This window comes from Panthera leo, chromosome C1 (genome assembly GCF_018350215.1).
Source record: "Panthera leo isolate Ple1 chromosome C1, P.leo_Ple1_pat1.1, whole genome shotgun sequence".
In the NCBI taxonomy this organism is placed as follows: domain Eukaryota; kingdom Metazoa; phylum Chordata; class Mammalia; order Carnivora; family Felidae; genus Panthera; species Panthera leo.
The window spans coordinates 70,335,459-70,623,816 of NC_056686.1; the positions used below are offsets into that span (position 1 = coordinate 70,335,459).

Here is a 288,358-nt window from a genome sequence, read left to right on the forward strand (position 1 = left end):
GCACTCTGTTTTTGTCAGTAATGAAAAATATTTTTTAAAAAAATCTGAAAAATTTCCTTGGCTTACTTTAAAGTCACCTGGTATCCATTAAACCTTACTGTGCCTGGTGCCTTGAGGACACCAAATACGTTTATGTGGTCTCGCCCTCAGGAACTTAAGTCTTTCTGCATTAAGTTTGGCACAAATGCTCGAAAAGTTAAAAGGAACGGTAACAAAAAATATTGCAGTGCCACATACCTGTAAGTAAAGCTATATGAAAAATCAAGTGCTCTATAATGTATATTAATAAAACGCAATTATCAATTGTGAACGCGTTTATTCTGACATCAACACAGAAAGCTGCTCAATCCAATGTCTCGCATCAACACACTGTGCAGAAATGGTATTTTCCTTATCGCCACCTGGGAGACGTCTGATAAAACCTTGAGAGTGACCCCACAAAATCATGGCGAATGAAAACCGCACTGGAAACATCACGGGGCTTGCGACTGATGCCTGACCGGGAGGACAACGTGGTGGGCTCAGCGAATACCTTGAATCTTCGGAGTAAAGGGAGGTTCCGAGCCACGGTCGACATTAGGGACCAAGTTGTTTCCGCGGCTGAGGCTGGCCAGTCCGCACTCGCCAGAGGCAAGAACTAGGGGGTTCCCCTCGCTTGGGATCTCCTACACGCACGTGCGGTTGCCCGGGCCTGCGGGGAGAAGGCGACCTTCGAGCGAGCAGCCGCGGGATTGCGGGGCACAAAGAAAGCAACCCGAGCCCCCTTGCGGCCTCCCGAGGCCCCGCTCCAGGGCTGCGAGACGACGGGTTCCTCGAAGCTAACGGTTCCCACGCCGCCTCCCGTATCTCTGGGATGAGCATCCGACCCAATCCCGGGCCACAACACGCAGTTCAGCGGGCCGCAGAGTCGCCTGTCTGGGTTAGCCTGCACCGCCGCCCCCGAGTCAGGCCCCCTCACCCCACCGCCCTCGTCCAGGGCGACACGTCACTTCCGGCGCGCGCGCCCGCCCGCGGAGAAAGACCGCGGCCGGCGAGGGGGGCGAGCGAGGGGGGCGGGGCGGGGGAAAGGGGAGTGTCCGCCCGCTGCCGCCGCCGCAGCTACAGCTGTAGCCCCTGGGGCTGGGGAGTTCGCTGAAGCCCTGCCCTCCGAACTGGCCCAGGCTGCTCGTCCGGACTCGGGGCGCCAGCGCCAGGAGCACCCACCGCTTTGACCGGTGCAGAAGCGGGACTTGCCTGAGCCTGTGGAGCGGCGGGGACGGCCCCGGCCCCCCTCCCCTCCCTGACCCCTTCTTTCCATCGCCCCAGTCATGGGGAACGCAGCGACCGCCAAGAAAGGCAGCGAGGTGGAGAGCGGTGAGTCAAGGGCCGGGTCTGGGTACCTACCGGGCGGGCCGGCGCGGGGCACCGATCGCCCCTCCGGGTCGGAGCCCCGAGGCCGCGGGCATGGTCCAGGCCTCGCAGCGGCCGCCGGGAGCTGCTCGAGGGGGCCCTGGGGACCAGCTGCCTTCCTCCTCCATCCCCCCCTCCCCCCCGCCCCAGCTCCGGCGTGAGGGCCCAGCACGGAGGGCCGGATGGAGAGATCGAGGGAGAAGAGTGGTCCCCGAAATTCCCTTTCTCTATAGAGCGAGGGGGACGCACTCGCTAGAACAATTCCCCAAATATGGTCCGGATAAGAAGTCCATAGAACCATCCAAGCCCTTGCTTCCCCTACCCACGACCACCTCTTTGGGAGCCACAGGTAGTGCTGTGGGCAGAGTTGGCTCTTTTCCCTCCATCACTTGGGGCCAGCCCAACCTATCACGAGGTAAGGGGCTACTAGTCTGGCTTTCCGCAGGTAAGGTTAATTCTGAGCAAGCGTTTGTGTTTTAGAGACCCTTCCGTCTCTTCAGATTAGGAATGGAAGATATAACAAGACTAAAGTGCAACTTTCTCCTTGAAAAAAGCAAGGCAGGTTTGCCTTTTCTTGAGACATTCAAGACTCTCCTATGGTGTCTGTAAACTTAAAGGTCACTCACTTAAAGTGCTTACAGAATATGGTGAATTTCTTCTGAAAGCTGAAAGTGCAGGCACCCTACATTTTACACCAAATAATAAAAAGTCATGCAAATTGAATTTCTTTATAGTTAAACAAATAAATAAATAAATAAAATCAGGATAGCTGTGAAAGAAAAACTGGTGTGTCTTTGTCCGGTTCCTCTCAGATTTTATAATTCAGAATGATCAGATAACAAATGGTATTTGTTTTATCACAAGGAGTAAATGACATCTCAGCACTTGAGGGAATGCCAGATCATTTATTTCTGTTTGTGTAAATAGTGTCTTTTAATGTTTCTATGTTTGTAACCTGTTTTAGGTTAATTTTGTAATTTGGCATGAAGGAAATAGCTTTTTTTTTTTTTTTTCTATATCAACAAAGCAGAATCAATTTGGAAAGATTTAGTCATTCGTTTTGTTTAATGTGAATAATGAGATCAGATTATATGGTTTATGTTTCACCAGTAAGGTTTTAATTTTCAGGAGCCCCAGAAAAGTTTGAGATACTATCATACAAATTATCAATGACCATACTTTAGTATGTGATAGGGAAATTTTTAAAAGCCAATATAGAGGTAGAACTTTGTTATCTTTTCTTTTTCAACTGCAAAAATGTAGTAACTGTACAGAAAGTATAGGAATGTGAAAAGTGTAAAGAATTTTTTGTGTCTGATGAGTTATCATTTTGCCTTTTAAGGTAAAATGTACTAATTGTGTTACAAAAAAGTATGCTTGATAATTGAATCATATCAGTGATTTTCATTAGCAAATACTGGCCTGTACAATGTTTATGTTTTTACATTGTAAAAAGAATGATAGTAGACTCTTCTCTGATCTGTATATTTCCATTATTAAGTTACCAAACTAATTCTCCCTTAGACAGTACTAATTTGAACCTCATAACTATGGGATAATCTCAGAATATTTACAGAAAACAGAATAAACTTTAAATATGTATTTAAATTATTCCTACGAATAAATTCTTTCCTGAGCTTTAACTATTAGTGACAGTCTATTTAGTAAGTATGTTAGCCAGCTTTTTATGCAAGTTTATTTATGGCAACTGAAGGTCATTATAGTAGTTTGCATAAATGTTGTAAAGTGATAAAAGAAAATAGCAAATGATGTCTCATCGGGACAATTATTGAAATGTCACGTGTTGATCACTTTGTAATTTCATTTGGAGCAATGTTATCAGATGTGTGTTGCTGCTGTTCTATAGTTAATAAAGTTTATTGATATCTCTTAAAACTTAATGAAAGAACAGCTTTTACCATTACAGACCTAACTTCTGTTTACTTTTATTTTTTTAATTTTTTTACGTTTATTTATTTTGAGAGAGAGAGAGAGAGAGAGAGAGAGCGTGCACGTGCAAGTGGGGTAGGGGCAAAGAGCGAGAGTGAGAGAGAGAGAGAGAGAGAGAGAGAATCCTAGGCAGGTTCCACACAACGCAGAGCCTGATGTGGGGCTCTAACTCACTAACCATGAGATCATGACCTTAGTTGAAGTTGGAGGCTTAACCGATTGAGCCACCCAGGTGCCCCTCTTCTGTTTATTTTTTAAAATTATTCTTGACAATATATACCTTTCAAAATTTGAATGTAGTTATTTAAACTTTAGCTGGTAGTAAGAGCATAAACTTTCAGAAATATAAGCGATCTTAGAGATCAGCCTGTATAATCATTCCATTTCAAAGTCAAAGAGCCTGACCTCTGAAGAAGCTGAAGGTGAGATCATATTATTACTGATAGCAGAGTAAGGAATAGAATCTGGTGCTCTGATTCCATTCTGCATCACTAAATAATCAATTAATACATACATTTTGAAAATGCCTATCAAGTATATTAGTTCTGTTTGGAGACTCGGTAGGTAAAACCTCAAGAAATTTACAGTGTAGTGTGAGAAAGAAAATGTACTTACTGAAGTTAACTGAAAAGTAAATTAGGATAACTGCTAACATTATGGGAAGTAAGATTAGAACTCTGAAAATGACCAACAGGAAAATGTTTGATTTGAAATGATGATTAAAATGTATAACGTTGATTATTATTTGGGGTTTGATCAGGACCATGCCTCATAGAGATGATTCTGGAGTTTCATTATAAAAAGATTCCAGAGGAATGAAGCTTTGACCATTTGGTGCTTCTGTTGTATTCTATTGAAATCTCTATTCCAGGAGGGCACCTGGGTGGCTCAGTTGGTTAAGCGTCCGACTTGGGCTCAGGTCTCACAGTTTGTGGGTTCCAGCCCCGCGTCAGGCCCTGTGCTGACAGCTCAGAGCCTGGAGCCTGCTTCAGACTCTGTGTCTCCCTCTCTCTCTGCCCCTCCCCCACTGGCACTCTGTCTCTGTCTCTCAAAAATGAATAAACTTAAAAAAAAAAAAAAAGGAAAGAAATCTCTCTACTCTTGGAATAAAACATTTTCCAGGGTAGGACTTGGAGATGCCATTCTCATTTCCACACTTTCTGGAGATAACATTAAGTTGGGTACCTGTTGTTCTATTGCCATGAACTAAGAAATTGTATTAAGATATCTTGAAAACTTATTGAAAGAACATCTTTTACCATTACATACCTGTGTATTTTAAAAAAAATACTCTCAAAAATATGTGTTTCAGAATTCGAATGTAGTTATTTAAACTTCTGCTAATACACAGAAGCATAAATTTTAGAAACATGAGTATATAATTTTCTGAGAAGCTTTAAACTCTTGTCATTCAAAATGGTTCTACTTATCCAGTCTCCCACTCTTACTTTACCCACAGTTGCCAACATAAAAAGCAGATGCCACTGTTTTATCATGGGAAAGTTCTTTTCGTTTATTTCCTTTTTTAAGACCCATTAGACCCCACAGGTTGCCTGTGGGGCTTTGTATTACACTCTTATGGCAAAGGTGTTGAGACCAATGGGTGAAGTGTTGATAGAGACTTGGAGGCAGATTCTCCTGTGACTGCAAGTGGTAGAGCCACCTTGTAACCTAGTGTTTACATAATGATCTTTGAATGTTTTCCCAAGTATCTGTCTTAGGAACTTTAAGGTGAATAGAAATTAATCAAAGAAAGTCTCCAGTAGACTAGGTTCAACCAAAATGCAAGTTTCATAACAACTAGCATTTTTGGAGGGCTTACTATGAGCTTGGTTCTCTGTGTACTTTGCATGCATAATTTCACTTAATCTTTCCAAGCCTGTGAAGTAGTTTAGTTATTTTTCCATTTTATATATGAGGAAATAGAGGCTCAGAGAGACTAAATGACTTGCCTAAGGTTGTACAGCGAGGAAGCCAAGGAGCAACATTTGAACCTAGGCAGCCTAACCCCAAACCCGAAATCCTAACCACTGTGTGAACAGCCTATGCATATCCAATGGAAAAGCTAATTCTCAAACACACAGAATAGCTCAGACTTTATTTTATTTCAGTTTATTGTCAGTTACAGGAAATTTTGGTTGTTTTCAGTAGTGACTTTATTTGTATACATTTAATTCTTAGAGTTATTGTTTCTGGTACTGTTCTCTAAATTCAGTTTCCTCATCTGTAAAATGAGGACAAAAGATTAAGTTACTTTGAAAATCTTTAGATTTAATATGGTATAATTTCAAATTAAGCCATATAAATTGATTTATATACTTAAACCCTTCATTACTATTACTATTTGTATTTAATTATTTTTTCTCATTTGTGAATATATACTTTCCCTTCCTGACCAAAAGCCAATCAAAAACTTACTATTTGAACTTGTATCGCCATTTTGAAAAGTATTTAGAAATTTGCATTTTACCACTGTTGAGAGGAACACCATCCAATCAGACTTTCTGCTGTGATGGACATGTTTCTGTGTTGTGTAATGTGGTAGCCACTAGCTGTATGTGGCTCTTGAGCACTTGAAATGTGACCAGGGCGACTGAGGAACTGAATTTTTAACTTACATGTGGCTATTAATGTTTGGTGTAGTGGACAGCACAAATTTAAAACATAGCTGTCTTTACATGTAATAAAAACGCTAACCCATCTTTCCATCATCTTGGTAACTGGTAGATACTCAACAAGTGTGTGTTGATAAACAGAATGCTGGACTGATCTTTTCTCATCCTAAGAAGGAACTTATTTCTAAAGCATTTCCCCTGAATAAGCCTTTATAAACTTAGTGAACATTACTGTAGCTTAGTGATTTGTGTGTCATGTATAAAGTTCACTACAAAGTTCATTTCCATATTGGGTTCTACTAGAATTAATTTGTTTTAGTTTTCAATACTGACTCTCAGTGAACATATTTTTATTGTAAGTTTTGTAGATTTAAATGTTGATTAGGAGAAATTTAGTGATCTCATATCATACTCATGTCTTTAAAGTTTTTAGTTATCAGGTATTTTTAAGGGAAAACCAGTAACAGGTATTTGCGCCAATTTACTAGATTGGCAGAAGTATTTGGGAATGGTTTTCTTTGAGTTAAAAATTTTTGAAAAAGAAAACAAAAGGTCCCAACAAACAGCAACACTGTCTAAATAATAAATACATTGTTATCTGATCCAGATACATGATTTTGTGATTCACTTTGTACAGATTATCTAATGTATAAAATTATCTCATGTTTAGAAACCATTTTTCCCATTCTCCTGGTCAGTGACCTCCACTTAGGATCTACACAGAATGTTGCTTTTCATTGCCAGCAACAGGATAATTAAAGACCTGAAAGCCAGCTTAGAAAAGTAAGCCACAGTTGAGTGGCAGAAGCAGTCCATGAAAAGATCCTAGGTAAGCCATGATACTTATTAAAATTCTTCAGAGAGTCAGGAGTTGACCATAAATCATTTTGGTATTCCATTAAATTAATAAAATAAAACAATTAGTATAATTTACAAGATTGTCTGTATACCTAGGTGATAATAATGTTAGTACAGATATATGATCAGATTTTTTTAGGGGAATAAATCTTAAGTTTTGAATAAAGAAAAGTATGTTAAGTAGAAAAATGTGGAATTTATGGAAGTAAATATACCCTGGTCAGTACCACATTATTTTGAGTATTTTAATTTTAAAACTTCCTTCAAGAGTATCCTATATAGTTCTTTTCTTTGTTGGTCCATTCATTCATTCCACATAGTTGAGTTCCTAATATGTGATGGACTCTATGCAAATCTATGGGAGTAAAGATTGAATATGACACTATACCTGCTCCATAGTGCCTACATTCCAGAAATTAGAGACATATTTGTCAACACATTGATGGGGTGAAAGCTGTTATAAGTACTTATGTAAAAACTCAGTGGGGAAACCAGTAGAAAATACGGTCATTTCCACTGGTGTTGGGAGGGTGAGGTTCTAAAGGACTTCAAGGAGGAGGTGAGCTCTGAGTTGAGCATCGAAAATGGTAAGTGTTCAACAGGAGGAAGTGTGCTCTGAGTAGAAGGAACACAGAGTGAACAAAGATGCAGAGGAATGAAACAAAATGGGATATACAGGAAAAGGAAAGTAAGTTGTCCATTGTGACTAACTGAGAGGATAGAATTGGTTGTAGGAAAGAGGGGAAACTATATAATGAAAGATGAGACTGAAGAAATGGACAGAGCCATGTAATGGAAATTCCGATTTTGAATTTTATCCCATAGATATTAGGGAGCTGTGGTGGACTTCAGAATAAGGGAGAGACATGATCAGATTTGGGTTTTACCAAGATTACTTTGGTTGGTAGTGTGAAGATGAGTCACTTTATGGAACAAGTGGAGTAAAGGCAGGAAGATCAATTAGAAGACTCTTGCATGCAAGGGAGGGACTTTGAGGGTCTGAATCAAGGCGGTAGAGGTAGGGATGCAGGAAAAGCTCTGAAATTTGAGAAGTTTGGAAAATGAAAATGAGCAAACTGTACTTGGGGAATGAAGAAGAAGAGGAATTGGAAATAATGCCCAAGTTTTTCGCTTGTTTGGATGGGTTGTGATGCCAGTAATAGAGTCAGGAAGTGAATAAAAGGCCAGGAGCAGATTTGGGGAGTATTGAATTCAGGGGCATATTGAATTCAGGGTGCCTATGGTATTTCTAAGAAAAGTGATACCTGATTGGTTGTTCTATACATGGATTGTCTAATTTAATTCTCCCAGTCATGGTGGGGAAATGACCTTGGATGGTTAGAGGATCTGTTCCACATAACATCCTCATTTTGCTCCCTTAAAAAAGGCCAGCTGTTTAGAAATTATAGAACTAAAACACCTGAGGGATGCCTGGGGTGGCTCAGTTGGTTGGGCATCTGACTCTTGATTTCAGCTCAGGTCATGATCTCAGAGTCATGGGATCAAGCCCCACTTTGCAGGGCTTCATGCTGGGCATAGAGCCTGTTTGAGGTTCTCTCTCTCTCTCTCTCTCTCTCTCTCTCTCTCTCTCTCTCTCTCTCTCTCCCCACCTCCCTCCCTCCCTCCCTCCCTCCCTCCCTCTCTCTCTCTCTCTCTCTCAAAATGAATAAACATTAAAAAAAAAAAAAAGAACTAAAACATCTAACATAATTCCTAGAAATTCAGAACTACAGCTACTAAAAGTGTAGCTTTTTTGTTTTGAAAAGAGTAAAACCTAAAGCACTGATGAAAACAGTGTAACTTTAAAAGAAACAAAATAATTTAAAATCAGATAAAATATTACTTTTACAGTTAAAGTGTACATCCTGTAAGCTATTGAGTTTGGTAGAACCATGTAGAACAGTGGAAAGAACATGTAAAATACAGTAGCAACATATATTTTACTAAGTAAATACCAGTTTTGTTCCCCTGGAGTGCTTTCAAATAAATATTATAACATTGAGATATAACTTAGTGGTAAGGACATGAACTTAGAATAAGAAAAATCTAGATTGTTTTCTAATACTTTCTATTACTTCACTTTGAACAAGTGTTTGTTTTAATGTCTCCAACCTATACTGTAAAGTTGAGAAGAGAGGATTTGATAATGAGGCTGTGGTCTTTTCCAGTTTTATAATCTAATGATTCCAATATATTTATTAAAGAAAGAATGTACATTTAGAAGTACCAACACTTGGGAATAAATTATAGAATGTTCTCAGAAAATTATGTGGAGAAAATTATGTGGGTGGAGAAGTGGTAAATGAGCCTCAATGTGAGCACATATAAGGTACTGTATTTAGGGAAATTTTTTACCTGTACTTTTAAGAATGATAACCTATGAATTTTGACCTAGGAAACATTAATGAATCACTGTATTGATTGTTGAAGATATTCTCATGTTCTACTGCAGGTAAAGGGATCATTTAAATGTTAGTCATCAGAGGAGTGGAAATAAAACACAGAGCATTCTACTATTAATGTAAAACCCTTAGCATACTGTGTGTAGTTATGATGTTTTGTGTGTAGTCGAACCAGGGGAAGTTAAGATCAGAGGCAGCTAATAGGTGTAAGAAAATAGAAGGTTTATTGTATGAGAATAAGCTAAAAAAACACAAAACAAACTCTTCAAACTAAAAAGGTTATGGCTACATGATTAAAATGTATAAATCAGGTAGCATTGACAGAAAAGCTAGGATTTTTCACTTAAATTTGAATTATAAGAACTCATGAGATATTCCTCAAAACTTAAAAAAGCTAGTTGTAGAGCAAATAAAATACAGCAAAACCTTGAGAAACTAGGCTTAGAGAATAAGTCTTTTTAACTCCTTTTTAATCATTTAGGTTTAAAGGTAAAAAAACATTTGTGCTTATAAATTCAGCTAGTATTTTTAGCAACTTAAAAATTGCTAGAAAATTTTAATGCTTTTTTTACTCTTTTTATAGGTCTTATAACCCCTTCTTCTTCTTATAACTTCTAAAAGAGTCATTGATATTAACAGATAAACCTTTTTCTTACTAATACTGAGGTTTATTACTATAATGCAAATAATAAATTGTTTTCCCTGATAAGGAGAGATAGCTTGAATTGCATAAATTGATATGGATGTATAGCTTAAGTTTTTACTTTAGTATTATAATTCATCCATTTATTGGAGCGACTGGGTGGCTCAGTCGGTTAAGAGTCTGACTCTTCATTTCGGCTCAGGTCATGATCTCATACTTCGTGGGTTTGAGCCCCACGTCGGGCTCTGTCTGTGCTGACAGTGCAGAGCCTGCTTGGGATTCTCTCTCCTCTCTCTCTCCCCCTCTGCTACTTACTCTCTCTCTGTCTCAAAATAAATAAATAAACTTAAAAAAATAATAATTCACCCATTTATTTGATTTTTAAAAAAATATCTTGGGGATGGGAGATAAAGAGTTGCCTTTATGTAGCTCGTAGTCTTTTGGCAGATTTAGATAAGTAAAAACATAATTATGAGAATTTTTTAGGACGTATAGTATAGGATGTTTCCTGTGGTGATAATTTTGTTTTTTAACTTTTTGGTTGTAATGTAAATGAGATTCAGTAATGCTCTGTATCTATGCAGATGGTTTTTTTGAATCAAAGTTAGGACTCTTAAAGAGAAATGCACTGATAATTCACAATGATAAATGATGCACCAGCACATGTGACCTTAAAGCTACCTTAGAAAATCCAGTGTAGATGTTGTATCTTATCTGACTTGCTATTACAAGGTGAAAAGTCCCAGGTTTTATGGCCATGATTTAAGGTTATATTCCCTATTGCCCACTATTCATATAAAGTTAACTTTTCAATGACTTCTGAATTTTTTTTCTTGTAAAATAACTGTTGAATCTAAACCTTTAAGTCCTTGGCAAATCTGTATTCTCCGTCTGGACTTTGTCTTCAAAAAATTAAAGATACGCTCTTGAGATCTCACTTTAGAGTCCTACTTAGTAAAAGGGGGTGCCTGGGTGGCTCAGTAGGTTAAGTATCCAACTCGTGGTTTTGGCTCAGGTCATGATCTCTCAGGTTCGTGAGTTCAAGCCCCACATCAGGCTCTGGGCTGACAGTGTGGAGCCTGCTTGAGATTCTCTCTCTCTCTCTCTCTCTCTCTCTCTCTTCTCTCTTTCTCTCTTTCTCTCTCTCCCTCCCCCTCTCCATGCCCCTCCCCCACTTGCTGTCTCTGTCTCTGTCAAAATAAATAAATTAAAAAAAAAGAGTCCTACTTAGTAAAATGAGTATTCAATTTCTATATTACTTACTTATTCTTTAAATATTTCTTTTGTTTAATGTTTATTTATTTTGAGAGAGAGAAAGTCAGAGTGCAAACAGGGGAGGAGCAGAGAGGGAGACACAGGATCTGAAGCAGGCTCCAGGCTCTGAGATGTCAGCACAGAGTCTGACACAGGGCTCGAACCCATGAACCGCGAGATCATGACCTGAGCCAAAAGTCAGAGGCTTAACCAATTGAGTCACCCAGGTGCCCCTCTATATTACTTATTCTTAAGTAGATGACCATACGGCATCATCCAACTATTGTGCGTAAGCCACAAACTTAAGAGAATATGTTTGTACAGGTATAACTTAACTTTTTTTGTAGGTGCTAATTCTGCTGATAATTTAGCCCCTCTAATCCAAGGAGAAGAGCTTCCTGTCTGAGTAGGAGCCATGAAAGATTAAATTGGGGAAGAATATGAATCCCTCTTTAGGCTGTAGTCTTGAAGTTACTAAGTAAGTCATAGTTCATCTGATAGAATGACAGAGACAGAAAGGTCATTTATTTGTCATTCATTCAATCCTTTAGTTATTCTCAATCAGTATTTACTGAGTGCCTACTGTGTATCAGAGTCTGTGCTAGTCCATAAATGCAAATATGTGAGTAAACATAAGACTTGGTTCCTGTTTTAAGCTGGGAGACAGATACATACAGATATTTATGAAAAAATGTAGGATGATACACAGTGCCTAAGATTTGATACTAGGCTGAAAATACAATGTAGGAGTGTATATAGGTTTAAGTGTTGAATTCCTGAGATCATACTATAACCAACGTAAATAGAAACTGGCTTTGAGTCCATTTTTGGGGATGTTTACATCTGTGATTATAGCACTTACAGTAGCATTGATTCTCCATTGTTTCTCCCACTGTAATCTCTAAGGGCAGAGCCGGTATCTGTCTTGTTTAGTGTTTTAATCCCTAAAATTTGGCACAGTTCCTAGCCCATAGTGGAAACTGAAATCATCGACAGTTACAAAATACAAAATTTGAGCTTCTTGTAAAAGTGTTTACTCCCCATCTCTCCCCTTAGTTGACAGGTACTTTCTCTTCAATGTATTGACTATTTGGGCCTGTTAGTTGATTTTCTTGAGAAGAGGGTACCTCTTTCCTTCTTTTCTCAGCATATAGTAGTTTGACATATATCAAAATTATATCACTTTTAACTGGTATGGAGAGATTGGTCTCAGACTTCAGGTAGGAAGACATTGGATTAGGAAAAACTATTATGCTCCCAACTTCTTGAAAATCCCTGCTCATTTGAGGCCTACTATAGTCTGTTTGTGTTTCCTCAGAATTCATATGTTGAAATCCTAACCCCCATGGTGATAATATTAGAAAGTGCGGCCTTTTGGAGAGTGCTCCCTTGCCCCCTCTGCTAAGTGAGGTTGCCATAAGGAGATGGCTGTCATTGAAGAAGTGGGCTCTCACCAGATACTGAATTTGCTGGCACCATAATCTTGAACTTTCAGTCTGTAGAACTGTGAGAAAGATTTCTTTTGCTAATAAGCCACCCAGTCTATGGTATTTTGTTATAGCAGCCCGGACAGGACCAAGACAAGGCCTAAACTAGTCAGCTGTACTATTATGTTCCCATCCTTGTAGCTTTCATTTACCAATCTCTTACTTACTTTTCTTCACTCATCAAAAACTTTGGCACGGGGCTCACAATCTTTCTCTGTACTCTAAGCCCTGCATTTATCCTAGGTGGCTTCAAATTCTATGTGGATGACCCATTCATTACCATTGCATCTCAGTTCCTTGACCACATTATCTTCTATCCCCTTCTGTTCACTTCATTTCAAATAGCCAGTCTCACCAAGAATCTTGTCATATTTATTAATTGCTCAATAATCACCAATGTACACGTGCCATTTTCTGATCACAATGTCCCCTAATTTTCTTTGCTCTTTAAATATTCTCACTATTATTCTTCATCAGAATCTTTCGTCCATTTGTCCATCATGTCTCACTTCATTTTCCTTTTTAACCAGTTTCGATTACATGGTCCCTGAAATCCATTGCACTTTTGTCTTTTTAGCACATCTTTCTGACAAAAATCTAACTGATAAACTCAACTGTCTGTTTTCTTAGTGCTTTCAGCTAAGAGCTAAGCAATACTAGAGAAAGCCACATAGAAGGGCACTATAAATGTAGCCTCAGATAGGCTGTCAACATGATTTGACAATTCTACCATATTTCTCTGATCAACACTGTCTCCCATTCTTTATAATTTTTATTTTATTCACTTCACACTTCTGAAGTCCCCATTATCTCATTTCTAAGAGATGATCTTGCCTCATATCTCACAAAGAAAATGAAATGTATCAAATGAGAGAACCCCTTCAACTTCTTTCTATAAAACATGCACACCTCCTGTATTTTAACTTCATCTATCTTGTTATTCTGTTCTAATAGAAGAATTGCCTGTTCTTTTTATCTATTGTTATATCATACATCCTTCCTTCATTTAGTGGCTTAAAGCAATGGCAGCATTTATTTTGCTTAGGAAAGTACAGTTTGGGCAGAGCTCTACAAGGACACCTCATCTCTGCTCTATTTGACAGCAGCTAGCTCAGCTCAAAGGCCAGGGGCTAGAATCACCAAAAGTCTTGCTCATTCATGTGTTCTTGTTTTGCTGGTTGTAGGTAGTTGGAACATTAGCTTGGATTTTCAGCTGAAACATCACATGGCCTCTACATGTGGTTTGGGCTTTCTTATAACATGGTAGCTAAGTTCTAAGGGAGAGAGAGCGAGCCATGTGGAAGCTCTATCATGTTTTATGAGTTAACCTCTAAAGTAATATCATTTCTGCTGCCTTCTATTTATTAGAAGTCACTTAGATGTGTCTATATTTAAAGGAAGGTGAATTAAATTCCACCCTTTGATGGGAGGAATGTAAATAATTTTTTGACCTGTTTTAAAAGCCACCACATGATACATCTTTACAAGGCCAATCCCTCCACCATTACTTTGGATCTCAACCCTTCTACTTTCCCAGGGACCTATGTATGCTATTGCATATTCTTCTCTTTCATATTCAGCTTGCTGTCTTTTCTTTTTTTTTTTTTATTTTTTTATTTTTAAAAATTTGTTCTTGAGAGAGAGAGAGAGAGAGAGAGCACCTGACGTGGGCCTTGAACCCACCAACCATGAGATCATGACCTGCGCTGAAATCAAGAGTTGGATGCTTAACTGACTGAGCCACCCAGGCACCCCATCTTTTCATTTACTTTTATTTTTTTTTTAATTTTTTTTTTTTAATGTTTATTTATTTTTGAGACCGAGAGAGACAGAGCATGAATGGGGGAGGGTCAGAGAGGAGGGAGACACAGAATCTGAAACAGGCTCCAGGCTCTGAGCCATCAGCCCAGAGCCCGACGCGGGGCTCGAACTCACGGACCATGAGATCATGACCTGAGCCGAAGTCGGACGCTTAACCGACTGAGCCACCCAGGCGCCCCTTCATTTACTTTTAAATGTATACTCTTTTTTCTTTACCTTTCTGTTTTGCCTATTGACTCTGCATTCTCCCCCTTCCCTTTTTCATCTCTTACCTAGTAAAGTGAACTGGCCTAAAGTAATGTGGCCACTTCAAGTTGCCTTTGGTGGCCAGGCAGGTAATGTCAATGTGTATTAGATAAAACCTGAGAACGGGATTTTAAAAAAAAGAGCTTTTTTCTCTTGCTATATTATAGATATTGACAATTATGGTGCACAGAACATAACATGTTTAGGGGCACCCATGTGGCTCAGTCAGTTACGTATCTGACTGCAGCTCAGGTCATGATCTCGTGGTTCATGTGTTCAAGCCCCTCATCGGGCTCTGTGCTGACAGCTCAAGAGCCTGGAGCCTGCTTCAGATTCTCTCTCCCTCTTTCTCTTTTCCTCCCCGACTCACACTGTCTCTCTCTCTCTCTCAAAAAATGAATAAACATTAAAAATTTTTTTGAAAAAAAGAACGTAACATATTTAATGCAGTTCAGCTTTTAGAATACAACTTTTTTGAAAGGTGCAGTTTACCTATAAGTACTTCAGTAACAACATAAAAACATAAAAATGTTAAAATGAGAGAGGGGCAAGTGCCTGGAAGTGTATATATGCAAAGAGATTACTATAATGCTAGGCCTTGGAATGTATGCTTTTTAAGGAGGAAAAAGAGGTTATTTAGGTGTGAAATACAGTGAAAAGGACTGGAGATCTTGTTAAGGTCTGAAGATTGTTGGAGTTTAGATATTGGAGTGAGCTAAAATGATAGATGGTTGTCAGAGAGAGGACAGAATGAAATGAATCTAGGGTATAATCTTTGAAGTAAGTATCTAAGGTAGAGTAGGGTGGGAATGTACATATTGAGTGAATATAGATATTAAATATAAAAGTTTGGAGTATATACATATTCTAAGAGCATATGTATTAAATGAACTACAAGTATGCCAGTTTTATCTGTCGTGTTAAATATAAGAAATATATGGACAATCTGTTTAAAAATTATATTAAAAATTTAGCAAAGTACTTAAAATTTTGATTTTAACAGTGTAATTTTTAGATGAAAAGACAATATATCAAATGGGTTTTCATGGCATGAATTTTCAATTTATGGTGTATAGCCAAGACAAAGTAGTATCATGTTGGTTTATATATTCTGTATACATAAACTTCAGTTTAAATGTTTCTGTTCTTGAATTTAAAAATGTTCATTTTCAACTACTTGCATAGTTAAATAGGAATGTATTTTTATTATCTGTGGAATAAAATATCTGTGTATTTTATTATCTGAGGGATGTATTTTTATTATCTTTATTAACAGCAAATATAAATTTATCTAATTGAGAAAGGAATTGAGTTACATGGTCCCCCCCCCCCTTTTTTTTTTAAATAAATTAACTGAATATCCTATGAGAATTTAGAAGCTAGCTACTTTGGTGATTCAAAGTTACTTAGCTGGACACTTAGTATTATTAACCTGGTGTCTGGATCACACCTGAGATCCAGAAAGTAATAAAAGTGTTCTCAGAGAAGCAATAGCAGATATTACAGCATATTTATATCAGCTCAACAGATATTATAGCATATTTATATCAGCTCACATAGCTAATTTCAAAATCTTTCCTAATTTGCAAAATGAACACAGTACTGAGTTGTGAGATTTAGAAATCACATATGATGTGTTTCTCTTGGCACCTGGAAGATGGTCAGTAAACAGTAGCTATAGTTTTTGGGGAAAATCCTTAACCACTGTCTGTATAGACTGGGCACATTTTTAAGCAAGTTGTCTGAATTACCAGTCAATGAACAATTAGAAACTTCAAATTAATTTAGTAGAGTAATGTTATATTCATTTATAAGTAGCTGATTTATATTCATAATTTCAGGATCGTCAAGAATAAAAAGATAAACATTCAGAGGTAGTTTTCAGAGTTATCTATCAAAACTTTAAAAATTACATGAAGCAGCTTAAATCATTTATTTCTCACAATAACCCTATGTAGTAGATACTATTGTTATCATTTTTTCTAGTAAGAAAACCAATGTTAGAGATGTTAAAGACACAGGTAGCTCAATGGTAGAGCTGAATGTGACACAAACTTAGTTGATCTAATTCAAGGCCTTCATAATCACTGTGTTACACTACTCCCTAACACGATGATGATATTTTCTTTCAAAAATTGGGCATTTGAGACTGTCCTAGAATCTGAAGGGCCCCTAGAAGCTCTACCTATCACCTTTTTAGAATATTACTTAACTTCTCCTATGTGCTAGACACTGTTGTCAGCGCTGCATGTATAATAACTCATTTAATCTTCACAGCCCTTTGAGACAGGAACTATGGTTGCTCTTATTTTATACAAGAGGAAATTTAGGCACAGAAAAGTTAGGTAACTTGTCCAAAGTCATGACTCTAGAGTCTGTTTCTAACCACTGTATCATGTTGGCTACTTTTCTAAAAATTTGTTAATTTTTTTCTGCGTTTACGTATCTATTTCATAATAATCTTTCCAGTGATAGGAAACTCATTACTCTGCAAGGCAATATATCAGTCAGAGCTCTATCAGAGAAACAGAATCAGCAGGATATATATTAAGAGATATATTACAAGCAGTTGACTTACTGATTGTGGGGGCTGGCTAAACAAGTCCAAAGGGCAAGTCTAAAATCCACAGAGCAGGCATTTAGGAAAGACAAGCAGGAACTCTTGGCCAGGCTGAAGCTGCAGTCCAGGGGCTGAATTTCTTCAGGGAAGCTTTAGTTTGGCTATTAAGGCCTTTCAACTGATTGAATCCGACCCACCCAGATTATCTAGGATAATCTCTTTTACTTGAAGTAAACTGATTATAGACTTTAATAACATTTAAAAGATACCTCTACAGCAACACCTAGATTAGTGTTTGAATAATTAATTAAAGACTGTCCTAGCCAAGCTGGCACAAAGTGATAATCACTGGCACCTTTTTTTTTTTTTTTTTTTTTTAACGCTGGAGTGGGTTTGAGGTGGTCAGTGGCTTTCATTTTCCCAAGCTACAAATGGAACTTCTGTTTGCTTTTCAACCTTCGTGTATTTTTTGATCACTCCTGCCACTTCCTCAACTTCACCCCACCCAGTTGCCACACCCAAAAAGATTTTAGGTGTTTTGCAATAGAATACATGTACATAAAGCATATTACCTTTGAAACAAAAATTTAAAAATAAACAAGAGCCTCAAAATAAAAGGTAGAACTATGATTGAACTGGAAAACCTGTGCCGAAGCTAGTTACTGTATTTGAGCATAAAATTAGCACTTTCTACATGGCAGGAGAGGTAGTTATACAGTATAGAACCTCTTTTCCAAATTCACAGTTCTTTTATTTTTTTTTGTTTATTTTGAGAGAGAGAGAGAGAGAGAGAGAGAGCGTGAGCAGGGGAAGGGCAGAGAGAGAGAGAGAGAGAGAGAGAGAATGCCAGTCAGGCTCCATGTTGGCATTGCACAGCTGGATGAGGGGGTCAGTCTCACGAATCAGGAGATCATGACATGAGCAGAAATCAAGAGTCAGAAGCTTAACTGACTGAGCCACCCAGGCACCCCCAAATTCATGAAATTCTAATAGGAATTTAGCATCAAATTCTAACAGGAAATTAATCTTCTAAATACAAGGTGCTTTGGCCTACATAATTAACAAGATAATTATTTAATAAAAAATAATTCTCTAGATTTCTAGATGCAAGGAGGGTTTCAGAGAGATGCTTACAAGTTATTATTATTATTTCTATTATTATGGTAATTCTTTTTTATATCTTGACCATCTTGTCCTCTTTAGATAAATAATATTTAAAATGCTATAAGGTCCTTTACTGAGACATAAAGATTTAAAGTGATGCCTCATAGACCTTTAAGTGGACTTAAAAGGCTTACCTTAAGTGCGTATCTCACAGACCCTCTCACTTAAGAGTCAGGATTTGGAGAAATGAGGACATTGTCCTATAGCAGCCTAACATGAGGCACTAGGTAGAGAATGGCCTCTCAGAAAGAAATGTGAATGCAGCTTTTGTCTATTGAAGTTGATTATAATTTGATAATAAATCCACAGCTTTTATTATTATTCTCAAAATATAATTGACTTATAATGTTCTATTAGTTAGAGGTGTACAAAACAGTGATTCAGTATTTATATGCATTACAGCATATTATAGTGATCACCATGATAAATCTAGCTACCATCTGTCATCATACAAAGTTGTTACCAATTATTACCTATATTCCTGCTGCTGCTGTACATTGTATCTATCCCCTGTCATATTTATTGTAAAGCTAAAAGTTTGTACCTTTTAATCTCCTTCCCCTACTTGCTCATCCCTGCACTCATCTCCCCTCTAGCAACCACAGATTGTCTGTATCTGTGAGTCCATTTCTGATTGGGTTTTTGTTGTTCTTGATTTATTTTATTTTTAGTTTTCACATATAAGTGAAATCATATGGTATTTGTCTTTCTCTCTCTGACTTATTTCACTTAACATAATACCTTCCAGACCCATCCAAGTTGTTACAATGTCAAGATCCATTCTTTTTTATGGCTGAGTTCCATTATATTTACTAATTATGTTGAGATATGTTCCCCTTATACCTACTATATTGAGTTTTTATCATAATGATTATTGGATTTTATCAAATGCTATCTTGCACCTATTCAGATGATCATATGAGCTTTATGTTTAACTTTGTGTGTAGTTTATTGTGTTCATTGATTCGTGGGTATTGAACCATCCTTGCATCCCCGGAATAAATCTCACTTAATTATAGTGATGATACTTTTAATGTATTGTTGAATTTGGTTTGCTAATATTTTGGGATTTTTGCATCAGTGTTCCTCAGGGATATTGGCCTGTAATTTTTTTGTGTGTGTGGTGTGTTTCCTCTTCAGTTTTTTGCAATAGTTTGAGAAGGATAAGTATTAAGTCTTCTTTAGATGTTTGGTAGAATTCACTTTGAAGCCATCTGGTCCTGGACTTTTGTTTACTGGGAATTTTTTGATTACCAGTTCAAATTCATTACTAGTAATCAATCTGTTCAGATTTTCTAATTCTTCGTGATTCAGTTCTAGTTTCTAATTATGGCCTTTTCTTTTTCATTTAATGAAGTCCATTAACATTTCTTGTAAGGCCACTTTGGTGTTGATGAACTCCTTTAGTTTTTGGTTGGGAATCTCCTTATCTCTCCTTCAATTCTGAGTGATAATCTTGCTGGGTAGAGTAATCTTGGTTATAAAGTTTTCCCTTTCAGCACTTTAAATATATCATGCCACTCCCTTCTGGGCTGTAAAGGTGTCTGCTGAAAAATCAACTGATAACCTTATGGAGGTTCCCTTGTATGTAACTATTTCATCTCTTCCAGCTTTTAAGATTCTCTCTTCAACTGTTGACATTTTGATTATAATGTGTCTTGTTGTGGATCTCTTTAGGTTCATCTTATCTGGAGCTCTCTTTGCCTACTGGATTTGGATGTTTGTCTCCTTTGCCAGATTAGGGAAGTTTTCAGCCAATATTCTTTCAAATAGGTTTTTTGTTTTCTTCCTCTCCTCCTGGCACCCCTGTAATGTGAATGTAGTATGCATTATGTTATCTCAGCGTTTCCTTAAACTATTCTCATTTTTCAAATTCTTTTTTCTTATTGTTTGATTGGTTGATTTCCACTGCCCTATCTTCCAGATTGCTGATCCATTCATCTGTATTACCTAATCTGCTCTTGATTCTCTCGACTGTATTGTTCATTTCAATTGTTGTATTCTTCAGCTTTGATTGGTTCTTTTTTAGATTTTCTATCTCTTTATTGAAGTTCTCACTGTGTTCATTCTTTTTCTGAGTTTGGTGAGTATGTTCATGACTATGACTATTCCTTGAACTCTCTAGTATATTAGTTATCTCCATGTCATTTCATTCTGTCTCTAAGGTTTTATTTTGTTCTTTAACTTGGAACATATATCTCTGTCTTCTCATTTTGCCTAACTCTATTAGTTTCTATGTATTAAGTCGATCAGTTATGTCTCCCAATATTGAAGGAGTGGCTTTATGCAGAAGATGTCTTGTGGGGCGCAGTAGTACAGACACTCCTGTTCACCCTAGCCAGGTGCCCCAGAAGTTACCTGTGTGGGCTTTGTGTACCTTCCTGTTGTGGCTGGGTTATGATCCCCCAACACAGCTGTCTGCAAGGTTTAGCCATGACTGCTTCAGGCCGCTAGGGAGCGGGTCTGGCCCCCTGCCCATCTGGCTGAGAGGCCTCGCTGTGACTGTTGCAGGTATACTGGTGTGTGGGGTTGGCTCCTAGTGAGGCTGGCTGCAAGGCCTAGCTGCCATATCTGTAGATGCCCTGGTGGTTGGGGCATTTCTCTGGCATGGTTCACGTTGAGATTGGATTATGACTATCATAGGTGTTCTAGAGTGCTGGACTGGCCCCCTGGGGCAAGGATGCTTAGGAGAAGCTTTGGTGCTGGCCCAGAGCACCCACCAGGAGGGTGATTGAATGGGGTGATTGTGCAGGGGAATGTGGGCATGGGGCAAGCCGTGCTAGTACACTAGATGGAGAGTATCAGAAATGACACCTGCCAGCACTGGCAGGGAAGGGAAGTGCCAAAAGAAAAAAAATCAATGATGCTTCCCTGACACATGCCCTAAAATTAGTCAATAAGTCTCCTTCATGTGTTACCCAGGTGCTTTTTAAACTGCTGCCTCTGCCCTGGGACTGGGAGTGGGTGAGATTGTGCACATGCCCTTTAAGAGCAGAGTCTTGATTTCCTATTATTCGCCAGCTCTCCTGGACATAAGCCTAGTAGATTTTCAAAGCCAGGAGTTATGGGGGCTTGTCTTACTGGTGCAAGTCCCGTAGGCTTTGGAGTCCAGTGAAGGGCTGGTACCCCTCATTCCTCAGGGAGGGCCTCTACAGCTGGGATATCCCTCTTGATTGTAGGTCCTTGTACTGAGGGTATGGGTCCTGACAACCCTTTCTTTCCACCCTTTCTTTCCCTCTCAGTGTGGCTTTTTCTTTATATCCTTAGTTGTGTATGATCAGGTCTGCTAGTCTTCAGTTCATTCTTAGAGATATTTGTTCTATATGTAGTTACAGATTTTGGTGTGTCCATGGGAGGAGGCGAGCTCATCCCACTCTGCCATTGTGATCCCACCCCCTAACCCACAGAGTATTAACAGAAATTGTATCTCATTGATTAAAAGGGGCAGAGAGAGTTCATAATGAAAAGAAGCCTCTGACCTCTCAACCTCCTGTGAAAAGGATGCAGGCTCAGAAGCTGTTCAGCTCTAAACACGCCATTTCTTATGGAAAATGAAGGATGACTCAGAGGATGCAGCCAAGAAGCCAGAGAGTAGAGCTAAGAGACATGGAGAACCACTGCCAGGACTAATTAAAGAACTGGTGACATGTACCCCACTGGATTTCAGAATGGCTATTGCCCAATGACTGTTACGTGCCTCTAGTTTACTCCCTTTTTGAACGGGAGTGTCCATTGCAGTTTTCCTATTCTTTCCTCACCACTGTATATTAGGTGTGTGTTGGACAGTTAACTTGTACCTTTAGTCCACATGTCTTCAGATTAGAAGAAGTGTACCTGAGAAGCTGCAACCAAGAAACTGGATCTGAGGAGCCTCATCTACAGCTGCGCCTGATTTAGATTAGGCCCTGGACTTTGAGCTGACATTGTAATGTAATGAGACTTTTGGGGCCTTGGGAGGGGTTGGATATATTTTGAAAATGAAGGAGTATAAATAATATATGGCCAGAGGGCAGACTGTGACAGTAAAGATGGGTGCAAATTTTTCACCACCCTTCCCATCTGAATCTGGGCTGGGCTGGGCTTGTGTTTGTTTGACCAATAAAATATGGTGGATGTGATACTGGGTCAATTCTAGTCTTAGGCCTTTGAGAGGACTGACAGCCTCTGCTGTCATACAAGCCAGATGCTATGTAACAAGTCTGGCTATTCTGAGACCAGCATGCTGTTAGAAGCCCAACTAGCCACTTGGAGAGAGAAAGAGAGGATAAAAGGTGAGTGAGAGTGTGAAAGATTAGCCATGGGGAGTAGTCCCTAGGCACTAGACAAGTGAATAAAGCTTTCTTTTTTTTTTTTTTTTTTTTTTTTGAATGAAGCTTTCTTAGACCTTTCAGTGAGCCCATCCTTCAACTGAAATCAGATGAGTGACTGACACAACCAACAGTGAGAAGTGAGATGACAGATGTTAGACCTCAGCTGGGCTATTCCAGCCATCCTTAGCTGTTCGAGCCACCAGCTCACACACCAGACCTTGTAGAACAGAGATGAGCATTTCTACTCTACCTTATCCAACTTTTTGAATCACAGAATTGTGAGCAAAATACGGTTATTGTTTTAATACTCAATTTTGGTGTTTGTTACATAGCATTAGACAACTGAAACACAAATGAAGGAACTGAAATACAGAAAAATTCTATCACTTGCCCAGCTTCACAGAGACAGTAATAACCATTGCCTTCAATCACAGTTTAAACTGCCTATGTCCTTCTTTCCAGGGGACACTCTGGGGCACTTTTTTTCTATCATTAGCAAACCTGTGTACACCTAGAGATTTTTTATATAATGCCAGTTCATTCCTAGCACTTTTCATCTAATAGTTGGACAGTTATGGTTAGCATATCTCTTCACTTAATTCTACAATAATGATAGAGTCTGAGGTATGGTTCAGGACTAATCCTTAGTTTAAAAAAAAAATCTCAGGTGGGATCTCCTCTGAGCATTTCATAAAAGAAATCCCTCACACAAAAGCATGTAGTTATTAGCAAAGTGCAACTGACTAAAAATTTCTTAAAGGAAATTCAGGATAGTTGATATAATTTGTCAAAAGGTAAACAACTTAATTCTATTAAAGTTTTTCTCAAATGTCCTTCTGATTGCAGTATTGATTAGAGGTCTTCTCTTTTGACCATTCTCTAGAACAAAATTCCATCCTGGTCACTTTTCTCCCTTCCGGATATTTTCATTTGGAACATCCAATTCCTTCTCACCTCCTTATTTGCAGAGAAACTTGTCTCTTTCACAGAAACCCCAGTCTAACACGTGATTTTTTGTTTGTTTTCTTAGAGTGAACTTATCAAATTATTTTTCTCAACAAAGGAATTTTCATCACTATTAAGATGAAAAGTTCCACTCAGCGTTACTTATATGTAAGAAAAAGAGAAGACATGTCTCAACCAGAATCCCTCTAGTCACAGATGAACACTGTTACTACTTTTTGTCCAATATATTTTTTTGATAAATATATGGATGAAGTTTAAGAAAAAATGAGATAATAATAATAATAATATAGTGCTTATTATGTACCAGGCACTATTATAAATGCCTTAATCTGATTTATTTTATTTAATCCATCTCACAACCCTATGAGGTCTGTAGTTTTATTAACCCCATTTGCAGGTGAAGAAACTGAAGCCGTTAGGTTATTTGCCCAAGATCACATACCTGAGGTACAGGTAGTCTTTACCTTAGAGCCTGCACTTTTAACCAGTATTCTAACCTGCCATCCATATTAAACATACTGACTTACACTTTGTTTTTGTTTTTTATGTCATGAATTTTTCCATGCAGTCAGATATTATTTTGTAGGGAATTGTTTGTTTTTACCTTCACTATGTTATGTTTGTTAAATAATAACACATATAGAACTAATTTTGGGGGGGGGGGGTTATTTTTTTATTTTTGAGAAAGAGAGCACATTGCATGTCAGCAGGTTAAGGGCAGAGGGAGAGAGAATCTTAAGAAGGCACTATGCTCAGAGCAGAGCCCAATACAGGGCTCAATCCCACAACCCTGGGATCATGAGCTGAAATCAAGAGTTGGACACTCAACCAACTAAGCCAGTCAGGTGCTCCAAACTGATTTTTTAACTCTCCACTTCTATAGTAACCATCTTTCTACTTTTAATAGCGTTAATTAGTTTCACCTATTGTAGAAATGTAATCATACATCATGTACTCTTGGAAATTGTCCTTTCTCTTTGCAGTGTAATATTCCTTTTTTTTTTTTTTAATGTTATAGTTTTTCTATTCTGTTGGAATGTGATGTTTCCATTTCAGGACTATTATAAATGGTGCTGCAATAAACATTCCTAGTACATATATATTGGTGAACATATGTATGCATTTCTATAGAGTATATAGCTAGTGTGGACATTTAGCTTTAATAGATATGGTCAAACAGTTTGTTTGTTTGTTTATTTATTTATTTAAATTCAAGTTAGTTAATACATTCAGTGTGGTATTAGTTTCAGGAGTAGAACCCAGTGATTCATCACTTACATATTATACCCAGTGCTCATCCCAACAAATGCCCTCTTTAATACCCATCACCCATTTAGCTCATTCCCCCCCCACCTTCCCTCCAGCAACCCTCAGTTTATTTTCTGTATTTAAGAGTCTGTTATGGTTTGCCTCCCTTTCTGTTTTTATCTTATTTTTCCTTCCCTTCCCCTATGTTTATCTGTTGTGTTTCTTAAATTCCACATATGAGTGAAATCGTATGATATTTGTCTTTCTCTGACTGATTTATTTCGTTTACCATAATACACTCTAATCCCATCCATGTTGTTGCAAATGGCAAGAGTTCATTCTTTTTGATTGGCAAGTAAAATTCCATTGTATACATTTAAGATATGGTCACATAGTTTTCTAAAGTGGTTATACCAACTTGCATTACTACCAGCATTGTATGAGAGTTCTCATTGTTCTACATTCTCACCAACTTTTAGTTGTTTCTTTTTTGTTGCATTCTGGTGGGTGTTACAGTCACATTTGTATGACTATGTAGTGTTCCATTGTATGGATGTGTACTTTTTAAAAACGACAGCTCCTATTGTTGGACATTTAAGTTGTTTCTGTTCCTTTTTTGAAAAAAATATGAAGTATTGACACTAATGTTCTTGTCTGTTTTTTAAGACTTCTAATACATGTTTCCTCTGGACATAATTATACAAATAACCTGAGTGTTTCACTGAAACATTACAAAAATGAGTTATTATAACTTTTACAACTTTACTCAGTAAAAGATAGCATCTCATATTTTTAACTTAAATTAATTTTATTTCCAGCAAAGTTGAACCTGATGTTTGGCAATTTTTATATTTTTAATAAATAATTTGTTCTCATTCTGTGCTAATATTTCTGTTGAAATATTTGTAAATGTCTCTATTGCCATTATCAACCCTTTCTGGCTTTTTATGTTACACACTTTTCCTATTCATCCTTTAACTTTATAAAAACTTCAGGATTTTTGTAAGCAAATTTATATTTTACAGTTTTTATCTTTGGTATGCTTCAAAGGGCCTACTCATATTTTCAGCTCTTACATTCTGCTCTCTTCTTTCCCCTTTGTGTGTGTTTGTGTATGTGTGTGTGTGTATACACATCCATGTCTGGCAAGCATCATCAGTAATCCTACTGTTACTCTATAAGCTTTTTTCTTTCTAGTAGAGTTTCCCTACTCTATACTGTTTCCCCAAGAGAGTTATTTACTCAATTACTCCAAATACCATCACTTCCTATTACTTCTTATCTTTGTGACCAGCACATACCTCTCTTCTATTCTCCAGGCATAGCTAATTTTTACTGGATGTGTTTCCTAGAAAGTCAAATTGAGGAAATTATCTTTTCCCTAAATCTACATCCCCTATTTTGGTGAAGATGGATACCTTCCCTAGTAATGTAAGCCAGAAATCTAGGAGTCATTCTAGATTCTTTCATTTTTCTTATTCGCCTACCTCTCATTGATGACTGGATCTTATCAATGATTTGTCCCCTCATTTCCAATTTTACTGTGCCTAGCTTAGTTCAGATCTTTATCATCCCTTTCCAGGATATATAAAATAGTTGCTTAACTAGTCTCCCTACCTTTATTTTTCTTAGCCATCTCCCAAATCTGATCTGGTTACTCCTGCTTAAAATTATTTTTATTGTGCTTCATTGCATATAGAACAGAATCTATTCCTAGCATGGCATGCAAAGCCTGTCATGATTTGGCATGATTCCTTTTATGTTATTTTTTTTTTTTTCCCTTCCTGTCACACCATATAGTACTTTTAAGACATGAGAAGATACTGTTATTACTGTGATTGCACTGGCATTGTTACTACTTTAACACCCAAAGTTGTAGTATTCAGAAGTATGTCATACACAAAACAATTCTTTTCTGTACTGCTAGCTAATATTAAGATATTACAAGTCAATTTTGTTTTTTTAGCAAAACAAATCAGTCCACTATTGGAAAATGTATCAGGTTAATTCAAAACTAAATCAAAATTATTTTGCCTGCTGTTTCCTGCTTGGAATTATCTATATTAATAGCTTGCATTAGTATGGATTATTGAAGATTTACTGTAACTGAATTTTTCTTTTATTATTTGATCGTATGGAAATATTCCAAAGGAATTAACCAAGGACATAAATAGTATGTTATGGTATTAGAAATACATGATTACTAATTTTTTGATGACACTTTACTTGGCAAGTATGCTTTTTTCAAAGCTATAGTTTCTGAAATTCACCCTGCTTTTTTTTTTTTTTTTTCCTTAAGGCCTTTATCCATACTATCTACTGTCTAGAAGTCTTTTTATCTTATCTCCCTTTTCTGATTAACTTTTTGGCACATCCTTCACATTTCATTTTAATCATTATGCTTTTAGGAAGGTGTTCTCTGACCTTCCCACACTAGATTAAGGTCTCCTGTTATATTTTTGTAGAATCCTGCCACTTTTTTTTCTTTTTATAATATAAACTTTCCCACTGAACTGTAATATTTGTTTCTGCTCAGATTGAAATCTAGCACGTAGTACTAGTAGCATAGTAGGCACTCATGAAATGTTGAATAAACGAATAGTTTCTTGATAGGCAAAAAAGAATAGATCTGAAATATTTTTCAGAGAGGTTCTTGTTTTAAATATAACCATGACAACTTAATTATATCAAAAATTACTGTAAAAAATCTCTACTGACCCTATAGAATGATTTGCTAACAATTTTTATTTTGTATTTCCTGCTTTTTAAAAAACATTTTTTCTCATTTTTATTTATTTTAGAGAGAGAGCATGAGTGGGGGAGTGGGACAGAGGGAGAGACAGAGAGAGAATTTTAAGCAGGCTCCATGCTCAGCGTGGAGCCCGACACAAGGCTTGATCCCAGGACCCTCAGATCATGACCTGAGCCAAAATCAAGAGTTGGACTCTCAACCAACTGAGCCACCCAGGCACCCCTATTTATTTCAAATATAAGATTGGGAAGATAGCTATCAAAATACTTCTGCTTGGTAGTAGAGAAGACTAGTTATGTCCCTGGAGATAATTATAACCATGTATTTCAATTTCAGGCCAGGGTTGACTTGTTTGATTAGAAGCAATGTCTTAATAGGAAACTAATATTGCAAGTGAGTCTTGTGAGCTTGACTCCAAAACGCAATATCAAACAGATTATTCTGTAGAATTGAGAATATAGCAGTATAGCAATGACCATTCATTGGTGGCATTGCCATCCGCATTGGAGAGGAATGTTCAATTCATAATAGACAGCATCCTAAGTAGATTGCTTCTCATTGGTGGTATTGCCATTAGCATTGGAGAGGAATGTTCATTTCACAATAGACAGCATCCTAAGTAGTTTGCTTCTCAACTGTGTCTTGCCTTCTTTGGTTTTCTGCCTCTACCTGGTTTTCCATTCTTCCTAACCATTCTATAATGTGCCCAGTGAATAAATTCCTTTTCTGTTTTTTTGTTTTGTTTTGTTTTGTTTTTCTAGATTTCTTCCACTTAACATAAGTTTTTGGTTGTGTTTTGTTTTTTTACAACTAACAACCTACTACATTTCCTAAAGGGAAACCTAATTAACATTAATGAATTAATTTATGTCCAGCCAGGAAAGGCAACTTGGTCTTTTTTGTATGCATGTTTCCTAGGGCTTCCAGTAAGTCAATGAAAAGTATTCTTAGGATGTATAGTTAAGCTCTTTGGCACAGGAATCAAAGAGCATAAGACTCTAAATGATAGTTCAGAGAAATATTTTTATGTAGAACTCTGAATGATAGTGTTTCATATTCCTTAAGAAAAGAGATTGGCAGGAAATATTTTCAATGCATAAAACAGGACTAATATCCAGAATAAAAACATTTTATAAATCAACAAAAAGATAATAAATGAGAAAGGAAATATGAATAGGTAAGTTACTAAAGATGAAATTCAGATGATCAATCAACATATGAAAAGATATTTTACTTCACTAGTAGTCAGTGAAATGTGATTTAAAATAACCTGTCTTTTTTCATTCTCCAGATGGGCACAGATGAACAAGTCACATGTATAGCAAGCATGTTGAGTATAGATTGGATTGGGCACTCCTGGGATGATTTGGTTGTACTTATTAAAATTAAAAATGGGTATAAACTAGACCCAGGAATTTCCCTTTTAGGTTTCTCCTGAATAGAAACATTTAACACATGTGCAAAAACAATTATGTATTAAAAAAAAAAAAAAGCGACATTTGGCAAGGATGTGGAGAAATTGGAACGCTCATACATTATTGGTGGGAATGTAAAATGGTGCAGCCACTTTGGAAGCAGTTTGTCAGTTTCTCAAAATGTTAAGCACCAAATTACCACATCCAGCAGTTTTACTCCTAGAAATCTATTCAAGAGAAAAACATATGTTCACACAATAACTTATACATGAATGTTCATGGCAACATTATTTATAATAACCATAAAGTTGGGTGCCTGGGTGGCTCAGTCAGTTAAGTGCCTGACCTCGGCTCAGGTCATGATCTCGTGGTTTGTGCGTTCGAGCCATGCATCGGGCTCTGTGCTGATGGCTTGGAGCCTGGGGCCTGCTTCAGATTCTGTGTTTCCCTCTCTCTCTCTACCCCTCCCCTGCTCACGCTCTGTCTCTCTCTGTCTCTCGATAATAAATAAATGTTAAAAAAATGATAATAACCATAAAGTGGAAACAACTAAACCGGTGATAGAGAAGATGGTATATCAGGGGCGCCTGGGTGGCTCAGTTGGTTAAGTGGCCGACTTCGGCTCAGGTCATGATCTCGCAGTCGTGAGTTTGAGCCCCGCGTCGGGCTCTGTGCTGACAGCTCAGAGCCTGGAGCCTGTTTCAGATTCTGTGTCTCCCTCTCTCTGACCCTACCCCATTCATGCTCTGTCTCTCTCTGTCTCAAAAATAAATAAACATTAAAAAAAAAAAAAAAAAGAAGATGGTATATCTATACAATGAAGTACTATTAAGTAAGCAATAAAGAGAAAGTATTGATACGTGTGACAAGATGGGTGAACCTCAGAAACATTACGCTGAGTGAAAGAAATGAGACACAAAAGCCACACACTGTATAATTTCATTTATATGAAAGGGACAGAATCTGCAGAAGGAGAAAGTAGATTAGTGTAAGGCTGGTGGTAGGAATGGAGAATGACTGCAAATGAACATGAGGATTTGGGAGAGGTGAAGAGAAATGTTCTAAGGTGAAAAAGTGACGATGATTGTATAACTATAAATTTACCTTAAAAATCCTACTGAACTGGATTATTCAAATTGGTTAATTTTATGGAATGTAAAATCTATCTCAGTAAAACTAAAATAAAAATGGTTAATAGCTGGGGATTTTATAAAATTATAGCCTGAGATGGTAGGCCAATGCTTGTATAAAGGATAGCTGGAAGAAATTACGACCAGAGGCATATCATGACTTTTAGGAGAAATAAACAAAATGGAAAAACACAGAGATAGAAAGAGAGATGGCGGGGGTGGTGAGGAGATCTACATTCCCTGTAATAATGGAAACAGAAATAACCTAAAGGCCCATCAACAGAGAAACAGCTAAGTAAAATATGGTGCCTTTGAAGAAAGTAACTTGCAAAAAGATGTGTACAACATAACACCATTCAGGTACATTTAAAAAAAAATAGTACTATAAATATTTTCTGTGGAGCTATGTGTATGTAAAAGTATAAAAAAGAGATTTGAAGGCTACACGCAAATTTAGAGCCAAAGCAGAGAAACCAGGATGAGGATAGAAATCAGGAGAGCTTTTAGTATTATATGCAGTGCAAATTTATTCAAAACTCAAAATTATTTAATTTTTTAAAGCATAAACAGAAAAATGGACTTGAAGCAAATATTCCAAAATACCAATAAGTAGTATTTCTGGGTGGTGGGAATAAGGATGAGAAAAGAAACCAAAATTTAAGAAACAAATATAAAAGAGCCATCTTTTTCTTTGGGTTCCTAATGTAAAGCTGTTTTTTAAAAAAATGTAAAAGTGAAAAAAAAGTTTGAAAATGGTAGTGATAAACCTGTGAGCCCAAGGCAGACCCGAGGATAGCAGCAATAGTAAAACAGCAGTTTCACATAATATTATGAGTCAACTTTCCAGATTATAATGTTTTGAACATCTTATAGCCACATGTGACACATTTACCATCCTCTATTTCTTATTCAACAACAATTAATCATGCTTATAAAATCTGATGGTGTTTTTCAAACCACTTACATTATTCATTTCTTCAACTGAGGAAAGTGGGAACTCACTTTCTGTCATTACCTAGCAGCTCTTAAAAGTCATTTACTTACAGAAATAGTTGCTTTCTCTAAAAAGTGGAATAATCCAGGGGCGCCTGGATGGCTCAGTCGGTTAAGCATCCGACTTTGGCTCAGGTTATGATTTCGCAGTCTGTGAGTTTGAGCCCCGTGTTGGGCTCTGTGCTGACAGCTCAGAGCCTGGAGCCTGCTTCGGATTCTGTGTCTCCCTCTCCCTCTGTCCCTCCCCTGCTCATGCTCTGACTCTCTGTCTTTCAATAATAAATAAACGTTAAAAAAAAATTAAAAAAAAAAACAACAAAAAACTAAAAAGTGGAATAATCCAAAAAATTGTACTTGTTTTTGGAATATTATTAAATGAGTTTCTTTCAGTTGCAAGGAGAAACCCAGTTGAAATTGAAACACAGGGTCCCCTGGGTGGCTCAGTCAGTTAAGCATCCGATTTCTGCTCACCTCATGTCACTGTTCTTGCATTCGAGCCCCACGCGGGGCTCTGTGCGACAGCTCAGAGCATGGAGCCTGCTTCAGACATGTGTCTCCCTCTCTCTCTTCCCCTACCCTGTTCATGCTCTGTCTCTCTCTCGGTCAAAAATAAATAAATATTAAAAAAAAAAATTAAAAGGGGCGCCTGGGTGGCTCAGTTGGTTAGCCGTCCGACTTCTGCTCAGGTCATGATCTCGCTCGCAGTTCATGAGTTCCAGCCCCACATCGGGCTCTGTGCTGACAGCTCAAAGCATGGAGCCTGCTTCAGAATCTGTCTCCATCTCTCTCTGCTCCTCCCCTGCTCGTGCTCTGTCTCTCTCTCTATCTCTCTCTCAGATATAAAAAATATTAAAAAAAATTTTTTAATGAAACTAAAATGCAAAGAGAATTTTCTAAAGTAAATTGAAAGTTCTAGGAATGCAAACTGGTGCAGCTGCTCTGGAAAACAGTGTGGATGTTCCTCAAAAAATTAAAAATAGATCTACCCTATGACCCAGCAATAGCACTGCTAGGAATTTACCCAAGGGATACAGGAGTGCTGATGCATAGGGGCACTTGTACCCCAATGTTTATAGCAGCACTTTCAACAATAGCCAAATTATGGAAAGAGCCTAAATGTCCATCAACTGATGAGTGGATAAAAAAATTGTGGTTTATATTTATATACACAATGGAATACTACATGCCAATGAGAAAGAATGAAATATGGCCTTTTGTAGTAACGTGGATGGAACTGGAGAGTGTTATGCTAAGTGAAATAAGTCATACAGGGAAAGACAGATACCATATGTTTTCACGCCTATGTGGATCCTGAGCAACTTAACAGAAGACCATGGGGGAGGGGAAGGTAAAAAAAAAAAAGGTTAGAGAGGGAGGGAGCCAAAACATAAGAGACTCTTAAAAACTGACAACAAACTGAGGGTTGATGGGGGGTGGGAGGGTGGGTGATAGGTATTGAGGAGGGCACCTGTTGGGATGAGCACTGGGTGTTGTATGGAAACCAATTTGACAATTTCGTATTAAAAAAAATAATAAAGTAAATTGAAAGTTCAAGTGATGAAACTGGCTTTAAGAATTGTGGTATCCAGGACCTTAAGTGATGTTATTAGATTTATCTGCCTCTCTTTCTGTATCTTTCTGTTTCTCTGTCCTTTCCTGTCTTACAGTACTGACACAATTTTTTTTTTTTTTTTTTTTTTTTTTTTATGGTCAGAACCTGGAGTTAGAAGTCACTGAAATATTGGCTCTAGGAAACCTTATTTCCATGACCTATGCTTGCCATCAGAAATATACAATAAAGGGCCCATTTCTACTTTTTATATATCATAGAAGTGCAATTAACAGAGAGAAATTTATTTGCATCTAAACTTTAAGAATAGGGAATCCAGGAATTATATTTTATAGCTTTCCAGCCTCTCCTACTGTTATAGAATGGAAAAGATGTTGAATGAGCCAATTTGCAATATCCAATACGGTTCCCTCCTTTGGCTGTTTGTCACTTATATATACCCTTTTACCGATGTTTCCACACAACAATGGCAACTGCAGTATACTGCATCTAATTTAATGCTGCTATCTTTCGTATAACTGAAAACACATTCAAACTTTTACCCAAAGGGAGAGATGTAAAATTCCATCAGCTCCTGAATCAATCTGTGGATGATACTCATCTCAGCTATTAGATCACAGTGGTTTTCTGCTGCCCTGGTGCTAAATTATTAAGTTAACCACCTTATATAAAGTTATTGGGGAAAGGGCAGAAGGAAATTGATGTGTTTATATATACACACACATCCATATGCACACACATAGCAGAGCAAAGTAGTATTTATGGGTAGCTGCTACAATCCTAGTTCTGTCTGGAAGTTGGTATTATATATATAACCTCTCCACTGTTCATTCCATGTTCCGTCTGCCAGCATGTAAGTTCGAAGGGCTTCTATTTAAGGATAGTAGTTTAGATCATCATTCTGGAGTTACTGAGAACTTGGTAGTGTTTCCTATATTGGAATGCTGCGGTAACCTATGTGTTTTTCACAACTCAATATGGAAATTATAAGAAGATACTCCACAAGATCTCCAAGGAGCAGTCGTATTCTTTTCTGCCCACATTTTATAGCAAGAACCTATGTCTCAGTGATAACCAGAACTAATCACCCAAACAGAAACAATAACTCCCTATTTTGCCTGTTATTTTAGTGCAAAGAGGAGACGAGACCAGAATACTCAGGTGACACTCTTAGCTTCTAGTTCAAGGGGTTCATTGTTATGTGTTCTTGGTAGGAGTATCCCTTCCATGGGCACTAAAATTTCTACATCATCCAAAGTCACAGGGACAGGAAGCAAACATTCGTCAAACGGATAATTAAGGATGATACTATTTTCATTAATTCCAGGATACATACTTTTCTTGTATGTTATTGTTTCTGAAATTAGGATGCTTCCTGAACTTGGTGGTATCCTACAGTTACTGTCTGTCAGGCAATACCTGTGACATATTTGTAATTGTCTATGCATGCACAAACATTAGAATAGAAATATTGGAAGAAAATCTAGGAGGTGGTAGTAGACCACTGCAGGAAACATCGCGTGAACAATATTCTTGATGTCGTAAAGGACAATATTCGTCTAAAAACTCACCATAATGACTATGAGTCAAAAAATGATTCCACAGAGTCAGAATCTGAATGTGAAGGAGTTTTAGGAATCCCTTAACCACATAAATGTTTTTTTCATCTTGTGTGTGCACGAGTGATATAAAATAGAAAGTTACGACAAACTAGGTCTAAAGTAGTTCTAAAGAAAAAAACTGTAACTGATAAAGCATTACCTCATAGTGTAATTGCTGCACTTTTTTCCTTTTTTCTTTCTTAGTAGTAAATAAAATAATGATGATTCTTAAACAACTGAATAGTCTTAGATTCAATGAAATAGTGAGGTCTACCACTCCAACCTCTAGCCTCTGGTTCTCACATCTATGTTTTTTATGGTTGAAGAAACACCTATGACAGATTTCTTTCGTATATGACTATCAGATATCAGGACATTTCAGGTTTTCCTGATGATATTTAATCTTAAGTAATTTTTGAATGAATAATATTCATTAATCATTTTGAATTTAAAAATTTTTTCATGTTTTATTTGTTTTTGAGAGAGAAAAACAGACCATGAGCAGGGGAGGGGCAGAGAGAGAGGGAGACACAGAATCCAAAGTGGGCTCCAGGCTCTGAGCTGTCAACACAGAGCCCGATGCAAGACCCAAACTTACAAACCGCGAGATCATGACCCAAGCCGAAGTTGGATGCTTAACCTACTGAGCCACCCAGGTGCACCGTGTGATTCACTTTTCTAAATAAGAATTTTTATTTATTTCATGGCTCTTTTCAATCTGTTTCATATTCCATTATGTTTCCATCTAAATATTGTCTTACTTCTGTAATACATAAATTTATAAAGATGTAAAAGGATGTTCTCCTCATATATGTTCAAGTCAGGAGTTTGTAATTTCTTTTTTATTGAAAAATTCCCAAACCTCTTCCCAGTTGTAGCTAAACTGACATATTCCTATCTCAATTTCCCCTTAGCAAATTCTCTAAAATGCCTGCAGCCACTTCCTTAACACCTGACATAATGGGAGTGTGAAGGAGGAGAAGTTGGAATGTAAGGAGACAGCAGTTTTAATCAATTATAGTTAAAAATATCTCACTTTTGCAAATCTTACAAAAGCATATATTCTTGGGAACACAATGCTGGAGTCTCTCCCAGGGCATTATAATTTTCCCCTGCACCTGAGATTTCCTAAAATTTAAGGTTCTTTAGCTTGGCAGTTAATCTGCTGTGGATCTTGGATTTCAGTTCTCTTTATGAGGGAATGCCTCTCTTCTGGCTGGCCACTTATGACTCCCTTACCCACACACCTTTCTCTGGGGTCCCTAGGACATAAACACATTTTTCCTGCCATTGCAAGGGAAGCTCGCTGTCTGTACTACTGTACTCCACAACCTGGCCTAGGTGGCTTCATCCACCATAGTATCTGCATTTGGTGCATTTGGTAAGTCCACTGAAACAGCTTCTAACTCCTGTGGACTTTAGAGGGTAGCAGATAGGTCAGATCTCTGAGTGTTTCCCCAGAAGCCCCTTACTTGATTTGAGGTAAAGGTGAAACACCACCTCTGCCACATGGTGTTGCCTACCTCATAACTTGCTCCACAATTCTTTCCGGGAATCTCTTCTGCCACTGATGTAAGTTGGCTAATGTTGACAGATCTGGTTTTATGATCTCTTAGTTTGTCTCTGTATAGATGGCTTAGTCTCTGAGAGTAATTAGCACTTCTTCTTTTGTGTTCAGTGTGGAGGGGCTGGTCACCTGATGGAAAACTAAAGAGAATCATTTTAATACCAATTGGTGTCTTAGGTGTCTACTCAATTGCTTTTAGCTCTGTTTTCTCCTGGAAATCCTGTACTGAATTGAGCAAATGTTTTTGAGGGCTTATGTATTCTAGGTTCTTTGATAGGTGCTGGGAATGCAAACATAAACAGATCCACTGTAAATTCAAATGCAATATGAAGAATAATATGGTTAACCTGCCATACTAAGCCATAGTTTCTAAACCCCATTTGAAAAACCCAATATAAAAACAGCTGTTTTCGGGGAGCCTGGGTGGCTGTCAGTTGAGCATCAAACTTCGGCTCAGGTCATGATCTCATGGTTCGTGAGTTCGAACCCTGCGTCCGGCTCTGTGCGGACAGCTCAAAGCCTGGAGCCTGCTTCGGATTCTGTGTCTCCTTCTCTCTCTGCCCCACCCCTGCTTGCGCTTTGTCTTTGTCTCTCAAAAATGAATAAACGTTTAAAAAAATTTTAAGCAGCTGTTTTCTTTAAAGTTATATGATCGCTTACAAAAGATTTGGTTTTGCCATTATGTAGTAATTATGATCAAACTTAAGAAATTAAATATGTTACATAATACATTTACTATTAATTTTTCATTAAATTGTAAGTGAATTCAAATGTGATATTGGAATGTTGTAGGGGACTTTGGAGGACTTCATTTTTTCATTGAGTTGTATGAAAGGGAAGATTTGTCAGGGTAAATGGGGCTTAGTTTCTAATGTAGTGGGTTATGTAGGAATTTTATAGTTTGATTTGTATACATGAAATGATGCTCTTTTGTATCTCTAGTACATAAAATTTTTATGTTAGGGCCTGAAATTGTCTTTGTTTGGTATACTGCTAAAACCTTAGGTAATGACAATAAAAGGTTTTTCTGAATTTGTATGTGAAGCCTACATGGCCCCATTCTGCCACCTTCTGGCTCACTTCATATCTTCTAGTGGTATAAATTAAGAGTCCTCTAACTGTTCCTGCCATGGTTAGTTAGCATCACCATATCATTTATTTTGGGGCCTGGGAGATTTCAGATGGGGTCAGTGTGAGCTGTGACATAGTTCTAATGCCCTAGGCTCACATTTATTTCTTAGTTCTAAAATGTGTCAGAGTTTACTGGAATGTGATACCTACCACATGATGACAATGACGGGTTATTGCCTTTAATAGTATATAGTTATAACTACATTTGCCTCAAAATTAATATATATTACTTGAAATGAAAACATTCCAAGTTTGGTAGATATTTGTCACAGTCACAATAAGAAAACTATTTGGAGAGTGATACAGAAATGAAAGTTACTTAAATCATTGCTAAGTTCTTAAAAACTAATGTTGGGTTCAATAATCACTTATCAGAGCTTGAAATAAAAGGAGAAGCCATGTGCATGGTAATGCAATCTTAGTACTTTATATCCTTGGCTTTGTGACTCTTCAGTATATTTTCATTTATTCAAAAAAGATTTTGGTAAAGGCTTAACACTTCTGAAAATATAATTTATTTGAAATAAATATATACTCCTGGGGAGGTAGGTAGAAAGAATTAAAATAGAATATAGAATATTACAGTTTTTCAACCTTTTACAACTTGCTTTACCTCTCTATTCCTCTGGAAAATGAGATAATTATTCATCTTAAAGGTATGTTGTTGTGAGAAGTAAATGCATTGTTTACTTACTGCAAAAAGCTTACAACAATGTCTGACATGTGCTAAGGATTATCATCAATCTTAAAACATTTAATATCCTAGACAATGTTTATATTTTCTTACAGTTTTATATCCAATGTTAGAATAGAGAAATTGAAGATAGTGGAAATGCATATTCTCCTAACGTAGTGTAGAAATAAATATATGACATATACTGGGGCCTATTAAAGGCTCTCTATTTCTGTGACTCATCTTTGACTTGAGAAACCTAAAATTATATCATAAAAGAACCATGGTATCTCTTAAAAAATGAATCAGTTCAGAAACATTTGTTGAATGCTGACTGTGTGATCACCATTGTGTTAGATTTAGAGATAGAAAATTATGCAAGAAACTTACAAGAAGAGTTAGAAGTATAAGCATGTAATTATTGTATAGTGTGGTTAGTACAATAATAATGTGGGTGTTAATGTATTTTAGGAGTTAGAACTGAGGGAATAACATTGCAATAAACTTTGGGTAATAAGTAGGAATTTGCCAAGAGAAGCTCATCTTACGTAAATGGAACTTTTATGCTTAATTTTCTGACTACTGGTTTAACTGCACATCCCCACATTTCATATTAGTACTACTATACCGTCTTTCATACCCAGAATGCTTTGTCATCACCTGAAGAAGGTGGTTTTCAGGTGTTTATATTTTAGTAGGGAAGATCTGGCTTCCATTGTGGTAATTCTGGGTAAAGGTAAACTAGTTTTCTATTGTTATCTGAGCCTGTAGCCCCCTACATTCACCTCCCCATTCTGTGGAGCCAGAACTATCACACTGGCATTTGGATACCTGAGGCCTGAGCTTGCCCCTATCTAGACTGATGGGGACTCTCATTTGAGTGAAAGGAGGTAGTGGGAGATGAAGGATTAGATTTCATCTTCTTCACTTGTGTATCAAGTATGTATGTATGTATGTTTATTTTTGAGAAAGAGACAGAGACAGAGTGTGAGTGGGGAGGGGCAGAGAGAGAGGGAGACACAGAATCTGAAGCAGGCTCCAGGTTCTGAGCTGTCAGCATACAGCCCGATGCAGAGCTTGAACTCAAGAACTGAGAGATCATAACATGAGCCGAAGTCAGACACTCAACTGACTGAGCCACCCAGGTGTCCCTGTATTAAGTATTTAGAACATCCCTGCATGGAGATCTTGGCTGCCTGGCCATTACCTTGGCTAGTGAATCAGTAGTGAGTCAATGGAAGATTCTCATCAATGTAAAGGACTATAAGTGTTAGAGGGAGAGAGTGGCTGCATCAACCATGATTAGAGGCTTCATATTTTCATATTTCATATATTTAGTATTCTGGCAATAGAATCCCACTTTCCCCACCCCCATCACCTTAATACATATAAGTCTTGTATTAGTTTTCTATTGCTGCCATAACAAATTATCATAAATTTAGTGGTTTAAAAAATACCCATTTATTATCTCACAATTTTTAGGTCAGGGTTCTTTCTGATAGGCCTTTGTTTGGTGTTTCTGGGGAAGAATCTACTTCCAGGCTCATTAATATTTTTGGCAGAATTCACTTCCTTGTGGTTATAAAACTGAGGTCTGTGTTTCCTTGTTGGCTGTGATCTGGGGGCTGCCCATAGCTCCTACAGGCCTTTCTCTGGTCCTTGCACATGGACTCTAATAACCTCAGAGCCAGTAATGATGCGTTGAATCCTTTTCTTGTTTAGAATCTGACAACTTTTTGTCCTGGCTCTCTTCTGCTTCAAGCTGGAGAACGTTCTCTGCTTTTAAGAGCTAATATGATTAGATCAGTCCCACCTAGATAATCCACAAGAATCTGTTTTAAGGTCATTAATTAGTAACCTTAATTACATCTACAAAGTCTCTTTAGCCATGTATTGATTTACAGGATCCATTGCTTCACTTTGGGGTATGGTTTTGCACCACAGTGGAAGGTATGTGCAATGGCAGTAGAGATAAGAAAGGGCATGTTGTACTAAAGAAATGGCAGTTAAGTTAGCATTATTATTGTTTGAGATATAAATTGGTAAAATGGAGCTAAATGGAGGTCTGCTTGAGGTTGGCAGAAGTCCTTGATGACTGGGCTAAGTAAAGGTTTAGATTTTGTAGGCCATGGGAAGTCAGTTGAGTTTGTTTTTCTTTGGAATGACACAGGATTGTGTTTTAGTAATATGACAAATATGATGAGAGTCAGAACTAAGACATTGGAAGTTTAGAGAAGAGAGGACCTTTTCTCTAAACCTGTGGTATGCGTATCACAGTTTCACAGTCACCACTGAGAGGGAGATTTATTTAATATTTTAAGTAAATGCAAGCCATTCTTTCTGTCTCTGGACAACTGGAGATATAAAACACTTGATACATAATTTTAAAAGAAAATTTAGAATGCAGTGATGTGTTCCAGATACCTATCCAACTCTTTTTGAAATTTCCAATTTGATGTCTAATATGTCCAGTAAAACCTTTCTTTATGACAACATGCTTCTAACCTATTCTTCACCTTTCCCCCATCTTAGTAATTGTCATCATTCCTTACCCACATGCTCATTGGTATTATAATACCAAAAACGTTGGTGTTATTTTTGATATCTTCCATTTATTCATTCTCTAGGTTCAGTCTGTCAGCAGATCTCGTTTCTCCAAAATATATAAATGAAATCTGGCCATTTCTCTCCCTTTCTGTCTCTCACCACAATCTCAATGTTAAGTGGCCACCATTTCTTGCCTGGACTTTGCAGTAGTCTCAATTGTTTTCCCTTCTTCCACTCTTGCTCTCAATTTACACAGACCGTTTCCCAATCCATTCTCTGCTCAGTAGTACTATTGTTTCTGCCCATTCTTCTGTCACAGTCTTTCATTCACTGTTTCTTCTTCCTGGTTTACTCTTTTTCCATCAGCCTTTGATATGCTCCTTTTCTTATACTTCAGGTCTTGACAACTCAAATTAAAGTCATGTTCCTCAGACATTTTTGATCACCCTGTATAAAGTAATCCTCTCCCTGCAAGTTACTTTCTATCACATCTTATTTCCTTCTTCACATTTCTTAATCTGAGAAGGAGAGTGAATAGGTAGGATCAAGTACATATTCATTCTTTTTTTTTTTTTTTTTTTTTTTTTAATTTTTTTTCAACGTTTTTTATTTATTTTTGGGACAGAGAGAGACAGAGCATGAACGGGGGAGGGTCAGAGAGAGAGGGAGACACAGAATCGGAAACAGGCTCCAGGCTCCGAGCCATCAGCCCAGAGCCTGACGCGGGGCTCGAACTCACGGACCGCGAGATCGTGACCTGGCTGAAGTCGGACGCTTAACCGACTGCGCCACCCAGGCGCCCCAAGTACATATTCATTCTTACCTATAGCCTTCATTCAGATAGATTTATCTTCTTGAATTGCCCTTGTTCCTTTTTCTGTTCTATTATAAATCCTGCCTTTCCTCCAAGACCCTTCTCAAGTTTTACATATTCTGTTCCATTTTCTTCAATACCTAGTATACACTGAACTCTTTCTTATCTTTAAGGTTTTTTGATGTTTTAAAAAGTCCCTTTAGCCCTTTGAAGTCCCGTAAGCAGAAAATACTAATAGCCTGGGATGTTAGAGTTCTAAAATGGTCAGTCTTTACTTTTATATTTGCTGTGATGTCTTCCATATAGATTAAGTGGCTGGAGTTCCTTAATATGTAAGAAGTATTTCACAAACATGTTTGTTTGGGTTAGTGTATCAGTAAGGTTTCTTTGTTAAAAAATTATTACCTCAAGCCATAGAAGATTAACTATTTAGAAAATTTTGCCTCCATTGTACAGCTGTATATTTAATTATATGTCATATAAATCTTCAGTTATTACCTATAGTAGATATTACTAGCTTTTACTTGACTTTTAAATTTCTTGGGTAGTCACCCTTACATAACTATTTTATATTCTCTATGACTCAATGCTTGGACATTATGGACAGTCAGTACATATTTGTGGATAGTTATATATTCTCTATTTCTTTGTTGATTAGGTAAAAAAAATCAGGTCCATAGGAATATGTTCATAAGTTCTCTGCAATTTAGCTTACTTAAGCTAACTAAATGAGTGCATTACACCAATATTAAAAACAGTTTCTGAAAAGTTAATAAAACTAAGTCATTTTTGGAAATATCTGCCATTCTTCCAAGGAATAAAATATTCACTAGTAGAATTTTACTGATTCAAGACATCAATATATGTCCTAGTTGAGTGAGTGTAGGGAAATGGAAAAATTTCACCATGTGTGTTACCCAAGATACCTTATAAAATGTGTACTTTTACAAAAACCAAAAAGTAGAATAAGCTGCCTAAGTTGAAAAATGAGATAGTAATTGATCCATCAAATAAAATCTGAAAAACAGGTGCAACAGGGGTTTAAATATGTCATTAGTAAGCATGACAATTTCCCTTTAAAAATACCTGTAAGACATTGAGTCAGATATTCTAAAGCCTTTATTTGTTGGAAGAATTAAAACCAAGAACAAAAATGCCATAGTATGAAACTCTGCAGTAGGTATTCTCAACTGTATCAGTATTTAAAAAATCTATCTTTCCAGGGAAGAATGAAGTTATTTTATCTGCTAGTGTTACTAATAGTTGCATTTAATTAGGTAAAGAGCATGAGTTCGGAACAATTAATCATTTGCCATAACTGTTATTCTTAGTACAATACTAAACTGGTTTACTGTGTCTATAATATAAATGAGAAATTTTTTTGCTTTATTTTTCTTATATTTGATAGCTATACACAGCAAATTTAGTTCTTATTCCTAATTGGACTCTGACTTTTGAAAAGTTATTTTAATAATCCATTGAATTATCTATATTAACTATTTTCCTATCTGGAGATTTACAGGTTTGTCTTAATAATACTTCCAGTGAAAAACTTGGGGTGCCTGGGTGGCTGAGTCGGTTAAGTGTCCAACTTCAGCTCAGGTCACAATCTCACAGTCCGTGAATTCAAGCCCCGCGTCAGGCTCTGTGCTGACAGCTCTGAGCCTGGAGCCTGCTTCAGATTCTGTCTCCCTCTCTCTCTCTGGCCCTCTCCTGCTCATGCTCTCTCTCTGTCTCAAAAATAAATAAAAACATTAAAAATAATTTTTTTAAATAAAAAATACTTCCAGTGAATACATTTTATGCTTTGAATAAATTTATTATTTCCTATTCTTATATCATAAAATTATATTAAAGATGAATATATGTTCAATGAGAATTTTTTATTTAAAGAAAACTGATTTGCACAACTTTTTATTATGTGGAAAAAAAAAAGGTTTTTCCTAGGACTCTTTAGAATCTAATCTATTTTTCATTAAAGTTTATTTGCATAATGTAGGTACCCATCTGCTAAAAAACACAATTTTATTTATTTTATTTTATTTTATTTTTATTCTTTTAATGTTTGTTTATTTTTGAGAGAGAGCACTCATGCACCCAGTGGGGGAGGGGCAGAGAGAGAGAGGGAGACCCAGAATCCAAAGCAGGCTCCAGACTCTGAGCTGTCAGCACAGAGTCCAATGCAGGGCTCAAACTCATCAACCGTGAGATCATGACCTGAGCCAAAGTCTGATGCTTAACTGACTGAGCCACTTAGTGCCTCTAAAAAGCACAGTTTTAAACAGGGCGTTACACAGTATAGGACACAGAACTAATGCCTTTCATGTTTTAAGAACAATATTGTCTTGGTGTCACTGGAATTGTCCACTCATATCTATACCATTTTTTCCATATTGCATACATTGACTCTTGCAGTACATGTGCCACTTTCTCAGAAATACTAAATATTAAAATGGAATAGCTGTTTATAATCTTTTTGAACAATTTGGATGCTTCCAGTGCTTAGACTTTAAAAAAGTGATATTGTAGTATACTTTGACTTTCTTTAATATGACTTAAATAAATAATAGTTATATAGTTATTAATCAGATGTGTTAATATAATACCTGTCTACATTTTCATAACATTTGCAATTTACAAAGAGAATTCACTTACATTATCTTGAGTCATACATAAAACCAGTAATAACATTCAGGGAAGGTATTAATGATCTTGTTTTGCAAAAAGAGGAAACCAAGGATTACAGAGATAACTAATTAGTTTCAAAGTGTCATAAACCCATTTATCAGCAAGCATAATAATAAATCCTAGGTTATTTAAAATACTCAATGTGTAAGGAGCCAGTTAAGAAATAACTAGCTTGAATCCCATTCTCCACAGTTCTCCCATCTACAATATTTCCTCCAAATTATCTATTCAGAACTGTTTTAAGAAAAGTAATATCTGTCAGCAGTTTTAATATTATTAATATGCCTATCTTTATTCATTGATTAAACAGATAATCAGCAAAGATGATACAACTTTAAACATTTTTTCTTCTGTCTTTTTTATTTTATTTATTTTTTTCAGGTAGAGAGAGAGAGAGGGATGGGTGGGGCAGAAGGAGAGGGGGAGAGAGAATCTTAAGCAGGCCCCATGCCCAGCACTGAGCTCAACAGGGGGCTCGATCTCACAACCATGAGATCATAACCTGAGCTGAAATTAAGAGTCATATGCTGGGTCGCCTGGGTGGTTCAGTTGGTTAAGCATCCGACTTCAGCTCAGGTCATGATCTCACGGTCCGTGAGTTCGAGCCCCGCATCACACTCTGTGCTGACAGCTCAGAGCCTGGAGCCTGCTTCTGATTCTGTGTTTCCCTCTCTCTCTGCCCCTCCCTTGCTCATGCTCTGTCTCTCTCTGTCTCAAAAATAAATAAAAACATTTAAAAAAATTAAAAAAAAAAAAGAGTCAGATGCTTAACCAACTGAGCCATCCAGGCACCCTTATCCTTATGTTTATTGTCGCACTATTTACAATAGCCAAGATATGGAAGCAACCCAGATGTCCATAGAAGAATGAATAAAGAAGATGTGGCGCATATATATATATATATATATATATATATATATATATATAAAATATTCACTAGTAGAATTTTACTGATTCAAGACATCAGTATATGTCCTAGTTGAGTGAATGTAGGGAAATGGAAAAAATTTCATCATGTGTGTTACCCATACCTTATAAAATGTGTACTTTTACATGTCAGTTGAAGATACATAAGGGAGGAAAACCAAAAAGTAGAACAAGCTGCCTAAGTTGAAAAACTAGAAAGTAATTGATCCATCAAATAAAATCTGAAAAACAGGTGCATTATGTATATAATGGAATATTATTCAGCCATAAAAAGAATGAGATCTTGTCATTTGCAACAACATGGAGTGACCTAGAGGGTATAATGCTTAGTGAAAAAATTCAGAGAAAGCAAATACCATTTGATTTCACTCACATGTGGAATTTAAGAAACTATACAAACAAAAAAGATAATCCCAGTTTGGAGAGGCATCCCTCCTAATCCAGCCCTGTCTAGGCTTTCTTTCTAAAGAGGGGGAGGGAGGAAGCTATATCATGGAGAAACACCTGTGAAGGTCAAAGCCCAGAAAAACAGGCCAAATAAGAAATAAAGATTTAATTCTAATATTACAGAATGCTTTTCCTCCCCCACCCAAACCCTCATACCAAAACCAAAAGAGAAGAAGCCAACTATCCAAATAAGCAGATATATAGCAGGGATCCAGTATAATAATAGAATTACAGCTGAAAAAGCCATGGACTCTCTGAAGAGAAGTATTGAGGGAAGCCCACAGTCAATAAGGGACAAAAAACAAAGATAATGGAGGAACTTGAAGCTTCTGACACTTATTCAACACAGCTCACCTCCTGGCCAGACTAACAGATCCACATAGTAAATGCTTACTTACCTCTTCCTATTTCCCGATACCAAATGGTGAACTTTCAACAAAAAGAAGACATGCCTAAAGACAAGAAAGAACAGTGTGAAAAAACAAAGAAAGCACCAGAACCAAACTCAGATATTACAAATGTTGGAATTATTAGATAGGGAACTTAAAATAACTATGATTAATATGTTAAGAGCTCTAATAGAAACAGTAAACAATATGCAAGAAAACATGAGCAATGTATTCAGAAAGAAACTAAGAAAGTATCAAAAGCAAGTGCTAGAAGTAAAAAAAAAAAAAAAAAAAAAAAATCAAAAAAACCCACTAACAAATAAATGGTTTTGGATGAGCTTATCAGTAGAATAATATAGCTGAGGAAAGAATCAGTGAGGTGGAACCTCACCTTAACATGTTTGAAAAAATAGTACTCATGCAAAGTATATTCTCCGATCACAGCAGAATTAAACCAGAAATTGATAACAGAAATTAAGCTGGAAAATTCCCAAATATAGAAATTAATTAAAGAGCATACTTTTAAATAACACATGAGTCAAAGAAGAAGTCTCAAGAAATTTGAAAATAATTTAAATGATAATGAAAATATAATTTATCACAATTTGGGGAATTCAGCAAAAACAGTGCTTAGAGGGCAGCTTATAACCTTAAGTTTCCACTTTAGGAATGTAGAGAAAGGAAGCAATTTAAGCCCAATGCAAGCTAAAGAAATAATACAGACTAGAAATTGAATACAGGAAACCAGTGAGAACAATTATTTTTAAAAGTTTGTTCTAGGGGCGTGGCTGGGTGACTCAGTGAAGCATCTAACTTTGGCTCATGTCACAATCTCATGGTTCATGAGTTTGGTGGGGCCCCACATCGGGCTCTCTGCTCTCAGCAATAGAGCCCACTTCAGATCCTCTTTCTCCCTCTCTCTGCCCCTCCCCTTTTTGTGTGCACACTGCCCCCCCAAAAAAAATTTAAAAAAATTTAATTCTAAATTTGAAAATCTAGATTTTTTTTTTTTTAATTCTCAAGTTAGTTAACATACAGTGTAGTCTTGGCTTCAGGAGTAGAACCCAGTGATTCATCACTTACATATAACACCCATTGCTCATCCCAACAAGCGCCCTCTCTAATGCCCATCACTCATTTGCCCCACCCTCATCAACTCTCAGTTTGTTCTCTGTATTTAAGAGTCTCTTATGGTTTGCCTCCCTCTATGTTTTTATCTTATTTTTCCTTCTTTTTATCTATGATCATCTGTTAAGTTTCTCAAATTTCACATATGAGTGAAATTATGTGATACTAGTCTTTCTCTGACTATTTCACTTAGTATAATACCCTCCAGTTCCATCCATGTTGTTGCAAATGGCAAGATTTCATTCTTTTTCATCACTTAGTAGTATTCCATTTTATATATACATATGTACACACACACACACACACACACCACATCTTCTTAATCCATTTATCAGTTGTTGGACATTTGGGCTCTTTCTATAATTTGGCTGTTGTTGATAGTGCTGCTATAAACATTGGGGTGCATGTGCCTCTTCGAATCAACATTTCTGTATCATTTGGATGAATTCCTAGTAGTGCAATTGCTAGGTCATAGAATAGTTCTATTTTTAGTTTTTTGAGGAACCTCCACACTGTTTTCCAGAGTGGCTGCTCCAGTTTGCATTCCCACCAACAGTGCAGTAGGGTTCCCCTTTCTCCACATCTTGCCAACATCTGTTATTGCTTGAGTTGTTAATTTTAGCCATTCTGACAGGTGTGAGGTGGTATCTCATTGTGCTTTTGATTTGTTATTTCCCTGATTGAGTATCTTTTCATGTGTCAGTGGGCTATCTGGATAGCTTCTTTGGAAAAGTGTCTATTCATGTCTTTTGCCCATTTCTTCATAGGATTATTTGTTTTTTGGGGTATTGAATTTGCTAAGTTCTTTATAGATTTTGGTTTCTAACCCTTTATCTGATGTCATTTGCAAATATCTTCTATCATTCCGTTGGTTGCCTTTTGGTTTTGTTGATTGTTTCCTTTGCTGTGCAGAAGCTTAAATTTTTTTTTAATGATTTTTTTTTAACGTTTATTTATTTTTGAGACAGAGAGAGACACAGCATGAACGGGGGAGGGTCAGAGAGAGGGAGACACAGAATCCGAAACAGGCTCCAGGCTCTGAGCTGTCAGCACAGACCCCGACGCGGGGCTCGAACTCACGGACCGCAAGATCATGACCTGAGCCGAAGCCGGCCACTTAACTGACTGAGCCACCCAGGCGCCCCTTAAATTTTTTTTTTAATTAAAAAAAATAAAAACTTGATCTAGGGAAAATTCAGTAAAATTGATAAATATCTAGCCAGGCTAATAAAAAAAAAAAAAGATGAAGAACACAAATTACCAATATTAGAAATCAAAGCTTGAAGATCGCCATAACCCCCATGGGCATTAAGAGGTAATAAAAGAATACTGTGAAAAATTTTAGACCCACAAATAACTCAGATGAAATAGACCAATTTTTTGAAGGAGATAGATTATCAAAACTTAAATAGAAATAGATAATCTGAATAGATCTATCAATGTATCTATCTTAATCTATCTATTAAGACCGAATCAATAATTTGAAAATTAATAATTAAGAAATAATTTCTGAAAAAGCATCAGGACTAGATGCATTCACTAGTGAATTCTACCAGATACAACTCATTTACAAGATAAACAATCCATTTAAAAAATGGGCAAAAGATCTGAACAGACATCTCACTAAAGATAATGACAGTAAGTAAATAAGCCTAATGAAAAGATGCTCAACATCATTTGTCCCTGGGGAATTGCAAAATGAAATAATAAGATACTACTATACATCTTTTAAAATGGCTAATGTTAAAACATACACAAAACTGCCGATTTCTAATAAGGACATAGAACAACAGGAACTCTTCATTGGTGGTGGTAAATAAAAATGGTACAGCCACTTTGGAAGACATTTTGGCAATTTCTTGCAGAGCTAAACAGAATCTAAACATACAATCCAACAGTCACATTCCTAGGAATTTAATTTACTATGCTAATTTAAAAACTACATCCACACAGAAACCTGCACATGAAAGTTTATAGCAACTCTAGTCATAATGGCCAAAAACTGGAAGTAACTATGACCCTTCAGTAGGTGAATAAACAAACTCAAGTACATCAATATGATAGGTTATTATTCAGTGATAAAAAGAAATAAGCCATAAAACCACAAAAAGACATGCATGTATTTTAAATGCATATTTCTAGGTGATAGAATAAGATTGAAAAGTCTGCATAGGGTATGACTCCAATTTTGACACTCTGGAAAAGGCAAAACTCTAGCAGTGGTAAAAAGATCAATAGGTGCTAAGAATCAGGGAACCTCAGGATATTTATAAAGGTGCTAAACTATTCTGTTGATAATGTAATTGTGGTTACATGACATTATACATTTGTCCAAACCCGTAGCACCCACAGTACAGAGTAAATCTTAATGTATGTAATTTTTGTCTTATGTTTGTAATTAAAAAAAAACACATCATTTAGAAAGTTGGGGGATCCCAGAATGAAATGCAGACTGTGACAAAACAATCTAACTTTATTACAGACTCATGAAACAGCCTCACTGAAGATGAGGCCAAAGGTGCTGATCTAAGTAAATTTGGAAATAGGTGAAATCTGTAAGGGTAGAGGCCACAGAAACTGCATAGTCGTGTACTTGAGTTAATAAAGTTGTTTCCCATGGGGATAAAGTTGTTAACTGTACCAGCTTAACAATTCTGATATTTCCATATGTGTATACTGAAATTGAACAAGTAAGTAAATGAATAGTGGATGGTTGGAGTGGGAGTTTTCAAGTAAGAAAGAGGAGGAAGTTAAATGAATCATGCAGTAATGAATTAGAGTTGGAGATACTAGAAAGAACTCATCTTTACCTTATTATAGACACAGATGATTATATGTAGAAATACTTATAGATATGGGTATATACACATTTGGTACACACATGTATTTTTCTGCTCTGTCAGCTGAGAAGGCCTAAAGGCAACAACACTCCAGTAGCAACAAGCTCACCTAGTTCCCAGATCTTGGTCTGTAGTACCATTGTCCAGGAAGAGGAACTAGAGCTCCTTGGAGAAATGGCTGATTCTAGGATTGATGCAGGAAGTATACAAAATGAGCATGGGCCATTTTATAGTGCTAGTAAGCAAGTGTTCAAATATACATGCATGTGTGCACGTGCTTATGCACACACACACGATTGTATATCAAAGTGGCATAGGAAGCAATTGAAAGTTTCCAATGGCCAAAACTTGAATGATTTGAGCAATAAAATAAATAATGTAGTATTGGATTATAGCCCAAAATATAAAATAAATATCCATTGAGTCCATATAGAATGTAAATAAATGATTGAATAAATAAATGGGGAAGAAGAGACGCATTGCCCTAGCAGAGGAATTCCACTCTGCCTTGAAGGAAGTAGAGTGTAACTCCCCATTCCTTAAGTGTGCACTGGGCATAGTGACTTAATTCCAACAAGTACGGTATGGAATAGGTGGAGGCACCTGAAAAACACTACCTCAACCAGGTGATCAAGGATAGCATTCACATTGATAAGTCGTGTTGATAGTATATACCCTTGATATGATGTGATATAAATGTTATTTTTACTTCTTTGGTCCTCAGTGCCCATAATCCCAGCCATCATGAAAACAACAACACACAAATAGTAATTGAGGAACACTGTACAACATACCTGACCAATACTCCTCAAAATTGTCAAGGTCATCAAAACAAGGGAAATCTGAGTAAGAGTCTAAGGAAACATGAGTCATCATAGCTAAGAAGAGCCAAAGGAGACAGGAGTACTAAATGTAATGTGGTATCATGGGTGGGATCCTGGAACAGGAAAAGGACATTAGTTAAAACCTAAGGAAATGTGAATAAACTACAGACTTTGGTTAACAAATGTGTATCAACATTGGCTCATTAATTATACAAATTTACCATACTAATGTGAGATGTTAATAATAGTGAAAAACAGGTGTTGGTTATATAGGAACTCTGTACTATCTTTGTAATTTTTCTGTAAATTTAAAGCTGTTATAAAATAAAAAGTTTATTTCAAGAAAAAGTTCCATTTCATATGTCTTAAAAATATAAACTATATTGTCAGAAAGTATCAAGTTGCTGGGATTCAGGATGGAAAGAAGGAAAAATTATGAAGAGGCATGAGAAAAGTTCATTATCTTGCCTTTGGTCCTGGTTTCACAGTTGTATTTATATGTCAACATCAAATTCTACACTTCACATATTTGCAGTTTATTTTATGTCAGTTATATTCATTAAAGCTTTTTTTAACAAATAGGGAACAAACAGAAAAAAACAAAATAATAGACCTAAAGCCAATTATATCAATAATTACAGCAAATGTAAATGATTTAAACAAGACTCAGCTATGTGTTATATACAAGAAATTGACTTTAAATATATTGATACAGTGTTTAAAAGCAAAAGACTGGAGGGAAAGATATGCCATAAAAATACTATTCGGTAAAATTTGTGTTGGCAGTATTAATATCATACAAAGTTGACTTCAAGAAAATTAGCCAGGATTAAGAAGGGATATTTATAATGCCCAAAGTGTCCATTTGGTAAGAAGATAAAACAATCCTAAATATATATGAATCTAATAACAGAGTTTCAAAATACATGAAGCAAAAACTAATATACTGAAAGGAGAGAAATACGAAAATCTACAAAGTTGAAGACTTCTTTAATCTTCTCTCAGTTATCTACAGAACAATTAAACCAAAAATCTGAAAGAATATAGAAGACTTGAAAAACACCATCAATCATATTGACCTAATTGACATTTATAGTGTACTTAACAATTATAAAAGACACTCTTTTCAAATGTTCATGGGACATTCACCATCAAAGACCATATTTTTGGTCATAAGACAACACTTTAAAAATTTAAAAGAATTAAAAATCATGTTCTTACCATAATGGAATTAATTAGAAATCAGTAAGAGAACTAGATACCAGGGAAATTTTTCAGATACTTGGAAATTTAAACAATACACTTCTAAATAATCCTAGGTATTATCCCAAAAAAAGTAGAGGGAAGGAAAAAAGATAAGAGCAAGAATCAATGAAATTAAAAACAGAAAGAATGGTAGAGAAAATCAATGAAAACAAGAGGTGGTTCCTTTAAAAAAATACTTAGAATGTTTTTGCCAGATTTACCAAGGAAAGTAGGCAAATTACCACTATCAAAAATGAAAGAGGGGATATAACTACAGATGCCACAGACATTAAAAGGGTAATAAAGAGATTTGAAACATTGTATTCACATAAATTTGACAACTTAGTTGAAATAGACCAATTGGTGAAAAACAAACTACCAAATTCACCGAAGATGAAGTAGACAACTGAATAGTACCATATCTATTAAAGAAATTGAATTGGTATTTTTAGCCTTTCAAAAAAGAACTCGTGGCCCAGATAGTTTTCCTGACAAATTCTACCAAATATTTAAGGAAAAAAATGATACCACCTTTTTGCAGTCTCTTCCAGAAAATAGAAGACAGAATACCTCTCAACTTGTTTTATGCCCTCATCCTTAACCTGATATCAAAATCATTCAAAAACAGTAATGAAATTAAAATTTGAAAATCTTTCTTATAAATATATACACAGAATTCTCAAGAAGTATTCATAAGTTGAATCCAGCAATATATAAAAAGAATAATACATTAAGACCAAGAGGTATTTATCCTGGGGATTCAAGCCTGGTTCAATATTTGAAAATTAATCAGTAACTGTAATCTATCATATTAATAGACTAAAGAAGTAAAACCATATGATCATTACCAATAGATGCTAAAAAAAGCATTAGATAAAATTAATATCCCTGTAAGATAAAAATACCTAGCTAACTAGGAATACAAAGAAACTCCTTATCTCAATAAGGGGCAATTACAAAAAATGTCAACAGCTGACGTAATAAATGATGAAAAACTAAATGTTTTCTTTCAAAGATTGGGAATAGGGCAACGATGTCCACTCTTGATACTCTTTTGTTCAACATTATTACTAGAAGTCCTAGAAATAAAACAATCTGTTCAAAGATGACATGATTGCCTACATAGAAAATCCTAAGAAATCTACAAAAAGACTCATAAAACTAATAAGTGCACGTAGCAAGATTGCAATATACAAGGTTAAAATATGAAAATAAGACCTATTTCTATACACTAGCAGTGAACAATTGTAAACATTTTTTAAAGTACATTTACAATAGCTCCAATTTAAAAAATGGTATGTAGGTATAACTAACAAAATATGTGCAGGATCTAAATGCTTAAAACTTTAAACACTAATGAAAGAAACCAAAAACCCAAGTATCATTAGGAGATACATTATGACCATGGATTGAAAACTCATTGAGATGGCATTTCTCTCAATAAACACAATCTTTTTTTCTTTATTTTTTTTTAACGTTTATTTATTTTTGAGAAGAGAGACAGAGCATGAATGGGGGAGGGTCAGAGAGAGAGGGAGACACAGAATCTGAAACAGGCTCCAGGCTCTGAGCTGTCAGCACAGAGCCTGACATGGGGCTTGAACTCACGGAGATCATGACCTGAGCCGAAGTTGGGCACTTAACCGACTGAGCCACCCAGGTGCCCCTCAATGAACACAATCTTAATAAAGTCCCAGCAAGATTATTTTTGTAGGCATAGACAAACTTAAAATACATATGAAAGGTTAAGGAAGTCTAACAGTCAAAACAATTAAAAAAAAAAAAAAGTTGGAAGATTTACCCTATCTGGCTTAAGACTTACTCAAAAGCTACAGTAACCAACACAGTAGGGTATTGATGAAAGAATTGACATATCAAATCAGTGGAACAGGACAGAGTCCAGAATAGACCCCGACAAATATATTGTTAATTGATTTTTGACAAAGCTGCAAAGTAATTCAGTTGTGAATGGATATATAAATTGTAAATCCATACACTGGAATACTATTCAGTAATAAAAATGAGTCAACTATTGAAACACAACGTGGATGAATCTTAATTGTTATATTGTGCTAAATGAAAGAAGCCAGTCTTAAAAGGTTGAATACATTTATAAAATACAAGAATCCATTTATTTTTAAAAATTTTTTATAAATATTTTTATTTTTGAGAGAGAGAATGAGTGGGGGAGGAGCAGAGAGGATCCAAGCAGGCTCTGCATTAACAGCAGCAAGCCTGATGCAGGGCTTGAACTCACGAACTGTGAAATCATGATTTGAGCCAAAGTCAGATACTCAACCGGCTGGCTGAGCCACCCAGGTGCCCCATGAATCCATTAAAACATTTTGTGAAAGGCAAAACTGTTACCCTAAAACCTTTATTTGAATAGCAGAGGTCATGGTCATATTATGTGCCCTCTATGTGGAACAAATAACATCATTTATGTATCGAGTATGCTTCCATGTGTTTCTTTTAACCTCAAAACTCGAAACTCTGACGTGTATAGTTATGCTTGGCCTCAGCATGATTGTAAACCTAAAGGTAGACATTGAAATCACATGGCTATAAGGTGACCGACCATCTAAAGGGAAACATTCTAATAGCAGATTTTTAGACTCGAGACAGTATATCCAAGAACTAATTCCACCACCTACTATTCTTTTATTCGCACTTCCTCATCTTTGTTTGAAAAATGCTGCATTTGAAAAAAATCTTTACTTCTTTTGGTAATCACTGTTGTGCAGTACGAAGGAGCTCTGATCTAGAAGCCAGAAGACTTAAGTGACTTTGGGCAAGTGACTTCGTGTTTAGAAGTTTGTTTTCTCATCTTAAAATAAAGTTAATAACACCTGTCCTGCCTACTTAATTTGTAAAGATCTGATAAGCCAGTGGAAACCATTTTATATGTTGTAAAGTAATTGGTAAATGTAAGCTTTCATTAGTATTATTAAATATAAGGAAAAAACCCCCAGGATTTTGTGGTATCTTAAGATAATCAAAGGAGATTCAACTCTGAAAATTGTTATAATCTAAAAAATTAATGCAGAATGAATAATAAGGACTTTGTAACCTCAAAGTTGATTGCTCTGGTTTTATTATCACATGTTATTTAAATTATTACTAGAGTATAAAATATGCTCTTGTATCAAATTTGGAGTACAGCGCTAGACATCTTAGTACAAATTAAAATTCTGAAAATACCGTCAGGATGAAATACGAGCAATATACTTCTTAAGATTAATTTGAATTATGAAGGAATTCCGTTTTATTTAAAGCTGTAGTTGTTTCCTTCTATCAGTAGATGCCAGTAGAGTTCTTCTTTTTAATAAAAGTCAAATTGCCTAAGTACTTCCATAGCAACAACTTCCTGGTCACATTACCATATATAGAAACATGCTCTGCAGACTAAAGGTTCTACTTTCTATAAGGACTTGGTAACAAATGGAAACAGTTTTATTGAAGAAAAAAAAAAAAAAAGCCCAGATTTCATCACTAGATGAACCTTATTTCCCCTTCCTCCTTCTATCCCTCCTCCTCCTTCTCTACTTATTTTGCTGTAAGCATTATGCATTGTTTTAAATAAATTAATCTTAGTGTTCTAGTTAGGAATCTGGATCATCTGTACTAATCTTGAGCAAGGTTGAATATGCCTGGCTAAACATATTAAAAATGAATATGGTGAGACAATTGTTAGGATTAACTTGTGCATTTGGCAAGGGAATACCATGAGTATGATATTTTGGAAGGTTAATGTGTCAGAGATGAGTGATTGAAAGAAATGACTGGAAGTAGAGAAAACAAATTATTTTAGAAATCAACATTTGCACTAATAAAAATGACACCCAAAGAACGAACAGAATTTAGTAACAGACTGAATATACAGAAAAAAGAGTTCAGTGACTTTGCATAAACAAAATTAAAACATTTTCAAGTATTTGATTTCTACGCAGACCTTCAATTTGTTAAGAATGAATGCTTTCCTCAACATATTTATTGAGTCTGCAATATATGTATTACATTTATGAATTCAAGTGACTCACAATTTGAGACATAAATTTACAAACAGCAAGTTTTAACACAAAGATTTAAGATTGGTGGAAACAGGTGAGAGTGATTTATTTTCTAGGAAATATGTGGGAAAACTCAGTGAAGAGGTGACAGTCAGAGTGGTCCTCGAGGGTGAATAGAATTTCTCCTAAGATAGTAAGTCAGAGAATTCAGGAAGTTCATCTACTTCTGCCCCTATAGTCCTTCCATACCCTGAGGTGTTTATTAAAGACTGCAGAACCTTGTTCAGGGTCTGTTTTGTGTAAAGTACTGTCAGCTGTTAATAAGTTATCTATTCTTGTACACACATATTTACACAGAAAGCTGAAAATTTTGGAAGTTTAGTCCTATAGATCCTGTTGGCTGTTTACATCGATACTAATTTTATCACACAAGACAAAGTGTACACAAAGGAGCTGTTACTTGGCAAAATTCATTAGTCAGTTTTTCATGGATATGTGTATGTGTTGTCCTAATTTGATTACATTATTGCTCCTACTTATTCTATTTATTATGATTGTTCCTATCCTATTAAGCAGTTGGCAGGAAATCTGGACTAACATATTTTTTTTTAATTTTTTTTTTAACGTTTATTTATTTTTGAGACAGAGAGAGACAGCATGAACAGGGAAGGGGCAGAGAGAGAGGGAGACACAGAATCTGAAACAGGCTCCAGGCTCTGAGCTGTCAGCACAGAGCCCGACGTGGGGCTCGAACTCACGGACCGTGAGATCATGACCTGAGCCGAAGTCGGATGCCCAACCGACCAAGCCATCCAGGCGCCCCTGGACTAACATATTTTTAGTTAGATTCTTCTCTCTCCCAAGGAGAAAAGCGTATAGATTTCTCATCCTTTAATTAGTGTCAAAAGGCAAGTACTCAAAATCATCATTAAATGCCACAGGTTACTTTGTTTCCTGCAAATAGACAGTTGCAAACTTTATTTACTTTTAATCAAATGAGTTGTTTCTAAGTCAGACCTAAAGTTAGGGATCAGGTAAGCAGTAGTACTCAAAGTGTTTAGTTTTAAAAATTAACATGTTTCCGTAAACTAGAAGGAATTTGTTTTCTCAGTTGAAATGCCTTGTTGTGGCTGATTTTATATCATTGTAAATCTTATATTTTGTTCCTTTTTTTCAAATTTTAGAATGTTTTAAAATGTACTGCTGATAGGGCACTTGTCAGCAGATTGTCACTTTGATAAGCAGTACTCCCATACTCCGTTTTTGTAGCTCCTGTATATATTAGACTTAAGTCATTGAGTTAGCAACATTCAGTTCTTTTTTTTAAATGCTAGTTCAAATTTTTCTTAGTTAAAACACGTCATATAGTTGTTTTGCAGAAGTTTTTAATATTCATTTTATATGAGTTTTTGATGAAAAGTTAGCTGCTTATAAGGATTCGTAAAATCTGTACATTAGCTGATTTCCTGGAAACCACACACAACCTTTTTAACCTATTATATTTGGAAAGTGGTTTGGCCTTGAATTGTTTGCATAGGGTTGTAATACATGTTTAACTAGTTTTCCTTTTTAAAAATTTTTTTCAGTCTGTATATAAAGCCTTAAATTTAATGTTGTCATCAACCTATTTATTAATATTAAACAGTCTTAAGTATAAAATCTTTCGGGCTGATATCACAAGGCTTTAAAATCCCCATCTTTAGTTGAAATGAAGAATTTTGCTAAGAAAGGCTCAGTAATGTACTGTTTTATATTAACAGGAAACAGAACAGCAGTAGTGGTTTGAATACCCTGCAAACAGGAAGTTTGACACTTGCATAGCTCTTAGCTTCTGTGTAAGAAGTTGTTGAGCTCCTTTCGGAAATATTTTCAGTTACTTTAAGTAAAGTGCAAATGCACATGAATGGCAGCTTATAGAGAACTACCCTGTAACCAGTATACAGGTACAACTGCTCTTCAGAAATTGGAAGGTTTTGCTAGCCGATTATTTCATAGACATTCTAAAAGTACTGCACATGATCAGAAAACAACTCTGGAAAATGACAGCCTTCATTTCTCTGAACATACTGCCTTATGGGACAGATCAAGTAAGTTTTTTTTTTTTAATGATACATTTTTAACTAGAAGCTAAAATACTAATTGGAATTTTCGAATCAAACATAAAGAGCAATGTTTTGTTTGTCTTTTTATGATTTGCACAAGGACATTTTGCAGGATGAAGTTGCAAAATGCCACAAAAACTTGATTATAAGTTGAACTGAATTGTGTAGTTCATTGTTTTGTTTTATATCTGACCACTGAGTATCAATAGGAAATCTTTCTACAAAATTCTTATCATCTCTAGTGTATGTTACTGTTTTTTTGTTTTTATTTTTGTTTTTTAAAAGGGAAGAGCCTAAACTTTAGAAATAATAATCAGGTTATTTTTAAAAAATTGTTTGGATTCGTAAGTCCTAAATTTCAAAGGTCAGAAGACTTGAATTTATAATTCAAGTTCTATTATGTTTACTATTTTTTATTTTTAAATGCTCGTGTGAACGTTACTTCAGTTTTACAAGCAGGATTTCTAATACAAAAGCATAGTATAGTTATTCGGTGTGAAATCTTATATTTATAACATTAGAAATATCAAAAGCTTTTATAATTATATTTTATGTTACTTATAATTACAGTTAAAGGAGGAAAAAGTTGTTTATGCATACATCACATTCTTTCCAGGCATGTTAAAATGTTTGGACTTGCTGCTTTGCTAAAATGGTGATATGTAACCATTGTTGGTGGCGTGCACTTTTAAAAGATAAATTTCACGTATAAACAATACCAGTGCCTCCATTCCACTTCTCACCTTGGACCCTCCGCAAGGTATTTTTGTCATTGTGATTAAAGGAACAATAGAATTACCCTTGGTAGCCTTGCCCTTTTTGGTGTGTTTGTTAATCAGATAGCACTAGGTTTTGCCCTTTTCTGTTTGTATATTCCATAGCAGTCTAAAACACAGTTTAAAAAGACAAAACAAACCAAGAATGCTTTACAAAATCTACTCCCTATTTTTTACAGTACCTTCATAGTTCTATAGAAGCTTATTCGAATTATTTATTTACTACAGCAGAATTTTTTACCTTCTTGGAGCTGTTTTGGGGAGAAAGTAAAGAACATATATATGTAAAATTTTTCTTATTCTAAAGGTTTTGTTTATAATTAATCCTTACCATATAGCAGGTTGATAGGTGAGGAATCTCAAATATCTTCAAGTCAATGAGCTGTTAACTATTGAAATAGTACTACATTATTAAAATTTACCATGCAACAGAAGTTTGTTATTCATTCAACTTGCCCTATTCTGTTAAATTGCAATCTCCTAGGTCCTTTTGGAAATCTTGCATTTTAAGGCCTTTTAATTAAATGTTCAATGAAGAATGAGGACAGTACTGAATTAGTTTCTGTTTCACTGATACCTGCTCATCCAAATAGTGGGTGTTTAGTAAATGTATCTCAAATGAATGAATATCACAGGCTTGTAATAATTAAAAGTTATGTTTGAACTGTACTGTCACTATATTTTTTTTAATGTGTGGGGCCTGTGATGTTTTCTGAAACACGTTTTAAAACCTGGCAATTGAAGATAACATCATGAGCCATGATTTCTTTTAGAAAAAGCAGATTGATAAAATGCTGTTAACATTTTTCTTTATTATGATGTCACAAAATAAACTAGTATTCTTGTACACAAGTAAAATTATATGTAGATCTCATAGCCCTGCAAATAATAGGCATAGTTAAAGAGTAACTGTATCCATTAATCAAGTATTCTTCTACTTTTTTCTCTCTTTCATATCCCCAAAATAATCAAAACAGACACAATAATGTTATATGTTTAATGATGAGTGCAGTAAACATGGAGCTCTAGTCTTCTACTATGGAATGTGTTGATACAGAGGAGAAAACACTGATACAACAGAAAAAGAGGAATCCTATCATTTCAAAATTCCAAGGTTTATTTTTGTGCTGAAAACACCAATTATCATTTACAGAGTGAGTTATGGAAGGAATTTTGACTATATGAAGTTTTTATGAAAACCACATTCTTCAAAGCTACCCAAAGCATTCTACTTGTATGACTTGTTTGACAAGGAAAAGGAATGTACTATCTACTGATAACAAACACTCTGAACATGCTTGTTCCAAAAGTGCTATTTTAAGAAATCAACTAAGCACGGAAACTACATGTAATTTTTTAAAAATTAGATGTGTGAACTATTGAGTAAAGGTTAACTACCAGTTTAGGTGTTTATGAAATGTAACAAGTTTTAATGCAAGTTTCTTTCTTCTCTAGTGACACTACGTATAGGAAGAAATACAGAATAAAAGCCAAATTGTAGTTTCCAGGTGGTTTAACTGTGTTTCATCTTTTACTACTAAATTAAGTAACAGGAATTCCTGTTTGATGGCATAAATATTTAACAGCTGATGCCATCCACATATAAGTACGTGTTCAAAAAGAAAAAAAAAAACATGGAGGAATTCTGCTTTTTGTTCTGACTCCGAATGAATGGGAATATTGACATTCATTGAATTCTCTTTGTAGCAAATGTATTATGGTTAGCTTTTAATCTTCCTTTGATCATAAATGGTGTATCGAATTATAGAATGCTGAACTTGATTGAAGTTTTCGCGTTTTAAATCTTAGACTTTATACACTTAATGAATGTCTAATAACATTTAAAGGACTGAATAGGTAAATACCATCAAACACTTTAGTTATTCTCCTTTCCCATTAACTGACAAGCTATTTTTTCTGGTAGATACAAATCCATGAGTGAATCTTAGATTTAAATACCATATTAAACAAATAAGCAATTTTGCATATGGATTTCTTCAGGTAGAGTAAGATAACTAAAGTGGTTTATCAGCCCACCTTATCTAGTCAGTTTTACCTTTCCAGTGCTCATACAATCTTCAAGATGATTCACTTTCATATTTATTTCTTAGGCCACTGAATCTGTGTCATTGTAACTTCTAAGCTAGAGGACCTTCCACATTATCCTTTTATCTACTTTTTCCATCTGTAACTATTCCATAAGCTTCTTGGTAGTAATCCATTTTTATTTATTTGGCAAACTTTTTTAATTTCTTTTTTTTTTCGAAGTTTATTTATTTTTGAGAAAGAGAGAGAGGGAGAGAGAGACCGAGCAGAGATAGGGCAGAGAGAGAGTGAGAAAGAGAGAATCCCAAGCAGGCTCCACACTGTCAGTGCAGAGCCCTGCATGAGAGTCGATCCCACGACACTGAGGTCATGACCTGAGCCAAAATCAAGAGTCAGATGTTTGATCCAGCCACCCAGGCACCCTTTGGCAAATGTTTCTGAGAATTTACTATCTCATAGTCTAAACAGGCTCTAAGAAAAATAAAATCTAGTTCTTACCCTCCAAAACAAGAGTAGGAAGAGCATACATACGAACAATATTTAAGGTATAGTGAAAAGGTCACTTAAAAATGTATAAGTAGCTTAATGTGGAGCTTAGTGTAAGAAGAAATTAACATTAGGGGAGACGGGACCTTCAAGAATATAAAGAATGAATTGAATTTGGAGACTCAAAGAAGGAGGAAAGATTATTTTAAGAAAATAAACAACATACACAAATAAGTGAAAACATGAAAATTTAGGATTTACTTAAAAGACATAGTAAGATATTGTCCGGAAAGGTAGTCTGTAGATCTGATCGTCGAAATCCATTAGATATTCAGAATTTTGGAGTACATTCTAATAGTGAGGAGCTAATACAGTTTTTTTTTTTTTTAAGTGGAAAATAATATGTATGCAATCTTTTGTTAAAAGAGCCTAAAGAATTTGCTTTTTAACTTGCCTGATAAAGGAGAAGTTAACTTGCTAACTCTACTACAAGGAAATGTATTTGGATACTATACATATTCTGTTTGAGCTAGGCAGTTAATTAGAACCAAGACTTTTGGTCACTTCATGAACATGGCAATGAATAGTCAGACAGTGGATTCCCTTTGTAATAACAGTGCTTATTTAAGGTGTTTCTTCTACCTGGAATTCCTTTTCCTTTCTTCTACCAATGGTGGGATCTTCTCGTACTTTTAGACCCTGCTCAAGTACTATCCCTGTAACAAAATCGCAAAGCATTCTATTCCTCTGTTTTTCACTCTATTAGAATTCATAATCTCTTCCTATGTTCTCATATTATCTTATACTCACTTAAAATACGGTTTATTTTATAGATTTAAAATTATATTACCTTAGTCCTTAGGTTACCTGTCTCCCCTATTTGAACTCCTAGAAGGCATGAATTTGTCAATTTATTTTTGGTATCACCAGCATAGTTCTCAATAAACATCGAGTTTTTTGTTAGATTGCCATTAAATATTACCATGGCCTTACACTAACGGGCTTTCTCTAATTTGTTCTATTGTGATCTTTGCAGTTTATCTCAAAGACCTGTGGTCATTAACCAGAAGCAGTAAAATGCTGACCTGAATCTGGAAAATATTACATGCCAGAGGCACTAAACTTTTCACTGTTACCTGTGTATTTTGATCACGATTGTTTATATGAATTTGAGTAATCAGCAGCCCTTATACTAAATTAACCGGGATATTAAGTGATTTAAAATTAGAAAATGTTTCCATGGACTATTTGGCAGTGCCAAATAGTGTAATAACATAAAAAGTAGCTTTTACTTGCTTGTAAGAATATTTGCAAGAATAGCCATTCTACATGGTTAGGGAAAAAGGGAGGTTAAGTATATATTCTAGGTAATGTCTTGCTACTCAGAGTGTATTAGCAATCCAACAGTATCAGCATCACCTGGGAGCCTGTTCAGGCAGACTATCAGGCCTATCAAACCTACTGAGTCAGAATCTGCATTTTAACAAAATTACCCAGCTGATTCATATGCACATTAAAGTTTGAGAGACACTTTTCCCCTAGTAACATTTTAATCTGATTGCCAAATAATATATCTTCACTGGAGAAAATTTGCAAATCTTAGGAAAGAAGAAAGGAAAAAGTAAAAATCACACGATCCCACCAAAAGATAATCACTGCTAACATCTTTTGTGTATATAGTCTTGTGATAGATACACAAGATATATATATATGTATACACACTATATATATCTTGTGTATCTATAGTCTATTTGATGCATAGATAAACAAATTTCTACCAGCCCCTAAATTTGGATCATTTAGCATACAGTGTTTGATAACATCTTTGCTAATCATACAGAGGTGTTCCACAAGGGCGACCAGGTGGCTCAGTTGGTTAATCGTCTTACTCTTGATTTCAGCCCAGGTCATGATCTCACCGAGGTGAGATCCACCCAGTGTGGAGCCTGCTTAAGATGCTAAGGTTCTCTCTCCCTCTCCCTCTACCCCCGACCACCTCAGGAAAAAAAAAAAAAAAAAAAAAAGAGTTGTTCCACAATATCTTTTAAGATGGCTGTTTTGTATTCAGTTGTAAGAATACATCACAATTTATTTAACATATCACTGGTCATCGAGATTGTTTTTAATTTTTTGCTATTATATAAAAAAATGCTGTAAGAAATATCCTTATAGCTAAATCTTTGAATACGTTATTTTTATATTTTATAGGACAAATTTAGAGAAATGTTATGACTATTTTAAGCCTTTTGTATTAAATTAATTGCACCCTAAATGTACACGTAATATATCCTTTTGGAGTTAAATTTGTTTCAATGTTCAGAGAAGACATTTAAAATCCCTAGTATAATTTTCTGGCACGTCAAGCATGCTTTATTTTCTCCTTTATTATTAGTGTTTATCAGATTTTTCCACTTTTCAAAGCTGGTCAGTTATTAGGAGCAAATAGTCTGAGAGACATGTTTTATTTATTTCTTTTAAATGTTTATTTTTGAGGCGTGTCTGGGTAACTCAGTTAAGCATCCGACATCGGCTGAGGTCTAGATCTTGTGGTTGGTGGGTTTGAGCCCCACATCGGGTTCTCTGCTAATAGCTCAGACAGAGCCTGGATCCTGCTTCAGATTCTGCGTCTCACTCTCTCTGCCCCTCCCCCACTTGCGCGCACGCGCGCGCGCTCTCTCTCTCTCTCTCTCTCTCTCAAAAATAAACGTTAAAAAAATGTTTATTTTTGAGAGAGAAAGACAGCATGAGCGGGGGAGGGGCAGAGAGCGAGGAAGACACAGAATTTGAAGTAGGCTCCAGGCTCTGAGCTGTCAGCACAGAGCCAGACACGGGGCTCAAACTGGTGAACCACATGACCTGAGTGGAAGTCAGACACTTAACCCACTGAGCCACCTAGGCTCCCCATGAGAGACATGTTTTAGTTGCCGAATAGAGCATTATCATTACATGTTCCTTGGTAATCAGCAGAGTATAACTTAGTTGGGTTGGAGATTCAGTCATATTATAAAGAACATTGCATAATTCTGATTGTGCAATATAGCAGTGACTCCTGTCCCTTCACTGCCACATTTCCTGGGTGGAATATTTTCATATACATTATCACATGAAACATTTATTTACTCTCTGTCAGGCATTGTTCTAAGGACACTGCATATATTCGTTTATGTAACCCTTTAAAAAAACCAGTAGGGTAAGTATTATTATTATTCATATCTTACAAATGAAGAGACTGAAGCACAATGAGGGAAAGTAATCTCCTCAAGGTAACATATCTAATGGAAGAAATTTGAACCCAGCAGTCTGGCTCCAAAGCCCATGCTTTTAATACCTGTTCTGTGAAACCTTTCTACATGTGTGTAAGAAAAACAGGTCTTTGGCTTCTATAGCGAAGATTTGTGTCTTAAGTTTCCTGTTAGATGCAGAGACAGCGTGCTATTATGAGGACCAAGAAAAGCAACAGGCTAGAAAGAGAACTTTGAAAATAAGATGTTCATGTGAAAAGAGCCAGTAAGTTGGAAGTTGGAGTGATGCATTCTCTGAAGGATTGAATATTACTTGCAAGCCCTAAAGTAATGACTGCTTTTAACTATGCTTTTAACTAGTTATGTAACTAGTATGACCCACTTAGGATACAAATAAGGTTTCATCTTTTAAAAAAATTTTTTTTAATGTTTATTCATTTTTTTGAGAGAGAGCGAGGGAGACACAGAATCTGAAGAGGATCCAGGCTGTCAGTACAGAGCCCAATGCAGGGCTCAAACTCACAAACTGTGAGATCATGATCTAGCCGAAGTCGGACGCTTAACCATCTGAGCCACCCACACGCCCCGGTTTCATCTTTTAAATATTCGAATTAATCATTTGCATTCATCTATTCATACTGGTTAGGGCTGCTAAGTAGCTTTTCTCTTGGGGTCTCCTTCCAGCCCCCTTCACATGTTGCTAAACTTCTGACAGTTTACTCATTACAGAGAGTCTAATCTTTCTAAAGTGTAGATACAGAGAGGAGTATTTTGATTAGTATATAAGCTAGTGGTCTCATTTTTAGCTTCTGTTGATTTTGCCACTGCTACATGGTTTTACGGTTCAAAACTGATCCCAAAGGATTTGATGTATCCTTGCACTTGATGTGATGACACTGACCCTTGTGGAGATCTTAGTGGTTCTTAAATAGGAGGGTGACCACCCTTTCCAGTGTTATGCTCATCCAAGGAATATACCATAGGATTTAGTTTCCTTAATTTATACTTCTGTGCCTTTTGATCCTGACTTCTATGTCAGGTTGAATGTGTGAGAAGGTTATCTTTTAGTTTAGCCCTTCCCCACCCTGTACCAAAATCAGCCTTCCTCTCTTTTTTTTTTTTAATTTTTTAATGTTTATTTATTTTTGAGACAGACAGAGACAGAGCATGAGCAGAGGAGGGGTAGAGAGAGCGGCAGACACAGAATCTGAAGCAGGCTCCAGGCTCTGAGCTGTCAGCGCAGAGCCTGAACGCAGGGCTCGAACTCACGAGCTGTGAGATCATGACCTGAGCTGAAGTCAGACGCTTAACCAACTGAGCCACCCAGGTGCCCCAGCCTTCCTCTCTTAAACATCTTATCCAGGGATAGCAGACTGGTTGTCTGTAACCCAAATGTAGCTCACAGATAATGTCTTGTTTCGTCCTCAAGGTATTTTTTAAAATAATTGAATTTGGTACCATTCTTTCATATAAAAATATAAAATACAATGGTTTTAAAACTAGAGATTTCATATTAATATGTGGACTTCATATTCTTGAAATATTAAAGAAGTTGATTTCAGTGGCCTCTTATTCCCATTAAGAACAAATGGGCAGCACTGAATGAATATCCTCTTTAATCAGGATTAATACTGTCTAATTTATGCTAACCTTTACTTCTATTGTTTTGCCTGTATGGCCTCTGTAGGCACTTAAATTTGGCCTATAGTGCCTCCATTGTTGAGCCTAAATCACCAGCTCACATTCTCTTTTCCTCTTTGATAAAGCTTACTTAGTGTGCCTTCCTACTCATGGGCCACAGATACTATCACTAAAATTCATGAAAGAAATTCTGGTAATTCTGAATCTTAGAAAGAACGGGGTCTAGGTTTTAATCCCTTTCTTTTAGGATCCTTGTTTTATTTTTAATGCGGATCTACTTCCTCCTTCCCTTTAATTAGTTTTGTTTACGATTGGGTATTAGGAAGGAACAGCCTTTATCTCACTCCAAAGGGTTTTTGTTAGATCATTCCCCCAAGCTAATGGATGCCTACCAGCCTTATATTTACATAATTAAGTTGTCCACTAAAGTGATTCTTCCCAGAACATAGAAGACCCGCTTCAAGCCACTGTCTCTACATCCATAGAGAAGCACTTGATAACTTTCTAAAAAACTAAGTATAATTTATATATACCATAAACTCACTTGTTATAAGTACAGTTCAATGTTTATTAATAAATTTATAGAATTTTGTAGCCATCATCACATTTCATTTTTAGAATATTTCCATCCCCTCAAAAAGTTCTTTTGTACCCTTCTGCAGTTAGTCTCCACTTCAACCTCAGACAAATCCTGATCTGTTTTGTATCCCTATAGATTTTTGTCCCTACAGATTTTCCTTTTCTGGACATTTTATATAAATGGAATTATACAATATGTAATGCAATCAATCAATGTTTCTGGCTTCTTGCACTTAGAATAATGTGTTTGAGGTTTATCCATGTTATAGAACATATCAACAATTTTATTGCTGAATTATAGCATGCTTTATGAAAATAACACATTTTCTTTATGCACTCAGGAATGTTTTTGGTTATTTGAATAACGTTTCTATAGACATTTGCATATAAGACTGAGTGGACAAATGCTTTCAGTTCTTTTAAGTAGATATCTAGGAGTAGAATTGCTGGGTCGTATGTTAAGTTTGTGTTTATTCTTTTAAGAAACTTCCAAATTGTTTTCTTAAGTGGTTTTGCCATTTTACATTGCCACCAGCAATGTATGAGGGCCAGATTCTTTACATTCTTGTCAATACTTGATATCATCAGTCTTTTTTATTATAACCATTCTGTTATACGTGAACTATTATTTCAGTGTGGTTTCAGTTTGTATTTCCCTAACGATTGATGATGTTGAGCATAATTTCATATGCTCTTATGAGCTGTTTGGGTATCTACTTTGGAGAAATGTGTTTTCAAATCTTTTGCCCACCTCCAAAATTTAGGATTTTTACCTTCTTACTATCAAGTCTTGAAAGTTCTTTGTATAGGCTGAACACAAGTTGTCAACCAAATAGATAACTTCCAAGTATTTCCTCTCATTCTATGGTTTGTCTTGTTTTCTTAAATGATCTCTTTGAAGAAGAAAAGTTTGCAATTTAATTAAGTCCAATTTATCATTTTTACCTTTATAGATTGTACTTTTGGTGCCAAATCCTAAGAAATCATTGTCTAACCCAAGGCAATGAAGATTCTTATTCTCTGCTCTCATCTAGAAATCCGTTTTTTAAGTTGTTTTGTATATGATGTGAGATACGGAGTGAAGTTCTTTTTTTTTTTTTTTTTTTCCTCTTCATATGGTTATACAATTTTTACTGCACTTTTAATCCAATTTTTAGCATCAGCTATCAGTTTCTTTTAAAAAAAATATGCTGGAATTGAGTATTGTGATCCATGAAGATGAAATATTTCTCCATTTAACAGACAGCCTTTAATTTCTATCCAGTTTTCTACTTGTTAGTGAAGAAGTCTTGTTAAAATTGATTTTTTAAAGTTTATATTTAAATTCCAGTTAGTTAACAGTGTAATATTAGTTTTAGGTGTACAATATAGTGAATCAGTACTTCCATAAAACACTCGATGCTCATCACAGCAAGTGTGCTCTTAATCCCCATCACATTTTTTAGTCATCCTCCCACCCACCTTCCCTCTGGTAACCATCAGTTTGTTCTCTATAAGTTGAGAGTCTATTTCTTAGTTTGCCCTCCTGTCTTTTTTCCTTTTGCTCATTTGTTTTGTTTCTTAAAGTCTATATATGAGTGAAATCATTTGGTATTGTCTTTCTTTGACTGACTTATTTTGCTTAGCATAATACTCTAGCTCCATCCGTATGTTGCAAATAGCAAGATTTCATTCTTTTTTATGGCTGAGTAATATTCCATTGTGTGTGTGTGTGTGTGTGTGTGTGTGTGTGTGTGTGTGTGTGTGATTTTTAAGTATTTTATTTTTGTTAATACTCTTGTGAATGGAGTGATTTCTTTCACATTTGAATTGTTGTTCCTAGTGAATTAAAATCTAACTGATTTTTGTATATTAATCTTACATCCTATGATGTTAATAAACTTATTTATTAATTCTAGTAGTTTCTTTGTAGATTTTTAGAATTTTCTACATATATAATCATGTCATAAAAAAGCAAATAAAGACAGCTTTCTTTCTTATCAATCTGTATACCTTTTTCTTACCTCATTGCACTGGCAAGAATCTCTAACATAAAATGGCATAGAAGTGGTGAGTGTAGACATTCCTGCCTTATTCCCAGTCTTAGGGGGCAAACATTCCGTCTTTCACCATTATATATGATGTAAGCTACGGAGTCCCCTACACACTTGCCCTTTATCAACTGGAGGAAATTCTCTACGAGTCCTAATTTGTTGAAAGCTTTGATCACAGGTGTTGAATTTTTGGAATACTTCTTCCTGTATATTCAGACAATTATGTAGTTTTGTCTTTTATTTTATTAATACAGGGTATTCCATTAATTGATTTTCAATGTTGAACCAACCTTGCATTCCTGGGATAAATCCTACGTGGTCGTGGTATATAATCCTTTTTCTATACTGCTGGGTTAGGTTTGTTAATATTTTGATAAAGATATTTGCATTGTGATGGATATTGGTCTGTAATTTTCTTTTGATCTTTGTCTAGCTTTGGTATCAGACATTATGGAATAAGTTGGGAAGTGTCACATCCTCCTCTTTATTTTGAAAAAGTTTATATGGAATTGATATTATATCTTTGGATGTTTCATAGAATTCCCCAGTGAAGCCATATGGACCTGAGCTTTTCTTTGTGAGAAAAATTTTAATTATTAATTCAACATTTTAATTTGTTCACGGGTATCTTCAGATTTTCTATTTCTTCTTGAGCTAGTTCCAGCACCTGTGTCTTTCTGTGAATTTGTCCATCTCACCTAAGTTATATAATCAAGATAAAGTTGTTTATAGTATTCCTTTATAATTTTTTAAATTCATCTAGTGTCAGGGGTGATGTTGTCTTTTCATTTTTGATTTGGGTAATTAGTATCTTCTCTATTTTGTCTTATTTTGTTTTGTCATGTTTTGTTTTAATTTTTCATCAGTCTAGCTTTATCAGTAAGACTTTTGGACTTACTCATTTTCTCTGTTGTTTTCTATCTTCTATTTCACTGAAGTCTGTTCTGATCTGCTGTTTGGTTTTGGTTTAATTTGATCTTTTCTCTTGAGTTTCTTAAGGTGGAAGCTTAAATTATTGTTTGAGACCTTCCATTTTTTCTAATATAGGTGTTTAAATCTACAAATTTCCTTCTAAGCTCTGCTTTGTCTACATTTCATAAATGTTGATTTTTTGTAGGTTCTTTTACATTCAGTTCAAAATATTTTCTTATTGCCCTTTGGATTTCTTTGTGATTTAAATCCAAATATTTCAGGATTTCCAAATTTTCTGTTACTAATTTCTTTTTTTGTTTGTGTTTTTTTTTTGAGAAAGAGAGACAGAGACAGAGAGAGACAGAGTGTGATGGGGGAGGGGCAGAGAGAGAGGGAGACACAGAATCTGAAGCAGGCTCCAGGCTCTGAGCTGTAAGCACAGAGCCCAACGCCAGCCTTGAACTCACAAACCCCGAGATCATGACCTGAGCTGAAGTCCAACATTCAACCAACAGCCACCCAGGCGCCCTCCATCTGTTGCTGATTCCTAATTTAATTCTGTTGTGATCAAAGAACATATTTTGAATGATTTTTCAGTCCTTTCAAATTTGAAATTTGTTATAGTATTTAGCCTATGCTTAATGTGGAAATTTCCATGTGTGCTTGAAAATACTATGTATTTTGATGATGTTAGGTGCTGTGTTTTATAAATGTCAAAATTTAATGGTATTATTCAAAGTTTTCTCCATCTTTGCTGATTTTCTGTCTAGTTTTCCCATGAATTATTGAGAGGGGAATATTGACATCTTCAAATACAATTGTTGAATAATGACGCCCTCCTTTCGATTCTCTCATTTTTGTTTTAGTATTTGGAGGCTGTTTTTTTTTCAGTGCATATGCATTTCTAATTGTTAACTCTCTCAGATGTATTGGCCTTTTTATCATTATGAAATGTCTTTTTTTGTCTGAAGTACTGTTTTTTTTTCTTTTTTTTCTCTTGAGGTCTATTTTGTCTGATACTGATTTAGGTACTCCAGCTGTCTTGTGGTTACTATTTTCATGGTATATCTTTTTCTTTTCCTTTTCCTTTCAACCTACTTGTATCCTTAAATCTGAAGTGTGGCTCTTGTAGACAGGACATAGTTGGTCCCTGCTTTTTTCTTTTTTTAATCCTGCCTTTTTTTTTTATCCAGTCTGATAATTTCTGCCTTTGATCCATCTTTGTTCCATTCACATTCAGTGTAATTATTGATATGGTTGGATTTACATCTTCTACTGTGCTGTTTGTTTTCAGTATGTCTTACAGTTTTTGTTGTTATTGTTTCCTTTTCATTTCTTTAGTGTTAAACAAATATTTATTAGGTGTCATTTTAATTTTTCTTTGTTTTTTAACTAAATTTTTAAAAGATATTTTCATACTGTTTGATTTAGGGGTTATAATGTACATTTTATCTTATCGCATTCTACTTCAGGATAAATCTAGTAAATCTATTTAAATCTAGTAAATCTATTTTGATCCAAGATAGCTCCATATCTTCTCCAACTCTGTGTTATTATTTTCACACATATTACATGTGTATTTTTGTAAAACTCAGCAATGCAATTTCATACAGCTGAAGTCCTTTAAAGAAATTAAGAGAACAGAAAAGTATGTATTTATAAAATCTTTTACTTCTATTTTTACCATTTCCAGCATTTTTCATTTCTTCCTGTCAATTGAGTATTGCCTAGTGTCATTTCCTTTCATCCTGAATGACATCCTTAAGTATTTCTGCTTGCAACAAACATTCTCAGTTGTTTATTTGGGAATGTCTTTATTTCACCTTTGTTTTTGAGGGATAATATTTTGGATAGAGAATTTTTGTGAACGGGTTTGTTTCTTTTTTCTCTTGGCACTCTGAAGATATCATTCCACTGCCTTCTAACCTCTCTTATTTCTGTTAGAAAGTCATTGATCATATTGCTTTTTCCTTGTGCATGATTAGCCATTTTTCTCTTGCTGCTTTTAAGATTTTGTCTTTGTCTTTCAAAAACTTGACTATGATGTGTCTAGGTATGAATCTCTTTGGTTTATTCTAGTTGATATTATTTGAACTCCTGGATCTGTTGGGTAATGTTTTCCACATTGGACTTTCAACCATTATTCTTGAAATATTTTTTCTTTGCCCTTTGTCTTTCTGCACTCTTTTTAGGATTCCTATTACATGTATGTTGGTACCCTTGATATCCCGCAAATATGTGAGGATCTGTTCATTTTTCTCCAGTCTTTTGTTCTTTGTATTCTTCGGTCTGGATATTTCTGTTCATCTGTCTTCAAGTTCACTAATTAAGTCTTTGCCCTCCTCAGATCTTCTGTTGGGCCTACGTAGTGAGTTTGTAAATTTTGGTTATTGTACTTTCAAAGTCTATGATTTTTATGTTGTAAATAGTTTCTCTTTCTGTATTGAAACTCTCCTTCTTATATCATTGTCATTATAATTTCCTTTAATTCTTTAAACGTAATTTTCTTTTATTCTTTGATGTATTTATCATAGCTGTTTTGTCTGCCAAATCCTATATTTTGACCTATTCAGAGACATTTTCTATTGACTACCTTTTCTCTTCATTATTGTCACATATTTTTGTCAAAAAACACTGATTGTTTTAAAATACTATTTTTGTGGCACTTCTGGATTCTGATTCTCTTTTCTTCCTGGTTGTATGTATATATGTATGTATGTATTTATTTTTAATAACTTTTTTGGCCTTAATATATGGACTGTCCCCCATGGTGTCTGGCTGCTAATTTCTCTGCTAGGAATTACCCTGTGTCTTTGTAACTTAGTTGTTATTCAGTGATTGATCAGAGGTTGTCCTCAAACGCTGTGAGCAAGTCTGCATTTGTGGGTTGAGGAGCACATTCAGTGTTTTCACTTGAAGCGGTTTTCAAGTCTGTACCAGCTTTAAATTTCTGTAGGGTCCTCTGGGGTCTCCCCTACAGGAATAGCTTCCCAGTTAGCTAGGGATATGTTTACGTCCTCTCTGACTCTCTCATTTCCATTTTCTGTGTTAAATTTCTTGCTAGACTACCAGTCTGCTGCTCACCCCTACCAAGGCCACAACTTGAGACTAGCAAAGCTGGACACTTGCCCTGTTCATTTCCTACAGTTTGCTTTTTTTATTGACAACATCACTTGTGTGGGATTTTTTGGCCTGCTCTGTATACCACGTCAGCCCCTCTGGCAGCAAAGCTGCTAGTTGTCAAGGCCAGCCCCACCTGATGGAAGTACTGCACTGACTGAGCTGTTGGGGGAACAGGAGTAGCACTGAGCAAGACCACCTTAGACTCCCACCGTTCTTATACAGAGTTCAGCAGTTTTTCGTGAATAAATGCTTCTCAATTTACTGTTTGTGATTGCTAGGTTCCCAGAGCCATGAAGTCATCGTTTTTGGCAATTTTGTCCAGCTTCTTAGTTGTTTCGTAGGAGATTTTCTGGCTTATTCATGGCCCCATCACCAGAAGTCCTAGCTCACCTGGGAGCTTTTCAAATGGCAAGTTCACTTGCTGAAGTTCCACTTAATGAGGTACCATTCTATAGATCCTTTGTACCATTTTGGTACAAAATTTAGGTCTCTGGGAATCAGAACAGTCTGTTCATCATGCCATCCAGTCTGCCCACCTTGCTATACAATCTGTCGTCTTAATCCTTTTTGATGTAAGGAATCTCACACTTCAACAATGATCACCAGTAACTTTTTGTATGTTATTCCCTTTTGAAAACCACGTTACTGGCATCTGACGCTGTTTGTAATGCCGAATCGAATAGAAGTTTGTAAATGCATTTTATGATTCTGCTTTATAAATGAAATCTATAGTGTTGTGTTTTGTCTCTTCCGTAATACAGAATGTTTAAATGGTTAACATTTGTGCTGCAGTATAGCTTTCTGGCTCATGAAAAATGAAAGCTATCAGCGATCTGGGCAATAAGATTCATCGCCAATAGTCACTAGCAACAGCACACAGCATTTTAATATCAGTGAGGTCCACAGCTAGCAGTAAGAGCTGGTGTAATTGAAAGACGTTTAGGTGCAATCATTCTGCTGTTTGTTCCTTGCCAGGTTCAACATGGGATTGTGTGAGTATTTGAAGAAAACAGCAATTTTTTTTAGATCTTTGAAAGATGTAAAAAGGGTAGATAACTGCTTAAATTTAAGAAACGTGGTAATTTTTAAATCATGTGGCTCTAAAATAAAAAGATATTTTATTTGTCTTGCTTGATTAAAGCTTTAGAAAAGCTACTCCTTGGTTACAAGTGAACCGATAATTCTGGTCTAATGTTGCCGTGGTAACAACTCATGCTGATATAATTGAGAACATCTTATACATCCTGGTTTGAACATTTTCTCCCTGCCATTTTGAGTTGTTCTAGTGGTATATGAAGGAGGCTAGAATAACCAGCTTGAAAGAAATTAAATCTAGTTATACACATCTTTGGCATTAATCTGATGTTTACTAGTGATATCTCATGCTGGGCAGTTATGCTTTGCTTCTAGGGGCTTTTCTTTTTTAAACAAAAGAAAGCTATTTTCATTTTCTGTGTGCTGCATGTTCCAGTGTATGTGTTTACACCATCGGTTCTTCCACCTCTAGAGATTAGCATAACTCCCTTTGCTGTTGGATTGTTGTTTTGAGCAATATGTTTTGGAAAGGTTGGTTTTCATCATGAGTGGTAAGTATGCTCTCGGAGCCACTGCAGCTATATTTTTTTAGAAATATTTAACTATACGAGGGAAAAATATTTTCTAAAGGGGCAATTGTAAAGCCAGAGCTACAGTGAATTACATTTTCTATTGATGCTTTTGCATTTTGGCATTATAGTAATTTGTTTTTAAAATCCATTGAGAACTGTGAACAAGTAAAACCACTATTAATAGTCGATACCAATAATCATTTTCTAATTTTCTTTATGGTTTGATTTATTGTATTCATTAAATACTGTTGTTACTAATTGTGTTATAAATTAGTGAGTAAAAGACCCACCGTGATAAGGGAGGAATTTCTTTTTATTATCTGATCCTGAAGATAATTGAACTTTCCATTTATTGGCTTTGTCATTCTAATGTTAAGTCTTGTTAGCTTCTTTTTTATTACATTAAAAAAAACCCTAGTCTTGAATAAGATGCTGCCAGAATTTTGTTGGTTTACTGGTTGCTTTTAACTACAGTTCTTTGAGAAATAGAGATTTAATGATGAAATAAATATGTGCATTTTGGTTTTAGAGGCTTTATTAAAATTTTTCAGAGATACTTTTTTGGGGGAAATAATTTGTTAGAATAAGTACTTTCATGATCATTAGTTTCCTTTTATGTTTTTATAATGTGACTTATTTTTTTGAAACATTTCCAAAAATGCTTTTTGAGAAAATATCTTACAGTATATACTGCAGTTTATCATAGGGTGAGAGCTGTTCACTTTAAGCCAAACCTGCAGCTAAAAATAGATATCCTGTTGTTAGAGTGAGAAATATTTGCTTACAGCATAATTCATTAGCATCTTTTTGCTTAACTAAAGAGGATATTTATAAGTTAACCCTTGAATTGAAGACATTTTTAGGAAAACTGTTATATTATTTTTCTTATAACGTAACAGTCTATAATTTACACTTAAAAGATTTGGAATTGGAATCCAGAACCTGAGAGAGTTGGATTTTTGCTATATAAGGATAGAATTCAAAACAGATGTACCTTTTCTTCCATAAATGAAGATCACCTCATTACTGCCAGTAAATATTCTTTTCTCCTGTTTCCATATAACATAAGCCTCTTCCACACTGTTAAGTATTTGTTTGTGAAATGATGTTAGACATTAATGGACGTTTTTATATGCAAGACATTAAGAATTGTTATTGTTATTTTCCTGTTATTTTCCTGTTAGTAGACAGATCCTTCTGAATTAGTGTTTTAAATTTGGGCTAATATTTACAAAATTAACATGTTAACATTTCTTAGGATTTCTATGGGTATCAAAATTGAATATGCCTGGTTTTCATACTTTAAATATTAGATTTCTTTGACTCTGGCCAATGCGTGTTTTCTCTTTGAAAGTTCGGTATAAAACAGAATTTTTAGGTAGCCACTGTGGTGTTCTAGAGGTTTTACAGTTGGATGTATTGGTTGTAGCTGAAGAAGATTGTTGCTGCTTCTCTATTGCTTTATTTCTCTTCGAAGAATCTATGGATTATTCAGGTAGTATTTGATACACTTGGCCATATTGGCTTGTCTAACACAGGAATCATAGTAATCACAATTAGACATTCTGACTTTTCAGTATTGTCCAATTTCAACTAATTTTACTCCTGTCATAAGTGGTTACAAGCCTTAGCCATCAAAAGGTGGAAAATTACAAATGAAGTGTGATTTTATTTGTAAAAATAAGCAAATGTTAGACTTTTTCATCTGAGTTTATAGCCATACATGTGGTATTTATGTGCACGTGGTATTTTTCTAGTTAAAAAGCTACTCTTTTTCTCCTTCCTGCCTATTAAGTGTTAGGTTTCTCAGAGAATCTATCTTTGGACCTCTCTTAATGCTATATTCTCTCTGAATGATCTCATCCATGCCCACATCTTCAGATGTTACCTGAACATTCAGTTCAAAAGTGAATTTTCTTTCTATCCCAAATCTATTCCTTTTTCATTGATCCTGATTTCTGTTAATAATCCCAGACCCACACAGGAATTTAAAACAGAAACCTTGTAGTCATTCCTAACTTGTTTTTAACCCACCCCAGGCATGCACTCAGCCATTAACTTCTATTGATTCTACATCAGAAATGTCTCGGAAATCACTCAATTTTCTCTAGTCTCACTAACACTGGGAATGCCTAAGATTAGGTATTCTGTATATTCTCAGCCCTATTGCAGTAACTGCTTCACTCGTTTCTCAGCTTCCAGTTTTATATCCCTCCAGACCACTTAATGTGCTGCCATTTTTTAAATGCCAGTATGCCCATTTCATAACCCAACATGAAAACTTTCAGTTATTCCTTATTGTATCTAATATCAAGGTTAAACTCCTTAAAGTAAGGCATGTAAGATCAGTTACCTACCATTCTGGCTTTATCTGCATCTCTTTCATAAAGTTCTGATCTAGCTATACTACATATTATTCCCTGCTACCTTTTCATATGTATGTATTTTATCATAAAAATTATGAAAACCAGCTATGCTTTTCAAATGCCTTCATCATTGACTCTGTAGAGTTAGGTGATTCCCCTATACTCCCAAAACAATTTTTGTATTATACTGAAGTTCTATCCTGGCATGTCAGTTTCCAGTCTCCAAACTTTGAACTCCTTCAGTAGAGGGTAGTGGTGCTGAGTTCATCTATGTGTTTCCCATAGTTTACCCCTATGCACCAAACATAGTAATGAATTCATAGATTCTTGTAGAATAAACGAATGACTAAAAACTACCCATATTTGAGTACTTTTCTTACGTTATCAATGAAAAATACCAGTCATGTATTTTAATTTTTGGTTCATATGCTTATCAGAATATAACTAGCACCCTTATTCCAAAATTCCAGATGAGAACTCTTATTGGCCTAGCTCCAGTGGAGAGCAAATCTCTGAAGAAGCTTACCCTACTATGAATGACAGGAAAGTTACAGAATTGATCACAAACATTTACTTAACTCCCCTTTCTAGGTCTATATTTTCTAGATTAAAAATATAAGGACACAAAACTGGAAAATCAGTGTATCAGTTTTGATTTTAAGAAAGTGTACTTGCCCAGAAATGTGCACTATCAGATTAAAGATCAGACACCAAAGTCTAAGTGACAGTTTTACTTTGAGGAGCTTGCCTTCATGGAAAATAAGTAGATAGTAGTTTCACTCTCACTAACTTGGAGGGATGGATGAAGCTTACAAGAAAGAGACTTGTGGAGATGAGTAGAAGATCCAACACTTGTGATTACTTTCGTTTTAAAACTGTCTGGACATCCAAGAATTTGTTAGACTATTCCAAGTTGAAAACGTGGCTATTCTACTTCCAGATATAACAGGGCTCTTCCCTGACTTGGTAGGTATCACCACCGGCCAGATACCCTGTAGTCCTAGCTCCACTCCCATTTCTGAAAGTCCCTGTATTATTTAACTGATAATATGAATATGTACCAATTAAAATATCTGAGAAGTTGATTCTAACACTCTCAAAATAGGAGGTGAGAAAAACTACCTTATTTGGGTGTATTTGTAAAGTTTTTAAAAAAAAATTTTTTTTAACGTTTATTTATTTTTGAGACAGAGACAGAGCATGAACAGGGGAGGGGCTGAGAGAGAGGGAGACACAGAATCTGAAACAGGCTCCAGGCTCTGAGCTGTCAGCCCAGAGCCCAACGCGGGGCTTGAACTCACGGACCGTGAGATCATGACCTGAGCCGAAGTCGGAAGCTTAACCGACCGAGCCACCCAGGTGCCCCAAAGTTTTAAAAGGTTTCTCATTGTTTAAAAATGGATAAACAAGAAAAGCAACAATATGGAGCCTATGAAAGATTATGCATCACTTAAGGATAAATCACAGACTTCAGGAGGAAAAGAGTGAACTTATATTTTGAAAATATTTGTGGGAAGGGTTTAAAAATAAGAAACTATAGGTAGTCTGTGTTCAATTCTTAAAAATTCCAAGTGAACATGAATCTGTGTTTACTTGAATGATAAAAGAAAGAGAGAGAGACTAGGATGAAAAGAACTGGCTGAGAGGCAGGAACAGAAAAGGAATACTAATGATATGATAAGGGATGGTTATAAGAAGATGAACCTGGTATTTGCAGAACATAAAGCTGCCTTAGAAGCATTAAAAAGCAAAATAATCACTGCAGGAAAGTAAATTAATGATATGAAGAACTAGCTTGATAAATCCTACTAGAATGTCAGGGGAACGGACAAGATAAAAGTTATGAAATAAAAAGTATGTCAGATAAAAGTAGGAAACTCTACATTGAACGAATAGCATTCCTTCAGAACAGATGATGACTAATAAAACAGGAGCAATAATAAAAAATATGATTGAGGAAAACTCCTTAGTTGGAAAAAAACTCTGAATCTGTAGACTCAAAGAGCTCATTGTATTTTGACAAAGATTAACACAAACACCAACACCCAAATATATCCCTTTTTTTAAAAAAGCTTATTTCCTTATTTTAAGAGAGAGAGAGCACAAGAGGGAGAGGGGGCGCAGAGAAAGAGAGGAAACAGAGAATCCCAAGCAGGCTCCACGCTGCCAGCACAGAGCCCAATGTGAAGCTTGAATTCACAAACCGTGAGATCATAACCTGAGCTGAAACCAAGAGTCTGATGCTCAACCGACTGAGCCACCCAGGTGCCCCAATACCTGAATACATCCTGATAGGAGTTTTGAATTTCTAAGGTAAAAAGCTCTACAAACATCTAGCTATCTTTGCATCTTACAACTTAACACAAAACTTGTCTTATAAAGAAAAAAAATCCAAACAGATCAAATCATTTGAAAAGCTTTCTAGAGCAAAGATTAATGAAGACACAAGAGTATCTAGAAATGCTGAATAAAATGTATCAAGCATCCCTTGAAATGAATATCTGAATTTACAAGAATATAATAGAAACCCTCAGTGTACAGAAAGTGAAGTGGTAAATGAAAATCTTAGGTGTAAGGGGAAGCATACTTTGACTACCCTGAGGAGATTTTCATTCCTTGGCTAGCCAAAGGGCTTTCATTTTAAATGGCCTCACCGAGACAGAAGACAATTTATTAGATCCATGCATCTTAGGATTTCTTAGACCCCTATGTAAAGCCAGGATCCTCAAAGGATTGTAACCTCAGTGAAAGCATAGTTGAGAAAATAAAACCTCTCCACTGACACAGGGCAAAAATAAGGAAGCTTGTATTTCTTGGCCTAGATTCCTGGGGACTTGGGAGGAATGTGTGTATGTGTGTGGGATGCCTCTCCTGAGAGTTTGTAATCAACTGCTTCTCCAGTAAATTTCACATTTTAATCTGTATTAATTATGTGGTTTAAGAATCACCAATAAAATAAAATAAAATTATTGTGGCAGTCCCAGGCTAGTAACATCCACGGGATGCCAGGCAGAAGCTAATACAAAACATATTCCCAAGTCAAACCCTGCAGGTTTATCATAGATAAAGCCCAACTGAACTTTAAATTCACAATCCAGGGATGCCTGGGTGGCTCAGTCGGTTAAGTGTCCGACTTCGGCTTAGGTCATGATCTCAAGGCTCATGAGTTCAAGCCCCTCATCGGGCTCTGTGCTGACAGCTCAGAGCCTGGAGCCTGCTTTGGATTCTGTCTCCATCTCTTTCTGTCCCTCTCCAGCTCATGCTCTCTCTCTCTCTCTCTTTCTTTCAAAAATAAATGAACGTTAAAAAAATTAAACATAAATTCACAATCCAAAATCAAAATAGATACACACACATCTACTATAAACAATATTCAGCAAATACAACAGGATTAGACCTTTCCAAGAATGTCAAGAGGTAGAATTGTCACAGACTACCATTTAAAATTAATAATCACACAAAAACATATATAAGAGAAAAAAGACCAGGCATCTCTAACAGAACCTCAAAACATATAAAACAAAATTGACCATTTAGAAGGAGAAATTGTAAATATGTAAGATTTATGGATATTTATAAAGAGTGTTATGCTAGTATAACTCATATAATCACCTAGTAACGGGGGAATACACAGAAATGTATAGAACACTCAACTAAACATATTCAAGATATTTTAAAGAATTGACATATAGGCCATAGTCTCTGCCCACAAAGCAATTAAGTTTAATCAGTAAAAAAGACTAATTGAACAGATTAACAAACACACAAATATTATATTTAGGGATTACAAAAAGTCAAATAACTCACAGGTCAAGAATAAACTCATGAAGTTAAAATTCAGCTATCAATGAGAATTTGTGGGGTACAGCTAAAGTGGATTTAGAGACAAATTTTTAAATGCTTATGTTAGGAAAGGAGAAGGATATTAATGATGTAAGTACTCAAGTAAATAAGTAGAGAGAGCAAGGCAAGGTTAATCAAAGGAAGAAAAAGACTAAGGAAGACATGAGCAAAAACCAGTAGAATAGAAAATAAAAATCCATCAGAACCGAAGGTTAGTTCGTGGAAAAGACTTTTGAAAGAACTGATGAGAACTGTACCTATTTAAGATTTAATCATAATTAAAATCTTTTTTCAAAACTTAACAAAATTAGGACTGGGCAGTTTTCCAGTCAAGTTCTAGGAAATATTCAAAGAATGAAAATTTCAGTCTGGTACAAAATCTTTCAAAGAACTGAAAAAGAGGAGATACTCTTAAATTTATTTATTGAGTCAAGTAGAGCTTTACAAGTAAAGTATGGGAAAAGAAAATTAATTAGAAACATTGTCTCTGAGGTTAGGAACAGGAAACGGATGCTCATTGTCTGTTTCTGTACAATATTGAACTCTTAGTCATAACCTGCACAGTAAGTAAGGCAATAAAAAAATGGATGGAACAAAATTGTCATTATTCACAGATGATAGGTCTGCTTAGAGAATTCAAGAGAATCTACCAATGTTATTTTAGAATTAATAAGAGAGTTTGCCAGATACAGTAAGATCAATATATAAACATCAGTTATACATCAGTAATAAACAAATGGTAATTTTTAATACTTTTTGCTTTAATAAATTTTGCTTTTACAATAGCAACCCAAACTCTAAAGAACCTAGGACTAAATCTAATAAAACATAATAAGACTTTTAAGGAAAAAAATTATAAAATTTTACTGAGAGACATTTACCTAATCTTTAACAAGAAGATATGAATTCAGGGGCCCCTGGGTGGCTCAGTCGGTTAAACATCCGACGCTTGATTTCAGCTCAGGTCATGATCTCATGGTTCATGAGTTCAAGCTCCACATTGGGCTCTGTGCTGACATCGCAGAGCCTGCTTGGGATCCTCTCACTCTCTTTCTCTCTCTCTCCCTCTCTCTCTCTCTCTCTGTTTCTCTCTCTCTGTCTTCCTCTCTCTATGCCCCTCCCCTGCTGGTTCTCTCTCTCTCTCTCTCTCTGTCTCAAAAATAAATAAACATAAAAAGATATGATTTCATATCCATTATATTAGTGACACATTTTGTTGAGGGTATGGGTCATCAAAGATATGGTGGCAAAATAAACTTGCACAACATATATTGAGCCACTTACTGTATTACTGTGTGGTAAAGTTGAAAATGTACACACCCTATCAACTAGGGATCCACTCCCAGCTCTATACTGTCTGATAGCAAGACAGAATATTTTAATTCAGAACTGAATGGAAAATCCTTAGCATATGACTGTGATAGATACAATATTACTCTAAGAAAAAGTCTCTGAACAATTAGGGAAGTAAAGCACATTTCTTGAAAGAGCATTTTAAAGATTACTTGGGTTGTTTATGGCTAGAAATTTAGCTTAAGTTTTTATTACCTCATCCTGTCAGCATCCAGCTTCTCTAATCAAACATGACTTGGATGGCCAAGAAAATCCACAGCATCCCTAAATAGAGAGCAAGTTGGGAGAGAAAGCATGTACATAACATGAGCTGTGAATTAGTACACTATGTGGATTCATGGTATATTCATCTATGTACATATTAGTTAAATGAATTAATGTTTCTGTAATTTGATCATTTACATATATGTCTCACAAAAAATTATTTTGTTAACAGGTTAGTGAAAGTTAGTCAATTATACTGTTCACTTGTAACCAAGACTTGACAAAGAATTAACCAATAAAAAAAGTATAAGAAAAAGAAAGAGGAATAAAATAGATAATGCAATAGGAAATATAGTTTTAATTTTTTTTTTTTTTTTTTTTTTTTTTTTTACCGTTTATTTATTTTTGAGACAGAAAGAGATAGAGCATGAACGGGGGAGGGTCAGAGAGAGAGGGAGACACAGAATCTGAAACAGGCTCCAGGCTCCGAGCGGTCAGCACAGAGCCCGACGCGGGGCTCAAACTCACAGGCCGTGAGATCGTGACCTGAGCTGAAGTCGGATGCTTAGCCGACTGAGCCACCCAGGCGCCCCAGGAAATATAGTTTTTATCGCCTGTTAAATTTCCAAACACCCATTCATCTGTGATTTTGTGCAAGACCAAATGATATCTTAGAAAACAAAAGTAGGCCTAGTCCCATCCACTGAAATGTACAAATGCATTGCAGTAAAGTTATTTTTTATACTCACTATAAATTCTAAGATTATAGTGAACTTGCTCTGAGTGAACTTGCTTGAATATGGCGAAGCAAATAAAGCATCCCTTGAGCAAAGTGAACACACTGCTCTACACATTAAAGGGATAGAATATGATATTTTTTAACAGATTTCTAGAATAGGGTTTGGCTGGTTAAAAAAAAAAAAAAAAAATATATATATATATATATATATATATATATAAAGAATGTGTTGTAAGCCTTAGATAAAAACACTTTTGAATATGGATGCCCAAGTATTTTTCATTCTATTTCTATGTGTAAATATACTAATGAGCATATGGGTAGATACTTCTTGTGGGTATGTTATTTGATGTGTTATTTAATCTGTTTAACTTATTTATTCCTTTTGACCAAGCACGCAAATCATCAGAAGCATCTGGTAGGAAACCATTTTTTACAGAATAATTCTGTTGCTTTGTTGCTATAAATTGCATTTTTATTAGGTATTTTGTGGCAACTAGAATGTTTTATATTTAGTTTACTGAATATATTTGTAGTGCAGTGTATGTGTGTGGGGTTATTCTTAAAAAGAACCATTGTAGAGCTCTAAACAGGGGTGTGTTTGAAATAGGGGCGCCAGAACACAGACACTTAACTAGATTTACACTTTCCAGAGGTTTTGGAAGGGATTGTACTGTTCTGTTATTTGCTGATAGAACTTGGTGTTTTCATAGGTAATTAACCTCCGTTTCCATCATGTTCTGTGCTTTCTGATATATACCAAATAACTCTTAGACTAATGCTTTGATTAAGGTAAAGGAGGAAGATGAAAATAATTTAATTGCAGAGATCAGGAGGTCCATGAATTATAATCTAAAAAGTAAAAAGTTTTAAACTATTATTTCAAAAAAGGTATTAAGAAACTTACCACTCTTTATAGTACCTGATACGTTCTCCTTCCCTCGTAGGAGATTTTAGAGGAATAGCCCCCTCCCTTATTCCCTACATAGATAGCCATCAAAGTTTAAGCCCCAGGCCTCAAATCCCCACCATCACTGCTCTTTACTCCATCTGGCTCCCCTCTTCCTTAGCAAATGATCTTGCTTCTTGTTTTCCAGAACAAATAGGGTCTACCAATTGTGACTAACTCTGTTTACCCCCTTTCCTTCAGACACATTGAAAAGCATCACCCTGGCAAACAGTTACCCTCATGTTTGGGCACCTGCTTACCTACACACTTCACCCCTCACTGCTACAGGGCACTTATACCCTATCCTGCAGCTGTGCAAGTCAGTTGCCAATGCTGGGATAAACCATGATACTTCCTCCATACCTTATTATTATTTTAACATTTATTTATTATTGAGAGACAGAGAGAGACAGAGCATGAATATGGGAGGGGCAGAGAGAGGAAGAGACACAGAATCTGAAGCAGGCCCCAGGCTCTGAGCTGCCAGCACAGAGCCCCACGTGCGGCTCAGACTCACAAACTGAGACATCATGACCCAAGCCAAAGTCGGACGCCCAACCGACTGAGCACCCTTACTTCCTCCATACCTTTTTACACAAGATCATCCCAGCCTAGAATCCCTTCTTCCTCAACTTTATCTGGTAGAGGAACTCTGTCCTTAAGACTTAACATAATGCTGTGTCCTCTATGCCTTATTTTTACCTACCAATTTCCTCTTTTGAGCTCTTATAGTACCTTATGATTCCCTTAGTTGTAGTTTTTGTCATATTGCATTCTAATGTTTCATCTCTCTCCCCGTTAGCTTTTCACCTCTTTAACAATGTAAATATATGTGTTCTTTGTAGTGTTCCCAAAGTCTCGCTCAATTTCTGGCACCACAAAACAGTGCTCAATAAATGTTGTTAAAAAGATTGTTAAAACTGGCACCAAGGAAGTAAATGCCTGAAAGACACTAATGTCTTTCAAAAGGGAGTTAACAAAGTTTTGAAATTAATGTTGTTTTTCCTACAGTAGAGTTTCAAATACATAACACAAGTCCAGTGATGGTATTGCAATAGTTACAGGCTGTGTATTTCAATACATACACCACTTCACATTGTTAGCACTATTGCTCTGAGAGTTAAAAGTTTTTGTTAGTTGTTTTAAGAATTAGAATGGTATTGATTTTGACACTAAACAACAAGTACTGATTTTATTTCTTTAGCATTTAATTGTAAGATGTCCTATTTGAATATGTGCTGTCAAAATATTGAGTTTCTGTATTAATGTTCTATTTCTATACATAATATTCTGAGACAATGTATATAGGTGACTTCGTGCTAATATGTTGTTTTCATGAGCGTTATTTAATCATTGTTTAATTAATTTTTTTTTTTTGAATACAAGCTTGCTCCTCTTCAGAAGTATCTGGTAGGCAACTACTTTTTAATAAAACAAATGTTACCCTTCCAACTTTTTCTTTGGTTGTTTGCAAGTTGTTATGCTCCTCATAAGTTATATTTGTATAAAGTATACAGAGTTAATACAATATTTTAGTTGATGGACGAAATGGTTTAGCTTTATATTGAGTTTGGTCTATAGAAATGATTTATATTGCACTTTTTATGTGATATTTTAGAAACAACAAATATAGCACTGGAAAGTAGTGGGAGTTGTGCAGGGTAGCAGAAGAAAGATTAATACACACCACTTAAATTAGATAACCCAGATTAATGAATGGTTTTTTTAAATAAAATATACTGTTGTAAATTTTGAACAAAATAGCTACTATTTGAATATTTACCCCAGAGAGTTCATATTGTTTTGTTCTATTTTCTGTTTGTTTCTCTTTTCTTTTTTCTGACATACATTAAATAAAAGTTTAATAAAGCTGTGTTTTTATTGTAAAAGACGTGTTAGAGAGGGAGGTGACACTTCTCTCATTACGATAAACTAGAGAAATAAACATCTGGAGTAATTGTAATCTATAATAGTAATAGATTTCTAAACTCTTCTTGAAAAACATGAATGATAACCTCTTTTAAGCATTGGAAAATGGCATACTATAACATGCTCTTGTTATATAATAAGCAGTAATGTAGTATAGTTAACACAGAAACCAAAAGTGCCTGATAAATACATTTTCTAAATCTAATTAATGAAACATTCTTATTCATTGTAAAATTATCTGCATATTATGGAATAAAGATAAGCCATACTTGACTTTTTAATGAATTTTCCTAATGTTTAAAATGAACTTTGTAATCTAATTTTTAAATTATGTCCTGTGTATAAATATATTCAAAAACATTTTGAGGGTGATAAGAATTACATTTTTTGTACACTTGTGGAAACACGTAAAAATTGTCACTTTGTTTCTTCTTTCTTTATCTCATGAGTGTGGGTAAACATTCCTATTTGTAGGAATAGATTCCTGTGGTATGCTCATTTCTGCAGAATACAATGCAATCTCTAAATGATACAAATTGAAAAGAATATAAATTTATTTGGAAAATATATATATAATTGAAATATATACTCCTAGGAAGAAACTGATTTAATTTTTGGTGTGCCCTTTTCATTTTTTGTAGTACTTTATTGACTGTTACAGAACACAATATACTTGCAGAAAAATTCTTCATTGAGATCTTTTCCTAAGGAGAGTTATTAATCGCTGTAAGGTGCTTAGCTACCCATAATCGTGGAGCTAAGAAATACTAGGACCAATATTATAATTCAGATGTGCCAAGCTCCAAAACTTAGGGCTGTTTCAGGCTATCACAATGGTTTAAACTGTTAAATGTAGATATCGTATACATATTAGAGCACAATAAGAAAACCAAAATATTTAGAACTTCCAGTTCTAAAGTCTGGAAGTCTGGATTGAATGTGCTGCAGTGTTTGAATGTGGCTGTCTCTCCCACCACTTATTTTGTTAATTAGCTGCCAACACCTTATGTCAGTGGGTATAAATTTTTTAAACAACCAGAGAAAAACATTTAGAAAGTGAAATTCACCACTGTCTAAAAATAATAAAAACCAAAGCAAATACATGTGGTTCTAGATTGCCTATTGTTTTTAGAGTTATTCATAACCCAGCATATTGTGAAATATTTTATTTCTGGTGTTTGTATTTATAAGATGTATATTTTGGTTAACTTATATTTTTACAGAGTTAACTATGTTCATCTTTGCATCTGAGTAGTGCACATATAAACTAGAGATTTTCTGTGTGTATATATACTTACGTGATTAAAAAATGTTTCGAAAAGAGTTTGCTTCATGGAAGTATTTAATGACATTATAATTAATGCTTATCCTTACTCTAAAAGGGAATCTCCTTATTTGTTGAAATAATTCACAAAATTTAATAACTTTGATTCATACCTATTCTGATAATTTTCATGTAAGACCTTTTTGAGAACTGTTACTTCCTTTCTGTAACGTTACTTATCAGTGAACTTGGAACATTGATGAGTACAGAGAACATTTCAAAGAATTTCCTGAATATCCTATTAGCAAATGAAATTAAGTAGTGCCTGAAATTTTTTGTCTAGCTCATTCACCAAGTAGGGAAAAGGAAGTTTTCTTGCAGTACATGCACCATCTTTGGCCAATAACGCCAGTCCTTCCATTGACCAGTTACTTTTTTCTTAACTCCAGATCCACTTAGCAGGAAGTGACAGGAGAAGCTGAAATAGGATGTTGAGAATTTTTTTTTTCTTTCCCTGATTCTCTTGCTTGTCTCCAAATTATCTATACTCATGCAGGCATCTGGAGAGTTTATACTGCAACTTGATGTGTAAGTTCTAAAAATAGAAGATAACCAAAAACATTTTTCAAAGGAAATCAGATGTATATTTTGGGAATCACAAATTGTTGTTTCTTAAAAGCCACAGTTGCATTTATCAGGAAATTATGTTTTTAATTTATCATAGCTGTCATCTCTAAAGCAATGCCATTGCAAATATGTCTGCTCCATGCAAAAGAATACATAAATTAAATAAACACAATCTTACTTATAAAACCACTCTTCTTCAGTTGTAACTAGTACATTAACTTTTAGAAGTAGGATGGCCTGAACCATCCTAAACTCAAAATGTAAGACTTATCCACCCCCAAATCCACCCCCGGGAAGAATGAGATCATATCTGCATAATGAGGTACAATTATTTGATTCATTGTTTTGGTGGAGGAGATTTTCATACAATGGGGGAGAGTCTAATTTTAAAAATTATTTTTCTCAAATTTTCTAAAATAGGTATTTTGAGAGTATTTTACAGCAAAATACAGTGACAGTTTATATAAAGTAGTAAAATAATGTCTTCAGAAATGAACACTTTAGTGTCACTTAAAAACTAACGTCTGCTCTTGGTGCTTGTCATCACCATTTTGAAATCTCAAAACCCTTAGAATGCCAACAGCCTTTTTGGTTAGTAACAGTGTTTTGGCAATGTTCTTTTACAAAAGTGAAGGAGGAAATAATAACATATATCTTAAAATGCCTCACTTTAATACCAGTACATCATTAGAGACCTCATTAAAGAATTTATGAGCCTCTCACTTCCAATGTTTGGTCTTTTCTTCTTATCATCATCATCATCACTCTTAGTATTTCTGAAATAAATGCCAGGGTGCCACTCTAAGTTCATTTTGCCTAGCCTTTTACTATTTCAACACCATTTAAATTCTATTGTCTTCTTCATTTTTAGATTTAGATATCTGAGGAATACTCAGAACTTCCAAACAAAAAGAAATACTAAAATAAATACCTCTTGAATCACCAGGTTTTGCTCTCAGACCTAACTGTAAGAACAAGAATACATTTTGTTAATGCCATCTTATCTCTGGAATCCTTTTCCTATTTGTTTTTAAATGCCTGAAGTCATTTTGTAAACAGAAGTCATTATAAAAACTTCGTGGAAAGAAAATGAGAAAGAGGAAACCTTTTAAATGATTCGTCATTTAACAAATCTAAAACTTGAAACCACAGCTTGATAATGTGGCTGTTATTGATCACTAGATAAACATCTGGTTTTGAACGCTTTAGTGTACATTTTAGATTAGGCATTCAGGCATGTAGTTTTGTTCTAAATATAGAATGAGATTTTTTTAAGCTGTTTGAGTGTTTTGTTTTTGGTGTTTTGTTCTGTTTTTGTCTTTGGTGGCCATCCTTTATATGTAGCCTATGTTCTTCCCTTTTCTCTCTGCCTTCAGCAGAGAAAACACAAATCCAATAATATAAATCTTTATAAACCTGAAAACAGCCCTTCATCAAAGTCAGTTATTTTTGAAACTCCACAAATCAATGAGTTCACTTCATCAGATAGCTTCAACTTGTTACTTTTCACAGCTTTGTTAATATCACTGATGGCTTACTAGCAATCAGTATTTTGATCTACATTGATTTATAACTTTTTTATGTTACTTTCAGGTATGTTTTCAGGAACAGTGTTTTTATTATTAGATTTGAAATTATCAGAGTGATCTCCATATAAAATGGTATTAGAGATTCTCAGAAATTTAAGAAAATATTTGCTTCTTATTTACAGAAACTAAATAGCTCTCTAGTTTATCATGGTTATGAATACATATTTCATGGCAACAAAAGTTGACATAAGTCTGTATTTTTAAAGTATATTTACATGTAATATAAATATTCTTACAAGACAAAATTTGTTTGTTTTTTTAATCTATTTTCAGTGAAAGAGTTTCTAGCCAAAGCCAAAGAAGACTTTCTTAAAAAATGGGAAAATCCTACTCCGGTAAGGAATATTTAAAATTTTCTACGATTTAAAAGTCCTATGTAAAATCATGATTCTTGCCCAAGTAATTTACTAGTTTAGAAACTTTAAAGTAGCATTAAACTTTCAAGTTGCATTTTAAAAAGTGAGCTTAACATGGGAGTTTTGCCATAATATTATCATAACATTATGTTTTGATTTGCTAACTAATAATTTTATATATACCTAAATTGGAGGAGGAACTAATTTCCATTATAATATCTAATTACAAATTTTGATACTAATTACAAGCTGCTACAAACTCTTGATATTTGTTAATATTATAGCAATTTTGATTTGTGCCTTTGATAGCATATTTGTTATCTTTATTAATTACCACAAACGGATACTATTGTGCAGTTTCAAATCCTTAATCACAAATACTTGGCTATTGGCAACATACCAAATACACAGAGATCCTTTTTCATAAACATTGGATGAGGTAAATTCTACATAAATACTTTTAGATTGTAGCTGAGATCTAAAAACTGTGTATAAAAAGAGCCATTTATATTTGCCAAAAAATCTTTTTGAAGTTATAAATAATTAATGAACTTTAATAACAGATTCAATTTCGAACACCTATTTTCCTACCACAAAAATCTTTATTTCAGATGTCTTTCTCACTAAAAAATATTTAATTCTGAATATTATGTTTTAGGAAGATACCATCATTAAGAGTAAGAGCATGATCTGTAATTTAAAACATAGTCACTCTAGTGATCACAAAAAGTTAGGCATTATCTAACATGAAACATTTAAGAGAGGTGAGGAAAATGGCACATTTGTATGAAAAGCATTAATAACTAGCAAAATGGGATGTTCTGTTTTTTGTCTATTACTTAAGTCAGTTTCCATTACTTAGTTGGGGACTATATTAAACGTTTCAATCTGTTTTGCTAAAACCAAAAAATGAAGCATTAATCCCTAAAATTGAATAATTCAACCAGAATTACAAGGTTTTTTTTTCTTTCTACACTGATATAGAATCTCATAGCAATTTAAAATCATTAGCATTTTGAAATTAAAATTTAATGGAAACAAGTTTTATAAGTAAAAACTTAGAGCTGCTTGCTCTCTCTGTAATGATTCAGCAAGAAGCTCTGCTATGTCTCCAAAGGCAAGCTTTGATTTGCAATAGAGATTAAATCCAGCTATAGTGAACTGCAGTAACTATCCAGATTCCTTGCTTATGTAAGAATCATATTGCATCACATTTTTCTCAAGCTAAACACTGTACAGACTGTGTACAGTGCACACATATTTTTTTCCAGGATTTTCATGGAGATCTTTATAATGAAAACCTATTAAACAAATGGGGCAGCAGTTACTACTTGTGGCTATTTAGCACATAATTTCTTCCTAGTAATTTTCATTTTGTTGTGGCAGCAACAAATTCAATAGATTGATGCCTCCAATTCTTTTCTTCTATGCTATAGTCAAAGCCAAACAAAGATGTTTGCTCATAACAAAGCATCTATTGAAGGAGAAAAAGAGACTGATTATTGTTCTGGGACTCTGACTTTTGGTTATCTTGTGGGAATAAGGAACTCTTCTTTCCTTATTATTATATTTTAGGTAATACTGGGTTATTATAACATCAGAGAGAGAGAGAGCCATTAGGATCTTTCATGCTATTATTATCTAGTCCTATAAGCTTGTACAAAGGTATAAATGAAGTAAAGTAGTGCTTTCTTCAGAGGTAACTCCAGAGAAAGGACTCTGATCCCTCAGTTTATCTGTTCATTAGAATTATTTGTGAGTACACTGAGACCGTTTGGCATCTACGATTGCCTTTGTCAGTTTGTAATTATTAAAATACGGAACTAATACTAAGAGTCTAATACTAGGAATTCATATTGGAATTCATTATCATCCGTAGTACTAATTTCAGCTTAGGCTCTTATTTCCTCCCTGATATTATGTAATGCTTTGTTTTACAATATAATCTCTTTTCAAATATTAAGATTCTTTTTTTATTCAAAGGGAAAAATAGAACCAATAACCTGGGATCTCAGTAGTCTCTTTGTATTGTTTTTAAATGGATAGTTTTAAATTAAATTATCTCTTCTGATTATATATAACTAAATCTGTGATAGTCACCATAGTCTTATGAGAATTTCTAATTTTAAAGTTTCTTTTATTTTTCATGTATTTGTAGAATAATGCCGGGCTGGAGGATTTTGAAAGGAAAAAAACCCTTGGAACAGGTTCATTTGGAAGAGTCATGTTGGTGAAACATAAAGTCACTGAACAGTATTATGCCATGAAGATCTTAGATAAGCAGAAGGTTAGTGCATTTGTTATTATTTACCTGACAGGTAAACTTCAGTTTTATCAGCTAGATTATTAAACAGATGCAATATACCGACTTTCCATTGATATCTTCAGATAATTTTATTGTTGCAGTTAATTTTCATTATTATTTCTTGTCTGTAAGATACATAGTTAATAGTTAAGTATATGGGGATACATTATTATTTCAATAATTACATATATAATAGGTATGTGTATGTTTACTAACAAAATCTTGAATTCAACATGTAAAGAACAGGTATCTCTACTACCTTTCACCTTGTGGAAAATGCAGGGATCAGGTGTGCTTGACCTTTAGAGTGAGGAAACAGAAATTTAGTGATTTTATTTTGTGACTTATTTTAATCAACAGTAGAAGCACTTTAGTATGATTGAGTTTGTTTAATTTAAAATGTCAGTTAAAGCAGAGAAAAAGTTGGAATCCTAATACTATAAAAAATATCAAATGATTGGGGCACCTGGGTGGCTTAGTCAGTTGAGCATCCGACTTTGGCTCAGGTCATGATCTTGCGGTCTGTGAGTTCGAGCCCCGCATCAGGCTCTGTGCTGACAGCTCAGAGCCTAGACCCTGCCTCAGATTCTGTGTCTCCCTCTCTCTCTGCCCCTCCCCCTCTTGTACTCTGTCTCTCTCTCTCTCTCTGTCAAAAATAAATAAGCATTAAAAAAATAAATCAAATGATTATGTTGTACACCTGAAACTAATATGTTAGATGTCAATTAAATCATTTTGAAAAATCAATTTTTAAGTATTTATCACATATTGATGTGTCTAATGAATCAGGAGGTCTGAAGATAGTTATGCTTTAAATATTAAGCTTTTATTTTCCTGATAATCACTTAGGATGAAGGGAACATAAAAGATGAATGGCAAATCTTAATAGATTATCTTATAGATATTATGTTCCCAAGAATAACACTTTGGCTTACTGGGATGTAGGAAAATGTGGAGGAAATAGTACTGAGCTAGTAGTCAGGGTTCTAGGTAGTGGCTAGACTGATGCTGTCTAATAAAAATATAATGTGAGCCACATAAAGGATTTTATTTTTTAGTAGCCACATTTAAAAAGTAAAAAGAAGTAGTTGAAATTGATTTTAATAGATTTTATTTAACTCGGTGTATCCAAAATATTATTATTGTACATGTAATTAATATAAACATTGAAATATTTTACTCTCTTCATACCAAGTCTTCAAAAGCTGATGTATATTTTATACTTACAGTACATCTCCATTCAGATAAGCCACATTTCAAGTGTTAAATTTCTCGAGGCTACCATGTTGGACAGCACAGCATTAGACTGGTCTGAAGTTCCAGTCCAAACTCTGATTTAAAACAAAAAAACAAATCTAGCCTCTAACATGAAAAGGAGTAATGACTTAAGTCTTTCTAAAATTAAATACACATGTACATGTTTACAAATACATTTAATTGTACATCTTTGTCTACTGCCCTGTATCATGTAACTTTGGTAACCATGCTTCCTGAAAAAATAGTTTAATCACTTCCTATTAATTCTTTAACTTACAACAATTTAGCTGTTTCCTTGTTTTATCTCCTACCTTTTGCTACTCCACTGAAACGGCTTTACTGAGGGTCACCAATCCAGTGGCCTAATCAACAAGACCAGGGGGCTCTTTTTGCTCATCTTATATGACGTGTTTTGTTTGTTTGTTTGTTTTTTAATTTACATCCAAGTTAGTTCATATATAGTGCAACAATGATTTCAGGAGTAGATTCCTTAATGCCCCTTACCCATTTAGCCCATCCCCCCTCCCGCAACCTCTCTAGCAACCCTCTGATTGTTCTCCATATTTAAGAGTCTCTTTTGTTTTTGTCCCCCTCCCTGTTTTTATATTATTTTTGCTTCCCTTCCCTTATGTTCATCTGTTCTGTGTCTTAAAGTCCTCATATGAGTGAAGTCATATAAAATTTGTCTTTCACTGACTAATTTCACTTAGCATAATACCCTCTAGTTCCATCCACATAGTTGCAAATGGCAAGATTTCATTCTTTTTGATTGCCGAGTAATACTCCATTATACACACACACACACACACACACACACACACACACACACACACACACGCCACATCATCTTTATCCATTCATCTATCGATCCACCAATGGACATTTGGGCTCTTTCCATACTTTGGCTGTTATTGATAGTGCTGCTATAAACATCAGGGTGCATGTGTTCCGATGAAACAACACACCTGTATCCTTTGTATAAATACCTAGTAGTGCAATTGCTAGGCTGTAGGGTAGTTCTATTTTTAATTTTTTGACGAACCTCCATACTGTTTTCCAGAGTGGCTGCACCAGTTTGCATTCCAACCAGCAGTGCAAAATAGATCCTCTTTCTCCACACCATTGCCAACTTCTGTTGTTGCCTCAGTTGTTCATGTTAGCCATTCTGACAGGTGTGAGGTGGTATCTCATTGTGGTTTTGATTTGTATTTCCTGATGATGACTGATGTTGAGCATTTTTTCATGTGTCGGTTGGCCATCTAGATGTCTTCTTTGGAGAAGTGTCTATTCACATCTTTTGCCCATTTCTTCACTGGATTATTTGTTTTTTGGGTGTTGAGTTTGACAAGTTCTTTATAGATTTTGGATACTAACCCTTTATCTGATATGTCATTTGCAAATATCTTCTCTGATTCTGTCAGTTGCCTTTTAGTTTTGCTGATTGTTTCCTTCGCCGTGCAGGATCTTTTTATTTTAATGAGGTCCCAATAGTTGATTTTTGCTTTTGTTTCCCTTGCCACCAGAGACATGTTGAATAAGAAGTTGCTGCCACGGTCAAAGTGGTTTTTGCCTGCTTTCTCCACGAGGATTTTGATGGCTTCCTTTCTTACATTTAGGTCTTTCATCCATTTTGAGTTTTATTTTTGTGTATCATGTAAGAAAGTAGTCCAGGTTCATTTTTCTGCATGTCGCTGTCCAGTTTTCCCAGCACAGGACTTGTTTTAGAACCCTTGTCCCTTGCCTTCTGTAACCCCTTGTTCTTTAAATTATGCTCCTGCCTTTTTGGGCTCTTCTTTAATGTGCCTTTTCCTATTATTTTATCCTTCTGTCTACTCTTTAAAGATTGTTACACTCGATCTCTGGACTATCCCCTCTTCTTATTTTCATGTTCTGCACCCTCCCTCTGAACTCTTATCCAAGCTTCGACTCATCCTTGAACTCTCCACCCCTAATTTGTACAATCTGAGCATGGAGCTCTTAGAAACCAGCTAGTTCATGTTCTGTTTTCTAGATGAGGTCATTGGGCCTCAGAGCAGGTGATTTGTACACTCATGTTGGCAGCATAACAACAAAATGCTTCAAATTTTTTATTTGAATCAAATATTTTTTATTAAACCTGTCGTTAAAATGTTAGTGTCTGGATAGCCCCTAATATTTTGTTATCTTTCTTAAGGAATTAATAGAATATGCTTTAGTCATAATGTATGACAAGGATTACATAATGTGCCATTTTTATGTTTAAAGTATTTAGGGAATAAGTTCTTAATAACTTTTTTTTTTTTTTTTGGCAAGATGGTGACTTGTTAAGTAAATTACTGAGAAAGTTACCTCATGGGTAAATCATAGCAGAAGAATAGCTGCCACTCTAAGTTATTTCTGCTATGGCAGTGTTCTAGATTTATTCATAATTAAGACAAAGATTTTATACTCTGAATGTTTCCAAGTTTATTTATTTGAATTTGACAAAGATGAGTAATAAAATAATACTCTATAGTCACTTTTTCTGTTAATGATGTCACAAACCTTTCAGTTTTGGCTGTTCCTATCTTAAGGGTTGAGGGGAAGGAAATCAGTGCAGGAATTAAGGAAAATCATATTTCTTCATTCTATACATTGTGTCAAGCATTGCTAGGTACTTTATATTTACTGTATCAATGAATCTCCACAGCTTGTGTGATATTAATCTCCCTTTTAAGCCAGTGACCCTTCTATTTAAGTAAGTTTTCCAAAATCAAACAGGCTAGTAAGATAAACCAAGAATTTGATTAGGGTTGTCTGATCTTTGTGCCTATACTCCTTATTTATTTTTCCTTTAAAATGTATTTGTTATCCCTAAAGTACCACTACCTAGTTTGGTCCCTCATTAACATTACCTGGGCTTTCACAATAACATCTTAATTTCCTCAACCCCAGGCTTTTCACCTTCTATTAATTCACCTTCCTCACTGCCAGAAAAGTTTTCCTACCATATCATATAACTTTTTAAAAAAATGTTAATGTTTATTTATTTTGAGGGAGAGAGAGACAGAGTGCGAGCCAGGGGAGGGGCAAAGAGAGAGGGAGACACAGAATCCAAGGCAGGCTCCAGGCTCCGAGCTGTCAGGGCTCAGAGCCTGATGTGGGGCTCGAACCCACGAACCGTGAGATCATGACTTGAGCTGAAGTTGGATGCCTAACCGACTGAGCCACCCAGGTGCCCCACCGTATCATATAATTTTATTTACTCAATCAAAAATCTTCCTAATATTTATTAAATAAAAACAGAACCCTGCAGTCTACTTCCAGCCCTTCATAACTTTCTTCCATATTCTACCATAGTCTTATTTCACACTCTTCCCCTATATGTCGTCTATTCGCTACTTCTCTCATTGAAACTTGACCCTCAGAAGTATACAGTGCCATGCTGGGTGGGATAGGGGAGCATGTGATGACAGATACCCCATCTTCCTTATTAATAACTCCTCAAGTGTTTGGTGAAAAAAATAAATCAGCTGATAAGTAATCATTTATAAATGCTTTTAAATATACATATTTAAGCCAACAAATATTAAGAAGTAAATATAAATTTTATATGTATTTTGAAAGTAGAACATGGACTAAACCCCCAGGGTTACTTATTAACTTTTCTCTGCCATTTAGTGATATTTCACTACCAAATCTTGAGAAGCATTGTCCTAAGCTATTGTCAAATGAAACTAGCACTCACACTTACCTTTGTGTATTTACCCCTTCGGGTAATGGTTCTGGATATTAACCCCGTGCTGTTTCCTCTGTCTTTTCCTAACCTTTGTCATCTATTCATCTATAAGGCCCTGCTGAACTCCTACCCTTTTTAATAGGCTATAATAACAATTGGCATCTTTTGAGCTTTCACTTTGTGCCAGGCACCATGTTAATCACTTCACATGCATTCACAGAGCCACTTTTAAAGTAGGTATTATTATCCGTGTTTTATAGATGAATAGTCTGGAACTTAAAAAGATGATGTACTAGGCCTAACATAAACATTTTCTTGTCTAAATACTTACAACCCATAACTCTCATTTGGCAATTATTCACCTATTAATATTCACATATTCATACACCATACTTGCAAATAGATTTTATGCAGCATTAAGGCAGACATTTTCTTGTCTTTGTCTTGATTGCATTATTAGGCTTCATATGTAGTAATACACACACTTAAAAGTAAATTAGATTTTAATTAGTTAATTTTTAAATTAACTTAAAAATTAACTAAGCACTTATGCTTTGCCACTTCATATATCATGGATTCATTTCTATTTTTAATTGTTATGCCCTACATACACATGGTTGGCTTAGGGCTATAATGCAGAAAGCCTCTCTACTGCAATTTTTATTGCTTATTTCAAAGGAAGTGCATTGTCAATACCTAACTAAAAATCTGCTAGATCATAATATACAAAAGTAAACAAGGTGGTACATCTAGACAATGGATGTACCTTCTGCTATTCAACGCTCAAAAGAAATGAGCTATCAAGCCATGAAAAGACATGAAGAACTTTAAATGCATATTATTAAGTGAAGAAGCCAATCTGAAAAGGCTGTATACTGTATGATTCCAACTATATGACATTTTGGAAAAGACAAAACTATGGAGACAGTAAAAAGATCAGTGATTGCCTGGGATTAGTAGGGAGAAAGGGGATGAATAAGTGGAACACAGAAATTTTAGGGCAGTACAAGTAAACCCTAGTGTAAACTATGGACACTGGGTGATAAAGATGCCAGTGTAAAAAAAAAAAAAAAAAATGTGTCAATGTAGGTTCATCACTTGTAACAAATATACCACACACCTGTGTGAAGGGGGTGGGGTTGGGAAGATGTTGCTAGTGGGGGAAGCTATGCGTGTGTGGGGATAGGAGGAATATGGAAAATCTCTGTATCTTCTGCCCAATTCTACCGTGAACCTGAAACTGCTTTAAAAAAAAAAAAAACCTCGGGGCGCCTGGGTGGCTCAGTCGGTTAAGCGTCCGACTTCGGCTCAGGTCATGATCTCACAGTTCGTGGGTTCCGAGCCCCGCATCAGGCTCTGCACTGACAGCTCAGAGTCTGGAGCCTCCTTCAGATTCTGTGTCTCCCTCTATCTCTGCCCCTCCCCCGTTCATGCTCTGTCTCTCTCTCTCTCTCAAAAATAAATAAACGTTAAAAAAAAATTTTTTTTTAAAAAGCCTATTTTTTTAAAAGTAAATACAAAGCAATAGTAATTCTCGAGCTAATGTTACATAATTTGTTATGATAAGTATGGACTAATCAGTTCTGTAACTAGTTAGAATTTAGACAGCAATGGTCCAACCACTTCATACTACATCAAAAACAAACAAAACAAAAACAAACCTGAGATCCTAAGAGTTGAAATAACATCTCCAAAAGCCACAAAACTGCTGGATGAGAAGGCCTAGATTAGAATACAGATCTTTTGACTCTCAGTCAAGTATTCTTTGCTCACTACTATTTTTATACTATAGTTGTATATACTAATAACTGGATGGTAACTTAGTTTGCCTATGTTCAACTTCTTGAATTCGGTGACTGCCCCACACTGATGGTAAGCTTCTAGCAAGAAAGACTGCCAGCTGCTCATGACTTATACATACACCAGACAAGTATTTATATCTCCCTAAGGTCACCTTTTCTTAAATTAAAAATAGAATCACATGTGGGATAGAAGCACAGTCTTTGTGAAGTCAAAATAAGTCACTTTCCCCTGCTGCTATGTATTTGATTGAGTAGACAATCCAGAAGCTTGATTAATCCTAAATAACCTATTTGCTATAAAGATATAGTTGGTCTTTTGCCCATATTTTGTGTGTCCTCTCCTGTGGCTGCACAAATTGATTTTTTAGAATTTAATCTTCTATTTATTCAGGTATTAGGAAATGAACAGATTGTTCATTTTTACCCAGTTTGAATTGAAAGTGTTTTTCAATTATTGGCTTTTCTTCAATTCTTAATTTCCTTGCTGATCTTCTGAAGATTTAAAATCAATACCTACCTATTGCAGTGATTTGTGACTGTAACTAATTAGGAGCTGAGTATTTTCACATACTAATTTCTTTTAAGTTATGTATTATTTCTTTTAAGTAATGTACTACTTCTTAGCTCTTGCTTCTTGACTGAAAATCATAGTTGCCCTTCTTAAGACCAAATTTTAAATCCTCTGCTAGGTGTTTCATTTGAATCTGATAAAAACCTAGTTATTGGTTATTATCATACCCTTATCCAACTTAGTGATTTTGCTTATCCAAGCTCATTATATGGTAAGCATTTTATTTATGTTTTATTCTTTTAAAATTATAGTAAATTTTAAATTCTGTTCAAGTACATTAAATATATTTATCTCTCAATTACAGGTTGTTAAACTGAAGCAAATAGAGCATACTTTGAATGAGAAAAGAATATTACAGGCGGTGAATTTTCCTTTTCTTGTTCGACTGGAGTATTCTTTTAAGGTAGATTTTACAATATTCAAATAAAATAATTTTACCCTCACATATTTTTTAAAATATGAAACTGTGATAGGATTCTAAGCCATATGACAAACGTGGAGAATATGAATAAATAAAAAAGTAATATATTTAGATTTTATGTTTATAAACTTATGTTAATATTTGAAAAGGTTTTGGCTTTCCCTAGGGAAAATTTTAAAGGTAATGTGTAATTTTTCATGAGATGCTATTATAAATTCAAATATTTCCATTTATCAAAATCCATAGTAATATCTTATTAAGCAGTTCTTACAATCTTGCAAATGAATACGCCCACCTAACTTCCTTTTCTGTTGAACCTTTTCTGACACAGTCTTACCATCCTCTTTTCCTTAGTAATTTGTGTTCTAGTCTTTCCGTTTATGTAAGGCAGAACAGTCTTTGGCCCTCCCTCAATGTTCTCATAAAGTTGAACAAGATTTATTCTTTAAGTTGATAGCTTTTCAACTCTTTAGAATGACACTTGGCATCTCGTAGTCTTAATTCATATGAAACATTTTAACCTTTTCCCTTTTCCTCCTTTATTCTTTAAATCAGATGAACACCTGTATGTTTAGGATGATATTAAAAATCATTCATCTCTCTGACGTAATTTAGTACATAAAATGTACACATTCTTACTTTTTCAAATTGTTGTTTTAACTGTTATTCCTTTGCATCCACTATAGTGTTAAGTCACGGCTGCAGTGTTTAATTGTTCAAAAGTTAGGGTTCCCTGCAAGAACAGGAACAGCAAATATCCCAGACTAATTTGTGGCAAGAATACTTGGGCTGGGGGTGGGGAATGAATTCCCCACTGAAGAAAAATTAGAGCATCTTCCATTTATTCTCTCTTCCCCAATGTTAGTAATCTCTTGGGTTTTTTAATTTGTCTTTTTCTAATTGAACATGGTATCATCTTTAAATATTTCCTTGAAATAATCTCGTTTCATAATTTTGATTTACTTATCCTTTTTATTTGTTCATAGGATAATTCTAATTTATACATGGTTATGGAATATGTCCCTGGGGGTGAAATGTTTTCACATCTAAGAAGAATTGGAAGGTTCAGGTAACTAATACTTTATCCTCCTCAAATCTTTTTTAAGTTATTGTCAATGCTAAAAATTTATTTCATTTCATGTAGTAATATGTTAGCTATATGAAAAATTACATGGAAACATTCATAAGAGGCCACACCCTACTGAGTTTTAAAAATCAAATAAAAGCACCATGATAGCAATGTAAATATTCTACCATTGGTAGATATTGTGAAGATCCATTATTTGGAGGATTTTCAGAAGATGCAAAAATTGAATTTAAACATACTAGTACTTACTGAACAAATTTTAATACTACAACTCTGGGGAATAGGTTTGTGTAAAGATGAAGAAAGGAATAAATGGAAAAGATAATAATGGCATCATAGTGATGTGATTAAGAAGTTCATTTTGCACAAATTTAATTCTCCTTAAAGTTTTTGTTGAATTTTAAAAATATATACGTAATTTTAAAAGAGTTTGTACCTTGGGGCGCCTGGGTGGCAGTTGGTTAAGCGTCTAGCTTCGGCTCAGGTCATGATCTCATGGTTGGTGAGTTCAAGCCCAGTGTTGGGCTCTGTGCTGACAGCTTGGAACCTGAAGCCTGCTTCAGATTCTGTGTCTCCCTCTCTCCCTGCCCCTCCCCCGCTTCTCTCTCTCTCTCTCTCTCTCTCTCAAAAATAAATAATAAACATTTAAAAAAAAAAGAGTTTGTACCTTATTAGGTTATTGCTAACAAGGCCACACAGTTTTTAAAACAGGTTATATTGGGGCTCCTGGGTGGCTCAGTCGGTTAAGCGTCCGACTTCAACTCAGGTCACGATCTCGTGGTCCGTGAGTTCGAGCCCCACGTCAGGCTCTGGGCTGATGGCTCAGAGCCTGGAGCCTGCTTCGGATTCTGTGTCTCCCTCTCTCTCTGCCCCTCCCCCATTCATGCTCTCTCTCTGTCTCAAAAATAAATAAACGTTAAAAAATTTTTTTAAAACAGGTTATAAATTCTGTTAACTTTACCTCTGTGTAATAATTTGTAAGCTACTACTGTTCATTAGTAATCACTGAAAGAATGCATGTCCAGCTTCATTTAGCACATTATGAGCTGGTATGATGAAAGCATGTACAGGAGTGCAAACTGGCTGATGATGATAATCCGATTCAGAAAGAGATGATGATAGACTCAGATTATCACAAGATCGTATTCAGTTATGGGCCAACATTAGAGTTATTTTAGTTACCTGAAGCCTAAGCCAAAATTCACTTATTGAGCTGATATGGTAAGGCACCTAAAACGTGTCAGGCACTGTGCTGATGCAAAGCAACTTCTGTTTATCTTGAATGATTTCCTTTTACCTCCTGTTGTCCTCTCTTCTACTACCCTTGTCCATGCAGGCCCAGCATCCTCAGATTGCCCTTGATAATTCAACGTTTTACACTGAAGCATTACACCTAAACCTATCTTCAAAAAATATTTTGTCCATTCTCTATCATTACTAACTTCTTTCCTTTGCAACTACCCACACTCCTATTTCTTTAATACTTGACTTGGTACTAGGAGGAAAGCGAGTTGATTGCAATAATTCACTATTGAGACACACTGTCTTTTCTAACTTTTCACTCATACTACACGTACACTTGACAAGTTGTTAACTTCTATCCTAAGAACTTTAAGACAAGAAGAATATTGAGTTATTATTGAGCATGGCTTTAATCAGAATCAGGGCAGTCATTATGATTCTCTACTTAAATAGCAACTGTCTAGACTTAAAGCTGCTTCAGCATGAAGTCTTCCAATAGAATATTTTGCTTTCATCTTTCAACAATTGGATCACAGATCTATGTAATGTTTGTGTTCCTCCAATCAAATATCAGTGTGTGGAAGTAAATATAAAATGCTTAGTACATCTTATATTTGTGATGATAAATTTATATCTATTTATAAGATGCTAAGTGCATCTTGTATTTATAGATGCATGGAGAAAATTGGAGGGGCCTTCCAGGTCAAATGTTTCCAAAGTTAGGGATATTTCAATGACCAGGATGATTCTTCCAGTCTCCCCTTAAAATGTTCCCCTGTTTCTTGTCATACAATCTATGGTACAGAATTTATGGTGTTGAGATGGGGCTGAAACTGTAATGGTATTATAAAATATTCTCCCCCAAAGTTTATTTCTTTACATATTCATTTATTCAACAAATATTTACTGAGCACCTGATATGTATTAGGCTAGAACCTAGGAAATAGAGTGACAAGCAAAAGGAGCAGCATATATAATCTTTTTTGGAATTTCTATTTCTGGTGCTATGAGATCAAATTCATGCCAGCCATCTTGAGGGAAGTTCTATTCATAGTTCATGTTATTCATTGAGGACATAAATCTGAAAGTCATTGCAGTGTATCAGGCCAGTTAGCAGAATTCATTGTATACACTACAAGATGAAATAGAAACTCAAATTAGAAAATCAGTACATCCTTTGGAGTAATGCTCTGAATGTGGCATAAACATGACACTGATCTGTCAATTGATCTAATCTGTGCATACAAGAACTGTACGTGTTTACACAAACATACAGATTACCCCTGTGTTTATATATCTGTATAAACATGCATAGTAGAAGATTTGGAAATTCAGACACCATGATTGTATCTATGCTTTCTGGATAGGATTACGGGAGCTCTTTATCCTCCATCTATATTTTTTATGCTTTTTTAATAATGAGAATATATTGTTTTTGTAATAGGAATAGTCTGGGTCAAATGGCATCAGTCTTCAGATTAATGCAGTTAAACAACTTCTGTGTAGTGAAATTCTTTAAGCACTTGAAATTTATGAGACAGATACATGGAGCTTATCAACAGTAACAATGGCCTGATAGACCATGCATTGACATGTTTGCTTTTCAATCATTCTCAAAGTGAGACATAATTATAAAGGTATCAATAGCCTCTAATATGGCCGCTAAGAATTTAAAATAAGATGACTGTTTTAGAGTTATATTTTTCTTCAATGTATGCTGCCCCATAAAGCATATTAAAGTAGTATTATCTGAAGATAGTTCAGAGGTTTAGTAGATATTCAGAAACTAACAAGATTCTTAAATGTTTAAAAGAAAAAAAAATTTGCTTCCAAAATATTTCTACCCTATATTAATTTTTTCCATAATCTAATTACCATGCGTTAACCCATTTTACAGAAAATCAGTGTTTTCTTTTTCTTTGCAGTGAACCCCATGCACGGTTCTATGCAGCTCAGATAGTGCTAACATTCGAGTACCTCCATTCACTAGACCTCATCTACAGAGATCTAAAACCTGAAAATCTCTTAATTGACCACCAAGGTTATATCCAGGTATGACTTGAACACATTATATATAATGTATTACTACGTAAAAGTTGTATGTATTTAACCTCAACTACCAATATTGGATGTTTTTTCTTTGAGTGAGACAGTTATTTCTAGCATCATGTCTGGCATATGGGAGAGCTTAACAATCTTCCTAATAGCTTAAATGAGCTCACGGTTCTGCCACTATTGCAGAGACCAAAAATCCCATCAAGAATAGAACCGGTTTATACCTCCCATAGTCTGCAGTTGTGAATTGAATGAACATAGGCTCCTACGTACAGAAATACATAGAATAGCTAAATTTGTGAGCTCTCATTTAGTGCCAGGCATCATTCCCAGTGTTTTACATGTATCATCTTTTTTTGTCCTGATAACCTTATAAAGCGTAAGTATGCTATTACCCTCATTTTGAGGCTAACAGAACTAAGGCACAGCAAATCACACAGGCAGTAAATGGTAGTCAGAATTTGAACCCAGCTGTCCCCAGAGTCTGTGCTCCTTAACAGCAGCAGCCAAAGGAGCCCTGGCTACCAATACGGAACTGGTGGGGGTGTTTTATTTCCACTTCTGTGAATAGACCGAGAACATCCCTTTTTACACACTTACCAATAGGTTCTCCTGTTGATACTTTTGTATTGCCAATGACGTAACTAATGGCAGAGCACATCCTTGGACTCAAGAAATACTTCTAGCATTGCTTCATTTTTTTTAAAAGCATTTACTTTTACCATTTTGTGTGTGTTTATTTCTTTGAGTCAGGAAAAGGCTCTCCAGAGTGAACCTTCATTCACTAATAGTGGCCTGCATGGATTGGTCTCAGTTACACTGACTTAATTTTTTTTCATGGTTTTAATTTTAACCCTGATTTTTAACTTTGAACTGAGGTGTAACAAATACATTTATTGTGAAATAATGAATATTCACAATTTTTTTTTTCTTTCATAGGTCACAGACTTTGGGTTTGCCAAAAGAGTTAAAGGCAGAACTTGGACATTATGTGGCACTCCAGAATATTTGGCTCCAGAGATAATCCTTAGCAAGGTATGTTTATAATGTCATTATGTAAGAGTAAAACTATAAGGCATACATCACTGTGGACTTTTATAAAAACAGTTTACTGATCTAGTATTACATTTTTACTTAATCTAAATTATGAATTTATGTCTGTTTGATTACTAAATAATAATTACTGGCAGTCTACCACTAACTCAGTAACCTCTCAATTTTAACTCTGGATCTAAGAGAAATAGTATGGTAGAACATAGGGAAAATAGTCAATGATATTGTAATAACTTTGTATTGTGGCCTATGGTAACTAGATTTGTCATAGTAATCATTTCACCATGTATATAAAATGTTGGATCACTATGTTGTACACCTGCAAGTAACAGGATATTGTATGTCAACTATACTTCAAAAAAAATTAATGTGAATAAATCTGATCTCGAGATCCATATTTTTCTCTTCCAGTCTTACTGAGAAGTAACTGCCAGACCTAACTGTTTAGGTTGAAGGCATACAGTGTAATGGTTTGATTTACATAGATTGTGGGATAGATTACCACAATAGGTTTAATTAACATACATCATCTCATATAGATGTAATAAAAAGAAAAAAAAGTCCATGTTTTGAAAGACAGTTGTTGATAGTCTGTTGAGGATTGTTCTACTTTTCAAAACAGTGAAAATATGGTAAGAGAAGTCTATAATCATACCTAAAAGGATGGTTCCATTCTGTTCTCTGTTCCACTGCCATCCCTAGGTGGAAACAGCTAGACAGGAAAAATTAACAATAACTGAGCACAAACAGGAACAATGAAAGAGAAAGGGATAACACACATGCCTTGATAGTTACAACCTGAATAACTATAAATAACTATATAATAAGAATAAAAGAAATGATCTCATTCAGCTTTCCTCTCAACTTTATAATTTAAATCATCTATAACTTTTTAGTCTTTTATAACCTAAATATCATTGCTGTTAACACATTTCTTTTGTAAGTACGCCTACCAAATAATGATGACAGAATAAGCACCAGAACTTTAAAAAATGCATATATATTATAAAAGTAATAGATGTTCATTTACAAAATTTGGAAAATGCAGAAAAATCAAAAGAAACAACCAAAAAAACCTATAATCTCACTACCCAGAGGTAGCTTTTTTTTTAAAGTAATTTTTTTTAAGTTTATTTATTTTTTTGAGAAAGAGCACAAGCAGGGGAGGGGCAGAAAGGAGAGACAGAATCCAAAGTAGGCTCTGCACCATCAGTACAGAGCCCCACATGGGCTTGAACTCATGAGCTGTGAGATCATGACTTGACCCAAGATCAAGAGTTGGACACTTAACCGACTGAGCCACCCAGGTGCCCCAAGGTAGCCTTTTTCAATATATTTTTCTGTGCGTGTTATCGTAGTTGAGATATAGTGAATGTACAGTTTGTATTCAGCTTTTTTCACTTGAATGCTAACAAGCACGCAAACATTCTAATGGCTTATTTGAAATGTTATCATAAAGTATTTTGCCATTCTTCTATTGCTAAATATTCAAGTCATTCCTTTTTCCTTTTTCTTTTTCTTTTTTTTGCTATTATAAATAACTGTGATAAACATAAATATTTTATACATAAAGCTTTTTCTGCATTTCAAATTATTTTTTCAGGACAGATTCCCAGAAGTAGAATTACTGGGACAAAGGGTATGAATATTTTTAAGTCTCTCAATAAATACTGCCAAAGTGCTTTCCAAAAAGATTGTAACATTTTATACTCCTACTACTTCATCACACTGTATCCAGCATTAGACATTTGTAGTTTCAGAATAATTACTAATGGGGCACTTGGGTGCCTCAGTCAGTTAAGCATCGACTCTTGATTTTGGCTCAGGTCATGATCTCAAGGTTCATGAGTTTGAGCCCCACATCAGGCTCTGCACTGAGGGTACGGAGCCTGCTTGGGATTCTCTCTCTCCCTCTCACTACTCCCTCTTTTCCCCCTGCTCGCTCTCTCTCTCTCAAAATAAATAAACTTTTAAATAAACAAACAAATAAATAAAATAATTACTGGTTTAATAGGCAATAAATGGTATTTCATTATTTTAAGTCTCATGTCTTTGATTATTAGATTTTTTTAATGCTTTACAGACATTTGGTGGGTTTTTTCTGTGTGTATGAGTTATTAGTTCATGTCCTTTGCCCATTTATCTATTTTAATTTAGTTTTTCTTACTGATTTGTTTTAATTCTGTATACTTAGGGTATTAAAAGTATCTGGCATATTTTTTATAAATATTAGCACACAATCTCAACATAGAAACCAAAGCTTAGTAAAAGGATCCAGCTCAACATCACGTGCTTCCACTATACTAAAAATATCATAATGAATGACATTACTAGTGACTTAAAAGAATTAAAGCATAGTTGATGCCCATTTCTATTAGCAAGACAAAGTGCTATTCATCATACGCTAGTCTCCCTTTAAAAAAACATACAGAAGCAGAAAAAAAAATATCTACATTAGATTTTAGCTAATAATTTGAAAATTAAATGATTTGTAAAGCTAAAATTTTGACAAAACTTTGGAGTGTGGGGAGTGGTGAAGGTAATTTGAGGGCAGACCAGATCTGGCAAAAACTCAGTTCATTTCTCTCTGTGATCAAGTTGAATTTTTTTCCATAATCTTTTGTGCCAGCTGACATCGACCATAGTTGATAACAAACTTTATATAAACATGTTAATATTTTACTTTTATTTTCTTACAAATACTGCTAGTTCTTAATTTTAGCAAGTTTAGTATGGAAAAAAACAAAAATAACTTTAGAATTGTACCTTTGGTTTACAATGTACTTTTATTTACATTTTTTCCTTTTATTTGATAAAGTTCTTACAAAAACTTCAAGGATTAGTTATCTTTTCTGTACACCTTTTAGAGATGAGAAGAGAGTAGGATAGCTAGAGTAAACTTAAATATTTACATTTATTAGGCTCCAAATTAAACTTGTAGCTTTCATTAAGATCCTGTGAAGTGGAAGAGAATGCCCCAGTATAATCACCCTCCTAACGTCAACAATATAGAGTATTTTGAAGTCAACTCTGCTGTTTACTACGAAGTCCAGTATCTACTATTTTGTTTAAAAACCTTTGGCCTTTCTATGAATGCTCTAGAAAACCTGATTTATAAGGTTATGGACCAAGAATGGACTTGAAAAAGTAATTTAGCAAGTCCCTTCCTATTGTTGAGCAACAATTAAATTATCCCAAGTAATTAGGGGATATTTATTGTCTACAATATTCTTAATGATTTTAGGAACGAGGTTTAATAATATTTCCAATTCCAATATAATTGGAATATAGCCAATATCTGTAAATTCTCCCTGTTTAATTCAAGTGTGATCTGATACATTTTGTTCATTTTTTATTCTCTCCTGAATAGCCGCGCAGCAAGTGCTCTTTAACAAATTTCATATGCTTGAAGATCATTTTGAAATCATCTATGACTTCATTCCCTTCTGGTAGATTAAGTAATAACTAATATTTGCTGCTGGTTTATCTTAGGGCTACAATAAGGCAGTGGATTGGTGGGCATTAGGAGTGTTAATCTATGAAATGGCAGCTGGATACCCCCCATTCTTTGCAGACCAACCAATTCAGATTTATGAAAAGATTGTTTCTGGAAAGGTAAGTAATACATTTTATGATTCCTCTATTACTTGTTATTTCTATAATGAAGTGTAAGATTTGTATATTAAAACCATTTGATGTCATCAGAATAATTACCCTAAATTGGGAAGAATACAAAAATATCCATAGTTCCTGTCTTTGTATCTAGCATTCATTTAAGATAACAAAATAAACATTAAATCATTGAAGTTTCTTAAGAAAATGAGGCAGTTTTACAAACAAGTTAGGAAAAAGATAAAGCAATTTTCTTTTTTATCACTCATAAAATATAGGATCATACCTCTCATTCTCAATATTTCTCTAAGTAAGTAAATTTTTACTTAGTTATTTCATGTGGGTATCTCCTTAGAGAAGAGTTTTAGGGGCTGTTTTTGTATCTCCTTGTATTTTCAGGAGAGACTTGTTTGAATTATGCCAAACATCACAAAATTGGAAGCAAATACAAAATAGATAAGCCTTTATAAAATGGAAGTTCAGAGAAAGGATATTTATATAATTGTTCATGTTGATTGTGATTATAATTGCCATTGATCTTTAGCAAATATGGCAATAACTTTTTTTTGAGCATGAGTAGATTCACTATATCATAGTATTTTACATTTTGTAATTACTCCATAAACCTTCCTTCTTTTGTAATCCCTAATTTTGTTTCCAAAAGTATCTCAAAACAAACCATTCATTCTTGCCTTAGCATACACTTTTTTTTTTTTTTAAATGTTTATTTATTTTTGAGACAGAGAGAGACAGAGCATGAATGGGGGAGGGGCAGAGAGAGAGGGAGACACAGAATCGGAAGCAGGCTCCAGGCTCTGAGCCATCAGCCCAGAGCCCGACGCGGGGCTCGAACTCACGGACCGCGAGATTGTGACCTGAGCTGAAGTCGGACGCTCAACCGACTGAGCCACCCAGGTGCCCCTAGCATACACTTTTAAAAAAATACTACAGTCAGGGAGCCTGGGTGGCTCAGTGGTTAAGCATCCAATTCTTGATTTCAGCTCAGGTCATGATCTTGCGGTTCTTGAGTTCAAGCCCTGCATTGGGCTCTGTGCTAACAGCGTGGAGCCTGCTTAGGATTTTCTCTCTCAAATAAATAAATAAATAAATAAACAAGCAAACAAACAAAAAAACTTAAAAAAAATACTACAGTCAATTTTAATAGAGTTGAGTCTGATTCTTTCCATCTTAGAAAGAATAGGCTTTAAAAAATTCCAAAAAGACCTTCTATACATTTATGATAGAGTTTATAGGAAGGGATATTTTCCCATTTTTCCCTTTTTCCTATTCCTACATGTGGTACACCCCATTAGATTATCTTTCTTTTTTCTTTAGATCACATAGCCCCGTTTAGAATATGACCAGGAAACAGAGCATCAATCTTGACATAACAGTACCCTGAGATGTGATGTAGTTGACTTTTTTCTATTTTGTAACCTTAGTCTAAGGCAGAGAATTGCCTAATCAACCTAGAGAATCTGGAAGGACATAGAGGAAAAGTCTCTATTTCTTTATACCTCAGCCAGATTCACACTTTACATTTAGTGTAAAAGCTGACCCTCAGCTCCATGAACTTAAAATTTATATCACCTATATCACCTGAATGTCCCTAAAGTAGTAATTTATCTTTTTTACCAATATTCAAATTTAAATCATGGATGCCACACAGCTGGACTGTGAGGACAAGACACCAACAGAATGAGTCTATCCAGCCCCCTAGAATCCACATCTCAACACGGTATTGTTCCATATCTTATAGTGTATACGTAGTCTACAGGGATCACAAGATTTTCAGTTATATTTCCCTTCACTTTATGAAAGTTTTATGTTATGGCAGTATTCACAAACTAGGGGACTAACTAAAGAACTTATACTTCAGCTATGTCAAAAATAAAAATTAAATACTTCTTAAAGATAACTAAGCTAGGTGTTGAAAGATTTACACCAAGGTAATACAGAAAGGCAGAAAGGAATACTTAAATTAGGTATCACTGCTGTCCTTGTTACATTTGTAGGTATCTAGGCCTCAGGTTTCTCATCCTTGTAACTGTTTTCATCCAGCAGAATATCAAAGGCACGGTAAAAGAACTTTTGAGATAAACAAAACATCAAGAAAAAGTAGACAAGTGCAAGAAAAAGTGCAAGACAGGTATTAATTTTTTAAGAATTTGAAAGGTGATTATGTAAAATCTCAAGAAAGAATATGACCCAAAGGTCATATGAAGAATGTTGAGGGAACTGAAATACTTTAAAATCACTGAATGAAAGAAGCATAGAGTAGTCCACCCTTGTCTACGGTTTTAGTGACCTACAGTCAACTGCAGTCCAAAGCAGGCGATCCTCCTTCTGAGGCATCATCAGAAGGTCAGTAATAGCCAGCCACTACAGCACAACACCTGTGTCATTCACCTCACTTCATGTCATCACATAGGCATTGTATCATCTCACATCATCACAAGAATGGTGAGTACTGTACTGTAAGATAGTTTGAGAGGGGGACAGAGAGAAAGAAACCACACCCACATAACTTTTACTACTGCAGCATATTGTAATTGTTCATTGTTTTTAATCTCTTACTGTGCCTAATTCATAAACTAAACTTTATCACAGGTGTATGTATGGAGATAAAACAGTTCAGGGTTTTATCAAAGGGTTCAGCAAAGACCAAGGATGCAGAAATTCTACTAATAGCTATTAGAAATTCTAATTTAATTATAGGTCATTACAAAGCTCCTACATTGCTTTTACTTATACTTTATAAAAGAAGTAAAACTCTCTGACAAGGATGCTGTCATGACTAAATTTCCCTTATTTAGAAAAATTGCTTTGTTTAAAATGAGTCTGTCTTCATCTGTATGAATAGGCCTTCATTAGCCAATCATTCCACAATGTGGAAAAAAAATGTTTACCTGTTTATGAATATGTTTTTATTTCATATCAAACTTTAATAGTCAGGTTCCAATATTAATATTTAAATCTGTGTATATTCTATAATCATAACTGTTTAAATCCTAGTCACCTTATTAGAAGAATGGCAACATAAAATTTTATCTTATCACAATATCTGATATCTTTCTTCACTTATTTAGAAATATGATAGGATGTTTGGTATACTATTGTTTTTCAATTAGCAATAATCGCGCCTCGGATAAACCTCATTGGCTATGATACTGCCATGGTGCAAAGCTTGGTATACTATTGTTTTTAACTAAAGGTGCCAGATTATCGTGTCCCATATTGGAAATAAAGTTATTTTCTTCCTTTTTCCCCTTTGCTCTTAAAGTAGAACTCATGAAGCAGAATATTGGTACTAACAGATCTCTAGGATTTACACTGTGTGAACATAAAGTCATATTCATATGCACCATTCCCAGTAAAACCATCTGTTTCAACACTCAAAGCCAAACTGGAATGTATCCCTATCCACATGACAAACACATTACAAGTTTATTATCTCTCTGGTTAGTAAATAAAAGCCAAATTGGAGAATAACTAATATTTAAATTTTTTCATTGTTCAAGTCATTAAAACTCAAATTTTGGTCTTCCAAATCCTATATTTGTATTTAAAAATCTTTAATGATTTGAATGATATATCATTTAAAATATGTTTCAATCATAATTATTTTTGCTGATTTTTTAAAAGTGTGTTATTATTTTATGCAACATTTTATATTGATTACTCTCTCCATTCTGAAGCCATAGATTATAGGTATCAGTAACATCAAAATTAAAATAAAATGTATTTAATGAAGTGATTAATTCGCTGAAATACACATATTTGAAAATTAGGTTGCTAAGTATTTTCTCTATTACAATATTTTAACTCAAGTTGGTATTTTTAAATGCACAGAAAGATGATCAATCAGCTTGTTAGATTCTCTCCTACACATATTTTGCCTTTAAAAACGGAGGAGGTGGTATTTTAAATGTCAAATTATTCATGTGATATCAAGGTTCAGGTTTAGAAATGCACAGTTGACAGAAACGTCTTAATAATTTTCACATTAAATTTGACATTTCTTAGCAATATATATGTTGAGTTTCTGTATATAGTCTTTAAATTCCATACTTCAGTGCCATATACTCTATGATAAGAATCAGTTATGGTTCCTACAGCAACTCTATTTAACTGCATCACTCTGAGAAATATATAAGTTAATATTGTGTTCAAAAATGAGACTTGAAATAAGGCAGTCAAGTAACAGCTGTTGTGGAACCATAACTTTAGAGTCCTTGACTTATGAAATTTAAAAAAAATTTCTGAGCTCTATTATATTTAAAGTAAATATTATTCCACTTTTAATGAGCACCAAAAATGTACAAGGAGACGCTATACAAAATATAAAGTTGTAAACATACATATATATAGAATGATCAAAGAGTCAGTTCATTTTTTCCTGAAAGGAAATTCATATTCACATGAAGGGTAACTGACTAGCAGCCAAATAGCTATTCCTTTCTGTCTCAGGGGTCCCCAAAGCCATTCCCAGGTTAGGTGATTTGCTAAGAAGACCCAAAGACTTCAACATACAGCAATACTCAAGAAATGAAGCCCTTATATTATAACAAATACCTTCATTATAAGATACCTTACAATGAAAAGATAATAAGTACAATCAGCAAAAGGAAAGGCTCATGGGGCAGTATCTAGAGGAAACTAGGCACAAACTTTCAAGAGTCTTCTCCTAGTGGAGTGACAACAGATGAACTTAATTCCTCCAGGCACAAATTGTGACAACATGGGTAAATGTTGTCTCCTAGGGAAGCTCATTAGAGACTCAGTGCCCAAGGATTTTATTGGGATCACATATACACCCTCTACCTAGCCCATACCTACATCCCAAACTGACAGAGCAAAGTAGATGTTTGGCATAAGCCATATTGTTTGTACAAACAATCTAGGTACAGTGAACCACTCATATTATTTAGGGAAAGTTTCGTATCAGTGTGAAGAACCGTTACCATGCCAATTGCCAGATCCTGCCCAGGGCTAAACTTGCAAACAGGCTTTCCTTAAAGGTAACAGTCCCAAGCCTGCTATATTAGCTCTTTTCTGCACCATTCTGTTTCCTAAATAACATACACATAGGCAGAAATACTACTGTACTTGTTCTAAGATACCATTGTTAATGCTTTTGGGGAAATTAAAGTGCCATTTTTTATTTGGCTATGGCTATAGTTAAAGAAACTTAGATAACTCAGTAGTCATTTTCTTAAAATTCAAAAGCAGTTTTACCATTTGCCTAAAACCAAGGCCATTTTTTAACACTTTGCTGTGGTCATTTAAAATTCTTAATAGCTGCTTTGAGACAGTCCTTACTTTAGTGGCAGTTTGATGGCAATTTGTTTTGCAGGGGAAGGAATGAGGCTTGGGTAGGTAATGGTCCTCTGTAACCATCTAGATTTATCGTAACTACCACTGTTTCTGCATAAATAAGAGAACAGATCAGAGCACCCAGTTGTGGTAGTAATATTTATTTTTAAAAATTTTTTTAACATTTATTCATTTTTGAAAGTGAGAGAGACAGAGCATGAGTGGGGGAGGGACAGAGAGAGAGGGAGACACAGAACCGGAAGCAGGCTCCAGGCTCCGAGCTGTCAGCACAGGGCCTGACGCGGGGCTCTAACTCATGGACTGCGAGATCATGACCCGAGCCGGAGTCGGACGCTCAACCGGTTGACTGACCCACCCAGGTGCCCCTGTGGTAGTAATATTTATAAGTATTTTTTAAATGTACTAGATCTTTCTTTTTATATATAAGATCCAGGCTGGTTAAGTTTCCTCAGGTCCTTTGAGGCAGTGTGGAGGTTGGTACCATATCTATAGAAAGCTTAATGTGTGAAAAGTTGTTATGCCTTTTGAAAAATTTACTAATGTATATGCTCATTTTTGCTAGATAAATTTGTTACTGGGATACAGATTTCTTAGAACTGCACCTAATTTGGGCCACCTGGGTAGTTCAGTCAGTTAAGCATCTGACTCTTGATTTTTGCCTCAGGTCATGATCGCACAATTCATGAGATCGAGCCCTGCGTCAGGCTCTGCACTGATAGCCCAGAGCCTGCTTGGGATTCTCTCTCTTTCTCCCTCTCTGCCCCTACACTGCTCTTGTATGCTCTCCCTCTCTCTCAAAATAAACAAACTTAAAAAAAAAAAAACAACTGTACTTAATTTGAAAGGTAACTTTTAAAAATTTATTCTAGCATGCTTGTGGACAGAAGTTAACAGATTATTGTTTGTTGGCTGGGTGCAAACTCTTTTGAGTCATTTAAGCCAATAAATTTTATCTCAATGCATAAAAAGTAATGTGACTAGTTAAACTATCTCCCTGTCACTTGTAGAAGAAAAGCAGTAAAAATTTTCCCTTCTTCTTCAAAGACCAACTTTGTAATTCTGTGATTAAGCTGAGCATAGACAAATTTGATTTTGGTCTTATTTCTAAAGCTAAAAAAAAAAAAAAAAAAAAAAAAAAAAAGTAAAGCAGTTAGTGAATTTAAATCCCCTGGTATGGGTATGGTAACAACATGATCAGATTTGCTTTATGGATGTAACTTCCTCTTAATTTTTAGAAAATACTAATTTTCCTAAAACCAAAATGTACAAGACTTTATAACCGGTGCTGAGGGGCGCCTGAGTGGCTCAGTTAGTTAAGTGGCCAACTCTTGGTTTAGGTTTAGGTCATGATCTTGTGTTTGTGAGTGCAAGCCGCTTGTCAGGCTTTAGCACTGACATTGCAGAGCCTGCTGAGGATTCTCTCTCCCCTACTCATGCTCTTGCTCTCTCTCTCTCTCTTCTCTCTCCAAATAAATAAATAAACTTAAAAAAAATGTATAACTAGTGCAGAAAACAGAATCAATATTCTATCGAGTGAATTCAGATGTGAATTTCTTAGTTGGTTTAACATATTACATAATGAAATTTGATGAAGTTATTTAAGGTATCAGCTATAATTACAATGCTGTCCTTATAAAACAGGGTCATAGTTGTCCTTTTTCTCCCTCACTCTACCAAATTTAAGTACCAAAAGAAAAGAAGAAAGTGCTTTTTCTATAAATGAACAGGTGGAGCATGAGACACGAAGGAACTTCTTGCATTCTCCGAACGATGTTTCTAGCACAGACTAGTCTAGATATCTAATGATAGATATTGTTGCCTTCCAAGTTTCTTCTTTGATTCAAAAGTCAGCTTCAGATCACTAAAATATTATTCTAACAGAAAAATTGAAAAAAATTAAAAATGTATTGAATTAGTGCCTTGCATCAGTTTCATAAAAATTACCTAATTTTTTTCACACCTGGGGGTATTCATCATTTTATAGAGACCAGAAAGGTGAAAGAGTTTGCCCTAATGCATAGGGAATGTATGTAACTGGAGCTGGGAATGGAACCCAGGTACTCTTTCTATTGAAGTGATAGGCTGGTGGGACTTTTGAGATGGTAAGAATGTTCAATTTTATTCAGTTTAACTCCCTTATGCTATATGTAGGCAAATCAAGACTCAGAATTGCCCAAAGATAAAAGGTAGTTTGTGGCAAAGCCAGAAACTGAATTTAGTTCAGTGGTTCATTTATTATTTGTTCACTTGGCTTCAGTAACTCTTCACAATCTTAGTTTTATTCTGCATTACTGGTCTCTCCTTGTTGATCCTCCTTGCCTTGGTCCTCTTCTTCCTCTGCACTTCCTCCATTGGTGGATTCATCCAGTTTCATGACTTTAAATGCCAACTGACGATTTCCAAATTCACTTTTTCAGTCCATACCTGACTCTTGGGTTGCAGACCCTTGTAGCCACCTTCTTACCTGAGATCTCCATTCAGGTATTCGATACATGTCTTAAATTCAATCTGTCTAAAACTAACAGATTTTTGTTTTCCCTGGCAAATCTGTTCCTCCCACTGCTCTTCCCATCTCAGTTGATGGCAACACCATCCTTTCAGTTACTCAGGCGAACATACTCTGGAGTCCTCACTCCATATCTAAAGCACAGGAAAACCATTTTGACTCTATCTTTACCTATCTTTAGCATACACACAGAATTCAACCACTTCTTGCCACCTCCACTGATATTGCTCTCTTCTGAGTCACTAGAGTGGTTCTTTAAAAATGTTAAATTAGATCCTGTTACTCCTTCCAGAAGCTTGCAGTGGTTCCCCATTTTCTTCAGAGTAAACATCAAAGACCTTACAATGCAAGACTTTGTGAGGTGTGATAGGATGACAACATTTGTAAAGGATCGCTCTTGTTGCTAAATTATCATCTATCATCTCTCATCCTCACTAGGATGTAAACTCTGTAGGTAGGACTGTTTGCTTATTTTGTTTACTACTATATGCCAAGCACATTGGTGCCTAACACATGGAAGGTGTTTGATCATTATTTGTCAGATGTGAATTCATGCATTCATGTAATATTCATTGAGCTCATATTATATGCCAGACAGTGCTGGATACAGTAAATTAGTTATGGTCTCTGCTTTCATGAAGCTCTCATGAAGTGGACACTCACTCTCAGAGATACTGACTTAGGTGGTCATCTGTGTGTTCTAAACATGTATTTTTTTAGTTGTCACAAACTTTTTGATACGCACTATATGTCAAAAGCTTGTTCTGATGTCTATACCTTGTTGTAGAAATAGATTTATTCTCATGAATAGATTAGGAAACTCAGAAGTAACTTAGTCCCTAACGGTTGTTAAAGCATTCTAAACAGGAAATATCGGGCAAAAAAGATCAAATAAACACTCTAGGAAGTGTATATTGCACAAACACCTCTTTCATGTTAAATAATGCCAGTTTCCAATAATCTTATCTCTCAGATCTAATGGTTTAATGGGTCCAGACTTTTTCTTTTCCACATCTGGCTCTTTACAGCTACTTTCACATTGTTTGCCCCATAATGGACTATCAGAGAGACGTAGGAATCAGGAGGATTCAGATATTTTCCCAACAATGAAACTGACTGAGTTGGTAGTCTCACTGGAGCTTGGTTTCCTTATCTTAAAATGAAGATTTGGATTAAATTAAACTAAGACTTCCTTTGCTCCAATATTCTAGGATTCTGATTTCAATTTTTACAGCAGTTATAATCAATAATAATGATAGAAATAATACTCTTAATACAGTTTTGAAGGAAAAATTATCATGCTTCCCATGATAGAAACCTTTGGTGTTTCCAAGTTAACATGCCATAAGTAAAGTCTTGCATCTGAAACATAATTGTGTTTAAGTCATTTTCTGGTTTTTGCTAATTTCAATTTGATGAATCAACATGGCTCTTTGGAAGGTCAAATCAACAAAGAAACTACATTTCTGATTACATTTCAGAACAGTCATGGAAAAAATACTTTCACAATGATTCTCATTATTTCTCCTTCAGTATACTTAAAGGATATGACAGATTCTCATCATTAACATGCCTACTATGTGAGATGGGCTACCTGTCAGAATCTCTGGGGAAGAAGACTTGTGATATGGAGGTGAAGAGGATATGTCTGTCACATGATAAGTTTTCCAAATGCCGATGTCCACCATCATAAGCCCCTACTATAGCTCCCCATTTGAGAATCACTGTTCTAAAGATTACAAAGATACATACGCACATTAATCCAAGACCAGAGCTTTATCTGCATTCCGAAATAAAGATCTACTCTATTTAGGTGTGTATATTCTTTAGGCACTCTATTGCACGTTACCTGAATTCAGAAGATAATTTAAAAAATTTTTTGATGTTTATTTTTGAGAGACAGGGTGTGAGTGGGGGAGGGGCAGAGAGAGAGGAAGACACAGAATCCAAAGCAGGCTCCAGGCTCTGAGCTGTTAGCACAGAGTCCAACGTGGGGCTCGAACCCACGAATCATGAGGTCATGAGCTGAGCTGAAGTCCGACGCTTAACCAACTGAGCCACCCAAGCACCCCTCAGAAGATATTTTTTAAGTTTATTTAATTCTTTTTGAGAGAGAGAGAGAGAGAGGGAGAGGGAGCGTGAGCAAGGGGAGGAGCAGAGAGAGGGAGAGAGACCCCAAACAGGTTCCAGGCTGCAAGCACAGAGCCTGATGGGGGCTTGAACTCACAAACCATGAGTTCATGACCTGAGCCAAAACCAAGAGTTGGACGCTTAACTAACTGAGCCACACAGGCACCCCCAGAAGATAATGTATATGTAGTACATTATTGTCTACCATTCCAAACATCACGAAAGGGAGAATAACTGGCACATTACGTTGAACAGTTCATGCGGACTCTATTCTAAACAAAGACAGCTCTACTTCAAGTAAGCTACTTCTTTGGAATCTAAGCAAAGTTGGAATATAACCACTATAAAAATAAGTCATGTTATTTTTAGACACTATGCCTTTTGAATACCCCATATTCTCTAGTTTCTACTCCAACTGGGATAAATGAGGAAATGTGCAGCAAATATTTTTAAGATGAAAATTTCAGTCTTTTAGAAGTGTCCTGACAATAACTCTTTTCAGGTTATTGAATCATGAAAAACAGTATAGAATAATTAAGGATATATACTCCAGAGCCAAGAGTACCTGGTTTGGGATGATAGCTCTACCACTTATTAGCTCTGTAATCTTAGGCAGGTTACTTACTTGGTGTCACTTTCAATTGTATCACCTGTAAGTGGAGATAATAATCATGTTTACCGTAATGTTAGGTTATGAACCACTGCACATAAAGTTTAGCACAGTGCCTAACTTCTAATAAGCCATTATATTAATAAAACGTTACTTTTGGAAGTAAAAACTAAAGAAGGAGCAATTCATGTGCCTTTTTTTTTTTTCTTTTTTGGAACATAAACCCTCTTATACTCTGTGGTAATACGGGCTTTGCAAAAATGAGGCTTTCAGTTGCTAATTTATTTGAGTTGATCCCAAATCCTGTTGGGTCATTAGCTATTCAACCTTCAAATAGTCCTTGGTTGTTGGACACAAATTTTAGTTTTCCTCTGGTATGATGATGACTTTAGTTTATTATTTACATGAAAATTTTTTTGATCTGTCACTAGGAGAGAAAATAAAACTTCTGCACAAAGTAGAGAAGATAGTGCTTCTCAGGCTTTCATGAATAGAGATAAAAGCTCAGAATTTCAGACCCAGTGCCTCTATCATTTGAAGCCCCAGGATCGGCATTTTTACCCTCTACCCCTCCAGTTGACTCTGATGAACGTGGGCCCTAGGAGCACACTTGGAGAAGCATTTATTTACAGAATAGCATAAATAGCAGTCGGGAGACTATAGTTACGAGTCTGGCTTTGCCATAGGGTCTAGCTTTGCATGCTTATGATTTAATTTCTACTTTGAGACTATGAGAATGCACATCGTGTTGCGCTTTGGAAACTCAGAATATATATGTTAAGGAGTTATATTTATTTGAAGACAGTGTAATAAAGAACAAAATTTATGCGGCTAGGAATCATGACTAGATTTCTAGTCCCAGCTCTGCCACTTTATAGTCTAGTGATTGGGTAAGTTATACAATGTCTGCGAATCCTAGTTTCTCCATCTTTAGAATAGAGTTAATACCATAGTCACCAAATATGTCATAGTTCATTGCTATATATCTAGTGCCTAGAGCAGTGTGGTACATAGTAGGTCTTAATAACTAATTGTTGACTAGATGAACTACATTATTTGAAATGACACAATCAATTCTGGGAATAAAAACACAAAATGGCACAGTACCTTCCCCCCAGAAGCTCATGATCTGGGGGAAACAGACATACACAAATATTACAACATACCTCAATAAAGATCAACTGAGGTAATGTCATGACACGCGATACAAGTTATAAGGTGATGGTGGCACTTGTAGAGAACCACAGTAAGAATGCAAGGAGTTCATAAATGGGGTCTATTAACCCTTTAAAGCATTTTCTTCAGATGTCTATGGTCCGTTGAAGGTGAGGCCATGATAACCACTGGAATGTGAATTTGACCACATGGCGTGTTCATACAGGTCCGATTCCCATCGCACTTCAGTTCAGATCTCAAGGACCTTCTAAGGAACCTGCTGCAGGTGGATTTGACGAAACGGTTTGGAAACCTGAAGAATGGTGTGAGTGATATAAAAACTCACAAGTGGTTTGCTACAACAGATTGGATTGCTATTTACCAGAGGAAGGTGAGCCATTTCTTTCTTTAATTTAAAAGCTTTTGGAAGTTAGTATTTAAATTATATGTGGTAAAGATATTTTCAACTTAACACATGGTTTTAATTTTTTTACCTTTGAATTAATCCTATGCAGGACTTAAGGGACCTTTCCAGCCCACAACTTAAAAATGAGTTTTTAAAAAAATGAGTTTTCTACTTGATAAAAGAGAAAGCATATTCTATTTTGACCATCAATCTGAAATTTTTTTTTTAACGTTTATTTATTTTGAGAGAGAGCACATGCATACATGCAGGAGGGGCAGAGAGAGAAGGAGAGAGAGAATCCCAAGCAGGCTCCGTGCTGTCAGCACAGAGCCCAAGGCGGGTCTTGATCTCACAGAGCGTGAGATCATGACCTGAGCCGAAATCAAGAGTTGGATGCTTTACTGACTGAGCTACCCAGGCGCCCCAATCTGAAATGTGTTCAGTGTCAGATTTTTCCTACCCTTGCCTCTTACTCTTCACAATATTATGGTAATTATTAGGTAAACAATGTACTAAAGGTTTGCATTTCAAAACTGATGTGAAGCCGCATTAGAAAGACAAAAATAAACAAATATATTCTCCTTCCTGGAATTGGCAAACAGCTGGATTTAATAACATTTAATAGCTAGATTCATCAGATATTTTTCAGTCTTTATCACTTTACCATTGTAACAAATTGAGACATTGAAGAAAGATTTTTCTGTGCTGAGTTACTTTTCTCTCAACATTGCTTCTCAAATTCCTAAAGATAATTCGTATTTATAAAGTGTTGTCATCTTGAATATATTTAATTTTTTATTTTTTTTCCATAAGACCAAAGCTTCTAATGTTTCAGAGACTTGCCATATTTAATACTGCTATGCAGCCACATGAGTGAATTTCCTTAGGGAAAAAATGTAAATGCTATAAATTAATATTAATAGCACGGTTTTCCTAGTTTATATCTTTTGGAAAAGAATATAAAAACAAAGCATTAAAAGAATTTAATAATGCAGCAAAGACCAAAACACTATGAGGGCAGTAGTCTCCGCATCTCATAAGATGGGTTCAGAAACTTCCTAGGCGTTAAATTCATGAAACAGCCCTTAGCATTATTATCTCAACTGGACATGTTATGTAGTCAAGAGCAGTTCTATTTGGGTGATTTATTGAATCTGTATTTTCTTTTAGTGCTTTTTGATCTAACTTCTTTTTGTTGTTGTTTAGTAATTAGCCAGTTACCCTCTCACCATTTGTTGAGTAATTCTTCTTTGACCCCTTGTTTGAAATTCCACCTTTGCTAATGCTGAATTATTACATACTTTGGTCTGTTTCCGACTTTATGCTTTAGGGGTTCTTTCTGTCTATTCTTGCACTACACACCACACTGTTTTACATACCTTGATGGTAGCTTTTATTCAATTTCCAAAATATTTGTATATTTAATATGTGGAATTCTTATCAATGTTCAAGGAAAAGAATATATAGTTCAATATTTTTTAGTTGTAAGAAAATACACAAAACAAAATTTGCTATCATGCAGGTCAATCATATTAAGTGCATACTGTTGTGCAGCCACGACTGCCGTCCCTCTCCAGAGCCCTTTCATCTCGCAAAATGAAAACTGTGTACCCATTAAACAAGGACTCCTGTTTTATTGGTCTCTCCAGATATCTATATTGTCTTTGGGGCTCTTAATTGGGATAACAGTATATTAATTAGAAGAAAATCAAAATCTTGAAAATTCCTCATAATTAAAATGTTATGTTTCTGCCCCATGTTGGGCATAGAGATTACTTTTAAAAAAGTAAAAATTAAAATCTTCTCCTCAAACATATTCAGTGCACCACCTAATATTAAGAAAGTCCCTATTTTAAATAAAGGAAAGCCATTTTAATTTTAGGATCCAAGGAGAAAAAAATGTTCAGAATTTAGCAATGCTATTTTTCTAAAAGGGACATGTTTCTTTCCAACTTCCCAGAAAGTTTTGATAGCTAGATATTTTAAACAAAATAAACTTGGGAATTAAAAGGAAGATTAAGAGGAGCGCCTGGCTGGTACTGTCAATGAAGCATGTGACTCTTGATCTCCAGGTCATGAGTTCAAGCCCTGTGTTGGGCCTAGAGACTACTTAAAAAAAAAAAAACACCAACAACAAAACAAGTATATCTAAGAATTATCTGTAACCTCAAGAGAAGGGAATTAAGGAAAAGGATGGAAATATAAAGGCTTTAGAAATAAGGAACCGATAAAGGAAAATCTGGAGTTCTGTAACCGAAAGTGCCAGTATTTTGGTACCAACAGTTAATTATCCTAGAACTCTCTTAAGTATTGTACCATTCCTTGAATGAAAATGTTGAGATTAATAGCAAACCTACTGTTTGCTTTCTCTTTTTTTTTAATTTTTTTTAATGTTTATGTTTGAGAGAGAGAGAGAGACAGTGTGAGTGGGGGAGGGACAGAGAGAGGGAGACACAGAATCTGAAGCAGGCTCCAGGCTCTGAGCTGTCAGCACAGAGCCCGATGTAGGGCTCAAACCCATGAGATGTGAGATCATGACCTGACCCAAAGTCAGCACCTTAACTGACTGAGCCACTCGGGCACCCCTGTTTGCTGCTGTTTCTAATGCTGTTATCATTTAGGGACTTAAAGGCATTTAAAGATGCTACCATATAATAATGGTGGGAATTTATTTTCCTTAGTATTTAGAAACTGTCAGGCATTCATTATTCCTCTTTCTGATTCCAATATTTGTGGGTTTGGTTTTTTTTCTCCAGACCACCATGCAATTAACTCAGTTCTTAACGCTGAACCTGGAGATAGCTGCAGACCCCACAGGCTGAGGGCTCAGTCCCAGAAGAGTGCCCTCCACCCACCACCACTGCAGACATTAATTGCAAGTTAGGCACCTGCTTCTGACTAAGCAGCTTTAGATCAGAGGTTTCCCACAAACCCCTCCTAGGGTTCAATTAATTTGCTAGAGCAGCTCAGAGAAGTCAGAAACTACTTACTGTTATCAGTTTATTATAAAAGAATGTAACTCAAAGACAGCCAGAGGGAAGAGATGCATAAAGCAAGATATGGGGACGGGGCTCAGCGCTTCCTGCTCTCTTCAAGCACGCCACTCTCCCCCAATCCCCACTTGTTCACCGGGAGCTCTCCATACCCCATCCTCTTGAAGTCCTGTGGCTTCATTAGGTAGGCATGATTATTTAAATCATTGGCCATTGGTGACTAAACTCCGTCTCCAGCCCCCCACCCTCCCCACCCCCGCTCCTTGAGGTTAGGAGATGAGACTGAAAGTTCCGAGTGTCTAACCAGCACCCATCCTTAGGTTACCTAGGGGCTTTCCAAAAGTCACCTCATTAACATAACACTTATGACATCCAAGAGTTTAAGGAGCTCTGTGCCCGGGATTAGGGTGAAGACCAAACACGTTTTTCCTATGATAAATCAAAATATCACACTTCATTTTTCTGTCTCATTTCCAGGTGGAAGCACCATTCATACCAAAGTTCAGAGGCTCTGGAGATACCAGCAACTTTGATGACTATGAAGAAGAAGATATCCGTGTCTCTATAACAGAAAAATGTGCAAAAGAATTTTGTGAATTTTAAAGATGGGCAACAAGATGACATCAGAGCTCACACTCAGTCTTTGCACTCTGTTGAGAGATCAGGTGGAGTCGAGACCGTCCTTGTTGAAGCAGTTACCTAGTTCCGTCATTCCAGCGACTGAGTGAGGTCTTTATTGCCATCGTCCGTGTGTGCGCTCTGCGTCCACCTATGTAACAAGGCACCGCTAAGCAAGCATTGTCTGTGCCATAACACACAACTAGACACCTTCCCGCTTCCCTCTGGTTGGGCTTTCTCCTCCCCTCCACCCATTTCTTCCTTTTTCATGTTCGTCGGGTTTTCTCCAAGCAGTGCTCCATTTTATTTTGTGGGTATTTCAGACGGGCAGTGTTATGGCTCTGTGATATTTGAAAGGAAGGGTAAGTGTTACCTTCGGTAGTTCTTGCCGTTATGGTTGTTGGTCGATGGCTTGAGGCTGTACGTCCAGTGATTATTTTTACTTTGAGTAGCTCAGACTCAGTTTTGCCAAAACTTCTGACAATTTTTGAAGACAGAGTGTCGTATCAACAAGGCAATTTATACAAAACAAAACAAAACAATACCTTTTGCAGAACTCACCGCTCTGGTGAGACATTTGGATAGACTAATATAGAGTAGCTACACCCGGCAATTTGGATTTCTAGAGATCAGAGGTTCCGTCTCCCTTCACCACCTTTTGTATTTTCCTCCCGGTGAGTAATCGGGTGACCACCTGTGCAGTGTGACACATGCAGCTCACTCACAGGAGAAACTAAAGCTGTGGGTCCCATCACTTGGTAGGGGACCATCACTTGGTCATTGCTGTAGGGATTAGGGCTTTAAGATTTCTACACCTTCGCTCCTCCGTAAGGATTTTAGCCAGTATTTTGACAGAACGCGACTGATGAAGAAAGGGACAAATTTTTTAGTTTCTCAAGTCCTCCTTGTAAATTTTTTACGGGAAAAAAAAAAAAAAAAACGAACTAAAAAAGATCATTAATGTGGACAATTACTTTTCTGAGTCCAACAAATGGCTTGATGCTTGTAAGTAGTGTAGAGACACTCTTATTTATATAGGGATTTTTCTGTTTGTTTTGCTTCGCTTTGTTTTGTCACGGTTAAGGACAAAAGGAGTTGTTGCCAGGTTATTCCAGCATACAGTATCTGTCAGCCCGAGGGAGAGGCACTGTTGTAGCTTCAGCGTTCATCCTATGCCTCATCCACGAGGAAAAGGGACAAAGTTTTTAAAACTGCCACAACTGTATTTTAATTTTGAGGTGTGATAGTTTTAGACACGTTAGAATTTCCAGCCTCTTTCCGTACACAGCATGTATGATCATGCAGATGCAATGTTAGCATTTGAGTTTAATTTTTTTTTAATTCTTTTTTGCCAACAGCATTGCTGTCAGTGGAAATTTCAAGCATTTTTGCACAGTTAGTTCCACGTTTGTTGAGAATCCATGGCTTAACTCTGTTTTTTAAGTATTTTTTTCTTTGCTTTTAAATTTTCCCATCTGGTTTTATCTCCGTGTGTCAGTGACCTATCTTAAAACAACACACCAAAAGAGCTGAAAGTAAACTCTGTTCATTTTTTTATGATCAATTTACATGCATATAAGTTGAGTTGTTTTTAATCAGACTGATCTTAATGTATATAAGCATTCTATTTGCTTCATTATTGGTGCCGGTCACTGACAACTTCTTTATCTCCGTACCACACTCTTGTAAAACCTTTGAAGACATTGAAAAAGCCTGTCTGGGATGTTCTCTGCATCCATCTGTACATCTTTTGGTTGTCAAGTGTTCCTGCATGGTTATGTCATTTAAGAGCTGATAACTGATTTCAGTTGGTCCACTTATATTTAAAATGTGCAAGAAAAATATGATATACTTTGCTGTATCAAGTTTTATGTGACAAAAAATATGTCATTCATGTTAATAAATTTAAACCATCATTTCTATAAAATATTTTCATTCGGTTTTTTTTGGCCCAAGAACATGCTGATCATTGTATTCTATATGTATGCAACAAATTCCATGGTAGCTTTATTGTATATTATTGTAGAATTATTTTAATAAATCATGGGGATGACAATTTGATTATTACATTTTAGTTTTCAGCAATTAAGAAGATTTCTCTAAGTTTAAAAAGACGTTTTAAATAAAATAACTACTTGCCCTGCACAACTTGCTGTAGAATCTGCCTAGGTAGATGACCTCTCGGCATGCGTTGGTTTTGAGGGCTACTTAGCCATTCCCATTTCTCTCTCCACTTAAAGGACATGAGCAAGCTTTCAGATATGTCAAGGGAGTCTATTTCCAACCAATTAAGGATGCGGAATTAGAATATCTTCAAGTTATATAAAACTCCCAGTTTCAGCCACAATTTAGCCAAGAACAGGATGAAAATTTGAATAAGAAATCAGTGGAATGAATCAGTGTTTAACCTCAGATTACATTATTTGAAGCAGAAGAAATTACATTTTTCCTCAGTAAATGATAAGGAGATGGCACTGCAGAGGAGGGACCCCTTGACTCAAAGTCAAGACATCTGGGTCTCAGGTCTGGTCTGTCACAGTCGGCATGACCTTGGCCTCAGCTCTCTCTTCTACAAAATGGAAGAATTCCATTAGGCGGTTTCTAAGGTCTTTTCTAATTTTCACATGTCATGACAAAATTCTTTTTATTTGACACTTTGAAGGGATAATGTGCTTTGAAGTAAATCTCGGTAAGGTGATATTTTAGGGCATCTTTCTTCTCCTTATCTCTTACAGTGTTCTTACAATTTTTTGAATATCATAAGGACCTTATGTCTGTTTTGATTCCTTCCTCCTTCACTGATGCTAAATATCCAACTGATATCAAACTGTCAACCTACCAAAAACAGATATTGTGGCTTGTGGGTATTGCTGTCTTGTTTTTGATATGTTCTTGTATTGACTGCCCATTGGCCTGAAAATACTCATCATAAGCCTAAAAAAAAAAATCATTTTTCTTTCCCACTGACCGTTTTATCTGCTTGTTGTAAGAATCAAATGAAATAATGTATGTGAAAGCACCTTGTAAACTGTAACCTATCAATGTAAATGTTAAGGTGTGTTGTTATTTCATTAATTACTTCTTTGTTTAGAATGGAATTTCCTATGCACTATTGTAGCTAGGAAATGCTGAAAACAACTGTGTTTTTTAATTAATCATAACAGCAAAATTAAAGTATCTTCAAAGGATAAAACGGTGTCTTGAGTTCTATTTGGTGCCCTTATCTCTTGATTTCTTTTCCATGGATACTACAGATGCCTATAGGTTTCTAGTTTCTATGTATTCATGCTGGTCTTTGGTGATGGGAACAGAGTAATAGGGGAAGAATGCCCACCAATCTAGTCCAACTGAGTATATATTAAGAAACTACTAGATTCATTCCATAGTTTCTAAAAAGTGTTTCTACTTCCTCATGCTACTAGTCTAACTTACTCTTAACTTAATGTTGAAAATTTACATATTTAAATAACTGACACTGCAGGAGCCCTCATCCTTATATTGGAACAATGCACTATGAATTTTTACCTTTTTCTTCAGAAGTGTTGTTGAGGTTCATAGTACCTCTTCCGATTTTAGCTAACTGATTGGTATGTGTTTCTACAGTTGTCCTTGACCTCAAGAAATAACTTTCTGGGTATTTAACACCTTACCATTTTTTATTGTTATCATTGTTACTGCAAACATTTACAAATATTGATGTACTTTATAATATCATGTTTACTATTTTTACACCAGTGCTTTCTTTATTTTATCATTGTCAGGGCTTAATACAAAATACCAGTTTTCTCATTTCCTTATACAACCAATTATAAAATTCTAGCCATATCTTCACTCACCCTAAATCATCATTTGAAATCCATTTAAATTTTTTCTTATGCACAAATATTGGATGTGAAGTTAAATGGCTTTCGTTTCAGCCGTCCTGAACATTTTCTATATGCTTTTTTTAATAGCCTTTGACAAGGGCTCTCTGATAAGGGCTGAATTGTGTTCCTTCAGAATTCATATGTTGAAGTACTCAGAATATGAGTAGCTCAGAATAGGACTGTATTTGAAGGTAGGACCTTTAGTTAGGGTAAAATGAGGTCATATGGATGGGCCCTAATCTGATTATGACTAGTGAATTTACAAGAAGACATTAGGACATAGAACACACAGACCCAGAAAAGACCACAGGAAGACCTAAGAGGAAGGCGACCATCTATAAGCCAAGGAGAGGGGTTTCAAAAGAAGCCAACCCTGCTGACACCTTGATCTTGGACTTCTAGCCCCTAGAACTGTGAGAAAATAAATTTCTGTTGTTTAAGCTGCCCGCTCTGTGGTAGTTTGTTATGGCTGTCCTAACAAACTGGTACACCCACCGCGGTGTTCCCATGTGTACACGATATTCCCATGGTGAAGGGCTTGCATTGATCTCACTTCAAATGCTTTAGAATTGGCCCAAACTGAAATAATTTACCATAAGCAAAAACCAAGCAAACAAAAAAAGTATGTCATTGTGGTCACAAACCTCAATGCACCTGTTTTCTTATTTCTCTTCTCTTCTGGAATATAAGCAGGAAACGGAAAACACTAGCAACTGAGCATAGGGGAAAGCATGGGTGGCTGAAAGCACTTCTAACTCCGGGTCAGACTTACCCTCGGCATCAAGCTATGCCAAGCAAGCTTTTTGAAGCTGTGCTAGTACAACCTAAAACTGAACAAATCATTAAATTTAGAGCCTCTGCGCAGCTGTTAATGGTGATGTTGATGAAATGGCCAAAAGGAAAGTGGGAATGAGGATAAAGTAGTGGTGAGGAAACCCCAGTTGGTCTGTCATCTGATTATTCGGTGGTTAGTAATGCTCGCAGTAAATGATTACCTAAACGTGTTAATTTTCTATTGCTAGTATAATAAATTGCCACACAGTTAGTGGCTTAAAACAACATAAATTTATTATCTACCAGCTCTGGAAGTCTGATATCAAAAATGAGTCTCATTGGGTTAAAATCAAGGTATCAGCAGTACTGGATTCTTTCTAGAGGCGCTGGGGGAAAATCTCTTTTCCAGCTTCTAGAGGCTGCTCACTTTCCTTGACTTGTGACCCCATCCCTCCATCTTCAAAGCCAGCAATATTGGGCTGCATCCCACTGACATCCTCTTCTGCCTCCCTCTTTCACTTTTAAAGACCCTAGTGATTACATTGAGCCATCTGGGTATACAGGCTGTTCACCCTATTTTAAGATCAGCTAATGAGTAACCTAATTCCCCTTTACCATATAACTTATCACATTCACAAGTTCTGGAGATTTGGACATGAACATCTCTGGGGCAGAGAGAGGACAGGGAGAAATTATTCTGCCTACCACACCTAATAATTTCACTTTAGGTGGAAAATATGGTTATGTCTAAGGTGGAATTAGAGACCATCTTTTCACGATTCAAAGAGAACGTGGGCTTCCTGAAGTGTAGTGGTTAGCATGCAGTGAATTTTCAAGTACGCTATCACAGAACTTGAGTAGCAAATCAGTTCTGAGTGCCTTGAAAGGTACTCATCACTACAGCAAAAAACCCAAAAAAAAAACCAAAAAAACACACCACAATTGTATGTCACTACCCACCAATAAAAAGACGAAAATTAATAACACTGATCATACCAACCGCTGGTGAAGATGGAGAGGAACTGGATGGAACTGTCCTGCATTGCCAGAAGGAATATAAAGTGGCACAGCCACTTTGCAAAAAACAGTTTGTCAGGGGCGCCTGGGTGGCTCAGTCGGTTAAGCATCCGACTTCGGCTCAGGTCGTGATCTCACAGCTTGTGAGTTCGAGCCCCCTGTTGGGCTCAGTGCTGACAGCTCAGAGTGGAGCCCGCTTCCGATTCTGTGTCTCCCTCTCTCTCTGACCCTCCCCCGCTCATGCTCTGTCTGTCTCTTTCTCTCTCTCTCTCAGAAATGAATAAGCAATAAAAAAATTAGATATTAAAAAAAAGTTTGGCAGTCTGTATAAAGTTAACCATTCTATTTCTATGTGTTTACTCAAGATAATGAAAACATATGTTCATAAAAGGTATAAATGTTCAACAACTTTGAAACAGTCCCCAAATGAGAACAATTCAAACAGCAACAGATGAACAGATCAACAAATGGTGCTATATTCATACAATGGAATACTACTCACCAATAAAAAGGAACAAGCTACAGATACAAGCGGCAACATGAGTGCACATTTGATTGTCTACACCTGTCAAAACTCATTGAACCAGGTACTTAAAATGAGTGCATGATACCTTTGTAAAGGTGATTTAAAAAAAGTATACAGAGAAAATAAATTTTAGTGTAGATACAATTATAACAGGTTAGTGATCTAGAAGATAAAGTTTAGGAAATCTCTCAGAATTTATATTCCAAAGATAGAGACAGAAAAATATGAGAGAAAAGAAACATGGTGAGTTAGCCTCAAGACATGATAATTGTCTAAAGTTTTAAAAAGAGGACACAGAAAAATGGAAAAGTAATGTCTCCAAAGTTCTGAGGGATTTTTTTTTAACTTAGAATTATACACCTAGGCAAACAGCTGTTTCACTGCAAGGTGGGGGGGGGGGGGGGGGAGGGGGCGTTACTTTCATTCCCAAGCACCCTAGCCCTCTAGCGACCAGATAGGCCTGGCTAGTGGAAAGTGATGGTAAAACACTGGAAGGAGCAGAAAGGTATAACCAGAGTGTTTCCCTCCCTATCTCTCTCTGTGATCTGTATCATCTCTGGAGTCTTCTCCATTGTCCCAACTTCTGGTCACTGTCATCGTCCTATGTTCCACTAGGTAGTCCTGGTTTTTGAGCTCTGTGAACCCTGGCTCCTCCTTTTTTCCTCCAGTCCACAGCTGATAGAGCTCTCTGCTGCTGCTCGTCTTTGGGTGACTTTACCATTTTAATGTCTGTCTTTATTTTTAGCTGCTTTTATAAAGGTTTTTCTTTAATGTATTCTTTAGTGTTTATTTATTATTTTGAGAGAGAAAAGAGAGACATGATCAGGGGAGGGGCAGAGAGAGAGGAAGACACAGAATCCGAAGCAGGCTCCAGGCTCTGAGCTGTCAGCGCAGAGCCTGACACAGGACTCAAACTCACAAACCGTGAGACGATGACCTGAGCTAAAGTTGGACACTCAACCGACTGAGCACCCAGGCGCCCCTAGAAAGTTTTTAATAATAATGTGACCAATGCTCTTTTTGTTATATAAAGTGAAGCTGTTGGACTCTATTTTTCCATCACCTATGTGACCAATTTCTTCTATTAAATGTCCTCTGTTGAAATACCTAGAATGGTTTCTGTTTTCTTGGCTGGACTCTGATTGATGTTCCCGTTATCATCAGTCGTATTCTACATTGTGCTAAAGGATTGTAGCCATCACAGTAAAAGAAGAAAGAACAAAGGTGATCTTAGCCATCACAGTAAGAGAAGAAACAACAATGGTAAAATAAAGGCCACTCCAAAGAAAATATATTTTATATATATATATATATATATATATATATATTTTTTTTTTTTTTTTTTTTTTTTTTTTTTAACCGAAGATATCAATTAGGAACTTCTAAAAGTGTATGGGAAGAAAAATGGTCCCACAAGGAAGAAATAGCTTCTGGAAAGCTTAAAGAAAATACCCCCCAAAAAACATCATTAGGAATAAAAATGAAATAGACACAGAAGAGCTTTAAAAATTCTGGTCATGGTAGAATTTAAATGACATACAAACCCTTCTTTTCTCTTTTGCTCCAAAACATATAGAAATGATAGAATATATTTTAAAATATCTTTAAGGACATAGATTGTATTCAAAACAAAATCAACAGGGGTGCCTGGGTGGCTCAGTCAGTTAAGCGTCCAACTCTTGACTTCGGCTCACGTCACAATCCTGCAGTTGGTGAGATCCAGCCCTGTATCGGGCTCTGCGCTGACAGCAAAGAATCCCTGCTTGGGATTCTCTCTCCCTCTCTCTCTCCCCCTATCCCGCTCACGCTCTCCCTCTCAAAATAAATAAATAAACATTTTTAAAAAATCAATATCTCCACAGACCAGAAACAGAATGGAAAACGCATGGTGGTGAGTGGAGAGGACTCCACAGACTTAACTAACATACAGAGAAGATTTTTATTACAATGAGATAATTACAGAATGCAGAATAAAAAGACGAAGAGATTAAAGAAAATTCAAAAATGGTAATAGATACTGAGAACAAAGATGATCCACTACTGGCATCCTGAATTTTGAAATTAATGAATGAAACAGAAAAAAATATTCAAATATATGGCACAGAAACTTTTCACTAAAATGAAGCAAAAAACTGAATTTACTTATTGAAAGAAGGCACTATTTTTTAGGGGGAAAGGACACAGAGCCTTCAACACCAAGCCATGCTCCAGGGAGGGTTTTGAACTCCAATGAAATTTTATGCATAAGAATTCAGTCACCTTCAAGGTGGGGGCAGAATCGGACTGGCCTCAGATATCTCCATAGTTATACTTGTGCCAAAAGACAATTAAACAATGGCTATAAAGTTCTAGGGGAAAGAAAGTACTAGCCAAAATATTACACCCAGCCAAGTCGCTTTTAATTTAAAAGCATGAGTCAAGTCCCTATTAATAACCAAAAGAAAAAAATTGAAAACCTATGGGTCCTTCATATCCAACTCGATATATAAATCAAAATAAAGAACTTAGTAATGAAGAAGCAGTGACAAAAAGCCCCTGGTGAACCCTGAATCTGTCTAAATGTCATACTAATTATAAGCAGCTATGGTAAGTAAAGCTATAGAACCAAATATAAGCATTTTAAACCTGAGCAAAATCAGAGTAAGATAACTAGAAAAATCAGAAGATGGGGAAAGGAAGGCAGACTTGTAATTTCTCATCTTTTATTGCAGGAAGTCAACTAACAGAATCTAAAATTAGTACATGCGGTTAAAGAAGATAACGACTAACTTCTAGATGATTTTTCATAATTTTGTCACTACTTTGTGGTTTTCATTTCTACTTCTTCAACTTCTTTTTCTTGTGTTAAATTCAATTACATTTATTTTCAGTTGAGTTTCTTTTGGTGAATTAGATTTTATAACATAAGTGAAATTAAATTGAAGGCTTTCTGTTAAAGAATAAGATCTAACATATAAATTGCGTGCTATCTAGTGATGTGTCACTCCATCTCTCTGACCTTCTGTCTCTACACGTGCATAGGAAGAGGCCTGGAATGTTACTCGTGGTGTGAGACTTGGGGTTATTTTATAATTTCTTCCTTGCATTTTGCTGAATTGCTTGCATTCTTTTTTTTTTTAGTGTTTTTTATTTTATTTTTGAGACAGAGAGAGACAGAGCATGAGCAGGAGAGGGGCAGAAAGAGAGGGAGACACGGAATCTGAAGCAGGCTCCAGGCTCTGAGCTGTCAGCACAGAGCCCAACACGGGGCTCGAACTCACCGACTGTGAGATCATGACCTGAGCCGAAGTCATGCTCAACCGACTGAGCCACCCAGGCGCCCCTGCTTGCATTCCTTATAAGGATAAAGTAGTTAATCAAAAGTAAATAGGAACACTGAAATTTTTAACCATTTTTTAAAAATGAAATATTATGAGACTCACTCTTAGCAATTAAGTCATTTTCATCAGAGTTCTGTCTCCTTAAGAAATCCAAACTCTTTCTTTCAAGATTAAAAATGAGATACTCTATCACTGATAATGCTTTTGAGCAAACCAACAGATATCACTGAAATGGCCTCATGAGCATTATCATTGCCGTGAAGAAATGTTTCCATCTCATTCATTCCTCATTCCCAAGCTCACAAGCACCCTTCTCTTTAACAGCCAGACCATTGCCATATGGAAAAAGAGATTCTTTACTTCACTGCCCATTTCTACAGAGTACACTGAAAACTCATACTCAATGAGCACAACCAACTTGTTACTAAATTTTTTACTATTTTCTTTATACTAAGTCAAAGTCAGGAAGCACACAGCTGAGTTAAGTGCAGACTGTTCTCTCTGAATAAATCATGTGGTTCCTGGCATCCAAAAAAAGCCTCTTTCATTCAAGTAGCAGTGTCCCTCTTTGTTGCTTACTGATCTGTGGATAACCTCATTCCTGTCTATACCATGGCTCAGAAAGTAATCGCAAACCAAACCAAAGTTTTCTTCCTGCATCGGCAGAACACATATATTCAATACCTAAAACCCGACGTAGAATCTCCTCAGTGGTCTTACCTACATTATTCTAGATAGCATGCTAGTGATTTTTTTTTTATTTTTCTTTCCCTTAATACATACTTGTTGGTCATTGGAGGCTGGTTTTGCACACTTCTTAGTAAAATGTGATTGGTAATAATTCTTGCTATGTGAGGAAGACCATGAGTCTTGCTTTTGTACTTCTGGAATTGAGAGTAGTCAAGATTCTCTCATGAGCAAGTAACAGACCACACAATGCAAAGCAGCTTTGTCAAAAAAAAAGGGAAGCCGTGAACTCGCACGACCGGGAAGTCTGAGGGGGGACTTCTGTCACAGTAAGGTCTCAAAGACCAAACTATATCATCAAAACTCTGCCCCTCTCTTAACCTGTTGGCCCAGCTTTCTTCAGTATTAACTTCATCCTCAATAGGCACTCTCCCTGGGGCAGAAAATAAAACCACCAGCCACTCCAGGCTTGCACTTTCAGAAGTGGGTGTGGTCCCAGATGAGGGAGACAGAGATCTCTCAGGCACTGTGTAAATCCAGAAAGGGAACTCTGACTGGTCCAGCCTGGGTCAGAGCCTACGTCTGTGCGTGGGCAAGGGAATATACAGAATTGACAGCCTCAACAGAATTACATGGGCTGGGGGAGGGGTGGTTTTCCAAAGAAAGGTGTGCTGGTCAGACAGGGGAAAAAAGTGGATGTTCACCAAAATCTTCCACATTGTCAACAACAAAACCAACAATTTTGTATGGAAAAGAATTATTTTGTGTTCTGGAAAACCTTTGTGTTTACCAAAGTGATGGGTATAAAAACTTCACTGCCACTTCTTAAGAAATGATCCTATAAACAACATCAAGGGCAAGGGGCAAATGACCGACCAATCCTACAAAATTCTTTCAATTCAAATGTGGTTCAACCTCAGGAAATCAATCATTACTGTAATTAACTACATTAGCATTCATTCCATTTTTAAAATATCTTAGTAAACTGTGAATAGAAGAAAGCTTTAGGAACGTGGTACTGGTAATATATAAGAAACCTATCACACATATTTACTTTACAGTGAGATATTAGAAGCATTCATATTTAAGTGAAGAACAAGACACCATTATTATTCAACCTTTTCTTGAGACCTTAGTCAATGCAATAACATCAGAAAAATAAACAGGCAAATAAATGGGCAAATGTGCCTACATTTAATTTTTTTTAATGTTTATTTATTTTTGACAGAGAGAGAGACAGAGCATGAGCAGGGGAGGGGCAGAGAGAGAGGGAGACACAGAATCTGAAACAGGCTCTAAGCTCTGAGCTGTCAGCGCAGAGCCCAATGTGGGGGCTTGAACTCACAGACCGCGAGATCATGACCTGAGCCGAAGTCGGACGCTCAACCCACCGAGCCACCCAGGCGCCCCAAATGTGCCTACGTTTAAGACGTAAGACAATAGGGGTGCTTGATTGGCTGTCAATTAAGCGTCCCCACTTGAGCTCAGGTCATGATCTGACAGCTCATGAGTTCGAGTCCCGCATCGGGCTCTGTGCTGATAGCTCAGAGCCTGGAGCCTGCTTCAGATTCTGTGTCTCCCTTTCTCTCTGCCCCCTCCCTTGCTCATGCTCTGTCTCTCTCAAAAATAAAAATAAACGTTTAAAAATAAATAAAATAAAATAAAATCTAAGACAGTAAGTTGAAAAATTACTAGACTTAATAAGAGAGCAGAGTAAGATGACAAAGCACAGATCAACCTACAAAAATCAATAATTTACTCTTACGATTTAAATGATTATAATTGGAAATGTAATTTTTAAAACCCAACTCATAATATCAACAAAACTCTTATGATACCAAAGACTCAATGTAACAAAAAAGGAGTAAAATCTGACTGAAAACAACTGTAAATCCTTATAGAAGAATATAGAATATAACTTGAATAATATAGAGAAAAATTATGTTCCTAGATGGAAAGAGTGATAAAGACTCTCTCTTTGACCAAACTTTAATCGGGGTCCTTGAGCCCTCTTTTCAACTAGACCTCATCCTTGAGCCCTGTCTTCAGCCTGCCTACCCCAGTTTTAGAAGAATCCTCTTAAGTTAGTTTAGTGAGAATCCTTGATATCTGATCACCATGGTCTTCCTTCAGCAAGAATCCTGTTAAGTCACTTTATCAAGAATCCCCCTACCCTTGATGTCTGACTCCTCTCAGTAATTTTTCATCCACCAAACCCCTCCCATTGCTCATTGGCTACAAATCTCCTCCTATCTTCGTTGTATTCGGTGTTTAGCCTAATCTCTTTCTCCTATTGTGATACCCTTAACATCTATTGCAAAAGTCCTGAATAAAGCCTTCCTTACCAGTGTAACAAGTGTCCCAATAACTTTTTCTTCAATGAAAGTCAATATTATAAAGAGTTTCTTCAAATTAATCTATAATTCAATGTTTTCCAATCAAAATCCTGGACAATCTTTATGGACTTTACCAACATATTCTCAATATTCCATGAAAGCATACAAATATAAAATTTCACAAGATGCTTTTGTAAAATAACAAGGAAAGGTAAATTGCTCTGCATGTCTAAAGACTACAATAAAAACAATATGGTACTGGTGAGGTGCCACATAAAGCAGATCAACAGAAGACAACAGTTCAAAAATAGTTCCAAGAATATACAGAAGTTTACAATCTGATGAAGATTGCATTTCAAAGCAGTGAGGTGGGGGGAGAAATTAATACACATATGGTGTTGGGACTACTGGCTATCCTTTTGAAAATTTTAATAAGTATAACAAACATTGAACTAAACTCCAGATGGATTAAAAACAAAATATAAATAATAAAAGTACACATTAGAAAAAATCAGAATAATGTCTGTGTAACTTAGAATATATATGCATCTCTCTAAGCAAAACCCAAAACCCTGAAGCAATAAAGGAAAAGCCTGAACACTATAAATTTAAAACATAAATTTAAAATGTATGAAGAAACCTTCATAAACAAAATTTGAAAATAAATAAACTCTGAAAGAAAATTTTGAAATATATATTACAAAGGATTAATCTCCACTATACATAAAAAGAGTTCTAGCAAAAGTGAACTCAACTTAAAGTTGGAAAAAAAAATATGAATAATTCATGGCAAAATATAAATGGCAAATTCCAGTCATATTAGGAATCAGCATGAAGTGAATACAAGATGATGAAACAATGTAAAAGATTAGGGAGTGGAGGAATCATTGATCATGTGTAAGAACTCAGAGAGGTTGTTTCCTATGCATTGTTTCATGGCAAGTTGTGTGGGGATTGGGGTGAAAAGCAACAAATATAAAGATACAGAAGATGTGGAATATAAGAAATGGTGAGATCAAACCAAGAGTTCAAGGACAAGAAATCCCACGTGAAAACAGAGCAGCAGACCTAGAAAGCAATTGGTCCAAATTGGAGTCCAAAAATGAAACATGCATGTTAAAATATGGTGTGGCTTTTGAACAATGATGGAGTATAAGAATTCATTTTTATTTAACACCAGGCACATTTTATCTTTTGTGGTAGATAGAATAATGACTCCTCATTCATGTCCAAATCCTTGGAATCTGTGCCAATGTTAACTTATATGGCAAAAGGAACTTTACAGATGTGACAAAGATTAGGACATGTGAGATGGGGAGATTATTTTTACTTTTTTTAAATGTTTTTATTTATTTTTGATACAGAGAGAGACAGAGCATGAGTGGGCGAGGGGCAGAGAGAGAGAGGGAGACACAGGATCTGAAGCAGGCTCCAGGCTCTGAGCTGTCAGCACAGAGCCCAACGCGGGGCTTGAACTCACAGACTGTGAGATCATGACCTCAGCTGAAGTCAGACGCTTAACCCACTGAGCCACCCAGGGGCCCCAAGAGATGGGGAGATTATTATGGATTGTCCAGGTGGGCTTAATCCAATCATATGACTGTTTCATAACAGAGAACCTCTCCAGGCTATGATCAGAGAAAAATGTAATGAAGGAAGAAAGATCAGAGAAATACAATGACTGGCTTTGAAAATGGAGGAAGGGGACACCTGGGTGGCCCACCCAGTTAAGTGTCTGACTGTTGATTTCAACTTAGGCCATCATCTCAAGGTTGTGGGATCAAGCCCTGTGTCAGGTTCTGCACTGACAGCACAGAACCCACATGGGATTCTCTGTCTCTCCCTCCCTCTCCGCACCTCCCAGGCTTGGGCTCTCCCCCTCAAAAATAAATAAAAAATATACTTTAAAAAAAAGAGAGAGAGAAGAAAATGGAGGAAGAAGCCGCGAGTCTATGCAGGTGACCTATAAGAGCTGGAAAAGGCAAGAAAATAAATTCTCCCCTAGAATCTCCAGAAGGAATAGCCCTGTAAACACCTTGAGCCCAGTGAGACCCCTGGAGGACTTTTGACTCCCAAAACTTTAGATTTGTGTTGAGTAAGCCACGAAGCAACTGTGGTATTCAAATTTGTTACAGCAGCAGCCAGGGGCTAATGCCCTCTGCAAGGTGCAGGAATCATGACATTGACCTTTGGCCCTGCAGTGAAAAGTATTTCATAGTCAAAGCAGCATAAATGTATTTTTGATTCTCAATCTTTTAGACTCAACCTACATATATTATAAAATAAGACTTGAATATGGTTACAGAATAGAAGGTAAACATTAATTATCCAAATGACAGAAATTAGAAGGTGGAAGGAGTGGTGGAGAGAAGTGCCCTTACCTGACAAAATAGGAACTCAGAGATATCACTGAAAAGTTGTTGGAATAAGAAAGAGATTGAAGTATAAAATGTGAAGTTACACAAAGGTAGCGACAGAAGAACTAAAGATAGTGTTAATTAACAAAGATTAGGATGAAAAGGGGGAAAATAACATGGAGTGGCATAATATCTAAAATGGAAAAACCAGCAAATAACAATATCAATGTAACAGAGTCACAAACTTTACTTCGCACATCACTTACAGCAGAGAAAATGTAACTCCTTTGCTCCTTATCAATCCAGTCCCCCTCCCAACCCCACACCCTCTGGCTAAGGGAAGAAACAGTTTTTATATTATTTGACTAAAAGCATACTCCAGACTAATAAATCAAGCCATTACTTTAGGAAATATTCAGTTTTTTCTGAGAGTTTCCCCCCTACCTGATCCCCTCCCTGAGATAATGTGTCTGCAGGAGGGGGTGGGAGTTGCGATTCACTCGTGTGTCCTCACTGCACTGGGAAAGGGGGGGGGGGTCCTACCTCATGCTGGACCTTGGGTGTGACTGGCATCTGCAGCCCTTTGGTATCGTGTGCCCTGCATTTTTCAATGTGGTTCCTTTGTTAAGCTCTCCCATATGCCAGGCACGATGCTAGGCGTGAGAGCCTACATCATCGGCTCTTCTGGGTAAGGTACCCCCATGTGCTCCAGCCCTGTCGAGCTCCCCCTCATCTCAGCTCACAGCATATTTTGTCCACATTAGACATTTGGCTGCCCTCTGCAGTGATCCTCGGGCACAGTAGTTCTGAACATATGGATGCACCGCCATCTGTTGTGAAATTGCCACGGGTATGTCACTACTAATGATTAAAATAGCAAACATCCTCCATGATTCAAGTAATCCTTTTAATGGCAAGTTCCCAATGACTTGCTGTCTAACACATTTTCTTGAGCGAGCAGAAGAGGAGATATGGTAGCGATGTCTCCACAAACCCCCAGGGGAGTATGTCACCCACGGGAACATCACCAGAGTGATGGTAGAAATGTCCAGGATTGCTGACATGCTTAATTTGCAGCAGGTCCTGTGCTCTCACATGCTCTAGTGTTACTCCTGAACTTCATCTCACCAGATTGGCCTTCCCAGTCCTGAAAGGCAGGGGTTGGGTATTACACCCCTTTGGATCAACGTGACAGTCCCTTCACATAACGTGTGTTGATTTGTTTCCCAAATGTTGGCCTGAGAATACTCTGGATAGGCTAACATAAGCTCTCCATTCTGGCACTCAAGCACAAAAATTAGATTTTACAGCTATTCTATATCAGCAGCATCATAAGTGGAGCAAAGTGTGGGCTTTAAAATAACATCTACCGGAATAATATCTTGGCCCCATCATTTACTGCTTGTTCAGAAATGAGCAAGTTGCTTGGCCTCACTGATGCTCAGTCTCTTCACTTGTAAAGTGGAGATTTAAGAAGGCAAATAAAATTGAAACCAGTTAGGGACGCCTGGGTGGCTCAGTCAGTTAAGCATCCAACTTCGGCTCAGGTTATGATCTCATGGTTTCTGGGTCTGAGCCCCGCATCAGGCTCTGTGCTGACAACCCAGAGTCTGGAACCTGCTTGGGATTCTATGTCTCCCTCTCTCTGCTCTATCCTCCCTCCCATCCATCCCCCACCTCCCTCACATTCTGTCTCTCTCTGTCTCTCAAAAATAAATAAACTTAAAAAAAAAAAATTGAAGCCAGTTAAAAAAAGAAAAGCATAGGAACGCCTGGGTGGCTCAGTCGGTTTAGCAGCTGACTTTGGCTCAGGTCATGATCTCACGGTCCATGAGTTTGAGCCCCGCCTCCAGCTCTGTGCTGACAGCTCAGAGCCTGGAGCCTGCTTCAGATTATGTGTCCCCCCTGTCTCTCTCTGCCCCTCCCCCACTCACACTCTGTCTCGCTCTCTCAAAAATAAATAAAGGTGAAAATAAATAAAAAAAGAAAAGAAAAGAAAAGAAAAGCATTTAAAGCATCTAACATACTTCCTGGTTCACAATAGGTATACAGTGAATGTAAATTCCTTTCCCTCTCTCCATTTCCCTCAAGGAGCAGCAGGAGATAACACATACAGGGACACAGGAGAAGAGAAAACCTCAGGCATCAAAAAAGTGATGTCTGGGGTGTCTGAGTGACTCAGTCGGTTGAGCATCTGACTCTTGATTTCAGGCTCAGGTCATGATCCCAGAGTCGTGGGACCTGCATCAGGCCTCACATTGGGTCTGGAGCCTGCCTAAGATTCTCCCTCTCTTCCTCTGCCCTTCCCCACACACACCCACTGCACATGCGTGTGCTCTCTCTCTCTCTCTTTTTCAAAAAAAAAAAAAAAGATATCTGGTAACTGTCGTCCAGGAACTGGCTTTATTTTTTGTCCCTGGGTCTGTACTAGTACAGTTGGGCAGATTGGGAGTGACCGTGGGACTGCCCTTGAGCTGATCTTCCCCCCAATTCTTCCAGTCAGTCTACAGGCTTTGCTGGGGGCTCTGCTGGCCAGGCTTCCTGTGAAGACAAGTGCCCCTTTGTGCCTGTTCCTTCCATTTTTAGAAAGATGACTAATCTCTCTGTCTGAGAGAAATGCCTTGTAAATTGTGGTCCTTGCCCAGATCTATGACTAAATTGCAGGAGCCTGCAAGGTTCACAGGGTCCTGGCACTTCCTGAGATGGCGTTGTTGTGGGATTAGAAGCAGGACCTAGAGTGTCTTTCCCCTGTGCATTTACACAGAGAGAGTCTTCAGACCTGGGAAGAAACACCTAGGGATCACCAAGGAAAGGGGCAAAGCATTTATCTACTCAAGTTAACCTCTTTTTCCCGAAAAATCTTTTTTTTTTAAATGACACATTAGCCAAGTCTTGCTCTTTTGTCTGGGTCACGGGGAAAATCACGTTATTTTAGAAAGGAAATGAAGTGGCATTTCTTGGCAGCCAATTTTGAATTCTGCATTTTAAATCATTCAAAGAGCTTCTGCAGCTGGCGGAAGATAGAAACTTATTTGAAGAGACGAATGAGAAACTCATCAAAGAATTACAACTCCTTGGGGTAATTTTGATCATAAATAGGACAGATGCCATCTGTGTAGCATGGTTCCTTCATTCATTCATTTGTTCATTCAGAAATATTATTAGGCGTGTCTGTTGCGAGGGCCCTCTGCTAAGTACTCATGTCACAAAGACGCTAAGACACGAAGATAGGAGACATGTACATGAGCAAATAATTAAAGCCACATGAGACAGGTGCAGTAAAAAATGCATAAGCAAAGCACAATGATTGCTGGGAGGAAGGGCTGTGGAAAGGCTGCAGGGAAGGAGTCGGGGAACATTTCACCATTTAAGTAAGCCCTGATTTTCAGGGTAAGGAGGAATAATAGGTCTCTAGGTGGATCAATGGGAAAGGGCATTCCGTCAAAGGGACCAGTGAGTGGTAAGCCATATCCCATATACAGGGAACTGCAATTAATGTTCTGTAGTACTGAAATACCAGACAGCAATGGAAAAGTGGTAAGAAATGAGGTTGGAGAGATAATGCTGGGTCACCACATGAGAGGCATGGAATGCTATATTATGGACTAAAGTCTAAAGACTTCATCCTGTAGGTTATTGGAAATCACTGAATAATGTTCCACAGAAGTGAAAGAAGATGTGATCTAAGTTGCATTTTAGAGCATAGGCTGGAATCAGGAAGAATGGATCCTCAGAGATGAGCAAAAAGAGTGTTGAGGCACCTGGGTAGCTCAGCAGGTTAAGAGGCTGACTTCGGCTCAGGTCATGATCTCACAGCTCATGAGTTCAAGCTCCACATTGGGCTCTGTGCTGACAGCTCAGAGCCTGGAGCCTGCTTCCGATTCTGTATCTCCCTCTCTCTCTTCCCCTCCCCCACTCATGCTCTGTCTCTCTGTCTCTCTCAAAAGTAAATTTAAAAACATTACAAAAATTTTTATTACAAAAAAGTATTATAATAATCCAGGAAAGAGGCAATCACAGCCCCAAGTGCAAAGGAAGGGGCAGACTGTTAGGACTTGGTGACCATTGGACTAGAAAGTGAGGGACTACCAGGTCTCAGGCTCAAGAAGCAGATTTGTGCAGAGAGAGCATGAGTCACTGTGGCTGTTGAAAATATAGTTGGGGATACAGTTGTCAGCAGATCAGAGAAATCTAAATAAACAGATCGCTTTGGGAGTCATCATGCACAGTACAGGTGGTAGTTGAATCCTTAAGCATAATGAGATCATTTCCAGGGGGAATATACAGAGCAGAGGTTATAAACGGACAGCTCAAGGCCAAATATAGCAATAGATATGTTTGGCTTGGCTCACACAATGCTTTTAAAGATTAAAATTTATTGCCAATATTTAAAGGCTGTGGAATGTAACAAAGAAACAAAAGCTCTGGCTTCTCTGAAAAATCAAAAGATTTGGCAACACTGGGCACACATTCTCACATAACCACAATTGGCCGGTTGATCAGCCAGGGTTCCTTTAAAAGGGGCCCCAGCCCACCGCTTCGTCTCCCGGTCCAGCTTCGCTCACTGACACCACCTGTTTGGCCTCTGAAGGCCTGGTTTGCAAGGGGAGGGCTACAAAACAACCACAGTAAGGGCCAGCAGCAGCAGAGCGATGCTCCCCAAACTGCACCCAAAGATAGACACATCCAAATGCCCAAACCTGTGAAGAGGTTAAAGTACATGGCAAAGGGGGCAGCAGATGGAATCGACGTTGCTCAGAGTATCGTGGATTGCCCCTGTGGGCCCAATCTAATCGAAAAGTCTTCACACGTGGAAGAGGGAGACAGACGAGGAAGTCAGAGTGATGCAGCATGAAAAAGAGTCAGGCCAGTGTTGCTGGCTTTGAGGATGGATGAGGGCCACGAGCTTCTAGAAGCTGGGAAAGGCAAGGACACAGACTCTCCCCTGGAGTCTCCACAAGGAAACACAGCCCTGCTGACACCTTGATTTTAGACCTGTGTTGGACTTCTGACCTACAAAACTGTAAAATAATAAATTTGGGTGATTTCAAGCCACTAAGTTGGAGGTTATGACAGCCATAGAAAACTAATATGTGGCTGACAGAATATTAGTAACCAGGGAAAGAGAAAAACCAGACAGGGAAGAACCAGAGGGAGTATAGTTAGATAATCAAGAGAGGACTTATTTTTAAGAAGATACCATCAAATGACACTGAGATGGCAAATCCAGTTCTGAGGCAAAGGGTGAAATGTACCTATAATGCCCAAGTCTAGGGGCATATCAGAATCACTCAGGAACACTGTTAGAAATATCAGTTCCTAGGGGCCGCCGTGGGCTACTGCTCTAGGCTCTGATACGGAGCCATGTTTAGCCATCTCTGAATGAGATGAACTGGACCTTTACTAGATTAAATGAGTACTTCATGTTTGTTGACACAGCTCTTACTCTTAAGGCTCCTTGTAGCCTTTTAGCAGAAGAAAACCCATTTGAAATTTAATGCCACATGTTATTAAAGCTATTTATCTGCGTGATTTTTATCCCTATGTGGATAATAAACTCCTTGCAGGTGGTAGGTGCTTGCCAAATATTTGCTGAGTGCATAAATGAAATGGATGTAGCCACTGGAGAACTCTGTTGTTTTCTAAAGCTAGCAGGATGAGCAGAGATCATTTATCTCTTAAGCCTCTATAAATTATACAATTCAGATTATTTATGCATGTTCATTTGTTATATGGGTGAAGTTGTAATTTTCTACTTAGATGCCTAGAATCCTCCACTACTTGTCTGGTCATCAGAACCAGCCAGGATTAATTCTCAGAGGGGCTCCTGGAACAGTGTGACGAGGTACTTCCATTCACAATCTCATTCCCGAAATGGCCTTAGGTAATAGTACACTATCTTAGATAAAATGAAATCTACCTTTAACCTAATCCTGGGCTTGCAGAGAAAATTCCAGTTCAATACTTACAGAGTGGGCCTAGGAGACTGGCCTCTGAAAATTATTGAGCGAAGAGTACCAGCCTCGGAGTCACAAAGGCCATCCTCCACTTAGTATAACTCTGATGGTCCGGGTGTGACATCAGTGTGGGCCCTGGACACACTGGGTGACAGAGGCCAGGAGCAAATTACCAGGGCCAAGGAGAGTGTTGTGCTGCTATAGTTCCAATGCAGGGGGAAAAAATCCAAAATCTGTTGGTGGAAGGCCAAATTCTGTTACTAGAATTCAAGCAGAACTTTCAGGCAAAAGGGAGAGCCTTGAGCTGAGATCTAGAAAGTGGAGTCTAGAAGATTCTGAGAAACATCCTGCTTCCTAGGAAGAAGGGTTATCAATCAACTGTGCGGAGAGTAATAAGAGTGGCTGACAGAGAGTGCTATATATGCATTCACGTCAGGGATGTCAAGAATGAGTATGACAGCATTGAAATAGTTGGGACGGAAGCCAGGTTGCAATGAGTTAAGAATATGCTTTTGAAAAGCTCAGATGAAACGGGAAAGTAGGTCAGGGTGCTAGAAAGAAATGCCATAATAAAGGAAGATTTTTATTTTGTTACTATGTGCTTGGTTCTATTTTAAGGATTAAGGGGACTTGAACATACATACTATCTGAGGAAGGGAGAGGCTTAAAACACAGGAAAGAAAATGATTTTTAAAAACTGGAACAAAGATGGAGCTGAGGTGAAGAGATGGGACCATCAACACTAGGCACAGGTAGAGTTAGTCCATAAATATTTATTGAGAACTTACTATGTGCCAGGCACTGTCCTAAGTGCTGGGAATAAACAACACAGACACAGGCATAGTCCTCCTCTGGTGACACTTGCAGTCTAGAAGAGTGTGCTTTCTTTCAGTCCCCTTTAGTTGTGAGTGACAGAAGCTCAAGCCCCTTAAGAGTAAAAGAGAGTTAACCCGTGCAGATGAACAAATCCAGGCATGGCTGCCTCCAAAGATTTATCAAAATATTACGGGATTGTCTCTGTCTCCCACTCTGTTTCACTTTTCTCATGCAGTCTGTACCCATGTGGTAGCAAAGACAGTGCCCACCATCTCCATCATTATATGGTCTATGAGGCCCAGGGTCTCAGTAAAATAAATAGACCACATCTCAATGTCTGTGCCAAGAGTCTTTGGATTGACTCTGAGGAGGCAAGGTGCCAAAGGGGACAACTCTGAAGATGCAGAGAGGTGAGAATGGGAAGGTTGATATCTAGCAAACTGGTTTTCTCAGAAAATCAGAGGCCAGTGCATATGCAGAGAGGGCAGGGCAGAGTAAGTTAGGAGGTTTGTGGAGAAGGATTAAGCTTTTTTTTTTTTGAAATATGAAGATTTAAATAATTGATTCTTTGCAAACACTATAGGTGACATTCCTTGCCTATCAAGCAGATAATGGAAGACACGTACAAATGTATACAGTATGTAAAAACACATTAAGTTACTATCACAGAAAGAGAGCACATATATATGCAAAAAAGACTTGTGGTTAATTCTTTCTTTTTATCTCTGAAAGATTTACTTCCTTCTGCCCATTCTTGCTTCAGATCATACGATAACAAAAACAGGAATGGATTTTCTTCCACCACCCCTCCTGTAGGATTAAGCTTTTGAAGAGGGGTGCCTGGGTGGCTCAGTCTGTTGAGCATCAGACTGTTGATTTCAGCTCAGGTCATGTTCTCACAGCTTGTGAGTTCGAGCCCCACATCAGGCTCTGCTCTGACAGTACGGAACCTGCTTGGGATTCTTTCTCCCCTCGCCCCCCCACCTCTCAAAATAAAGAAACTTGAAAATTTTTTTTTTTTTAAAGGTTTGGAAGAGTAGCTGAGGAATATAGGAAAAGGAACAGACCCTTGACAAAAGGATCATTAAGGGTTAACTGATTTTGAAAACCATGTATTTGTCACGGCCCTAATCTGCACAGTTATACAATTTTCTCTGCAGGCTCAGCCCTGAATAATGATAGCCATGGCCATTTGTGTAGAAAGGCACAGTGAGGAGCCCAATCTTCCTCCCCATTCTGGGGCAATTTGGCTATCAGGCAGACACCCAGGAGCTGTATTGTACAAAGGCTCCAAAGTCTCTCAGGAGAAGTGGGAAAGAAAGACAGAGGATGGACTTGTAGGACACTGACTTTAGGTAATGCGATCCTCCCACGTCTCAGGAAACCACCCATTAAGGACAAGACACTCAGTGGGTGGCATGAGGATGCCCAGTGCTTGGATCCCTCCTGGACCCCAGCTCCTTGAAAATGAAAAATGTGCCGCTCGCACTTCTGGCTGGCACCTGGCAAATGCTTCAGGCCCTGCCCCTGATATATTTCTCCACCTTTAAATGGTTAAGGAACTAAGTTTTATTATGTTCCCCCCCACCCCAAATTCCTGACACTTTCAGTCTGATGTCTCATTTAGCCCTCTCATCATATTGAGAAGACGGGTATTATTTCCCTAGTAGCATAGAAGAGGATGCTAAACTTGCTCAAGGTGACGCAGCTAGCAAGGAGAGGGCCTGGGGTATGTAAGGCCGTGCTTTTTTGTCTGTTATGTGCGCTCCTGTTTTCCATCACCGCGCCTCCTAGAACACGGTTTGCTACACTGGGGCCAAAGATTTCTGAAGGTCTTTGTTGATGAACCTGAAAGACATGCTGGGTGAAATAAGTGAGTCACAAAACAACCAATATGATGATTCCACCTACATGAGATACCTAGAGCAGTAAGTTCATAGAGACAGATGTCTCTATGTATGTCAAATGTATTCTCAGGGTCTGTGACAATGCTTTCTTCCTTTAGAGGGCCTTTAATTTGCTTCAGTTCCAGAGACTTTGGCCTGAAGAACTGTGCTCATGTGCGGGAAGACACCTCTCCGTCCCGAGCAGGTGTTTACAGGAACTTCAGGAACAAATCCTAAGCCTGTCATGGTGTGGGTTATGAAGGACACAGGCCACCCTGGCTAACCATCGCGGTACCTTTGCCAGGGATATGTTGGAGAGGGATGGCAGTGGCTTCGAAGGAAGCCAGGAAGAGACATGTAAGCTGAGAAGTGGAAAATATCAAGAACGATAATAATTGCAGCAGGAAAAAACAAAACAAAACAAAACAAAACAAAACTTCATTGCCTTTCAAAGGGCAAAGTCCAGGGGGCTGGGAGCTTCAGTCTAACACTCGAGGAGGCCCAAACCAAACAAGTGTCACCCTCTCCCACGCTTGCTCCCAGGACCAATGGAAAAATGAGATTCGAAGGTTAGGGCTACATAGAATGTTACACTTAAAAAGCACCTCTACTTTTCAAAAAAAAATCTTTTACTCCTTCCAAAAGCACCTCCAGTAAGGTATTATTAAGGCCATCTTCGAGGGAAAGAAGCAGAGCTTGGAACAAAAGGTTAAAGCAAGATAGTAGCAGGGGCAGAATCAGTCACAGGACCTTCCAGTCCAGGTTGCTTCCACTGAGCCCACTTGAAGTACTGAAGACATCTCCTTGAGTTACCTAGTTAATATATTTTCAGATCAATGTGCTATTTTCTCCTCCTGCAGTGAGTCAACAGATGTTTTACAAAGCAATATCCTGTACAATGGAACAAAGTTCTTTGATACTCTACATTGAGTTAATGGGAAGTTTTCTCTGACTCCTCACCAGGTGAGGCCCTCCCTTAAACAAAGTCAAATACGTAATTTGCTTTCATTGCTGTGGTGAGCACAGCTAAGGCTTTGGAAACAGAAGGAAAGAAAATAAGACTTTGGAAACCACTACATTCGTTAAACAGGGAATGCCCTTCCTTTGGTCCTTCCCACCATGTTTTGTTTTCTGGACGACCCCCCATTAGAGCTGTCCATACCCATCTAGGGCAGAGGCAATGAATGGGCAGCACTGGGGCTAGCACCACTGGCTGATAGGATTTGTCTGACTTCCACAATCATTGAGAGTTTTTCCCCCATGTGTTTTAAATATTTACTTAGTAACCAATATTTAAAATGTGTTTAAGACAATTTAAAAAAAAAATCGAATTTCAGACCCAATTCAAAAACAAACAACATGATTAGAAAATGAGGAAAGATTTGAACAGACATGGCTCCAAAAAAGATATACAAATAGCCAATAAGCACATGAAAAAATGCACAACATCACTAATCATGAGGGAAACAAAAATCAAAAGAACAATGAGATACCACTTCACACCCATTGGGATAGCTAATTATAGAAGGAGGAGGAGGAGAAGAAAAGAAAATAACAAGAGTTGGTTAAGATGTGGACAAATCAGAGCTCCTGTGTGTCACTAGAGGGAATGTAAAATCAGGTGGCCATTGAGGAAAACAGCATGACAATTCCTCAAAAATATTTAAAATAGAATTACAACACAATCCAGCAATTCTAATTCTGAGCATATTACCCAAAATAAGTAAAAACAAGAACTCAAACAGCTATTTGTCCTCCCATGTTCATAGAGCATTACTCATAATGGCCAGAAGATGGAAGCCACCTAGAAGTCCAATGAGGGACAGATGGATAAACAAAATGTGGTATATGCAAACATGAAACAATGTTCAGCCTTAAAAAGGAAGGAAATTTGGGGCGCCGGTGGGGGGCTCAGTCGGTTAAGCGTCTGACTTCAGCTCAGGTCATGATCTCACGGTTCGTGAGTTCGAGCCCCACATCGGGCTCTGTGCTGACGGCTCAGAACCTAGAGCCTGCTTTGGATTCTGTGTCTCCCTTCTCTCCCCGCCCCCCCCCCCCCCAAACGCTCTGTCTCTCTCTTTCAAAAATGAATACACTTAAAACTTTTTTTTAAAAAGGAAGGAAATTCTGACACATGCTACAACATGGATGAACCTTAAAAACACTATGCTAAGTAAAATAAGCCAGTCACAAACAACAAACATGATGATTCCACCTATATGAGGTACCTAGAGTAGTAAATTCATGGAGACTGAAAGTCATCCCCATCATATCGTCATATTTTCTGAGCAGGGAACATTCTCCAGCACGTAAGTGTTTTTCCTTGGCCTGGATGGTCAGGTAGAAGGCCACTCATAGCACATGCTATCTCACCTGGGACCCTGGTAGCCTGGAGATCATAAATTCCTCCAGCTAGGGCAAGAAACTCAGGAGCACAGTTTCCAGTTCTGTACCTAAGGAGCTTGGAAATCACCATTCTGTCCCAACAACAAGTAAAAAGCAGAACAAACTGAAAAGTAAACAACTCTTCTTGAATATATAAGAGAGGAGAGGACAAGGCAAACCACTGCCCCTAATATTAGAGAGACAGGCAAATGCAGGAAGTCACAGCTTACCTGAGCAGAGACTCTTGAGTGGAAACTGCCATGGGAGCCAGCACCAGGCCAGGAAAACCTGAACTGTAATTAATGATTTAAAGAAAGCTCAATGTGGGCAAGTCTGAGAGTTAATAACTACAGAGGAACCCAGTTTTAAATAAGGCCCAAACTCTTGTGAATTTTGCCCCCAAGAACTTGACCAGGTTATCACAATAAACAGCCAAGAAAAAAATCCCTGGGCTTCCAGCAGGGAGAGGGGAAAGGGAACCATTTTGAAATAAACCAGAGCTCTCTCTTCTTAACAAGGCCTACTGCAGGTGAAACTAATAAACCAGAAACTGACCTGCCAAGGTATTATCAGAGCTTAAATGGCCTGGAAGAAGAGAAATACCCAACGCCAGTCCATCCTGTCCCACCTAGGGGGGAAAAAACCCTAAGAAATACCTGTGCAATTCCAAGTCCAGAGGCATATGCTCCCTAAGAGACAGAGACTCAATCATAGGACTGTAGAATTTTCCCTTTCTCCCCACACCTCACACCACATTACTAAAGACCTATTTAGAGAATTTCCTTGGTTCATCGTGTCCAGTAATCAAGAAAAAATCACAAGGCATACTAAAAGGCAAAAAAAAAAAAAAAAAAAAAAAAATTTGGAAGACATAGCAAACATCCTAGCCAGAGGTAGCAGGGATGTGACAGGAACCATAGTAGGATTAATATGGTTCAAAGGGATATTTAGACAGCATGAAAGAATGGATGGACAATGTAAGCAGAGAGATGGAAATCCTAAGAAAGGACGAAAAAGAGAAGCTAGAGATAAAAAAAAAACAAACACTAGAACAGAAATGAAGAACAACTTTGGGCTTATTAGTGGATTGGACAAAGCGGGGGAAGAATCTCTGTGCTTGAGGATATATCAGTAAAAACTACCAAGACCAAAAACAAAGAATAAAGATTGAAAAAAGTAGAAGAAAATATCCAAAGGCTGTGGAACAACAATAAAAGATGTAACATACGTGTAACAGGAACATCAGAAAGAGAAGAAAACTGAGAAAGGAACAGAAGAAATATTTGAAACAATAATGACTGAGGGTCAACTGGGGAAATTTCGGACACCAAACCACAGATCCAGGAAACTCAGAGGCCACAAGCAAGATACATGCAGCAAAAAAACAAACAAGCAGGGGCGCCTGGGTGGCTCAGTCGGTTGAGCGGCCGGCTTCGGCTCAGGTCATGATCTCACGGTCTGTGAGTTCGAGCCCCGCGTCAGGTTCTGTGCTGACAGCTCAGAGCCTGGAGCCTGTTTCAGACTCTGTGTCTCCCTCTCTCTGACCCTCCCCCGTTCATGCTCTCTCTCTGTCTCAAAAATAAATAAACGTTAAAAAAAAAAAATTAAAAAAAAAAAAGCAAATAACAACTACTACATGTAGGCATGTCGTTTTCAAATGATAGAAAATCAAAAATGAAGGAAAAAATCCTTTAAAAAGCCAAAGGGGGCAGGGGAAATCTTACCTATAGAGGAACAAATATAAAAATTATATTCAGCTTTTCCTCAGAAATCATCTTAAACCAATCACCTAGACCAAACATCTGAAAATTCTGAACCCTACAAAATTAGCATTAATAAAGAAATAAAGATTTTCTCAAAAAAAATGGAAGGAATGTGTTGTCAATAGTCCTGCCTTGCAAGAAATGTTAAAGGAAGTTTTTTAGAGAGAAGGAGAACGTAGATCAGAAACTCAGATCTAGGGGCACCTGGCTGGCTCTGTTGGTTAAGCATCTGGTTCTTGATTTTGGCTCAGGTCATGATCTCACAGTTTGTGGGCTTGAACCCTGGAGGGGGCTCCACACTGACAGTGCAGGCCCTGCTTGGGATTCTCTTTCCTTCCCTCGCTGCCCAATCCTGCTCATTCTCTCTCTCTCTCTCTCTCTCTCTCTCTCTCTCTCTCTCCAGTAAATAAATAAATAAGCTTAAAAACAAAAGAAACTCAGATATACATAAAGAAAGAGCATCAGAGAAGAAATAAGAAACAGTGAAGATAAAATAAAAACTACTATTTTTTATTCTTTAAAAAAGTTTTTTATTTATTTTGAGAGAGAGAAAGAAAGAGAGAGAGAGAGCTATCAGGGGAGGGGCAGAGAGAGAGGGGGAGAGAGAGAATCCCAAGCAGGCTTCACACTGTCAGTAACAAGCCCAACACAGAGCTTGATGTGGAGCTCAATCTCACAAACCATGAGGTCATGACCTGAGCCCAAATCAACAGCCAGATGCTTAACTGATTGAGCCACACAGGCACCCCTATTTTTCTTATTCTTAATTGACCTAGCCAGATAATTGTTTGTTCAAAATATGAATAGCAACTATGTATGCTTATGAATATAGCTTATGGGTGCATATATTCTTATGTATGTATGTAAAATAAATGACAACAATGACACAAGGGAAGGGAAGGAGGAATTAGTATTTTGTTGATATAAGGCACTTGTACTACCCAGGAATTAATCTAGAACTTAACACCTTCACAAAAATTAACTTAAAATGGATCATAGACTTAATATAAAGCACAAAACAATAAAACTCCTGGATGATCACATTAAAGAGAACCTAGATGACCTTGGACATGGAGTTGACTTTTAAATACAAACCAAAGGCACAATCCAAGAAAGAAATAACTGATAAGCTATACTTCATTAAGATTAAAATCTTCTGCTCTGTGAATATTATCAAGAGGGGTAACTTTTATTTTTACTTTTTTATTATTATTTTTTGTTTGAGAAAGAGAGAATATGTCAAGCCGGGGAGAGGGCGGAGAGAGAGAACCTCAAGCAAGCCCCATGCTCAGCATAGAGCCCAATGCAGGGCTCAATCTCATGACCTTGGGATCATGACCTGAGCTGAAATCAAGAGTTGGATGCTCAACCAACTGAGCCACCCAGGTGCCCTTATTTTTATTTTTAAAATAATCTCTACACCCAGTGTGGGGCTTGAACTCAAAACCTCAATATCAAGAGTCACGTGCTTTACTGACTGAGCCAGCCAAGTGCCCCAAAACTTCTGCTCTGTGAAAGGCAATGTGAAGAAAATGAGAAGATAACCCAGAGACTAGGAGTATACCTTTGCAAAAGACACATCTGATAAAGGACTATTACCCAAAATATACAAAGATCTCTTAAAACCTGACAATATGAAAATGAAAGACCTAGTTACAAACAGGCCAAACACCTTAACAGACACCTCACCAAAGACACAGAGATGGCAAATAAGCATATGAGCTCTTTGCCTCATTTACTGTGAGAATGAAGATCATTCTCAGCAGTCAGATTACTGACATTCCAGAAAATGTCAACATCACTCTGAAAGGATGCACAGTTATTGTGAAAATCCACAGAAGAACCCTGCAGAAGGACTTCAAAGCACTTCAGTGTAAAACTCTGTCTTCCTGGAAAGAAAAAGAAGAGGCTCTAGGTTGACAAATGGTGGGGAAATAGAAAGGAACTGGCTACCGTTCACACTTTCTGTAGCCATGTACAGAACGTGATCAAGGGTGTTCTATTTGGCTTTCGTTACAAGATGAGGTCTATGTATGCTCACTTCCTCCATCAATGTCATTATTCAGGAGAACAGGTATCTTATTGAAGTCCAAAATTTCCTGGTTGAAGAATACATCTGCAGAGATTGGATGAGACCAGGCATTGCTTGTTCAGTGTCTTGTGCCCAAAAAGATGAGTTAATTGTAGAAGGAAATGACATTGAACTTGTATCAAATTCAGCTGCTTTGATTCACCAAGCCACAACAGTTGAAAACAAGAATATCAGAAAATTTGGGGATGGATCTATGTCTCTGAAAAAAGAATGGCTCAGCAGGCTGATGAATAATTTCTAAGTTGTCCAGGAACAGAAACAAAATGGTAGATGATCTTTTTTTTTTTTTTAGTTTATTTATTTATTTTGAGAGGGAGAGTGTGAGCAGGGGAGGGGCAGAGAGAGAATCTCAAGCAGGCCCTGCACTGTCAGCACAGAGCCCGACATAGGGCTTGAACTCAGGAACCAAGAGATCATGACCTGAGCCTAAACCAAGAGTTGACCGTTTAACCGACTGAGCCACCCAGACACCCCAGTAGATGATTCCTAAGGCCTGTTTGTGATATTTTAAAGATACAATAAAAGCCCTGTATTTTTTTTTTTTAAAGCATATGAAAAGATGCTCCACATCATATGTCATCAGGGGAATGCACATTAAAAGCACGGTGAGATCCTACCATACATACCTATCTAGATTGGACAAAATCCACAACACTGACAACACTAAATGCTGGTGGGGTGTATACAACAGGAACTCTCAGACATTGCTGGTGGGAAAGCAAAATGTAGAGTCACTTTGGAACACAGTTTGGCAGCTTCCTACAAAACTAAACATACTCTTCCCACATGATCCAGCAATCAGGCTCCTTGACATTTACCCAAAAGAATTGAGAACGCATGTCCACATAAAAACCTACACATGAATGTTTATGGCTGCTTTTCTCAGAATTCCCAAAACTTAGAAGCAACCAAGATGTCCTTCAGTAGGTACATAGATAAATAAACTGAGGTCCATCCAGACAATACAGTATTATTCAGTGCTAAGACAGAATGAATCATTGAGCCATACAAAGACATAAAGGAAACTTAAATGCATACCACTAAGTACAAGAAGCCAATCTGAAAGGCTATATACTACATGATTCCAACTATGTGACATTCTAGAATAGCAAAACTATGAATATGGTTATTTCCAGGGGTTAGTTAGGAGAAAGGGATGAAAAGGTGGACCACAGAGGATTTATAGGGCAATGAAAACACTCTATATGGTACATGTCATTATATATTTGTGGAAACCCATAGAATGTACAATGCCAAGAGTGAACCCAAATGGATGATTACCAGAGGGCATGAGGGAATGGGCAAATGGGTGAAAAAGAGTGGGAGATACAAGCTCCCAGTTATGAAATGAGTACATCATGGGAATAAAAGGTATAGCATAGGGAATATAGTCAGTGGTATTGTAATAGGGTTGTACCATAACATGTGTTAGCTACACTTGTTATGAGCATACCATAACATATAGAGAAGTTGAATCACTATGCTGTACCCCTGAAACTAATGTAATATTGTGTGTCAAATGTTCATTAAAAAAAAGTGAGCCCTAATGTAAACAATAGACTTTGAATGATTATGATGTGTCAGTGCAGGTTCATCCATTGTAACAAGAATGCCACTCTGGTGGGGGATGTTGATAATGGCAGAAGCTTTGCATGTATGGGAGACAGAAAATCTCTGTACCTTCCTCTAAATGTTGCTCTGAACCTAAAATTACTCTAAGAAAGAAAAGTCTTGAAAGAAACCCAGGAGCTGGCTGAGGTCTCCTGGACACGCAGCAGCATTGCCCCCAGGGGCACATTACAGGGATGACCCTGGGTTGAGTGGGAGAGGTCAGTTACTCAGTCCCGTGCTTGAGGCAGGCACTAGAACAAAGAAGAGGGGACAAAACACAGAGGATACGGAAGTAGGAAGAAGAAGGAAGCCCATCAGTTCAAAAAGAGTTTCTAAACTGGAAGAACTAACAAGAGGACAAATCGGGGAGAAGAAAAGCTAAGGGTTAAACGGAAGTCAGAGCTAGGTGCTGGGGCTTGTCTGGTTCCATCTGGACCTCAGAAGTACAGAGTGCCAGCCTGAGTGTGCCGGTCCCATGTGGTTCCTGGGTGCCACCTCTCCCTCGAGACAGCTAGATGTGTCCCTGAAAAGGGAGGAGAACAGCAAACATATCAAATTCCATCCTGGAATATATTTTTGAATTTTATTTCGTTCTCCAAAAACCTGTCAGACAATGCCCACTTCAGTGATGTCATCAAATGATTTCTTCAATAGGCAAAATCATAATCGCAGGATTACAAAGACCATTATAGAAAACTTGGACAAGTTGTACACATAGAAAACTGTTACTAGGGTCTTACACATAGCCAGCATTTGCTAATGTCCAGTAGGCACTGACCTTCTCGCACTGAGCGGTTTCTGTGATTATAGCAGATGGAAGAGTTGCAAACTCAAGGGTAAGTGTATCCATGGACTGACTTCCTTCTGGCCCTGAATTGACTGACTTAGCAATATAATGTGTGGTAACAATGGGCTAACATGTCATAAATCTTCATATATTCGGCATTTGACTCTATTACTGTGGGCCTTCTGGAAATGGGGATTACTTCCCTGTTAGGCAGTCTTGATGTGGTTTTTGCTTTCCTTAGCTTATTCGTGTGAACTTGTGCGTTTTTATGATGTTAGTACAAACAAGTATATTGATAGGCACTAAGCACCATGTTAATTGTTAACCCAGCCTGGAAAAGTTTTGTAATTTTCTTTGATCTAATAGACATTTCTTTCAATAGAAAAATAAAAGTTAGAAGTAAAAAGCATTATGTGTTAAGATTAGTTGAGAAAGAACATTCAGTTGGGAGCTTTCATTAAATTAATTTTAATTAAGGGGCGCCTGGGTGGCTCAGTGGGTTGAGGGTCCGACTTCGGCTCAGATCATGAACTCGCGTTTCGTGGGTTGAAGCCCCGCATTGGGCTCTGTGCTGACAGCCCAGAGCCTGGAGCCTGCTTCAGATTCTGTGCCTCCCTCTCTCTCTGCCCCTCCCCTGCTCACACTCTGTCTCTCTCTTTCTCAAAAATAAAGATTAAAAAACATTTTTTAATTAATTTTAATTAAATACTACTGTTTTGAAATCCAAAACCAGGACCAGAAATTTCGCAGAGGCCAATGGGCTATACACAAGGAGAGCTGTGCCCCGAAAGTTGAATAATGACTTAAGATTCCCCAAAATACTGAGCTGCTTTATTTACCTCGCTAACAAATACTGAAGAAAATTAAGATGGAACCTATTTTTCTTCTAACATTGGATGGCTCTTCAGTAAATCAGGAAAGAAACCTGTGATGCATGGTCAGGGAACAATGAGGCAAGGACAGATGTAATGATTGAACAGCTACTTTGTGCTGGGGTTTCGGCAGGTTCTGAGGGAGGTGCAGTGGAGAGAGAGGGTTAGGTTAGGGAGATGGGACAGGCAGTTCTCTGATATCCAAAACTGCCTGGGTACCTCCATGGCTGAACTTTCTGGGTTCATCACTTCCTTCCCTACTTCTCTGGTTTCAGTAAAGCTCTGTTGCTTGGAAACTCACACAGAAGGTGAAGTGGGAGTGTTGCAAACCAACCTATCATAACACTGTTTTTATTACCTTTATGGCAGTTCAAGGTGAAAGACTATATTTAGCCTTGTCTTTTGCTTTCTCCGGGAAATTCCAGACGAGTGCAGAGAAGCTATGAAGTTTCTCTTGTCTGTTGGTGGGACCCTGTGCTCTCACACTCTGATCTGCAGGAAGCCTGAGGTCCAGAGGGCCATCTTCTCTAGGAAACGAATAGTCTAGGAGCCATTTATGAAATGGCATGACTGCCATTCCCTTTATCTCCTCTTAAATTCCACAGTATAACCTTAGATATGGGAACTTTTTTTTTTTTTTTTTTTTTTTTTTTAACATGAGTTTTACATAAAGAGATGGCTGGTAGCTATTTCCGGACCAATTTATCTGCTGTTTTGGGAACCCTCTTCAAGAAAAAGACATGATCTGTCTGACATCCTTCACCCACCCACTCCACATTCTCTTTTCTGATGAAAAATGTGCTGTGGTAAAACTCCCTTTGCATCAATCTTAGGCTTGAAAGGCCATCAGGCTAACACAGGACGCTGTACTTTCCCATAACAAGAAAATAAGCAATTTGGGTCTTTTTAAGTGAATGAAAACAATTCCACACATTTTTTTCAGAAATAACAAAAAACGGAAGGGAGTCCCAGGGAAGAGCTAGCAAGCATTGCCAATATGCCAAAGCCCCCATATACTTAACAGCAAGAAGGCATTTGATCCTTTCTCCACACCACTGCATATCTGGATTCCTGACCTTGATCCTGCTTTATTTATTTGCTGTCTTTCACATGTCAGGTTATAAATCATCATTCACTTCACCCCCAACCTTGCCAGAAAGTGTCTCTAGTTCCATAAAGCACACCGTAGATGGCTTTCCCGTTAAGGGCACAGGGCCTGCAGTCAAAAGGTCTGGATTTGAGACCTGTGTCCATCATGTACATGCTATATAACCTCGAGCAATGTAATTAACACTAGCCTGTTTCCTCATCTGTGAAATGGGGTAACAGTAGTACCTACTTCAGTTTCCTCATCTATAAAAAGGAAATAATGAAGTGACACATCTCACTGGGTTAGCGCGAAGAGGAAATGCAGTGAATGAATGCAAGGCTCACAGTACAGAGTACGGTATAGAGCAGGCATACAAGGATGATGACATATTATGAAGATGGCATCTAGAAAATGACTTTCATTTGAGGGTGGGTGGGACACAACAACACAGAATGAAAAGAGCTCTCCTCTGGCCTGTATGCACAGACTAAGAAATGCTTAAAAGGCCTTGCTACAGATGGCCTAAACTAGCTTTATTCTCCAGCTGTCTCTGAACCTCAATGTCCCATAAGCAGCTCAGACTCTATATATTCACACGTAGGTCATCTTAACTCTTTTTGACTCTCATGTCAACTTATGTCCATCCTTCTGTATGTATTGATTCTTACCTGTCCCTCCTGCAAATCAGGACTCACTCTGAGGCCTCCCTCCTTCATCCTCTGCCTCCCTAGCCATTTCGCCTTCTGAAAATACCCTGAACCCATCACCCGTGGCACCTCTTGATCGCCACTGCCTTACATTTTGCCTCCTCCTCTCTCTCCTACACTATTCCATAGCTTCCTAGCCACTTTTTCTCCCCAATCTCTTGCCCTCTGCTTTACCCTATTCCACCCTTACAGTGAACATTCTAAAAAGCAATTTGGTCGTGTGACCTCTCTAACTAAATCCCTGCAATCGCTCCCTATTAATAAAAGGATTATCTCCAAACTCCTTGGCCAAGCATATAGCCCTCCATGCTCTGGCTCTCCTTTCCTGTGCCAACCCCATCCCTGCCAGTCTCTCATGAATGCCCTACAGTCCAGCAATGGCAAACTCTTCTGACCTCAAGAAGGTTGTGGTAGCCACACTCCAAGACGCTCCCCAGTGATCCGCACCTCCTGGTGTTCATGCCCTTATGAAGCCTTCTCCCCCACTGTCTCAGAGTTTCTCTGAGTGACCAATAGAATGGCACAGGTGGTGCTATATCACTTCCGAGATGAGTTTATAAGTGACTAAGGCTCCTATCTTGAACTAACTCTCTCTCTCAGATCACTTGCCCTCAGGAAACCACGTCATGTAAATGACTCTATGGAAAGGCCCACGCGTTGAGGAACTGCAACTTCCTGTGGACAGTCATATGAGTGAGCGGGGTACTGCTTGTCCAGCCCCTTCAGATGACAGTGGTCCCAGCCAAAGTCTGAGAGCAACCCCATGAAAGACCATAAGGCAAGACCATCCAGTCAAGACTCTTACAGATTCATGATTCTCAGCAGCCATGTGAGATCGCAGACATTTATTGTTGTAAGCTGCTAAATTTTGAAGTAATTTGTCAGCAACAGATAACTGACGTAAAAGTCGTCCTCATTTATACCTCCTATCCCTTGCATATTCCTTTATACATGGTACCTATTGTCCATTCCCACGGTGTAAGCCTCAGCAGAATAGTAGCTTATTCCATAAAGCTGTCCCACTCCATCTCCACACCCTGTCTGGTCTGTCATTTGTGCTTACGTAGCATCTGGTATGTATCTCTACTTTGGCACCTGTCACACTGTCCTGTGTGGTGGACTGAACAGTGGTCCCTAAAGATGTCCACGTCCTTATCCCCAGAACCTATACATTTTGCCTTATATAGCAACAGGGACTTTGCACGTCTGATTAAGTTAAGGATCTTGAGATGGGGAGATTATCCTGGATTAGGTGGTTGGGTGGGTGTCATCACAAAGATCCATGTAAGAGGGACCCAGGAGGAGTCCAAGTGAGAGAGATGGCCAAGGATGGTGGAAGCAGAGACTGGAATGATGTGCTCTGAAAGAGGGAGTAGGGAGTCACAAACTAGGAACATAGGCAGCCGTGAAAGCTGAAAAATGCAAGAAAATGAACCTCCTCTAGAGCTTCCAGAAGGGACACAGCTTCCCGACACCTTGATTTTAGTCAAATAAGATCCATTCTGGATTTATGATCTCCAGAACTGTAAGAGAACAGATATATATTTTAAGCCACTAAATTTGTGATCATTTGCTATAGCATCAATAGGAAGCAAATACATGCTGTGTTCGTTTGTTAACCACTTCTGCCCCCACATATACACACTAGACTCTTAGCTACCTGAAAATTATATTTGTTTCCAGAACCTAAAACAATATTCAACATGTGTAAGTGCTCAATAAAATGTGTTGATTAGTCAAATAAATAAACTAATTTCAAATTCATCAGGCTAGAAATTAAATATTTCATTGTATAATCAAATGCAATGGCTTCCTCCAAGAAATTTTCTTTCCTGGTGAAATGTCATTAGTTTCCATAGATCCAGAGATCTAGAATTCCTGTCTAGAAAAAAAAATCTCAAAGGCTTATCCTTGGAGCAAAAAGGAATGTCAGAGGTCATCTCCTGGGTATGATGGCTGAGGTGAAATATATTTCTGGACTAGATCTTTCTTTCCTGAAGTGTAAAACTTAAAAGAGACATGAAAATGTGGGCATTCCAGTGAAGAAACACAAAGGCCAGGATTCTCGGTGGTGACACTTATATTTCTGATAGATAACATTTGATCTTACTGAGGGTGCATACACTCTGCCCCTAAATTTCTGTGAAGCCCTGAGAACTCTACTTACTTTCAGTTCTTTCACCTGTATCCTTAAGTGATTGATTAAAATTCATTCAGTATTTATTAAAAAAAATATTTGTTGAAAACCTACTATGTTCTAAGCATAGTTCTAGATGTTGGGAGCACAGCTTTAAACAATATACCCTACCCTCATGGATTCTAGAGGGTATGTTAGATAATAAAAATAAACACAAAAATATATAGTATGTTACATGATGACAAATGCTGCAGAGAACAATAAGTTAGGAAAGGAGCTCAGTGAATACAAGAGCAGACATGGATGAGGAAAGAGAAAGCTTCATTGAGAAGGCAAGCTTTGAATAAAGTCCAGAAGAGGTTAAGGAGCAAATCATCCAGATAATGGGAGGGAAAATCTTCTAGGAGTGAAAACAGCAAGCACAAAGGCCCTGAGGCAGGAGGATGCCTGGTATGCTCCTATGTTCAAAGGCCAGCAAGGAGGCCAGTGTGGCTGTATTGGAGTAAACAAGAATAGGAGTGAGCAGGACACAATATCAGGAAAGGTTTTAGGAAAGGACCAGATACTAGAGACCAGTGCTGTCCAAGAGATCAAGCCAGAAATGTGAGCCATATATGTAAATTAAAATTTTCTATAATTCACTCTAAAAAGGTTAAGAAACCGCTGAAATTAATTTTAAGAATATATTTTTTATCCTATATATTCAAAATATAATTTTAATATATAATTAGTATACAGATTATTGAATATTTTACCTTTTTATTTTTCCAAATTATTGAGATATAATTGACATTAACATATATATATGATGTACAACATATACAACATATAATTGACATATTATATATATATATATACATATATATATATAAGATGTACAACATAATGATCTATGTATACATTGCAAAATGATAAGCACAGTAAGTTTGGTTAACTTCTATCATCTCACATAGTTACAATTTTTCTCATGATGAGAACTTTTAAGATCTACTTTCTTAGCAACTTTCAAATATACAGTACAGTATTGTCAATTATTGTCATCATTCTGTACATTATATCCCCATGATTTACTTCTCTTACAACTGCAAGTTTATACCTTTTGACCCCTTTGCCACCTATTCCCCCAATACCCTACCCACCGCCCCCCACCAGCTCCTGCCTTTGGTAACCACTAAACTTTACATTCTTTTTTTTTTTTTTCAAACTAATTCCTCAAAATCTATGGTGTGTTTTACATTTCAATCCAGTTGACTACATCTCAAGTGGTGCCACCAGTGGTCACCTCGTTGGACAGCATAGCTACAGAGATTTACAGGCCTTTGTAAGGACATTGGTTTATACCCATAGGAAGTAGGGAGCCATTACAGAGTTTTGAGCACAGGAGTGACATAATCTAACTTATATTTTAAAGGATCACTTTGGTTGCTGTGTTGAGATAGCCTATAAGGGGTGAGCTGAGAAGCAGGGAGGCAGACAAGTTGGAAGGTTATGGTGGTAATGCAGACAAGAGATGGTGGGGGTCCCACCCAAGGGGTAATGGTGGAGATAGAAGAAAGGGTTGAACTCAGAACATATTTTGCAGAAAAGCCAACAGGGTTTCCTGACTCACTGGATGAAGTATGAGAGAGAGAGAGGAGTCAAGAATGAGACCAGTGGAAAAAACGCTGTGAATGTTTCCGTGGGTTTTAATCACTTAACGTCTCTGCACTTAACTTTTCTGAGGCTGCCTGCCTTTTCTCTGTAACAAGGAGACAACACCATTCTAAGAAGACGAGCCCCAGGATCAGAGGCTATAGGGCAAAAGTGTGCCAGGTGTGCCTGGGAAGACCAGTGTGGTTGAAGAGGAGCGAACAAGGAGAGAAGTAGTAGGGATGTGGTTGGACAGAAAGGTAACAGGATGTGGGTTATAAAGGAACCATGTTGCTCTCCCTTCAATTTCAGGGAATACAGAGCATAACGAGTAAACTCACCAAAAAAACGAAACGTATGCCACCATGCTATGGTTAAAAACTCGGCTTCAGACTTATCTAGGCCAAAACAGTCTATTTTTGCAGTCGTTTTTCTTTTCTTTTCCACAAATTCAGTTCATCTAATATATATAGAAGGTGTAGACAATATGAGCAACGGAGCTCTTTTGATTTGCTGCAGAATGAGAACGCTGTTCAGAGGCAGAACTGCCATGAAGGTAACGAAGCTTAATTATGAAGCCTCTTCCAAGGCTCTAGACTTGATTTTGTATTCAGACTTTGTTTTATCCTTAAAGAAGGCTTCTCCCCAAATTGGATACACTTCAGGATCAACAGAACCTAGATCTCCTGCTACTTAGGAAAAACATTTTATCTCAGACATCTCTTGGGAATAAAAATAACTGACTTGGGTAAAAGCAGGGAGGACTTGGACACGCCTTTTGTTGAGCACACCTGGCTTGGACCAGTCATTATGCCATACCCACTCAGCTTCTGCCCTTTGGAAAGGTACAGTTAAATAAGAGAATTATGTAGGAGGATTTATGTTTGTCCTGCCCAAGTCTGTTGATCATAAAATCAGGTGTGTTGCTTTTAAAAAGCATAGATTCCTGGGCCTTACCCCAGATCTACTGATTCGGTGTCAGGGGGTAGGGCCCAGGATTATTTACTTGAAGAAAGCTCCATCCATGGGCCCCAGTGTGTTATGGCCTCGAAAACATCATTTTGAAATAATAAGATGTAACTCTGGGAGTTCCTGGGAGGAAAAGCAGTCTTGGTCCCAAAAACTGGGTGGGAGAGCTCCTGAACTGTTCACTATTCAGAGAGACAGTCAATCACAGACTCATAGTTTGGGCAGCTATTCCTGCACCCGTGAAGGTGCGCCCAATAAAATGAAGGGCCAGCACGGGCTACCTGAGACCAGGTGCAGATGAGAAGAGATGAACTCCATGATGATGCCCTCAGGTGGCCTTCAAGATTGTGGTTGTGTTTCTCTCTCAGGAGGGGCCTTTGGCCCCTACAGGGACCTGCATGGGAGCAGTGGGAAAGTTTGCCTTTCTCCTGGACTTCCAGTTTCCACGCTGAGTGGCCTGATCCGGCTGGGCCACAAGGAGAGGCCTTTGCTTACATGACAGAGCTGCAGTTAGAAGAGGCAGAATGATGAGCTACAGGTACCCAAACAGCAGGCTGACAAATCTGGGATGGTGTAAGTCTGAAGGTGTCCTCAGGGGCAACTCTTTCTTTCCCTATTGACTGGAATAAAAAGTTTGTTTTGCTCTAGGAAAGAATGAGGCCAAAACAGAGCATCAGTGCTGAGAAATGGAAAGAGAAGGAATCCTGACGACAGGACATGTCCCTTTCTGAGGCCAGCCCTGCCTTTCTTCCCCTCACTCGTATGAACCAGTAAATTCTCTCTCTCTTTTTTTTTTAATTTTTTTTTACATTTATTTATTTTTGATAGAGACACAGAGCACAAGTTGGGGAGGGGCAGAGAAAGAAGGAGACACAGAATCCGAAGCAGGATCCAGGCTCCAAGCTGTCTGCACAGAGCTCGACGTGGGGCTCGAACTCATGAACTGTGAGATCATGACCTGAGCCGAAGTCAGGCACTCAACCGACTGAGCCACCCAGGTGCCCCAGTAAATTCTCTTTTTTGCTCGAGATAGTTTGAGTAAGCATTCTACTTGTGTATGTGAAGTGTATTTTGTGTGTGAATTTTATTTTGCCTTATTTCATTTCATTTTCTTCTACTTTTGTAAATACATAGGAATAACTGGAAGAATATTTACTGCACTGTTAGCAGGAGATAAGATTGGGGAATTCTTATGGTTCGAGACTGGTTACTGATGATGGGCACGTATTATCTTCATAATAAAATGCTAAATGAAAAAAGGAAAGGGAAGAAAGTCACTGAATGGACCAGATACTCACCTGCCCCCAAATCCCTGATTTTCTTGGCAGAGAGGAAAGAGAATTAGAGGCATAAAATAGAATAGTTTTTGCTGTTATCCAATCAATACTATATTGATTGAGATAGTCAGGGAGAAATAGACAGACTTAGTTACATACAACTAAGAGAGCTTGCGTCATAGGAAATTAAATGCTCAGAGCCTAGCCAGTCAATGAAAATACAAAAAGAGATAAAAAGTGACCATTACCATTTAAATCTCACGGTTTAGGGGTAGGAAAGGTGGGTTGGTGGGGGGGAAGGGAAGGGAGGGGGAAGCAGTATCCTACTCGGGGCTTCTCTCCAGAGGTGCCAATTAGAGACTGGGACCCACTGACCAGAACACAGAGGGAGTCTTCGTAGGTGCTCTGAACTTGCAGCATGACCATTTCCAGTTACATGGGGTGCCCAGAAGCCCTCATGAAACAGTCATTTTAAAAGGACGATGATATTACAAGAGAGGGGGTGGAAAGAGCTCTTGCAGAAGAATTAAGAGGAGTCAGCAAGTCATGGGGAGTTACAAAGGTTAATCCAGAAGCCGAAGGTCTCCCTGCCAACTGAGATGGTATGGACCCCAAGGGAGTGGCTTTAATGAACTCTGTTAACTCACTCAAAAGACTCAGAGTAAAGGAGATCCCATGGCTTCGTATATCATTAGGGAAGCAACATAAATATATATATTTCCTCTGATTCACAGTACATCAGCTTCTAGGGATTAACAGAAGAAAGTTTAAATCTCTCAGTAACAACTCACACATAACCACAAATGTTGCAAATCTGTCATGTAGCAAGGAATCTGAGATGGGTTGATACTCTAGGACGAGTGTACCAGAAAGAACATGAGGTGAAAGGGACTGAGTTGGAGGCAGTATCAGCTTCTATTTTCAGAAAACAGCCACCCTGGACACAAACCAAAAAGGTAGGTGGTGTGTAAGCCCTTGCACTGAGACCAAACAAACCCCGGTCACAGCTGCACACAGAGATAGCAAAGCGCTATCTCCCCATCTGGGGAACTAAGATAAAGATTGCATGACAACATAGTTCTGCCGCAAAGAAAATTTGCACCAGTGTTCACCCCGCCTGTGAGTTAAGTCTCTTTCTGGCCTCCCCGCTGATCTGCAGCCTGTAGTTCCAAGTTCTTTCTCTACCCAGAAGCCCACTTGCCATACTAATCACCTCTAGACATACTTATCATTCGAGAGCTGTCCTATTTTAGCAGCTAGATAGAGGCAGAGGCAGAACCCAAGCGTGAGTGTTCATCCTGACTTCAAATTTGGCTTTGTTTTTCTTTCTTTTGAAACCTGGATTTATGGCATCCCAGGCCATCCATCTATCTACATCCATCTAACCAGGAAAATGTCGCTACTAATGACAGGTGCGGGAGAGATGGACTCAAACAAGACATTAACGGAGCCAGATGTGAGTGTGATGCCACCATTAAAGTGGTAGGACCACAGACTTACTACCTCACTCTCTAAACTTCACTCTCTTCAACCTTAAAACGCAGCTGACGATAGGTACCTTTTGGGAGTTGGGAGTGGCAATAGGACCTAAGGGATGCCATCGCTTAGAATGCTCCTTAAGTGACCGTTATTATTATTATTATTGAGACTGTTAATGGAGGGGATATCTGAATACACTGAAGGTTACACGGTAGTGCCATTAGCTCCGAGACATAAGAAAGCGTGGGCTGTTACAGAAGAGCAGAGGAGAGGCTTCTAAATCAATACTGAGTGAAGGTGTAAAGTGAACTTTCAGAATTTTGAAAAATGGGTAGGAGTTACCTAGATGAAGAAGACGGGCTGATCATTTCTGGGCAGAGAAAGCAGCAAGTATTAAGGCATGGAGGTGTGGAAGGCCATTGTACATGGTTTTGGAAGAAGGCCCATATCGTGGAAGTAAAGAAAGGGTTGAGGAGAATGGATGGCTGTGACACAAAAAGGGCAAGACTGGGGCCAGAGTCTGAAGAGCCTTGTATGCTAAACTAAAAGGGTTGAACTTGAGTCTTAATGCTGAGGAGAGACATGGAAAAAATTCAAGCAGGGGAGAGGTATGATCAGATTCGGGGGGGGGGGGGGGGGGGGGGGGGAGTAAATTGGAAAGAAGTCAAACTAGTGGCAAATGCTTAAGCTACCAGCTGACAATGTGAATTCCAGGGCTCATTTGAAGACCAACTTCAGGGGAGCCTGGGTGGCTCAGTTGGTTGAGCAAGCGTCCAACTCTTGATTTCAGCTCAGGTCATGACCCCAGAGTGGTGGGATCAGAGCTGGGGGTGGGGCCTGCTTAAGATTCTTTCTCTCTCCTTCCCCCTCCACTCTGTCTCTCTCTCTCTCTCCCTCTCTCTTTCTCTCTCTCTTTCCAAAAAAATAAAATTAAATTAAAAATACAAGATCTGAAGACCAACTTCAAAGCAACTATGTCAGAAGAACCCAGTGCTTCAAGGTAAATTTTATTTACAATAAAGTTGAAAACAACTGAGATGCCATATAGACTGATGGATAAGAGCATAGAACTGTTTGTGTTTAAATCAAGACTGTCATTTCCTAGCTGGGTGATCCCGGGTCAAGTATTTAACCACCTTGGACCTCAGTTTGTCCATCTGTGACATGGGATCAATAATGGTACCTGTCTCAACGGGATGCTGTGAGGATTACGTACGCAGTTGGAGCAGTGCCTGGAAAGAGCATCACTCATTAATGTTGACCAGTACTGAGGAGTGGAGTTGGTGCTGTGAAGGCTGCTGGCCCTCTAAGACAATCTCCGTGAGATGGCCACCTTTCTTGACTTCTTGGCTTTGACTCTATGAACAGAAATCAGCTGTCAATTAAGCCACATGGGCTCATAGTAATTCCCAATTACTGAGTGTATGTAAAAATAACATACTTAATAGTCACTTGAGCATCAGGATCAACTGTAATGCCTCAGCTCAGTTAATTATTTCAAACACTGTAAGACAAGCTACAAACCTATCATAGTTACATTTTTTTTTTATTCCTATTTCTTTTTTTTTTTAAGTTTACTTATTTATTTTGAGAGAGAGTGAGCAGGGGAGGGGTAGGCAGAGAAGGGGACAGAGGATCCAAAGCAGGCTCCAGGCTCCATGCTGACAGCAGAGAACCCAATGGTGGGCTCAAACTCACAAACTGCGAGATCATGACCTGAGCTGAAGTGGGACGCTCAACTGAGCCACCCAGGTGCCCCTATTCCCCTCTATTTCTTACACTATAAAATATTTGGTGCTTGCTAATAACATACATGAAATACATGTACATTACAAAGCATAACAATAAACCCATTAAAATCACTATTCTGGAGCATTGCCAATGCTACTGAAGCTCCCCATATGCCTGCAATGATCCAAATGTTTATGCCCCTCCAGATTCATATGCTGAAATTCTGACCTCAAAGGTGATGGTAATCTACTGAAGGTAGAGGCTTTGGGAGGTGAAGGTTTCATGAATGAGATCAGTGTCCTTATAAAAGAGGCTCAAGAGGGCTCTCTGTCCCTTCCACCATGGAAGGACACTGTAAAAGGCCTATGAACCGGGATGGACACTCACCAAACACCAAATCTGCTGGCTCTTGATCTTGGATTTCCAGTCTTCAGAACTGTGAGAAATAAATGATTTATTTATGATATTATAGCAACCCAGATGATTAAGGCAATGCCCCTCTCTAATCTGCTCACCCTGCCTTCCCCACCAGAGGCAACCACAGCCCTAAATTGTATTTGTCATTCCTTCCCTTTTATGTATATAGTATGTACCATTATGTATCTTTAATCAACATATTGGGATTTTCATTTTTTGAATTTTGTATAAATGACATTCCAATGTATTTATTTATTTGCCTGTAACTTGCTTTTTCCCTTAATATCATGTTGTCCATATGCCTGTGGTTTATTCATTTCTCTGATGTACATTATTCCATTGCATTCCTATTCCATAGTTATTTATGGATCTACTCTCCTAACCATGACGATCTGGGTTATTTTCCATTTTTTATGTTGTTGACCAATGCTGGTATATATAATCTGGCACTGGTCACCTGTCGCCATTGTGCAAGAGTTTTCTCTAGAGTCCTACACGATTCCTATTGCTGTTGTAACAAATTACCTCAAATTTAGTTGTGCAGCGGCTTACCACAACACAAACTTCTTACCTTCTGGTGTTGGACATCAGAAGTCTGCAATAAGTCTCACTGGGCTAAAATCAAGGTATCAGCAGGGCTGCATTCTTTTCTGGAAGGATCTAGGGGAGAATCTGTTTTCTTGCATTTTCTGGCTTCTAGATACTTCCCATATTCCTTGGTTCATAGCCCTCTCCATCTTCAAAGCTAGCAACAACTGATCAAGAATTTCTTATAATGCTATCTCTTTGGTTCTGACTTTTCTGTCTCCCTCTTCCACTTTTAAGAACTTTTGTGATTATTGTGTCTTCCTGCATAATCTAGGATACTCTCCTCATTTACAGATCAACTGATTAGCAATCTTAATTCTATCTGCAACCTTCACACTTCTTTGCCATGGAACCAAACACATCCACAAGTTCTGGGGATTAGGATGTGGGGATGGGAGGGTGTGAATTATTCTGTCTACCACTGGGATAAACCTAGGTGTGGAACTGCTGAATAATAGGGTATATGGATTTTCAATTTTACTTCAAAATGCTAAATTCTTTTCCAAATTAATCACACTATGAAAGTAAGAGTTCTGATTGCTCCACACCTGAGAACACAGCCTGCTGAGACTTTGAAAATTCTTCCAATCTGGTGGGTGTGAAACCATAGCTCAGAATTTGGATTTCTATTGTCCTAATATTGAGATTGAATATTTTAATATGTTCCTTGGCCACATGGGTTTCCTCTTATGGGAAATGCTTGTTTTTCTATTTGGTTGCTAGCTTTTTTCTTAAAATTCTTTAATCACTCTTTATTCATCTGCATATTAGTATTTTGTCAATTCAATGTACTACAAATACTTTCTCCCCATTTATGTTATGTTCTCATGAATCAAAGTTTCTACTCTGTGCTCAAATTTCTTCAATATTTTTCTTTATAAATTGTATTTTTGTGTCTTTAGAAAATTCTTTCTTATCCTGTTGGCAAAAGGAACATCTCCTATATTTTCTTCCAAAAATTTTAAAGTTTTTCCTATAACATTTATGTTTTTAATCCACCTGAAATCGATATTTATAGTATGATGTGAGGCAAAGATCAAGTTGCATTTTCCATCACCTGGAAAACCAATTGTCCCAAAGCCAATTATACTTACCATTGTGCCATTCACATTGTATATCAAGTTCCTCATATGCCACGTCTGTTTCTGGGCTTCCTCGTATATTCTATTAGTCAATTTACTTCTCCTTATGCCAACATCACAGTTTCTTCATGCATTACCTCTATAATATATCATGCCATTTGGTAAGACAAATTTCTACTGGCCTTGTTCTTTTTTTTTTATTTTTAATAACGTTTTTATTTATTTTTTGAGAGAGAGAAACAGAGCATGAGCAGGGGAGGGGCAGAGAGAGAAGACAGACAGTCCGAAGCAGGCTCCAGGCTCTGAGCTATCATCACAGATCCCAAAGCAGGGCTTGAACTCACAAACTGGGAGATCACAACTTGAGCTGGAGTTGGATGCCAAACAGCCTGAGCCACCCAGGCATCCCTACTATCCTTGTTCTTCTTTCGGAGTATCTAGATATTGTTTACCCTTTGTATTCCTATACATTTTAGAATCAGCTCAACTTCTTTAAAACACCCTATTGAGATTTTTATTGCAACTTCACTGTGACTACATTAATTGTGGCAGACTTGAAGTCTTTACAATAATGAATACTCTTATTCATGAACATGATATATCTCTATTAATTTAGACATTCTCTAAATATCTTTCAATAAAGTTATATGATGTTTTTATAAAGGTCTTGCACATAATCGGTGAGATCTATTCCCAGTATACTGTATTTTTGTTGTACTTGCAAATGATACATTTTTCAAAGTACATTTTCTTACTTTTTTTGATGGTAATTGATATTTAATTCATATCTATCAAGTTATATTATTAATTTTAATAATTTTACATAGATTTTTTTATTTTTCTATTTGGCTAATCACATCATCTTTTAAGTAATGGCAATTTTTAAAAAACTTGTTACTCTTTTTCTTTACTAACTGAATGGCTAGGACTTCCAGTATGTGTTGGCTAGATGTAACATTAACAGGCATTCTTGACTTCTTACTGATTTCTAAAGGAATGCTTCTAACTTTTCACCAGTGAGTAAAATTGTTGTGAGTCTTTGGCAAATATTTTTTATCAACTCAAAGAATGTAATTTCTATTTCTAGTTTACTAAGAGTTTTTGTTTGATTGATTGTCTTAACATGAATAAATATTAAATTTTATACAATGATTTGTTTGCAACTACTGAGATGAGTATAGTATGTGCTTATTCTTCACTAACTATAATTTGGTGAATTACATTAATTGATTTTCTAAAGTTAAACTATTCTTTTTTTTAATTTTTAAAAAATGTTTATTTATTTATTTTTTAATTTTTAAAAAATGTTTATTTATTTTTGTTTATTTATTTTGAGAGAGAGAAAGAGAGAGAGAGAGAGACAGAGAATGAGCAGGGGCAGGGCAGAGAGAGAGAGAGAGAGAGAGAGAGACAGAATCCGAAGCAGGCTTTAGGCTCTGAGCTATCAGGCACAGAGCCTGATGTAGGACTCAAATCCACAAACCGTGAGATCATGACCTGAACCAAAGGTGGACACTTAACAAACTGAGCCACCCAGGTGCCTCTAAAGTTAAACTATTCTGTGTTCTAAGAATAAACTCAATTTGCCACAATGTATTATCTTTCATGCATTGTCAGATTAAGTTTTTTTAAACTGTTTTTGCCGAGTTTTGCATCTATGTTCATGAGTGAGGCTCATTTGTAATTTTTCTCTTTTATATTATTTTTGTATATTTTATTACATAAAATACATAGGCTTTTTTCTTTTGAAAGAATGTGTTTTAGATTAGAATTATGTTCCTTGGGTGTGTATACACACACACACACACACACACACACACACACACACACATATATACGCATACATATCTATATATATACAAATATATATAAACTATATATATGAACAAATATATATGAACATTATATATGTATGAACATATTTATCTATATATGGCTATGAAGCCACCTGGGCCTAGTCTTCTCTTTGTGGTAAGATTTCAAAATTGTTGAACCAATACCTTTAAGGGCCTTCAAATTATTCAGAGTTACTATTTTTTTCCTGAGTCAGTTTTGGTAAGCTGCATTTTCTAGTAATTTGATATTTTTGTCTTAATATTCAAATATGGCATCAAATTGTTTTTACTTTACATTTTTTTATATCTCTGCATTTTTAAAATTCCTAAAATCGCTTATTTCTGCCTTCTCTTTTTTTCCCCTAAATCAGTTAAATTAGAGGTTTATTTTATTCACCTCTTCAAAAACCTAATTTTCAGCATTTGCCTTATTTTATCTTTGTTTTCCATTACATTAATTTCTGGGCTCATCCTTATTATTTCCTTTCTTCTGTTCTCTTTAAATTCATTCTATTGTTCTTTTTATAATTTCTCATGGATGCTTAGTTAAATAATTTTAAGGCTTTCTTAGTTTTTAATATAAGACTTTATGGCTTAAATTTCTCTCTCAGCCTTGTTAAACTGCATTTAAGATTTAGTAAAGTTGGTGAAGTTTTTTGTTTTATTATTATTTCATTCTAGAGATGTTCTGTTTTCCACTGTGATTTACTCCTTGGTTGATGAGTTATTTGGAAGTGTATTTTTCAATTTTCTAAATGAATGTTTTCTAACATTATCTTTCAGTTAATATCTATATTAATGAATTTTAGTCATAAAATATAATTTTTTAAAAGTCCATTCCTTCAAATTGGTTGAGATTTGTTTTATGGCCTAATTCATGACAAATTATTATAGCATCCCATGCATGACCCAAACTAATTTGTGTACTTTAATTTAGACTGCAAAATTCTATATATTCATTAGGTCAAGCACTCTGTATCACCTAATCATATCTTTAATGCTTTTTGGAATATTTTATCTATCAATCACTGAGAGAGATACATTTAAATGATTCCTTATAGTGGAGAATTTGGCAATTTCTCTTTGTAATTATGTCACATTTCCTTTTATGATATTGAAGCTACACTATCAGGTATGCAAAAATAGAGTCATTTTATCCTCCTAGTGAATCAAGTCTGTTATAATCACTGAATGATCTCCTTTGTCTATCAAGTTTTTTGCCTTAAAGTCTATTTTATATAATATATAAACTGCAACTCTTTTGGTTAATATTTGCCTAAAATATATTTTTCTGTCCTTTTACTTTCAGCTGTTCTTTATTTACATTTTAGGCATGTCTCTGTAACCAGAAAATACATAGATTTAACTTTTTGATTCAATCTCACAATCTCACTTTCAACGGGAAGTTTAGTCCATTTATTTTTATTGATATATTTTATTTTATTTTATTAATATAATGTATTGTCAAGCTGGCTAACATTCAGTGTATACAGTGTGCTCTTGGTTTTGGGGGTAGATTCTCATGATTCATTGCTTACATACAACACCCAATGCTCATCCCAACAAGTGCCCTCCTCAATGATATTGATAATTTTAATTTATCTCTATCATCAGTTTTTTTTTTTTGAACATTTGATGTTTATTTATTTTAAGAGAGAGAGAGAGAATGTGAGCTGGTGGGGGTGGGGGGGAGGAAGGGCAGAGAGAAAGAGAGAGAGAGAATCCCAAGCAGGCTCCAAGATGTCAATGCACAGCCAGACGCAGGGCTCGATCCCACCAAGGGTAAAATCATGACCTGAGCAGAAACCAAGAGCCCGCTGCTCAAAGGACTGAGCCACCCAGACGCGCCTGTCACCAATTTTTAAACTATCCAGTTTAAAATTTTTGTTCTGACTTCTCTGTTGCTTTTTTCTCCTTCTTGTCTTGTTTTAATGGATTCAATTTCTTAGTTCCAAAATTTTCCCTTCTCTAGTTTTGGAATTATAAACTTTATTTTTGCTCATTAACTAGTTCCTTTGAAATCAGAGTATGCATACTTAACCTAACAAAGTCGGTACTTGTTATCTTTACAACCTTCCCCAACACATAATGACCTGAGAATGTTTTAACTCTTATCATCACTCCATCTTAAAAGCCATTATTTTTTAATTCTACAAGCTGTACTTTATTATTTATTATTTGTATTTTTTGTATTGTTCAGGTTGACGCAACCATTTGCCTTTTCCTTTACTTGACATTAGTTTTTGTCACTCAAACTTCCCTTCTAGATCATTTTCCTACTTCTTTTTTTTTTTTATTTCTTTTTAAGATTTTTTTTAAAGTGATCTCTACACCCAACATGAGGCTCAGACTTACAACCCTGAGATCGAGAGTCCTATGCTCTACCAACTGAGCCAGCCAGATGCCCCTCATTTTCCTTCTTCTTGAAGACATCCTTGGAAGTTCTTTTATTAAGAGGTTATTGATGTTAATTTTTCCCAGTGTTTGTTTATCTAGACTACCTCTATTTTATCCCCATTTTGAAAAACAGTTGCAGCAGAGAAAGTTAGTATTTACTAAAATATCCACGTGATTCTCTTCATTTCTCACTCTCTCTTGCAGTTAGTTTGGGACTTGGGACTTATTCTGACCAAAGGACCACGAGGAGAAGTAACATGTTTCCCTTCTAGAAAAAGGTCTTTGAAATCTGTGTTCCTCTATGTCCCTCTTTCCCTCCTGAAATGACCTGATAGCTCATGTAATTCTGGGAGATGCAGCTAGAAAGATCAGAGCTTCTTTTGGCCTGGGTCCCTGAGTGACCAGGCGGAGCAGGGCACCCTCTGACCTATCCTTGATGCAAAGCACAAGAGATAAACTTTGATTATGTTAAGCCACAGAGGTTTCAGAGTTAATTTGTTACCACAGCCTAATAACTTATTCTGACAGGTAGTTTTAATGGGTAAATAATTCTCTTTCAGTTACTATCCCTCAGCACATTTAAAATATTTTCCCACAATCTTTTGTCCCATTTTTGCTGCTCAGAACTCACCTGTCTCATTGTCATTCCTTTACAAGTAATCTGTATTTTGGGGGTTTTGGCTAATTTTAGTATCTTCTCTTTGTCTCTGGCATTCTGAAGTTTTACAACAATGTGTTTAGGTGTGTATGTGTCTGCATCTGTTTAAGTTTATGTCTGAGGGTCCTTTGGGTTTTAGAATCTGAGGTTACTATCTTTCATCAGTTCTATACATGCCTCGTTTACTGAGTCCTCAAATATTGCTTTGTCCTCTTCTCTATTATCTCCTGAAATTCTGATTACAGGCATACTGAGCCTTCTCCTTCTATCCTCCATGACTCAACCTCTCTGTCATATTTTCTAGTGATTATCTCTCTATGCTGAGAACACAGGGACATGGTAAACCTCTACAGATTCTATGCTGCATTTTATGTAAGGTTTTCCAGTCTATGCTTCCCACTCCCTAATTCTCTGTCTATGGTTTCCTCCACTCTAAATTCTTCCACTGGGTTTTTAATTTCAATCTTTTCATCTTTCATTTCTAGAAGTTCTATTTTGTTCTTTTTCAAATGTGATGGATATTTTTATGGTCTCTTTTTCTTTCCTCAGTTTTTATTTCGTTCATAACTTATTTTACCATATTAAACATTCATTTTACTTTTAAATTTATTCATGCATTTAAAAGATGATTTATATATTTTATCACTTATGTTAAGTGCTTCAGAGTAAGAGAAGTCCTCTGTATATTTTTACTTAATAATTTTATTATTTCAAATTGTTTATGCCTTAGGATATAAGAAACTTAATACTGGATCCTTCCCTGCCCCTAGATATTTAATTGTGTCCAGCTATCACATTGGGCCCAGATATCACTATATAACCCCCACTACTTAGGTAAACCAATCACCGCTAACTCTGCTGTTTAGTGTGTCTGTCCTGTCACTGAGTCTGTCTCCAGCTGGCCATATCTCTACTGCAAACTTCCTGATTTTAATTCAGGAGTTTAAGATTATTTCTAACTCTCATGACCTACCCCCTCCTTTCCATATCTCTAGACTGCTGCTGTGTTTTGGAGAATGTCCAAAAGTTTGACCTTTAGATAAGGAGATGAGACTATACAAACTTTTGCTTCTTAATACCATCTGCCTGGGAATAAAAAATCTCTGGGCAGGAAGAAATAAGAAAGTAAGGAAGACAATTTTCAGAAAGTCTGTATATACATCCTTTCCACTATGGAGGGACATATGTAGGGAATGTGGGGGCAGGTATCCTGTATTGCAATGATGACTTTTCATAATTAGAGGTAGTTTCAACAACAATTTGATCTACTATCTACTCGTTGTTATAAATCCTGGCTTATCAATTATGCTAAAATTATCCTGCATTTTCTTTCTCTTTTGAAAAGTTTATTTTTATTTATTTTGGGAGAGAGAGAGAGAGAGCAATCAGGGGAAGGGCAGAGAGAGAAGGAGAAAGAAATTCTGAAGCAGGCTCCACGTTGTCAGTGCAGAACCTGATGCAGGGCTCAAAATCACAAACCATAACATCATGACCTGAGCCGAAATCAAGAGTCAGATGCTTAACCGACTGAGCCACCCAGCCACCCCCATCCTACATTTTCTAACCAATACAGCTTGTGATCATGTGTCAGTCCAATTCTTACAGTAAGGGACAGGTATTACCTGTTTTATAAACTTTCTAGACTAAATCATCTCAGCAATTGTTTCTTTATTTCATGTGATAAAACAGATCCCACATTGTTAAAAACAAAAACAAATTCAAAAAACACGTGGATTTGTTTTCAAGTGTACACTTGACCCTTCATACAGATAGGTGTTATGGGTAGCACTATAGGTGTGAATTTCAGGTATAAGAATGTTCACAAGGAATGTTTACCTTACCAACATTTACAAGTTTTTCATTTAAAGCATATAGACCTATCCTCAGTATCAGCACATAAAACCTCCTTGAGTCTCTTAACAAACTTTCTACTGTCTAACACCAAATGTCGATATCCAATCTCAAATTACCCAATACCAAATCTTGGTTGGGAGAACTAATGTTTATAAAACACCGTTGAACGAAATGCGGTCTATCTGTATTAGCTGCCTAAGACTGCTGTAATAAGATACCACAAACCGGGTCCCTTAAAACAACAGAGATTTATTCTCTCATAGTCTGGAAGCTGGAGTCTGAATCAAGGTTTTGGCAGACCCGTCTAGGACTGGGTCCTCCGTGCCTCTTCCAGCTTCTTGCAGCCCAGGTGATTCCTAGCTTGAGGCAGTTTAACTCCAATCTCTACCTCCATCTTCCTTCTGTGCCTCTGTCTTCACATAGCACCCTCCTCTCCCTGTCTCACTTCTCCTTACAAGAACATCTCCTACTCCAGTGCGACCTCATCTCAACTAGTTACATCTGCAATAACTCTATTTCCAAATAAGGTCACATTCTAAGGTACTGGGTATTAGAACTTTAACATATCTTTTGGGGGGACACATTGCAACCCAGTAACATCATTTGTTTCTCCAAAGAGAAGATTTTATCTTCCAAATAGGTTTGGATCCCACTATCTTTGAACCAGAGGAATTCGCTTTCTCTGGACTCTGTTTAGATGCCAGGTTTTTATCTTTCATTAAACAATGCTACGAGAAACAGCTTAATGAATGCCACTATTGTATTTACTAATCAAGTTCATTAAGAACCTTGCCCCCTTTGATTTTGTTTCCCCGCTGGAAGCAAATGCCACAAAAATTTTCCCCCTGAATAACCCATAGGTTTTCATTTAGAGTCAATGAAAACCATATATCTAATTATGTGGGGGTTTTTTGTTTGTTTGTTTGTTTGTTTTTGCTTTGGTTGCCAGGAAGCTTAAAAATTCAGTCACAATTTCATTTTAACAACTTCGTAGAATGCTGCAGCTACTGATTTGCATTTTTATTTCTCCTCTGGTATTGACATTTTATTTTCATGTGGATATTAAACAGTTTTAAAAATTGCCTCTTATATTATTACAAGGCACTTGAATACTTTGTTCAAAAATGTTAGCAATAAGTAGAAAAAAAAAGCCAAAGAAATAAGTAAATCTCTTTCTCTTCCTCCCCCTCCCCCACTTTCTTTCTCCCTGTCTCTCTTCATTCACAGCAGATTTTCCTCCTGTCCCAGCTCATCCATCACTGAATGACTGACCAAAGACTATGAACCATCAACACTCAGTACTCTGGTTTACATTTTCGATAGATGATTCAAACGGTACACAGGCAAAAAGGGAAGGGGAAGCAAGACACTCATTTTATTCTTGAGCAAATCAACTAGATCTCACTGATTTCCTTCAAAGATTAAAAAAGAAAAGTCAGAAAAAAAATAGCATGGGACCCATGCAGCAGTAAAAATAAAAGAAATCTGGAAAAGCAGAGGAAATAAACAAGGAGAAGAAACTAAATCCCTGAAAATCACACTAAGAGCATCAGGAGTAGAATTTAAACTAAAGAAAATCGGATATGGAGGGCACGCTATTGAAAAAAATCACATAGAATTTAGTGGAAAATGACACAGAATGAAAGTGACGAGGGAGGAGCTGGAAGAGGCAGAAAACAAACAATAGAGAACCGGCACATGAATGCCTGCTATCTTTGAAGATGTGAATGAATACATGGAACCAAAAAAATTTACATAATAGAAGAATTTTCTGAAATAAAGCAGATCTTAAAATTACATTTTGAAAGGGCTCACCGCATTCCAAGAAAATTTAATAAAAGCTTTTATCTGAAACTTCAAGGACTGTAAAAAAAAAAAATCCTATAGTCATCTAAGCAGAAGGAAAAAGTCATCCTCAAAAACAAAGAAATCAGACAATATTAGATGCTAGAAGAAAATGGAACTGTGGTTAATGAATATTAAAGGGGAAAAGATTTCTATACCTGGTGGAAAATTTCTAACCACCTTTCATATGTAATGGTAAGAAAAAGAAATTCTCAAATACATGAGAATTCAAGAAACATAACATTTATGAGCTTCTGGAAAATCTCTCAGGAAAAAATCAAGACAGTGAACAGATGAGTAACAATAAGAAGTTCATGAATGAGAAAGACATGAGGTAGAAAAGGTTTAGTGATGAGCTTTAAACCTCTTCGTCCATAAAACTATATTTAGGTAACTAAAATTCTAAGTCATAAAATGAAAAATAATTGCTATAATGCTTAAAGAAAAATTACATAATATAAAGAATAATATTTTAATGATAATAGACAGGGACAAGAATCAATATTTGCTCTCCAAACTAACAGAAAGGTGGGGAGAGAAAAAGGTGGGGAGAGAAAAAATAGTCTAAGTAGATTAATTTCATCATCTTTCATCATCAATTCATTTCTAAGGTAAATTGAGAAATATAAATATAAATATATTATTTAATATACTTTACAACTTCTAAATTGCTACAGTATAGTAGGTGGCCTTCTAAAGGGGCTCCCAATGATCCCCAACTCCTGGTATCATGCCCTCATGTGTAGGCTAGACATAATGACTCATCTCTAACAAAGAGAATGTGGCAAAGTGAAGGATTTTACTTCTGGAATTAAGCTATTAAAGACTGTGATATCTGGGTCGCCTGGGTGGCTCAGTCGGTTGAGCATTGGACTCTTGGTTTTGGCTCAGGTCATGATCTCACAGTGTGTGAGTTCGAGCCTCATATCCGGGCTCCGTAGCTGGTATCTTGGAGCCTGCTTGGGATTCTCTCTCTCTCTCTCTCTCTCTCTCTCTGTCCCTCCCCCCCACACACTGTCTCTGTCTCTCTCAAAATAAAGAAACTAAAAAAAATAAATAAAAAATAAAATAAAATAAAAAGACTGATTTCTGTCTTGCTTACACTCTTTCTCTGCCTTTCCTCCCATGGCTTGCTTTGATTCAGCCAGCTGCCATGTCATGAGCTGCCCTGTGGAGAGGCCCACGTGACAGGAACCTGAGGCTCTCTAGGGCCCATGAGGAACTAAATCCTGTCAACAGCCATGTGGTTAAGCTTGAAAGTGGTACAACACCTGTGAAAACTGAACAGTAAAAATTCTGAAGCAGAGGACTCAGCTAAGCCATGCCAAGATTCGTGACCCACAGAAAGTACAAGGTAAACATGTGCTGCTTTAAGCTGCTAGGGCTGGGGGTAATTTGTTACACAGCAAAAGATAACTAATACCTAGAGGAGGGTAAAAATAAAAACCGAAAAAAACAAAGAAAACAGATTATAAAGCAAAAAAGAAAACAAAGAAACAATAAGCATTCAAAATGTAACACATAACAGATAAGCTTAAACATATCTAATTAAAATAATTTCAAGTAGAATAAACTATTTTTTAAAAATTATTCCATGGGACAAAGACAGACACTATAATGGCAAAGGGTAATAGGACAGATGCTTCTTTTTTTTTTTTTTTTTTTTTTTTTTTTAAGATCGAGGGAAAGATTGAGTGGGGGAGGGTCAGACAGAGAAGGGAAAGAGAGAATCCTAAGCAGGGCTCAATACCAGGAACCCTGACACCCTGACCTGAGCCAAAATCAAGAGTCAGGCACTTAACCAACTGAGACACCCAGGTGCTCCTATAATGGCAAGGGATATACAACTCACAATGAAGTTATTGCTAGTATGAATCTTCCTATATAAAATAATATAGTATTCAAACACATAAAGCAAAACTTCAAGAAATAAAAAAATAAATAAAAGAAATGTTAGAAGACTTCTCCCAAAGTCTCCTTCCCACAAGGTTCCAACATCCCGTAATCTGTCTCCATCTTCCAGCCCTCCCCTACCCCTGAAACTCCACCACTGAGCCTTCTGGAATTCATGATTCTTCTCCCATATCAGTTTTCATTGCTATGACTCTGGTCAAGCCACTATTACTTCTTGCCTGGATTACTACAATATCTCCTTGTCTCTTCAGCCTCTACCATTGCTCTATCTATTCTAGATAGAGAAGCCAGAATAATCCCTTAAAAATATGCCTGATTATATCACTCCTCTGTTCTAAACTCTTGAGCAGCTGCCCATTTCATTCAGCATGAAAGCCAAAGTCCCCGCAATGCCCTATAAGCCCTACCTCACCTGTCCCAACCACTTGGTTACCTTTAGTTCTCCTCCTACTCACCCTGGCTCTCTCCAATCCAGCCACAATGGCATCCTTACTGTTTCTTAAAAACTCCAGCCAGACAGCCACCTTCTGGCCTATGCCTAACTGTTCTGTCTCCCTGGAATGTTCTTCTCTCAGAAATCCACCAGGTCATTCCCTTACCAATTCCAGATCTTTTCTTGAATGTCATCCTCTCAATACAATTTATCCTGATCACTATATTTAACGTTTCAACCCACACTCTCCTGTATTCCCAATCTCCTTTATCCTGCTTTATTTTTTCAAAACATTTTTGGGGCACCTGGGTGGCTCAGTTGGTTAAGCGTCCGACTTCGGCTCAGGTCATGATCTCGCAGTCCGTGGGTTCAAGCCCCGCGTCGGGCTCTGTGCTGACAGCTCGGAGCCCGGAGCCTGTTTTGGATTCTGTGTCTCCCTCTCTCTCTGACCCTCCCCCATTCAAGCTCTGTCTCCCTCTGTCTCAAAAATAAATAAACGTTAAAAAAATTTTTAAAAAAACGTTTTTAATTTTTTTTAACGTTTATTCATTTTTTTTTTTTTTTTGAGAGACAGAGACAGAGCATGAGTTGGGGAGGGGCAGAGAGAGAAAGAGACACAGAAATCTGAAGCAGGCTCCAGCTGTCAGCACAGAGCTTGAACCCATGACCTGAGCTGAAGTTGGACACTGAACCAACTGAGCCACCCAGGTGCCTCCAAAACACTTCCTAACATACCATAGAATTTACTTACATAGTTTATGTTTATTATTGTCTGCCTCACCCACGCTCACATTAGAACGTGAGCTCCCTAAGGGCAGTGAACTTTTTCTGTTTCACTTATTTATGTAGATCAAGCATCTAGAAAGGTGCCTAGCACACAGTAGGCATTCAAAAGACATTTGTTGATGGACCGAATAAATGATTCTTGGCCTTATCAAACCTAACGCCCTTTTTAATAACAAATACGGGGCAATCTAGTCTTTAACATTGTGAAAGCAAGGTTGTAAACTACCTACGCTTGTAAGCTTGTAATTTTTTAAAAAATTCAAAGTGATCCCTTAACTGAAACATAAAGGAAAAAGTAAATGTGTGATTCATTATGGAGCTACTCAGGCATCCCTAAACTAAAAGGCACAAGGAAGTAATCAGATGCTTGCATTCATCTGTAGAATCACCATGAAATGGACAGCCATTAAATGAATCGTATTGGTGATTCAAATTCCAAAAACTGTATTGTCATTCAACGTACTGCATTCCAGGAAAACTCAATATATCTTAAAACTGTGTGAAAAACACTGTATGTTTATATATAAAATAGATTCTAGGCTCAGGTAAATATAAATAGCTTTTTCATCTACACAAATGAACAGTAGAACAGTCAAGCAACGCAGAATGCAGGACAATTCTTTGTGCTGTACTAGCCTGGGTACTGCATGATATCTAGCATCTTTGGCTCCATTGACTACATTCCAGTAGTTCTCCCTCCCCAATCAGGAGACAAGCAAAATCACTCTGGTAAATTTCCAAAACAGCTCCTGGAGGCAGATCCATCCCAACAGATTAGATCTGTAATTCCAGTGGCCCAGTCACTGGCTACCTCTCTATAGTGTTTGACCTGTTAATGAACAACTCTTCACTTCTCTTTCCTTTCTTGGCTTATGTGTCACTGTACTCCTGCAGCTTCTTCTAATCTCCTTCCACAGCTCCTGCCAGGTGTCACTGTCTGAGTCCTCACTTCCCCTTGCCCACCTCGGGACTGCCCTTCCTTTTCCCACTCCAAATGATCTTCAACTCCTTCATCTAAGTCATCCACTCTCAAAGTTCCGTTTCTACACAGGATATCCAAGTCCACACTCCCAACTGACATTCTGTCACTCATACACAGAAAGCCTCAAGTTATACATGTCCAAAATCAAACTAGTCATCTTCCTCGAAAACCTGTTTTTCCACCAGTGTACCTATTCATGTGAATGACAACATTATTTACCTACTCAGTCTAGAAATGACAACCATCTTTCTTCCTCGCCCCTCACGCCCACGTCCAATTGATTGCACTGCTCTGTCTAGTTTGCCTTGGAAGTGTCTCATATCCGCTTCCTTTCTATTACTGTAGTTCAAGCTATCATTACCTGTAACTTAGAATATGGTCACAGCCTCCTAATTGGTACTTCTACTCCAATTTCTTTCGGTATTTCCACAAAAGGAGATAATAGTATGATTAGCATTTATAAACAGTATTATTTATACTTAGTATAGTGCCTGGCATATAATAAGCACTTTATTAATAAGCACCTTATTAAAGGTCCTGTTATATGCCAGGCACTATACTAAATGCTTCCCATCTCTTTTAATCTGCACAGCCACATCATAAAGTAGGAGTTATTATTATTTACATTTTAAAGATGAGAAAAAAGGGTTTTGGGATGTTAAATAACTTACCTAAGGTCACAGAGCTAGCTCTGAAGTGACACCAGGATGCCAGATCTATCTGGTTTCTAAAATCCCATTGTTTTGCTTTTTTTTAATACAACTTTTTCATTTCATTAGACCTATAGTCTAATCACAACCTTCTATTCAGTCTCTATATCTATCCTGTCATTTCCTTCCTACCCTATCCAATATTCAACCACCATGTTTCCCTATGACCTCTAGCCTCTATCACAGTCTTCCCTTCTGTCTCTATCCCTATCCCACCTGCCTTTTCTTTCCCAGTCCATTCTTGCAATCCATAAGTTCCTTTGGTCTTACTTATCTCCTTATTTAGTGAGGATTTATTTACCAGCTATTTCAGGAAAGTCCCTCACAGCAGGCTCGTCTTTCACTGCGCCCACCACATCTGCCAGCAGCCTTCCTTCTCCCCACTCTTTTCCCAGCTGCTAAGAGCAGGGTTAGAAGAGGAAATGAATAGAGCGGATACAAAAGACTCCCCACATCTTAAGTTTTCTCTGCCTAACTCGGTGTTGTTTTATGATTCCAACATAAAGAACCAAGGGAGAGGGGCTCTGTAAACTGCAGAGTGCTCTGCAAATGTAAAGTGCAATTTATTCACCCTACCTTTGCATGCCCTGAGTTATTCTGTGAGTGACAGCACAGGTGCTCCAAGTAGAGAACTCCACGTTTGTGTTCGGGACGAAGGAAGCGTAAGGCCCCAAATAATATGAATTTGGCCGGGGAGATGTCTACTTGTCATTACTGGCCAAACCCAGCCTAAAACTTCATTGGGACGTGAGCGAGTAAGACAGGGCGGTAATGGTATTAGCCTGAAAACCCCCAATTTAAAACTCTCTCTAGGAATGTTCCCCTCCCCCCAGCTCCCTGGCGGTTTTTAAGTTCCAGCAAACGTCCTCCCAGGCTTTCGCAGGGCCCCCGCCTAGTCCCCTCCCTTCCTGACCTCTCCGCTTCCTGGTGGCCCCAGCCCTCGGACCCCCGCCCCGCCCGCTCTCCCGCCCGCCCGCGGATGACTACAAGTCCCGGCGTGCCCCGCGCGCTCGGCCGGCCGGCTGCACCGGGGCTGGGCGCGTGGCGGCCGCCGAGCTCTGCGCGGGGGAAAGCCTCCCGCCGCCGGCCGTGCGGGGAGGTAAGTGATCCGCTCGTGCTGCGAGGGCACTGGGAACGCGGCCACCCTCTCCCCTCTCCAGGATGGAAGGAAACGAAGAAAACCACAATAAACACCGCCCTGCCCTCCCTCGTCTCTGCTGTGTGTCCGGTGCTCCTGCAGCTTGTTGCACCCATGAGCGTGGAATCTGTCACCCCGGAGTGGAACTGGGGACAGAGAAGCGTGCCGGGCTCCGGCGGAGAGCTGCGGCTCGCCGTGGCTGCGGGGCAAGGCTCTCAGGACGGGACCCGGTGGTGGCACGGCTCGGCTGGGCGCCCAGCGAGCGCCACAACCCCACGCTCCCTTCCCACAGACGGGCTCCCTGGGGAGCCCCCAAACTCAAAGACAAACAGTTTCTTCTTGAAAGTCTTAGAAACTTTTCCCCTCTTGTCGTCGGTGCCACCAGCGAGTCGTTTGTCTATCGGACGGCGCCGCTCGTCCGAGGGGCTTCCTGGCGTCCGCTCTCCTGCCCTCAGTCTTGCCCCCACCGCTCGCTCTCCAGGTCGCTCCCCCTTCTCCCCTGGGACGCCCTTAGGGAGGCGGTGAGCTCGGCCCTGCCCTCCGGCGACTTCTCGAGATTTCTTCTGCAGCCACGTGGACCCAGGTCTGCACTCTGCGATGCGGGCTGGACACTGTGCTGGCCAATTCCCTGACGGGAGGCCAGGGGCGAGTGGTTCCTTTGGGACAGCTCTGGTCCTCGGGGTGGAGGGAAGGAAGGAGTGCTGCGCAATAAAAGAAGCCCCATCGGAGGCACCCGTTCCCCACACTCTGACCCATCCTCTCTCCTAAGCCCATGCCCAAGTGTGCCCAACAGTTGTGCTTCAGAATCCCAACATGAGGATCTCCCAAGTGATTCTAGCAAGCACATCCCATAATGTCCTGGATCAGAAGCTCTTGTTTGCATCTCTATCACCCTACACGTACACCCTACACACGCGCACGCACAAAAACACACCATGCACGCTACACACACCACGCACACGCCGTACACCTTACACACAGCATACACATTACTCTCATCACACACATACATTACGTACACACACTTCATTTAGGCTGTAGGCTACATACACTACATACATACACATCATTTTTATTAGCAGAGAAGAGGGTTAAATCAGTTAGTTGGAGAGAGTGAGGAGGAAGTGGGTGAGAACTAGTGTATATACTTACACCCGCAAATGTCAATTTATTCCTAAGTTAGAAACTAGCTGATAAGTGAAACCTGCTGTGGTTAAAATTTAGAATGCTTTCGTGGCTTTTGCTTTTTCTTTTTTTCATAAAATGGAATTGATTTCCTACATCACCTTCTGAAACCCTTACCTTTGTCTAACAGGAAAACTTTTGATCACAGCAGGGGAGACAGAAGGGGATGTCCTCTATGTATAGGAAGAAAATCTTGGAGAAACTTCACAGAATCCTTCCTCCTGTGAGGGTGTCTAAGGAAAAGTTCGGTGTTAACTACATTTTCTTTGCCTCTCCTTTCAAGAGTGCTGAGCTGGACTGATTTTGTTCTGAGCAACTGCATGAGAGTGCTATGAGACACCTTGCCCCCAGGACCCACAGCCCAGCACCCTTCCATTTGAGTTTGCCTGGAGCACATTTCAGGAATTTCAGATCAAGTCCCAAAGCATTATGAAATCTGTTGGTGAAAGGTCTCTCTATATCCAGAAGAGTTCATCATTTTGATCAGTGGTGATAAGACTCCCCTGTTTGACCAGACTCAAAAAATGGCGCTCAAAAATAAATAAACACTTAGAATTTGTCCCTAAATTATTGTTTGCTTTTTCGAGGGAGTAATGGTAAAGATGGGCAGAGAGAACACTTGAAATCTTTCTCAGTGACAATCTTTCAAGAAGTACATTTCTAATATCATTCTTGGACCAAGTAAGGGAGCAAATTTTTGACTTTGAAATTCAGGTTGCAAATTTAGATTATAGTTGCTGATCTAGGGCCCTTAAAAATTACCAAAGAAAAAGGAGACCTGCTTTCTCCTCAATTTTGCCTGAATTCTACACAGTCATACAGCAACAGATGCCTTTTTCTAGGATCCTTCTTGGGAACCTGTATTCTTTGCCCTATGTTGAGTGGTTTAGTTGACATCTTGACCTAAAAGTGTCCAAATATTTGTTGGTGTTTGTTTCGATGAACGCTATGCATGCTTCCTGTGTATCTACAGCATGTTTGTGGAATGGGAATGTTTTCCTTCAGTAGTGGTTCCCAGCCATGCAAGGAAACGGAGATTGACCAGGGTATCTTAAAACATCAAGCCTAGTCTCTCCACACCACCTTCCCATTTCCTGGATGGTGGGAGATTCTATGAATTTGGGGGTTGGCATAAAATATCTTCTTTTTCACATGTAACTAATATAGTACCCGGTGCTCATAGACAGTGTTAGTTAACTTTGTTGAATTATGCTTTTTGTACAACTGGGATAAACAATTAAGATTAAATCTCCCAGAACTAATTGTTTTATAGAATGAGGTTTGTTTCATTTTGAATTTTTGCTGACTTCATCTGGCAGGTTGAATGCCAAAATAAAAGAATGTAGGTGTTCTCAGGAGATCTGGCCATCCACTTTGCATCCCCTGAAATATGTTACTTCCTGCATAATGAAGCCAAGGATTTTATGCTGGGCAGTACTTTCCTTATTCTCACAAAGAGATTACTTAAAAGCCAGCCCTGGGAACTTTGTCCATGAGTCTCTGTAAGGAAGAAAGAGTAACACAGGGCTGCAGCTTCTGAGTATTCACTGGGTATAGCCCCTAAACACTAGGGTTTGGTTTTTTTTTTTCCTTATTTTCTCTTGTGTTTTTTTTTCTTCCCACAGGGGAGAAAAATAGTTTTCGAAACATGACATCTGTGCTCAGAACAACAGCAAAGACATACCATGCAGCAACAATGAAGGGGAGGGGGGAGATAAGAGGCTATTGATACAGCTTGTTTTTCTTTACAAGACAGGTGCAGGGAGAATTCTGCAGTTTTTGGACTCCTGATTCATTCACTTGTACTAATTGTGCCGAAGGTAGTTAGCAAAAGTGAACAGGCACACTGTAGCTTTAAAAAGTCAGCCATGAACCAGAAGGCAGTTGGTGCAGCTTGTGTGTGATTCCTAACGTCATGTTGGCTGAGAGCCAGCCTGGTTTTATTTCACTGTGTCAAATTGTACCTCCTTATTGAATTCCTTTGCCAGCCTACTTTGTGAAAGAAAACATTGGGGTTTCTTTGGCTGTTCTTGATAAGCCTATAAAAAATGACATGTTTTAGTTGCTTCTAGGTAGGTTTTCTTTTTACTCTTCCACAAAAAAAAAAAAAAATAATAATAATAATAATAATAAGACAATGTGGTATGGTGTTACAGAGTATCATTGTGAGTGTTTTGTTTTGGTTTTTTTTTTCTGAGATGCTTAGAAAATGGTGAATGTGTAACAGTTTCCAACTGAAGTGAAATCATTCTTTTGGCATGGAGCAGCAGCACTATCTTCTGTCTACTCTGTAACGGTGTGTGAATGTATGTTAATATCTATATGTATATTAAATGTTGGATTTCTCTATGAATGATCTAAGTGGTTTAGCAACTGGAAGTTTGTGTGTGTGTGTGTGTGTGTGTGTGTGTGTGTGTGTGTGTGTGTATCAGGAGAAAGATTATCCCACACTTAACAGTATTATTTGTTAATCATCTACTTCTCTAACAGTGATAAAATCTTGTGAATATACTAAATGATGCACTTGTCATGTCAGAGTAATCCCTGGAGAAGGAGTGCCGAAGTATAAAGTAATTTGAGAGGAAATGTATTTAATTTATGGCTTCAGCTGTAGAACAAGCACGTTTCAGAACTAGTTTTTTAAAGCAGTTTTGTTCATAGCTTTTTCATCTTGCTAATTGCATATTAATTGTGGAGGGTTTTTATTTTTTCACAGTCCTCATCCTACTAAACAAAAAGACAAAGTGATGGATGCTACTATATTTCCTTGGATGTTTTGGTGATTTTTACATAAATCTAATGAGCTGCCTCCCCTCTCTTACACACACACACACACACACACACACACACACACACACACACCAGCACCACCTTTCTGTGCTAAGGGCTATCTGACATTTTTGTAAGCTTCCAGCTTTACCACAGCATGGCCATCTCACAGACAGGTTTTGAGGCTTTCGTTGAGAATATGTGAGGTAGGGGAATACTTGCTGACAAAAGCTTTAAGTGTTCTTTTGCATTGCAATGAAAAAATAGAAGGTTTGTGAGTGGACAAAAAAATGCAATTAAAAAAAGAAGAAGAAAAGAAAGAAATCACAGCCCGTGGTCTGAAGGGGCAGGAAAAGGGGGATTGTTTTTCTCGACTTTGACTCATTTATGAGTTGCAGTGTCTTAAGTGAGAGCTTGGCACCCAGGGGAAGCTGTGCCAGTTCACACAGCACTTGTTTTGAACGAGGATTCAATTTCATTTGCAAATGCTTATTGTCAAGGCAGGGAGTGCCAGTACAGATGAAAGCACCCCAGTCCGTCTCCTCCAGTGCTTTAGGTTTAATCACATCTCTCCAATCGCTGAGGGAACCGGAGGTTTAAACAAACATACGTGAACTGGTGTGAAGCTGGAAAAAGGGACCATTATATTTCCGTTTCAGAATATATATTCTTCTCTCACTTTCTAAGAATTAAACACAAGCTTTTCTCCCTTATTGATTAGTTGCTGAAGTAAAGGAACCCTGCAGCCTTCCCATGCTATCTGTTGACATGGAAAACAAGGAAAATGGCTCTGTCGGTGTAAAAAAGTAAGTGAAACTGGCTTGTGAGTTCTGCTTCTGCAAACAACAGAGGGACTTGGTTTCTATTTTTATACTTCTTGCTTATCTACTACATTACACTGTCTGGGGGTTGTTTTGCTTGGTCTATACCGGCCACCACACTCCCTTCTCGCCCCAGCCCCAGTTGCCTTTTTCTTTATTCCATTTCTAAGACAGAGATGACTCAGGCATCAAACCGTGCATAAAGGGTTAGTGTATCAGGCTTTGGAACAGGGACGGTGGAGGATCTCAGCCCCACATTCTGTATATTGAAACAAAACACCGAGCAAACAGACTCTGTCTTCCAAGTCCATAGGCTTGTAGGGTGGGGGTGCAGAACAGAGAATTTGAGTCTTTTTAAGTAAAATCACCTCTGTCAAAACTGAGACCTGTAGTAAAAAAAAAAAAAAAAAAAAAAAAAGGAAAAAGCTTTAGTTAGAATACTAAATTGAACAACTCTGCCCTAACTAATTTTATAAACTGATCCTCGAATGTGAAACATTTCAGCACATAACATGGTGTTCTGTTTTCATGTCCGTTCTCACATTTGAAACTTTATATTTGTTGTGACTTATATGCTTGATTGTTTTAAGAAGGAAAATTCAGTTGCATTATGTAGCATATTCTAAAACATGCTACATATTTCAGGGTAACTCATAAGATTGCTATAAGTATATGAAAAATATGTATATTCCTATTTAGGTGTTATTGTGAAGTTATAACCACTTTGGCTACAAGGAGAAAGTAAGTTCCAAGAGAGTGTTATCTGTTTTATCTTCCTTGTCATTTAGTTTAAAATTGCCCTGAAGTTTAACTTTGGAGGAAACTAATTAAATATAATCCATAGAAGTTATGGTGTCTATATGAGGAAGGAGTATGCTATCTATTTGTGAATAGAAGGTATATTTTGCTTCACAGCAAAGTTACATTAAAATAAACTTAATAAAATATGCTTTTAAAATTCTCAGGTAATTTATGTATCAGTGCCATGCTGGCATGCTTATCCCATTCTTGAAGTTTAAGGTAGATAAATGTAGGAGAAATGAAAGAAACAGATGCACTTTTTTTTTTTTTTTTTTGTATGAGCAGTCCTGTCCAGTAGGACTGGAAATGTTGTACACTTTGCATCCAAAATGGTAGCCGCTGGCCACATGTGGCTGTTTAAAAATTTGAAATGTTTCAAGTTACTAGTGTAACTGACTAACTGAACTTTTAATTAATTTTAAAAGTTAACAGCTTTATGGAAATATAATTGGCACATAATAAACTCCATGTGTTTAAAATATAAAGTTTGTAAGTTTTGACATTGTATACATTTGTGAAACCATTACCACGATTAAGATAACCCCCAAGTTTCCTCATAACTCTTTATAATCTCTTCCTCCTGTCCTTCTCTGCTGCCATATCCCTGGGCAACCACGGATAGGCTATGTGTCACTATAGATTAATTTAATTTTTCTACAATTTTATATAAATGAAACTATTCAGGGTGTACATTTTTTGGGGGGGGTGGGGAGAGTATGGCAGTCTGGTTACTTTCACCCAGGATAATTAATTTGGGATTCGCCCATGTTATAGTGTCTATCAGTATTTCATTATTTATTATGACTGAGTAGTATTTCATTGTATGGATATACAACAGATTGTTCACTGTTTATCCATCCACTTGCTGATAGACATTTGAGTTGTTTCCATTTTTTTTGGTATTACAAATAAAGCTGCTTTGACCATTTGTGTACAGGTCTGTGTGTGGACATATGCTTTCATTTTTCTTGGATATATATTTAAGAATGGAATGGCTGGGCTATATAGCAGGTATATGTTTAACTTTTTAGGAAACTGTTTTCTAAACTGGTGGTCATTTTGCATTCCACCAATGGTATGTAAGTGTTCTGGTTGTTCTATATCCTCATGAACTTGGTGTGATCAGTCTTTTTCATATTGGGTGTATTATATTGTATTATATTGGGTGTGGTTTTCATTTTTATTTCCCTGAAGACCAAAGATGGTGAGCATCTTATTGGTATGCCATCCATACCTCTTTCATAAGTAAAATATTGTTCAAATATTTTGCCCATCTTTTTATTAGGCTAGTATTTATGTATTATTTTATAGACAGTTTTTGTATATTCTGGGTGCAAGTACCTTATATACGTAATTTGAAAATATTTTCTAGTGGTATGAGACTTGTCTTTTTATTCTCTCTACAGTGTCTTTCAAACTGTAGGAGTTTTTAATTTCAGTGAACTCCAGTTTATCCATTTATTATTTCATGAATAGTGCTTTTAGTGTCGTGTCTATGAAGTATTTGCCTAACCTAAGGTCACAAGGATTTTCTCTTACATTTTCTTATATTTGGGACTGTGATTTGGGGGTTAATTTCTGTGTATGGTGTGAGATAAGGATTAAATTGTTTCTGGTGGTGGGGGTGATGGTAGGGTTTTTTGCCTATGAATATCCAATTGTTCTAGCTCCATTTGTTGAATTGTTCTTGCAACTTTGTTGAAAAATAATTGATTGCATGTGTGTGAATGTATTCCTGGACTATTTTATTCCATTCATAATTTTGTATATATTTATGCCAATATAACACAGTTTTGGTAACTATAGCTTTGTAACAAATCTTGAAATCAAGTAGTGTTATCTATTTAACTTTGTTCTTTTTCAGACTTGTTTGGTCTCTCCTAGGTTCTTTGCATTCCCAAATGATTTTTAGAATCAGTTTGTTAATTTCTACAAAAATCAAAACCAAAAAAAAATGCCTGCTGGTGCTTTGATGGCATTGCATTGAATTATAGATCAACTTAGAGAGATTGATCTCTTAACAATATTGTGTCTTCCAACCCGTTGATGCAGTATTTTTGTCCATTTACTTAGGTCTAATGTAATTTCTCTAAGTGGGGTTTTGTAATTTTCCATCTCTAGGTCTTGTACATCTTTTGTCAGATATATCCCTACATAATTTATAATTTCAGGCTATTATAAATGGTATTGCTTTTTAAATTTTAATATCCAATTGTTGATAGTATATAGAAATATAATTGATTTTTTTTATTGACCTCATATTCTACAACCTTGATAAATTCATTTATTACTTCTAGTAGCTTTTGGGTAGATCCAATTAGATATTTGACATAGACAATTATGTCTTGTAAGTAAAGACAGTTTTACTTTTTCCTTCCAGATGTGAATATATTTTATTTCTCTTACTGCCCTTATTGTACTGAGTAGGCTCTTCAGTGAAAAGTTGCATAGAAGTGGTGAGATTGGACAAACTAGTTTTGTTTCCTTAAGGGAAAACATTTAGTCTTTTTTTGTCTTTGGCTTTCTATATATAATGTGCCACTTTTTGTCTGCTTTTAAGATGTTTTTCTTTATCATTGATTTTCAAGCAATTTGAGTATGAGATTTGGTATAGTTTTGTTCATTTTTCTTGTGCTTGGAGTTTTGTTTTGTTTTTCAGCTCTATGGACTTTGTTTTCATCAAGTATGGAAATTTTCCAGGCATTCTTTTTTGGTTCCCCTCACTTCTCCTTTGGTGATTCCAAATATGGTGTATTTGATCACTTGATACTGTGCCACAATTCACTAATGCTCTCGGTTGTTTTGTTTTGTTTTGTTTTTTATTCTTTTTTCTCTGTGTTTCATTTTGGATAGTTTCTATTGTTTTGCCTTCAAGGTCACAAATCTTTTCTTCTGAAGAGTATGATCTTGTTGTTAATCCCACTCATTGTATTTTCCATTTCAGACAATGTAGTTTCCATCTCTAGAAGTTCAAACTGGGTCTTTTTTTTTTTTTTTAATGCCTTGACATCTCTAATTAACATATTCATTGATGCCTCTAGCTTCTGAATATATGGCGTATAGTAACTTCATAATATATGAAGTAACTGTTTCAGTGTCTCTACTAATTCTATCATTTCTCTGTCCATTTCAGTTGATTGATTTCTCAGTGAGAATGGGTTATGATTTTCTGCTTCTTTTCATACCTGGTAATTTTTTTAAATGTTTATTTACTTTTGAGAAAGAGAGAGTCAGGGAGGGGCAGAGAGAGAGAGGGAGACAGAGAATCTGAAGCAGGCTCTGAGTTGTCATTGCAGAGCTGGATGTGGGGCTTGAACTCATGAACTGTGAGATCATGATCTGAACTGAAATCAGAAGCTTAACCATCTGAGCCATCCCAGGCATTCCCATACCTGGTAATTTTTGATTGAATGTCAGATACTGTGAATGTTACCTTGTTGGGTGCTGGATATGTTTGGTATTCCTACAAATAGTCTTTTTTTTTTTTTCTTTTTTTGAGAAGAAAGTGCAAGTGTGAGTGGGGGAGAGGGGCAGAGGAAGGGGGAGAGAGAAAGAATCTCAAGCAGGCTCCACACTCAGCCCCACAAGAGACTCAATCCCATGACCCTGGAAACATGACCTGAGCTGAAATTAAGAGTCGGAAGCTCAACCAGCTGAGCCACCCAGGCGCCCCTCTATAAATATTCTTGATCTCTGTCCTGGATGCAGTTAAGTTACTTGCAAACAATCTGATCCTATTAAGTCTTGGTTTTAAGTTTTGTTAGGCAGGACAAGGGCTGCATTTAATCAAAGGGTATTTTTCCCCTCTTACTGAGGCACGGCCCATCTTGTACTCTAGCCAATGCTCTTGAATTATGAGGTTTTCCTCTCTGGCAGATGGAGACAAGCACTATTCCCATCCCTGCATGATTGCCAAGGATCATGCTCTCGAATTTTTATGTTGGGTGGTTCTTTCCTCAGCCTTGGTTAGTTTTCTCACATGTATGTGATAATCAGTACTCTGCAAAGCACTTGAAGAAGTTTCTGCAGATCTCTGGGGTCCTTGTGCTGAAAGCTGTCTCTCCTCTCGTCTTAGGAACTCTCCTCTGTACACAGCCTAAATTCTCTTCAGGCAGTGATGGGATAGAGGTTACCTTGCTTGTTTTCCATTCCTTGGGCATCAGCGCCCTTTATTACATACGCCCAATGTCTCGAGTGCCATTCTTTCATATACATTTTTTTTCCTATTTTTCTAGTTGTTTTAGGCAGAGGAATAAATCTTGTCCTCGTTACTCCATCTTGACCAGAAACAGAAGTTCCAGTTAATTAATGCAGCCACAAGTGGCCAGTGGCTAACCTGTTGGACAGAGTAGAGTTAGATTATATAGAATCCCAAAAGGCACAAAACATAGGATCTTATGGTTGTTTCTGAGACCTACCAAAACTGGGGCTTGTGCTGCTTTTATTTCCAGGCATGAAAAATAATAATTGTGTTACTAGGGAGTATACTGTCACAAACGGTCACTTCCAAAGAAGCCTAAGATAACAGTCCTTGTTCACTGGCCACATGCTTCTGATCAGAGCTTTAGTTTTGCAAGGTTGCTGTTTATGGAGTCCCTACATATATCTAGTACTTTGTGTGAGACTTGTCAGTCCTCACAACCATATTTTGAGGTACCGTATATGTTATTATTCCCATTTTATAGATGAGAAAACTGATGTTCCAGGAAGTTAAAAACATATTACTAACAAGGCATTTTACATCTTTTGTACTCAATTTTCTAAATCCATTTTGTATTTTATGCTTTATATCTCAATTTGGATGCAAAATTTTCATTGGAAGTATTTGATCTGTATTAGATTTCATAAGATTTACAGTTAAAAAAGGTAGAATCACATACCCAAATAATTCCAAACATACTTAAAAGTTCTAATAACTGAATCAAATACCAAAAAATTATTTTTGTATTATATGTATATACATTGACACAACTGGTTCTTCTTTTTTAGAAGATTTGATTTGACTTTGAAGCAAATATGTATCAGTTTCAAAATGTCCAAGTTAAATAAATTGACTAAGACTTTGTCAGTTCAATCTCATTAACATTGAATTCAAAGTGGTGTATACATTTATAAACAACTGTAAGTTTACCCATGTCAATATATCATTTTTTCAAATTTTTCTTAAAATTTGTTAGAAAATTACAAAATTATCATTGTATACTTATGGTATATTATTATTGCTCTATTGTATGTATACTCTGAAAGGTTTCAATTTCAAATTTTATGCCAGTTTAGCTTGGTCACAAACCAGCTTTTCCTTTTTTTGGGGGGTGGGGGAGTCAGGTCCAAATTTAGTTCATTCACATGTAGTGTGATGTCAATGAAAACATATAATATACTTTGCCATTTTTTGGTCTTCATTGAATATTTGGCAAGCATTCATTTGATGTAGTAAAATCTTGAATTGGATTTAACAGTATAGTAGATCTTTGTACAATTCTTCTAGGACTTATCCAACAAGAATTGGCAAAGAACACACATCATTAAATTCATTGTGTTCTCTGTGTGTGTGTGTGTGTGTGTGTGTGTGTGTGTGTGTGTGTTTTAATAGTTCCATTATCTGGCATTGATCCATAGCATTTGCAAATATATAATGAATGATTTAACAATGGTATCTATGACATTTCAAGAATTTGCTTTAGAAAACTGAACATGGATATCATACAGTAGAATAAAGCAGTGAGGGAAACATCAGTCACTTGTTTTAGAATTACATTAAATCCAGATTTTGTTTTAGTTAACATCCATCAGAATAGAGTTTAATTTTTTCATATCTAGTTGAAATTTTTCTTTGACAGATGTAAAAGGTTTAAAAATATTTAAAGTATGAGTTCAGTGTTTCAGGCCATAAATTGACAATATTTCTTCAAAAATTTGGAAGTTTTTTGAGACAAAGCATACTGCAAGTATCAATTGGGCAGGGTCTTTTATGTTGCACTATTTATCTAAAGCTAAAGAAAAGTAATTGTGTTTTTCACATTTTTAACCAGTTGATCTTTGATATTGTTAAAAAGATTTTGTCTTCTTCAGGCAATTGTTGGATGGCTTGACTGAAAACTCTTTCACTTTTTGTGAAGTACCTTTTTAGTCTTTTCTCATAATATTCTAACAACACTGAATATAACCAGATGTCTATGGAAAAATTGTTTTCTTTTTTGTGCAAGAATCCAAGCCGTATATAGCTATACAAATTTATAAGCTCAGATTCTGTTTAAAATCACTTTAAAGCATTTTGTTGGACATTTAATTTTGAATTCAAGTGGCTAATGTCATTAGTTCCTTTTTGGTTGTTGAAAAGAAAGTTACCAAATCTATATGTTCAATGAAAATTCTCTTAATACTGTACAGTCTCTTAATACTGTACATTTTATTATCTTTATCATTTTTTTACACAACAGGCTGCTTTTTCTCCTTTTGCTCTGCTCCAGCAAATTGCAATTGCTATTCATTGTGAAATTCACAATATACTTTCAGCCAGCCTCCTTTTTTCTTTATTCTTCTGGTTCTAATGCTAGTTTCTACATCTCCTCTCAATTCTGCATGAGTAGTATGCTACCCTTTTAAACTTTCAAATTTATCCATACCTATTTTTAAATTTTTTTTTAAATGTTTATTTATTTCTGAAAGAGAGACAGACGGAGTGTGAGCAGGGGAGGGGCAGAGAGAGAGGGAGACACAGAATCTGAAGCAGGTTCCAGGCTCTGAACAGAGCCTGATAATGGGCTCGAACCCACAAACTGTGAGATCATGACCTGAGCCAAGTCGGATGCTCAACTGACTGAGCTACCCAGGCGCTCTGTATCCATTCCTATGTTTAACTAAAACATATTTATTATAATTAAAGTAGTTAGGAATGTCAACTTAATTACCAAATGTAACATACAAAGAGATTCTTATAACTTGAGCTGTTTGCATCAAATACATTACAGTGCTACATGCGTGTGTAGGAAAAAATCATTTGAACTGAATCACTCCGTTGATACCAACTTGATTGGTTGTGTGTTTGTGTATGATACTAGAGAGGACGCATGCATCTGATAGGGGAACTTCAACAAAGTATCCTAGGTGATGCAGCATTTAAAGTGATATGTTGTCACACTAAAACAATGAAGTTGTGTTTAAACATATTTTGTACCTGTTCAAGTTTTTACATTTAAATTTAAACTAATTAAAATTAAATACAATTAATAATTCAGTTCCTTGGTCAAATGGCTACCATATCTCACAGGTATATAGCCAGGTGAAACTCTCACACATATGTTCTAGGAGGAAGGTTAGGAGGGAAGGTTAGGAGGGAAGTGAGGGGGTATGGATGTAGTCATTGTCAAGATCCTAACTTTTATTTTGCCTGGTGGGTTCATGGCTGTTTATTAAGTTTAAAAATAACTAAATAAGAGGGAACCATCTTAATAATTTGGACTAGATCCTATACATTTTGTATACAAATAGTTTTCTGATCCCATATGTATAAACATAGTCATACAAGAACATACACGTATATTCACATGTGTTCAGGAATATACACATACATACATAGGGATGTGCACATATACTTAAAGGATACATAAAATAAGCTTTTATTGAACAAGTGGGATTACAGTATTGTGTTTTTGTGGGTTGTAGATGCACAGATTTTAAATTAATCGTAAACATTGATACATGACACTCTTATTGACCTATGTTTGAACATGTTGGATCCATGTTAGAATTTTTACTAAATTCTAAAAGAAAAAAAAAAAAAAGAATTCTAGGTATTTTACATGTATGTGCCTATCTGTACAAATCACAAGTATTCAATATCAGTTTTTTTGTGTCATTTACTTAGTCTTACTCCCTTTCTCAACAGTGAGTCTTTTTTCCCTTCTTGGTTTTCTTCTAGGATAGAAGAGGAACAAATGTTCCCACACAATAGACGCTTATAACAAGTTAGCAGCTTTTCGACAGGAAGTGGTTTATTTCCCTACCATCACCATGTCCCTCACCCCTCAGTGGAGAACTCTAATGCAATAGAAAATTCACAGTAGCAAAGTTTAGCAAGGATTTTGAAAAGAAGCTATTTCTTATTAATGCTGAGCCTTTTCTTGCACGCATATCTCACCATATCCCCTGCCTTTGTGGTCAGTATATGGTTTCATTTTGAAGCATAGACTTTTTTCTTTAATTTCGAAACTAAAATTCCTTTTATAATTTTAATATGGTACTTTTATTTGTGATGAGTGCTATAAAGTTTTAAGCTTGCTTTAATAGTATAATACTGACTTTTGGGAGGCTGTTAACTATAATAACTATTAAGCTAAGCATTAAGTTAAAGAAATTAACATTTTTGCCCATGTGAATTAGGGTTAACAGGTGAATGGTGGAAGTAAATATTAAGGTAGAGTTAGAAGTTATTGTTAGTATTGTTAGAATTTCAAAATTCTGATCTCATTGTAGAATTATCAGAGAGGCTTTTTATATAACAGTAACAACAATGGCTACTATTATTTAACCTTATAAAAATTATCTAACAATGCTTGTGTGTACAACAATCCACCATTCAGGTCCCCATCTCTAAGGGAAGCAGTCACATCTAGGGTTAAATAAATAACCTAATGGGATATAGGATACTTGGTTATTTGTCTGGAACCCTTGCCTGGCTTCTTAGCAAAGGAGGAAGAGGAAACTGATAGAAATAATTGTGTGTCTGATCACTGGTTTCAGCTTTTGCTCATTTGCTCCTAATCCTGTCCATTTGTGGTGCCCCATAAATAATCAGTAGTCCTTAGATGTATTTTCTTTGAAAGCCATGAGGAAATTATATCCATCTGCTGGGTAGTTCCTGGGTACTCTCTCCCCATTAGGCTCCTCTTGTCTGTTTTTACCTTTCCCAGACCCCACAACCACACTCCTTGACTCTACGTGAACACAATGAGTGATGTTTCCCACCATGCTATTCTTTCCAGGGAATAGCAATCTGAAACAGAGGGTCATTATGATGGTAAGGATACCTCTATACTAAAAGCAGGGGTAACAAAACTCCCAAAACATTTTAAGTGGCTAAATACCAAATGCTTCTTAATGGTTTGGAAGGAAGGAAAGAAGGAAGGATGGAAGGAAGGAAGGAAGGAAGGGAGGGAGGGAGGGAGGAAGGGAGAAAAGAAGGAAGGGAAGAAGGAAGAGAGGGAAGAAAGAAGGGAGGAATGGTGAGAAGGAGGGAAGAAGAAAAAAGAGAATAGGAAGGGAGGTAAACTGAGCCCATAATTCAAACTTGAAAAATAACCTTTCTAATCAGGATCTGATGTTGTAACCCTTCTGCAGATATTTTTGGTGGGATAGGTTAGGGTGCTATATGGTTTCTTGAATACAAATAATATATGGGAGTTAATAGTGATACTCATAACTGGTACAGTTTTATTTTTCTTAGTGAAGCTAAAATTCATTCCTTAATATTTTAGGGTGTCTGTTCACTATGATACTCAGATGGCATATTGGCTCAGGCTACCATAACAAAACACCATAGACTGGGTGGTTTAAACAACAGAAATCGTTCTGGAGGCTGGGAAGTCCAAAATCAAGGTACCAGCAGATTCAGTTCCTGATAAGACCTGTGTTTCTGGTCTTTATGTGGACTTCCCACAGTGCATGCATGCTGGCTGATAAGGCCGCCAGTCCTGCTGGATTAGGATCTTACCCTTATGACCTCATTTAATCTTAATTGTCCTATCTACTAAAAGCCCTATATTGAAATGCAATCATATTGAGGGTTAGGGCTTCTACATATGAATTGGTTGGGGGGGGGCACAATTCAGTTTAATCATAGGGTCTTATGACAAATATTTGATTATTCCCTTAACTTAAATGATAACCTGAGTTAAGAATTGAGTCTGTTTATTGTGTTGATTTGTATTGTGTCCATTGCAAACAACTACCTTAAAGAAGTGTACATTTCAGGAGCACCTAGGTGGCTCAGTCAGTTAGGCATTCGACTTCAGCTCAAGTCTGATCTCACCATTCGTGAGTTCAAGCCCCGCATCAGGTTCTCCGTGTGTATGTGTGTGTGTGTGTGTGTCAAAAATAAATAAACATTTAAAAAAAATTTTTTAAAAGAAGTGTACATTTCAAAAGAATAAAATGCATAAAACCAGAGAGTCAGCCAAGCATGTCATCATTTAAAGCATGAAAACAACAGGAGTTTCAGTCAAATCCAGCAAAATTCACACACATGCATTATATATCTTTTATACGTTAGCGGCTCTGACGGGTTGCTGTTTTCTACCTAGTTTCTGGCATGCTACTGATATCCCTACAGAAGGAAAGCCGAGCTTGTCTAATAATAAAGCCATAGTTAAGTCCTTTGGAATAGTGACCTCTGGGCTGTGGCTCAGAGCAGGGAGGGAAGGCTTGTCTGGTGGTGCTTGCACAGTTGTCTTTAGTGTTGACTGGGATATGAAACATAAGTGTGTTTGTGTTTCGCGGGAATTTTGGCATGAATTGTATCTGATAGTGAATAAAAAATTAATTCGTTGCGTCCTCTTGAGAGGAGTGTCCTTATTTACACTTGTTCAGAGGTCTTTATTTGTACAAATAAGTTGAGAACAGGTAGGGAAAGAGGCAGTTACAGAATCCCTTGTTTTTGGAAAGATGGGGTGAGGTGCTGGGGAGACATTCCCAGCAGAGGTATGTCAAAGACAGAATGCCATGTGATTTTGGAGGAGAGCCATCAGCCTGAAGGAAGAGTCTAGTACAGCGGAAAGAAATACAGGAAGATGCCCTGTCTGTCCCTGGGGTCTGCTCCTGTGTTGCTTCTCATTCAGGCCCCCAAAGCCTCTCTCCACACCTAGCACGGCCTGACTCACCTTGCCATGGTGACTTTTACTTCTCTGCCCTCCTTCTTCCATCTGTCGATTCCTCCTGTTCCTTAACCACTTGTGGAATAAGGCAGGGGACACACATAACCCTTTTCATCAGTTGGCTGACTTGAGATTTTCCCCTTCGCTAGACAGAGTTCCCAAGGCTCATCAAGTGCCTGGCTTAGAGTAGGCAGGTTAAAATTAATTAATGATTAGAATAAGAGCTTTGGGATATTAGGAATAGGACATTTAACCAGTACCTTTAAAAAGTGATTAGGATTCTAATCTTTGTCGGCTGAACCGACAGAGCTTTGAATGGCATGACCAAACTGTGGATATGAGAAAATCCAGGATGTTGCCCAGTTGGATTTCAGTACAAACTTAGAATGGGAAATAAGCCTGGAAAGTTACGTTTGAATCAAATTTCTGAATGCCAAACTAAAGAATTTGAAATATACAGAAGGCTTGAAGAGTTATTTGTTTTTTTCAGTGCTTTCATTGCTTGTTTTTTTCAGTGCTTTCATTGCTTGAATGTGCTGCAGCTAAGTGCAGTCAACTCTTACTTATCAGAGTTTTAAAAAAATGAAAAATGGCCTGTCAAGAAACTTTGAATCATCCTTTTTTTTTTTTAGGCCTTCCTTTTAGCCAGATCCCTGCTAGTTTGGTTGAAGGGAGAGGGAAGAAGGAGTGAGATAAAACTAAAGCTCATTTAGTTGCTGTGTTGTGAGATATGTCATAGGCAAAAAAAAATCAATATTAATTTATTATAATCAGAATTATATTGCTTTTAGCCAAAGGCTGTTCTAAGATATGGGCAAAGAGTAGTTTAATTTCATTTTGAAAATAAGTTATAAAGATCAAGGCACTACAAAGTTAGAATGCATTTCTGAATGGAAACATAAGTAACATTGAGAATTAGCTGTATAAAAGGAGTAATGTGATAAATATATTACTATATTACATTGACTACTGTCTAAAATAGCTTTTGCTCTGAACTTTAAAGCAGAAATGCAATTAATGAGTATAATGGGGTTTTGAAATCTCATATGGATTATATTTATGCACAGTTTCCTTTTGGTCTGACCAACCCTCAGAATCGAGAATATCATGAGTACTATAAAATACACACATGCTAGATTCCGAGAAAGGGATTCAGCTATTTTCCACCTGCCTTCACTAATGTGTAAAGGAGAAATGGAGACTTATGCTGCCAGCACTTAAAATTACAATGCGCCAACATGAAAAACGCTTATAATAAGGTCTCCATCTGCATGTATGTGCCAAATTTGTTATGTATTGCATTTCTGTCCCAGTGATTGTGTCTCTAGATCTCTTTAAAAGTGAGGTGATTGTTTAATTAAGGTATAATTGCTTCCCAGTGTGAATTATCCACGCATGATATAATTTTTATCAATATACGTATGATGTACTTAACCCATATACACAAGGACTAAATGGTGACTGTGTTAAATGATTTGATTAAGTGATGGGATTGTAGAAAATTCTACCCTTCATTTCTTGCTAGTTTTTTGTAATAAGTTAAAATACATATATATATTTTTTAAACATCCCATGCCTGGAAAAGTATTCCTGAATTTGTCATCTTTATACATTATATTTTAAGAAACATTTTGCTATGATGATAGTGAATAATAAATATCAAATGGATAATGGAACTTTTGTATCTGCCATCTCATTTCATCAGCACAAAATTAGCAGCCACAATGGGAACCACCATCTGGGAGGTGTTTTAAACAGCGCCATTTAAATTCCTTCTGGAATTTGACATGCACAAGTTATAAGAAAAGATTTGGAGAGAATGGTCCATTTAAAAGGGAACAAAGTGTCTCAGTTTGGCCACAAAGAGCAGTCCTTTAGGAGATGTAGGGCTTTCCTAGTGGGAAGAGGTGACCCTTAAATCCATTGTCTGAAATGTAGTCATAATTTCATGTGGCCTTGGCACTTCGGGTCCCCCAGCCCCCGCTTTCATGTTGCCCTTGATCATCTCCAGTTTTCTTCTTAAAACTGTTGCCAAAAAACACTGGAAGGGCCCAGCAAAATTATCCATCATACTCTACCATAAACAACCCTGAAGTGACAACATGTGCCTGCATGTGCCTGCCTTTGCAAGCCATCCTCTCTCAAGGGCTAACTTAGGATGTGTCTGGAGCAATAGATGCCTTTCAAAATTGCCATTGAAAATCTTAAGGTGTCCTAGTCAGGCAGAACTTTCTGGGCCCTCCAGCACGTGTGTCTTCAATAGCACTTGTTTGCCTCTCTCTCTCTCTCTCTCTCTTTTTTTTTTAAGTGTATTTATTCTATTTTGAGAGAGAGCAGAGGAGTAGGAGAGGAGCAGAAAGAGAGGGAGAGAGAGAATTTCAAGCAGGCTTTGTGCTGTCAGTGCAGAGCCAGATGCAGGCTCTGTCTCATGAACCATGAGATCATGACCTGAGCCAAAATCAAGAGTCGGGTGTTTAACTGACTGAGCCACCTAGGCACCCCACCTCTCAATTCTAGTATTACTTAGAGTTAGCTGTTTACATGTCTGCTTCCCTCATCAGATTGCTAGCTCTTGAGGGCAGGGACTATGTATTCCTATCGTTGTAACCTTGCATCTAGGACTGAGAAGTCAGTAGGCTTTTAGTAAATCTTTGTTGCATCAGTGAGTTAAGGAGAGTAGAAAAGCACAGATTTGGAAGAAATATATATGGAATCCATTCCTGATTTATCTACTCTGTGGTTTGGGGTGAGTTTCTTAACCTTTCTAATCCTTAGTTTCCTAAAAACAGGTTATTACAGTAGCCAGTTGATAAGGAGCTGGGAGGCTGTTAATAGGAAATGTATAAAAAGTGTATTACAGACTCTATGTACTCTCTGGTTCTTAGTCCACAAACATTTTGCTCTGCATCAGCTGTGCACCTCAGACCTATGCCAGATGCAGGAGAGCTGAAGAGATGCAGATAGACAGGTTGTCCTCTTGGGATGTGAGTAGTCTAACACTGTGATTTTTCTTCTAAGTTATTTGGGGGCTTTTTGCTGCTAGGCCTAAACTGAGGGTGGATCAATCACCAAATGCACTGATTGGTTTCATGCTGCTTGTTTCTTCTGTGTGGATCCCCTTGCCCTAAATATGAAAGCACGCTGGTTCTCCATGGCTCCTCTTCTTCGTGGTACGCTACCCACACACAGTGTTGTAAAGTCTTTGTTCTCTGCTGCATTGCTAGTACTCAGGAATATTTCACATTTATGGAAGTGATGATGTCATATCCCAGAAGAATAAGAATCAGGAAAGCCTCCCATCCTAACATGACAACGTAGCATACTTTTGTATTACAATTAGATAACTATTCTTTATGAGGAAAGGCAGTTAATTGAAGTCAGCCACGGGGAGAGTGAATTCAGATGTTTTCTGGTGCACTTAAAAGTATATCTGATGGGACTGTCTGCTCACTGCTAGAAGTGAGCGTGTTAGAAAACTTAAAAGATTTGTTGGAAAATGAACTCCTTTCTAAACATTCTTCAAACCCACCTTAAGCAAGAGAGGGAAGAAAAATGGTACCTTAAAGGGAGTGCCCACTATCAGCTCGTGATTGTGTACATTAATGGGATGATGGAAAATCCCAGCATGTGGACAATGTTTTAAAAAAACACTTAGCTTTGACTTTAAAATACATAGTTAATGTTTGCCAAGGTTAGTTTGAAGTAGCTTTTTCTCTGTGTGTATTGCCTATTAAACGGTAGGAAGGTGTGTGTGTGTATGTGTGTGTGTGTGCACGTAGTGAGCATGCATGTATATGAGTGCATGTGTACATGGGCATGCAGTGTTTATAGATTCACAATCTCTAAGCCTGAAAGGGAAAACACTACTAACTAGTAAGCATTATCTCTAAATGTTTTTTAAATCAAGTGTTGTGTTGATAAATCATTGATCATGTGTGCCATTGATTAAGGGCTGTCTTTTCTTAAGACAGAATTTTGGTTTTTTAATCAAATATTTTAAGTTCCTACTATGGGCAAACCATTATGCTAGGGATGAGGAAGATGTACAGCTTGACTTATGAATATCTGAATGTTTTCAGGAATCCCCAAAGTCTGAGCAATTTCATTTCCATTAAAAGTAACATGAATGCTTTCAACTTGTGCTACATGTTGTTAGTTCTAGGCCCAGTTTTCTTGTCACCCTCTCCCAAGTTTTCAGTTACTCTCTAAATGCTTCTGTCTCCCAAATGTATACCTCTTGCCCACTCATCTGCTTTGACCACCAGACACATATCCCACATTCAGTCTCTGCTTGTATATAGATGGTACTCAAAATTCAGTGTGTCCAACTAAACCTAGCAGTGGCATCTAAGAGAAGTTACCACTGTCCTTCCAGTTCCATGACACTTCCATCTCCTTCATTCTCTATGTCTAGTCCACGACTAAGTCATGCTGATTTTCTTGGTTAAAAATCTTTCACATCCACACACTTCCTCTCCTGTCCATAGCCACCACTCTAGTCTGGATCACCATGACTTTGCTTGGATGACTCCAGTAGACCACCTCTCACTGGCACCCCCTTCTTCCACTCTGGCTCCTCTCTAATTCTTTTTTTCAAAATGCGAATCTGATCTGGTCACCCTCTTTATATCAGACCATTTACCAAGTCCCATTGCTTGTAGACAAAAATCCAGAATCCTCAATGTGGCCTCCAAGATCTGCATAGCTCCACTGACTGTATATATTCCTATGAAAGAGCCTGAAATAATCTTCACCTGACTTCATACAGTTAACTTCTGGCTGCTTTCTAGACCTTACCTCAAAAGAAACTTCCACAGGAAAGTATCTTCTTGCCCTTTAAACTGTCATAGCACAGTGTACTTGTCCTCCATAGCATACAGCTAGCTGTGCATTTAGTTGTATGATTACTGATCAGTGTCTACCCCCACAGAACTGTGGGTCCACGAGAGTAAGGACCATGTCTGTTTGCTCATTAGTATATTCCTAGTTGGAGAGCTGGCAGGAGCTTTGTCCTGAGGATCTCCCAAGCCAAGTTAAGCTATTTGAAATTTATCTCAAAGGCAATGGAAAGCTTTTGATGGATTTTAAGCAGGGAAACAATGCGATTAGATGAAGAATCACTTTGGATGAGATGTAGAGAAATCCAGACAAATACTCCTAAAACAGAAATGAGGCAAAGTCATAGTAATAGCTGGTTCTTGCGATTCTACTTTTCCTATCCCTCCTTTCTAAATCCACTGAGGCAGGTTACCCATAGACCCTTTCAGATTCTTGATCATTGTCTAGTCATTGACATTGACTAGATCATTGTCTAGTCATTTGCACATTGGTTGAGTCCCTAATACATGCTTGACACTAAGAATACTAAAATGATTCAGGCCCAGATGTACATTCCTAGCCCTCATCTCCCACTCTGATGGGAGAGACTGTCCAGTAAGCAGAGAGTATAATCCAGTGTGGAAAGTACCACAATGGAGTTTGAATGGAGTTCTCAAGTACATAGGAAATTATAACTAAAACAGTTTCCTGGGGGAGCCAGAAAATGCCTCACAGAGGAGGTAGCATGGGAACTAGGTGGAACCAGGTAGGAATGGCAGATTTTGTCAAGTAGAGACAAATGAGGGGGCATTGTAAGTGGCTGGAAACGCATGTGAAGGGCACACAGCTGTGAAAGGAACAGCATATTGGGGAATGGCTTTAGCCCTGCAGTTTCACAGCTGCAGAGAGGGTGTGTGGGGATGGGAATGGGGAAGGTGGTAGGAGATGGGAAAAGACAGGTATGTGGGGCCATCCTGTACAGGGCCTGGTGTGTGTAATCCGGGAGTATAAATATAATTCTGTGAGTTGCCAGAAATCATGGAACCACTCATGAAGGGTCTAATGGTTTATCAGGAAAGCAATGACTGAGCCAGCAAGAGTAATGATCTCCTGAACCCAAGAAACACAAGAATGATTATGGTCCTGAGAGAGGTAAACTGAGATCTGGACCTCTGAGGGAAGAGAGGGCCATGGTTCTAGCAAGCTGGCTGGGGCCCGCCCCTGGGAGTCTGAGTAAGTGAGCCCGGTCACACACTCTTGCATGTTCCGCCATGACAAATGTCTGGATTTGTGTCTTGCAGTTCCATGGAGAATGGGAGGCCACCAGACCCTGCAGACTGGGCTGTGATGGATGTCGTCAACTATTTCCGAACAGCGGGATTTGAGGAGCAAGCTAGTGCTTTTCAGGAGCAGGTAAGTTGGTCTAGAGAGACACAAATGAACACGGTTACCTGTTCCCCACAGTGGGCACAGGGAATGAGGGGGGAGAGGACCAGTGAGCAGTGAGGGATCTGTGAGTCTGTGCGTGTCCTCCACATCACACGCTGATCATACCAGACCCTAAGATACTGAGGAGGGTGGGGAAGGGCAGAAGGAAAGTGCCAAGCTAATGATTCCTTCCTGCCAGAGGAAGCCCCAAGCCCTGGGACACAGTCACAGCTGCAGGAAGGAGGGCTAAAGCTCATTTACATCTGCACCTTCTGAAAGATGGGACAGCCCTCCCTTCAACACAGACACCCTGGAAAGGAGAAAACAGAAAAGAAAGGAAAATGAGGGATGGATCTGACTAGAGACATGCAGCACCATGTACTACTGGCCTCAGCACCAACTGAGCTAGTAAGCCCCCTCCAGTTTGCTTTCTGGGTGCTTAGCAAGGTAGAGGGGAAAGAGTACAGATTTAGAGTTAAACTCTGCGTGACCTTGGGCAAGTTACTGTATCTCTCTGAGTCTTGCTTTCATGTCCACAACATGCGGCCATCAATGCCTCACTCAATAGGGTAGTGGTGTAAAGATTAAAGGACTGTGTATGCACAGGGCCTGGGGTAGGCCCTGCGCAATGTTTTTGCCCCCAGATTGTTAATTCTCTTCTCTCAGGTCCAGGGTTGGTATTGGAAAGAGGGAAAGAGAAGCAGGGCCCCTCTCCATTGTCTGCATGATTTCGGACTCCATTTTTAAGGCTGTGCCAGCTCTGTAGGGATGGTGCTCAAAGGGCCTTGACCATGAGGAAGCAAATTGAGGGGGCATGTTTGGTCTACACCAGACCAGCCCTGCAGGGAAACAGAGATCCTATCTCCCAATCAGTGAAGGATGAAGTTTTCTAAGCATTAAATTTACTTTTTAAGTATTGTAATATAATTGATAGAATTATAAGTTGAAGAATGTGTCTGGCTGCTTTTTCCATATCTGTTTAGCCATCTCTTATTCTCTACGCTGGGTTTGGGTAGGTAAACTTTTCTAATATATTAATATATAAATCTCTAAATCTCCTTCAATATTTTTCTCAAACCTGATCTCTGTCTCTCCCTCTTTCTCTCTTAATCTCTGTCTCTTTCTCTCTCCCCCACCCTCCCTCACTTTCTCTCTACATATGTATATATGTGTGCGTGTGTGTGCATGTGTGTGTGTGTGTGTGTGTGTGTTTGTATGTGTGTCTATTTGTTGTTGTCATTAATTTGGAAAATTTGCCAAAATAGCTGCTTAAATCACTTCACACTCATCAGAATAGCTAAAATTAGAAAGATCAATAAATTTAAATGTTCATGAGGATGTAGAACAAACACATTCTCCTACAGTGTTGGGGGCGGTGTAAAATACTCAGACATCTACCCCATGATCCAGCAGTTTCATTCCTGAGAATTTACACAAGGGAAATGAAAGCATATGTGCATAAGAGATTTGTACAAAACTGTTCTCAGTAGCTTTATTCATAATTGTCCCACCTGGAAGCCTAACTGTCCATCAGTGGGAGAATGTAGTATAGTCACACAACAGAATACCACCCAGTAACACACACACACACTAACTACTACTCATGTAGAGCAGTTTGGATAAGTCTCAAAGGATCCCACTGAGTAAGAGAACCCTCACTCAGGAGTTCATACTGAAGAGTGCCTATCTTAGTCCATTTGGGATGCTATAACGAAAATACTAGAAACTGGTGGCATAAACAACAAACATTCATTTCCCATGGTTCTAGAGGTTGGGGATTCCAAGATCAAGGAGACTGCAGACTGGGTGTCTAACGAGGGCCCTCTTCCTAGCCAGCTGTCGTTTAGCTGTGTCCTTGGATGGAGGAAGGGATGAGAGAGCTCTCTGGGGCTCGTTTTGTGAGGACACTAATCCTTATAATCACATCCCAAGGGCCCTACGTCCTAACACTATCACCAATTACCTTTACTACCCCCTGGAGATTAGGTTTCAACATATGATTTGGGAGACACACAAACATTCAGACCGTCACGATTCCATTTAGATAAAGATTGAGAACAGGAAAATGCATCATTGATAGCAAGAATTAAAACAGTGGTTGCCTCTGTATAGGTGGGAGTGGCGAATGACTAGAAAGCGGCACAAAGGAACTTTCTGGGTGATGATAGCATTTCGTGTCTTGATGAGGGTTTGGATTATACGTATACGCATCGTAGATGCACTGCATATGCACAGGTTTATGATGTTTCCAATTTGTGTGTTACATAGCGTCTACCTTTTACTTCAAAATCAAAAGAACTATAAAAAAATTAAACAATTTGGAATATGCAAGCTGAAATATTTAGAGAAATATACTGATTTATGCAACTTCCTTTGAAATGCATCAAATATGTATTGACAGTTGGATAGAGGAATGGGTAGATGGACAGACATGATAAAGCAAGTATAGAAAATGTTAATTGTAGAATCTCAGTGATGGTCACAAGGGTTTTCACTATATAAGTTCTTACAACTTCATGTTTGAAAATTTTTATAATAAAATTGTGGGGGAGAATAGCTCAGGTTGAAAAGCGAAGGCTGATCGGCTGGAACATATTTTATTTTCGGTTTTAATGGAGTGATATCCATTTGTGTCATTACAGTTGAATAACTCCCTTCCAAAATTAAATTTAAACAATATTGTGAAAGGTTAACCAAAAAAAGGACTGAGCTAAAAGGTCTCTTGGCCAAATTCCCAGCTGCCCAAAAGTGTTTTTCAGATTGCATTTTTACTCAGACTCCTCAGAGGCAGATGTCCCAGACTGGGGGCAGAGGGGGGTGTCCTTTGGGCCTTCCAGATTCTGTGCAGGACCTGAGAATGGAGCTGGCCAGCTCTGAGCTTGGCCCAGGAGCAGGCCCTTTCTCCCAAGGATGACATCACTGTGGTACCAGCAACACCGGGAGGCAAAAGGGAACAAATTCTCCCAAAGCATTTCATTCAGAAGTCCTTCAAGGGGGAAAGGGCATCATCCTGCTACTGTGCTGAACCCAACTCAGGAGCCTGAGAAATGGTCTAGAAGCTCGAGTTCCTTCATTCTCATGGAAGGGTGGTTGGAAAGAGTCTGCCTTGAATTATTCTCTGGAAGTAATCCCCATCTTCATCCTGCGTGTAATTATCGTCATCTTCCCTCCTCTCATTAAAGGAGGTAGAAGAAGGGAAAGGAGGGAATCACTGGTCAGGCCCCGCTGATAAGACAAGTAGCTGCTGTGATTTCCATGAGAACTGAGGATCAGGATCCTTTACTATGTTAGCCTGCCTCTTCCATCATCATGCCTCAGAAGGATTCATGTTGAGGCACCTGGGTGGCTCAGTCAGTTGAGCGTCTGACTTTGACTCAGGTCATGATCTCATAGTTCATGGGTTGAAGCCCTGCATCAGGCTCTGTGCTGACAACTCAGAGCATGGAGCCTGCTTTGGATTCTGTGTCTCTCTCTCTCTCTGCCCCTCCCCCACTTGGACTCTCTCTCTCTCTCTCTTTCTCAAAAATAAATAAGCATTAAAAAATAAAAAATAAAAAGAAGAAGAAGAAGGATTCATGTTTCACCTCCAAGGATCTTCCTGCAGTGAATCTCAAAAGTCAGCAGTCACTCTCCAAGTTCATCCTAGATGGGAAGACTGAGACCACCCCCAGCCCAAACGCATATCCCTTCCAGGTACATCTTCCAGGTCTCAGCAGCTAAGAAACAATAAGAAGCGCCACAGTGTGAAATCTCCTGGAAGAAAGCTTTGCCTTGCCATTGGACAGTAGCAGGACAGGACTGGAGAGTACCCTCTAAACCACTTTGGAAAGAGCAAGTCTGGAAAGGATAGTACAGTTGTCAATAATGTGGGGAGCTTAGTTTCATGGCCGACTGTTATGGACTGAATGTCTGTGCCCCTCCCAAAACTCATATGTTAAAACCCTAACTCCCAATATGATGGTATTAGGAGGGCTTTGGGAAATAATCAGATTTAGATGAGGTCATGAGCATAGGGCCCTCGTGATGGGATGAGTGCCCTGGAAAGAAAATACCAGAAAGCTCGCTTGTCTCTCTCTGCCATGTGAGGGTACAGCAAGAGGATACCGCCTGGCAGCCAGGAAGAGGGCCTCACCAAGAACCTGCCCATGCTGGCACTGTGAGCACTCCCAGCCTCCAGAACTGTGATCAGAACTTAGCGCTGGCTAAAATAGTGACATTGATGCCAGACATGTCCACCTTCAGCTGGGCTGACTTTCAGCTATCCATCTTCGTGATATGGCCTCACAGTACCATACTGGATATTCTGTTGCTGTTGCTGGTAGCAACCAGACACAGATGTGGCTTTCTAGAAGCATGCCTCCTTGGAAGATGTCAGGCCATTGAGTAAGGTTTGTCCAAAGGGCAGAAATGGTGTCCCATGTTCCTGGGGTATGAAGCATCTGGTTAAGCTGGTGATTTTTGCATGACTGCCTTTTCCCTGTGCAGACACATTGCACTGCCACATGACAATGGTTTCCATTAAGTTTCCTTCTGGTACAGTGATCTCTATCAAGTTTTCTTCTGTAAAATTGTTTTGACCCTTCTGCGTAAGCCACAACTGTAAGCCAAAAGAACTGTCCGGAGGGAAGGTCTAAGCCCCTGCCTAGCCCCTTGCCCCACCCAGGATGACCCAGTGTCAGTAGTGTATGTGTGTTTCAGGTTGTTTACTGTTCTGGTCAGTCCCCTTTAAGACCAGTGATACCACTCACTCTTTCTTGGTTCACTGGCCCCATTAACATAGTGTTCCAGAGGGTTCACTGACCCATAAGAACAGGAGGCAGTGGGAGTCCTTAGTGGAGGACACAGTGATGACAACTCTGTCAGTGCTCTCTTTCCTATGGACACCATGGTGTGGTGACTATTTTCCCAGGTGTCTTCTGGCAGACAGATCTCTCATGCTGTGGTGAAGAGTTTTAGTTAGAGCCATGACTCCAAGTTTCTTTTCTCCTGATTGATATTGATCACTGGAGGATCCTGAAGAGTCTGCCCTTTCTAGGACACAGGTTTCTATAAAGTGAATGTTGATGTAAACAAGCAGAATATTGCTCAAGCTGCTGCGTTAATAGTCAGGTATTAGTTTAGAACCGGCCTTGATGAAGTATGCTTTCAATGCACAGCACAGAGCGCAAAACCACTTGAGATATTGGCTATACAGTGTTGAATTTTGGTGACTAGATGATATGGCACTTGCCCTTAGATAGAAGTTGCCTGGTTTTCAAGAGTCAAAGGTACTTATGAAGTAAAAGGACTTCTACTTTCCTAGCATTGGTTTTTAAGAGAACCCTCTGACTAATCTTACTCAAAAGCATCTCCGCTTTCCTCACAGAACATTTAGGATAAGGTTTACTCTGTCAGACTCTGAAGGCTAAATGAGCACCATTCTCCAGTGTGAAGCCATTTCTATTGACAGTGCTTTTAGTTGCCATTTAAGGAATTCTGGCAGTCCGGTTCATCACCACTCAGACTGGACCCTCATGTGGGTCACAGCCAGCTCTGCCGCTCGTCATGTAGTCACTGCACTTCCGTGTCTTTGTCTGTCTGACTCACATAGTCACATTATATATGAAGGAGTTGGAAGACAGCAGTCTGCCACTCAATCAGTGTCCTATAATTCCTATTGTTCAGGTTCCTCAAGCTTACAAGTGAGTAACATCGGTGATTCTGTTTCTAGAACAATATGTATCACTGAGATTTTTTTTTCCTCAGAGTATCATAACAATGTAATGTGCAATTCATGGTGACAAATTAATTTTACTCTATTATCTCCTCACTGTCCCCAAACCACATGACTAAGAGCAGTATTTTACTCTGAAATGCCCAACTGTTGTTTAAACCATTCATTTGGAATGCATTTCTTTTCAGATGGCTATTTGCTAACTTTCTGAAGCCACTGACTTAACAAATATGAATACAGATTCTCACTGCTACGAATTGCCAAATAACATTATTTCCAAATGGAGCAGTCAAGTAGGGAGACCAATCAGAGCAACTCTGAGCATAGTGGCCGAAGTCATTGCCAGATGGATTTCAACTGTAGTGATTCTGGTGGATATTTCTAACTAGACCCAGGACCAATCTAGGTTTTGGGAAGCTTTTTACAATTTTAAGAGCCCTCCTTGTGGAGAAAAATTAGGAAATATGAATACACAATTACTAAGGCAAAAGTTAAGCTTCACTAGCTCCATGGTACATTCAGCTCTGAGTTAGATTAGTTAAGTCCCCACAAATTAGAAATCACTTTTATTACTTTTTAAGCATTTTATAATACCAACTACTGAAAATATTTAAGGTGCTTTGACACCTGGTATTTCTTTACAGTTGAAGGCTCCTGAAATGCTTAAAATATTTTATAACATAATCAACAGAGGAAGTGGCAACTCAGATTCTGCCGCTGTGTCCTTCCAGTCCACCAATATTTGGGAAATAGTTAAAAAGTCAATGGATGACGCTAACAATAAGAAAATAGCCAAGAGAATTGAAAGCAAAACTGATAAGGAAGAAACCATTTGAATTTTTGATTGAAATAGAATATATTTCTATAAACCCAAAATCCCAAATGGTTGTTTAAGTCATTTATTTGAAATGAGACCAGTTATAAGACATTATCACATAGCCAGGTACATTCATGGTGCTTCTTTGTCTCATTCACTTGTTCAGTTGTTTCAATAGTTATTGTAGCTTTTTCTAAGGCTTATTAAAATAAATATAAAACTGTTGAAGTAATTAGTGCTCATCATTACAAGTATTATTTTACTTTAACAAACCACCTGAAATGATTGTAGGTGTGGGAACCATTTGAAGGAAGCACGGAATATTCCTGGCAGGGGAAGATCAAATACAAAGGCATGAGGACACGAGAAAAGTATGATTTACCTTGAGAATTCCAAGTACCTTGTAGTTAGAGGTGTGGAGCAGGGAACATCAAGGGATAAGCCTGAAAGATAAACCGGGGTCCAGGGTACAGACAGTCTGGTTTGCCTGGCAGATGGAAGACTTGACCTGAAAGGCACTGGGAAACCATGGAAAGATATTAAGTGGGAAGTGAGTGCCAGGATGAGATTTGTGTTTTTGAAAGATCAGTCTGGCGGCAATGTGGAATGTGGCTTGGAGGACAACTAGATGGAAGGTGGGAAAGCTGGCTGTAATAATTCCACTGGGGAAAGGAAAAGATGGCTTCGAAAATATGGGAAGATGGCCAGAAGAATTTAGTGGATCATTGGCAATAGAGGATGAAGATTTGTCCCATCTCTGTTCTCTGCTGTAACCCAAGACCGAGCTCACTGCCCACAGATGGCAAAGAACGGGACTTGGGTGACTGCCAAGTTTCCAGATTGGGTGGGTTGTAAAGTGGTGCCATTAACTAGGATGTTTGTGGGAGGTAAGTTGTAAAAGGGCTAAAATGAGCACAGTTTGGGACACATTAAATCTGAAGGCCTGTAGTACCTCCAGGTGGACATATCTAGCAGATGGTTCAAGGGAAGAGTAAGACCTAGGGGCAGAGATATGAGGTCATCAACAGTCATAAGAAGGATGAGAATGAGAGAGGCATATAGAAGGGGGGGAGAAAAAGGTCAAGGTCAGCACCCTGGGGAACACCAAGGTTTTTAATGGTTGGGACAAAAAAGGCAACTATGAAAAGCAACTGAGAAAGAAGTCAGGGAGGTGAGGAGAGAACCAGTAATGAGGGGTTGTACAGAAACCAATGAAGGAGGAAGTTTTAAGAAAAATGAAATGATTGACAAGGTCAAATTCCTCAAAAAGGTGAAGCCCCAGTGGAGTCTGTGAATGATGGTGGGGTTTCAGTGGAGTTGGGGGTGGGGGAGTATTGGTGACTATTGAGGTGGAGGACCCTTTCCTCCAAGCTGAGGAATGAACAGGAGATAGGCAAGTGGAGGTAGAACCAGTAGGTGGGGGTAGGGGTGGTGGTAGTATATAGACATGAGAGCTCTTTTCAGAGAGAGGAGACACTCAAACTTATTTACATGCAGGAAAGTAGCCAAAAGAATTAGGTTAAAATTCAATGAAATTGAGGACAGTTAACGCAAACTCCCTGAGGATAAGGAAAAGGATGAGATCAAAGAGTATGGAAAAGCAAGGATAGGAGAAATTGGAACCCTCATGTATTGCTGGTGGGAATATAAAATGATGTGGCCGCTGTAGAAAAGTTTGGTAGCTTTTCAAAAAGTTAAGCATAGAATTACCATATGGCTCAATAATTCCCCACAAAGAATTGAAAAGAGGGACTCAAATAGATACTTGTACACAAATATTCACTGCAGTATTATTCACAACAACCAAAAGGTGGAAACCACCCAGGTGTCTATGAACAGATGAATGGATAAACAAAACGTGGTATATACATACAACAGAATATTATTCAGCCATAAAAAGGAATGAAGTTCTGGCACATGCCACAATATGGATGAACCTTGACAACACTCTCCTAAGTGAAGTAAACCAATTAAATATTGTATGATTCCATTTATATGAAATATCTAAGACAGGCAAATTATTCATAGAGACACAAAGCAACTTAGGGGCTATTAAGGACTGGGGGCAGAGGGAGTTACTGCTTAATAGAGTTTCTGTTTGAGGTGATGGAAGAGTTTAGAAAATAGATGGTGGCGATGATCTCACTACATTGTAAATACATTCATGCCACTAAATTGTACACTTAAAAACAGTTCATTAAAATGGCCTACTTGCTGTTACATATATTTTACCATAATAAAATGTAATGTCGGCCATAATATACATGGTTCACTTCATTCAGTTTGGTCGATAAAATATTCAGATATTTTATTTTGTTGTTTTAAAAAGAATATGAAGGGATTAATTCTGAGCAAGACAGGGATATCTTCTCCTGTCCTTCCTGTTCTTCCTCTATCCTTCCTGTGCTCCAGGGACATAGGTGAGGATGTATACCGATCTAGCTAAGATAGCCCTTGTCCCCAGGGACAGTAAGGGAGTTCCTGACAGTCTCTATTTCCTTTGCTAAACAAGAGACAAGCTCCTGTGCTTGGAGTGGACAGGACGGGGAGAGGTTTAGTAAGGAACTAGAGGAAAGCAGTGACCATTAAGAGCGACCACCATGGGGAATGGGAGAGAGATCTGATTGAGGATACCCAGAACTGTTGAGGACTTTTACTGACCCAGCTGAGACCGGCACAGTGCCCACATCTAATGTTTCATCTTCACAGCGTCTTGATTTTTTTTTCCCAGCTGCACCAGGTATAGGAGTCAGAGAAGCTGGATTGCTACATTGCTCCTGGATGGGGTGCTTGTGGCATGGGCACAGTGGATGGCTAATAGCCTAAGAGGGCAGTTTGAGAGGGCATATAAAAGAATGGTTCCCAGTGCCAACCGGGGGGTGCAGACTTGATACAAAGGAAGAGCCTGAAGGAGACTCATAACCTTGGAAAAAGTGGATTTGAAATGTGAAAGTGGGTGTAATGAGAGTGAGGAGTGAGAGATAGAATTTTAGATTTTTAAGTGTTGCAGGGTTTTGTAGTCTTCTGGTTAGTGACATTATAGAAGGTTCTAGAAGTAAAGGTGAAGTTGTAGAAATGGTGTATTCTACTAACTGCTGTCCCAAGTAGATGAAAACATGTGTCATGGCATAATTATAGAATTTTGTTTCTTTAAAAAAATTTTTTTAATGTTTATTCATTTTTTTGAGAGACAGAGAGCTCACGCACGTATACGCACATGAGTAGGGGAGGAGCAGAGAGAGAGAGCAAGACATAGGATCTGAAGCAGGCTCCAGGCACTGAGCTGTCAGCCCAGAGCCCAATGTGGGGCCTGAACCCACAAACCTCAAGGTCATGACCTGAGGCAAAGTCAGAGGCTTAACCGACTGAGCCACCCAGGCACCCGGAGTAGAAGTTTGTTTCTTATTCATGTAAATAGTCCAAGGTGGTCTTGGGAGTGTTCTCCTTCACTATAATTCAAGAACCCAGGTTGATGGAGGCTCTGTCATCTTCAGCAAGATCAGGATCATCCAGGCATTGACATCCAGTTGGCATAAAGGTAAGGTGCAAGGAGGGGCACACGTAGGCGGTTTTATGGGCCAGGTGCACATAGAAACACATCATTGTTTCATCTGTCATTGGCCAGAACGTGGTCACATGGTCATACCACATTGCAAGGAAATCTTGAGAAATGTGTAGTTGTGTGTCCTGGAAAAAAGAGCCACCAACAGGCCTTGCTACACTTGAGCCTCGAAGTCATTTTTTTTTTTTTAATTTTTTTTTATTGTTTATTTATTTTTGAGACAGAGAGAGACAGAGCATGAATGAGGGAGGGTCAGAGAGAGAGGGAGACACAGAATCTGAAGCAGGCTCCAGTCTCTGAGCTGTCAGCACAGAGCCTGATGCGGGGCTCGAACTCACAGACTGTGAGATCATGACCTGAGCCAAAGTCGGCCGCTTAACCAACTGAGCCACCCAGGCGCCCCTCGAAGTCATTTTTTAAAGCATTTCCCGTTGTGATGCTGCTACTTAGTTTTGTTTTTAAGTCCAGAGATAAGTTTCAAAAAGGCTAACTTTAAAAGATAGCTGAAGTGAAGAAGCCTTATCTGACCATACATGGGAAGCCTTCACTTCTAATTCTGTTCCTTATATCTATTCTGGGTTTTGTTTTGTTTTGTTTTAAATCTAGGCAGACATCTCTGTAACCCAGTTTCCTCAGTTGATGAAGTGAGTTTCATTCTTTTTCCTTCATCAGAAATGTGTACAAGATTTTTTTTTTAATAGAGCTCCTTTATCACCCACTTTGTGCCAGCAGCAAATATTAAATAACACAGAGATACCCATTAAGTCACTGAAGGCATGAGCCCTCACAATGAGCCAAAATGGATTTTGTTTCTGATTTAAGGTCAAGACCCGTTTTGGTTCTGACTATTACTTTAACAAATAAGGTAGACTTCTTTCTGAGCCACATAAACAGTTTTTTGTTTTGTTTTGTTTTGTTTTGTTTTGTTTTTCCTGTAGACAAGCTGCTCAGTGTTGGTTTCTTAAACTAGGTGAAGTCTTCCTAATATGTATATTATCCATCTCAAATTTTCCACCAATAGGAATGCAAGGCAAGCACAGCATCAGCTGGGAGTCATTGGCTGATAATGTTGAGCTCATAGTCACTCCCCCACATTGAGCTGCAGGATCAGGGCCGATGGAGAGGGTGGAATTGTAGAGGACACCAAAGAGGAATTTCTTCCCCAGAGGAGAGTTTGTCCCAACAACCATGTGATGAGATTCAAACGGTCTTGGTGTAGACTTGAGTAGTTCACCATATTCCTTTCCAAAATTATATGGAAATTCTTCTGAAAACAAACTCTGTGTCTTGGAAAGGAAAGGTCTTTTAAAGAAACATGGTGAATTACTACAAAGTACTAGGAGTGCCTCAAAATGCTTCCCCTTCTGATATTAAGAAGGCTTACCACCAGTTAGCTCTTCAGGTACATCCAGACAAGAACCCAAAAAACAGGGAGGAAGCTGAAGAGAAATTCAAACAAGTAGCAGAAGCCTATGCGGTCTTGTCTGATGCCAAGAAACGCAACAACTATGACAAGTCCAGAGGAAACCGCATCAAAATGGAAGATAAAGGGGACTTCAGCAGGGACAAAAACTGTTTGAAAGAGGAACCATGGTTTGAGAGGCCACACTGTGGCTTTCAAAATGTCTTTGAAGACAAAGACCACTTCTCATGGGACTATTTTTCCACTGGTCATATGGGTAGGGCCAGAAGATTCCACTCCTCCTTCTTTGATGTGATCCCCATACTGGACACAGGATTTTCCACGTTTGTATCCCTGGGCTCCAGAACAAGTCCCCCTTCCTCTGAAACATTTTTACCCTTTGTAAGCAGTGGAATGGGAAACTTCAGACTGGTCACCACTTGTAGCCAGATAGTGAATGGCAAGAGAGTTGTTACAAAGAAAGTTCTAGAAAATGTGAGGGGGAAGACCGAAGTGGAAAAAGGAAACCTATTTCATCAGATTCCTCCACGTCATTGGTAAGGAGTCTGTGCTTTGTTCTTTCACGGGGAGACTTCCCTATAAGGCTGGCGAGTCTGATGCGTATCAAAGACAGAGTTGGAATCTGAGAGTGTGTTAAAGCAGAATGGACAGAAACCAGCTTAGTGCAAACCTCTCATTTCCCAGAGGAAAGAAATAATGGGCCAGATGTTAATGCAAGACACTAGGAAGCAGCGGAGTTTGGCTTCTAGCCGGTCTTCTGGTCTAAACTGAGCTTTCATTTCCTCTCCACTGTATAGGGGGTGGAGACCACCACCACAAATATGGCTTTCTGAGTTAGTTGCAGGGTCTCACCATCATAAAGCCCATTGACTTCTCTTTGACTTATTCCTTGTCCTTCCTTGCTATTAACCGGTTTGCCTCTTGCTTGACGGCCACTCTTTTTCTCTTCCTAGCCTCTTTCTCTTTTCTCTTCCCACCTCATCTTTCTTCCCATACATTTCCAACGGACCATATCACAATTAGGCTCAACTGAAAAAGCTACCAAGGTGTAGATTAGTGTTCGCAGAGAGAAAGAGTGAACAGTAAATGGGTTAAGATTTTTTTATATACTTTTTTTAATAGCTAGCATTTATTGAGTATTCTGTAGGTATCAGGCATTCTGCTTCACGTATGTTATTGCAGTAATCCTTTCAGCAGTGAAATACAGTAGCTACTTTCCCTCCATCATATAGATAAGGAAATGAGGCTTAGAGAGATTAACTTGCCCAGCCCCACCTAATAAGCAATAAAATAATGTCTTACTCTAGAACACATGCTTATCTACTGAGCTGTAACATCTAAGGAGCCTACTCATTTATTTTTAGATCAAGGGTCTTGCCCTCATTGGAAATTTACACCTATCATCTCTAAACCTTACTTCCATGCAAGAGTACTTGCTCGAGCTTCTTAAGTATGCAGACATTTTTTTTGCATGAATATTATTGCCCAACAGGTACTTGGTTACTCTTTCAGGAAGACAGAAGCAATGTACAAAGCTTCATTGAAACTGACAAATGATTATCCCTTAACACAGGAATGTAAACAGGATCCCAAAATGTGAATTATCTCTTTGTTTTGACTTTAATCATGATGTATATGCAAAATCATGGGATGTTTTTTAATGTTTATTTATTTAACTGGATCTGGTCACACTCCAACCCCTTCATTTATACTAATAAACAAACTGGGGTATAGAGGAGTGGTTGCTTGTGGAAAATTACTGGTGGAGTCTGCATCAGAAACTCTGTCTTCCAGTTTCCAATCTCATGCTCATTCTAGTACACCATGCTGACTGGCAAAATTCGGATTTCATTTGCATCCCAGTCTTTTATAGAAGTTATGTAACAAATGATTTGCTTCCTTAATCAAGGAACTTTTCTGTGTTTGCAATTTTTATGAGACAAAATTTTTGATGTAGTCTTTGAGCTTTTTTAATCTTACCGAATTTTCTGAAGTTGAACAGGAATATGCCTGCATCCCTCTGGCAACGGGTAGCATTCAGGCAGGGAGCACGCTTCCAGAAAGGAAGCAGTAGATGGATTTGGAATTGGAACACATCCTGTTTCTCTCAAAGCCTTTGCATTTCCACTTGGTAGTCATTGAAAATCTCCCATATGTCAGGCACTGTGCTAGGTGCCTTCCATGAATGATTTATTTCTAATCTCTAGAATCCTTCAGGGGCTTATTTCCATTTTACAAGTGAGGAAACCGGGGCTCAGGGAAGACAAGTCCTTTACTTTACCAAAGGTCACACAGTAAGTTGTGGAGACAGGGTTTGGACAACAGTTTGCTTGACCTGGAAGCTCACGTTCCCATTATGTCGTGTTCCACTGCCGTTCATTTGAGCTGCTGTAGTCATGGCTTAAGAGGAAGGTTTTGTTGTATGTATGAGTTAGATTCATTTCAAATTTTTAAAATGAGGATTGCCAGATGGAGCTTTCTTTTACCGTTGCTAGTGTGAGGTGAACTTCAGTGTGGCTACTGAACAAAGGGAAAATCAAATTGGAGCATGAAACTTGATTTTCTATTTTGTCTTAAATAAAATCCAAATTTCAGCATCTTTCACAGACATACTTGGCTTCTGACGGAAATGCTGAGTTGTAGAAGGAGTTTTTTGCCAGCAAAGATAAAAAAAAAAAAATTCACTTTCAGTTAGTCGAGGAAGTTTTCTTGTTGTGTAGAAATGAAAGCAGTGTCATCTCTTCCTGAGGCCTGTTTAAAACATGTACAAAGTTAAGTATGAGCATTTGCTCATACTTTGTTGTCATTTAACAACAAAGGAAAGTTGGAGAGCAGGAAGGGCTTTGCTGGTTTATAAAGCATTCCAAGTGAATCAGTGTTCATCTCCGTCAATCTAAGATAGACTGCGAGCTTTGAAGGAACCTGTGATTCAGATTCCTGTGACCTCACAGAGCCTTCAGAACTGCTGCTGTGGTTTCCGCATGTCAAAAGCTCTTCTGCAAACTTTTATGCTTACGGGTTTTACTGAGGGGCAGTCTTTGGGCTTGCTAGCTGCTTAAGGAGAAGAAAATACTTGAGGGTTAGCGTCCATTCCTATGTCCTCATCTAATTTTTCACTCTTGCCCTGTCAACTAACTGCTTTATACACCATGTTTTTGAATAGTTGTCTCTCACAAATTAATGTGAGATCTTTTTTTTCTAGTAATCGGCAAAATAAGGGTTTCCAGAATTCAAAAACACCACAGAGCGGTTATAAGTAATTCCTTGTCCTTCTGCTCTGGTTCATGGTAGGTGGTTGACAAATGACATGAGGACCATGGATGGGTCTGTTGAGGAGTAATGACAAGTGATTGTATAACTTATAGCTCAGAAAGCATTTGCGAGAATAGTATCTCATGGAATCCTGTCAGAAACCCCAAATCCCCACGTTGCCAACCAAGGAGACAGAGGAGGAAGGGATTTACAGGTCACAAAGTGAGTGTTTCGTCAGCCCACTAGCCCAGTGCTGTTTCTCCACACACAGAGATGTGCAAAGCACATGTTCTTCACAGTCTGGCAAAACACAAGGGAATTTGGAGTTCTAGGGATCAGTGTAGGAAGGAGTCACAGTTTTGTAGAGTTACAGTTATACACCATGTCCCCTTGTCTGTCCATCAGTGGGAGAGGTGGGTACAGACATGTCAGAGCTTACCTAACATGCACAGTTGGTCCATCTCTTGGGTCCAGGTCCCCTAAGAGCCAGCTCACTTGTCCCCACAATAAAAAGTAACCAAAATAAGGTGGCATTCAGCATCCTTCTCAGTGATCTCTTTCCAAAAGTTCCAAACCATTTTCTGTATTTGGGATCCTCATGTCTTTGATGGGAAACCTGTTTGTATTTCACCTCCAAGCTTTGTGGTCTCCGGGACACTCTGGTTGGGTACCTAAAGGGTGTGGGAAGTGGACTCCGAGAGAACAGGGGCAGAGCTCTGTCCCTCACTACCTTATTTGGAATCTTGAGGATCCACTGAGAGGAAGCATGGTAGGACCTGCAACATGAGAGGTTGATTTTCGGGTTGAGGCAGGATGATTCTTCTTTTAAAGGACAGGAAAGAAGTTCACCGAAAGTATATCATTTTTCCATTGTCCATTGTTGTGATTAACAAGACTCCAGAAAACCTAGGACTCTATGGCCCCATTGGTTCATCTATACCACACATATTTACTTGCAAGTGTCAAGCGAAACAGAAAGGAGTTATGGAAAAAACATTGGCTTTGGCTGTAGGCAGATGAGTTCAAATCCTGTTACCTTTGCCTAACTTCTTGATCTTCACACCTTTCTCCTTGTGTTTGCCTGTAAAATTATGATAATCCCTGCCCATCCTAATTTATAGTTGTTTTAGGAAATTAAGTACACAGAAATTCCGCATAAACTTTAATATATTTTATAAATGGAAAGTGTCATTATCTCTTTCAGAAACAATATCTTTGATCCCTACCAAGTATACATACCAAGTCCGCCATCATTTTTTTAAGATGCAACTTTAGCAATGTGGTCTTGACAACAAGATCAGCTATGGATTGCATTTAATCCAAAAATAAAAGTGGAAGATGGAACATAAAAATAGAGGAGTCCATTTTTTCCATTTGGCATAAATAAAAAAGTAATGTTTTTAGCTTGGAGACAATCAATACGTCTTTTCTTTTGAACTTTGGATTTGGACTTACATGTTGCTTTCATCCTTTGCTTCCATTGTAGGAAATTGATGGAAAATCCCTGCTATTGATGACAAGAAATGACGTGTTGACAGGACTTCAGTTAAAACTGGGGCCTGCTCTGAAAATCTACGAGTATCATGTTAAACCTCTGCAGACAAAGCATTTAAAGAACCACTCTTCATAGTACAGTCAAGTTGGGGTCTTAGACCTCAAAAAATACATAATGACATAATTTAGTTTCATGTGATGAAACTTTGTAAACAGAATACATACATGTGTATATGTAAAGAATTTCAGTCAAATGAAACGTTATCCTATTGGATAGACTAGGCAATCCATCGGCTGACCTGAATTCAGCCAGGAGGAGCAAGGATAACTTATAGACAGGAGGGTTTTCCTGGTGGATCTTGTCAAATTGAGTGATCTTTGACATGATTAGACACCCCTCCCCACCAAAGGGATTTTCTTCACAAATTGCTTTCCCAGAATCCTTGAAAAAAGGATTGAATTGAATGATCTTTTGGGTTACAGATGTAGGGAGATTAAAAACAAGAACACTTGGGGGAAGGGGAGAAAAGAAAGATTGCTGTCTCCCTTGAATTCCTCTGCTCCTTAGAGCTTGTGTTATTTGGATGGAATTGCCGACACCCTTTTTTATAGAGGGTCCTCCACTTGACCTTATTAAGGTTTCACTGGGATATACTGCGATGTTTGAGACGATCGTGCGTCATGGCCCCTACAGGAGCAGAACCTCTGAAAAAGAGAAACTCTGTTGTGTCTTCGGGATGTCCCTCCATCTTCAGCTTCTTTCATAGGGGGTAACGGTATTTTCTGCATAGATTTACTTTCAAATTGGCTCTTTGTTTCCGAAGAAGAAAACATTTTTTCACTTTATGGTTTGTATTTATACGAATTTGTTTCTGAAGGAATTTGCCAAGAGTTATAGATCAAAAAGCCTTGTTACTAGTACAGAGTATTTTTATATATATTCCTTCATGATGGTGTAATATTTTTTTAATTGCTCTGATGCTCTGTTGGATTCTTGGTTTGAGTACTTGTTTTTAAGAACTTGAAAAAGTGGGCTTGCTACATCTCTGTTCAAAGAGACATTGGTTCAAATCTCTGTGTGTCAATGCCTTGGTGAACTGGTGCTTTGTGGTCACAATAAAGCATTGCTTCGGTTTATTCCCAGTGTATGTTTGATCTTTTCTGTTTTGTTGCCTCTTCAGTTGGGATTAAGGATTAAGGCCATTCCTTAAAACCATGGAAAGAAAGTTAAGCCTAAAAAAAAAAAAAGCAACTTTGGATTTATAAAACATTTAGATTTGTTTGTGGGTTTACCTTCTTTATGAACTACATTGTCCAAATAGGCCTTGTTCCTTCTCTTACCCCCATCCAACAACCAATTTTAGGTGTCATTTTAGCCAAAGTTTTTTTTTTTTTTTCTGTAGGCCACTGAGGGTCATGATTTTCTGGAAATTTGGATGAAAGCCATGTACTTTCCCTCCAGACCAAAGTTCATATTCCCACATATAAAACTTTGCAGAGTTGATGGACTCCCTGAAGTTCTGTCTTCCCCCTCCTCAAGTTGAGGGCCACTATTTTAGATAGTGTTATAATTCAGTCCCCTGCAAAGATCATTTCTCTAAAGACCAGAAAGTCTGAAGATGAGAGTGAAAAAAAAACAAAAACAAAAACATGGGAAGTGGTATAATGGGTGGGGTTCAAAATGCCTTTCAAATTAATTGTTATGGAGTGTCTGAAATTTAAATTATGCTTTGTTTTGCATAAGTGGGAGAAGGGGCTGCAAAAGAGACACTTTCCATCCCCACATTCTCACAGTCTACAAAGCATGTAAAACTAAAAGGCAGAACTTAGTTAAGTATTATGAGGAGTGGTAGTGATAAAAAGTGAGAGGTGCACCTGCTGGAGACCCAGGTGGGAAGGAAGGAACATGGGATCCAATAGAAGATGGGATGAAGAACTGAATTAACCTCCCTGCAGGAGTTTCCCACAAGTGAAATAGTAATGACGTTTGAACCCTCTCTGCCTCAAAGGGATAGCATGCAAATGTCCCAGCCATGCTTCTGTGTATCCACCTGATACCTTATGTATGAGTCTAGAAAAGATTTGGCTGTGAGTAATAAAAAAAAAAAACAACTGTCTCATATCGGACAAAGGGCTAGTATCCAAAATCTATAAAGAGCTCACCAAACTCCACACCCGAAAAACAAATAACCCAGTGAAGAAATGGGAAGAAAACATGAATAGACACTTCTCTAAAGAAGACATCCAGATGGCCAACAGGCACATGAAAAGATGCTCAACGTCGCTCCTCATCAGGGAAATACAAATCAAAACCACACTCAGATATCACCTCCCACCAGTCAGAGTGGCCAAAATGAACAAATCAGGAGACTATAGATGCTGGAGAGGATGTGGAGAAACGGGAACCCTCTTGCACTGTTGGTGGGAATGCAAACTGGTGCAGCCGCTCTGGAAAACAGTGTGGAGGTTCCTCAAAAAATTAAAAATAGATCTACCCTATGACCCAGAAACAGCACTGCTAGGAATTTACCCAAGGGATACAGGAGTGCTGATGCATAGGGGCACTTGTACCCCAATGTTTATAGCAGCACTTTCAACAGTAGCCAAATTATGGAAAGAGCCTAAAGGTCCATCAACTGATGAATGATAAAGAAATTGTGGTTTATATACACAATGGAGTACTACATGGCAATGAGAAAGAATGAAATTTGGCCTTTTGTAGGGACGTGGATGGAACTGGAGAGTGTTACGCTAAGTGAAATAAGTCATACAGAGAAAGACAGATACCATATGTTTTCACTCTTATGTGGATCCTGAGGAACTTAACAGAAGACCACGGGGGAGGGGAAGAAAAAAAAAAGAGGTTAGAGAGGGAGGAAGCCAAAACATAAGAGACTCTTAAAAACTGAGAACAAACTGAGGGTTGATGGGGGGTGGGAGGGAGGGAAGGATGGATGATGGGTATTGAGGAGGGTACCTGTTGGGATGAGCACTGGGTGTTGTATGGAAACCAATTTGACAATAAATTTCATATTTAAATAAATAAATAAATAAAATTATACCAATGGGGGGAAAAACTGTCTCCCCACTCTCACCCCCACATTGCCAGGTAATGTAAACAAGACAGAAGGTTGTGTCTTCTCTTCATTTAAATGTACAGCCAGGGGGACCAGAGATGATACAGCCCTCTATGATGTCAGACATTCTTCCTACCTCTTTGTTCCATCATGCATGCTGTTTATTCCCAGAATCCTTTCATGGCCCAAGATGGCTGCTTCAGCTCCCCCCATCACCATTTGACTTCCAACCAGCAGGAAGAAGAAAAGGGAAAGGAAGACACCTTCTCCCTTTAAGGAACTTCCAAGAAATTGTACATATTACTTCCTCTTCCATCTTGCTGTCCAAAATTCAGTCACAGTGTCATACTAAGCTGGAAGAGAGGCTTGAGATACTCTTAGAGCCCATGGGCCCAACTAAAACTCAAAAGTGCCATTATCCTACCAATATGGGAAAAGGGATATTAAAGGACAATGTCCTATCACCACTGTCAGCTGGCAGTTGAATATTTTGAGCAAATGAAAGTATGTCTTTAGTTGTATTTTTCTCTAGATTTGAACTTGGGATTACACTCCATGCAGTCTTTGGATGCTTTTATCACAGTCGCCTTGTTCACTAACCCCAACCTAACTCAACTAAGCTTTCGACCTGGACTGCTCTATAAATGCTTGTCATGAAGAAAAAAAAAAAAAAAAAAAAAAGGAAAGGAAAATATCTTAATTGAAAAGCAAACTGAAAAGAATCAATTCATTTCTTAGCCCTCTGTTGACAGCTTTCAGGCAAAATTAGGAAATTAGTCTGCCTCTCTTACACCCAGAATAAAGGCCTACAACGGGCTGGCCTAAGTGCATTGGCAATAACTGAGGGTGCTTTCTCCCCACCCCCCAATTCACGGAAAGGAGGTGTTATCAAAACAAGGCCATAGGGAGAGGCTGGAAGTACTTGAAATTCAGCAGGTAGGCAGCCTTTGTCTCCAAACAGCTGTAAAACCAGAAACGGCTGATTCCTTTCCGATCACACCAGATTTCTGTTAATGTGATCCAGGTCTGCAGCTAGGAGCAAACACACACACACACACACACACACACACACACACACACACACACGTGGGGAAGCACTTCATGAGCGTAAATGGGAATGAGAGTGCCTTGATGCCAATATGTTTTATGTGAGAATTGTTTGATGTTGAATTTGATTATTCTCAACCAGAGGGGCAGACAGGATATCAGAATCATGAAGCATTTAAAAAAAAAAATAATTGCCACTCCACCTCTCCTCCCCACCCCGCATTTGAGCCTCGGGTTCAGACTCTACAAAGGACGTGTAATGAATTGATTTAAAGGCAAGGTCACAAACTGGTCTCTTTTCAGTGGAATCTAAGCTGACATGTTGTCCTTTGGCTAGTGCAGTATGTTTGTGTTCTTACAACTATATCTGCAGTCTTCTAGGTGAGCCTGAAAACTCCAATTTATTACAATCTTTTTAATTCCCTAATACCTTGCAGCCAGCAACTGCACACTTTTACGTTGTCATTACAAGGTATATGAAATTTAGACCCCTGATGTAAAGCAAAGAACACACAGAGAGCCTCCTCAGAGTAAATTAATTCAGGAACTAGAGCTTATAAGTAGATTTGGTTGAAAAGAAAACAAGGTGGCACACACTGAGCTGGAATGTGCAGCAGCTTTGAGCGTCATTTTTGATACTTAATGGACATGGTGAATATTGAATAATCTTCATATTCAGAGACCAGTTGGTGGCAGTCTCCTCGTTCTATCCTCAGTAAGTACCCTATGAGAACATGGATTTTGTCTCTCTAAGCTTAGCATACACGGTCAGGGGCACATGCTGTCCTTGTGTTGCATTAGAGAAATAGATCTTTGAAGGAATTTAATTTGGAAAAGTCTAATGACCCTCAGTTGCCCAACCACTCCTATATTTGGAAGCCAAATGCAAAGAGTACTTACTGGTGGTGATCCATCTGCCTTTGACGGTCATTGCAAATGGGATCTGCAGGGGTCAGGCCTGGGCACAGAGCCATTAAGTGTTTTTTGTAATGATTTGGAAGATGAAGTTAAATGTTCAAAGAGCTGACTGCTGTAGGACAGATATGCTTCTTATGAGAAAACTTGTTAATTCTGCTTCTAAACCAGGAACAAGCCACAGGAAGGAAAGAGAGAGCAATGGGTACAGTAATGAGCAGCTCGTTAGCTTCATGCTGTAGCTCCATAGGCAATTAAGTGGTTTGGGTACCATTGCTGGCCAGTGGTGGCCGTTCTACATAGAGAGAAAGAGAGTAAAACGATCACATCTCATTCTTTGGTGACTGCGGCCGTGTTATATCTTTTCGAACCTCAAGAAAAGAGTTGCATCTTGCCTAGCCCTGGGGCAGAATAATGGAGGACGCTGTGAATAAAAGCAAGAGAAGCCTTTGGCTACCCACAAGAACATAGCTAGGTTGATGTCTCTTTACCGCAGTTGTGCAGGGTTTTCCTTTCTACCATTATCTTCAGGGAGAAATCCGGAAAGCTGGAGATGCCAGGCAATCTCCAAATGGAAAATGTGCCGGACTTCCACAGAAGAGGTGCCTGGGCAGAGCCACTACCTTTATCATAGCAGAGGTGGGAAAGAGGTCAGTGAATTAAGGTGTAAATAATACTGAATGCCCTTGGTAGCTGTGGAGCAGGCCATGGCCTGGGGAAGCCAGACCTATAAACAACAAAATAAGGGAACTTATGCCACAAGATAGAATGTGCTATCATCTAAGCATCTGAGATCACAGAGCTTAGAGGCCTTAAGTTTCCAGAAGAGTCAGGTAAAGCAGCAAGGACAGACCTTCCACAAGATTCTCCAGCTCTGTCATCTGTGGGGCAGAGACATCTACGGCAACGTTGCAAGTGAGACGTCTTCTTTCTAAATTAAAGACAGCAGACTCATTTGGTAAATTGTGCTTCATTTCCTTTTTCAGTGGGTCACACTCTTACTTTTCTGTGCCAGAAAATACACAACTTGAAAATAAGACTATAAAACTCACGATTACAAACATTTTGAAGGACGCTCAGGAAAACTCTTCAAGCAACCAGCAGTTCCTGTTTTTCAGACTTTGTGTTTGGCACTACATGTTAACTACACTGGAATTAAAATATAAATAAGTAAATAAATAAATAAAGAGGCAAACAAACAAATAAATTCGTGTTTGGGTCTGTGTTCCTCTTTTGTGCCGCAACCCAATGACATCGGTTGATCTACACCATGCCGCAGTGGGTGGGAGGACTGAGGCTGCTCCTATAGACCTGAGCTTGAGGCCAGCCCCACCATTTACTTGAAAGGGGAACTTGGGCAGTTATATGGCTCCCCTCAGCCTCAGGTACTTCACCTGTTCTCTACTGCAGCTACAGACACAGAGCAAAGCAACACTAGGTCAGCGCTGTCCAATAAATATATAATGTGAGCCACATGTGTAACTTAAAATTTTCTAGCGGTCACATTTTTTTATGAAATTTTCTAGTGGTCACACAAGGGAGCAGGAAAATCATCTAACATATCCAAAATATTACCATTTCCATGCACAATACCGAAATTATTGACATACTTTACAATCTTTTAAAAATACATTTATGGGGCGCCTCGGTGGCTCAGTTGGTTAAGCATCTGACTCTTGGTTTTGGCTCAGGTCCTGATCTCAAGGTTCATAAGTCGGAGCCCTGCGTCCGGCTCCGCGCTGACAGTGTGGAACCTGCTTGGGATTCCCTCTCTCTCTCTCTCTGTCTCTCTCTCTCTCTGCTGTTCCCTCACTCTCTCTCTCTCTCTCTCTCTCTCAAAATAAATAAATAAACTTAAAAAAAAAAAAGGAATGCCCTTTCAAGTGGATGCATAACTTAAAAAAAATAAAAATAAAGAACAAAATAATAATAATAAAACACATCTTCAAAAGCCACTGCACATTTCATACTTACAGCACGTCGCCATTGGGACAGAACAGCTCAAGTATACCATTTAGGGCTGGTTTCGGTTGAAAATCTAAATAACAATGACTTAGACAAATAAGATTTCCCTACTGTATATGTGAGGTCTGAAAGTAAGCAGAGCAGGGTCGGGACAGCCACCCCGCAGTCATTGGGTCTCAGTCTTCTCCTAGCGTGTTCCTCCACCATCTTCAATACATAGCTGCCTATGTGGTCCAAGATGGCTGCTTAAGCATCGTTTATCACAACTGTATTCCAGCCAAGAAGGAAAGAAGGGTACCTGTTTTGAGAAGTTGCATCCAGCACTAATACTCATATCTCTGTAACAAGAACTTCAATCATTTGGCCATACTTAGCTATAGGAGAGACTGGGAACTGTAGTGTTTATTTCAGATAGCCAAGTATTCAGCTACACAAAGACAGGAGGATGGATGCTGTGGGGAAAGTAGCAACCCTTCCATAATACCAGTCTCATAAGACTGATGGAGAATTGAATAAGAGTACATAGTACAGATATTAGTATAACAGGAAAAGTACATTAAAGTATGATTTTATTACTATGCTCTCACTCCATATCAAGCCCAGAAGAGTCACAGAATTAACAAACATATGCTCAGTCCAAATACTGTTCATTTGATACATTCTAATGCTGCTAAAAGATAAAACAATTACTTTCTTAGGTCCTTGGATTTGGGGTGGTTTTAGATACTTTATCTTCATAAGGGCACATAAAAGGAAAAAAAAAACTTGCATTATTTAAGCTCCATGAAAAATTGTTATGCTGAGTTAAGGGAAATGTGCTGAGCAAAATGCATATAAGTTTTTATTGGTCCCCAAAGACCTAAGTTAGTTGAGGCATTTGGTGAATTCTAAACACATCTCATCCCTAATTCAAAATGAACATTCAATGACATTCAAAATGGTTTTGTGAGACTAATGAAAGGGAGCCCTCTGATACGTCTGTGATTTTAATGAAGATGTATGTGGGTCAAAAACAAACATCAACAAAATTTTAAAGATAAAATTTTAAAAATCTAAGTAGATCTGCATTCATTAATTTGAGCCAATTAGGTTGACATCAGTCTGTTTAATTATCTATTCAGGAAGATTTCCTAATTAATTTTTAATGCTAAGGTGACTTCTCCTAGCTACCCCAATGTCTGTAGGTTATTCATCAACCTTCTGTATGGTGTGCACGCAGAATGCGGAGTAAGTTAACATTAGCCTAATTTACACAGAGTTAAAAAGGAAAACTTTGAAGCTATGGATCCACATTGGAGGATGAAAGGGACCCTGGACTATGGGTTAGCAGACCTGGGTTCTGATCTGTTGCTGACTTTTCTGTAAAACCCTGTACCAGTCTCTTAACTTCTGTTGGTTCAATTGCCTCCTATGTAAAATAAACAAATCCAACTAGAAGTTTATTTCAGCATTCAATTTCTATGATTTTCTAAGAATCAAATAATTTGAGTTACATGTGTCACCGCTCCCTCCACCATTCAAGTAAAACTCACAACACTGTCATGTCCTACAATGTCTTTTCCCCTATGTATCTGGGGTCCTTCTCTTTTATCCTAAACACACTGTTTTCCCTTTCTCATACAAGGGAATCAGTGTACCTTCCTTCCAAGTTTATTTGAATATATTCCTTATGTGTAAATTTCCAATGGAATCTTTTACACTTTAAGGATTGAGTGTAAATGACCTCCTTGGCAGATACTGAGGTCCCTGTAGAGGCATGAATGAGCAATTTGCTGGGAAGAAGGTCCATAGCCATTCTTTCTCAATGGGATATCCATAGAATCTAAAAACCTTAAGAATTCCTGAAAAAGAGCCCAGGCAAATGGAAGAACAAAAGGCAGCTGCACTCTAACAGAAATGGGAACAAAGACTATGAAAAATTCAAAGAGAATAAGTTTCCATTATTTGGAAGCAGGAAGAACCCAGTGAGTTAGAAGGCTTGAAATCCATGACTTTAGAAAGAAGCTTTGGTTTCCTCCAAAATGCAGCTAAGGAAGCAGAAGTTAAACAAAGGTTTTGCAAAGGAGACTCCAAAAGGCAAAGTCCATCCAGTCCCTAGTCTGGAGGGGAAAAAAAAAAAATCAATGCTCTTTCTGAACAGAGGCCTAGGAGGTTAGAAAGAAGTTCAGATTTCTGTAGTTAAATCTTTGCACGTGGTTGAAAAAGCTAAATTCTGTTTCAATAACAAACAAGTAAAAACACTGTTTCCAAAGAGTGATTTCTATTGTATTGAGAACAAAGGGAGAAAAAGCAGGTTACTAAAGGGGAAGAAAGGTGTGAACTTAAGTCTGACTAAAAAGGAAAAGGAATGGAATGCATTTTCTGAGGCTGTTTCAATGAAAGTTCTGAGATGAAATTTAGAGGATTTCGACTAAGTCTTAGAATTTTGGCTGCTGAAACCACAAGCCCCAGATGACAGCTGCTCTGTTGGGTGCCAGGCAAACTGCCTCCAGGCAGCAAATGGGCTGGAGTCACCTGCTTTATTCCCCCAGGAAAGTACTTGAGATGGGCCGGGGTAAGGATGGGGGGAAGAGAAGAGAAAGCACTGTAGAGCAAGTGGGTTCCCAGAAAAACTGGAACAGAGAGCCTGTAGCCTTCTATAACAAAATTACAAAATGTTTTGATACAAATTACCTGGCCGGTGTTTGTAGTTCAGGCTGGCCTGCTCCTCTGCCAGCACTGACAAAACCGGGTGAAACCCAAAGCCTGTTTTTCAGCATAATTTACAATTTTAAGCACAAGAAAACATTCTTCACAAAATAGGATTCTGGCCCTTGAAAATTTCAGACTCCAGGCTCTCCTGCCTGGGAAATAACACCTGGGATACAACATCCAATAGCTCATTTGCAATCAACTACAATAAATGTTTTAAGACTCAGGAGAAGCACAATGCATGTATGTTCAAAACGGGCCACAACGTCTAAGGATTCTGCTCTAACATCAATTTCTTCTCTGAAGCAAATACAGTGTTTCTAAAACTTTCCTGACCAAGATAATAGCTAGTAAGAAGGGCCTACGTTTTTTGTTCTTGTTGTTTGTTTGTTTGTTTTTAGAAAAAATCATGTTGAATTCTAAATTCCTCTTTAAACAGGATTATCAAATCAGCAGAGGAATAAAATGTACTAAGCAATTTGGCCACCCAAGTGACATGATATAGAAGCCCATTTTGTAACATGAGTATTCAGTGTGGCACAAAACTTTCCTTATCATATTATTTCATCCTGCTTATCTCGTGTTCTTTCCTGGCAGGCACTAGCTTGTGTGGGGTTTCCAGCATTTTCTAGGGCTTGCTCTTCTCCGGCCTCCCATCTCTCACCTCACTCATAAAGTCCAAAGAAGATTTTCTACTTGGGTCTAATAACACACGAAAAGAAGGCAAGATATTTCATTTAACAAACACATATAGAAATTTCTTTTTTTAAAAAAAAATATTTATTTATTTTGAGAGAGAGAGAGAGTGCACAGGAGGGGCAAAGAGAAAGGGAGAGCATCCCAAGCAGGCTCCATGCTCTCAGCACAGAGCCATCTCACAAACCGTGAGATCATGACCTGAGCTGACTTTCAACCAACTAAACCACCCAGGTGCCCCATACAGAATTTTCTGTGTGTCAGCCATAAACATTATCACAGCACTTTACAAACATTAACCCATTTGATGCTTGAAATACCTCTGAGTTAGATTCTATTTCACCTCTATTTTACAGATGAGGATACTTATCATATAGCTAGAAAGAAGTAGATCCAGGATTTAAGTGAGTTTGTGAAATTAAACACTATACCATGCTAGCTTATGTAGTATTACAAAGGGGAATGAAGCAGAATTATCAAATAATACTAAGTACTTATATGTAAGCATTTATAAAAAATGGAGATTTAAAAAAGTTAATAAATGTAGATTTTTTAAATGGAAGAAGGTTCCATGTTCATGTGGACAGGTTTTCATCATGGGTTTCTAAAATTACAGTTTAATTATAGTTTATGAAGCTCTATGGTATATGATATATACCATATATGTATATTATATATAGTATATATATATATATATATATATATATATAACATATATATAAATAGTGTTACTCAACTGATATAAAGATAATCACCAGTCAAGTCTGTATATATCTTTAAATCATCAATTATATTTATTTCTCTGATTATAAAAGTAATAAATGTTCAGATATGGAAGATTCAGAAAAGCACATGGCAAAAAATAAAAATCACTCCTAATCCCACAATCTAGAAATCATCATCACTGATATTTGTATAGAGTGTCCTCTTCTTTCTATATGTAGATTCATTGATTGGTATATTGACTCAGCACTTATTAGATGGGTTCTTTGTGCCAAAGTGAGACCTTATTCAAAGAAAAATAAGTTATACTTTTTTTCAGTGTGTACTATATATTCTCTAAGAGTTGTAAAAGTCCTAAAACCAATACATTAAGATTATAAAAGTATTTTTAGAGTATAAATAAATTCCCAGTGATACATATGCTAGAGCATTCTTAGAAATCCAAATATTCAGTCTAATTGAAGTCACAATGGTGAAAGTTTTCAAAAGATGATTTTGTCGTTATATTTTCTGCAGTGCCCAAAAGCAGTTTTTGCATCAGTAGGATGAAAACAATGCTTACTTTTGAACTTGTGCACAAAGTAATTGATATGACACATCCATTAATTCATGATTATTTTCTTAGTGAATTGGTTCTAAAGCTTCTCAAAGATAGGAAGGCACAAGACAACTAAAAAGAAATCTTGATTTATGACTGTTCTAATACCGTGTAGCATTTGTAAAGTAAACTGCATCCATAAAGCATGTTATAATTACTAATCACAAAACACCTTGCTGAGCTAGGAGCGGAAGAATTCTTTCATACAGGAGGAAAATTAACACTATAAATCAACATACTAGTTTGAAAATTTGCATGGTTACATGCTATGATTTCCAGCATCACAAGAGGCTGAAGGAAATCCTCAATTGAGAGTAGGCTCCTGGCGATGGTAGCTACTTTGTCACAGCTTCGAAGCCAGCTTCCTCTTGACGGTTCCAGTAATTCTGCCGTAGGGATTGTCTAATGGTAGCAAGACCTGTAGAAAAGCCACATGGCAACTTCAGAAGCATTAAAATAGACCTCCCCTGTTTTCTATGAATCAATATTAAATAAAAAAAAAAAAACTCACTAAATAGGAAAACGTATATGCACTAAAGTCAAGTTATTTTAAGCAGGGTAATGCTTTATTTTTCTGGCAATAGTGGAGGGATGAGTTGATTGTCCAGAAAATTTAAGAGTGTTTGAAAGGTTTTAATCACTGGGATATAAATGTTTCTCAAATGCATTATCTATCTCTGCTTTTTAAACAGAATGTGGTGAACATAATTTGGCCTTTGCTTGAGAATTCACTTTGAACACCTATCAATGTCCAATGCGATCATACCACGCCTTCAGGAACATCTGAGGTCCTCAGGGCTGTTAGCCCAATACTAAGTGGTTTCAGACAGCTGTAAATTTAGAGATGTTCTGTCTTCCCACCCTGTCGTTTGTCACTTCTCTGCTGTTGTCAGTGCGTCCTGACTCCCTGCTTCTCATGCATTGCCCTCACTCTGTACACGCCTGCTGGCTGAGGGCCTGAGAGCAGCTCCCACCCCCCAACCCCAAAGCACAGACACAGAGTCAGGACAACTTGTGTAGCTTCTCAGGTGCCTTCACGCGGACCCGTGGCCCCAAGGATCTGGGCCTTCCCATCTCGGGGCCCCCACGCAGGCTTCAGGTGGGAGCTGAGGAAGCTGCAAGTCCGACTTCTTGGATATAGGGACACACCTGGCAAGCCCTGTGACACGTCTTTGCGCTGGGATCAGTGCAGGTCACAGGTGTTTGGGGGCCCTGAGGAGACCTCGTTTCTTTGCTGGTTCCTCAGCTGAGCACTGCTCCAGTCATGAGCTTGACCCTCTTCTGTTTGGGGCCCATTTGTTTTACCTTTGGTCGACATGGCCAAGATTACTTTCAGGTCCCTCTCTTGCCCTTTAGAAGGTAATTATTTTAAAGGGCTTTAATTCTAATTAATGGTATTCTGGTAATCGACATCCTTTCCTTCCAGTGACATAAACGATGCTGCCTCCCTGTTCAGTTGAATGAACAGGACCTGGGATCAATGTTGCTCTCCTCTGTGACTCACAGTTCTCTAGAAGCTATCCCAGGAGCCTAAGCCTTTGTTTCCCAGTGCTGGTCCCCAGCCTCCACCTACGGCTGTGGTAGCACAGCCCAATGGAGCCCATTAACATAATTTGCAGGACAGAAACAGGAATAGAGAAATCCTACCATTCTGAAAATGGCTCAAGAGGGGAAGGACAGTTCCAATCTCCCAGGACACACTACTTCAGGCTGTCTAGTCAGACACACTTGGTTTAACCTTCTGCCATGGCTTAAAACAAGTCAGGGTGTTTTTGCAAAACAAGGTTTCCTTTCAAAAAGTGCATTTCCTCGTCTTTCTTTCTTTCTCTCCTTCTTTCCTTCCCTCCTTCTTTCTTTCTTTCTTTCTTTCTTTCTTTCTTTCTTTCTTTCTTTCTTTTTTATTTATTTTTGAAAGAGAGAGCATGCAAGTGAGGTAGGGGCAGAGAAGGAATCCCAGGCAGGCTCCATGCCATCAGTGCAGAGCCTCACAAACCATGAGATCATGACCTGAGCCAAAATCAAGGGTCAGATGTTTAACGACTGAGCCACGGAGGCACCCCCTCATCTTGCTTTCTATAATTACAGTTGGAAACAGTCTTCCTTTCTTTCTGTTTACATTTTCTGTTTATATGCTACTTAAATTGACTACTTAGTCAAAAGTTAAAGATGATGAAAGAACGGAAATAGAATCTTTTTTTTCTCTTTATTACCTCATGATGGAAGAATAACAAAGCTGTGACCCTGTGTGGCACTTTTCGAAGTACATCTCCGAGCTGTCTCCTCTGGCACACTCTGTTCTTTCTTTGTCTTTTAATCTCTCTAGCTTCCAACCCTCCTCCATAATCATTCATCCACCTCTAAGGCATTCCAGCCCCAGGTTTTGAAAGGCCCAGAATCTAAGAGGACTCTAATCAGTAGCAACTATAAATATTCCAAAAGCAACAGCTGTTAAGAGTTTTGGTTGGTGATATTATCATCCCAATTTTATAAAGACAGGTAAGGGTGCAGGGGTAGGAGGGTAGACGTTCTTTACATATTTTTAAAGTTCTCTTACCTCTTCTTTGTTGATCAATCCCATTTTGGACATGTCAATATTAAAGTAGTGAATGTTTGGCAGGCTGATTTCCATATCTTCTATCTGGAATCCAAAGTAATATGGATCACATTGGGCAACTGTGAATCTATCTCTCTGTCACTCCTCCCCAGTAACCCAACTGCCCGTGAGTCCATTACTCAAGTTCCACCTCCATCTCTAAGACACTTTCTGATGTTCCTCTACTGCGTGACACAGTTGTCTCCTGCTAGTCCCATTATTAGATGGTGGACGCATTCTTTCCCCCTCCAAGTACAAAATCGGTTTCCAGAACAGTAAGCGTTCCTTGGGTCAGAAAACAGTGAGAACTTCAGTATATTAACTGGCCTCCTGGTGGTGGCCAGTCAACCTCCTAAATTCTTCCTCAGTCTGTTTCCTCCTCTCTAGCCTATCCTGAACATTTACAGACCCTGGGGTAAGAGTACAGTTGAAGGCCCACATGCCAGATGTTTAAAGTTATGAATCAGGCAAGCAACATTTTGGCTTTTTTTCAGGGAGGGAGCAGAGGGAGAGGGAGAGGATCCCAAGCGGGCTCTGCACTGTTCGTGCAGAGCTCTATGTGGGGCTCAAACTCATGAACCATGAGATCATGACCTAAGCCGCAACCAGGAGTCTGGCCTTTAACCAACTGAGGCACCCAAACGCCCCCAAGCAAGAAATTTTTAAGTGAAATATGTTCTATCCTTCTTACTTGACAAATATACCTTCATAACAGCCTGGAAAGCCAGAACCTAACTGAAATTTCTCTGACTGCTTGCAATGCAGGATGTTGTAGTGTGGGAAGAGCCAGACCCCAGCCCCTGGCCCATCCCTTCCTCTCTCTTGGCCTCATGTGGACATGCTAGCTTGAGTGTTTTTAAGCAGTTTCCACCCCTTTGCCCACTCGCAGGCCCAAGGGTATACACACTGATAGCATGATCTGCCTCCGGAGGGTGGATCTGGGGAAGAGGTTTGCACAGGTTCTAAAAGTGGTCTCAGGGTTCTTTGGGCAGTTAATTCTGGGGTGCAGGTATCCAGAGAAACTGTAAAGGGATGTGTGCCCCTGTGAAGGATGTGTTGCCTTGGCCCCACTGACTCTTCATCCAGTGGAGAAAGGATAGCCAGAAAACATCCTGGAAAGTTCCACGTCATGGCAGGATCCCTCTTGCCCACGTCTAAGACTGGTACTCTTTTTCTCCACCCATCATGGCTTTACTTACTTCAGACCCTCTTTGCCAGATTTCTGCCTCCCAATAGCCTCCCTGCAGGTCTCCTCATCTGTGGTCTGCTGTCCTTTTAATTTACCACCCTTCTTTTAAAGTGATCTTTCTAGAGTGCAAATTCAGTAGTGCTACACCTTGGTTAAACCCCTCCGTGGCTCCTAAGAGCTTTGAAAATAAAATACAGACTATAAACAAGCTCACAAAGATCCTCCTGGTCTGATTTCTGCCTCATCCTTAGGCACATGGAAAGATGTTCATTCCTGGCACTTCACATATACCAAAACCTCGACAGCAAATGATTATTCCATGCTGCTCCTGTCTTATACCTACCATGCTCCCTCACCCTTGAGTGTGAACTCAGATAACCAACCCCTACTTGACCCTTAAGACTCAACTCAAACACCTCTCCCTCCATAAAGCCTGGCTGGCCCAATCTTCCATACCTGAGTTAGGTGCCTTTCTCTGTATTTCTATAATGCTTTATGCTTTACTGGATCGTTAGTTTACTTATTGTCTTCTTTTACCAAATGATGAACCCTTTAAGGGTAGGCACACTGTCTAATTTATCTTTGTATTCTTCATGTGCTGACAGAGATATAATAACTACTCAATAACATCAGATGGATGGATGGATGGAATCTGTCTGCATCTATCCTTCATTCTCTGGCTACCCTGAAACATAGACTCTTGGCCAAATTATCCCTCCTTCAAGGCATTTGAGTGTCCTGATATGAGGCTTAAATTGTGGCAGGTTGTAAGGACCCAAAGAATTTTCGACAAACTAAAGAACTACAGCAGTGGCCCATGTTTTCAGGTTGGACAGATTTTTCCATTTTTTGCTCTCTTCTCACTTGCTATAACAAGCTTTTGAACAACAACAGATGTCATTTTTCATGTGTCTTCCACTGTCTTATTTTAACTCTCAACTCTTCTGTCAGAGCTGACAGGAGACACAACAAGTTCTCTCAGTCTTCAGAATGGCAAGTGACAAAACATACCTCAGGAACCCGGCTCAAAGAGTGCACCTGGATGTCATAGAGGGTCTTCTGGACAGAGGGCGAGTACTCGCCTTTGTCATAGGGTCCAGCAAATTTCTCCAGGACAATATCCCGAACAGTATCCCTAAAACACAGAAAAAACAACTAAGGACTCATAGAGTGGCCTTTTAGGAGTGCATTATAAAGCTAAGAAGCAGTGACCTTCTCTCCCTGCAGTAAACAATTTTATTGCTGGTTTTAGAAGAGATTAATATCGGGGCGCCTGGGTGGCTCAGTCAGTTAAGCGGCCGACTTCGGCTCGGGTCATGATCTCGCCATCTGTGAGTTCGAGCCCTGCGTCGGGCTCTGTGCTGACAGCTCAGAACCTGGAGCCTGTTTCAGATTCTGTGTCTCCCTCTCTCTCTGACCCTCCCCCGTTCATGCTCTGTTTCTCTCTGTCTCAAAAATAAATAAACGTTAAAAAAAATTAAAAAAAAAAGAAGAGATTAATATCTGGTAATGCCCCCTAAAAAACACCTCACTTCCCCTTTTTTTACCCACACATGTGCGCGCGTGCACACACACACACACACACACACACCCTATTCAACAAAGGTATTGAGTGTCACTAGGCTATCTTCATCATCTGGAACTAGGGCCCACTGGGCATTCCAGGGTAAATCTCCATCACATTTGATGAACTTATGAAGAGGACCTCCAAGTACTCCAACCCTCTTACTGCTCAGACTGGCCAGTTCCTTGAATTATTATGTTTTTAGGGGTTTTGTTCTGTGCCAGGCTCTGTGCTATGGGTTTTATGTGATTGCTTCATTGAATTCTCTCAATATCCTGAGGCAGGTGCTATTATTATCCCCAGTTTAGATGTGAGGAATCTTGAAAGTTATATGATCCACACTAAGTTCCTTTCCTGAGTGGGTGGCCCAGCTAAGACCCTGACTCTGCCATGTTCAATTTTGTGCTCTAACAGAAATACATCAGCCTGCTGCCAATGGGGAATACTCGGGAGAAAGAAGATTGAGGTGAAGTTCTCTGTAAGTATTTTCAGACACATCACATAATAAAAGGAGTAGAGCAGAACTAAACCACTGGGAAGAAGCTACCAGGGGGCAGATACTAGCTCATCAGAAAGTAGCAGTTTCTAGCAATGGGAACTTCAGCAGAGGAATGAGATGCCTGGTCAAAAAGCAAACTCAGAGTCCAGAGGCCTCATTCCTGCTTGCCAAGGATATTATAACGATAGGCGTACCTTTATGTTGTTAACACATTTATCATTTATAAACTGCTTCTGTAAACATCATCTCATTTCGAGTTTAGCCTAGAGTGACCAACTGTCCCAGTTTGCCTACCGATCAAGGGGTTTTCCAGGGCGTGGGACTTGTCAGTGTTAAAATCAGAAAAGTCCTTGAAAAATTGGGATGAGTTGGTCACCTTCATTTAGCCCTCTCTGTATCTACCGTGAGGTAGTAAAGCCGAGTATCATTATCCTCACCTGATATGGTGGTTCTTAAAGTGTGGTTCCTGGTCCAGCAGCAGCAGCAGCAGCTGGGAGTTTATTAGAGGTGCAAGTTCTCAGGCCCCACCCCAGGCCTACAGAATCAGAACCTCTGGAGTTATGTCCAGTAATCTGCCTTCTACTAAGCCCCCCAGGTAATTCTGACACACAGTAATGTTTGAGAACTACTGATACAATCGATGAAAACCCAAAAGGTCAGGGAATTTGGGTGGTCCGTTCAAGGTCATTTTAGCTAATAGCAGCTAAGATTTCCACGTAGGTTTAGTAACGGGAAGAGAGCATAGCCAGCGCCAGGCCTTAGCACACACTCCTACCAGGTAGTATCAAAGTCCACGTCTCTGCACTGATGATAGCGCCACTTGCAGTACACTTGGGTGGCAAAACACCTGTCCTTCACCTCGGGGAGGGTGGTGAACTGGTCCTTGATGAACCCTTCAAATCCAGACTGGGTCGTTTTCAAGACCTTGAGGTCTTTGATTCCAGAATGAATGACTGGAGGTCCTGTTTCAAGTAAAAAGGTAAGAGGCTCTGAGGTCATGGATAAAATAGTGTCTTCTTATTGGACAGCTAGCTCTGAGGATCCTGGTCACTAAACCATGGTGCACTGTTGAACAAAGAGCTACCTCACTACCCATGTTGTCTGTCTCCCTGTCTCCTCTGAAGTTATGAGGGTGGTGTACCTATCTCTCTATCTGGATTCCACGACTCCCTGCCTTTCTCCTGCCCTGGCAGAACTTAAAGTCAAAGACTAAACCTCTGTCTTGTGTTGAAACCCACAGAAATGAATACCTTCCTCTCAGCTCCAGGTACAAATGACGTCTAGGCCAAATACTTTCTCCTTGTTGGGCTCCACTTCGCTCAATATACAATCATGATGAAATGAGTGAGTAAGCTCCCCCAGAGCAGTTCTTCTGTTTGCTACTCTGACTCCCTTTATAGGATGGGAGAGGGTTAGTCCTCGTGTTGATCATCTACACTGGCTGATGGCTCCAACTATCATCAGGTCCTCAGTTTTCTTGTGTTTATCAGCTCACTGAAACCAGAAAACTTCATGAATGAGTAGCATTGTGGACCTGGCCCAGCCTAAATAGAGACGGGGACAATGAGGCAGTGACCCACCCATAGGGCATAGATATGCCTAGGTGAATACCCATAAAGGCTTTTGGTTTTTGGCTGAAGGAGAAGGGAAGTTGGTTCATAGAGACCTGGGGGAAAGAGGGCAGAGTTGGCAAAAATAGAGGGGATGATATGGTTCTCCTGCAGTCCTTGACATCACCTCATGTGGCAAATGCGGAAGGTGGAGGGGTGATAGGCATAATCTGAAGAAGATATTTACTTGTCTGCCAGGCAGCTCTCGCTCAGGGCCCAGGTGACAGATGGGGGAGAGAGTGAGGGAAAGATTCTCTCTTTTTCTATGTGAAACACACTCTGGCAGTTTGGTGAAGCCTGGCTAGAACAGGGCACCAGGTGTCATATTGGGAAGACCCAGGGTAGAATGTTCTGTAGAGAGCATCATTCTTCACAAAGAGCAGGGATAACTAGCACAGCCAGTGCTGAGCAGAGCCAGTGAAGCGGTATTGTACCCAGTGGGTGCAAACGTCTCCCTGAACACGTGTGAAACAGACCTCCCGACTGTCAGGAAGTGGGAGAATTTGGCGGGGGAGACCCAGCAGTTTGGTGGTGAGAGAACTATAAGGCCAGGAAAATTCAAGAATTAACATCACCATTCCCTTATTTGTATGTGCAGGCTGATGAGGCTGGAGGTTCAAGGAGTGCTTGGGTACAAACCACCAGTAGCATAGTGCCATGACAGGATGACTAAAGTCATCTCTTTCCAGTTTTGAAGTTAGTCCTGATTAAGATCTATCCTTCTTGGCCTGTTTAGTATATAACTCAAGGGCCAGAGGCATCAGGCATCTATGTTGTACATGGTCTTAGTTGAAGAACAAGAATATAACTCATGATCCTCAATTAAAATCCAGGGAAGCTCTTAATAATCCAATAGTTTACATCATCTATGTGGCTTCAACTGCTGTGGCTACCTCAGGAGCTGTGGAGTTTCGTAAGTAGGTAAACAATGACCATATTTTGATATTTTCCCAGCCACAAGTGTACATCTACCAAAGACAGCAATGGCCAGTGGTTTGTAGTAGATCTGCTGATTAACTAAGGTGTTCTGGTCAGAGTGCTCCAGGATAATGTGTCAACTAAAATGGTATTTCACATTTTGAAGTCCTCTTTGGAAACTATATCTGAAGAAGGACCAAGAGAGACACCAGCAACGCCTAATGCTTTAAGTTGCCTTGGTTTATTGGATTCTGGATGTGTGAAGACATGATTCTGCAAAATCAGCATTCCTAAATGCTGTATAGAGCTGACCCAAGTGAGGCTAAGCTTAAAATACAAGAGAATTGCAGAAGCAATCAATAAGTGTCTATTGAATGAATGATGAATGCATGCAACAAGATTGATTCACATCAGAGAATAAGTATTTCACAGCTTAGTCTCTTTTTCTTTTAGACAGTTCTCCTCCACTAATCTTTAGCATTTCCCTTCTTGATCACCCCCACCCAAATATAATACACAGCATGGCAGGGGAAGGGGAGGACATCAACATTAGCTGAAGACATCCTGATGATCAGCATGCATTTAGTTGCTGCCTTTTTCAATTATTATCTTACTTAATCCTCAAATTCTATTAACTATTTTTTTAATGTTTGTTTATTTATTTTGAGGGGGGGGGAGGGGCAGAGAGAGAGGGAAACAGAGAATCCCAAGCAGCCTCTGCAGGGCTCAAACTCATGAACTGCGAGATCATGACCTGAGCCCAAATCAAGAGCCGGCCGCTTAACCAACTGGGCAACCCAGGCGCCCCTCTATTAAATAGTCTTATATAGGAGACTTTCAACCATTTGCCCATAGTCACATGGCTAGAAACTGGCAGGAGTGGAATTTGAACTCAGCACTTCATTATTTCCTCCTTTTTGGATCCTTCCCCATCCCCATGATGTTTTCTCCTTCCTTTAACTCTCTCTTCCCATTTCTTTACAGTTTCTTTCCAGGAGACAAGAAGGTTGCCATCTTCCCTTCCATAGTATTTTTTGAGAGCCTCAGACAGAGCCCCCAGCCTGAAAAATACCATCTCCACTAACCTGAAATGGAAACCGAAGCATCATTTTTAGAAATGGCCCCTAGGTGTCTTAAAAACTTTTTATTCCTTAAACATTTCCTATTAAAATACGAAGACCCCATAAAGGAGTGACTTCTGAAGCCTTTATAAACTAATATAATCTATTTCCAACAGTAATCCCTTCTAGAAAAAAAAATCCTATAGAAATGAAATAAGGAGTTTGCAATATGGAATGGGGTTAGAACAAGCAGGGTTCGTGGAGGGGGAATAAAGAGAAAGTGAATGAGAACCAGAGGCAAATTTTACCTATTTCATTGTTTCCTACATAGCACTATATTGTCATCAGCATCCACATAAGCCAATAAGACTTTGGCTCCTCCAATGGTCTTAATCATAAAAGGATTTCTGGATGCATTGATGCACAGTGGTTGAGACCACAGCCTTGCAACTCAAGATTTCCTGAATTCGAATCTCAGTGTTCTCAGGGCCTCTCCTCCCCTATTTTATGAGCACTATTCCCCTCAGAACATTACTTAACCCCTCTTTACCTTGAGTTTCTCATCTTGCAAACAGAGATGATCACCAATTTGATAGATGTCGGAGATAACGTCCATGAAGGACTTAGTAGAATGGCTGCCCCACTGAAAATCCTTTATAAAAGTTATGACCATGAGGCTGTGATAATTGACTTTTTCATATTGACTTTAACTACTCGTGAATATTTCTCATGTTTCACAAAGGCTCATTGGGTTCTGCAAACCACTTCTGACCTGCCGTCTCTATCCACCTCCAGCTCTGGGATGAGATTTATTGACCTCTGGGGAGTGTCAGTTCTGCTAGGCAACTTTTTAAATGTCTATTTTCTTGCTAGCATCTGAAAATGAAGAAAGAAGTTGCATTTTTATTTTTATTTTTTAACGTTTATTTATTTTTGAGACAGAGAGAGAGCATGAATGCGGGAGGGTCAGAGAGAGAGAGGGAGACACAGAATCCGAAACAGGCTCTAGGCTCTGAGCTGTCAGCACAGAGCCCGACGCAGGGCTTGAACTCACAAACCGCGAGTTCATGACCTGAGCCGAAGTCGGCCGCTTAACCGACTGAACCACCCAGGCGCCCCAGAAGTTGCATTTTTAAATGTGTGTTGGCCTCAGTTTCACATAGAATAAAATGTTTTATGCTCCCAACGACAATTAACTATGGCCACAGTTTGGGCAGAACACAAACCATCTACTCTGGTACGCTCATTGTTCTATGAAGAACAACGACAAAAACCCTATTCTCTTTTAATATGATTTGCCCCCCCTTGGCACACATTAGACACTCTGGATGAAATCGAAGAGCTTATTTTATATTCCCTGTTGGCGGTGCCCCAGCTTTCTGAACACTGGTACGAACCTGAGCCTTTCAGAATCATGGACCCATCGACTAAAAAGTACAGTGGCTCACGCACTCTGAAAACAACTTCAGCTTAGACTGGCAGAATTATTTCAACCAAAAGGACTGTCCTTTTCTAGGTTATTTGTCACGAAACCACTTAATCAGCTTTTTTTTTTTTTTTTTTTTGCCTTTATGCCATGGTTATAGGGTAATGCAAAAGGAAGATTTTCACATTTTACTTTGCTAGAACATAATCTTTGCTAGCTTTTAGTGTCCTCCTACACACTTAACAGATTGTGGTTTATCTCTCAGAGAAGCATACATCCTACCCTTTAGCTCTCTAAGGGAAAGAAACTCACTGTGAATTAATAGAAAATAAGCCCAATTCCTTACCTACGCATCAGGTGTCACAAAGCACAAAGCTTTATTGAGCCAAGGGGGAAAAAAATCCTGTCATGAACAGGATAATTGCTTCCATGTTTAACACCTCCAAAAAGGACACAAATAGCTAAAAGGAGGATATTTTAAAACCATATTAAATCATTCTAGTAGAAAACCTCAAACTTGTAAAGTGCTAGAAAAAGTGAAAACTAAATATCATTTGCCTTTGGGAGTCCCTTTCACTCATGCGGGGAGAGTGAAAGGTCCCTCCACGCCATTCTGGAAGGGGAAAGATGGCATCAGCCATGTGGGAGGAAGTTAACTGGGCTTTTGTACAGCAAGGTTGTGGTTGAGGTGAGTTTAAAGGACTTGTGTTTACCAAAAACTCTTCTTTTGGAGAAACTGAAGAGTGCTTCAGTTTGACACCACAAAGGGCACACACAGGACATCGAAAAGGTCCTGGGTCTCCCCCTTCCTCCATCTCGCTTTTTCCACCTGCCCAGCTTGATGCCTCTGAAATTACTGTCCTCCAGGACTTCAATTTCATCACTTTTTTTCCCCTTAAAACCACCTCCTATGCCCCCCTGGTCTCCATGTCAATAGATCTTTTTTTTTTTTTACTACCAGAAGACAATATCTCTTAGTTGAGATGTGTTTTCCATCTACCTGGCTCTGTTTTCGCTGAATTTTTTCTTTTTTTTTAAATTTTTTTTTAAATATTTATTTTTGAGAGACACAGTGACAGAATGAGAGCAGGGGAGGGGCAGAGAGAGAGGGAGACACAGAATCTAAAGCAGGCTCCAGGCTCTGGGCTATCAGCACAGAGCCCGACATGGGGCTTGAACTCACAAACTGTGAGATCATGACCTGAGCTGAAGCCGGATGCTTAACCGACTGAGCCACCCAGGTGCCCCAGATGAATTTCTATACTCAGTGGCAGATTGGGAGGAATTTGATTCTTAAAGAATTGTGGGTTATAATTCAAATAATGCGGAGGTTTGGGGGGACCATTTAGTCCAAATTAGTGACTCAACCATCCCAGTGATTTCAAGACTCAGCTATGCTTGTAGTTTAGGGAGACACACGGAAGAAAGAGCTTGGAAGATCCAGTCTCCTTAGAACACCCAAACTAACAACTTGCATCACATGGACAGCCTAGCTCTTCTCTTAGAGTTTGGCAAGTCACAAACATAACTACAGTCCTCATCCCTTTGCGTGAAAAAATTCGTCTCTCCCTTCCAGATTCTCCCATGGAACTAACAGACTTTGAAACAGACAAAAGTACACTTAATGATGTAGCTTTCAAATATCCACTAAGAAAAGAGTATAATGGGAGTTTTACAGCAATTCTCAGGGTCTAAAATGGTGCTCGAGATTCAGTAGGCTTTCTATAAATGTTTGTTCAATTGATAAGAAAGAATCCAGTCTGTCAGTTACATATCCTGCTGGGAAAAGTCCCTATTGGGAGCCGCATGGCTAAATGTGTGATTAAGTACATGTGTTAACAGGGCAGAATTCTCACCAACTAGCCCCTCATCAAAAGCATTGCTTACAGGTTTGTAACAGTCTTTGACATGTGAATTGGGGCACACGCGCGCGCGCGCGTGTGTGTGTGTGTGTGTAATGATTGCTTTCTTCAGTTAAGCCTATGCAAGGGCACTTCTTATGGCAATGCCTGTACATTGACTTACCTCACAATATCTGCAGTTTTAGCTTTTGGATAAAAAGCAAATGAAGAATTAAATTTTGCTCTCCTAAGATCATAGATCTTTACTCTCCAAATAGGGACAGAGTGCAAATGTCATCTTTATATACACAACACTAGAATATACACACACTCATATACATGTACACACATATACTGCATACGCTTAAGGCAATAGATGCTTCTTCTGCTCCCTGATCCCTGCCATCCCTACATGATATCAGAAAGACTCTGGACTCTAGATGTGTCAAGCTGGAGCTTCTGGGAACACAGCCACAACAACTGCAGTATGCTGAGGCTTTGTGGCTCTCTGCAGAAAGAAAAAGCTTTGGTCTTACTATGGTGACTAGTTTTTCCATTCTGTAGCAAACAGGTGACTAGAATTCAGGCTGATGATAGCTCCTGGTAATTCCTGGAAAGAACAAGGGTATGAAGAGTGGCTTGTATTCTTCTTATGATCAGCAGAGCCCTATACTCTGCCACTCCACAGGGCCCTGCTAAAATATTCTTGTGGAAGGCACCAGTGATCCATTTACCAAACTGCACACTTACTGTTCCACTTTCTTTTAATCCACACTTCTGAACCTTCCCATAACAAAGACTGCTTGTCATTTACTAAATCTATTTCTTCTTCCTCCTAGGTACCTGGCTAGACTACATTTCCCAGCTTCCATTGCAGCTGGGTGGGGCTGAGAGATTAGGTTCCTTCCTGGAGAAGTGTGGCGCTCTATTCTCAGGCCTAGTGTTATGCTGGAGGGGGTTTGTCTCCTCCCTTTGCTCCTCCAAGCTCTTTTCCTCTCCTGGTTGTCTGGTAAGGGGATCTATTCTCAAGGTGACCCAAAAAAAGTAAGGATAAAAATGTTAGGTTGCATCAACCTGGGTTCCTGAGTAACTTCTTGGAGCAGAACATTACCTCAACATGAGTGCACGCAAACACACACACACACACACACACACACACACACACACACTGAACTGGACTTTTACAAAAAGCAATGAACTTCTTGTATGGAGCCACTGCATAGGATCCTGTGTGTTATGCATCCTGTTATCACAATAACTATCCCCGATTTCTTAATTTATTTTTTCTTTTGCCTCCACAACACCAGTCTCTCCAATCTTCCTTCTATCTCTCTGACCTTTCTTCTAATTTTTTAAACTGCCCAACCCATAAACTGAGGAATTTCCCTTGGGACCTGTCACTTTCCTCTTCTCGCTTCACATGTTTTTCTGGAATGGCTCTTTCTTACCCACAGCCTTACCTACCATCAGTCTGTTGATGGTCTGCAAATCTATTTCTATCTCTTATTCCCCCAAATCACCAGCTTCCCCCTGAACACTTTCTAATCATACGTGTTCTCCTTAGCCAACTCCCCCAAGCCCTCGACTTTAGGGCAACTTTCTTCTCTCCAAGCTCCACCCCTATCCAATCACTCAGACTCATTCAGTACCCTTCAGAAATGCCTCACATAATGCCCTCCTCCACCTCTGCAGTCATTCTCTCCATCTCTACTTCTCACTGCCTTAGATCTGACTCCATCATTTCTCCATCTCTGCAACAAGTTTCTGAATGTCTCTCTACTGCCTGTTTCTGCAGCCAGATTACCATAACCTTCATCAGAATTACTGAATAGTACACACACACACACACACACACACACACACACACACCTACCTTTCCTGGGTCTCTATTGCCATCGTAAATAATAACAATCGTATCTATCATTTCAGGAATGCTTCCTATGTGCCAGGTCCTGTGCTAAAATGCTCCATATTAATATTTATCTCCTTTAATTCTCTGGGAAATTAAGGTGGACACTGTTATCCTCATCTTACAAATGAAAACCACTGAAGAAGCACAAGTAACTCACAGTCACAAAGTTATTAAGTAATGGAGCTCAAATTCAAATACGGTATAGTCTGATCCAATACGTATGGTTTACTGCCACGTAAAACTACTTCCAAATTACACTCATCTTGTTAGTATGGTACGTGATGCCCTTCAAAATCCAGCCCAAACCAACCTCTTCACATACATCTTGGCTCCTTACATTCTAAGAACTAGACCTTTGAACTTGCTACTGTTCCTCAAATGCTTTGCCCTTTCAACACTAAAATCACTTGTCCAGGATGGTGGTTGGCATAAGGCAGATATCCAAATTATGTTAGTTTCCCTCTTCCACTTTTTCATGGCTCCTACCTAGATAACATTCTGTTTCTTCCACCTGTAATTTTCTTTCCTCTTCTGTGCCCAGCATATTCTGAATCATTTTTCAAAAGTCAATTGAAATATTTCCTCCTCCCCTGTCAAGCTTTCCAGACTCTTCCTAGGAAGACCGTTTTTTGCACCTCTTTGCTTCCCTAGCATAACTTTGATGCCCTCGTTGCAGTTTTTAGCCCTTATATTGCAATAAATCTTTTTATAAGTCTATCCCCTACTATTCATCTACTGCAAACTCACTAGGGCCAGGGAAAGTCTTACTCAACTCTGAATTTACAGCCCTAGGCTACATAAAAAGCCCTCAAAATCCAATTGTTGAATGAATAGTATTTCAACATGTTCTTATTCTTTAATTAGCTCTCCCAAAATAGAATTCTAGACCTTATCTAGAACTATTATTTTACAGACTTGAAAGTTGAAAGAGGAATATGCTATGCTAAATGTTGTGAAATCACTTAAAAATGGTTTAGAGCTAGGCTAGTCAATATGGTAGCCACTAGCCACGTGTGGCTCTTAAGCACTTGGAATATGGTAAATGTGAATTGAGATGTCCTGTAAATATAAAATACGCACAGGGTTTCAAACATTTAACTTTTTAAAAAAGAATGTGAAATATTACATTAGTAATTTATTTTTATTACATACTTAAGGTGTATTGTAACTATATCAGATTAAATAGAATATATTATTAAAAGTAATTTATTTTTTGCATTCCTGAAGTGACTACTAGAAAATTTTTAAATTACACACGTGGCTTGCATTACATTTCTGATGGACTATGCCAGCTTAGAGTTTATAATTTTACAAACATGATGTGATTTGAGAAGGAAAACACTGACCTGGGGAGTTAGGGAAACTTTCTTTCTCTTTCTCCCCCAAAGTCACATTCAAAAGGAAGGAAGGAAGGAAGGAAAGAAAGAAAGAAAGAAAGAAAGAAAGAAAGAAAGAAAGATGGAAGGGAGGAAGGGAGGGAGGGAGGGAGGGAGGAAGGAAGGAAGGAAGGAAGGAAGGAAAAGTACGTTTTATTTTAACTAACAAACAGCTCCATCAGCAAGTTAATATATATGACTACACATTTGGGGGATTAAGAAATCATTATCTTTTCAACTTAATATAACAACTAGTTATTCAGTCTCCTTTATATGGCAAAAATTACATAACTGTTAATCAAACACCAAGACGTCCCTGGCTGTGCCTAGAATTTAATACAGATAGCAAAAAAATATTAAATAACAGTTAATACACTAGAACTGTCTGAGGAAGGGCTTTATCCAATAGAATTCAGAATGAGAAAAGACTTCTATTTTATTAAGTTTATAATGTTTCTGATGTTTAAGAGATGCTATCTCAAATTCTTATTGAAGAGAGCTAGAGAAGAAAGAGGAGATACAGAAAAGAAAAGGAATGGAAGAGAAGAGGAAAAGAGAGGAGAAGAAAGAGAAGAATGATTGAAAAGGAAAAAAGTTCAGAGTCCACACTCTCTATTTATAATGATCATGAAAGTGCATTTTTTATTAGGATGGAGACCTTTCTACCACATTTGGCTCCACAGTTCCTAGAGGTCCTCTGGCCAGTTATTGCCCCACTCTGACAATCCTAACCAAACAGTGGAAGACAAGCTTTGGGAATTTTGATATTTGGTAAGTTCAATCCTCAGTACTAATAAGGTCCGTATTGTAATTGTGTTCCGTGGTTAAGTTTTAAATTTCTTAGTGAACACAAAGAATTACAGAATTGTCATTGCTATTTAAATGAGGTTCGTTCTATAGTAATTATAATAATATCAGTGGTCTTACTATTATGAAAATAAAATGTCAGGAAAACGTGATTGTTATTTACTATTTCCTATAAAGGTGATGATAATTAGTAGCATGGTATAGTCCAAAAAGTACTGGTCAGAACATTCAGAGATTTGGGGTTTTGTCAGCCCAGGCCTTTTTTTTCCCCTCACCTCAGAATCAGGTAATAAAAATGATCTACCTCACTCAACCCCTAGATTTCTCGCAAAATGTATTATTTCATTTTTATGTTTTTACGATAAAGGAGGAGATTGTTTTTAAATATACTCCAGAGTCGAGGAGAGGGGAAGATGGCGGCGTAGGAGGACGCTGGCCTCACCACGCGTCCTGCTGATCACTTAGATTCCACCTACACCTGCCTAAATAACCCAGAAAACCGCCAGAGGATTAGCAGAACGGAGTCTCCGGAGCCAAGCGCAGACGAGAGGCCCACGGAAGAGGGTAGGAAGGGCGGCGAGGCGGTGCGAGCTCCACGGACTGGCGGGAGGGAGCCGGGGCGGGGGGGGGGGGGGGGGGGGGGGGGGGGGGGGCGGCTCGCCGGCCAAGCAGAGCCCCCGAGTCTGGCTGGCAAAGCAGAGGGGCCTGACAGACTGTGTTCCGACAGCAAGCGCGACTTAGAGTCTGGGAGGTCATAAGTTAACAGCTCTGCTCAGAAAGCGGGAAGGCTGGAGGACAAAGGGAGGGAGAGCTGCTGAGCCCCCGGAGGACAGAGCTCAGTTTGGTGGGGAACAAAGGCGCTCGCCAGCGCCATCTCCCCCGCCCATCCCCCAGCCAAAATCCCAAAGGGAACCAGTTCCTGCCAGGGAACTTGCTCGCTGTGCGCAAACACCCAACTCTGTGCTTCTGCGGAGCCAAACCTCCAGCAGCGGATCTGACTCCCTCCCGCTGCCACAGGACCCCTCCTGAAGTGGATCACCTAAGGAGAAGCGAGCTAAGCCTGCCCCTCCTGCCCCCGTGCACCTTGCCTACCCACCCCAGCTAATACGCCAGATCCCCAGCACCACAAGCCTGGCAGTGTGCAAGTAGCCCAGACGGGCCATGCCACACCACAGTGAATCCCGCCCCTAGGAGAGGGGAAGAGAAGGCACGCACCAGTCTGACTGTGGCCCCAGCGGTGGGCTGGGGGCAGACATCAGGTCGGACTGCAGCCCCGCCCATCAACTCCAGTTATACACCACAGCACAGGGGAAGTGCACTGCAGGTCCTCACCACTCCAGGGACTCTCCAAAATGACCAAACGGAAGAATTCCCCTCAGAAGAATCTCCAGGAAATAACAACAGCTAATGAACTGATCAAAAAGGATTTAAATAATATAACAGAAAGTGAATTTAGAATAATAGTCATAAAATTAATCGCTGGGCTTGAAAACAGTATAGAGGACAGCAGAGAATCTCTTGCCACAGAGATCAAGGGACTAAGGAACAGTCACGAGGAGCTGAAAAGCACTTTAAACGAAATGCAAAACAAAATGGAAACGATGACGGCTCGGCTTGAAGAGGCAGAGGAGAGAATAGGTGAACTAGAAGATAAAGTTATGGAAAAAGAGGAAGCTGAGAGAAAGAGAGATAAAAAAATCCAGGAGTATGAGGGAAAAATCAGAGAACTAAGTGATACACTAAAAAGAAATAATATATGCATAATTGGTATCCCAGAGGAGGAAGAGAGAGGGAAAGGTGCTGAAGGGGTACTTGAAGAAATTATAGCTGAGAACTTCCCTGAACTGGGGAAGGAAAAAGGCATTGAAATCCAAGAGGCACAGAGAACTCCCTTCAGACGTAACTTGAATCGATCTTCTGCACGACATATCATAGTGAAACTGGCAAAATACAAGGATAAAGAGAAAATTCTGAAAGCAGCAAGGGATAAACGTGCCCTCACATATAAAGGGAGACCTATAAGACTCGTGACTGATCTCTCTTTTGAAACTTGGCAGGCCAGAAAGGCTTGGCACGATATCTTCAGTGTGCTAAACAGAAAAAATATGCAGCCGAGAATCCTTTATCCAGCAAGTCTGTCATTTAGAATAGAAGGAGAGATAAAGGTCTTCCCAAACAAACAAAAACTGAAGGAATTTGTCACCACGAAACCAGCCCTACAAGAGATCCTAAGGGGGATCCTGTGAGACAAAGTACCAGAGACATCACTACAAGCATAAAACATACAGACATCACAATGACTCTAAACCCGTATCTTTCTATAATAACACTGAATGTAAATGGACTAAATGTGCCAACCAAAAGACATAGGGTATCAGAATGGATAAAAAAACAAGACCCATCTATTTGCTGTCTACAAGAGACTCATTTTAGATCTGAGGACACATTTAGATTGAGAGTGACGGGATGGAGAACTATTTATCATGCTACTGGAAGCCAAAAGAAAGCTGGAGTAGCCATACTTATATCAGACAAACTAGACTTTAAATTAAAGGCTGTAACAAGAGATGAAGAAGGGCATTATATAATAATTACAGGGTCTATCCATCAGGAAGAGCTAACAATTATAAATGTCTATGCGCCGAATACCGCAGCCCCCAGATATATAAAACAATTACTCATAAACATAAGCAACCTTATTGATAAGAATGTGGTCATTGCAGGGGACTTTAACACCCCACTTAGAGAAATGGATAGATCATCTAGACACACGGTCAATAAAGAAACAAGGGCCCTGAATGATACATTGGATCAGATGGACTTGACAGATATATTTAGAACTCTGCATCCCAAAGCAACAGAATATACTTTCTTCTCGAGTGCACATGGAACATTCTCCAAGATAGATCATATATTGGGTCACAAAACAGCCCTTCATAAGTTTACAAGAATTGAAATTATACCATGCATACTTTCAGACCACAATGCTATGAAGCTTGAAATCAACCACAGGAAAAAGTCTGGAAAACCTCCAAAAGCATGGAGGTTAAAGAACACCCTACTAACGAATGAGTGGGTCAACCAGGCAGTTAGAGAAGAAATTAAAAAATATATGGAAACAAACGAAAATGAAAATACAACAATCCAAACGCTTTGGGATGCAGCGAAGGCAGTCCTGAGAGGAAAATACATTGCAATCCAGGCCTATCTCAAAAAACAAGAAAAATCCCAAATACAAAATCCAACAGCACACCTAAAGGAAATAGAAGCAGAACAGCAAAGGCAGCCTAAACCCAGCAGAAGAAGAGAAAGAATAAAGATCAAAGCAGAAATAAACAATATAGAATCTAAAAAAACTGTAGAGCAGATCAATGAAACCAAGAGTTGGTTTTTTGAAAAAATAAACAAAATTGACAAACCTCTAGCCAGGCTTCTCAAAAAGAAAAGGGAGATGACCCAAATAGATAAAATCATGAATGAAAATTGAATTATTACAACCAATCCCTCAGAGATACAAACAATTATCAGGGAATACTATGAAAAATTATATGCCAACAAATTGGACAACCTGGAAGAAATGGACAAATTCCTAAACACCCACACTCTTCCAAAACTCAATCAGGAGGAAATAGAAAGCTTGAACAGACCCATAACCAGCGAAGAAATTGAATCGGTTATCAAAAATCTCCCAACAAATAAGAGTCCAGGACCAGATGGCTTCCCAGCAGAGTTCTACCAGACGTTTAAAGCAGAGATAATACCTATCCTTCTCAAGCGATTCCAAGAAATAGAAAGGGAAGGAAAACTTCCAGACTCATTCTATGAAGCCAGTATGACTTTGATTCCTAAGCCAGACAGAGACCCAGTAAAAAAAGAGAACTACAGGCCAATATCCCTGATGAATATGGATGCAAAAATTCTCAATAAGATACTAGCAAATCGAATTCAACGGCATATAAAAAGAATTATTCACCATGATCAAGTGGGATTCATTCCTGGGATGCAGGGCTGGTTCAACATTCGCAAATCGATCAACGTGATACATCACATTAACAAAAAAAAAGAGAAGAACCATATGATCCTGTCAATCGATGCAGAAAAGGCCTTTGACAAAATCCAGCACCCTTTCTTAATAAAAACCCTTGAGAAAATCAGGATAGAAGGAACATACTTAAAGATCATAAAAGCCATTTATGAAAAGCCCACAGCTAACATCATCCTCAACGGGGAAAAACTGAGAGCTTTTTCCCTGAGATCAGGAACACGACAGGGATGCCCACTCTCACCGCTGTTGTTTAACATAGTGCTGGAAGTTCTAGCATCAGCAATCAAACAAAAGGAAATCAAAGGCATCAAAATTGGCAAAGATGAAGTCAAGCTTTCGCTTTTTGCAGATGACATGATATTATACATGGAAAATCCAATAGACTCCACCAAAAGTCTGCTAGAACTGATACATGAATTCAGCAAAGTTGCAGGATACAAAATCAATAGTACAGAAATCAGTTGCATTCTTATACACTAACAATGAAGCAACAGAAAGACAAATAAAGAAACTGATCCCATTCACAATTGCACCAAGAAGCATAAAATACCTAGGAATAAATCTAACCAAAGATGTAAAAGATGTGTATGCTGAAAACTATAGAAAGCTTATGAAGGAAATTGAAGAAGATTTAAAGAAATGGAAAGACATTCCCTGCTCATGGATTGGAAGAATAAATATTGTCAAAATGTCAATACTACCCAAAGCTATCTACACATTCAATGCAATCCCAATCAAAATTGCACCAGCATTCTTCTCAAAACTAGAACAAGCAATCCTAAAATTCATATGGAACCACAAAAGTCCCCGAATAGCCAAAGTAATTTTGAAGAAGAAGACCAAAGCAGGAGGCATCACAATCCCAGACTTTAGCCTCTACTACAAAGCTGTCATCATCAAGACAGCATGGTATTGGCACAAAAACAGACACATAGACCAATGGAATAGGATAGAAACCCCAGAACTAGACCCACAAACATATGGCCAACTCATCTTTGACAAAGCAAGAAAGAACATCTAATGGAAAAAAGACAGTCTCTTTAACAAATGGTGCTGGGAGAACTGGACAGCAACATGCAGAAGGTTGAAACTAGACCACTTTCTCACACCATTCACAAAAATAAACTCAAAATGGATAAAGGACCTGAATGTGAGACAGGAAACCATCAAAACCTTAGAGGAGAAAGTAGGAAAAGACCTCTCTGACCTCAGCCGTAGCAATCTCTTACTCGACACATCCCCAAAGGCAAGGGAATTAAAAGCAAAAATGAACTACTGTGACCTTATGAAGATAAAAAGCTTCTGCACAGCAAAGGAAACAACCAACAAAACTAAAAGGCAACCAACGGAATGGGAGAAGATATTTGCAAATGACATATCAGACAAAGGGCTAGTATCCAAAATCTATAAAGAGCTCACCAAACTCCACACCCGAAAAACAAATAACCCAGTGAAGAAATGGGCAGAAAACATGAATAGACACTTCTCTAAAGAAGACATCCAGATGGCCAACAGGCACATGAAAAGATGTTCAACGTCGCTCCTTATCAGGGAAATACAAATCAAAACCACACTCAGATATCACCTCACGCCAGTCAGAATGGCCAAAATGAACAAATCAGGAGACTATAGATGCTGGAGAGGATGTGGAGAAATGGGAACCCTCTTGCACTGTTGGTGGGAATGCAAATTGGTGTAGCCGCTCTGGAAAGCAGTGTGGAGGTTCCTCAGAAAATTAAAAATAGACCTACCCTATGACCCAGCAATAGCACTGCTAGGAATTTATCCAAGGTACAGGAGTACTGATGCATAGGGGCACTTGTACCCCAATGTTTATAGCAGCACTCTCAACAGTAGCCAAATTATGGAAAGAGCCTAAAGGTCCATCAACTGATGAATGGATAAAGAAATTGTGGTTTATATACACAATGGAATACTACGTGGCAATGAGAAAAAATGAAATATGGCCTTTTGTAGCAACGTGGATGGAACTGGAGAGTGTGATGCTAAGTGAAATAAGCCATACAGAGAAAAACAGATACCATATGGTTTCACTCTTATGTGGATCCTGAGAAACGTAACAGAAACCCATGGGGGAGGGGAAGGAAAAAAAAAAAAAAAAGAGGTTAGAGTGGGAGAGAGCCAAAACATAAGAGACTCTTAAAAACTGAGAACAAACTGAGGGTTGATGGGGGGTGGGAGGGAGGGGAGGGTGGGTGATGGGTATTGAGGAGGGCACCTTTTGGGATGAGCACTGGGTGTTGTATGGAAACCAATTTGACAGTAAATTTCATATATTAAATAAATAAATAAATAAATAAACTCCAGAGTCACAGTGCTCATTCCCATCTCAGATTTAAATGCCTTCAAAATCCTCAACAGTTTTCCTCGATATTAATAAACGGAATTGTTTGGAAGAAAAAAATATTGAAATTGCTATTGTAGAATCAAAGCATGAAAAATATTTTCTTACCACTCCTCATCTGTTCCACCTCACAGAAGTGCGTTCCAGTGGGAGTGTGAATAAATGCATGGACATGCTTAACTCCATTCTGAAAATTAGGAACAAAAAATCGTTTCCAGTAAAATTTCAGCATATGTCATAAAGCCAATTTCTTTAATTAAACCGAGAGCACAAATAACTGAGCAAACCTTTTCAAGACGCTTCCAGGGGACTTCTTCCACGTAGACTTGAGCTCGGATGACATGGTCAAAAGAGGAAAGGAAATGCTCACAGATGCTCATTGCAAAAGTTTCTATGCTTTTGATCTGTAAAGTGAAACAAAATGCTAGTGATCAGAAATACCTGCCCCATTTAAAAATAGTTTGTAAATATCCACGGAGTTCTCTTTCCTGTTCAAATCCTTTTCAGAATCAGGTAAATATACATTTTGAAAGAACCATGAGACATGAATTGGTCCTTATCCCAAATTTTCATATGGTCTCCTAAATGTAGTTAATACAGCACCATTACTGGGGTGAGACTACCCTGTTTTTAAAAGAAACCTGTTTTTCAGGAAGAAATGTGTCAATCAATGGATGAGCACAAGAAAACTTAACATTTAGATTCTCCTTTCAGTGAGCTCAGTCATCACCCACGCCAACGACAATACTATGGTGGACTCCAAAACATTCTGGTGTCTCTATGAGGTTGCCAAATGGGCCTCCCAGTTTCCCAGGGGAAAACATTAACACAGGGCCACTTCTGCTTCCTTGCTTTGCAAACAGACCTTCGATTGACTATCCCTCACTCCCACCCCCATGAAGCAGCTCCCTACTTCCACACAAATTCTTCATAATAATCTCTAGACAATGTGTTATGGTCTTAGCAGAGTCTACAGATGATTTATGGCTTGCGTAAGGTGGACTATTTGTACAGGTTTCCCCAGGATAGTTCTGTTTTATGCCTGTTGTCCCAGAATAATTATTTAGCATCTTATTTCACTCTCAGAAGTGTCCTAGTTTGGAAAAAAAAAATACTAACTCAAAAAGATATATGCACCCCCATGTTCATTGCAGCATTATTTGCAATAACCAAAATATGGAAACAACTTAAGTATCCTGTCAGTGGATAAATGCATAAAGAAAATGTAATATATATTGGTAATATACATAATGGTGTATATATTTATTTATATGGTGTGTGTGTGTATATATATATATATATATATATATATATATATAGTGTGTGCGTGTGTGTGTATATATATATGTATATATATATATATAATGTATATTCATCTAAAAAGGAGTGAATCTTGATATTTGTGGTAACACAGATCATAGATGAACTTTGATGGGATTATGCTAAGAGAAATAAGTCAGGAAAAGACGAACACCATATGTTCTCACTTATATGTGGAATCTAAACAAAACAAAAACAAACAAACAAAATCAAGTTCATAGATACAGAGAACCGATTGGTGGTTGCCAGGAGAGAAGAGATAGGCAAAGTGGGTGAAGGGAGTCAAAACAAACTTCCAGTTATAAAATTAGTAATCATGGGGATGTAATATACAAGACAGGAAATACAGTTAATAATACTATATTATGTATTTGAAAGTAGCTAAGAGACAACTCTTAAAATTTCTGATGACAAGAAATAAAAATTTATTTCACCATATACACAAATATCAAACCATCATGTTGTGCACCTGAAATATAAAGTTGTATGCCAATTATATCTCAATTTAAAAAAACAAAAGAAAAAAAGTGCCACCTTGTTTTAGATAAGAAATTATATGGTCACTCTATCTACAATGAATGAATTTGAATTGTCTTTAAGATCCAGGTCCATTCCTTCACTTTTCTGCATCTCTCACATAGTACAGGAAATATGGGAATCTGTGTTACCTGGCCCTCTTTTGTAGTGCAGTACCGTAGCCTATTTTCAATTTATTTTTGTAAGAGAGCAATGCCTTTTTCTATAGCCATGTTTGTGCATGCTGGGCCACTCTGAATAGCAAGAAAAAGGTTCGGGGTGGAGCTAGGCCTTGCAGAAATTATATTTCAATTAGTTGGTTCATTTCATGCATTCTGAGTGTGGATTTCATGCAAAAGCATGAGAAAAGAAACTTTCTAGTCTACATTTCTTGTCTTTTTAGACTTCTTTGCAAAAAGAAAAATCATCTTGAGTTTCCCAGAAATCTGCTGGAGGTCCGACACAGCTTCCCTCACACTTAAACTAGAAGTTGAAGTGCTAAAATATCAGATACTATCAGCTCCAAGACTCTCTTGAAGAATACAGCTACCAACATATATGGATACTAAGTGGTCATGCAGTTGAGAACATTAGGAAGCCATTAAAAATTGGACCAATAGATTTCAAAATATATCTTCTACTCAAGATTTTCTTCTATAGTAACATCAGGAAGAGAAATGGTACTTCTTCTATAAATGTACACCATTCTAAAAGAAAAAAAAAAAATAGGTAACAGGAATCAAAGAAATGCATGACAAAAAATGTGTAAAAATTCTATTCTGAAATCCTCCCAGGGCTTTGATTTGCCAATGATCCTAATTAAGAGAGAACATGTAAATTTGTCAGATAGGATTCTCTTCCTAAAAGATGTAGTAAGTTGAGAACCAAAAAAAGCAAAGAAATGAGATTAAGAGGGGAAAAAAAGAAAAAAGCTTTTCTGTAAGGCTGAGAATTTTAGAATCCAAAAGAAAAAGAATTAGTGGCCTAAATGTAAAAATAGGGTTAGAAAGTAAAGGGATCTTGGGGCACCTGGGTGGCTCAGTCGTTTGGGCGGCCGACTTCGGCTCAGGTCATGATCTCACGGTCAGTGAGCTCGAGCACCGCGTCAGGCTCTGTGCTGACAGCTCAGAGCCTGGAGCCTGTTTCGGATTCTGTGTCTCCCTCTCTCTGACCCTCCCCCGTTCATGCTCTGTCTCTCTCTGTCTCAAAAATAAATAAACGTTAAAAATTAAAAAAAAAAAAAAAAAGAAGAAGAAAAAGAAAGTAAAGGGAACTTGCAGTAAGCAAGTGATATACTCATGTTATAGTTTAGTGAATTCTGCATCAAGATAGGTAACAACATAGGGGTGCCTGGGTGGCTCAGTCGGTTAAGTGTCTGGCTTCAGCTCAGGTCATAATCTTGTTTGGTGAGTTCGAGCCCCACATTGGTCTCTGTGCCGACAGCTCAGAGTCTGGAGACTGCTTCAGATTCCGTGCCCCTCTCTCTGTTCTGCCCCTACGCGCACTCTGTCTCTCTCTCTCAAAAATAAATAAACATTTAAAAAAAATTTTTTTAAAGACAGGCAGCATCTAAGAATGATACATACCCCTTTAAATTTTGCCAAGACGTGAACTGTGTTCTTGATGGTGTCTGTGGGGATGATGTCTGAATTATCTCCATGCAGATAATCTTTTTTGGAGCTCAGAGTAAGTTGCACCGAAGTTGCCACCTCTTTAATGCTGTGATATTTCCCATCTCGCTGAATATGGAGAACTTTTACCATATCCTTCCCATAGCCGGTTCGGACAAACTCCACCTCCTCATTCTGCAATGAAAAAACACTGTCATCGTATTGAAGAAAGATACATGAAAACAAAAAGTCACCTGCAAGTTCTTCAAGCCTTGATTTAATCGTATAATTATAAAAGGTGAGAGTTAAGAGTATTCATGAAAGCAAGACCCTATCCTACCTTTGAAGAAAAACGGGAACTTTTATGGAGAAAAGAGAATTGCAAGAAACATATGAAAATATATCAAACTCGCCTGAAGACAGACAGGTAGATGGCTTTCTTGATAATATTAAGTAATAATAATAATAGTAACAGTATCTCCTGGACCAAACTATTTACTCTGTTTTATTTAATAACTGCTCACTTAATCCTTGGAACAGCTCTGAACTAATATTGTTCCCATTTCACAGAGGGAGAACCTGAGGTTCAGAGTGTAAGTGACTAGCTCTACTTCACACAGCGAGTAAAGGATAGAGCCAACAATTCATACTCAGATCCGTGGGCTCCAAAGTTTATTCTCCTAACCACTATGCAGACTGCCATTCTTCTACAAAAATGTGTGACTATGTTAACTGAAAATAATTATATCCTGTTTTTTTTTAAACAGAGTGATATTCTGGAGAAAATGCCCTATGATCACTAAAAAAAATTTGAAAATTGCTTCCCCTTCTTGCTGCCGGGAAGAAGAGTAATTAGTGACAGGATCCAGATTCCCTTCAGGAGTGCAGAGCCAGGCCATCTGGCTGCAGGAAAAGCTATGCTTTTAGCAAACAGACACTTAATAAAAGCCTGGTGATTGACTCATTAGTGCCCTTATTTGGAGCTGGCGCTCTCACGAGCAAATACATCCATCTCCACTGCTAGGATTCATAAGATTTGTCCCTGGGCTTTACTGGTGTTTGAAAGAAGAGGCAAGCATCAAAACTGAACATTAAGATGATAATGCCAGAAAGTGACAAAAAGAAAAGTAAATGAAAAACAACATGCAGTGAGAGTCTGGGGAGGGTCACAAAGAAGGAACCTCACCTGCTAATTGCACATAGGCTACCTAAAAATTTGTTTACATAAAGCATCACCAGATCCTCTGGGAGGAGTGGTAAAATACTAGCCAACATCAGAAATTATTGTTATGTTCTTAAGCAAAGTGGGAGATATGGGAGGTTGTCTTCAGTCTTGGGGACACAGCATTCCTGGTAAGGCATGCTGCTGATTTAAGGGACAACTCTTGGAAAGGCCCCTTAAAAGCCTCTGACCCAATTTTGGAGGGACTCATCTTCTAGGAAAGGATCAATGAGAAAACCCAAAGAGCAGACTTAGAGGATCTTAATAAGAGCTATAACACTGATGGGGAAAGAGTCACTGCTTGTGGTTGCAGGGGCTTTGGAATCAGACCACGTTCAAACTCTATCTTGCCATCTACAGCTTTGTGGCTTGCAACAAATAATTTGTTGGCTCTGAGTCCTTAGTTTCCCCAGCTGTACAAATGGAGATAACCACCCCTACTTGTAGGAGTTGCTGGTGAAAGGGCTGACTCGGTTCCTAGTACCTAGCTGCAGTGAGGTCAACCCCAGCAAAAGTGGCCACGTCAGGCCTGACTGTGGGCACAGCCCCAGCAGAGACAGTAGATGGGACTTTGAGTAAAGGCACCGGTTTTTAGAGTAGAGAGCACTGTTGGCAGCAGTCAGAGGAAGACTGTGACGTGTCTTTTGAGCCACAAGGAATTCCACCTGGGGGAGGAAGGCACTTGGCTGGCTGGGGGCCCCTGGATGGCATGAACGAGGATCCAGAACCAAAGGTCTCCGAGATTGTCCATCAGCCCTGGGATACACATGAATATTACTTCTCAGTCCTATCCACTGCCATTAAACACCTAAGCTATGGTAGCTCGGTCTGTGAAAGCAAGTGGTTCCTGCATGGCACATAGATTCAGGGGCACCTGGGTGGCTCTGACGGTTGAGCGCCTGAGTGTGAATCAGGTCATGATCTCACGGTTTGTGAGTTCGAGCCCTACATAGGGCTCACTGCTGTCAGTACAGAGCCAATTCGAATCCTCTCTTCCCTTCCCCTGCTGGCTCTCTCTCTCTCAAAAACAAATAAGCATTTTTTTTTTTTTTAAAGAAAGATTCAGTGACAGCCACCCTTCAGATCCCTAACTTTGCTCTCATCTTGCCACAGCCTGTTTCAAACTCTGCTTCAGCTATCCCGAGCTAATTGTACTTGCCCAGGCTCGGCAGCCTTTCTCTGCCTGTAGGCTTTGAATATGCTATTCCTTCTTTCCTGAACACCCTTTCTCTTCCTTCTGCCCAACTACCGACCCCTTCTGTCACCTGCCTAACTTCTTCTGGTCATCCTTCAGGTCTCAGATGCCACTTCTCCCGCGGGGAATCAGCCAGCCCTTCAAGGTCTGGTGCCCCTTCTGTATGCCCTGGAAATACTGTTACCGCCTTATCACAGTCTTTATCATATTATATTGCAATTGCCTCATCATGTGTTTGATTTGTCCAAAAATGGGAAATTATGCAGGAACAATTCTCAGTTGTCACGGCAACCCCAGTGCTCAGCACAGTGCCTAGAACACAAATAGGTGCTTAATAAACGCGTTGCGAACGAATGAATGGTGCACCCCCACCTCCACCTCTTGCGTGGTGACACGGAATAGTTCATGAAAACACCCAAAAGATTTCAATACAGGAATTGTCACTTCAACTCAATCCCCAATCAGGAAGTTCCTCTTCTGGGGAAAGCGGGGAAGGCGCCATCTGCCGTCTGATCACCACGGCCTGGAGATCACAGGCACAGCCGACTGGAGAACAAAGACCCAGGAAGGACCAAACTGAGTGTAGAGAGAGTCAGCCATGCGGCACAAAGTGCTCACCCTGCTTAACAAGACAGAGCACTCCGCACAGCGCAGCCCTCCCGGAGTTTCTGCACGAGGCGCGCAGGAGAGGTCAGCACTCCTCAGCAAGCTCCTGACCGGAGCAGAGCTTGAGTCGTTACACTTGCTGGGTAGTAAGTCAGAAGAAAAAGGACGTCACCATGAGGATGGAGCAGAAGGGAACAAGAACGGTGTGGGACGCCCGGAAGTCTCTTGGTAGGACCCGACAGAACAGATAACGGTCCAGACCAGAAATGAGGCTGTCCCCCCAGTAGGACTCCCCCCAGTTCTGTAGTCCAAGAAATCGGAAGTAGGTGCCAGAACTCTGTCCTGTATAAAGCACAGTATGGTGCAGAGATCCATGTGCATGATAGCTGCACAATGAGATACCATGAAAGGTCGCTCTCATCTGGAGGGTTGGCAGGTGGCTGAGAGGGTAGGCTCTGGGCTCTGGAATGAGGCAGCACAGGTGTGAGTGAGTCTTTGTTCTGCCACCTATTAGCTCTGTACTTGGAGGTCAATGCCTCCATCTATAAAATGGGTATAAGAGTAGTGCCCACTCTCAGGATTGCTGTGAAGATAACATGAGGAAAAAGAAAAAGCACTCAGAAAAGTGCCTGACAAATAGTAAGTGTTTAATAAATGTTAGCCGTCATTATCATTGATAAATAATAACTAGATGTCGAATTTTGCATCAAAGGGTCCTTCCAATCACTGTTGGAGAGAAATCCCCAGGTTACACACCAATCCAGAAAGACTGCTGCTAGTATAAGGCGTCCTTCTGCCTTCATACTTCGGTTGTCCTTCTTTGGGCTTGTGTGGCTTCAGGAAACCAAGTCGCAAAAGGAAACTCAATTTCCCAGAGTAAAACTCTGGATAGAACATCAGAAGGAATACATCTTTACCAGGCTCTATAAAAGAAAACTCTCTTTTTCTTAGACATGTCTTGAAAGATAAGGGGATGGAAATCATTACTTATCTGCAAGTAAGACTGGAGAGAACTCTCAGAGATTTTAAATTAATCTTATTTTTCACTTCTGTAATGAGCTAGTGAGTGTTCTCTTATTTGCAGGCCATGGTGAAAGTGCTAGTGGTTATCGCTACAGGACGAGACGTTCTTAGCCAGGAATCTGTTAACTTCTAGAAGGTCCAGTGGATAGGTTTGAGGTGGAAAATATTAAGGAAGATTTTTTTAAAAAATTTTTTTGTAAGTTCAAATTTTATTTTTTTAAGTTTATTTTTATTATTTATTTTGTGAAAGCGAGTAGGAGAGCGGCAGAGAGAGAAAGGGAGAGAGAACCCCAAGCAGGTTCCGCACTGTCAGCACCGAGCCCCACGCGAACCGTGAGATCATGACCTGAGCTGAAATCAACAGTCGAACACCTGACCGACTGGGCCACCCAAGTACCCCATGTAAATTTAAATTTTAAAATGACTAGCATTTTCTCTTAAGTCTTTGAAGAGCTTCTGTAAGCCTCGTGTCTTCCCTCCATAACAGAGAGAAATGTAGAAGTGGTACAGCTATTTAGGTCCTGTCACACAGGCATAAAAATCAACTCCGTTGCAGTGTGTCCGGATGGAAGAACTGTGCAGGGAGACAAGCCTCTCTCTCTGTCTTTGGAATGTGCTGGAGAAGTTCTTCCAATTCTGTGCCCAGGTTTTTCCTTTGCCTGACGTTTTCTTGGGCATTCATGAACAAAAAGATTTCAGAGAAAGATGCTGAACTAATGTGAGAAAAAGAAACACTCATCCGAACCATTTTAATATCTCTTTGGTGGATCTTAACAATACATAAGGATAAGAACAATAACGGTGAATCATAACCTTAGAAGCAGCTGGTATTTTTTTGGCTGCCTCGGATCTACTCAATGTCAGATGGAAAAATATTGATATCTAGCAGAAAATGTCATGTTGCTTTAAGCTGCAGAATGGCTTATTTTTGCTAGCAAGGGGGTATGACTCTAAAAGGATTTGTCAAGCAGATGCTTCAGAAACAGTCAAACAAGTCATATGCATAATTATGGTAGAAAGAAGGTGACCTGTTACCTAATGAAGAATCCATTTACAGGTGCTTAGTTATTTTCATACTTCTGCCTATTACAAAGGAAGAGAAACTCATCACTAAATGTCAGAGGCAATGCTAATTTTCTCGCCGGCCTCTCCACAGCACCAATAGCCTTAGGGCTGGGAACTGAACCAGGGAAACCCCTCAGGAGCCTCTCGGATTGGGGGCAGGAAATTCCACAACAAAGAAGTGATGGAGACCTCCAAGAATGCAGTTGGAAGAAAATTTTACTGAAATGCACACATTGAAAGAGAATCTCTTTCCAAATGTGTAAGTCTTGAAAATAAAAACAACCATTTAGTGAGGGTTTCATATATGTCAGGAACTTTGCGTATATTATTCCCTCTAGTCCTTTGTAAGAACCCTGTGAAGTGGATATTTTGATCCAAGTTTGACCGCGGGAGGTATGAGGGTTAGGTGTCCTGCCAAGGTCACGCTGTTACTAGGTGACAGAAGTAGGAAAGGAGAGCCCAGTCCATTTGCTTCCAAATGACACGCTCTTTCCCACTACAAGCAGAGTCCCTATACCCCCTTGATGGTTAGCCCACTCTTTAGAGAAAGAAGGGAACCATTCTGATCCCAACAGAAGGAGAGAAATGGCCATGTTACTGCAGAAACTTGAATTCCTATGCCATTTTTTAAATTCCACTCATTGGAATCTGAATTATCTTATCTACTCCACACACACACATACACACACACACACACACACACACACACACAAACAACAAACAAACAAAAACCCCTGCAATTTAAGAGGAAGAACGCTATTTTAAAAGAAACTAAGTCAGAGATGGTAAGTGAGCTGCCCAAAGCCACATAGCTAACAGGCAGGCTCGTACAGTGGAAAAAGAGCCCTTCTGAGACTGAAGAGCCTTATTCTGCTTACTGTGTACCAGGCTGAACTTACCCAATGCCCAGAGGTACCCCCTGCCCAAACCACCACTTTTTCTGGAACTTTAGTCATTTGTTAAACTTACAGGGGAATTCTAAGCTCACATGGACTCCGTGGGTATGGCAAGGCTGTTCACATTGCAAAGTACAGGGAGAATGAAAGGCTGACTGCCCTTTGGGGCAGAATGAAAATTCAGCTTTGTGTCTTCAATAACAAGATGCTACCTTTGAGTCAAACACTGACTTTTATCTGGGTAAGGACTACTGCAAACATGAGCGATATAAGTTTATTTGTGGTCTTTAAAACCACATCGCCAAAGGACCCTTTTTAGTCCATCTGCAAAGATAAAGAAATAACTGTGTCACAGAGGAAAAGGAAACAAGGTGGGAAGAATGAGCATTTAATAAGCATTAGTCATGTGCCACAGGCTATGCACACAGTATCTCACTGAATCCTGAGAGCGTATGCTATGAAAGTACAGATCATGAGCCACCTTTAGAAAAGGAAGTTGATACTGTTGAGGTTAAGTAGTTTGGTCAAAACTACATGGCGTGTAAGAGGTAGGGCCAGGCATGGAACCCAGGTCTGCCTGATTATTTTCACTATACCCAGCTGCCTCCTTGACAAAACATTATAATAACGTTCTTTAAAATGGGATTTTACCTACCTACCTACTCATTTTTATTTATTTATCTGATTAGATTTAATTCATCCTAAATTCCACATAACCCCAAAATAGAAATCTCTGAAATCTTTTTCATTTAATCCATTCATTCATCTATATTTATTCAGCCCCTTCTAGGTGATAAGCACCATGGTAAGTGCTAGAGATACAATAGCAAACCAGTCAGACATTGTTCTGCCCTGATACAAGGGCATTATACACTAGATAGGGGTTATACACTAGAACAAACTTTCTCAGTAAAGAATCAAAAAGTTGGTATTTTAGGCTTTGCGGGCCATATGGTCTCTGTTGCAACTGCTCAATTCTGCCATTATAGCAGAAATAGTTATACGTAATACATCAGTGAATGGGTGTCACTGTGTTCCAATAAAACTTTATAGAAACAGGCAGTGGGCCAGATTTGGCTGACCCTCGCTCTTGAGAGGAAGACTCAGAAAAGTAACCAAGTAATTAGAATACATTGTAATAATTGCTCTAATTGAACAAATACAGCAAAGTCTGGGATACCTAAACCAGATTAAGAGAGATCAAAGATAGTTTCCAGGAGGGACTGGCATCCATAGAGCTATGAATGATGAGTAGGAATTAACAAAATAAAATTCTCTGACCCTCTTCCTTTAATTCTACTTATAGCTTCCTTTAACAACATTTTTCATGAACAATTCTTTGTTTTACAAATGCCTAAATCATGTTGCTTGTCTCATTGATTTTCATCAAAATAATTCAAGTCCCCTCCCCTTCCTCCTGCAACAAGAGTATCAACTTTTTCCTTTGGTTTTTCACATTCTAGATTGTATCCAGTATCTGAAGCGGTCTTGTAAAAGTTTGAACATTAAGTTAAAGAGATAGACTCTCTGGCATGTAAATCACACCTCAAAAAGCTATTGAAAATAACTAAACAAAGCCGGCAGCCTGACTTCCAGAAGTCCTCACAGGATGACTAAACTTTGATGAAGCCAGCATAGACCAGGGTGTGGAAAAACCCAACTTAATCTCAATCTCAAAAAGTTCTTACAGATAAAGCTTCAAAGAATACGAATTCACAGCCAAAAATAAAAAAAGCACACAGGGTAGCTTTCAAGGTGTCATGAGAGAGAGCTGCAGAAAGAACAGACGGTGAAGTGTGACCTGCAAAGGCTCTAGATACTGGAATCACCAAACACAAAATATAAAATAATATCTTTACTATCTTTACAGAAATAAAAAGAGAAGAGTGAACATATCTCCTTTTTAAAAAACATTTATTTATTTATTTCGAGAGAAAGAGAACATGAGCAGGGGAGGGGCAGAGAGAGTGAGAGAGAGAGAGAGAGAGAGTCCCAAGCAGGCTCCAGTCAGCATAGAGCCCGATATGGGGCTGGAACTCACAAACTGTGAGATCATGACTGAGCCGAAACCAAGAGCCAGATGCTTAACCAACTGAGCCACCCAGGCGCCCCTGAGCATAGCTCCTTCTTGAGACAAGGGTGTACCTTCCCTTGAGCAAAAAACAAGAGACCAGAAAAAAGCCTAAGTAAATTTGAAGGAAAAAAAAAAAAAAAAACCAAAGAACTTCTTAATGCATTAATAAGTGCATTAAGGAACAGATTTAACACAACTGAAGAAATAATTAGATATTTGAAAGAGATAGATTAAGTAACAGATTAATGTTGCCTAAGAGAGAACTTGAGAACGGAAAGATAGATAGATCCAAATAAAGAATCAGGATTAATGAAGACACCGGAGACGGAATATATGCAAGAGACATAGAATGTACCAGGACAATATGACAAGAGAGAATGTGGAAGAGGCACAATTTCAAAGAGATCGGGACTGAGATTTTCCAGAATTACTAGATGAATGAATACAAACCTTCAACTATAAAATAAGAAGCCTATTACCAAGTGAAGAACTCTACCTTGTTCACTACACTGGGCCAACTTACAATGAAGGGGTTTTCTGCTATTTTTAGAGGTAATCATGTCGTGAAGGTATATGTGGTATTTTTGTAATCGTATGCTCCTCGGGCTTCAAAAGAGGGTAACGTGAAAACCATTCTATCCTGTTTGCATTTTCTCCGTCCACCAAATTCAGTTTCTTTCCATAACAGTACTTTGCCATTTTTAGTGAAAGTCAGGACACACTGGAATCTAGGCTTTAGGGTAATGTCGAAATCCTTGGAGCCCCTCAGTACAGCTTTTGATACCTGGTGATTGCATAATAAAGCTTGTTGGCTGACAATCAGCGCCATCAGGTCAGCGACAAGGAGAGATAAGAAGAAAGCTTCCTGAAAGTTACATCTGAAAGAAAGCAACCTAACAGCATTTTTCCAGACTTTGAAATAAAATTGGATTTAGCAAATAGCATCCTAATACAGATGTCCCCCAACCACAGGAAGGGCTCAGGTTATAGTAAAAACAATCTTAGCTATTATTTGTGGATCATTTACTTTTGGCCAGGCACTGTGCTAAGCATACAATGAGGAGAAAATAGGAATTACTTTATATCCTATTCAACAAAGGTTCTTTAGTCTACATAACTGAAAACAAGTTGCTTATCTTCTCTAAATGCATCAATAAATCCTAACCCTCATGTACTTAGTTATTACCATTGTAATACCAAAAGCTATCACAAGATAAAAATAATTTTATTTCATTTTAACTTAGAAAAATAAACCTCATGCTACGAAAATTTTTAAAAATTGATGAAAAGTTTGCAGTTGCTGAAATCTTTTTTTCTGAACGCAATAAAAACATATATAAAACAAAATGATACTCATGGAGGAATGATCAGAAAAAAAAGTTGTTTTGTTTTATTTTGTTTTTTTCTAACTTGATTGGTTGCAAACCTGTCAGATAAGGTACAGCCTTGGCTCAGGGCAGCAAGCCTCAAAGTTGCGAGTGCACTGGCATCACCACAAACTTTATAAAAAATGTAGATTCCTAAGCCCAACTGGGAGAATTCTGAGTTAGCAGGTTTGGGCTAAGACCCAGAATTCTGCCCCTTTTGCAAGCACCACAGGAAAATGTGGGTACATGGTCCAGACACCCCAAACAAAACTCTGTCTTAGGAGAAATAGAGCCTCAGGCCCTCCCTTTCCTACGAACCTTGAATCCTGAACAATTCGAGTTCAACGCAGAAGTGATCTGAGTTGCAAGATGCCGGTTTGGTGTGGGTCCCTAAGTGGTCTAGATCCATAATCCAAGGGATAGATCAGAGCTGTCCTTCTGGTAAAGTGCTCCTAATTATGAGAGCATCTTTAAGAAGTGAGTCAAAAGCATCATACACTTAAGGAAATCCTTTTCATATGCCTGTCTCCTCCCTCCCCTCCTGTAAAGAGAGAATGGTCTCACCTTTTTATAGTCATTGTGGTAATAGGCCATTTTCTCTTGGCTTTCAACTTCAAATTTAGTTTCAAGAGTGAGAAAGAATAGTTTGGGCAAAACAGATGTTTGTAACATTTTTTATTTGACCTGAAGGGTGAGCGGTCAATATGTTTACCCGATTGCATTACAACCAATTGGACACCAAGGCCTCTCAAAAGTAGAGCACCAAGTTGAATGGCTAAAACCAGAGGTGGAGGCAATACGTAAACATTTCGTAGAATGTAATTAACATTTCGTAGAATGTATATTTCGTAGAACATAATTAAATTGCTCTTTAAGGCAACCCTTTGAAGTCCACTTTAGGAAAAGTTTACTTAAGATTGAGAATATTAGAAGTGATAGATCCTAATTTTTGCTAAGACTTAAGGTTTTCTCATTTCTGCTTCATGTGTGAACTGCAAGCATTTGCTTTCACTCACAGAGAGGCTAATCGTGAGGGGAAAACGTGAAATACATTTAATTCAACCTCTACTTATCAACATGGAGTTTCCCTGCCCACCGAACTTCGTAGTACATGATGTTCCCTCAGAAGAGTTAACTGTATATCCCATTTTCCTCTCTGGGACTTTTGATGACTTTGCAAACTAGTCAGCACAAAGGCATCCGGAGTCACGCTGGCATGTTGTGACAGAATCACACAATTACATGAGGTTCGCCCCATTCTGAAAATGCCCGAACAGCAGAGGCAAACGGAAACAAAACATCAGAGCCAGCACAGCCTGAGTGAGACCTGAAACTCAGACTCCTCGTCCGGGGGCAAGTTTCCTGCTGTGGTGTGGAATATAGGTGGCAGATAAAAAAAAAAAAAAAAAAAAAAAATGACAGCCAGACTTCTAAGAACAGCCCTTCCTTTGCTCTTCTTCGCCCTCTTTGGGGTCCTGGAGGCGACAACAATATCGTGCAGAAATGAAGAAGGCAAAGCCGTGGATTGGTAGGTAAATGAAATGGAAGGATTTGTGCATGCAAATAGAAAGCCAGAGTATGGGAGGCAAACTGGCTCACTGTAAAGTTCCACAAGGAGTCTTCCCCCTCCCTCTCCCTTCTAAAAAGAAGGGAAATTAAAGTACATACATGGACCAAATATCCAGAGAGGTCCTGAGTGAAGGAACTTCCACCTGAGAAAGCTGCCAAGCAGTGCCTGGTGGACCTGATTCGCTTCTCCCAGCGGGCCAAGGCCGGTGGCCCCAGATGTGGGGGGTCAGTTGGCAGGTTCCTTTCATTGCATTGCGCCTTCCCTAACGGGACCGTTCCAACATCCTTTCAGAGATTTGCAAAGGAGAGAAGGCAGATTGCTTTTTTTCTGACACGGGACCTTGTGCCTCTCCTTCTGAGAATGAGAAAGAGGGCTTGATCGAACACAGCAGTGTTTGGTTAACCTTGTTTATTAGGGCAGCACAGGAGCACAGGAGTGGGTGGTAGGTCCTTGGCCTCCTTCACGCTGTGGAAGAGACTCAACACAGCATTGCACTATGGTTATGGATTCTTCTAACGCTTTGATCGCTTTTTCACTCTTTAATTAGGGTGTTTAGGTTGAGCATTATGATTGGCATCAAGCTTTATGTAAACTTCAGGCTTGAGAACACAGAGACACTCAGTCTCTCAGCAGTTACTGAGCTCATGCCAGGCCCTGTGCTGAGGTTTGAAAATACAAATATGAATGAAACATAGCACTTGCCCTCAAGGAGCTCAATTATGTGGTGAGGGTATAGATGGGGCCTCTAGGGAGCATGAGCCCCCAAACTAGTTTTGAGCTAAGTTTTAAGAACAATTATGAGCTGGTTAGATTTTTTTTAATGTTTATTTATTTTTGAGAGAGAGAGACAGCAAGCAGGGGAGGAGCAGAGGGAGAGGGACAGAGGATCCCAAGAAGGCTCTGCGCTGACAGCAGAGGGCCCAATGCGGGGCTCAAACTCACAAACGGTGAGATCACGATCTGAGCCTAAGTCGGATGGTTAACTGACTGAGCCACCCAGGCACCCCGTGAGCTGGTTAGAAAAACAAGGCAGATGCAAGGGCATCTCAAGCCAATGAGGGAGCAATGGGGAGGTACAGAGGCAAAAAGCAGTGGAGAAGGTTCAAGAACAGTGTTGCTGGTGCTTCAGGAGAATGGTGGGAGATGGCAGGAGGTAAGCTCAGTGAGCGGTGAGGGCCAGGTAATGAAGGGCTTTGTGTGTTGGGCTGCAGCGTCTGAATTTGACTGTCAAAGGGAGCTACCGAAGACCTTCCAGCAGGGATGTGACGTAGTCAGATTTGTATTTTAGAAAGCTCACTGGTGGTACGGTGAAGGCCAACTGCATGGAGACCAGTCTAGAGTCATGGACTCACCAGGACTTTTGCAGCATTACAGATGAGATGATGTGTGGACCTCATCAGTTTAACGTTTAAAGACACAGTAGTAGAAATAGAGAGGAAGGAACATTCTGAGAAAACTCAGTAACAGATGGGCTGAGGGTCGTAGGAGAGAGGGAGAAGTTAAGAAAGACTTTCAGATTGCTGGCTTCTCTGACTGCGTGGATGTGTGCCCCGTCTGCAGGAGAAGAGCAGAGTTGGAGCGAAATATTATAAACTTGGTTTCAAAAATATGGAGTTGGAAGTCTCTGGGATAGCTCTGCATTTAGGCTTATCTGGACCTCAGCATGGAGGTGTGGGCTACAAACAGATTGAGAAAACTTCAGAATATAACTGGAAACGGTTACTCAAGAAAAATGTTTAAAAGCACTAGTCTTCAACTGATATGCCGTGACCCTGATGGTTCTCAAACCCTTCACTGGTGAGCGACCAAATTGCGATCAAAACATAACATTGTTTTTGCTGCAAATGAATGGACACATTACTCAGCAATACCCGTCAGAGAGAATGTTGAGCTGAGCAGACGGGGAGGCACAGTCTCGAGCTGCTACAACTCACTGTGAGAGTAAAAGGGCAGAGCAACATCAGGTCAGCACCAAAGAATAATTTTATGTTTCCTGCCACATGTGAGGACCCTGTTCTGAGAGTAAGAACGCATGCACAGGGCAGGAAAGAGCTCGTGTAAATAAATGGAAGCATAAGAGTGACTAGAACCAAGTGAATAACATGAAGTGTTCACGGGCAGTGTAAGATGTCACCGTGTGGTCATAGTGAATGCATTAGAATGTTTGCCTCCTTGTGGGTATTTGATGGTTCATTGTGGGATTTTTGCTATTAGAGGTATTTGGCAAGACCCGGGTGATTTTGCCCTCTGGGGACTTTCAACATTGTCTGGAAACGGTTTTGATTGGCATAGCTGAGGAGGACTACTGTCATCTGATAGGTAGAGGCCAGGGATGCTGCAATGCACAGGACAGCCCCCACAACAAAGAATGATCTGGCCTGAAATGTGACTAGAGCACATTTGAGAAGCCCCGGGGTTACATGATCCAAGAGTGCCTACCTGCCATACGGGCCCAACCGCCTCCCCTCCCTGTGAGATACCCAAAGAAGATATACAAGGAGATAACAGTAAGGACAACAAAATGCTTGCTTAATGAGCTGGTCTTGGCCCTGAATCCTCAATGGAGAACGGTCTGAAAAACTGAGCTAAAGAACGTGGCCTAGGCCAGAGACTCAAGGGAGCCTCTGTCTACTCTGAAAGCCAAACCCAAATCTCGGACCCAGCCAGCCAACTGCAAAGAGATGAGCGTGCCAAGCACTTGGGGCAGAAGAGAAAAACACATCCAAGGCCTTTCCAGTCCAGGCCTGGGCTTCATTCTCTCCCCAGTGCAGCCATATGGCCTGTGGAAACAAAAGAGAGCCACTGTCAACCTACATGGGCTTCCACAACAGGGACCCCACCCACCAGGCCAGTTGATGTCTTAGGACACGTCCAGTCAGAGTCTCATTCCTTTCTGGGAAGGAGAAAAATAAGGGCGAGAAAAGAGACAGAAATCCTGAGCAAATCCCTTTCGTTAGACTTAGGGAACATAAGTAAAATGATATAGTTAGACGCTTAATACAGTGGCTGTCACCAGAGAAGCTGTCATTAAGTGTTAGTAATTCATAATTATTTCCTTTGTTAGGTTTGCCTTTTATAAGTTACCTAAAAGGCAAGACAAGGAAAGCAGACAGACGGGGTTAGAGTACCTATACCTAGACTCTACAACCAGGAGCTGGAGGAGGAGTAAGCAACTAATGAATACCACCAACAGTGTGTTGGGAAGGACATTACAACAGCTATATGAAGCATATGCCTCTGAGGTATGTTACAGTTTATCATTCATCTGAATCACATAAAATGCATAAACAGAATCTAAAGCTTCCAAAAGATTCTGACTTCGAACCTACCTAACCCCTAATCCTAGCAACTTGAAGTAAGCTAGCACACAATCCGAATCAATCTTAGACCTTCAGGAATATGTCATCAGACTCTACAGCGATGCCAGATTATGGGCACATTCAGCACTATATCCCATAGCATCACCGGGTAAGGTGTGAACTACCTACGTATGGAAGCCTTCTGGCTGCCAAACTCTGCCAATTCACTCCGTACTTGCTGTCTTAGACCTCTAATAGAAATAGCAAGAAGCCCTCTCCCATTATAATGCAATACAGATCAGCAATTAATACACCACGAAGTATGGGTTACTTATGCCATGGTGGTGATGAGTGCTGGGGGCCAAAACGAAGGGTTCTACCTGGTCTTCCTTTTCATTTATCATTTTCCAAGTAGGAGGTTGAGAGCTAGGGCTGTAGTTCGATGCCCTAGAACTCACTTGCCTGAGTGGAGATTAAACCTGCTATCTGGACTTGATCAGGCAATGCGCTAACCAGCCAAAGAGGCATAGGTAAGTAGGCCTGCTGGCTCAATGTGGGCAGTCTCCCAATGATCCAGGCACCATCTGCCGTTCAGTGGCAAGATACTGCTTCCCAACCAGGGGTGACAAGGAAAATCATACAATAATATTCAGTTACACGCATATATGCCTTCCTAACAATCACTGAGAGGTAAATGTGTAAAATGACTCAGCACTTACGGTATGCTAGGCCTTTACATATGTCAATTAATTGATTTCCAACAATAATGTGTTAGATCCTAGCGCTGCGGCACATGCATATCTGAGTATTTACTCAAAATGTGCAGAGAGCTGTCACTGTGTGCACTAATACTCATGTTTTTATTCGTCTGCCACGAAGACCAGCCTTCAGAGCCAAATTACAAAGTAAAAATGTATTTTAAAAGTGTTTGAGCACATGTGATGGACCAAGCCCTGTTGTAGGTGCTTTTAAAAATTATTTAAACCCAGCAGCAACCCTGCTTTCAATTAATAGATTATTATGTAAAGTCCAAACTGCCTGCAGCTGCTTCTGTTTTCCAAGTTTGGGGATGGAGGCTGGGAGCACAACCCATTAGTGAGAAAATAAACACTTCTGTTGTTCCCTTCCCCACCGGGAGAGAAAGGAAAGAGCAACATTGTAGAGCCTCTGTCTTTTACCTTAGTTGGGACAGATGGTTCTTGCTTTGGCGGAATATAATAATGATCTTTGGAGGCACAAAAGTGGCCCCAGAGCCTAGGAGGGCAAGAGAGCTAAAATGCTCTGCAAAATAAAAAAGAGTGGATGAAAGCTAGGATTTAAAAAGCATAAGAAACCCAGAGAGAGACTAGAGGCAAGGCCAGGTGGTGATGTAAAACCATCCCATGTTTTGTACCTTCAGTGAAATCTGATCACACATAAGGCCTTCAGTGAGGGATTCTGGGAAGAAAATGACAGGGAAGGGGCTGATTTCCATGTCTGACTGGCATAGAGCCAAAAGAAGAGGAACAACAATAGTGGGGACACCTAAGTGAGATCGGGTGTTCTTTGGAAGCTGGGTCTGTGTGCCAGAAGTGACAGTGAGAACATAGCTCCCCCACCTCCTGGTCTGGGATTCTATCAGAAAGCAGATTGCAAGATCACAGCAACTGGCTTTAAATCTCAAATGTCAAGATGACCTAGGCCAATACGTGGGTTACATTTAGAATTGTTTCCCTTCTTTTGCCTTTGTCAATAAGAACCTTCCATACACCTTCGTAGTAATGCTTATCAAACTATATTGTAGTTGCCTGTGCCTGCCTGTCTATATTCCCTGCTAGACTAGGGGCAGAGATTGTACTAGTCTTGTTCAACATCCAGTAGTCAAAATAGTACCCAGCTTATGTGTTCTAGAAACAAAGCTGTCCAGAAGGACATGCCTAGGCCTACCTATCCTTAAGTCCATGGTCTTTCCCTTTATCAGAGAGCCTTTCTTCACTAGGGCTGCCTCCCATTTAACCTTAGCTAGCTGTTATACTCCTGGTTAGAATAATACACTTCGTCTATTATACGAATAAAGCTCCTCAAAGATTCTTCCCAAAGCCCCTTCGCATTGCACGCCAAAGGCACACAATGGCCTCATGACCACATTCAACGCCAGCTCATTGAACAACTGTCAGGGTCTTCCAGCAGAGAATATGAATGCCAACAATAGCTATAGTCAGTTGTGAAAATGAGGCTAAGAAAACAGCTTCTTTTCCTGGATATTTCTAAATATAATAGCTGAGAATGCTACACGGACTATACGGTGCATTAAAAAAAAAGAAAAAGGTTTTAGATTACCTCAAATAATTAAGCAGTTGTAAACAACTCAATTACTGGTTTTTTTTTTTCCTGAGACAAAAAGAAGAGCCTTTTTTAAGGAGATGAGTTTTCCTTTCTTGCTTTTAATTATGTCCCTGAGATTTTTGTTAATATCAATATTATTGGCTTCAGTAAAAATCACTGCATCGTGACACAAACGAAAAGGAACCACACAGAATAAATACAAGCAAGCTTCCAAAACATGACAAAAGAGATACCATCAAAATAATAGCTTCATTTTTACTCAGAGATTTGGCCAACTGTTTAGAAAATTTACTCATATTTTGCCTTACCAGAGGCAATCCAATATCACACATTCAATTTCACTACTTTTTCTAAGCAGGGAAATATCAAGCAAGAAAGGTGAAGTGACACTAAGAAATGAATTGAAGGGAAATCCTCCCCTGCAGGGAGGTAGTGGGAGCAGAGAATGAGGAATCCTGATTAAACACAAAACTATGACCAAGCTGTGAAGCACAACGTAGGCAGAGGAAAGCAGACCCTGACAGCCAGTTCTGCCATGGTGCCTATATCAATGGAAAAAAACCCAGGTGTAATCCTAGGCCGATTGTTCCTACACAAATATTTGTTCCTCAACAAATATTTAAGTACTCCTTTATTATACAGTGGTTGCCAAATGAGAAACGCAGGTCCAAAACAGCCAAGAGAAATAGGAATAGTACCTTCACATGCACATCATGATGCACAGGGCCCCTGTCACATAGGATGAAACCATGCACAGTTAAGAATGGACTTTCTGTTCCCTCCCTTGCCTGTCACAGAATTCAGTCTGATGGGGAAGCTGTCTATTAGGATAACGGATGATTTCTCATGTGTATTAATGAAAGCTCTGTATTGCAGACTGGGTAGCTGGTAGAAATGTTGCGAGCATTTATGAGCGTAAGATTTACATCATTATAACCCTAATGTGCTCCTGCAGAATAACAACACAGCCTATCTAATATACAATGATGGAGTCCCTACATCTGTGAATTACAGCAGAAAGTATGGACACACTAAAGGTATGACAAAGGCTCTTGGTTTGTCTTTTCTACTGGAAATCAACATTCTCTTAAATATTCTATCTTGAATATTCTTTTTTTTTCCACACTGAAAAAATAGCTTTCCTTTTTAATGGTTTATTCTGAGCTATCAAAATTCTTGATTTCTATATCACAGGTTATAATTATATAATTTCACTTGGAAATCTCCTTTTCACAAATTCTACTTTATTTCTTAACATAAAAATATATGCTCTATAGCAGAAATCCCAGAATTCTACTGGGAATACCAGCCAATCTATATAGTGTTTGTGTGTGTGCACGCACGCATGTGTGTGTGTGTGTGTGTGTGTGTGTGTGTACACATTTCAGTTAAGTTCATTGAGGTATAATTTCCATAGAGTAAAATTCACTCTTTTTAGTGTATAGTTCCTTTTGAAGTAAACGTTTTTGAAAAGTACTTTTAATAAAAAAAAAAAAAAAAGGAAAGTACTTTTAAATATATTTTTTATATTTTGGTAATTTTTGTTATATATAGTTAATATATTTTAAGAATTTTATTATAGTAATTTTTGGCATTTTTCTATAAACTATGTATATGTATTACTTAAAAATTCAAAATGCCAGTAAGCAAAAAAAAAAAAAAATCTGTAATTTTAATACCCGTTAGATAATCTCATTAATCCTTTCTACTCACTTTTCCTATAATATGTATTTTAAAACATATTTATGAGGGGCGCCTGGGTGGCTCAGTCGGTTAAGTGGCCGACTTCGGCTCAGGTCACGATCTCACAGTTCGTGAGTTCCAGCCCCACATCAGGCTCCTCACTGACAGGAGGAGTTACTCTTTCTCTCTCTCAGAATAAATAAATAAACTTAAAAAAGAAAAAAAAAAAAAAAAAAAGAAGGTCCCAAACTCAAATGGCTTCAGAAGCAGGCAAGTGGATGTCAGCAAGCCAGGTGGACTAAACTAGCAGGGAACTGAAGAACCAGAGGGTGCATGCTTGGTGAAAAGGTACAGGTAGTACTCAGGTTGCTTTGGAGGGATGCGATTTTTCAGGAGATGTTGAAAATTAGCATTTGTGGAAAATCTCCCCAATTTTTAAATGTTGGCAATGAACGCAAAGTTTTAAAAATATTCTCTGAGAATAATAATATGTATCTGCAGGATAGATTTGGCCAGTAGGCTGCCACTTTTGCCACCTCCGATTAAGAACGTAATTTGTAATGGCTGTCAAATATCATGAGTAATGAAAGCTTTTTATTTAGCCAAGTTGCCCTCCTGATGGTCCTATTTGCTTGGAACACAGCAATTTTGGTAATACACCACATTCTCCAACCTCTCCTCTAACAACCCCCACCCTGTTCGTTGCTAAAAGGGCTTGGGAAAAAGACCACAAAGGGAACGGGACCCCATGTCAAGTGCAGGAGTTCTCTTTGGCAACAGGTGCCCTGACATCCGGTGGCACTGGTACCAGGAGGTTAGGATTTCAGGCCAACAGTACATTCATCTGGGCAGAAGAGGGCCCCTGAAGGTCATCCAGCTCTGTTTGGCAACAGAACATTGGACATTTTCCACCTGGACACAGGGAATGAGAGACCAATAGCGTGCTTTCTTCAAGTGTGTTTTTTGCAAAAGAAATAACTGGCAAGCATGTGGTTTCCACTCTAACAATAAGGTAAACATGAATAATTTCATATTTGCATGGTTATATGCAAACTGGAAAGTCTAGTCAGTTTACCAGAACTATCCCGATGTATTTATAAACACAGAAATAGTCACTGATGCCTGTTGGGTAGGATTCATTTTGCCATGACACAAAATGAAAATCTTTCTGTTTTCTTCCTTTCCGTTTTCATGTCATTTTGCTCTAGAAATTTTCACTAAACACAATTAACTGGGTCATTTTGGCATGGCTTCTCTTTCATTCTCTCTGTCTCTGTTTTTGGGCTTGTGGAGTTGATTACTCTTCTACACATAAGTGACCATCAGTGTCTTACAATGAACTATCGCAAGTACATTTCTTCATTTGATACTTTCTCTTTCAATTCTTTTTCAGCTGGCTTTTGAAAACAGCTTAGCTGCTTAGCGGTAAAGATAACTCATTATGTGAAGCTTACCAGGTGACTGTGTAGTTTAACAAGGTCAAATTCCAATTTAGCGAATTTGCCTTCCACCAAAACAAATTCTCCTTGTGGTTTGAACACGAAATTCCTCTTAACTCTTCACAGGGTGGCTGTCCTGGCTCTCTTTTGTGGTGGCTTATTATCAGTAATGGGGCAATGTGATGTGTGCCCAAGTTAGTTTTGAAATTTTGAAAAGCAAGCATGATCTTTGTGATTATTAACAGAGTAAAATATTAGCCTGAAGTACAAATGGGCTTAAATGTTACAGCTTTGAACCCTATCTTTAAAAGGAGCTTTATTTTTCTAATTTACCTTTATTAATTGTATCTTTGGTAGGTTTACTGCTGTGGAACCGAGTGCAGGGATTTTGGCTGATTCATTCTATCCCCAGATTTCCTCCAGCTCCTGAAGAAGGCTATGATTATCCACCCACAGGGAGGAGACATGGACAATCTGGCATCTGCATAACTTTTAAGTACAACCAGTTTGAAGCAATAGGTAACATTAGAGTATGTTAAAAAAAAAAGAGAGAGAGAGAGATAGCAGTGTTAAAGAAGGGATTTGGAAATGTATGAATAAATTTATTACTTCATCCGTTTCTCTATTCATTAACACTCTGTTACCTAGATTCTATTAGATTCTAACATGGGCGTTGCCATGGTGAGACCTTGAGGAGATTCACTTACTAGACCTTTGTTTCCTGATCCACCAAAGAAGTCTTTGAAATTGATCAGGGGTGGTATTTTCAAATGTCTAGCGTGGCCTGGCAGGTAACAAAAATGGGTGAAACAGGCAAGCAACGCTGCATGGGCAGTGGGGACAGAGACAAACAGGGATGTTGACTCTCCCCTCAAAAGTCTCAGCTCTGCAATGTGGCTCTGCAGAAAAGCAGACCTAATGGTTACAGATATCCATACTTTTCAAGAGAAACTAGAAATCTAGGGTGGGAGGATGTGAGAGAGTTGGGAAGAGAATATGATCTCAATCTTATTTAAAAAAAATAATTGTGGGGGCACCTGGGTGGCTCAGTCAGTTGAGCTTCTGACTCTTGATTTGGATCAAGAGTCTCACGATTTGTGGGATCAAGCCCCACATCAGGCTCTGCCCTGACAGTGTGGAGCCTGCTTGGGAATCTCTCCCTCCTCCCCCCACCCCTCTCCCGCTCACACACGGGTGCATGTGCACTCTCTCTCTCTCTCTCTCTCAAAATATAATGAAGTAAATAAATGTGCTGACTACATGTTGCCTGTAGGCCACCAACCTGACAGCTCCAAGTCAGATGATCTTCCTTTAAGATCCCAAGCTGGAATGGCCAAAAATACTTTTTAACCAAAAGTGATTCGAAGGCTATTGGCTTAAAAAAGAAATACTTTTGTTTTTGTTTTTGTGTTTTTTAATTCACACAAGATCTATAGTATCAACAAGTATTTCCATCTGTATCCTAATTCTCAATTTTTCTTTGTTTCTCCATTCAGATTCTCAGCTCTTGGTCTGTAACCCAAACATTTATAGCTGTTCCATCCCAGCCATCTTTCACCAGGAGCTCGTTCATATGCCCCAGCTGTGCTCCAGATCCAGCTCATCAGAGATCCCTGACCGGCACCTCACTGCACTTCAGTCAGCCCGGGGCCAAAAATTCCTCCATTTTGCAAAGTCTGGTTCTTTTCTTGACGGTATGAAAGACCATGATCAAACAATATATGACTCTGCTGTTGGACTCACTTTGGATTGTATAGCAGAACTATTCTGATTATTTGGGGATGGAGAAGTAGAAGAGAAGGGAGGAAAAAGGAAGGAAAGGGAAAAGGGAAGTCAAATTAGTCCAAACATTCGCCTGCTCTGCTTGAATAGCACAATTGCTGATCCAACCAGGGAAATATCTCACAACCATCCAAGCCAGGAGTCAGTGAAAATTTGCAGTCCCCAGCCTCTGTTGGGCACAGGACCACAGTTGTCTCCTTCTTTTTTCCATTCCCTAAGCAGCTATTTTAAGACTCTTTTACTCTCAAGTCCTTTATATTACGCTGCCTCCTCATTCTCAGCCTCTCTTTTTCCTTCATAGAGAGAACAGAGATCACCAGAGAGAAACCACCTCAAGAACACACTCCACCCAAAAAAGTATGGGGGTTCCTCAAAAAATTAAAAATAGGAATATCATGTGATCCCATAATTCCATTACTGGGCCTTTTCCCGAAGAAAACAAAAACACTAATTCGGAAAGATATATGCAGGCCTATGTTTATCGCAACATTATTTACAGAAGCTAAGATATGGAGGCAACCCAAGTGTTCATCAATAGATGAATGGATAAAGATGTGGTGTGTATACACAATGGAATATTACTCAGCCATAAAAAGAATGAGACTTTACCGTTTGTGACAACATGGAAGGACCTAGGGGGTACTATGCTAAGGGAAATAAGTCAGACAGAGGAAGATAAAACCATAGATTTCACTCATATGTGGAATCTTAAAAACAAAACAAATGAACACACAAACGGAAGCAGAAACAGACCCGTAAATACACAGAACATACTGGTGGCTGCCAGAGGGGAGGGGATGGAGGGAATGGGCAAAATGGGCAAAAAGGAGTGGGAGGTACAGGCTTCCAGTTTGTGGAATGAATAAGTCATGGGATGAAAGGTACAGCAGAGGGAACATAGTCAGTGGTATTGTAATTGTGCTGTATGGTGACCAGGTGGTGTCTCCACTTGTGGTCAGCATAGCATGACATACGGAGGTGTCGAATCACCATGTTCTGTACCTGAAACTAATGTAACATTGTGTGCCAGTTATACATGTATTTTTAAAAATGACTAAAAAGGGGCACTGGGGCACCTCAGTTGGTTGAGCATCCAACTCTTGATTTCAGCTCAGGTCATGATCTCACGGATCCTATGAACCTTGTACCTATCGAGCTCTGCACTGATAGTGTAGAGCCTGCTTGGGATTCTCTCTCTCCCTCTCTTTTTGCCTCTCCCCGGCTCGCTCTAGTACTCTCTCTCTCTCTCTCAAAATAAATAAACATCTTTTAAACATGACTGGGGCGCCTGGGTGGCTCAGTCAGTTAAGCCTCCAACTCTTGGTTTTGGCTCAAGTCATGATCTCACAGTTTGTGAGTTCAAGCCCCGCATTGGGTTCCATGCTGACAGTGTAGAACCTGCTTGGGATTCTCTCTCTCCTTCTCTCTCTCTGCCCCTCCCCTGATCCCTCTCTCTCAAAACATAAATTTAAAAACATTTTTTTCAGTGACTAAAAAGACCACACACACACACACACACACACACACACCCTCAACAATCTTATCTGTTTTTATTCCTTTTCACGAGTTTCCTTTTATCCCAACAGAAGCAGTGCACCTCTTGTGCCTTGGAACCTATCCCAGTCTCAGAATACTTTGATTCAAACACTAGATCTCTTCTCCCTCTTCTACTTCAATTTTCCCACTCTATAAGCTCGGTCCCCTTAGCACACAAATATTCCTAAAAATCTTCCCTCAATTCTAGATCCCCTATATCTCTGTTTTTTTCTTTTCTTCCAAATTTCTTTCTAAAAGTCTCTTCAGGGGGCACCTGGCTGGCTCAGTGGGTTAAGCATCCGAGTTCAGCTCAGGTCATGATCTTGTGGTTCACGGGTTTGAGCCCTGAGTCAAGCTCTGTGCTGAAGGCTCAGAGCCTGGAACCTGCGTCAGATCTCATGTCTCCCTCTCTCTCTGCCCCTCCCCCACTCATGCTCTGTCTCTCTTTTTCTCTCTCTCTCTCTCTCTCAAAAATAAATAAACATTAAAAAATAATTTTAAAGACTCTTCATGGGCTTTCACTTGCTCAATGCTCCTTCACTGTAGTCTTTGCATCTCTGTCTGTAGACACTCCAATCTCTCCCCAGTCACCAGTGACCCTCTTAGTTGACCTCACTGTCTTCCCTCCTTTCTTGCTACCTTCCTTCCTTTTATACTAGATAAAATTTACTGAATGCTTACCACTTGCCAAGCCCTGTATTAGGCACTAGAGATCCAAAAATCAACAGGACAGAAATAGCCTCTGCAGAATTTGGCACTGTTAAAACCCTTTTCTTCCTGAAACACTCTCCCTCCCTGATTTTTGGGAGTGTGCAGTCTCTTGGTCTTCTTCCCACTTCTCTTAAGTCTCTTTAACTAGGTCCTCCTCCTCTGCCTACTCCTTAGGTGACTGGGTTGCCACGTGGTCTTCCACTCTTCCTTATCTCATTCTATATACTCATTCTATGCAATTCCAATAAGCTTTCAGGCGATTCTCAAGACCTCTGGACTGACAGAGCCAGCAGTATTCAATAGTGGGTGGGACATTGCTGCCTGGGGGTGGTATAGCCATGCCAAATTCAACGTGCCAAACTCATCATTATTGCCCACAAATCTATTCTTTTTCTTATATTCTGCAGAGTCAACTGAGGACTCTAGATCCCTCCTTTTTCTTTACTGCTCTAGCAACTCATCAAATTCAATCAGTTCTAGGTCCTTAGTAACACTCACATTTATCTTTTCCTCTCCAAACTTTATGCCACTGCCTTAGTCCATGCCTGTGTTTATTGTCACAATTATTGTGACAACCCTGTGTTTTCCCTATCTCCAATCTAATACACCTTTCTCAATTCATCCTGCACGTTGCCTCCCAACTGATATTTATGATCAAAAATCAGCTTCTGTTATCAGTTTTCCACTAACATTTCTCTAAAAATTCTCCCATTGAGGGGCGCTTGGGTGGTTCAGTCTGTTGAGCATCTGACTTCGGCTCAGGTCACGATCTCATGATTCGTGGGTTGGAGCCCCACATTGGGCTGTGTGCTGATGGCTCGGAGCCTGGAGCCTGCTTCGGATTCTGTGTCTCCCTCTCTCTCTGCCGCTCCTCTGCTCACACTCTGTCTCTCTCTCAAAAATAAATAAACATTAATTTTTTTTTAAATTCTCTCCTTGATTTCAGGAAAATCCAAACATTTTGGCATGATATGCAAAGAGCCCTTGAAGCTGGCCCCTGGTTACTTCTCTAGCTTCATTCTGTCTAAAGATCTTTTCAAGACAAAAGCATATATTGCCCTCTTGTTTGTGTGGAACAGAAAACATTTTTAAACGCCAATATCACCTTAGTGATAAGAACTTTTATTTGCATAACACTTTAGCACTAACAAAATGTTCTCCCATCCACTATCTCAATTATGTTGTTATTATTGTGCTCGTGACATCCATATATCAGGGGTGAATGATGATTTCCATTGCTGAGGATATTTTCAGGGACTTATCTAAGTATAAATACTAACCTCACTATCTTTCTCCCTGTAAACCCTAGACATCTTTGCAGCCTGGATGGCTCAACGGTTGAAGACGCATTTGCTAACAGAAACCTGGCAGCGAAAGAGCCAAGAGCTTCCTTCAAACTGCTCCCTTCCTTACCATGTCTACAATGTCAAAGCAATTAAGATATCTGGACACTCTTATTTCAGTTCTTACCAGGATCATGCCAAATGGTGTGTTTCCCAAAAGAAGACCAAAAATCGCTGGACCTGCATTGGAGACTTAAATCGGAGCCCATACCAAGCCTTCAGAAATGGAGGATTCATTTGTACCCAGAATCAGCATATTTACCATGCATTTCAAGGATTGGTTTTGTACTATGAGAACTGTAACTAAACTTGGTGAAAGGACATATGTACCATTATTTTCAGCACTGACAATGGGTCTTCTTCCATTAGATCCATTCTTTATATACTAAAAGCCTGTGAGTATACTTATAGTCACAAATCATCAAATAAAATGCTTTTCTACTGTGGTCACCATTTTATCTTCCATTTAGTGAAAATTTATCTACTTGGCAATTATATGCCATAAGCATAAATCATTATACATAGCCAAGTGAGAATTGAAGAAACGGAAGAAAAAAATCTTCTTGACTGTTCATGGGTTGACTGAACATCTCCTAGATTAACTTCATCTCCCTCCCAAAGACTTCTCTGACTCTTCTACTCACCCCTTGTTGAAGAAAAAAAATCTCTCTCTGTACCTCATGCTACTCAGTCATATTCCTCTTAGAGTTCTCTCACTGTTTATGGTTAAGTCTTATTTATTTTTCTTGCAGTTGCTCCTTACTAATCATATGATCTTAGGATATTCACTTGAACTCTCTAAGCCTTGGTTTTTTCATCTATGAAACAATGTGTAGATATGTTTAAGCACCTAGCACAAAGCCTGGTGGGGTTGACACTTAAAAATACTGGTGGAATTGGAATATGAATCTCCCTCCCAAGTTAGAAAAGACAAGAGGAAGTTTAGAAATGAGTAATATTTTTCAAA

The 288,358-nt window shown here is 38.3% G+C and overlaps 4 protein-coding genes and 2 pseudogenes across 8 annotated transcripts; 4 read left to right on the forward strand and 2 right to left on the reverse strand.

Moving 5' to 3' along the window:
• Nucleotides 1-1,081: 1,081 nt before the first annotated feature.
• Nucleotides 1,082-127,441, forward strand: PRKACB (protein kinase cAMP-activated catalytic subunit beta). Of its 3 annotated transcripts, XM_042952404.1 has the most exons (11): nucleotides 57,611-57,691; nucleotides 58,323-58,466; nucleotides 89,288-89,349; nucleotides 91,529-91,657; nucleotides 99,307-99,405; nucleotides 100,410-100,492; nucleotides 103,678-103,804; nucleotides 104,747-104,842; nucleotides 108,353-108,475; nucleotides 120,437-120,601; nucleotides 124,087-127,441. In XM_042952404.1, the coding sequence occupies exons 4-11, from the start codon at nucleotides 91,595-91,597 to the stop codon at nucleotides 124,210-124,212; spliced, it is 882 nt and encodes a 293-aa protein (XP_042808338.1). In that variant the 5' UTR covers nucleotides 57,611-57,691; nucleotides 58,323-58,466; nucleotides 89,288-89,349; nucleotides 91,529-91,594; the 3' UTR covers nucleotides 124,213-127,441. The 3 variants fall into 3 exon arrangements, with proteins under 3 accessions (XP_042808337.1, XP_042808336.1, XP_042808338.1); XM_042952403.1 differs by lacking the exons at nucleotides 57,611-57,691; nucleotides 58,323-58,466 and adding an exon at nucleotides 1,082-1,353; XM_042952402.1 differs by lacking the exon at nucleotides 58,323-58,466 and having other exon boundaries at nucleotides 57,432-57,691.
• On the reverse strand, nucleotides 111,512-111,660 carry LOC122228884 (annotated as a pseudogene).
• Nucleotides 127,442-153,663: 26,222 nt separating the features above from the next.
• On the forward strand, nucleotides 153,664-154,243 carry LOC122227726 (annotated as a pseudogene).
• A 30,371-nt stretch (nucleotides 154,244-184,614) lies between these two features.
• SAMD13 (sterile alpha motif domain containing 13) lies at nucleotides 184,615-225,028 on the forward strand. Its single transcript, XM_042948617.1, has 5 exons — nucleotides 184,615-184,642; nucleotides 184,737-184,898; nucleotides 189,613-189,697; nucleotides 207,504-207,615; nucleotides 223,884-225,028. The coding sequence occupies exons 1-5, from the start codon at nucleotides 184,615-184,617 to the stop codon at nucleotides 224,025-224,027; spliced, it is 531 nt and encodes a 176-aa protein (XP_042804551.1). The 3' UTR covers nucleotides 224,028-225,028.
• Nucleotides 225,029-235,864: 10,836 nt separating this feature from the next.
• Nucleotides 235,865-272,375, reverse strand: LOC122227725 (uricase). The gene is made up of 8 exons (XM_042952405.1): nucleotides 272,268-272,375; nucleotides 262,232-262,450; nucleotides 259,097-259,213; nucleotides 258,918-258,996; nucleotides 242,224-242,410; nucleotides 240,397-240,520; nucleotides 238,158-238,241; nucleotides 235,865-236,021 (listed from the first exon to the last, which is right to left on the reverse strand). The coding sequence occupies exons 1-8, from the start codon at nucleotides 272,373-272,375 to the stop codon at nucleotides 235,947-235,949; spliced, it is 993 nt and encodes a 330-aa protein (XP_042808339.1). The 3' UTR covers nucleotides 235,865-235,946.
• A 718-nt stretch (nucleotides 272,376-273,093) lies between these two features.
• DNASE2B (deoxyribonuclease 2 beta) lies at nucleotides 273,094-287,837 on the forward strand. 3 transcript variants are annotated; one of them, XM_042951705.1, is made up of 6 exons: nucleotides 273,094-273,231; nucleotides 276,338-276,515; nucleotides 279,853-279,934; nucleotides 282,377-282,538; nucleotides 283,516-283,713; nucleotides 287,358-287,837. In XM_042951705.1, the coding sequence occupies exons 1-6, from the start codon at nucleotides 273,119-273,121 to the stop codon at nucleotides 287,696-287,698; spliced, it is 1,074 nt and encodes a 357-aa protein (XP_042807639.1). In that variant the 5' UTR covers nucleotides 273,094-273,118; the 3' UTR covers nucleotides 287,699-287,837. The 3 variants fall into 3 exon arrangements, with proteins under 3 accessions (XP_042807639.1, XP_042807637.1, XP_042807638.1); XM_042951703.1 differs by lacking the exon at nucleotides 273,094-273,231 and having other exon boundaries at nucleotides 276,377-276,515; nucleotides 282,377-282,511; XM_042951704.1 differs by lacking the exons at nucleotides 273,094-273,231; nucleotides 276,338-276,515; nucleotides 279,853-279,934; nucleotides 282,377-282,538 and adding an exon at nucleotides 282,683-282,810.
• Nucleotides 287,838-288,358: the final 521 nt, after the last annotated feature.

Bases quoted from the DNA above. Each gene is read 5' to 3' on its own strand.
- LOC122227725 (XM_042952405.1), bottom strand. From the start codon at position 272,375: ATGTTACAAACATCTGTTTTGCCCAAACTATTCTTTCTCACTCTTGAA. The intron at 240,521-242,223 runs GTAGGAGTGTGT...TCTGTGTTTTAG, and splicing joins GTGGACTTTGATACTACCTG to GGATACTGTTCGGGATATTG. The intron at 238,242-240,396 runs GTATGTTTTGTC...TTTGGATTCCAG, and splicing joins CTTTGAGCCGGGTTCCTGAG to ATAGAAGATATGGAAATCAG.
- PRKACB (XM_042952402.1), top strand. From the start codon at position 57,508: ATGGCAGCTTATAGAGAACTACCCTGTAACCAGTATACAGGTACAACT. The intron at 100,493-103,677 runs GTAACTAATACT...TTTTCTTTGCAG, and splicing joins AGAAGAATTGGAAGGTTCAG to TGAACCCCATGCACGGTTCT. The intron at 108,476-120,436 runs GTAAGTAATACA...GTGTTCATACAG, and splicing joins AAAAGATTGTTTCTGGAAAG to GTCCGATTCCCATCGCACTT.
- DNASE2B (XM_042951705.1), top strand. From the start codon at position 273,119: ATGACAGCCAGACTTCTAAGAACAGCCCTTCCTTTGCTCTTCTTCGCC. The intron at 279,935-282,376 runs GTATGACAAAGG...TATCTTTGGTAG, and splicing joins AAAGTATGGACACACTAAAG to GTTTACTGCTGTGGAACCGA. The intron at 283,714-287,357 runs GTATGAAAGACC...TGTAAACCCTAG, and splicing joins GTCTGGTTCTTTTCTTGACG to ACATCTTTGCAGCCTGGATG.
- SAMD13 (XM_042948617.1), top strand. From the start codon at position 184,615: ATGTTCCCCTCCCCCCAGCTCCCTGGCG. The intron at 184,643-184,736 runs GTTTTTAAGTTC...TGGTGGCCCCAG, and splicing joins CTCCCCCCAGCTCCCTGGCG to CCCTCGGACCCCCGCCCCGC. The intron at 184,899-189,612 runs GTAAGTGATCCG...CTTATTGATTAG, and splicing joins GCCGCCGGCCGTGCGGGGAG to TTGCTGAAGTAAAGGAACCC.